Source organism: Lissotriton vulgaris, chromosome 8, assembly GCF_964263255.1.
Source record: "Lissotriton vulgaris chromosome 8, aLisVul1.2, whole genome shotgun sequence".
In the NCBI taxonomy this organism is placed as follows: domain Eukaryota; kingdom Metazoa; phylum Chordata; class Amphibia; order Caudata; family Salamandridae; genus Lissotriton; species Lissotriton vulgaris.
Genome location: NC_141696.1, coordinates 1,555,425,375 through 1,555,713,732, shown reverse-complemented (window position 1 = coordinate 1,555,713,732; position 288,358 = coordinate 1,555,425,375). Strand labels below are relative to the sequence as shown.

General features: G+C 47.8%; 1 protein-coding gene and 1 pseudogene across 2 annotated transcripts; one reads left to right on the top strand and one right to left on the bottom strand.

The window, feature by feature from the left end:
• Window positions 1-88,496: 88,496 nt before the first annotated feature.
• Window positions 88,497-240,143, bottom strand: LOC147700381 (butyrophilin subfamily 2 member A2-like). 2 transcript variants are annotated; one of them, XM_086935745.1, is made up of 4 exons: window positions 239,994-240,143; window positions 202,658-202,789; window positions 124,246-124,389; window positions 88,497-89,414 (listed from the first exon to the last, which is right to left on the bottom strand). In XM_086935745.1, exons 1-4 carry the CDS (start codon window positions 240,067-240,069, stop codon window positions 88,870-88,872), a joined length of 897 nt encoding a protein of 298 aa, XP_086791871.1. In that variant the 5' UTR covers window positions 240,070-240,143; the 3' UTR covers window positions 88,497-88,869. The 2 variants fall into 2 exon arrangements, with proteins under 2 accessions (XP_086791871.1, XP_086791872.1); XM_086935746.1 differs by lacking the exon at window positions 239,994-240,143 and adding an exon at window positions 232,122-232,213.
• LOC147700382 (6-phosphogluconate dehydrogenase, decarboxylating pseudogene) lies at window positions 176,069-177,617 on the top strand (annotated as a pseudogene).
• Window positions 240,144-288,358: the final 48,215 nt, after the last annotated feature.

Genomic DNA, 288,358 nt, shown 5'->3' with positions numbered 1-288,358 from the left:
GCCGGGCTGCCAAAGCCAACCGCCGACGCCGAGCAGCAAGGACAACAGCTGCCTCTCACAGCCATTGCAACTGCAAGGCACGCCTGCGCCGCAGTACCCTGAGGGTGTCCCGCCTTCAGCAGGAGCTCCACCACTTTACAAATGTGTTGGAGGGGCTCTGCGTAGAGCATGCCTTGCTCCGCCAGGAGTACGATGCCCTGGCCCAAAAAGTAAACAGCATCCACCCATAGTGTCCCTTGCCCCTTTTTTAGAGACTTTTGGGGGGTGGGAATCGGGAGTTGGGTTTGGGACTTTTAAAGGACAACCGTTGGGGTTAGGGAGGGTATTTGGGGAGATTATTTTGTTAGGGATATAAATATACTTTTTCAAACTTTATCTGAGCATACCTGTTTTTTACTGCTTGCCTGGTGGGTGGGGGTTTAACAGTAACTTTGTTTTCCTGAAAGTTTAGTTCCATTTTCTTCCTTTAAGTGTAAATGCCCAAATGTTTTCAACACTAAGTGCCTCTCACAGAGTAAGTGAAGTGAATTCAAGAGTCCTAGGACTTTAGTAGTACTACCGTCAGTCTCTCGTCTCTCCTAATACTCCATTATACTCCCTCCCACCAAACGCTTATCTTACCTGTAATTTGTGTTTGAAAGTAGCTCTAGACCCAGGGCTGGCTCCACGGGAAACAGCGAATAAGGTTGGCAATCCTGGGCGGATAAAATTTCCTCATAGCGGTGGTACTAGTGGTGTGACACAGTGGCAGTTGCATGCCTATGAAAAAAAAGAAAATGAAATCTGGTTTGTCCTCCTGAGCAATACAACAGTACAATAGAGAATATAGCAGGTGACAGTACACTAGAACAGTGCCACATTGTAGCCTAACAAATGGTAAAGTATAACTACTAATTCGGTTGAAGTTCTTTGACATTAGTCATGGGTCTTTGTCAAGCAGAGTAAGAATATATCCTCGGATTTCTTCACCAGCCTGTTGCTATCACCTTATCCTCCCCAGCAAGTGTGTGGATTTATTGCTGTAATTTAGTCACACATCAATCAAAACCACACAGCCCGGGGGAAGAGGGTTAGGGTTTGAAAAATGGATGGGTACGGGGGTTTTTGGGAAAGGTTTTGGGAGACAAGAAAAAATAGCACAGCATGGACAAACAATTGTGAACATAAACAAATCTTTGGGTACAAACCTATCCATCAATCTTTGAAAGTGCATGCACTACTGCATGCATGTCAGTGAAAAGTAAGTAGTACTTTCGACAACTGTGGAAGAAAGAATGCGACAGTACAGGGCGTGTGTGGAAATATTGATAACTATATTCAACATAAGGTCTCTGTTGCCAGATACCTGAGAGCCTTGCTGGTCACTATAAATCCATTCACAACACTCAATGGGGTTGGTCTGGAAGGTATAGTAGATAGAAAAGGAGAAATTGCTCTTTATCTAGGTGTCCCCTCACTCACCAGGGTTGCCCCTTGGTGACATGCTTCATCATGGGGGCCATCCCAGTCCTCTACGGGCTGGGGCGTGCTGCGACTTGCGAATTACGTAGGTGCACTTACAAATGACTATGTGTGGTGCAGATGTGATAGTGGAGTGGACTAAGTGATGTGTTAAGGGATCAATTTAGAAGCAGAGAGAGATCCATGAAATGCAGTCACAGTCATAGAAAGAAACAATGGATACTGTATCTGTATGTTGTTGTAGTTGTCCTGTTGAAATTGGTAAGTAAGTTGCATGCAGAAAAAAATTCCTCTTATTAGCGGCACTCCTCCATTGCAGCTGACGCTTCATCCATCAATGTTGGTCACCAGAAGACACCCTGTAAAAAAAACACAGCATGGACAAACAATTGAACATAAAAAAATCTTTGGGTACAAACCTATCCATCAATCTTTGAAAGTGCATGCACTACTGCATGCATGTCAGTGAAAAGTAAGTAGTACTTTTGACAACTGTGGAAGAAAGAATGCGACAGTACAGGGCGTGTGTGGAAATATTGATAACTATATTCAACATAAGGTCTCTGTTGCCAGATACCTGAGAGCCTTGCTGGTCACTATAAATCCATTCACAACACTCAATGGGGTTGGTCTGGAAGGTATAGTAGATAGAAAAGGAGAAATTGCTCTTTTTCTAGGTGTCCCCTCACTCACCAGGGTTGCCCCTTGGTGACATGCTTCATCATCAATCAATCAATCAATCAGTGACGCTACATACCCGTAGGGTCTCAAGGCGCTGGGGGGGGGGGGGAGGGGGGGGTGCCGCTACTGCTCGAATAGCCAGGTCTTCAGCTTCTTCCTGAAGGAGAGGTGGTCTTGGGTCAGGCGCAGGTCGGTCGGGAGGGAGTTCCAGGTCTTGGCGGCCAGGTAGGAGAAGGACCTTCCTCCTGTAGTCGCTCTTCGGATGCGGGGGACGGCGGCGAGGGCGTGGTTGGCTGATCGGAGGTGGCGTTTGGGAGCGTAGAAGTTGACTCGGCTGTTGAGGTAGCTCGGGCCTTGGTCGTGTAGGGCTTTGTGTGCGTGGGTGAGGAGGCGGAAGGTGATTCTTTTGTTGACGGGGAGCCAGTGAAGGTCTCTCAGATGTCGGGAGATGTGGCTGGTTCGTGGGATGTCGAGGATGAGTCTGGCTGAGGCGTTCTGGATCCGCTGGAGTCTCTTCTGGAGCTTGGCGGTGGTACCAGCGTAGAGGGCGTTGCCGTAGTCCAGTCGGCTGGTGACGAGGGCCTGGGTGACGGTCTTCCTGGTCTCGGTGGGGATCCACCAGAAGATCTTCCGTAGCATGCGTAGGATGTTGAAGCACGCCGAGGAGACGTTGTTGACTTGCCTGGTCATGGAGAGGGAGGAGTCCAGGAGGAAGCCCAGGTTGCGTGCATGGTCTGTCGGTTTGGGTGCGGTGCCCTGGGCGGGAGGCCACCAGGAGTCGTCCCAGGCGGAGGGTGAGGAGCCCAGGATGAGGACCTCCGTCTTGTCCGAGTTCAGTTTCAGGCGGCTGGTCGTCATCCACTCGGCTACCTCTTTCATCCCTTCGTGCAGGTTGGATCTGGCGGCGGCGGGGTCGTTGGTCAGGGAGAGGATCAGTTGGGTGTCGTCGGCGTAGGAGATTATGCTGAGGTTGTGTTTGCGTACGATGGCCGTGAGAGGGCTCATGTAGACGTTGAAGAGGGTGGGGCTCAGAGATGATCCTTGAGGGACGCCGCAGGTGACTTCGGAGGCCTCTGACTTGTACGGTGGTAGGCGGACTCTCTGTGTTCTTCCGTCGAGGAAGGAGATGATCCAATCCAGCGCCTTGTCCTGGATTCCGATGTTGCTGAGGCGCCGTACTAGGGTGCGGTGGCAGACCGTGTCGAATGCCGCAGAGAGGTCCAGGAGGATGAGGGCCGCTGTTTCTCCATTGTCCATCAGGGCTCGGATGTCATCGGTGGCGGCGATGAGGGCGGTCTCGGTGCTGTGATTGGCTCGGAAGCCGGACTGTGAGGGGTCGAGGGATCCGTTCGTCTCGAGGAAGGCGGCCATCTGCTTGTTGACGGTCTTCTCGATGACTTTGGCTGGAAACGGGAGGAGCGAGATGGGGCGGTAATTCTTGAGGTCGGTGGGGTCCGCTGTTGGTTTCTTGAGTAGAGCGCTGAGTTCGGCGTGCTTCCAGCTCTCAGGGAAGATGGCGGTGTCGAAGGATGTGTTGATGATGTCTCGCAGGTGGGGTGCGATGACAGCGTCGGCCCTGTTGAAGACGTGGTGAGGGCAGGGGTCGGTCGGTGATCCGGAGTGGATGGAGTTCATCGTGCGGATGGTGTCTTCGGTGCTGATCGGGGTCCAGGCGTGGAGGGTGGTGGTGGGGGGTGGTTGTTCGGTCATGGTGTGCGTTGGTTGGTTGTTGAAGCTGTTATGTATGTCCGCGATCTTGTTGTGGAAGTATGAAGCGAGGGAGTTGCAGAGGTCTTGCGATGGGGTGATGTCGTTGTTTCCTGCGCTGGGGTTGGAAAGCTCCTTCACGATGCTGAAGAGTTCCTTGCAGTTGTGTGCGTTGTTGTCCAACCGGTCCTTGAATGCTGTTTTCTTGGCGACGCGGATCAGCTGGTGGTGTTTCCGGGTGGCAAGTTTGAAGGAGGTCCTGTTGTCCGGTGTCGGTTCCCTTCTCCAGACTTTCTCGAGGGCTCGGCAGTTCTTCTTGGAGCTCCTGAGTTCGTCGGTGAACCATGGGGCCTTCTTGCTGCCGGGTCTGCTAGGCGGGGTCCTCAGTGGGGCGAGTTCGTCCGCGCAGTTGCCGATCCACTTCGTGAGGTTGTCGGCGGCTTGGCTGGGGTTCGCTGAGCTGTCAGGAGGGTGCTGGTTCAGGGAGGTGGCGAGCTGGTCTGCTGTGATCTTGTTCCAGCTTCTGCGGGCTGCCTGTTGCTGGTGTTGGTGGGTCGTCGTTCTCTTGAAGGTGAAGTGGACGCAGCTGTGGTCCGTCCATTGAAGCTCTGTGGCGTGGCTGAAGTCTATGTCTGTGCTGGATGAGAAGACTGCGTCGAGTGTGTGTCTGGCGAGGTGGGTGGGGGTGGACACCAGTTGCTTGAGTCCCAGGTTGGCGAGGTTGTCGAGCAGGGTGCTGGTGTTGCGGTCGTTGTTGTTCTCCAGATGGAAGTTGAGGTCTCCCAGGAGGATGTAGTCGGCGGAGGGGAGGGCATGCGGGCTGACGAAGTCGGCGATGTCCTCGCTGAATTGTGTGCATGGTCCAGGGGGTCGGTAGATCAGGGTGCCTCTGAGGGTGGTGTTCGGGTTGGTGTGGATCTGGAAATGCAGGTGTTCGGCGCTGGTCAGGGTGTTGTCGGTGCTGGTCGTGAGACGGATGGTGTTCCTGTGGATGATGGCGATGCCTCCTCCCATCTGGTTGGCGTTTCGGTCCCTCCGGACGATCTTGTAGCCCTCTGGGATAGCGATGGCGATGTCGGGAGCGGAAGAGGCGTTCATCCAGGTCTCCGTGAGGAAGGGGACGTCAGGGGCTGTGGCGTCTAGAAGGTTCCAGAGTTCGATGGCGTGTCTGTGGACGGAGCGGGTGTTGAGCAGGATGCACTTGAGGTGGGTGCTGCTGGTGTTCGACTTGGTGGGTGCTGGCGCGTGGCTGGTCCGGATGCAGGTGAACTTGCAGGCGTGGCAGCTGAAAGGTCCGTGGGTACGTCGTGGAGTGGCTTGATGGCATTCTGGGAGTCGGCCGGTGTTGAGAGCGGTGAGGGTGGCGGCGGAGTACGTCAGGCGGGTCGGTCGGGGTTTTCGGGGGCCAGGGGTCCTGGCGCTGGGCGCGGTCCGGTCGCGGACGGGCGCAGATGGGCTTACCTTTGGCGCGCCTTCGGCGCACAATCGGCGCGCCCGCTGCGCGTGACCGCTGCGCGTTCGCACGGTCGCCATATAAGGCAAAGTGCGCGGGTGGGCGGGGCAGCTGGGAGGCGGGAGCGGGGAGGGAACAGAAAGGAAAAAGGGGCGTGGTCAGCGGTGGTGGCGGGAAGCGGGGAGCGGGGAGGGAAGGCGGAGGGCGGCGAGGTAGGCGGGCAGACAGGCAGGAGAACGCAAAGGGCTGAAACTGACTAGAAAACAATACAGGCACAAATGTCAGACAAAAACTGCTAACACGGGAAGAAAATGCAGTTCAACAAGCACAAATGATAGACAAAACAAAGCAAAACAGACACCAGCGGCGTCAGCCGGCAGCGAGGCAGGCAGCGAGGCAGAGGGCAAGGCGAGGGGGCACACACAGCAGCTGGTGGCCGTGCGGCGCGGGGGTGTCCCACATTGGGGCCATCCCAGTCCTCTACGGGCTGGGGCGTGCTGCGACTTGCGAATTACGTAGGAGCACTTACAAATGACTATGTGTGGTGCAGATGTGATAGTGGAGTGGACTAAGTGATGTGTTAAGGGATCAATTTAGAAGCAGAGAGAGATCCAAGAAATTCAGTCACAGTCATAGAAAAAAACAATGGATACTGTATCTGTATGTTGTTGTAGTTGTCCTGTTGAATTTGGTAAGTAAGTTGCATGCAGAAAAAAATTCCTCTTATTAGCGGCACTCCTCCATTCCATCTGACGCTTCGTCCATCAATGTTGGTGACCAGAAGACACCCTGTCCACTGCCTGCCTGGCAGATGCTGAATTGCGGCTCGCTAAGGCGAAGCCTGACTCCATCCCTTTTTCCCCATTGTACAGACTGAAACCCGGCCTGTAATTATTCAACGAAAAACAGGAAGTGATATAATATTACAACACCACTGATAAATAAATATAAGGTATGTAGGCTGTGGAGTGCAAAAAGTCACACTTTGATTTTCCTAGTAGAGAGTACAATATTTTTGAAAGTGCGTACTCTGTCTGAGTCACCTTTTGAAGGATAACTAAGTATGGGCAAATTAATGTAGCGGATCTTTCCCCTCAAGCTAGGTGTACTGTAAACTGTGTTTTAGAACAAAATTAGATCTTCCCAGCAGTGCTCCCACCCAGACCCTTACTAAAGCCAGTCGCAACAATGTAGAAGACCCCCAATCAAATCTCAAAAAACGAGGCCTAGCAGAAAACTGGTGACAAAACGTACTTTGAAAGTAAAAGTAGGCCCAAATACCCCCTTACCCACCGTGGATTGTATTCAAACCACTTGCAAGCAACCAAGCGAAAGTATCCATAGCCAGCATTGCTCCAAGACTCGAAAACCCCCCCACCCAAACACATGCAATAGAAATACTGCTAACCCTAACGAACCCTAAGTTAAGAATAGTGGCAAAGGCTTTATTAACTATGCCAAATCCCCCCTTTCCCACCATGGATTTTCTTCAAATGACTTGCAACCAAAATTACACATTCTCACGAGTGCTCTAAGACCCCAGAACTCAGTTGCAAAAATCTAGAACACCCCGAAACACATGCAATCCTGCTGCTAGGGCTAACCCTAACGAACCCTAAGTTACCCAGAGTGCCAAAAGGCTTTTCCGCGTGGATTTTGTCCCAACCACTTCTACCCGGTATTAGACCTTCCCAGGAATGCCCCAAGACCCGCCAACCCACCCGCCAAAAAGCATAACACCCCCAAACAGGCCAAAAGCAACATCTCCTACTTACAATATTTCTCGGCCTTCGGTCCAAGCGCGCTGTGTAGCTAGGCCATAAGTCCGGTTTGCCACCACGGATTTCCTGAACAGCAAATGCAATCAAGATTAGAGTGTCCCAGCAGTGCTCACAGACCCCAAAACTCACCCACAAACAGACGGAACCCCCCCTAAGAGCACCTCAAAGGCAAGCAAGTCAGCAAAAACACAAAAAAAATTCTGCCTCGGATTTGGTCCAAACCACTTTTATCCGTTATTAGAGCTTCCCAGCAATGGCCCAGAGCCGTCAACCCAGGAGAAAACGAGTAGAAGACCCCCAAACAGCCAAAGAGCAATAGTACAAAAATGGGGACTTAGTCATTTTTTTCCAAATTTCCCAAATCACTCTGCGCGCGCTCTGCAGCTAGGCCCTAACTCCCCTCTGCCACCATAGATTTGCTTCAAACCTCTTGCAAAGTAAAGTATCCATAGCCAGCAGTGCTCCTGACCCCGAAACCCACCCACAAACACCAGGAAGCCCCCCAAACAGGCCCCCGAAAATGCTACATTGAGCAAAATGTCAGAAATAGCAACAAAAAAAATCGGCGTGGATTTTGTCCCAACCACTTCTATCCGGTATTAGACCTTCCCAGGAATGCCCCAAGACCCGCCAACCCACCCGCCAAAAAGCATAACACCCCCAAACAGGCCAAAAGCAAAATCTCATACTTACAATATTTCTCGGCCTTCGGTCCAAACGCGCTGTGTAGCTAGGCCTTAAGTCCGGTTTACCACCACGGATTTCCTGAAAAGCAAATGCAATCAAGATTAGAGTGTCCCAGCAGTGCTCACAGACCCCGAAACTCACCCACAAACAGACAGAACCCCCCCCAAGAGCACCTCAAAGGCAAGCAAGTCAGCAAAAACACAAAAAAAATTCCGCCTCGGATTTGGTCCAAACCACTTTTATCCGGTATTAGAGCTTCCCAGCAATGAAAAATTCCACTTATATGAAATGAAAAATTCCACTTATATAGCGCATAACTGCCCGGAGGCCTCGCAGCGCTGATGACTGATTACTGTGTTCGACTGCAGGGCAGAGTTAGTACTCCTTTGAGAACAGGTAAGTTTTTAAGTCTCTCCTAAATGACATCAGATTATCATTTTGTCTAAGGGACAGAGGCAGGGAATTCCATGCCTTTGCTGCTGAGCAAGTAAGTGAACGGCCACCCCAACGGGCTTTCTTGATTTTTGCTGTGGTTGCCAAATGCAGAGAGGCCGAACGAAGAGTTCTAGGCGGCACATAAGGCGGTACCAGGGGAAGCAGCACTGCCGGGCCAGTTTGATGAAAGGATTTGTGCAGAATGCACATGGCCTTGAACAATGTTCTTGCAGCCACTGGGAGCCAATGAAGCTCCTTTAGGGCGGTTCTCGCTGACTGCCAGCGAGGGATGTTAAAGAGCAGGCGCGCCGCACAGTTTTGAGTGACTTGGAGTTTTTTTGTCACTGATGCCGGAGCCCCTAGATATAAAACGTTTCCATAGTCCAGGCGGGAGAGTATCAGGGCCTGTACCATGACCCTTCTCACCTGGAATGGAAGTAAGGGGAGCACTTTCCTGAGCATTTTCATTAGCCCTATGCATACGGAGGCTGTTTTAGTGGCTTGAACCGAGAAATCCAGAGCTCTATCCAGCCAGATTCCCAAACTCTTTATCTGGTCCTTTGGAAGAGGAGGGGTGCCGAGACACGAAGGCCAGTTCAACTGGAAGGTAGGAGAAGGGTTACCTAGTAACATGACCTCGGTCTTCTCCCCGTTGAGTTTGAGATGGGAGAGTTGCATCCACACTGCAACAGCCTCTAGACACGGACCCAGGGTGTTAGACGAACCATCCTTGTGGTCCAAAGAGACCACAAGTTGGGTATCGTCAGCGTAGGTGACAATCCGCACACCGTAGGGGAGAACTATCTTCTCTAGAGGCTGCATATAGACATTAAACAGTGTGGGGCTCAGGGAGGAGCCCTGAGGAACCCCACAACTGAGCGGATGCTTAGATGATACCACCTCGCCCTCAAATACTTGGAAAAAGCGTTCCTCCAAAAAAGAGGTCAGCCATTTCAGGGCCGCGCCCGACACCCCCATGCCCTTCAAACGGTGTAAAAGGGTGGCATGGTTAACAGTGTCGAACGCGGCACTGAGGTCCAACAGTATGATAGCAGTTTTTCCACCTTGGTCCATTATTGCTCTGGCCGCCTCTGTGACTGCCAGAAGGGCGGTCTCAGTGCCATGTTGAGGACGGAACCCTGTTTGGGAGACCTGTAGAAGTTTGTTGAACTCCAAGTAGTCCCCTAATGTTTTATTGATATGTCTCTCCAACAACTTACTCAACCACGGAAGCAGCGAGATAGGGCGGAAATTGGATAAGTTGTTAGAATCCAAGTTTGGTTTTTTCAACAAAGCCCTAACGCGCGCGCACTTCCAAGTAGAAGGGACAGAGTTGGAGGTAATGGAGGTATTCAAAACTTCCAGCAAAGACGGGCGAATAGCGTCCATTGCTTTCACTAGGGTCTGAGGTGGGGCTGGGTCAATAGGAGATCCTGAGGTGACCTTCTGGACCAAAGTATCTAAAGCATTAGAGTCCAGGAGTGGAAACGAGACCAGAGAGCATGATACATGCGAGTCTAAGTCTGAACCAGAGGGGGAAAATATGCCATCACCATTTGTCGCAAATTGAGAGTAAATGGCCTGGATCTTCTGAGAGAAGAAGGTAGCGAGATCCTCACAGCGGGCCTGTAAACCTTCTGATGGTGGTCTTTCAGATGGAGGGGATATCAAGGATTTAGCAATTTGGAAAATTTCCCGGGGGGAGTTGGCCGCCATACTAATTTTAGTTTCATAAAACTTGACTTGGGCAAGTTTTATCTGGCTCTTATAGTGCCTTATTGCTGATCTGTACTCTGAACTCTTAAGTTGAGAGCGGTCCTTCCTCCATGCTCTTTCAGCTTTACGGCAGGCTTGTTTTAACAGCCTAAGGGCAGGAGAATACCAAGGAGCAACTTTGGATCTTTTTATTGTTTGTAAAAAACACTTCGGGAGGACAGAATCCAGTGTGCTAGAGATACAGTTGTGAAAATTAAGGACAGCTAGATCAGGATTTGTCGTTTTCTGAGGCGGCTGTTCGGAGAGGGCCTGTTCCCATGTAGGCAATGGCCCCAGAGCCGTCAACCCAGGAGAAAACGAGTAGAAGACCCCCAAACAGCCAAAGAGCAAAAGTACAAAAATGTGGACTTAGTCATTTTTTTGCAAATTTCCCAAATCACTCCGCGCGCGCTCTGCAGCTAGGCCCTAACTCCCCTCTGCCACCATGGATTTGCTTCAAACCTCTTGCAAAGTAAAGTATCCATAGCCAGCAGTGCTCCCAGACCCCAAAACCCACCCACAAACACCAGGAAGCCCCCCAAACAGGCCCCCGAAAACGCTACATTGAGCAAAATGTCAGAAATAGCCAAAATAAAATCGGCGTGGATTTTGTCCCAACCACTTTTATCCGGTATTAGACCTTCCCAGGAATGCCCCAAAACCCGCCAACCCACCCGCCAAAAAGCATAACACCCCCAAACAGGCCAAAAGCAAACTCTCATACTTACAATATTTCTCGGTCTTCGGTCCAAACGCGCTGTGCAGCTAGGCCATAAGTCCGGTTTACCACCACGGATTTCCTGAAAAGCACATGCAATCAAGATTAGAGTGTCCCAGCAGTGCTCCCAGACCCCGAAACCCACCCACAAACACCAGGAAGCCCCCCAAACAGGCCCCCGAACACGCTACATTGAGCAAAATGTCAGAAATAGCCCCAAAAAAATCAGCGTGGATTTTGTCCCAACCACTTCTATCCGGTATTAGACCTTCCCAGGAATGCCCCAAGACCCGCCAACCCACCCGCCAAAAAGCATAACACCCCCAAACAGGCCAAAAGCAAACTCTCATACTTACTATATTTCTTGGCCTTCGGTCCAAACGCACTGTGTAGCTAGGCCATAAGTCCGGTTTACCACCACGGATTTCCTGAAAAGCAAATGCAATCAAGATTAGAGTGTCCCAGCAGTGCTCCCAGACCCCGAAACTCACCCACAAACAGCCGGAACCCCCCCTAAGAGCACCTCAAAGGCAAGCAAGTCAGCAAAAACACACAAAAAATTCCGCCTCGGATTTGGTCCAAACCACTTTTATCCGGTATTAGAGCTTCCCAGCAATGGCCCCAGAGCTGTCAACTCACCCGTAAAGAGGTAGAACAACACCCCCACAAGTGCTGAGTCTTTCTTCATTGGGCGTAAACCAGCCCTCTGCTTTGATGGAAATAGGAGTCTGGAGGAGGAGGATAGAGAAGCATGTTCTTCTGAACTTGTGAACTTGAGGAATGCAGACTGCGGCACCTTCAAATCAATAAGCAAACAAGTGAAGACAGTTCTGCTGATGGGCTTGGTTTGTGATTAGGTGATTAAAGTGTGAATTATATTAACTGTGCACAACAAAGAAAGACAGACACACAGGAATAAAAGTGAATAAGGACGAAAAAGAAAGTTATTGATTCATTGTCTCATTTTCAGGGCTCGGTGTCACGGTCCACGAATAAGAATAAGGCTTCGTCATCATACTCTGCGAATTCAGGCAGGGTGAGCTCAGTGTCACCTGACAGAGAAGAAATTCCCTCATCTATGTTGCTGTCCACCTCGTCTTCATCCGGCGTGCTTTCTCGTACTCTGTGATCTGGTGGTATGAGGTGCTGATTCATCTTGATCATTGTTAACCTCTCCACATTTTTGGGCGAGAGGCGGCTCCGTTTGGAAGTTACAATGCCACCAGCAGCACTGAAAACACGTTCAGAAGACACACTTGCGAGTGGGCAAGACAAGCCAGGTTGGAGAGCTGTGGCCACAATTCTTTTTTCCCATGCCAATACGCCACTGGGTCAGCATTAACATAGACCTCTGTTGAGTCATTCAGATAGTCCTTCACCATCGACTCAAGGTCCTCATCCAAGGTTCCTCCACTTTGCTTAGCTGTTGCTGTGACCTTTTGAGAACCAAACCCAAGCCGAGCTAGCCAATCCTCTTCAGCCTCCAATGCTACTGTTGTGTCTGGTGGTGCAGATGATCCGGTTGCCGGTCTCTTTAACGGCTGAGAGGTCACTTGTGCCGCAGCCACAGGTGCAGAAGTGGATTGTTGTGACTGGGGATGGCCTGCTGATGCTGATGTACTGCCTTTTCCTTCAATTTGCTGCCGTTCTCTTTCAAACCTCTTGGCTGAGGAGGCTAGCCACTGTTTGTAGTAGCACAAATGTAATGCTGGTTTGAGTGGGTCATTTGAAGACGTTCATCACCTTGTAGGTGCTCTAATAATTTCTCCGCCAGAACAAAAGGGTCTTGGTTTTCTTCATCTTTATGAAACACAGAACACACCTCCTTCAGTTGGTGCTCCAGCATGTACAACAATGGGATAGCTTTTCCCAAATTACAGTCCTCCTTGCTGACTGCACGCGTGAAGAACTCAAAAGGACGAAGCATGCGTGTCAGGCTTTTAACTATGTCCCATTGCGCCGCACCCATCCTCAGGCCCTCCTTCTGAGCTGTACCCTGTGTAAAGAAATAGTGATTCAGTACTGTATACTGCTCATACAGGCGCTCAAGCATGTAGAAGGTTTAGTTCCAACGTGTTGCCACCTCCTGGATGAGTGCTTTCACTGGCATTTGACGTTCATATAGCAGGCTCCTCAGATGCTTCCGGGCCTTAAAAGAATGGCTGAAATGTTTGCACATTTTTCGGCAGGTGTCCACTACCCTGTACGCTGCACTGCCTTTAACACTCAAGAATTTTTTGACAACCAGGTTTATACAGTGCGCCAAACACGGCACTCTGAAATAGTCACCCAGCTGCATGGCCTTAACTACATTGGAGCCATTATCCGTGGAAACATAACCAACCTGGCGTTTTTTTGTGGACAGCCAGTCAAGGACCTTTGTGTTAAACACATCCAAAATGTTTTCTGCTGTGTGACGTTTCTCCAAACGAAACATGGATAGTGTTGCATGTTTCCGAGCAGCTTTAAAAACTTTGTCCGCGTCAACACCTGCGTTTAGCTTTGCTTTAACCCCTGAAAAAGAGACCCAGTGTGCAGTGATGCACATGTAATCAGCGCCTGCACCACTGGTCCACATGTCTGTTGTCAGATGTATAGTGTGAACAGCACTCTTCTGCAAAGCTGCCCCAATCACCTCCAGAACATCTTCATGTAGTGCTGGAACCGCAACTCGGGCAAAATAGAACCGGCTAGGAACCTTCCATTTAGGGCAGAGCGCTGCCACTAATTCTAGAAAACCAACCCCTTCTACAAAAGAAAAAGGGAGAAGGTCCAGAGCTAGCATTTTAGCCAGCTTAGTGTTATACAGACGCGTCAGTGGGTGGTTGCGTTCATATTGCGCTTCTGTAAACAACATATTTTTAATGTTGCCCAGGACCAAGGATTTACGGGATGATGATGATGATATCTTCGACCCAGTTACGCTCGCTGATGAACTTTTTCGCATTGGTGTATCACTCTCTCCCACACTCTTAGTGTGGCTCACATGGGGTGTGCTGCGGACAGGGGTACTGGGTGTAAGTGAAGGGTTTGACACATCTTCTTCCTCCTCGTCATCATCAGATGAAACAGCATTACGTGCAATTCGGGCTTCCTTGATCGCCTGTAGGTGCGCAAACCATTTGACAGCGTGCTTTCTTTCAAGATGACCTCTCTGGCCTCCGGTACCATAGTTGGAACCAAACTTACCACGACTAACTCGAAGCTTACACATGCTACAAATGGCTACGTTTTCATTTTTTGGGCAAACACTAAAGAAGTCCCAAACTGCAGACTTGAAATGTCTTTGGGGGCCGGAGCAGGCGGCGATACTGGTGGTGGTGGTCCTGCTGCTAATGCCAGATGAAGTGGAGGATGTGGATTGCCGAACTTCAGTACGTTTTGCACTTTCACCACCACTAATTGAGGTCGAGGTGGATGGAGGTCCCTTCTGGCGACTAAGAAATATGGAAGCGGTAGGTGTTGGTGTACTAGTTAACTCCAATGATTGTGGTGTTTCTTCCATTGCCTCCTCGTCGACATCATCATCACGCTCAGCAGCTTCTCGGGATAGGGTCAAAATGTCTCTTTGCTGCATGCCCGCTGGGGCTGCAGTGACCTTTATGATGACTGGCTCGTCGTCGTGAGAGGCTTCATCAGCAGCAATATCCGTCACTTCTTGTTGAGCCTCATCACACTCCATAGCTATGAGTTTTTCGACGACCTTCCTTTTACGCTTAGGTATCTTTGTCAGATCATGGTGTGCCTCACTCTCAGACGGCTGTGGTGGTTCCCAATCGTCATCCAGATCATCAGAAGGAGGTGGGCTTGAAGAAGATGTAGACACCCCCCTTGATCTTTTCCTTGCTAGGGATGTGGACAATGAATGATCATCAGGAGGAGTGGCTTCCTCAAATGATACCTCGGTCTGATTGTCAATTTCCTGATGTGCCCCTACTTCGGGAGGAACAACTATTGTGGGCACTTGTGACCCTCCATGCACCTCTGCTTGCGCATCTCCTTGCGCTGCTTCTCCTTCCACATGTACTTGGGCTTGTACTTGCACATGTTGTTGTTGTTGCGGCTGTGGCTGTTCAACACTTGTCAGATGAGTTACTACAACCTGTGTTGATTCAGGGACATTGCTGCTACTTTCTTGCGATGAGCCAACATCACTGGTCGATGGTGATTGAAGAAGTACACTGACTGCCTCTGAAGCACTCAAGGGCTTTGACTTAAGTTGGCGTGGTGGTGGAGGCACTGAGCCCAATGTAGTGGGGGTGCTGCTCCCAGCTTGGTCCCCAGCAGATCCTGCTGCTGCTGCAGGCGTACTTTTTTTTTTACTCCCAAAAAACGCGGCGGCCGGCACACCAGCCTCCTTGGTAACTTGCTTCTTCTGCTCCTTACTAGCAACTTTCTTGCTAGAGGACCTACGGAGACCTTTTTTTGGGGCCATCTTCTTCAGAGCAGGTCAGAACAGCAGGCCGCAGTTGCACGAGTTGCAGAGTTGTCTGAGGCCAGACGTGACGTCGCGTGACGTTATGCTGCACACACACCGCTGCAGGACTTCTTCCTGGCACTGGTGGTTCTCTTGAGTCTTGTGCACCTAAAAGCAATAGAAGACAGAGGAACATCAGTTCAGTTATACACCCCCAAAAAAATCGAAAAAAAACAGAAAAATCAGCACAATCCCATGACCTCCATGATGCTTACATTCAAGACACCCCACAGAAAGACTAGGCCCATGCAACACTCACTAGTCACTACCCCTGGTGAAAAGGCCACAACAACAGGCCAAAAAAAAGAAAATCACAGAAATATCAGCACAATCCCAAGCCATCCAGCCCCTCCATGATGTTTAAATTCAAGACACCCCACAGAAAGACTAGGCCCATGCAAGACTCACTACCCCTGGTGAAAAGGCCACAAGTACAGCCTAAAAAAACGAAAATCACTGAAAAATCAGCACAATCCCATTCCATCCATGCCCTCCATGATGTTTAAATTCAAGACACCCCACAGAAAGACTAGGCCCATGCAAGACTCACTACCCCTGGGCATAAATGTTGAAAACTAGGCAAAATGGTTGCAGGCCTAACAACACAGCCTGCATTCAAAATGGCTACTTGCCTCCCAGCACATGGCCAGGGCCTGTAGCAGCACTCAAAATGGCCCCCAGCCACATGGCCTGTCCCTCCCCATGAACACCCCCAAAAATCGAAAAACACAGAAAAATCAGCACAATCCCATTCCATCCATGCCCTCCATGATGTTTAAGTTCAAGACACCCCACAGAAAGACTAGGCCCATGCAAGACTCACTACCCCTGGTGAAAAGGCCACAAGTACAGCCCAAAAAAACGAAAATCACTGAAAAATCAGCACAATCCCATTCCATCCATGCCCAACATGATGTTTAAATTCAAGACACCCCACAGAAAGACTAGGCCCATGCAAGACTCACTACCCCTGGGTATAAAGGTTGAAAACTAGGCAAAATGGTTGCAGGCCTAACAACACTGCCTGCATTCAAAATGGCCACTTGCCTCCCAGCACATGGCCAGGGCCTGTAGCAGCATTCAAAATGGCCCCCAGCCACATGGCCTGTCCCTCCCCATGAACACCCCCAAAAATCGAAAAACACAGAAAAATCAGCACAATGCCATTCCATCCATGCCCTCCATGATGTTTAAGTTCAAGACACCCCACAGAAAGACTAGGCCCATGCAAGACTCACTACCCCTGGTGAAAAGGCCACAAGTACAGCCCAAAAAAATGAAAATCACTGAAAAATCAGCACAATCCCATTCCATCCATGCCCTCCATGATGTTTAAATTCAAGACACCCCACAGAAAGACTAGGCCCATGCAAGACTCACTACCCCTGGGCATAAAGGTTAAAAACTAAGCAAAATGGTTGCAGGCCTAACAACACTGCCTGCATTCAAAATGGCCACTTGCCTCCCAGCACATGGCCAGGGCCTGTAGCAGCACTCAAAATGGCCCCCAGCCACAAGGTCTGTCCCTCCCCATGAACACCCCCAAAAATCGAAAAAAACAGAAAAATCAGCACAATCCCATTCCATCGATGCCCTCCATGATGTTTAAGTTCAAGACACCCCACAGAAAGACTAGGCCCATGCAAGACTCACTACCCCTGGTGAAAAGGCCACAAGTACAGCCCAAAAAAACGAAAATCACTGAAAAATCAGCACAATCCCATTCCATCCATGCCCTCCATGATGTTTAAGTTCAAGACACCCCACAGAAAGACTAGGCCCATGCAAGACTCACTACCCCTGGTGAAAAGGCCACAAGTACAGCCCAAAAAAACGAAAATCACTGAAAAATCAGCACAATCCCATTCCATCCATGCCCTCCATGATGTTTAAATTCAAGACACCCCACAGAAAGACTCAGTCCACCCACCACTGAGTACCCCTGGGCAAAAGGCCCCAAAACAGCCCAAAAATCGAAAATTCAAAAATTGTAGTTGCAGCAACTGTAATGCCCCAAACAAACTTACTTGCGAAATTTCTAATCCAAAAGTGATCCAAAGAAAGTCAAAAAGGCCTCAAATCCAAATATACAGCAGCATCCACAAAAAGTAATCCTTCCAGCTCCAGATCCAAATGAAAAGTGACCAGGAGATGGACAAAGCACTGGGAGGAGCCTGCTGGACAGGAACAGGAAGTTGAAGACTGTGGGGCACTTCCTTCCTCCCACCCCCCCCCCCCAAAATGGACTCCTCGCAAAAAAAGTGAAGGCAAATGTCAACCTGAGGAGTTATTCAGATAAAAATCATCATTTCCAGAAGGTTTATGCTGCTTGCTGGTGGATTTCTTGTGCAGAATTGCAAATTTTGTATTTTCGCGAGTGCGAGATTATTGCTGCTCACCGCATCTCCAAGCTCGCAATTGCGAAGTACCGCGATACGTGATCACGGCGTACTCGCGTTGACAAACTCTCGCTGTACAAGTTGGCAAGCCGCGATTACGTAATCGCGCTTGCCAAATTCCAGCGGGATCCCGCAGCAAGATCCAAAATGGCGCAGCACTCGCAAAATATCAAGAAAAATAACTCGGCAAACGATGAATGACGGTAAGCAAACGCCGCGCGCCGCAAAATTGTATCACCAAGAAAAAAAAATCCGCTGCGTGCGAATTTGCGGATTTTGCGGGAAATTCGCAAATCTCGCGGATTACGAATTTACCGAAAATCCGCAAAATCCGCGAGCGGAACGGATTTTACGCCCATGCTTAAGGGAGAGCCTATTTGTGCAGAGGAGGGAGAGATATCCTATCTGTGTGTGCAGAGGAGGAGGGAGAGCCTATCTGTGCAGAGAAGGAAGGAGAGGCCCTGTCTGTCTGTGCAGAGGAGGAGGGAGAGAGACCCTGTCTGTGCAGAGGAGGAGCGAGACCCTGTCTGTGCAGAGGAGGAGGGAGAGATACCCTGTCTGTCTGTTGCAGAAAGAGATGGAGAGAGACCCTATCTGTCTGTGCATAGGAGGAGGGAGAGAGGGTACACAGACAAAATATCGATTTTTAAATATCGATATACAAAAATATCAAAGTTTAAATATCGATGGGACAAAATATCGAAGGTAAGTAATATCGACAGTCTAAATATCGATAATAGTATATCAGTAATATCGAAGTTGTAAATATCGATGTCAATAATATCGAAATAAATAACTTCGATGTTACTAATATCAATTTTTAAATAAATTTTGTGTATATGATATTGTATTTATTATGTTTTATTATTTATTTTTAATGTAATTTAATTAAATATTGTCTTTTACTACTGTAGCGGGTTGTGGGTTTATAGGGGAATAGGGTGGGAAGTAATTTAATTATGTTAAATTAATTATTAATTAGTAGGAATTATTAATTAATTAATTGAGAATTAATTTTTTATTAATTTTAATTAATTGATTATTTGATAAATATGTTCTGTAGCGGGTTATGGGTTTATAGGGGAATAGGGTGGGAAGTCATTTAATAATAATTAATTAATTAATTAATATATGTTTGTACATATTTAAATTAATATTTAAATGGTAATTAATTCATATTAATTAGTTAATTAATTAATATAATTTTGTACATATTTTTAATTATTAATTAGTTGGTAATTAATTAATATTAATTACTTAATTACATTAATTATAGTAATTCTTTTGTATATATTTTTTTTATTCTTAATTAATTAATTGGGAAAAATAATATTAATTATTAAATTAAATACATTACAGCTAATGTGCTAATATATTTACTTTATTGTTATTGTTAATTAATAATTAATTGGTAATTAAATAATATTAATTAATTTTGGGTAAAGGAGTATTTTTAGGGTTCAGGGTCAGTTTTCAGTTTTTGGGTAAAGGGGTATTTTTAGGGTTCAGGGTCAGTTTTCAGTTCTTGGGTAAAGGGGTATTTTTAGGGTTCTGGGTCAGTTTTCAGTTTTTGGGTAAAGGGGTATTTTTAGGGTTCAGGGTCAGTTTTCAGTTTTTGGGTAAAGGGGTATTTTTAGGGTTCAGGGTCTGTTTTCAGTTTTTGGGTAAAGGGGTATTTTTAGGGTGCTGGGTCAGTTTTCAGTTTTTGGGTAAAGGGGTATTTTTAGGGTTCAGGGTCAGTTTTCAGTTTTTGGGTAAAGGGGTATTTTTAGGGTTCAGGGTCAGTTTTCAGTTTGTGGGTAAAGGGGTATTTTTAGGGTTCAGGGTCAGTTTTCAGTTTTTGGGTAAAGGGGTATTTTTAGGGTTCAGGGTCAGTTTTGGGTTTTTGGGGTACAGGGATATTTTTAGGGTTCAGGGTCAGTTTTGGGTATTTGGGGTACAGGCGTACAGGGTAAAAACAAAAAAATATTACATTAAATCAATTAAATAACATGAAAAAAAATAAAATTACATTAAATTATTAAGTGTTTTATTTATTTTAAATGTATATGTATTAGTTTTAATTTTGTTTTAATATTTTTATTTACTATTTGTAAAATTATATGTATTTTAAAATTATTTTTACATTATTATTAATACATTTAAAAAAACGATATTTTTAATTCTGATATTTTTGTACTAAAATATTTATTTTTCGATATTTTTGTACTTACCTTTATGAAGATAGGATTCCGATATTTTTGATGTCGATATTTTTGTTCCGATATTTTTGTAGTTCGATATTCTGTCTGTCGATATTATGTCAGACATTCGGGAGAGAGACCCTGTCTGTCTTTGCAGAGGAGGAGGGAGAGAGACCCTTTCTGTCTGTGCAGAAGAGGAGGGAGATAGACCCTGTCTGTCTGGGCAGAGGAGGAGGGAGGGAGACCCTATCTGTCTCTGCAGGGGAGGAGCGAGAGCCTGTCTGTGCAGAGATGGAGGGAGAGAGACCCTGTCTGTCTGTGCAGAGGAGGACGGAGAGAGACCCTGTCTGTCTGTCTGTGTAGTGGAGAAGGGAGAGAGACATTGTCTGTCTGTGAAGAGGAGGGAGAGAGACCCTGTTTGTCTGTGTATAGGAGGGAGACCCTGTCTGTCTGTGCAGAGAAGGAGGGAGAGAGACCCTGTCTGTCTGTGTAGAGGAGGAGGGAGAGAGACCCTGCCTGTGCAGAGGAGGAGGGAGACCCTGTCTGTCTGTGCAGAGGAGGAGGGAGCGAGATCCTGTCTCTGCAGAGGAGGAGGGAGACCCTGTCTGTCTGTGCAGAGGACGAGGGAGACCCTGTCCGTCTGTGCAGAGGAGGAGGGAGAGATACCCTGTCTGGGCAGAGGAGGGGGGAGAGAGACCCTGCCTATCTGTAGAGAAGAGGAGGGAGGGAGACCCTGTCTGTCTGTGCAGAGGACGAGAGAGACTCGGTCTGTGCAGAGAAGGAGGGAGAGAGACCCTGTCTGTGCAGAGGAGGAGGGAGAGAGACCCTGTCTGTCTGTACAGAGGAGGAGGGAGAGAAACCCTGTCTGTACAGAGGAGGAGGGAGGGAGACCCTGTATGTCTCTGCAGAGCAGGGAAAGAGACCCTGTCTGTCTTCGTAGAGGAGGAGGGAGAGAGACCCTGTCTTTGCAGAGGAGGAGGGAGAGAGACCCTGCCTGTCTGTGCAGAGGACGAGGGAGACCATGTCTGTCTGTGCAGAGGAGGAGGGAGAGATACCATGTCTGCGCAGAAGAAGAGGGAAAGAGACTCTGTCTGTCTGTAGAAAAGAGGAGGCAGGGAGACCCTGTCTGTCTGTGCAGAGCAGGGAAAGAGACCAGGAGAGAGACTCTGTCTGTGCAGAGAAGGAGGGAGAGAGACCCTGTCTCTCTGTACAGAGGAGGAGGAGGAAGAGAGACCCTGTCTGTCTGTGCAGAGGAGAGAAAGAGAGCCTGTCTGTGCAGAGGAGGAGGGAGAGAGACCCTGTATGTCTGTGCAGAGGAGGAGCCAGAGAGACCCTGTCTGTGCAGAGGAGGAGGAAGAGAGATCCTGTCTGTCTGTGTAGAGGAGGAGAGAGACCCGGTCTGTGCAGAGGAGGAGGGAGAGAGACCCTGTCTGTCTGTGTAGAGGAGGAGAGAGACCCTGTCTGTCTGTGCAGAGGAGGAGGGAGAGAGACCCTGTCTGGGCAGAGGAGGAGGGAAAGAGACCATTTCTGTCTGTGCAGAGGGGGAGGGAGAGAGACTCTGTCTGTCTGTAGAGAGGAGGAGGGAGAGAAACCCTGTCTGTACAGAGGAGGAGGGAGGGAGACCCTGTATGTCTGTGCAGAGCAGGGAAAGAGACCCTGTATGTCTTCGTAGAGGAGGAGGGAGAGAGACCCTGTCTTTGCAGAGGAGGAGGGAGAGAGACCCTGTCTGTCTGTACAGATGAGGAGGGAGAGAGACCCTGACTGTAGAGAGGAGGAGGTATCGAGACCCTGTCTATCTGTACAGAGGAAGAGGGAGAGCCTATCTGTGCAGAGAAGGAAGGAGAGAGACCCTGTCTGTCTGTGCAGAGGAGGAGGGAGCGAGACCCTGTCTGTGCAGAGGAGGAGGGAGAGATACCTTGTCTGTCTGTTGAAGAAAGAGAGCGAGAGACCCTGTCTGTCTGTGCATAGGAGGAGGGAGAGAGTCCCTGTCTGTCTTTGTAGAAGAGGAGGGAGATAGACCCTGTCTGTCTGTGCAGAGGAGGACGGAGAGATACCCTGTCTGTCTGTGCAGAGGAGGTAGAGAGACCCTGTTTGTCTGTGCAGAGGAGGCAGACCCTGTCTGTCTGTGCAGAGGAGGCGGGAGAGAGACCCTGCCTGCGCAGAGGAGGAGGGAGACCCTGTCTGTCTGTACAGAGGACGAGGGAGACCCTGTCTGTCTGTTCAGAGGAGGGAGAGATACTCTGTCTGGGCAGAGGAGGAGGGTGAGAGACCCTGTCTATCTGTGTAGAGGAGGAGCGAGAGAGACCCTGTCTGTGCAGAGGAGGAGGGAGAGAGACCCTGTCTGTCTGTGTAGAGGAGTAGAGAGACCCTGTCTGTGCAGAGGAGGAGGGAGAGAGACCCTGTCTGTGCAGAGGAGGAAGGAGACCCTGTCTGTCTGTGCAGAGGAAGAGGGAGACCCTGTCTGTCTGTGCAGAGGAGGAGGGAGGGATACCCTGTCTGGGCAGAGGAGGAGGGTGAGAGACCCTGTCTGTCTGTACAGAAGAGGAGGGAGAGACACCCTGTCTGCGCAGAGGAGGAGGGAGATTCTGTTGGTCTGTGCAGAGGACGAGGGAGACCCTGTCTATCTGTGCAGAGGAGGAGGGAGCAAGACCCTGTCTGTGCAGAGGAGGAGGGAGACCCTGTCTGTCTGTGCAGAGCACGAGGGAGACCCTGTCTGTCTGTGCAGAGGAGGAGGGAGAGAGACCCTGTCTGGGCAGAGGAGGAGGGAGAGAGACCCTGTCTGTCTGTACAGAAGATTAGAGAGAGACACCCTGTCTGTACAGAAGAGGAGGGAGGGAGACCCTGTCTGTCTGTGCAGAGCAGGGAAAGAGACCCTGTCTGTCTGTTGAAGAGAGAGAGGGAGAGAGACCCTGTGTGTCAGTGCAGAGGAGGAGAGAGACCCTGTCTGTGCAGATAAGGAGGGAGAGAGACCCTATCTGTCTGTGCAGAGGAGGGAAAGAGACCGTTTCTGTGCAGAGGAGGAGGGAGAGAGACCCTGTCTGTCTGTGCAGAGGAGGAGAGAGAGAGACCCTGTCTGTGCAGAGGAGGAGGGAGAGAGGCCCTGTCTGTCTGTGTTGAGGAGTAGAGAGACCCTGTCTGTGCAGAGGAGGAGGGAGAGAGACCCTATCTGTGCAGAGGAGGAGGGAGAGAGACCCTGTCTGTCTGTGTATAGGAGGAGATAGACCCTGTCTGTCTGTGCAGAGGAGGACGGAGAGATACCCTGTCTGTCTGTGCAGAGGAGGTAGAGAGACCCTGTTTGTCTGTGCAGAGGAGGCAGACCCTGTCTGTCTGTGCAGAGGAGGCGGGAGAGAGACCCGGTCTGTGCAGAGGAGGAGGGAGAGAGACCCTGTCTGTCTGTGTAGAGGAGGAGAGAGACCCTGTCTGTCTGTGCAGAGGAGGAGGGAGAGAGACCCTGTCTGGGCAGAGGAGGAGGGAAAGAGACCATTTCTGTCTGTGCAGAGGGGGAGGGAGAGAGACTCTGTCTGTCTGTAGAGAGGAGGAGGGAGAGAAACCCTGTCTGTAGAGAGGAGGAGGGAGAGAGACCCTGTCTTTGCAGAGGAGGAGGGAGAGAGACCCTGTCTGTCTGTACAGATGAGGAGGGAGAGAGACCCTGACTGTAGAGAGGAGGAGGTAGCGAGACCTTGTCTATCTGTACAGAGGAGGAGGGAGAGCCTATCTGTGCAGAGAAGGAAGGAGAGAGACCCTGTCTGTCTGTGCAGAGGAGGAGGGAGCGAGACCCTGTCTGTGCAGAGGAGGAGGGAGAGATACCTTGTCTGTCTGTTGAAGAAAGAGAGCGAGAGACCCTGTCTGTCTGTGCATAGGAGGAGGGAGAGAGTCCCTGTCTGTCTTTGTAGAAGAGGAGGGAGATAGACCCTGTCTGTCTGTGCAGAGGAGGACGGAGAGATACCCTGTCTGTCTGTGCAGAGGAGGTAGAGAGACCCTGTTTGTCTGTGCAGAGGAGGCAGACCCTGTCTGTCTGTGCAGAGGAGGCGGGAGAGAGACCCTGCCTGCGCAGAGGAGGAGGGAGACCCTGTCTGTCTGTACAGAGGACGAGGGAGACCCTGTCTGTCTGTTCAGAGGAGGGAGAGATACTCTGTCTGGGCAGAGGAGGAGGGTGAGAGACCCTGTCTATCTGTGTAGAGGAGGAGTGAGAGAGACCCTGTCTGTGCAGAGGAGGAGGGAGAGAGACCCTGTCTGTCTGTGTAGAGGAGTAGAGAGACCCTGTCTGTGCAGAGGAGGAGGGAGAGAGACCCTGTCTGTGCAGAGGAGGAAGGAGACCCTGTCTGTCTGTGCAGAGGAAGAGGGAGACCCTGTCTGTCTGTGCAGAGGAGGAGGGAGGGATACCCTGTCTGGGCAGAGGAGGAGGGTGAGAGACCCTGTCTGTCTGTACAGAAGAGGAGGGAGAGACACCCTGTCTGCGCAGAGGAGGAGGGAGATTCTGTCGGTCTGTGCAGAGGACGAGGGAGACCCTGTCTATCTGTGCAGAGGAGGAGGGAGCAAGACCCTGTCTGTGCAGAGGAGGAGGGAGACCCTGTCTGTCTGTGCAGAGCACGAGGGAGACCCTGTCTGTCTGTGCAGAGGAGGAGGGAGAGAGACCCTGTCTGGGAAGAGGAGGAGGGAGAGAGACCCTGTCTGTCTGTACAGAAGATTAGAGAGAGACACCCTGTCTGTACAGAAGAGGAGGGAGGGAGACCCTGTCTGTCTGTGCAGAGCAGGGAAAGAGACCCTGTCTGTCTGTTGAAGAGAGAGAGGGAGAGAGACCCTGTGTGTCAGTGCAGAGGAGGAGAGAGACCCTGTCTGTGCAGATAAGGAGGGAGAGAGACCCTATCTGTCTGTGCAGAGGAGGGAAAGAGACCGTTTCTGTGCAGAGGAGGAGGGAGAGAGACCCTGTCTGTCTGTGCAGAGGAGGAGAGAGAGAGACCCTGTCTGTGCAGAGGAGGAGGGAGAGAGGCCCTGTCTGTCTGTGTTGAGGAGTAGAGAGACCCTGTCTGTGCAGAGGAGGAGGGAGAGAGACCCTATCTGTGCAGAGGAGGAGGGAGAGAGACCCTGTCTGTCTGTGTATAGGAGGAGAGAGACCCTGTCTGTGCATCGGAGGAGGGAGAGAGACCCTATCTGTGCAGAGGTGGAGGGAGAGAGACCCTGTCTGTCTGTGTAGAGGAGTAGAGAGACCCTGTCTGTGCAGAGGAGAAGGGAGAGAGACCCTGTCTGGGCAGAGGAGGAGGGAGAGAGACCCTGTCTGTTTGTGCAGAGGGGGGGGGGGGAGAGTCTATCTGTGCAGAGAAGAAAGGAGAGAGACCCTCTCTGTCTGTGCAGAGGAGGAGGGAGAGAGACCCTGTCTGTGCAGAGGAGGAAGGAGAGAGACCCTGTCTGTCTGTATAGAGGAGGAGGGAGAGAGACCCTGTCTGTACAGAGGAGGAGGGAGGGAGACCCTGTCTGTCTGTGCAGAGGAGGAGGGAGAGATACCCTGTCTGTCTGTGCAGAGTAGGAGGGAGAGCCTATCTGTGCAGAGAAGAAAGGAGAGAGACCCTGTCTGTCTGTGCAGAGGAGGAGCGAGACCCTGTCTGTGCAGAGGAGGAGGGAGAGATATCCTGTCTGGGCAGAGGAGAAGGGAGAGAGACCCTGTCTGTCTGTGCAGAGGAGAAGGGAGGGAGACCCTGTCTGTCTCTGCAGAGGAGGAGGGAGAGTCTATTTGTGCAGAGAAGGAGGGAGAGAGAGCTGTCTGTCTGTGCAGAGGAGGAGGGAGAGAGACCCTGTCTGTGCAGCGGAGGAGCGAGACCCTGTCTGTGCGGAGGAGGAGGGAGAGATATCCTGTCTGTCTGTTGAAGAAAGAGAGGGAGAGAGACCCTGTCTGTCTGTGTATAGGAGGAGGGAGAGAGACCCTGTCTGTCTGTGCAGAAGAGAAGGGAGATAGACCCTGTCTGTCTGTGCAGAGGAGGAGGGAGAGAGACCCTGTCTGTCTGTGCAGTAGAAGAGGGAGATAGACCCTGTCTGTCTGTGCAGAGGAGGAGGGAGGGAGACCATGTCTGTCTCTGCAGAGGAGGACGAGAGACCCTGTCTATCTGTGCAGAGGAGAAGGGAGAGAGACCCTCTCTGTCTGTGCAGAGGAGAAGGGAGAGAGACCCTGTCTGTCTGTGTAGAGGAGGGAGAGATACCCTGTCTGTCTGTGCAGAGGAGGAGGGAGACCCTGTCTGTCTGTGCAGAGGAGGTAGAGAGACCCTGTCTGTCTGCGCAGAGGAGGGAAAGAGACCCTGTCTGTGTAGAGGAGGAGGGAGGGAGACCCTGTCTGTCTGTGCAGAGGACGACGGAGACCCTGTTTATCTGTGCAGAGTAGGAGGGAGCGAGACCCTGGCTATGCAGAGGAGGAGGGAGGCCCTGTCTGTCTGTGCAGAGGAGGAGGGAGAGAGACCCTGTCTGGGCAGAGGAGGAGGGAGAGAGACCCTGTCTGGGCCGAAGAGGAGGGAGGAGAGAGACCCTGTCTGTCTGTACAGAAGAGGAGGAAGAGAGACCCTGTCTGTCTGTACAGAAGAGGAGGGAGGGAGACCCCGTCTGTGCAGAGGAGGAGGGAGAGAGACCCTGTCTGTGCAGAGGAGGAGGGAGAGAGACCCTGTCTGTGCAGAGGAGGAGGGAGAGAGACCCTGTCTGTCTGTGCAGAGGACGAGGGAGACCCTGTTTATCTGTGCAGAGTAGGAGGGAGTGAGACCCTGGCTATGCAGAGGAGGGGAGAGACCCTGTCTGTCTGTACAGAAGAGGAGTGAGTGATACCCTGTCTGTACAGAGGAGGAGGGAGGGAGACCCCGTCTGTCTGTGTAGAGGAGGAGGGAGAGAGACCCTATCTCTGCAGAGGAGGAAGGAGGGAGACCCTGTGTGCCTGAGCTGTTATCTTCGTTTCAGACCCTCAGGCCCCAGATCCGCCCTCCCCCACTCCAGCCCCAGAAAAGGTCTGCACAGGTCTCTGCTCAGGTAGGAGATTGTCATCACCTTCTACTGTTAATAGATCAGTAATCCTGGAGGGAATCTCTGCCAGGAGCCGGGCTGAGCTGAGCTCTTGTTTCTGGGGAACTCTGGCTAGGCCTTTCCTTCCGGCCCTGGGGGTGTTTGTCATCATCATTTATATTTAGACGAATTCTGAGAACACTGCACTGCTGTTAATTATAGTCTGATGTATGTTTACAGCTTAAGAAAGTAAATCTGCACACACTGCGTTGTATCTTACTGCACGGCTGAGGTGTTTATGAAGGAGTCTCTGCCTGGAGCTCTGCTGGGCCTATCCATCCGGGGTCCTCTAGGGGGCTTTCCTGCAGCTCTTGGGCATCATTTGTGTTGAAGACGGCATCTGTGCAGACTGATTTACAAAATACTACGAGAGATCTGTGCTCACTTTACCGCTTACTCATTACACTGCAAGGGTTGTTTACAGAGGCGGTAATCTGCGAACACTCCGCTGCTCTTTAGTACACATTAGGATCGCCACTGTTGTAAATAAGATGGTGATAGATGACAGGATACTTCTAGTTGATTACATGTAGATTTATTCCAAGACACAGCTGAGTACCAACCTCGCCAGCTGACCAGACCATCAACTGGCACCAGTAGAACACTCTGGAACAGGTTAGAACACACACAGGTATTCAGGGAGGCTGAGGAGGTAAGAACACTAAGGAAGGGCTAATGACCATTGTCAGCCATATTACATGAAGAATCAATATACAACACATCTTCCTCCTTTACAGAAAAGAAATGAAACAAAACATCAAAAATAAAGCTTAAAGTATGGGAGACAGCAACAATAATATTAAAGACAGATAGGAGGTCTTTCTTAGTATCCTGTCATCTATCTTCACTATTTAGAACAGCCACCTTGTTAGCTGACCTCCATGGAAAAACAAACCGGCCGAGGTAGCAATCCTAACTACTCTATGTGCATGGGGGGGACTGCAGAGGAAGTGGCTCACACATGTCTGTTTCGATGCATCTTTGGTACTTGCTGTCATACTTGTAGGAGGTTAGAAAACCAGGCATAGCTGTACCTAGTCAACCAAGACAGCCTGTTATTTCCTCCTTGTCAAGGTGCTGCCTGATAATTCTTTTGAGTATGGGCTGTTGGTTATTGGGGAAAAACAACTTTTTGTTTATCTTAGTTGAACCCACTGAGGCAAATGATTGTATTTCTCGTGGTTCATCTGAAGGCTGGGAACAGTTTGTCTTTCTCAATTACTTTTCAACACTTATGACCACATGTTTTAGCTGCTGAGTTGGCCTGGTCTTTTTCAATGCTCAATTATGTTATAAGGCCAGGCCAAGGCTATTCAGACATAGTAAAGCTTCAAAGTGGAGTTAAGGGTCACTAAAAGAGTGTTAAGAGAGTGGATATCCAGGCCCCCCTTCAACTTGTCTTTAGCACATTTGGCAACAAGTAGAATTCCCAGGACCTTGGTGCCTCATACTGCCCCCCGAGAAGCAGTGATTGGTCAGGAAGATTAACTGAGTCACATGAACAGAAGATCTGAAAGAAGCTCTAACATCTGCCTTGACTCTTTGAGATGTTAATGACTGAAAGCACTGAAGACAGAGCTGGACATGCTTCAGTATGCAATGCAAATCAGAAAGGCATCAGCAGGCTTCACACACAGAGTACAGCCCTGAGTGTTCATGTGGGATGAAGTTAAAATGGATCTCCTGAAAGTTGAAGGCACTCTGGGAGAATGACCTGTGACATGGAGTCATTAGCTGTTAGTAATCTGTCCTGTCTCCTATTAATACTTTTTACAAGTTAAGGCTGTAACAATCTCTGTATCCAAAGTGAATGATGGTTTCAGATGATACAACTTCAGGGTTATAAGTATCACAGAAACAAATGATTCCCTGCAAAATGCTCAAAAAAGGATTCTCCATATTGTGGAATTGGACGTGGGTGTCCCAAACTTTGTTGTGGTCCTTCATTTTTCACAGAAATTACCTGAATCTAATGCCCCCCCACAGAATGATAGTTTTAAAATGCTGTCGAATTAACATTAGAGATCACTTGTTGCCCTCAAAATAGGAAGAACATTTTAAACTTTTCGGCTTGAGAGGAATATAATCAATTAATAGGAACACTTCATAGATATCCCTACAAAGGAGGAGATTGCATCTTGCATTTGAGCTACCAACTTAGAATCCTGGCAAATTATTAAGGTTGTTTGTTATTATGAGCGGTCTGTAAATTGTGATGGACCCAGTAACAGGATTTACTGGCCCATTAGAATGCTAAGATTTTATTCTTTCATCCAGACATTTGAGCTGTCAACATCTGGAGTAAAACACGCAGTAATTGGCACAGTTATTCACACCTAGTATTCCTCAAAAACAACATCATGTATATTTGTAAAAACCTGTATTTCTAAAGCGCACGTTCACCCAAGGGTATCTTGGTGGTGAATAACAGGTGTTTATTGTTATCCAATTCAATGGTACTCATTGTATCAACTTCAGAAGGATGAAAGGCTGAGTGGACCCTCTGGGATTTGAACCTGTGATCATGAGGTCGAACACAAGCCCCTACAGCGAATGCATTAGTCCACTGAGCCACTAGACCGGACTCACCCCTTGGGGCATCTTGGCAATGAATAACAGGTATTTATGTTTATTGCTACTGAATGGTACTCATTTTATTGACCTCGGAAGGATGAATGACTGTGTGGACCTGCCTGTATACTGGGCCAGCAGATCTGACTGTAATCCCAGTTATTTCTCAACCACTGGAATTCCTGTGATTGGGGTCCTGCAATAGAAGTTTAAAGACAATTTTCCATGTCATGTAGCACAGACCACCTAAGGAAACCCACTCAAACAGCAACATTTACTGTTTTTACTGTTAGCCAACTTGACTGTGGATTCCGTCCGCTGTTCATCAAAGGTAAAATAGAGTACAAATCCCAGCCAACCTTACAAATATGATGTATTAGTTTAAGAATTTCTCACCTAAAGTGAAGGATTTTCATGTTTGTTTTGGATGAAGTTAAAACTCTGCTGGGGGGCGGTAGGGGGTTGGGGCAAACTTTCATCACAGGATCATAAGTCCTAAAGCCTCTATGAAGGGTAGGGGGCTGGGGGGGAAGGGTGGGTGAGAGGGGGAGGGGTTTTCAGGGGGGCAAGGGGTCACGGGGGGTGGAAAAGAGGAGAAAAAAAACAGTTCACGACAAATACATGGAAAAAATATGATAAAAAGAAAACTTGAAAAGAAGGGCTTTATGATTGTTAAGCTCATTTGGTATCACAGAAGGACCAATATTGGATGTTATGATTATGATTTAAAAATGGCTAAATTGGGGATTATGATTATGATTATGATTTAAAATGGCGGGGAAAAGCTTAAGAATATGCTCTTGGAATGTATCTGGATTAAATAATTTAACAAAAAGACATAAAGTTGCAGTGGAGTTAAAATATATTCAACCCGATGTTGTTTGTATTCAGGAAACGCATATCCCATGGTCCAAAAGGGAGGTCTTAAAAGATTTAGGATTCATGCTGGTATCTGCTTCTAAACAATCTAGTATGATACGAGGAGTGGCCATTTTAGTCAAAGATAGCTCGATAACTGTTGAACGTAAGGTGGAGGATAAAAATGGTCGTTGGGCTATTGTAGAAATTAAAACTGGGAATAGACAAGTAACATTGGTTACGGTTTATGGGGCTAATCTGGACGACCCTGACCCGCTAGTTGAAATTAATTTGGAGTTAGCTAGCTTTCAACATCCGATAGTGATCTGTGGCGATATGAATATAAATCTGACCAACAATGCCTTAGTGGAGCCGCAGGTAATATATAAGGGCCGTAAACTGAAGTGTTTAGAGCTCTTGTTCACTTATTGCAAGATCAAGGGCTTGTTGATACTTGGGGTATGTTGAGAGAGAGGGACAGTGGATTTACTTTTTATTCACATCCCCATAAAAAATTAGTGAGACTAGATTATTTTTTTATACCTCGAAATCTGTTAGAAGGAACCAATATCAGAATCTATCCCAGGATAACTTCTGATCACTCCCCTATAGTGATAGATATTCATCGCTTAGGGAAAAGGATAACACAATCCAATTTCTCATATGATCGGAAGTTAGGTTTAAATGCAGAATTCATTGCACATATGCAAAACTGGATTCAAACTTTTTTTATTGAAAATCAAGGTACAGCTAATATTTCTGTAGTATGGGACACTTTTAAAGCGGGGTTTAGGGGGGAATGTATTAGTTTTTCAATTTGGCAACTAAAAAAGTTAAAAAAAGAACTTGATAATTTGTATGAACGTTTGGTTAAGGCAGAGATCTTGCTAACTAGGGAAGTCTGAGGAAAATTAAATTTTGGCCATGTTGTGTTCCCTAGCGCGTACCCCACCGACTCCATGTACGAGTTAAAGTGCATGTAACTTCCCTCCTGTGCCAGCTATGAAGACGCAAATACATTTGCGTCCAACGTTAACTTGTCCTCTTTCAGACCCACCATGAATGGATTAGATGGTCCGTTCCTAAGTATGCTATGCCAACGTCTTTTTGAAGTGCACTCCTACGTTTTTCAGCCTGGCTGAAAGTAGGCCCTGAATCTCTGCCACCGAGCCTCTTTTCTGGCTTCTGACTGCGAGGGCCCCTGCCCAAGTAGCCCCCGTACCCGTGAACTCTGACTTACTTCTAGCGCGGCCCTCCGTGCTCAGCTTAGCCTGCTGCCTGCCAAGATTGACTATAACCTTCGAGTTATCTGTTTTCCTCCCCGAAGATACATTCCAGCCTGCTAGCTTCAGTAAACATCCTTCCTCAGCTACAGGGCTAAAGGGCCGACCTGTCTCTATGCAAGTAATTCATAGCCTCTGTTGCCATGCTTCCATGGAAGGCCCCATGCCCCACGCTTCTCATACAGACACTCAGGCGCTTATACACGCACTCACAGCAAGTATAGAATAGCTTCTGCTCTAGAGACCTTTCTGCCCAGATAGCTTAGTTCCTAAACATCGGATATCAGATATGATAGAAGCACAAGTTGATCTGACATGCCAGACTTCTGTCTCTTTCCGTCAGTGTAAATGTCAAGTCCCCTGCACCCCGTCAATCACACGTCATGCAGCTGCGCGCGCATCCAAGCTTCCGATTTCTGCTGACATTGCAACATTCTGTTAGCACCACCCCTTGGTGCCACCCACTTGCGTCACCTATCAGTGACGTTTCTAGCACACACCTCTAGTTTACGCCTAGTTTACGCCTCTTGATGATGTACTAACACCACGTGTATACTGTTATCTTGTCTTCTCTCAGCTGTTACGCCTCTTACATTGAACATTATGATGTAAATCAAGTATATAAGCTATGTATTATCAATAAACGAGAGCGCGCTCATCTATCCCTTCTGACACCCTGTGTGGTGGTCAGAACATGATATCCTGATTCCTTTATGAGGAATAAAACCCTTAGAAACTCTTACACCACGGACTCTGTTTTCCTTCATTCTGATTGAGTTATTATTGATTAAGTACTTATCTGCATAGAAATTAAGAGAGTAAATTAATTATTTACGTCATTTTGGCGCCCGAATAGGGACCCCTCCCCCACCTCACGCGCCGGTTGGCGCGTTGCATACTGTGTCCCCTGCCATCAGTTAGATGGAATACACGTGTACTGGCAGGATTTCCTGCATCTCCCTCTGACCCACGGAGGTGACGAAGACTGCAATCAGTGCCCAGACGAGGCGGTGAGGAGTGCGGAGGATCCCGACCAGAGCCCAGCCGAAAGAAGCAAGGTCCGAGGTGTGAAGAGGCCCACCAGTTTTCCGAAGTTTTCCGAAGTTTTCCGAAGTTTTCCGAAGTTCCGAGTCGAGTCCAGTCGAGTTTTCCGAGGCCTTCTGTTTTCCGTGCTTCCCGGTGAGTACCATTGCTGGGTCGTATCTAGACGGGTTTGGGTACGCAAGTCCGGTCTGCACTGTTTGTAGGCAGTGTATCTGTACTGTTTAGCAGTATATCTAGTATTACGAATTTCTGAAATTCTGCACTGTTACAACAGTGTATCTGTACTGTGGAGCAGTACTTCTAGTATAGAGGGGTAGTCATCTATGTTTTAAATGTTTTTGTAATTAATGTCGTGGTATGAATGTGATTGTTTTTGTGCATTATTGTGTTTTCTTGTATAAATAGTTACAGTTGACATTGAGTAGCAAGGATCGAGCATTTCAGTATCAAGTAGGCACAATGCCGTTTTTCAACAAGTTAAAGCAGATAGGAACTAGGAAAGGGATGTTAGAGGAAGAGATTCCAATCCCCCCTAGGGACACTCCAGGTAATTTTATGTACAATAAACACGGCATAGACGCCATCCTGTATCTAGAGTTATGGACCGATTATACCAAGCACCTAGAGGAAAGATACCGATGGCCAGTTAACGGAACATGGGATGCCGAGTGCATCATAAAGGTAGAAGAAGTATTACGGAAAAAGAAAGCCAGACAATCTCAGAAAGACGCCATAGAATTTTGGCGTAAGGAATCACGTAAGCGTGCTGAAAGAGCACTCCGTAGAGAAGACAGACTTCAAGAATCAGAAAAGGCCCAAGAAAACGAATTAGTTACTGAGGGAATTCGAGTAAAATTAGAACAAATAGATCGTATCCAAAATAGCCAAGTGAACAACATGTATCTTTTGGCCGAAGGTACCCCTGACGCCATTTCAGAAATACCGAAAAATTTGCCGTCACCATTGGTTCCAACTAAAGTAATGCACAAGACTACTAAAGACATATTCCTAAATTCCTATCTAGATGATGCAGCACCAGCTTACACCAATTTGCCTGTTCGTGCCCTGCCTACAGACAGGGACGGGGGTGGTACTCCACCCCCAGGTCACGTTCCGCCGGTACCGCAACAGACTTCTCCTGTTCCGCCAGCCCCGCCACTTCCCCTACTCAAAACGGACCTACCGAAACCACGTTTGCCTGATCCACCTAAACGACAAGTTCACGTTCAGATACAGACTCCGCGGAGAGATAATGCCCAAGCATCCGCCTCAGGAGGTGCGACAGCGGGTCTACAGACCCCGCCACCGACACACAGATTGCATTTAAAGGACACACAGAACCCTTTCCAGTCTCCCCACTACTCATCCCGGCTTGAGGCATTGAAAGATAGGATGTCATTCTGCAGATATGATCCAGTACCCGGAACAGACGATCTAATGGTATTAGCATCACTGCGCTTAAGATCTGCCACCGATAGCTTGTTATGCTGTGTGGGAATGCAGGAAGCCCTCGACAGACTATACAAATTCATACAGACAGGGAAAGACCCCGACAGTGTCCAAGCTGCCATGTATAAACAGAAAGTTGACATTCAAAAACAGATATTACGATTCTTCATTAATTGTGTAATAAGAGAACGAGACAGGCCCGGGACAGATCAGAGTGAATTAGACGCATTGAACAAGTGGGGCCAAAATATAGCAGAAGCAAAACATGACAAGGGGACTTGCATAGCCGCTATGTCCCAGAAAATTAGAAAGGCAGTATTAGCTGCACACCAGGAAGAAACTAATAAAACTTCCTCCGAGGAGGAAAATGAAGATGAGACATCAGGAAAGTCTACAGACATTATAGCATATGTAGGTAGGGGAAACTACCTTAGGAAAGGTGTCCGTCCGGAGAGCAAGAGAGTTTTCTTCTCTGCCTTAACAAATCCGAATTCTGCTGAGCATCAGTTCCAGGAAACTGATAAACGGCTTCGAGATCGAGTTGGGTACCATGTACTCAATTCTATGGATGAACAAGAACTAGCCCGATCAGCTGTATCATGGGCCGAGAATGCAGACATATATAATGATGATACCGTAGCACAGACATTTCTGAACCTCTCCCCCGACGAACAGAAATTAGCAGGTGTATACATGATACAGCACCTTCTCATTAAATACAGAAAACATTATTCCGATCCAGGTCCCTTACACGAGACACTCGAAGCACTACTGATGGATAGATGGAGAGGCTTAAGTACCAAATTAATTCAAATAATTCTAGAACAACGACGCAGATATGATACCTTTGTGAGCTCTGAATATGTTCCCGCCCCACCTCCAGAGAGGAAAATGTACCATATGCAGTGCGGGGGTGGTATTGAAAGTCAGAACCCCTTACGAGAAGTGCACCCTGTTATGGGTGAGGATAAAGTGTTGAAACGCGTGTATGTACACACGCCTCTGACTAAATTAGAACTGTTAGAAATGAAGAAATTAGTCCCGTGCCATGATAAAGACCCTGCAGGTTTTCATAGAGAGCTCAAAGATATGTTACTGATGGGAGACTACACGTATGATGATATCATGAAAATGTTGAAGGTATTACTGCCCACGGGTATATTCGAGAAACTGAAGGAAAAGGAATGGGAGGTGGGGGACACAAAGATTGCCTGGGCAGAAATAGAAGAAGAAGAGAAAAAACGGGTTCCAGGGTTAGGCCTTGGGGACAAAACTAAAGCATTACCAGGTTTGATAGTACAGGTCTTGCCCAGATTGTTGACAACTAGAAAAGAGGATTGGGACGCAATCTCGTCCTGCAAACAGAAACAAGATGAAGATACTAGCGACTTCTATTCAAGATTCGAGAAATGTTTTATTATCAATAGTGGCCTCCAGCCAAGTAGCGAGTCGTACCCACATCTTTTTGTATCAAAGTTAGTCGAGAATTCCCTACCGTTAGTTAAAAATAGAGTGTATAAAGTCGAGAGTACATGGCAAGCAAATACGCCATCCCAGATGTTACAAATGTTACAATATCACCAGAATAGAATTAGGGAAGAACAAGATCAGGAACAGAAACGTATGAAAGACACGAAAATGAAAATGTTAGTAGCTCAGACGGTCCCATCCGACAGTCACAGAAAAGGTACGACCCAGACAAGTCACACTGCAGCTCCTGTTAAAGGGACATGCAATTATTGCAAGCAGCCAGGTCACTACGTACATGAATGTCCAGTTCTGAAACATAACATAGCGACAGGTAAAACTAAAGAAAGACCGCATCCGCCTAGACAAGACCATAACCAGCATCAGTCTACACAGAATACACAGCCTATGCATGCATCCGCACAGACAGCACAGACCGTAGCAGTACCACAGCCACAGCCCATTGCTGCAACACAGCAAGTCTCACAACAGATGTACCAGTATGCCCAGTCTGCTTACCCCGAATATTCCCGATATACATGAAACAGCCTAGAGAGGGAAGGTGGCTTGCCTCTTATTGAGATTCCCGTAGATCAAGAAGGTCCTTATGTACACAGTCAAGTATTGGGGAAAGACAGAAAGTTTTTAATTGACACAGGGGCAAGTCGCACTACAATAAGTCATGACGAAGTTCCAGGGGCACCCCTCTCAGGCTCACAAAATGTTTCCCTTGGTTTTTCAGGACAGCCTATTGTAAATGAAGTATCAGAACCAGTTCCCCTGGCTGTGGGTCCATTATCACGCGTTACAGACCTGTTACTCACAAAATCATGTCCGGAAAATCTGTTAGGAATTAAAACATTGAAGGCTCTAGGAGCTATAATATGCTGTTCCTCGGAGGGAGTTAGACTCTTTCTGCGGGATTTCAAGGGTCATTACGTTCTTCGTGAGTTTGACGTCAGATTGAAAAATGTACCTGATTACTTGTGGGCAAAAGGCCCAACTGATGTAGGATGTATGCACATTACACCATACCGCGTAACACTCAAGGCAGGTGTTGTATTACCCAGAATCAGACAATACAAGTTACCACCCGATGCTGTAGTGGCTTTACTGAAAATCATTGAAGAGCTCATTGCCCAAGGAGTGGTCGTCGAAACCGACTCCAATATCTGTAATTCACCCATCATTCCGATTCTTAAACGTACTGATCCTAATGCCCCGCCAGTATATCGGCTGGTGATTGATCTTCGAGAATTGAATAAATGCATTATCCCACAGTACCCTGTGGTCCCCGATATATCATCTCTATTGACTGCTATTGATTCAGAAGCAACGTTCTTTACTGTAATTGATCTCAAGAACGCCTTCTTCAGCGTGCCTATTGATCCAGAGAGCCAATATCTCTTCGGATTCTGTTTAAATGGACGCAGTTTCAAATTTTCGCGCGCACCTCAAGGATTCACAGAAAGCCCCAGCATCTATAGTCAAGCACTGAAGAGACAACTAGATTGTATTCAAATGCCAGTCAACACCGCTTTACTACAATACGTCGATGATCTGCTGATCACCGCACGAAGTGGGCCCGAATGTGAACAAGCATCACTAACAGTTTTACATTTTCTGGCCGACAAGGGACACAAGGTGTCTCCTTCGAAGCTACAATTCTGTGTTCAGCAAGTTGTGTACTTGGGTCACTTGCTGTCCAAAGTGGGGAGACAGCTCACTCCCGATCGCATTCAGTTAATTGTGAACATGCCGCAACCCAAGACACAAAAGGAAGTGCGGGCCTTCATAGGCCTCACCTCGTACTGCAGACAATGGATTCCCCAGTATGCATTTCTAGCTAAACCACTCATCCAGTTAACGACACAGGGGGCAGCGACTTCGACTGCCCTCCCTTGGACTCAGGAACATACACAAGCTTTTGAAGACTTAAAGAAAGCCTTATGCCAAGCACCAGTTTTAGCAACACCATGTTACAGCAAACCGTTTACACTTTTTGTTACAGAACGTGATGGCACAGCGTTGTCTGTCCTCACTCAAGATCAAGCAGGTTCACATAAGCCTTGTGCTTATTTTTCTAGTACATTGGATTCAGTAGCTCAAGCACTCCCTGCGTGCTTAAAGTCAGTAGCAGCAACAGCGTTAGCAATAAGACAAAGTGATTCAATTGTTTTAGGTCATCAGTTAACAGTTCAAGTACCACATTCTGTAGAGGTTTTGTTAAACAGAACCCAGACTCAACACTTAACTATAGCACGACTGACAGGTTATGAATTAACGCTATTCCAGCCACACATAGAAATCAGACGTTGCAGCATCCTGAATCCAGCAACACTGTTACCTACAGTTATGACAGATCCAGCTCCACATGATTGTATAGAAATAATTAATGCAGTAACTAAGCCTAGACGAGACTTAACAGATGTCCCATTGACAAATCCAGATCTGACACTTTATGTGGACGGTTCATGCATGAGAACAAGTACAGGAGAATTAGTGGCCGCGTATGCCGTGACCACTGAAACTGAAATTAAAGAAACACATCGTATTGACACACTGTCTGCTCAAGCAGCAGAGCTCATCGCTCTGACCCGAGCTTGTATTCTAGCCAAGAACAGAAATGTTAACATATACACAGATTCCCGCTATGCCTTCGGAGTTGTACATGACTTCGGAGTCCTCTGGCGAGAACGAGGTTTTCTGACTTCCCATGGGGCCAAGATACAACATGGCCCCCTCATTCAAGCACTGTTAGAAGCAATACATTTGCCCTCGGGCATATCAGTCATGAAGTGTAAGGCACATACTAAAGTCACAGATTCTGTTTCCCAGGGTAACGACCTGGCAGACCAGACAGCAAAACATACAGCACTAACTCACACCCAGATTACTGACATAACAAAAACAATACCAACAAAGTGTATGGCAGTTAGAGATCCCGCCCTAGACGTAATCGATATCCAGACACATGCTACTCCAGAGGAGATAAAGAAATGGACTGAACTAGGAGGGATTCAGACAGATCAAGGTTGGGTGACGAAGGGAAAATCTATATGGTTTCTCCCCAACTCAATGGTTCAGGTCATGATAAATACAGCACATAGCCCGGCCCATCTAGGAGAGAAGGCGATGTTAGACAGTTTACAGAATCTCTGGTACAACAAACACTTACGAGCAGCAGCAAAACAGAAAGTGCGCACTTGCATGATCTGTTGTCAGTTCAATCCAGGTAAAAGCGTCCCTGTTGAGCAAGGTGGATTTCATCCTCCCGATCACCCTTTTGAAGTCCTCCAGATGGATTATATCCAGATGAATAGCTGTAGAGGATTTAAGTATGTCCTTGTAATTGTTTGTGCTCTGTCCCGTTGGACCGAAGCATACCCAGTCCCAGACTACACTGCTCCGACCACTGCCAGACAGTTGGTTCGTGAATTCTTCCCACGGTACGGTTTGCCCCGTGTCGTGTATTCAGATAACGGACAGCCGTTCTCGTCCGAGTTGATGAGACAAGTTTCCCTCTTGCTAGGATATCAGTGGAAGTTCCACTGTGTCCGACATCCCGAAGCAGCTGGCCTTGTAGAAAGGCATAATCAGACACTAAAAATCCGTCTTGCCAAGATCTGTCAGGAAAAAGGAGTCGACTGGATAGTCGCCCTGCCCGTGGCACTATTCTATATGAGAATGGTCGCCCACTCAAGATCAGGGCTATCTCCGTACGAAGTGGTTTTTGGTAGACCACCGAATATGTGGGGGACGCCCATTCCGAAAAAGATCACTGATGTTGATTGTAACATGTTGACAGATTACCTTGCCTCCTTGATGTCTGCACTCCAATCATGTCGTTCACAGGTTGCCGCAGCTTTCCCTGACAACACCGATGTAAAGGCGCATGAGGTCCGTCCAGGGGACCTGGTACTCGTCCGGAATTTCGACCGGAAAAGCCCGCTGGAGCCCCGCTGGAAGTCTCCGAAGACCGTCCTCCTTACCACAAGGACCGCTGTGAAGATCGAGGGGAGAAAGGGGTGGGTCCACACGAGTCACATCAAACTATGCAATGAACTAAAAAACGGACTGAAACAGGACTCTGACTCGTCCACCCCCACCAAAGACTGTGTTGAAGCAAAAGACGTTACCGTCTCTAAAAGAGAAAAGACTCCCCAAGAACTATACCGAATGAAACTCCGATCTAGCAAGTCAGACAGTTTAATTGTTTAAGTCCTCCCCTAGGTGAATCGGTTAAATAGTTTCTGACATGTATCCCCTAGATCGAGATAGAGAGAGAGAGAGAGAAGCAAAGAAACGTACATACTGTAAATCACTGCGTAGTCACTGTATAGTGACGTTGTTAATAATGTTTTTTCTAAGTATTCTAATTATTATTGCCAGCATTCTGCTACCTATATATTGGCCTATTTTCAGGCGTGAACAATCTGCTTACAATGTTTCTGCTGAACACACTTTTAGTGAACTTCCTGCACATGAACTCTCTTACAGACTTGCGCTGCGCAACAATACATTCATTAGTATGTTACACCATTCCCATCAGACAAATAATGCCACCGACTGTTGGATATGTGGCCGACTCCCTCCCTACCAGAATTACAAGGGAGCTCTGCCCCTCTTTCCGTATCCATTCACTCACAATGGCTCCTGTGGAGCATGGTTTAAAATAATTAATTCCTTAGATCCTGATACTGCTGTTTTCGAGGGGGGCTGGGTTTGGGGAAACTTGAACTTAGTCCTGCTCAACGTCTGTTACCCTGATAAAGAGGGACTTCCCACTCGAATAGGAACTGATCTAGAAAATGAAGTATATGGATTAGGTAATTACACAATTAGCCTTATGATCCTGACTGTTGAATCTGAAACCGCTCCAGTTTCGCCCCATATGTTAGTATTACCAGTCACAGGTGAATTATGTGTTAGCAAAAAAGGTTCAGTACACGTAGGTCATAGTAAATGCACTACTGTGGTCGAGTTCAGTGACCATGGTAAATCGTCCTTTAAAGCTATCAGTCATTCTTACTTTGTTTGTGGTCATACCGCATACATTAGCCTACCTCCAGATTGGGATGGTACCTGTTACATTGCATTCCTTCTGCCACCTGTTTTTCTAGCTCCCCCTGATTACCATAGAAATACGAATCTAGCACCGAATAGACCCAAAAGAGATATTCCCCTTGTCGACTACACAGAAACGGCATGGGAACAGTACACTGATTTTAATAAAGGATTCTTTTTCTTCCTAGGACCTGTCCAAAACAGTAAATTGATACGCAGATTAACCAGAACACTTGAAGCAGTAGTACATGAAACTGCCTCCGCCTTAGGTAACTTGACAGAAGAGCAATCTGCTATGCGGGTTGTTGTCCTTCAAAATCGTCTTGTGATTGACGTCATCTTGGCAGATAGAGGTGGAGCCTGTAAGGTCATCGGGTCAAGTTGCTGTGTTTTCATTCCTCAAAACGCACCATCTGTCTATCAAGCTATTACCCGTTTGCATAAAATTACAAATCAGATACATCAGAATCCAGGCACCTGGACTTGGTCCGGTTGGTTCTGGACAACGTTAACCGCTTGGGGATGGAAGATCTTATCATTCCTAGGCATTGGCCTTGTTATAGTATTCAGCTGCTGCCTGTGCCTACAGTGTGGGCCAGCGATCTGTGGACTGTGTGCCACATCCTGCATTGAGCATTCCAGTTGTCTCTCAAACAGTCAAAGAAAGAAAGATGAACATATAATGTTACAAGAACAAACTGATCGATTTATGAGGATCGATATTTCATGAAGGGTCCGTAGGGAACAAGGAGGGAATGAGGAAAATTAAATTTTGGCCATGTTGTGTTCCCTAGCGCGTACCCCACCGACTCCATGTACGAGTTAAAGTGCATGTAACTTCCCTCCTGTGCCAGCTATGAAGACGCAAATACATTTGCGTCCAACGTTAACTTGTCCTCTTTCAGACCCACCATGAATGGATTAGATGGTCCGTTCCTAAGTATGCTATGCCAACGTCTTTTTGAAGTGCACTCCTACGTTTTTCAGCCTGGCTGAAAGTAGGCCCTGAATCTCTGCCACCGAGCCTCTTTTCTGGCTTCTGACTGCGAGGGCCCCTGCCCAAGTAGCCCCCGTACCCGTGAACTCTGACTTACTTCTAGCGCGGCCCTCCGTGCTCAGCTTAGCCTGCTGCCTGCCAAGATTGACTATAACCTTCGAGTTATCTGTTTTCCTCCCCGAAGATACATTCCAGCCTGCTAGCTTCAGTAAACATCCTTCCTCAGCTACAGGGCTAAAGGGCCGACCTGTCTCTATGCAAGTAATTCATAGCCTCTGTTGCCATGCTTCCATGGAAGGCCCCATGCCCCACGCTTCTCATACAGACACTCAGGCGCTTATACACGCACTCACAGCAAGTATAGAATAGCTTCTGCTCTAGAGACCTTTCTGCCCAGATAGCTTAGTTCCTAAACATCGGATATCAGATATGATAGAAGCACAAGTTGATCTGACATGCCAGACTTCTGTCTCTTTCCGTCAGTGTAAATGTCAAGTCCCCTGCACCCCGTCAATCACACGTCATGCAGCTGCGCGCGCATCCAAGCTTCCGATTTCTGCTGACATTGCAACATTCTGTTAGCACCACCCCTTGGTGCCACCCACTTGCGTCACCTATCAGTGACGTTTCTAGCACACACCTCTAGTTTACGCCTAGTTTACGCCTCTTGATGATGTACTAACACCACGTGTATACTGTTATCTTGTCTTCTCTCAGCTGTTACGCCTCTTACATTGAACATTATGATGTAAATCAAGTATATAAGCTATGTATTATCAATAAACGAGAGCGCGCTCATCTATCCCTTCTGACACCCTGTGTGGTGGTCAGAACATGATATCCTGATTCCTTTATGAGGAATAAAACCCTTAGAAACTCTTACACCACGGACTCTGTTTTCCTTCATTCTGATTGAGTTATTATTGATTAAGTACTTATCTGCATAGAAATTAAGAGAGTAAATTAATTATTTACGTCAAGTCGCACAAGGCAAAACAGGGCTCTTTGAGGTAGAAAATGAGGTGGCTAAGGCTAGAACTAATATTTTAGGCTTTTGGGATAGGGAAATTGCCAGGAGATTTTTAACATCTAAAATGATGAGCTATGAATTTGGTGAGAGAATAGGCAAGACCCTGGCAGTAAGGCTACGAATGAAATAGACAGCTCAGAATATTAGCTCAATGAAAGATCCCCAAGGTGATTCACACTCAGATCCAGAACGTATTCTAGGAATATTCCAAAGTTTTTATGCAAAACATTATGCTACGGATGATAGTTTGGATTCAAATGCCCAATGGTACGATAGAATGCTGGTAGGCTTGAAGATTTTAGATTCCCAATTGGCGGAAGAATTGGAGTTACCAATAACTATGGTAGAGGTGGAGATTGCTGTGAAAAGCCTTGCAGTAGGTAAAGCCGTTGGACCAGATAGACTGCCAGCAGAAGTCTATAAACGTTTTTTTTATATCCTAAAGGATGAATTGCTCCAGGTAATTTTGGCTGCACAAGAGGGTAACCCTCCCCCTACATGGTCTGAAGCAACTATAGTTGTGTTTTGTAAAAAAGATAAACCACCTGATAATGTAGGATCTTATAGACCAATATCTTTATTAAATGTGGATAATAAGATATACTTGAAGATTTTAGCCAATCGCTTATCTGGAGTAGTGGCATCCTTAGTCTCAAGATATCAACATGGGTTCATCCCTAAAAGAGGCACTGTGGATCATATCAATAAAGTAATCACGCTATTTGATCTGGCGGCTGTAAATAAACGGAAATTGGCGCTTTTTCTGCTAGACGCAGAAAAAGCGTTTGACCGTGTGTCTTGGGAGTATCTTTGGACTTTAATGGGTAAAATGGGTTTTGGACAGAAATATATCAAGGCTATAAAAACACTATATGTTAAACCTATTGCAAAAATATCAGCACTGGGAGGACTCTCTGAACTGGTTAACATCACTAGAGGGACTCGCCAAGGCTGCCCCTGCTCCCCGTTACTATTTGCTTTATATATTAACCCGTTTATTGAACAACTAAGTCAAAACCCTTTAATCCACACCTTTATTGTTTCCGATTTTTCCTTTTCAGTGTTTGCCTATGCGGATGATATTGCAGTCGTAACAGACACACCAGAAACTGCCAGTTTAGAGATCGAAAGGATGGCGAAAGAATTTGGAATTATAACGGGGTACAAACTCAATGTATCCAAAACTCAGATTCTTTGTTCAGAAGCCATAACATGGGAGGATGAGAGGGTGGTCGGAGAGGTTATTTATTTGGGGATACGGATTAAAACAAATATGGCTGAATTGGTTGATGTAAATTGGAGCAATGTATATCATAAAATTAAGATCTCTTTGGAGAGATGGGATCGTTTATATTTGACCATTATTGGAAGGACTAATGTTATAAAAATGAACGTCCTCCCTAAAATCCTTTATCTATTTCGTTCAATTCCTTTGGAATTCCCAAAACCCAAACTACAGGCCCTACAATCACTTTGTGGTAAATTTATTTGGAGTCCCGGGAAACCTAGGCGAGCGATGAAGTATCTGACCCTACCCATTCAAAGGGGAGGGCTAGGCGTACCTGATTTTTTTCTTTATTACACAGTATGTTTTTTGCTAAGAATGGGAGTTTTGACAATAAGAGGATCCTTGGAGTATGCACATAATCATCCTTCTATATTTGAGATTCTGATAGGAGCACATGTGAGACAAATTTTTTTCAATGAAATTGATGGTAACTACTACAAAAGGACTCGATTTAAGGTCCTCATCAGTGCTCATAAAACATGGAAATGGTTGACTCGCACTATAGACATAGGAAAGTTGTCGTATTATACTCCCTATTTTACATCTAGATTATTACCTATGATATTTTCAGATGGGACAGCTAGGAACTGGCAAAAAAAGGAGGTGACCTGTTTGGGGGATTTTTTTTCGAGTGAAGGTAAATGTAAATCATTTATTGAAATGAGCGAAGAGTTTGGTTTATCTAGAAGTTACTTCTTTAAATTTTTACAATTAAGGGATTACCTTATAAGACATAAATTATGTTTAAAAAAGCATCAAGTAGTAGAGGGGATCGCACGACAAGTGAAGATTGGAATTCTTTATCGAATGCTTATGGAGGAGAAATCTGATGACTTGGAGAAAATAAGGGCAAAATGGGTGGATTTATTGGGAGATAATGAGATTGATGTGGAAAATTTGATATTGCTTTCTAAAGAGGTTTTGATGTCAGCGAATTTAAAAGCTCAATTTTTTAAAACTTTATTTGATTTATATTACACACCATCACGAATGTTAAAATGGAGAAGAGGCTTTGATGGTAAATGTTTTCGTTGTAAAGCGGATAATGCAGATAGTCTACACATTTTTGTTTTCTTGCCCAGCTTTAGGAAGGTTTATACAAGATATTGAAATTTTTTTGTCTTCATTGCTTAGTGTTTGTGTAACGATTACTCCCTCTATGTTGGTCCTGGGGAAGATTCCCAATGACAATCGGTGTAATGAACTTTATCATTTTCGCTATTTCATTTTTTTCACCATGACTGTAGCACGGCTATGTATTGCCACAGAGTGGCTTCAAGAAAAACCACCACTATTTCAGCAGTGGCAAGCACGATTGTATAAATTGTATAAATTAGAATCGAGCCTTTTTTCGGTCTCTGCCTCAAGGAAGAGGGGAAAAATGGGACAGAGAATTTGGGGGACCTTCTCTGATTTTTATGAAGATTGAAAATGTACGTCTAAATTTATTGTGTTCCTCTTTTTTCATAGGTTATACATTTGAGTCACGTTAAGCTCTTTTTTATTATTATAGTGCATTTAAGATTTATGAAATATCTGACTGATGTATTTTGTCGTGAACCAATAAAATATATATAAAAAAATATATAAGAAAAAACAACCTTACAAATGTGAGCGGGTCACAGGGATGAACATTTAGGCAATTACGTTACAAAGGGAATAACGGGGATATTAAAGGGCCACTCATAGCGAGGGCCCAAGTCTCTATTTAAATATTTAATGTTTCTTCCCCTCCCCCCATCTCCATAGGAAAATTAGCCCATAGAGTGTTGTTGGCACTCACTCTGCCGGTAGGATCTGTGTATGATAACTGAACCAATTTAAACAAGTGACAAACTATACCCAGGTGATCTCTGACACTATACTGAAGAAGCATTTACAATGCAATGGTATCGGCATTATTAAAGGTAGAGCTATTGGCATTGCTCATGACCTCTTTTTTTTTTTAAATCATAAATAAATGGCATTATCATTTACATTGTAATAGCTTAATCGCTCGTAAATATGAGACCTATTGCATTAGCACCCACACGCAGAGTAAGTAGTAGAGTAGTAGAGTGAGTAGTTGATAGTGAGTAGGAGAGAGTTATTAGTAAAGAGAGTATTAGAGAGCGAGTAGTAAAAATTGAAAGAGTGAGTATTAAATAGTGAGAGAGTGAGTAATAAAGAGTCCTAGAGCCACACACATTTACATGCACAGCCACACCCTTACATATACAACGTGTATTTTTAGTTTCAGTAGTAAAGAGTGAGTAGTATATAGTGATTAATTATGAGTGAGTAATGTTGAGTAGTAGATAGTGTAGCAGAGTGTGTAGTACAGTATTACAGTAAGTACTATACATTAAATGCTATTTGGTAGAGTGAGTAGTAGCATAGTTGATATTGAGTATTACAGTGAGTAGAGTGTTATGGAGATGTATAGTAAGTATTCAAGTGAGTATTGATAATATTTGATATTGAGTAGTATAGAGTGACTATTTGAGTGAGTATTTGTGAGTAGTAGAGCGTGTAGTAAAGGGTGTGTAGTAGTGTGTGTAATAGAGCGTTATAGTGAGTACTGTAGAGTATTTATGTGTGTACTAAAGTGAGTAGGGAGTATTAGAGAGTTGTTGAATAAGTACTTTAGTAGTAGAGTGAGTAGTATTGAGTAGTTGATATTGAGTAGTACAGTCCGTATAGAGTATTAGATATTTGTCGTGTAACTAGTAGAGTGAGTAGTGAGAATATTAGAGAGTGAGTAGTAAAGAGTGAGTAGTAGTGTGTAGTAAGTTGTGTGTAGTAGACAGTTTTTTGTAGAGTATTACAGTCAGTACCTCACAGCATTTTTTCTCATTACTAAATCAATTAGGCAGTATTAGAGAGTTGTAGAGTAAGTAGTACAGTATTAGAGTGAGTAGTAGAGAGTTATTAGTAGAGAGTATTAGTAGAGAGTCATGAGCGGTACTGCCAAGTAAATATAAACAATACGGTTAACCGATCCGACGGAGGCTAATGTGTATTAAACAGACAAATAAAAAAAAACATAAGCAAAGATATTTAATTTGTTCTAGGGTATTGTTCTTAAAAATATATTTCACACTAGACACGTTTGGGATGATTTAAAATATGCACGGTAACAACGAAAATGTCACGATCGTCCGTCCCCAAAATACCGTCTCCGCATGTCTCACGATTTCGATAGGAATTACAATCTAATAAACAAAATACAAGGGTTTGTTTGACGACGGTTGCTACGATGCAGCTGTAACCCTCCTTTGTTTGAACACCAAGCTTCTCTCCCCAGCCCACCTCTTCCTGAGGCACGGTCAGTCCTCAGAGTATTTTTAATGTGATTTTATATAGCGCGAACATTACCCGAAGGTGTCAGAGTGCTTTACATAAGAACCAGTTGCAATACATAAGGATTTAGGATTACATGAGTTACATAAAAGAGGCAAACAGAAAAAAATTGCAAATGTACAAGTGGTAAAGTCACACAAGGAAGAGATACAAGCAGAAAAAATTGCAAATGTACAAGTTGTAGAGTCACAAGGAAGAGATACAATCAGAAAAATAGCAAATGTACAAGTTGTAACGCCACTCAAGGAAGAGATAGAAATGGATAAACTCTAAGAGTCAAATAGGAATGGTAGAGAGTACAGGTCTACTACATATACTAGTGGTTAGAATTATCTCTATATACAAACAGTAGAATCTCTCAGGTCAAGGCCCAATTTTTTTTTTTTAAATGGCATTGTCAATAGCTTAATCTCTTGGAAATGCGAGACCTATTGCATTTGCACCCACACGCACACACAGAGTGTCACACACATACACACACATAGATGTGGTGATGGTGGATCTGGTGGATGCTGTAGTGGGGGATGTGGTGTTGGTGGTGGTGGTGGATGTGGTGGTGGTGGATGTGGATGTGGTGGTGGTGTATGTGGTGGTGGTGGATGTGGATGTGGTGATGGTGGTGGATGTGGTGGTGGTGGTGGATGTGGTGGTAGATGTGGATGTGGTGGTGGTGGTGGATGTGGTGGTGGTGGATGTGGATGTGGTGGTGGATGTGGTGGTGGTAGATGTGGTGGTGGTGGTTGGATGTGGTGGTGGTGGTGGATGTGGTGTTGATGGTCGATGTGGTGGTGGATGTGGTGGACGTGGTGGCTCAAACAGCTCTCACAGTCCACACAGCTCAGACAGCTCTCATTGCCCACACGGCTCTCACAGCTCAAATTTCTTACACAGCGTACACAACTCTCGCAGCATACACAGCTCTCACAGCTCAAACAGCTCTTACAACTCTAACAGCCCACACAGCTCACATAACCCACACAGCTGTCACAGCTCAAACAGCTGTCACAGCTAAAAACAGCTCTCACAGTCCACACAGCGATTGCAGTCCACACGGCCCACACAGCTCTCACAGCCCACACAGCTCTCATTCCTGACACAACTCTCACAGCTCCTCTCACAGCTCAGTCGTGAATGTAATGCAAGATCAAAGACAACATTTTAGACTATGTATCAATTATAATGTTTTATATACCACTTGACAATACTTCTAATGACAGTAAACAGCAGGTGTTAATTTTTACCAATATATAGCACTCTAGTTACCGACCTCAGAATAATGAAAGGCCGAGTCTGGCTTGCTAGAAATCAAAGTAGTGGCCCCTATTCGCAGCATTTGTTGCCAGCCAGCGTTCAACTCGCTGAGCCGTCTTGCCAGCTAGACAGCGTCTTATGTTGTTTCTTTAAATCGGGGGTAGTGACGTCCAGCGGTGATTAACTATCAACTGTCTCCCTTTAACATGGATGAATACACAGTGCGCGGTGGGTCGGTCCTGGATTAGGGTCAGTGGGGGTGAAATGTGTTTTTTTTACGCATTTTCTTGAGTGCTTAAGAGACGGGTGCTGTCTCCCCAGGGTGAATACCCAGTTTGTACAGGGGCCCCTTAGATTTTATCATCACCATACCATGAGCAGTGAGCTTGATTTGAACCAATTCCAATCTTTGCATAGAACAGGAGTGGGTGGCTAAATACAAATATTCAAAATTAATCCTTTTGAAAACTGAAGTGCACTTCCAGTAGACTTCTGGGATCACAGCTCTCACAGCTCAAACAGCTCTCGCAGCTCAAATTTCTTACCCAGCTCACACAACTCTCACAGCATACACAGCTTTACAGCTCTCACAGCATACACAGCTCTCACAGCTCTCACAGCCCACACAGCTCTCACAGCCCACAAGCTCTCACAACATAGACAGCTCTCACAGCTCTCACAGCCCACACAGCTCTCACAGCCCACACAGCTCTCATAACCCACACAGCTCTCACAGCTCCAACAGCCCACACAGCTCTCACAGCTGAAACAGCTCTCACAATTCTCAATCCTCACATGGCTCTCACAGCTTACACAGCTCGCATAGCTCACACAGATTGCATAGCTCTCACAGCCCACACATCACTCACAGCCCACACAGCTCTCTCAGCCCTCACAGCCCTAACAGCTCTCACAGCCCTCACAGCCCTCACAGCCCTCACAGCTCCACCAGCCCTCACAGCTCCAACAGCCCTCACAGTTCTCATTTTTCACACGGCTTACACAGCTCTCGCAGCACAAATTTCTTACCCAGCCCTCACAGCTCTCACAGCCCTTACAGCCCTCACAGTCCACGCAGCTCTTACAGTCCACACAGCTCTCACAGCCCACACAGCTCTCACAGTCCACACAGCTCTCACAGTCCACACACCCCACACAGCTCTCACAGTCCACACAGCTCTCACAGTCCACACAGCTCTCATAGCCCTCACAGCTCTCACAGCCCTTACAGCTCTCACAGCCCACACAGCTCTCACAGCCCTCACAGCTCTCACAGTCCACACAGCTCTCACAGTCCACACAGCTCTCACAGTCCACACAGCTCTCATAGCCCTTACAGCTCTCACAGCCCACACAGCTCTCACAGCTCTCACAGTCCACACAGCTCACACAGCTCTCACAGCCCACACAGCTCTCACAGTCCACACAGCTCTTGCAGTCTACACAGCCCTCACAGCCCACACAGCTCTCACAGCCCACACAGCTCTCACAGTCCACACAGCTCTCACAGTCCACACAGCTCACACAGCTCTCACAGTCCACACAGCTCACACAGCTCTCACAGCCCACACAGCTCTCACAGTCCACACAGCTCTCACAGCCCACACAGCTCTCACAGCCCACACAGCTCTCAAAGCAGTGTTTTAATCTGTAGTACAGCCAAACGCTTCTGAATGTTAAATACACTTAAAAAAAAAGAAGATATTTTAACATATTTGTATCTGATGTTTGTTGCGCGAGTAACATTTCCAGAGCCCGGTAAGATTCCTGCCTCGGTTCTCCCTGGTGATTGGTCGATCGCCACCTCTAGGGATCTAGCCGAAGAAGCTCTTTGTGACACACTTCCAACCTGGCTCTGAGTCTGAACAGAGGATCCGCCTGAAACAAAGCCCATAATCACGGCAACTGCTTAAAAGCTACTGTGCACTGACAGAAATCCACTGAACAACAAATGCTTTCGCAATGACAACATTAACAAATTACTTCCTGCACACGTGGAATCGTTAAACGAACCAATGGTTTACAGTAATGGTATGTAAAGTAGTAAACACGTTAATCCCCTCTGCCCCTAGAAAACAAGCATTTGCAATGCAATAGGTCTCGCATTAGGAAAGCTTGAGCTTTTGGTATTGTAAATGACAATTTTTTTATTTATGTGTTGGTTTTGAAAATAGCTAAATTAATAGCTTTGTCATTGACAATGCCAATAGTTTTACCTTTCACAAATGTGACACCTATAGCATTTGTACTGCAATAAGTGTTGTATTTACGTGACTTAGATATATTGCAAATAACAACGACTTTTAATTTTTTTTAATTATTAATACTTAAATAAAACTTATTGTAATTTATAATGGCAATAGCTTAAACTTTTGTAAATTACTTTTGTAAATGACTTTTGTGAAGATTATGTTCATTGTATTTTATTGTGACGAAAATCCAAGAACAGAAGTGAAATATAAACATCTTTTTGTGACATTTATAATAAAGCTTGAAACATTGAGAGAACATATTTGAACCAGTTGTTGTTGAATGGTTGCACAGATTGATGCTGTGGTGGCGCTGAGTGATGTTGTGGTGGCAACGAGTGATGCTGTGGCGTTCAGTGATGCTGTGGTAGCACATAGTGATGTTGTGGTGGTGGTGAGTGAAGCTGTGGAGATGCGACAGATAGAGTGAGGGCGATAGATAGATAGAGGGAGGGCGATAGGTAGATAGCTAAAGTGAGGGCGATAGATAGAGTGAGTGAGGGAGATAGAGTGAGGGCGATAGATAGAGGGTTATAGATAGATAGAGAGAGAGATAGAGTGAGGGCGATAGAGTGAGGGCGATAGATAGAGTGAGGGCGATAGATAGATAGATAGATGGACAGATAGAGTGAGGGCGATAGATAGATAGATAGACAGATAGAGTGAGGGCGATAGATAGATATAGGGAGGGCGATAGATACAGTAAGTGCGATAGATAGATAGATGGATAGATAGAGTGATGGCGATAGATAGAGTGAGTGCGATAGATAGACAGAGTGAGGGCGATAGATAGACAGACAGAGTGAGGGAGATAGATAGAGTGAGGGCGATAGATAGATAAATAGACAGATAGAGTGAGGGCGATAGATAGCGTGAGGGTGATAGATAGATAGAGTGAGGGCAATAGATAGATATAGGGAGGGCGATAGATACAGTAAGTGCAATAGACAGATAGATAGATAGAGTGAGGGTGATAGATAGATATAGGGAGGGCGATAGATGCAGTAAGTGGATAGATGATAGATGGATAGATAGATAGACAGATAGATAGAGTGATGGCGATAGATAGAGTGAGTGCGATAGATAGACCGATAGAGTGAGGGCGATAGATAGAGTGAGTGCGATAGAGAGATAGATAAGATAGACAGAGAGACAGACAGATAGATAGATAGATAGATATATAGATAGATAGATAGATAGATAGATAGATAGATAGATAGATAGATAGATAGATAGATAGATAGATAGATGGTTGTGTGTGCTTGTGTGTGTTGTTGTGTGTGTAGTTGTGTGTGTGGTTGTGTGTGTGGTTGTGTGTGTGGTTGTGGCTGTGTGTGTGGATATGGTTGTGGGTGTTGTATTTGGGGTTGTGTGTGGTTGTGTGTTGTGTTTGGGGGTGTGTTGTGGTTGTGGGGTTGAGTGTGTGGTTGTATGTGGTTGTGTGTGTGCTTGTGGTTGTGTGCCTGTGGTTGTGTGTGTGTGGTTGTGTGTGTGTGTAGTTGTGTGTGTGGGGGGGTTGTGTGTGTGTTGGGTTGTGTGTGTGGGGGGTTGTGTGTGTGGGGTTGTGTGTGTGGGGTTGTGTGTGTGGGGGGGTTGTGTGTGTGGGGTTGTGTGTGGGGGGGTTGTGTGTGTGGGGTTGTGTGTGTGGGAGGTTTGTGTTACTATCCTTGTGGGGACTTGAGAACGATAACACACTCACATTGTGGGGACTTGATTGCACTGTGGGGACCTGAACCCAAGTCCCCACTAGGTACAATGTTCTAAATGATTGGAAATGGCTTCAGAAACATCTGTGCCAATTTTTACAACTTTTTAAAAAATTGCCTTGTGGGGACCTGTGTTTCACCAAGTGTGTTTATTTTTTTGTTCGCTCTGCCCCTGTAGACAGGAGGTGGTACTGCAGCCTTAAACACACTTAGCATATTAAACACACTTGAGGATTTGGATCTCATCTACTAACAGAGAGGATAGTATTTCTGAAAAAGCAAACCCATCAGAAAACGTAATACCTGAATAAAGTGGAATTTTTAATTATATGTAACCTTTTTTCCTTTTTTTAAGAAGCAAATGAAGCTACTGACGTTGCAGTTTTTAATTTTGGTGGCTATTTTCTTCGAAAAGCATAGACCTGCACAATCAATTGAATCCTATTTTTTACATTTTCCACATCTAACCTATTCACTATTTAGGATCTTACTTTACCTTACACTTCAGTCACCACAGCATGCAAAATGAGGCAATGGATCAGCCCATTAGCCACTGACTCTTGCACTGACATTGAATACATTTTAGCTGATCACATGTGCACACCAACCTAAAAATAAGTGCACTGCAGTGGGAAGGCTGCTGGTAGGCAAAAACTTTATTTTGCCAATGCCACTTTCTTTCCAATCTTTATCATTCTAATTGTTTTCGGCCACCTTGTGTTTTTAAATAACGCCTTCAGGATACAGTAATTTAAACTCTGTAGTCCATTTTCCTTGCTTCAATATAAATCCTATTTTCCTGCGATGTGCATTAAAAGTAACAAGGATGTGCATACCTATTCTAAATACACTTGCTTGCTAGAAAGCATCTGTGCTAATTTTTAAAAATTATAAAGAATGGTTAATGCTTTTCATTTTAAACATTTATATTGAAAGCTTATATCTGCCAGAGCAGGTTCTTACTCTTGTATTGTTTGGGTGTATGCTTGCAATACACAAGAAAAATAAAAATAAAAATATAAATATTGCAACAGAGTCCTGATGACTTTGCCAATGCTTGTTTTTAGGTGGAAACACTACACTACGCCCCCTTGCAGATCGTATTTAAAGCGCGCTGATGTGATAGTGCGCCGATAATCACTTTCCTCCTGAGGCACAGCGAGGAGTCTTGTGTAGAAATCACTTATTGCTTTTAAAACTGAAAAATTGTAATTTTTATTTGCACTTACCCCTGCTACCTGTCACACGACTGCTGTGTGCAGGCACCTGTCCCCGCGGCCAAACGAGCGCTGGGAAGGCTAGAAATCAGACACTTTGGAAACGCCATTCTCCCTGCCCGGAGCAGGACACGCCCACTCTGAGGCCACGCCCCCTTGCAGATCGTATTTAAAGCGCGTTGATGTGATAGTGCGCCGATAATCGCTTTCCTCCTGAGGCACAGCCGGGAGTCTTGTGTAGAAATCACTTATTGCTTTTAAAACTGAAAAATTGTGGGGGGCGGAGCCAGGCCAGCGGCCAAGATGGTCGCCCGGGCTCCCGGCTCCGTCGACCTTCTTCCCCCGCCGCCTAACCTACTCTGCTTTCCTGCTCGGCTCCGGTGCCACAGCCTGTCGGAAGGTGTGAGGTGCGGCTGAGTCCAACTCCGTGAGATTTCGGTGCCCCGTAGCCGGAGATACGGTCCCCGTGGACTGTGGCCTACATGGACTTTGCAGCTGGGAACCCGAGTACTGCCGCGGCCGTTTTGGAACGCAACAACAACGGCCACAAGGGCCCAGAAGTTGCCGGCCTGCCGCCGCGGAGGGCAGGCTCGCTTTCGGGACTATGTTTCCAGCGCTCATTCTTTGCAGTCCGAAAGACGAGGAATGCCTCATCACTCTCCCTCCCTCCGATCGCACCTAGACGGTGGTGTGAACCGACTTTAGCTAACTGCCTCCCCACTGGACCTTGGTCTGACCAGCGCGACGACATTACATCCGCGCCGCAGCTGACCTGCTCCGGCTGCGATACGGAGTGCTTGCTACGCTTTCCTCGATTGAAGGGGCTTATGCGATGCTGTTAGCGGAACGTAGGGGATGGCGCTCACACGTCGGTGCAGAGCGGAGGTATTGTTTGCGCTTTGACTGTGTGTGGTGGTGAGTGCTGGCGGCTCTGGTGTTTTGGCTGAGCGGCGCTCGTCCTGTGATGGTGGTGATTCAGCGGGAGCGACCCGGCTGCGGCGGTGGATGTGTGCACTGGAGTCTGCGGGGAGAGATCGAATACCCCCGACATGTTATTCACCATGGGACTGCTTCCCAGTGCTGCTACAATGGCGAGTGGGCCCATAGCCATTCACGTTTCTGGGAGACTTTGTTTATGTGGCCCCCGACATGTTTGACCGTGTAGACATCACTTCGGAGAGCTGAGGTAGCTTTATCGTTGGTATGGAGGTGCTTGATGACATGCGGGAATTTCCAGCTCGCCTCCAGTGGACTGCTGCCTTGTCGCCCGGCCTCATGGACATATGATTTCCGTTTGCACTTTATCAGTGGTGCCTTTGTCCTTCGCCTAGTGCTGCGCTGTGGGTCCCTGACACTGTAAGACTACTACTCTTCTTGCGCACTGTCCTGTTTCTCCGACACTGAACACCTAAACGATGATGGATGGCTTTCAAACGTGCACTATTCTGTGGTACTGCAAGACTTCCGACCTTTATTCGAACTGGCTGATTTCCATCTTGATTGTCCGTGTTTACGTGACTCATTAGTGACCGGGTTCTTGGAGCTGAGTGGGGATAGATGTTCTGCTTAAGATGGCGTCTTTGATGCTCTGTTTTTCCTTTGGTGCTATTGCAATGCCAAGTGGCGGCGGGGGGGGGGGGGGGGGGGGTCCGGGGTCCTGTACTGGGGACCCCCCAAGATTTCCTCTCTTATCGTGGGGCGCTAGTTAGTCTTATTCTTTACACCCTTTTCTTTACTCTTTGTGGAATATTGTCTTTTCTCTCTTTTGCTCGTCTCTCTTCTGTATTTCGGGTTTATACATGGGTGACAGGCACGCTGCTCGGGGGGTAGGCCGTAGCCGTAGGCAGGGGTGCAGGGTGGGGGGAGGGGGGAGGGGATTTTTGTTCTTTCAGTTTCTATGGCCCGTTTTCTCTTTGTGATTCTTGTTTTCTGTACTTGTTCCTTTGTTCTTCCTTTCCTGGATACTGATTAGGGGTAACTCACCGTGCATTCTTTTGGGTTCAATACCAGGGGTGGATGTCTTATTCCTGCATTGCGGTACAGCGGGTAGTCACTGTTTAGGTGTGGGGCTTGTTCTAATCGTCTCTCCTGAATATTTACATTTGTGTTTCCCCCCCACCTACGGTGGCCCTGCTGTGAATATCCCGTTTTTCTGTGACACCCTTGAATTGGAATGGCTTAATTGTGCGGCATCAGATCCTGCTTTTCCTAATTTTAACCCCTTAAGTGCTGCTGACGGCCAATGGTCGTCAGCAGCGCTACCTCCCCAGTGCTGCGCACGACCATTGAACGTCCATTCAGCACTAGTTCCAATGGACAGCGCAGCACTGGGGAGAAATGTTTACACGCAGCTAAGGTGTTAAAAGAAACCTTGTTCCATCCTGCTGTCGCGCTGGCGACATGTTCCTCTAAGTTGCATCATTAATCCTTCAGGGCGTATACTCGTATTGCTTACAATCTGCATTGTTTGCTTTGCCCGACTGTGTCCTGTGTTCCTACCATGATGGTCAATTGGCTTGTGTATGTAACTGATTAATGCAACAATAAAGGTTTACCAAAAATGTAAAACAAAAAAAAAACAAAAAAAACTGAAAAATTGTAATTTTTATTTGCACTCACCCCTGCTACCTGTCACACGACTGCTGTGTGCAGGCACCTGTCCCCGCGGCCAAACGAGCGCTGGGAAGGCTAGAAATCAGACACTTTGGAAACGCCATTCTCCCCGCCCGGAGCAGGACACGCACACTCCGAGGCCACGCCCCCTTGCAGATCGTATTTAAAGCGCGCTGATGTGATAGTGCGCCGATAATCGCTTTCCTCCTGAGGCACAACCGGGAGTCTTGTGTAGAAATCACTTATTGCTTTTAAAACTGAAAAATTGTAATTTTTATTTGCACTCACCCCTGCTACCTGTCACATGACTGCTGTGTGCAGGCACCTGTCCCCGCGGCCAAACGAGCGCTGGGAAGGCTAGAAAGCAGACACTTTGGAAACTCCATTCTCCCTGCCCGGAGCAGGACATGCCCACTTCGAGGCCAAGCCCCCTTGCAGATCGTATTTAAAGCGCGCTGATGTGATAGTGCGCCGATAATCGCTTTCCTCCTGAGGCACAGCCGGGAGTCTTGTGTAGAAATCACTTATTGCTTTTAAAACTGAAAAATTTTAATTTTTATTTGCACTCACCCCTGCTACCTGTCACACGACTGCTGTGTGCAGGCACCTGTCCCCGCGGCCAAACGAGCGCTGGGAAGGCTAGAAATCAGACACTTTGGAAACGCCATTCTCCCCGCCCGGAGCAGGACACGCCCACTCCGAGGCCACGGCCCCTTGCAGATCGTATTTAAAGCGCGCTGATGTGATAGTGCGCCGATAATCGCTTTCCTTCTGAGGCACAGCCGGGAGTCTTGTGTAGAAATCACTTATTGCTTTTAAAACTGAAAAATTGTAATTTTTATTTTCACTCACCCCTGGTACCTGTCACACGACTGCTGTGTGCAGGCACCTGTCCCTGCGGCCAAACGAGCGCTGGGAAGGCTAGAAATCAGACACTTTGGAAACGCCATTCTCCCCGCCCGGAGCAGGACACGCCCACTCCGAGGCCACGCCCCCTTGCAGATCGTATTTAAAGCGTGCTGATGTGATAGTGCGCCGATAATCGCTTTCCTCCTGAGGCACAGCCGGGAGTCTTGTGTAGAAATCACTTATTGCTTTTAAAACTGAAAAATTGTAATTTTTATTTGCACTCACCCCTGCTACCTGTCACACGACTGCTGTGTGCAGGCACCTGTCCCCGCGGCCAAACGAGCGCTGGGAAGGCTAGAAATCAGACACTTTGGAAACGCCATTCTCCCCGCCCGGAGCAGGACGCGCCCACTCCGAGGCCACGCCCCTCTAGGATTCCCAGCCTACAAAAATGTGCATGCACAGGAAGCGCAGCGGACGAGCGCAGCGGGCGCGACGATTGCGCGCCAAAGGCGCGCATAAAGCAAGCTCGTCTGCGCTCGTCCGCGCCGAGTCCGGGCCCTGGGCCACCCCCACTGCATCCCAGCTGTCATCGCGCAGATGCTACACGCCGGCAACCCTTTATAAATTAAGGCCCCCCGCCAACACTTGCTCTCGGCACACCCTTCAAGCCAAGGACCTACCATCAACCTGCCCTACTTGTTCTGCACCTCTCAAATCTAACCTGTGCACAACGACCACACATGAATTCTATATGTTCCTACTAAACTGCCGCTCACTGCCCAAGCATAGTGCCGAAATGGCCTTATTGATAGAGGAATATACCCCGGATATATTGTTCCTTAGGAAACCTGGCTTACCAGTGATTCTAACCCGGCGATAGTAGAGGCCCTCCCCACTGGCTACCAAATCGCACGGCAAGACCGGCCAAAAGGGAGAGGAGGAGGCCTTGCAATCATCCATAAGGAACAATATCACTGTCGAGTCTCTTCTGAGACCATCTTGGACTGCGAGAGCATGGGTTTTAACATCAACCTCTCTCCCAACATCTGCTTTTCAGGCACCCTTATCTATCGCCCGCCCGGCCTCCCGAAGCAGTTCCTTGAAACACTGCCATCTAATGTGGCCAATAGAGTCAGTACCTCTTCTAACTTCACCGTGTTAGGTGACTTGAACTTCCATTTTGACTCCCCCTCGGACCACACAGCCGCCATCTTACTAGAGGATCTAGCAGCTCTACAACTCACCCAACTTGTCCCCTCCCCTACTCATGTAAAAGGCCACTTAATGGATCCAATTTTCTCAAACTGTCCTGATATCACAGTGGACCCAGGCATTTCCTTGCCCTGGACTGACCACTTTTTAATCCCCTTCAAATGGACCACGCTTAAAATCTCTCCACCCGCCCCCACCACCAAACTCAGGCGAGCCTGGCCGCGCTTCAAGGTTGGCAAGTGGTGCATCAAACTTGCCAGCTCACAACCAGAGATACAGGAGGATCCTGCCCTAGCAAATCAGGCCTATACCAACTGGATCACTCACACTCTTGACTCCACTCTCCCAATGAGCAAGACTGTATTGAAGCGGCCCCACAAAACCGCCACTTGGTATACCCAGTCTCTTAGGGAAAAAAAGCGACTCTGTAGAAGGGTGGAAAGACGCTGGCGTTTAGACAAATCCGCAGACAACAAAACCCGGTACCGTGAAACCATTAACGAGTATAAAACCCAAATAAAAGCAGCTCAGTCGACGTATTTCGCCGACAAAATCTTGAAGGCTAAATCTAAACCCAGAGAGATCTTCCAGATCATTAAAAAGTTAACAAACCCATCCCCTGCAGTGCATGTCAAGAAATCTGTCACCCAATGTAATGACATTGCCGAATTCTTTTATCAGAAAATTAACAAAATCTATTCAGCATTTTCTTCCCCAAACATTAGCTCATCTAATCAACCTAATATCCTCCCCAGCCCACCACACCCCCCCACTACACACAGCTTAACCCACTTTCCCCCACTAAATCTTTCCACTATGGAGTCACTAGGCCTCAGTGTCAAATCAGGTTCTCCGGCCGACCCTGCCCCTCCTGACATCCTAATGGCAGCATCCCACACCACCTTGCCCGTCATCAGAGAGGTACTAAACTCTTCCATCTCCTCTAGCACTGTTCCAACCATCTGGAAGCAAGCCATGGTTAGGTCATTGATCAAGAAACCCAACCTGGACCCGTCTGACTTGGCTAACTATCGCCCTATTTCTCGTCTCCCTTGGTTGAGCAAGGTTCTGGAGAAATATGTGAACCAACAGTTAGTGAACTTTCTAGAAGACCATCAAATACTGGATCCTACTCAGACGGGCTTTAGACCTAAGCAGGGGACTGAGATCGCCCTCCTCATGGTCATAGAGGAAACGAGAAAAATCTTGGATCAGTGGCAGTGATCCTCCTTGATCTAAGTGTGGCATTTGACACGGTCAGTCATGTCACCTTACTGAGCCGCCTGTCCTGTGTGGGGATTAAGGATAAAGCTTGGGCATGGTTTGAGTCCTTTCTGAAGAACAGATCTTTCAGGGTTTTTGATGGCGAATCCGTTTCCTCCAGCAGACCTCTAAATTGTGGAGTTCCTCAGGGCTCCTCTCTAAGCCCTGCTCTATTCAACCTATATATGAGACCGCTGGCTAGTGTCGTCCGCCCATTTGAAGTCAAGATCATCTCATACACGGATGACACGCAGCTGGTGGTCTCACTGGCGCAGGAGGCATCCCGAACTGCGCCAGGCGGGCTTAGAGAATGCCTGGAGGAAGTGAGGAACTGGATGTCGTCATCATCCCTGAAACTGAACGGAGACAAAACTGAGCTGATGCTCTTGGGACCTTCAGAGCCAGCACTTCCCCCCTCCCTATGGCCAAGATGCTGTTCCTCCCACATGTTCTCTGTAGGTCATGGTTATCCCAGCGCTTGGATGCCCTCGGGCAACAACTGCGCTCTATAAATCCCCAAGTTTACATAATGTAGAGACTGTGCTGCATGTATTTTTTGAAAATCTGCCCCTTAGTATGCAATTTTTAAACAGTGTGATAATGTCGGTGGTGTGAAGAGATAAACGGACCAGTGATAAAAGTATATTATTTGCTTTTCTCTCTCAAAAAATGTTGTGCATTGGCAACGTCAGGATGCATGTAGTTTTAACTGCAGTTCAGCGGCTTGAATCTCTCACCTAGTCATCAAGTCATATTTTCGCGTATAACTTTCCATTTATTTAAAATAAAGAGGCACAAACAAAAAGTATACGAACATGTTACAAGAAACCTTACGCTCTGTCCGCTGCTACAGTTTCCACTGACAAAGAGTAACCCCCCAAGCAGGCCTTTCGCTTAGCCAGTAAGCAGTGCGCTAATGGTCAATCATGAATAACAAAAGGCTGATTAGCATGAGCACAGACCGGTCTACAGAAAGTCCCCGAACTTGATTGTGGCACACAAGTAAATGTGTTAAATAATATTCCTAAAGAGAATCTGCATTTTCTCTCCTGCCATACTGATGCTGGCTAATGATAGTATGTTGAGCATGCCTCTCATGCCCTTTCCATGTTTTGGGCCAGTCAGTTACATGAATTGGCGGTTTCAGTCCTCCTTAGAGAAATGGCTTCATAGAGCTTGTTTTGCTGAACTCTGCCAGTGTGTGTGAAAACTAGTGAGGCGTGCTGGAGTGAAATTCCCACTGTGTGCCCCCCACCTTACTAAGCTGGGACCCTGTCCAGGCATTGGCACCTCTGTTTACCCAACACACATATCACATTTGCGCCAGCTTTTCCTTATTAAAATTGCGCTGACAATCTGTGCGTAAGCCTTACATGAAAGTTCCGCGCTATTAGCTATTATTAGCTGGTCTGCGCATTAGTTAAAACTGGCACGGAGGGCGCGCGGACCCAGTAGAACGTCTCTTGCACCTATACGCCGAGGGTATTTGAGTTGAGCAGTTTTGCACAGTAGCACAGTCAGGAAAGATCGTCTGTTTTAATTAAAGCAGGTCCCTCACAGACACACTAGGGGGACAAAATGTGAGACGATGGCTCAACTCGTCATAAAAATTTAATTTTTTTTCAAGTGCATAGTAATAAATTAAATCGGTTGTGACTACTGCGGTCCCTGGGGGCCCCTCCCCCTTGCTTCCCTAGCTCGGAAAACCATAAATGTTTTTTTCATAGCCATAAGGCAGATGGCTGTGGCGAAGCAGAACCGCCAGCCTGTGGTCCTTGCGCATCGCTCTTAGAACGGAAATTTGGACTTGGGGGTGAAAGAGGGCTTAATTGGCGGCACTACCAGCCTGATTCATCATACACCCGTTTTGCGAGTCTATAATAGCGATTCATAAGGAATCGCTATTACAGACTCGCAAAACGGGATTCATGTAGGAATCGCAAAAAGATTTGCAATTCCTACACAATCCTTATTTGCGATTAGCAAATTCCTAATCGCAAATAAGGAATACTCCCCATTCATTCCTATGGGCCTTTAGGCCCCATTCATTTAGGCCCATAGGAATGAATGGGGAGTATTCCTTATTTGTGATTAGCAATTTGCTAATCGCAAATAAGGAACCGTTGTGTTCTAGTTCCACCTGAAGGTGACGCTGTTGACTCTTTTCTTGCGCGCAAAGCATTCCTCTCAGTGGGTCTTGCAGACGCACCGTTGTGGACCTGTCTCTCTTGTGGGACTTGCTGCCACCAGAGTCCCTTGAGGCCTTTGCTTCTTGGGCTGCCACAGGTTGGTGTGGAGTGGTCAGTTCCTCAGCCGGATGTGTGAGCACTCTCGCCATCCAATCTTCCGCTCAACCCCAAAGGTAGAGTGTTGTCAACAGTCCAAACTTGCCCTCTTCTGCAATTGCCACATCGATGGATGGCTTGTAGGTGGATATCTTTGACTTATGCCGCAGGTGTTCCTGCCAGGCCTTGTTCTCCACTGCACTCCGGTGTTCTGGTGCATGTCGCCATCTTCTCCTGATGTTTGTGTGAGTTGGCTGGTCACACCTCTTCTCTTCTTGTGATCTTCTAGTGGCACTGTGGCACTCGCTTCCCTTCTTCTCCTCCTTTCCTTTCACGACTTGGTCGGTCCCTTTTCTTTTCTTCAACCACCCAGGTCATCTCCATGTGGCGTGCACTCCACACGTGTCTCCCTGGTTGCGTCCTACCCTTAGGACACGCCTTCTCTTCTTCCGATGACCAAAACCAGGCATCCCACTTTTCTTCCTGTCGCTCCTCCTTTACTTCGGGTCGGTGTTATCAGACCTCTTCTGGGTCCCGTCCATGGACCTCTTCTTGAACTTCACGTCGGTCTTCATGTCAGAATATTCAATTACTTTAGCTTTGACCTTCTGGCAAATCTACGCAGTCATGACCTTCTGGCAGGTCATCTTCTCCTTTTGTTTCCGGGCGACCATCTGACTGGTCATCTTCTCCTTTTCTTTCCGGGTGACCATCTGACTGGTCATCTTCTCCTTTCCTTTCCGGGCGACCATCTGACTGGTCATCTTCTCCTTTTCTTTCCGGGTGACCATCTGACTCGTCATCTTCTCCTTTTCTTTCCGGGCGACCATCTGTCTGGTCATCTTCTCCTTTTCTTTCCAGGCGACCATCTGACTGGTCCGCGTCTGGCAGTGACTTTCTGGCAAGTCATCTTCGTTGTGACCTACTGACAGGTCTCCGAGGACGCAATCCCTGCGTCACTCAGTCGTGGTGGCGTGGAGTTGCTTCACTCTGTGCGCAATCCTGCGCAGTGCTGTTCGGTCCTGAGGTGTGGAGTTCCTTCACTCCTGGCGCATTCCTGCGCAGTGCTGTTCGGTCCTGAGGTGTGGAGTTCCTTCACTCCTTGCGCGTTCTTGCTTAGTGCTGTTCTGTGGCGTTGGCGTGTCACTGTGCAGCGTCACTCTGGCTCTCCTGATTGCTGGCGCTCCTGGCACGTCTCGGCGCGGTGCTGGTGCTGCACTGTCCTGGCGTGCAAGTGTGGAGTTCCTTCACTCCTTGCGCATTCCTGCGCAGTGCTGTTCGGTCCTGAGGTGTGGAGTACCTTCACTCATTGCGCGTTCCTGCAAGGTGCTGTTCTGTCCTGAGGTGTGGAGTTCCTTCACTCCTTGCGCGTTCCTGCGCAATGCTTTGTTTCTGGCGAGTTCCTGCGCCGTCTCTTGAAGTGTCCCTTGCGCTTCTGGCGCGCCCCGGTGCCGTTTCCTTGCGTGTTCCTGGATTTTCCGGCGCGTTCCTGCTCTGTCTCCTGGTGCGTTCCTAAAGGTTTTGGCGCGTTCCTCCGCTGTCTCCTGGCGTGTTCCTGAATGTTCTGTCGCGTTTGGTAGCACTGGCTCGCACTGTGCTTTGTTCCTTAAGCGCTTTGCAGCTTTACCTCCTCTGTTGGGAGTCTACTTTCCTTTGGCGTGCTTGGGGCTATGCTGCAGGGCTGCAGTAGTCAGTTTATCTTCTCAGCAGATGTGGGCTGTGGCAGCTTGCTCTGTGCTGCCTTATTTGGTTTGTTGCAGGCTTGTTGGTAAGCTGCTGGATGTCCTGGGCCTCAGGCCTAAACTGGAGCTGGATTGCCTGGTTGGGGCAGCAGGTCGAGTGATGCACGGTGCCAGTGGGGCACCACCAGATAATTATTGGATACCAGGTGAGTTGCTTCCCTCTCTGCAACAGGGCTTGAATGCACGTATAGTGCTCAGTGCTTGGGTGTGCTGCGGTGGCTGGTCTATTCCTATTTGCTGCAATACCGAGACTGTCCACCAGAGGGCCTGGGAGCTCTTTTGCAGGCTTTCCTGTTTGTTGCCGGTGCAGGGCCTCAGCGCTGCTAGACACCAAGTTGCAGAGCCTCTCCTCTCGGTGAGTGTCCCTTTCTCTCCTTTGACGTGGGGGCAGTAGGCACGACTTGGGAGTTGTGCCGATTGAGGGTGGAGCCCTTTAGTGTCTATGCCGTGGAAGGGATAGAGAGAGACGCAGGTCTCTTACAGAGAATGCACCCAGTCTTGTATGCCTGCTGGGCACGTTCGGGCAGCTGGCCTTAGTCTTCATGTGCTGCGCAGGGGGTCCTGGCGCCGCAGGCCACTCCGTCTGCTATCACGCTGCATGGGACGGTGGGAGTTGAATCCCTTACCGGAATCGGCCTGTCCTCTCTATGCTCTCCTCCCACCCGCCGCAGCTTCGGCCTGCTCACACGGTGCGCGGGGAGGGGGTAGAGCTACGGCGGCATTCAGCTGCAGCCCCACACACGAGTATGGCCTCCGTTTGCCCGCAGTGCTAATGCATGTGCAGGCGCAGGGGACTCCTCGCCCTATCCGGCTACCGGCCGGAGGCTGTCTTCGCGCTCGCTTCCAAGTCCGTTCCCCCCACCTCACCGCAGCAGCCTCAGTCACTCGCTGCGCGACGGGGGCAGGGGACGCTTCAGGCAGGCCGCGGGTGGGCTCCGCTGGTGCTGCTCTCGCTGTTCTGGTGTGTGGCTGCAATTACGCCCGGCAAGGCGCGCTGGTCATGTGGGTGGGCTCCGCTTAGCGTGCTGACAAGACGGGCTTTCGCTTTTCCTCTCCCGGCCCGCGGCAGCTCCTTTCCACACGCTACACGGAGCGGGGGCAGGGGGATTCAGGCAGGCCGCGGTTGGGCTCCGCTGGTACTGCTTTATTTAAAGTTTATTTTCGGGCACCATGGCCACGCGGGTGGCCCTCGTCGCCAATGTAATGTTGAGGGCCCTGGGCCCTCATGCTGCAAATGACTGACGCAGACACAGTGGGCTACATGGTACAACTGGCCCAGAGCACGTGCGCTCGGCCTCTTTTATTAGACCTGTGTCACCTGACCAGTGACATCAGTGGTGGGTTGGTGTTTAGTGTAGGGCATACAGAAACACTAGACTGCTGACTGTGACTCTGGGTCACTACACTAAGCACAGAACGACTCCATAGCCCAACTGGCCACAAAAAGGGCGGGGCGCTGGGGGATACATCCCCACATGCCCAGCAGCTAAAGAAGAGCTTACTTTTTATTATTATATATCAGAAGTTGTCCATCACAGCTCCGCAACTACAGTCAGGAGCCGACGCAACTGTTAATCAACTGAAATCACGAAGGTCAGGGCAAAAAAGTAAATGTAAACGTTAACCAGAGGTTCGCCACGCACATGCAATATGTTAGACAGTATCGTGAAATCTTCACCATGATGCTGAGCTCGAGCCAGACGGACAAGGAAAAAACATACATCCAGAATCTAGAAACCAGCGAAACAGGCGAGGGTGCAGTATATTAAGACAAAGGCTGCCTTTTCAATCAATCCAGCGAAGCATAAACCTATTGTGTCCCCACAGCCCGGTTAAGCAGCGCCAAAGAAGCGATGAGGTCGCTGCGTGATTCCCGGCCATTCACATTACCGAGGGCGGAGGCTGGAGGCGGAAGGGCGGGCTCCTGTGGCCGTAGACGGGTGTCCTGCTCCTTTTATTCAGAAATGTCCCAACAGCTGGAGGATCCGACGTGCCTGAAGCGGGGATGCTGCCTGTGAGCAGACCTTCAGTAGAGCAGGCTCTTTTGTTTCACCCGGGGAGGGAAAGGAGAAAGTGTTGCAGAGAGGGGGCCCGCTCACAGAGACCGTGTAATTAATGCATTTTAAATATTCTGACTTCGCCCACTCCCTCTTTCATCCATGTCCAGGACTCCAGGCTCTTGGAGCCTCTTCAGGACCTGTGCTAACAAGCGAGCTCCGCCATGAAAAAAACGGCACAAACAGGGGAAAAAATGGCGGACGCAAAGCTTCGAACAATTTCGGATTCGGGGGCGTGTTTTGGCGTTCTGAGTGACGGATGACGTCACAGGTGGAAAGAACGCCAAAAACACGCCCCCGAATCCGAAAGAGACAGGGCTTTATTGGAGTGACGCCTGTCTCCTCCAATGGCTGGCCTCCGTTTAGGAAGCCGGCCAATGGAGGAGAGAGGAGGAGAGAGGAGGGTTCAAGCCCCCATACTCCAAATCTTTAAATCTCCGACCGAGGCTGCGCAAGCACAGCCTTTAGGTCCTCGACCTAAAAAACCACTCCAAGGAGTCGAATGCCTTCTCAGCATCCTGGAACACGAAACAGCCTTGGCCTCATACTCCCGGTGCATCTGCTGCATCACAGCAAACAGTGTACGTAGGTTGCTAGAGGTTGCCTTACCCAGAATAAGCAGTACAAAAGGGGGTGGTGATGGACGGAGCATCTGAATCAATCAAACACTCACACCCAGTCAAAAGATCTGGGTTTATCCATCACCGTTCTTTAGCCCACTCTGCCACCCCAGTTCAGACATGGCTATATGCAAATCAGTCTGACCCTGTGCCTCATGGGAACAGTCCAGCCCGAACTGCCAAGCCATGTTTTCCCTGGACCGGAAACAAGCTTCGGAGGACCGGTTTCTGGCATTCCAGCCGTCTTCAGCCCAGCTTGCTTGAATCCAGTGGCATGGCTATATGCATGGCTATAGATCTATTGACTGGGTGTGAGTGTTTGATTGATTCAGATGCTCCATCCATCACCACCCCCTTTTGTACCGCTTTTGGCCGCCATAAGTGTGACAGGGTATGGACTATTCCCATGAGGCACAGGGTCAGACTGATTTGCATATAGCCATGTCTGAACTGGGGTGGCAGAGTGGGCTAAAGAACGGTGATGGATTAAACCCAGATCTTTTGACTGGGTGTGAATGTTTGATTGATTCAGATGCTTCGTCCATCACCACCCACTTTTGTACCGCTTTTGGCCGCCATAAGTGTGGCAGTCAATAGATCTATGCCATGCATATAGCCATGTCACTGAATTCAAGCAAGCCGGGCTGAAGACGGCTGGAATGCCAGAAACCGGTCCTCGTAAGTTTGTTTCCGGTCCAGTGAAGACATGGCTTGGCAGTTCGGGCTGGACTGTTCCCATGAGGCACAGGGTCAGACTGATTTGCATATAGCCATGTCTGAACTGGGGTGGCAGAGTGGGCTAAAGAACGGTGATGGATTAAACCCAGATCTTTTGACTGGGTGTGAGTGTTTGATTGATTCAGATGCCCCGTCCATCACCACCCACTTTTGTACCGCTTTTGGCCGCCATAAGTGTGGCAGGGTATGCTCAGACGTGAGTCCCTTGCTCACTTTGCCACTGGATTCAAGCAAGCCGGGCTGAAGACGGCTGGAATGCCAGAAACCGGTCCTCGGAAGCTTGTTTCCGGTCCAGGGAAGACATGGCTTGGCAGTTCGGGCTGGACTGTTCCCATGAGGCACAGGGTCAGACTGATTTGCATATGGCCATGTCTGAACTGGGGTGGCAGAGTGGGCTAAAGAACGGTGATGGATTAAACCCAGATCTTTTGACTGGGTGTGAGTGTTTGATTGATTCAGATGCTCCGTCCATCACCATCCCCTTTTGTACCGCTTTTGGCCGCCATAAGTGTGGCATGGTATGCTCAGACGTGAGTCCCTTGCTCACTTTGCCACTGGATTCAAGCAAGCCGGGCTGAAGACGGCTGGAATGCCAGAAACCGGTCCTCGTAAGTTTGTTTCCGGTCCAGTGAAGACATGGCTTGGCAGTTCGGGCTGGACTGTTCCCATGAGGCACAGGGTCAGACTGATTTGCATATAGCCATGTCTGAACTGGGGTGGCAGAGTGGGCTAAAGAACGGTGATGGATTAAACCCAGATCTTTTGACTGGGTGTGAGTGTTTGATTGACTCAGATGCTCCGTCCATCACCACCCACTTTTGTACCGCTTTTGGCCGCCATAAGTGTGGCAGGGTATGCTCAGACGTGAGTCCCTTGCTCACTTTGCCACTGGATTCAAGCAAGCCGGGCTGAAGACGGCTGGAATGCCAGAAACCGGTCCTCGTAAGCTTGTTTCCGGTCCAGGGAAGACATGGCTTGGCAGTTCGGGCTGGACTGTTCCCATGAGGCGCAGGGTCAGACTGATTTGCATATAGCCATGTCTGAACTGGGGTGGCAGAGTGGGCAAAAGAATGGTGATGGATTAAACCCAGATCTTTTGACTGGGTGTGAGTGTTTGATTGATTCAGATGCTCCGTCCCTCACCCCCCCTTTTGTACCGCTTTTGGCCGCCATAAGTGTGGCAGGGTATGCTCAGACGTGAGTGCCTTGCTCACTTTGCCACTGGATTCAAGCAAGCCGGGCTGAAGACGGCTGGAATGCCAGAAACCGGTCCTCGTAAGTTTGTTTCCGGTCCAGTGAAGACATGGCTTGGCAGTTCGGGCTGGACTGTTCCCATGAGGCACAGGGTCAGACTGATTTGCATATAGCCATGTCTGAACTGGGGTGGCAGAGTGGGCTAAAGAACGGTGATGGATTAAACCCAGATCTTTTGACTGGGTGTGAGTGTTTGATTGATTCAGATGCCCCGTCCATCACCACCCACTTTTGTACCGCTTTTGGCCGCCATAAGTGTGGCAGGGTATGCTCAGACGTGAGTCCCTTGCTCACTTTGCCACTGGATTCAAGCAAGCCGGGCTGAAGACGGCTGGAATGCCAGAAACCGGTCCTCGGAAGCTTGTTTCCGGTCCAGGGAAGACATGGCTTGGCAGTTCGGGCTGGACTGTTCCCATGAGGCACAGGGTCAGACTGATTTGCATATGGCCATGTCTGAACTGGGGTGGCAGAGTGGGCTAAAGAACGGTGATGGATTAAACCCAGATCTTTTGACTGGGTGTGAGTGTTTGATTGATTCAGATGCTCCGTCCATCACCATCCCCTTTTGTACCGCTTTTGGCCGCCATAAGTGTGGCATGGTATGCTCAGACGTGAGTCCCTTGCTCACTTTGCCACTGGATTCAAGCAAGCCGGGCTGAAGACGGCTGGAATGCCAGAAACCGGTCCTCGTAAGTTTGTTTCCGGTCCAGTGAAGACATGGCTTGGCAGTTCGGGCTGGACTGTTCCCATGAGGCACAGGGTCAGACTGATTTGCATATAGCCATGTCTGAACTGGGGTGGCAGAGTGGGCTAAAGAACGGTGATGGATTAAACCCAGATCTTTTGACTGGGTGTGAGTGTTTGATTGACTCAGATGCTCCGTCCATCACCACCCACTTTTGTACCGCTTTTGGCCGCCATAAGTGTGGCAGGGTATGCTCAGACGTGAGTCCCTTGCTCACTTTGCCACTGGATTCAAGCAAGCCGGGCTGAAGACGGCTGGAATGCCAGAAACCGGTCCTCGTAAGCTTGTTTCCGGTCCAGGGAAGACATGGCTTGGCAGTTCGGGCTGGACTGTTCCCATGAGGCGCAGGGTCAGACTGATTTGCATATAGCCATGTCTGAACTGGGGTGGCAGAGTGGGCAAAAGAATGGTGATGGATTAAACCCAGATCTTTTGACTGGGTGTGAGTGTTTGATTGATTCAGATGCTCCGTCCCTCACCCCCCCTTTTGTACCGCTTTTGGCCGCCATAAGTGTGGCAGGGTATGCTCAGACGTGAGTGCCTTGCTCACTTTGCCACTGGATTCAGGCAAGCCGGGCTGAAGACGGCTGGAATGCCAGAAACCGGACCTCGGAAGCTTGTTTCCGGTCCAGGGAAGACATGGCTTGGCAGTTCGGGCTGGACTGTTCCCATGAGGCACAGGGTCAGACTGATTTGCATATAGCCATGTCTGAACTGGGGTGGCAGAGTGGGCTAAAGAACGGCGATGGATTAAACCCAGATCTTTTGACTGGGTGTGAGTGTTTAATTGATTCATATGCTCCGTCCATCACCACCCCCTTTTGTACCATCCAATCTATCTGAGGCACATTGTTACTACATTCTTCTCTGCAGCAGAAAATCCTGTTCAGCTGGACTTCTTGGCAAAGGTATCTGGCTTCATGGAGGTCTCTTCTGCTATTGCCTGCAGCTTTGTCACGCTGGAGATTTTTCGACTTACAAAAGGTTGTCAAGGGCCGAAGGTAAAAATCTTCACCGTCACCTCATCCAGTGGTTCCCTGACTATGGGAACTCCTCCTTGCACACAGCCTTCTGCCTTGTCCCACTGAACTCTACCTTCTCCTGGACGTTTCTAAAAGATTTCTCTAAGACTGAAGGTAAGTTGAGACTGGTCTCAATCCACCTCATGTATCCAACCCAGGCTCCATCGCAGTAGGACTGAACCTTTGAGTTTGCCATGGTCTCACATGATCAGATGCCTGTGGTTGGGCTTGGTACTTTTAGACGCTTTCATACTCAAAACTTTGAAATTACATATTTCCATTTTTACTGATTGGATTTTTCTAATTCATGTTTCATTGTATTTATCAAAATGAAATCTAGTTTTCTAAGTTGTTTTGGAATTCTTCTTGTGTTATGTTTTCTCTCTATTGCTGGTTGTGTGCTGCATACATACTTTACACAGTGCCTTTAAGCTAAGCCTGACTGCTCTGTGCTAAGCTACCAAAGAGTTAAGCTTGGGTTCATTTAGGGACTATAGTGGTTCACGCAAACGAGGATTGTGGTTGCTGCCGGAATAGGGCATCCACCCTCTTCAACCAGCAACCTGATTTCTTACAGTCAGATAGAGTAGAAGACAACTTCCTGAATAATCTGCCTAGTGAAAAGCTTGTCTCCTGCCATGTTTGATTATTGGTAACTGTTGATGGCTTTCTGCAAGTGGCCCTCAGTTCTCCTTTAGCATAGCCCTTCGCTTACCTACATACCACTTCCAATTTCGCCCAGTATTTAACCCCCATGGAGCCTGTTCTTTGTGTTCAAGCAATAGTTTGTTCATCAGAACCCAGCTATTGCCATCAGGGTTAGATTGATGCTGGGTTTCCAGTCCAGCTGACTCCCATTCGCGCTTGGCTATTTGGGTTCTGATGTCCTTAAAGACTCCTGTCTGTTATGACCTCCATTTCTCAAATGTAGACCTTAAAGGCTTCCCAGACTATGGAGCACAGCTTAACAGAGCCCAACATATATTCAAAATATTCAGTAATCAAGTCAAAATGTTCCTCATTAAACAGTCTGTCTTGCAATGTCAGTAATGGAAATGGCCAGCTAGCAGAAAGGAAAGTGTCATGGAGTTTCAATTTTAACGCACTCTGGTGAGACATCCGATAAGATGCGTGGCCTGGCCTCCATGTCCACCTCCCAGCGTGCCAGACGGGCGCTAATCATGAGCAGCTGTCATGCACAGTGGAGTAACAAGAGTATACTCTGTCGTCACCATGTTTGTGTCTCCTTGCATCAGCCATGTTGGATTCCTCATGCATATGAAGAAGGGTCTGCATCCGTGTAGCTTGACATGAAGGTGCTGGGTCTGTGGGGTCCAGATGAACATTCATAGCTGAACTGAAATCCCTCCAACAGAAAATGGACGAGGACTCATTTGTGTCCATTAACACTGGCAAGCGTTGAAAAAACTGTTGAGTTTTGCAGATCTTGAGAATATGTTGATGATTGTACAAAGGTGCTCACACACTGTTCTGGGAAGCAGCGAGATCCTACATGCGAGGGCCGAATATGCGCTTTGCAGAGGGAAGTCTGCGGATTTTTAGATCAGAACTGCCCCTCCCCTCCCCCATTGGCATAAGATCTGAATGATGCAAGGATCTAACGGGGCCCATCGAGCTGTGAAGGGGGATGGTCCCTCAGCGTGTAGGCGAGTCTTCTCTGCAACAAGGCCATGTCTTGTGTGATTCTATCTAAGAGGCTAACACTGATCTTACTTGTTTCAGTGTATTTAGCCCACGTACATTCAAACACACACGAGATTTTGGGGCATATTATCAAGCACGGCGTTAACAATATCGCCGCTTTAAACGGCAGAACACTGCAGCTAAAGCGGCGATAATGGGCTTGATAATACGCCATAGAGAATTCCCATCAACGCCCATGTTACACCAGAACATGGGCTCCTATTGGGAATTCACAAGGGCGTATTATCAAGACCATTCTCGCCACTTTAGCGGCAGTTTTCTGTGGCTAAAGCAGCGCTTATGTTAACGCAGTTTCTTGATAATATGCCCCTTTTTGTTTTATGATTTGGCATCTTCCCAGAATATGCAATATCTCTCATGGATGGCACTCATGATTTTCTGTGCCTTTTCGAGCATTGGATTGAAGATGGTTGCACTTCGAAATTAAAATGATAGAACATCATTTAAACTAAATGTGTGCTTGTTCCCCCGCTCTACTGTACCGCCCAACTAGCAGTGTACCTACCCCAAAATATGCAAACTAACAAATGTACCCACATGCCTCAGTGGCAAACACATGGGTGCATTTACTGCCTCAATCTATGTTACCTGGCTGCAGCTATTATGGCACAGAGGATTCACGTTTTGTATTGTAAGAAAACCCTACCGAAGCATTTACCTAATACAGCTACTAGCTCTGCAATTTCTTGTGTTTAGAAGACTTTATTTACAACTTCAAAGTGCAACGAAATACTTAAACAATAGGAATGAAAAACAAGTGAGTAAACTCCAGAGTTAACTTCACTAAAGTCTTTCAAATGTTTGAGGGAGGGGAAAAGGAAAAAGTTCTAACCATTATTTATCTATAAAAATGATAAAAAGAAACATCACGTTTATACAAATTAATAATAATACCAACAAAAAGCAATAAATACTGTCCTCACCAATACCTGAATATATAAAAAGTAACAACAGGTCTAGGAACTACATGTAGAGTAAGAAATAACCGAGAGCAGCTGCATTGATGGAGTGTGACTTTTATCAGACTTTATACAATTAGTAGACGAGAGATGCTAGCTCTGCAGCTTCTGACCTCACCATAAATGAACAGACATTGTGTTTGTAAGCAGCCGGATCCTACCTTCGAAGTCCGAATATGTGCTGCTCAGAGAAGGCTAAGAGCTTTATATGAGAATTGCCCCCTCCCCCCACGGGCATACAAGCTCAAGAAAGCCCAATATGTTACTGGTTCCTATTCAGCTGCACAGGGTGGGTTTTAATTGAGAGTCTAGGGGGTCTCCTGCAACGAGGCCATGTCCAGTGTAAGACAGGCTAGCTCTAGTCTTACTTATCTCCAGATATTCAACCCTCGGACGCAGATATTTTGTGTTTTGTGTTTTGTCACCTGTCAGTCATCTGCAATAACATTCAGGTGTGACAATCATGGTTCACTGTGCCTTTTCAGGCCAGTGGATTGAAGTTGATTGTACTGTGAAATTAAACTTTACGACGGCATTCAACATAAATGCAGTCTTCTCCCCCACCCGCTCACACTGTACCCACCTAATAGTAGAGTTGGGTACCCCAAAACATGTAAACCACACAAATGTACCCAAATAGTTCAGGGGCATACACATGTCTGCATGTACTGCCCCCTACCACCTGCGGCTGCCTGTTACCAGCCGTAATGGCACAGAGGAGAATTGTTTGAAACTGCAGGAAAACACTAATGGAGAATTTAACTAATACATCAACTAGTTCTGCAAATTGTTAGTAACCTACAAGCAAACAGAATTTGCGAACTAACCATAACGGATGCACGTGTTGTATGTATAACTGAGCAACTGACAAGGCCCATAAGCAGTTTATCTAACCCCAGTCATGCAATAACACTCCTGTTTGCCTGAGATCTCTGCTGAGAGCCCTCAGGCACAGTCTGGAGCTTCAATTTACAGAATTTAAGGACATCATATAGCTGTGCATAGTAGGGGAATCAGCTGCCAGAGGTTACTTTAAGCTTGGCAGGGCAGAGCAGGGTATAGGCCACCCCAGCACCGCCTAGGACCACATTTGGTTCATCATGTCTCTCTCATCTCCCGAGCTTCTTTCATGACATCCATGAGCAATGATGGCCTGCTACATATATGTCTAGGGGCTCCGCTGCCTGGCCATTGTCAGGACTAGGGGCCTGATTGAGAGGTTGCAGACAGGTTACTCCATCACAATGTGATGAATATCCTGTACACCCGACTACACGCGCCATAGGATATAACTGTCCAGATCTGCTCCACGGAATCCGATTGATGCTTATAAGGGTCCACCTCCAAATGTCACAAACCCTCTTGTATAAACACACAGAGGCCTTGAGCCATTAGGCGAGGGATAAAAAGAACAGGGAAGGGAAGGGAAGGGCTAGCTGGGGAAGGGATATACCTGAAACGACAAGAACATATACTTAGTATCACTCAAGTGGCAACAGTCTACTCTCATATGTTCTCACTAAATTAACCCTTAGTACCTTATGGTATAAAAGAAACCAGCCTTGGCGAAAACACCTCAATCACCTCTTGACATTCAATGAAACCTATGGGAACACAAACACAGGTCAAGGAAAAAGCACACCTTCTAGAACACATAGACCACCTGATTCATCCCCTGTATCCAACATACCATGACAGAATGCAAGAGGGTTGAATAACTGGATTCTGGTAAACATACAGCTCCTGGCTGAGTTAGAACATGAAAAATAAAGATCCTCAGATGTTCTGGTATAAAAAGAAGTTCCTTATTTGCAGAAACGGTAGTGCGTGGGATGCAAGAACCACATCACTCCGCTCTACTAGTCATAAGGGCAATAAACGATACACAGCGATGTCCCCAGCAGTAGTCAGAACAAATCAAAGTATTCGCTGTTCTTTTTGAGTAGCGAGTAATCCACCTCGCTTCTGGAACTCAATAAACGGTGTATGGCAGGACACATACAGTGCACAGTAGCCTGTGGATTCGACCACCACCGCGCTCCGCGGACTGTTAACTCCCTAGACCAAATTAGGCAGTACTTAAAAGGGCGGAACCCTTTGATGCTCTCCTCGAAGTTACAGCACTCCAAACGAAGAGAGAAACGGCAACGCGTGGCAGTTAACCACCGCGCTCCGCTCTCTAAAGAACAAACAAACACGGCGAAGCGGAAATCCCGACCGTGATTAGTATGGCGCACAAAGCAATTCCAATCCTACCTGGATCACACGGGCAACTCAGGATCCAAACAGGCACAGACCCAGATAGCCGCCGAGCGGCCGCATGGCTTCTCCAACTGGCTCCCGGAACCCGGAACCAAACAAGAACAGGAAGCGTGTTGGGATTGTACAAATGCTCCCCTTCACCGGGGAGTCTGGGAGATGTAGTCTAAACTCCCGTTTCCGACTTCAATGACTATTATCCAAGCGCTGGCACCGACGAGTGTCCAGCAATGCAGGGGCAACCTGGATATTCCTGACAGTATGTCCTCCCTCCTAGCGCCTTCTAGGGCCAGGCCGCAGAGGGAACCTACGGTGATATGAACGGACAGCCTCAGGAGCATGGGTTTTCTGCACAGGATCCCAAGAATCATCCACAGCCGAGTACCCTTTCCAGGAAACCAGATACCACAACACACCCCTCCGATATTTGGAGTTCTTGATACTCCTCACCACATACTCAAAACCATCATCACATGATACAGGAGGAGGCGCACGCCTCCTGGCACCAAAAGCCGGTTTCAATAAGTTGCAATGAAACACTGGATGGATTCTGAGCGTACCAGGTAGTTTCAACTTGTACGCCACCGGATTGATCTGTTTTGTGATGACATAAGGACCAATGTATCTGGGGTGAAAAATACTGCGCAGTTTGAATCGGATGTTCCTGGTGGAAAGCCATACCTTATCCCCTACAGCATAGGTAGGACCTGCTCTCCGATGTTTGTCCTCTCCTCTTTTGTACTCAGCCTTAGCTTTCTGCAGATGAGCTCTGATCTTTTTGTGCACCAAATGTATTTTACGTATGTGCCCCAAAACCGTAGGTTGATCAGCTACCCCTTCTGGAATGCTGATGAGAAGAATCCGGGTGTCAAAACCATAGGTGGCGCAAAAGGGTGAGACCCCCAGTGAACTGTGCCAGGCGTTGTTGTACGCCACTTCGGCCATTCACAACAGGGAGACCCATGATTCCTGAGCTTCAACAGCATAGAATCTGAGGTATTTTTTCAGTGTTTGGTTAAGTCTCTCTGTCTGCCCATCAGTCTGAGGGTGAAAGGTGGTGGGGAGAGAAGACTGAATCTGCATGGCTTTTCACCAAGCCTTCCAAAACCGGGCGATGAATTGTGGACCCCTGTCCGAGATTATCACCTCGGGTATCCCATGCAAACGAACAACATTGCTCAGCAGCAACTGTGGTGTTTGACTGGCGGTGGGGAGATTCACACATGGAATGAAACGTCCCATTTTAGTGAGACTATCAATTACCACCAAGATATCTGTTTTGTCTTGATCTGGGGGTAATCCCGTAACAAAGTCAACACTGATGGTCTGCCAAGGCCTTTGTGGCATGGGTAGAGGCATCAGCAGTCCCTTCTTTTTTCCTGTCTCGTTCTTGGCTCGGGCACACTCCTCACAAATTCCTACCCACGTGGTTACATCACCCTTGATGGTTTCCCACCAGAAATGGCGTTGCAATAGCTGAACCGTCTTGTTCACTCCTGAGTGACCAGCCAATAAGGTATCATGACACCACTCAAAAGCCTTCTTCCTTAAGGCTACACTAGGTAGAAACAATTTGCCATCTTGAAAAGGTAACCCTTGCTTCAAGGTACGACCACTCCCCTGAGTAGCCCACGTCACCCATGCATCATGAGATCTTGGTTTGCGAATCATATCCAAGAAGGTGTTTGCCTGAACTATGCAAACCACTTTTCCTGGATCTACTATCGCCTCGAAGGATTTCTCACTAGAAACATCGCCAGTATAAGTCTGCCTGGACAGGGTATCAGCTTTCCTGTTCTCCACCCCAGGTCTGTACGTGATAACGAAATCATATTCAGAGAAAAACAACATCCACCTCATCTGTCTCTGGGTGAGGTTCCTTGCGGTTTTCATGTACTGAAGATTTCTGTGATCCGAGAACACGGTGACAGGGAACGCCGCGCCCCACAGATATTGACGCCATTCCTGGAAGGCTTTCTTTATCGCTAACAGCTCTTTCTCGGCTATTGTATAGTTTGTCTCAGCTGGGCACAGCTTTTTGGACATGTAAGCCACGGGATGTAATTGCCCTGTGGTCTGATTCCTTTGTGACAGGATTGCCCCTATCGCTGTGTCTGAGGCGTCCGCTTCCACTATGAACGGTAGTTCTGGTTTGGGATGGGCCAAGATCTGGGCGGTGTTAAAGGCTACTTTCAGAGTCATGAAAGCGTTATTCGCTTCTTGAGACCAAAGAAAAGCAACTCCTTTTCTGAGTAACTTAGACAGAGGTGACGCTACCAAAGAAAACTGCAAAATAAACCTACGGTAATAGTTCGCAAAGCCTAAGAAGCTCTGGACCTCTTTTACACTAGAGGGGATCGGCCACTCTTGGACTGCTTTCACTTTTCTCTCTGACATTTGTAACCCAGTAGGACTCAGAATCACCCCCAGGAATTCCACCTCAGTCACACTGAATTCGCATTTACTCAGCTTACAATAGAGTTTGTTTTCCCCAACCTCTGTAAAACCTGAGAAACATGGTGCCTGTGGACCTCGGTTTTGTCTGAGTAAATGAGAATTTCGTCGATGTAGACGACCGCACATACGTCCATAAACTCCTTCAGGACATCGTTAAGAAAATAATGAAATGCCGCCGGGGCGTTACACAACCCAAACGGCATAACGGTATATTCATACAATCTGTAACGAGTCTTGAAGACAGTTTTCCACTTGTCTCCTTCTTTAACACGCACCAGATGGTACGCACCACTTAAGTCCAAGTGGGTGTATATCTGGGCATCCCTCACTTGATATAATAGGAACTAAATGAGGGGCAAAGGGTATCTGTTTCCTACCGTGTTTTTATTCAATACCCGATAGTCCACACAGGCTCTCAATTCTCCATTAGCTTTTTTGATAAAAAACAAAGGAGAGGATGCTGGGGATCTAGAGGCCCTGATGAACCCAATCTCAACATAGTGATCAAGGTATTCTTTTAGGTGCCCAGTCTCAGGCACCGACAGTGCGTAAACACAACATGACGGTAGTGTGGCTCCCTCAACAGATCTATTCGACAATCATACATCCGGTGTGGGGGTAGTTGTTCTGCCTGGCTTTCGCTAAAGACATCCTCGAAACACTGATATTCAGAGGGTAGGATAACCTTTTTCTCCGCTGCAGAAGCCACTACCACCGGAAGAAAGAAGGCAGCTGTTGGTTGTATCTGGGTAGTGTTCAGATGTTTCTTGCATTCCTCCGACAAAAAACGGACCTCTTTCGTTTTCCAATCGATCAAAGGGTTGTGATGGCTTAGCCAGGGCATCCCCAGAATGACCTTATATTGAGGGGCTTCTATAATGTTTAAGGTTAGTTCCTCTCTATGCCATCCCTCTGGTCCCTCGAAAGACAACTCCACTATGTCGGTCTGCTCTGTAATGAGGCCAGATATCAGAGGTTTTCCGCCCACGGCCAATACCTCCTCGGGGGTCTCTCTAGTTACTCTGACCAGGGACAAAGAGGTCACTTATCTGCTATCTACAAAGTTCCCTGTGGCCCCCGAGTCAATCATGACCTTGACCCGATGTATTCTCCGCTGACTCTCTAAACTCATTGGGAGAACAATATGTGTCTCCGTATCTTGCAAAGCCAGGACTGTTAACGAAGGGATTTTCAAAGGCTGGGGGTTCTCTATCACTGACTCGGACGCCCCTACCAAAGAAACCGCTATCCTTTTGCTTTTGTTCCATCCCCCAGATGTCTTTGGTTTTGTGGGGAACTCTTTAACGTAATGCCCATTTTTCCCACAGTAAAGACATAACCCCAGGGCTCTACGGCTTTCTTTTTCTTCCTTAGATAAGGGCGCTCTTACCGCTCCGATCTCCATGGGCTCTGAGCTAGAATCAGAGGAAGGCAAGGACCTCCGAGGGGCAGACTCGGACTCAACAGAAACCCTGTCCCACCTTCGTCTTCCCCCCCCTCTTTCGCTTTGTCTGCCATCTAATCGCAAAGTTAAGTTTATCATATCAGTGCAGGTAACAGGTTGAGGGTCTATCTGTGCTATGATGTCTTTTAGTCCATCTCTCAACCCTTGGTAGAAAAGCGACATCCTCTTTTCCTCTGGCCATGATGTCTCTGCCACCAATCTGTTAAAGTCAGTCAAGTATGGCACTAAATCCCTCCGGCCCTGCCTAAGGGTGAGCAGTTCTCTGTCAGCGCTAAAAGTAGTGGCGCGCCTATCGAAAACCCTCTCAAATTCAGCACGGAAGGCGGTCCAATCTGATAATATAGCATCATTATTCCTCACCAAGGGTACTGCCCAATTGGCGGCATCCCCGATCAGATAGGAAATGGCAAAAGCCACCCTCGAGTGATGGTTTGGAAAAGAGGCCGGTTTGCAAGAGAAATGAAGCATGGTCTGCGTTAAAAACACCTGTGTCTTAGCCGGATCGCCAGAATAACGCTCTGGACTAGCCAAAGGAATGGGTGGGGGGACGGTGACCTCCACTTTTGAAGAGGATGCATCAAAAGGGTTTCAGCTCAGTCTTTCTACCTTATCCCTTAATGTAGCTGCTTCAGTCTTGGACGCAGCTAACTCTTGCTGAACCAACAATAAGGCCTGAAACACGTCATCCAAAGTAGCCATTATAAGCACAACCAAATCGGGTAGAGCTATATTCGTAGGCGTGTAATTCTGTCCAGAACTGCTCCACGGAATCCGATTGATGCTTATAAGGGTCCACCTCCAAATGTCACAAACCCTCTTGCATAAACACACAGAGGCCTTGAGCCATTAGGCGAGGGATAAAAAGAACAGGGAAGGGAAGGGAAGGGAAGGGCTAGCTGGGGAAGGGATATACCTGAAACGACAAGAACATATACTTAGTATCACTCAAGTGGCAACAGTCTACTCTCATATGTTCTCACTAAATGAATCCTTAGTACCTTATGGTATAAAAGAAACCAGCCTTAGAGAAAACACCTCAATCACCTCTTGACATTTAATGAAACCTATGGGAACACAAACACAGGTCAAGGAAAAAGCACACCTTCTAGAACACATAGACCACCTGATTCATCCCCTGTATCCAACATACCATGACAGAATGCAAGAGGGTTGAATAACTGGATTCTGGTAAACATACAGCTCCTGGCTGAGTTAGAACATGAAAAATAAAGATCCTCAGATGTTCTGGTATAAAAACAAGTTCCTTATTTGCAGAAACGGTGGTGCGTGGGATGCAAGAACCACATCACTCCGCTCTACTAGTCATAAGGGCAATAAACAATACACAGCGATGTCCCCAGCAGTAGTCAGAACGAATCAAAGTATTCGCTGTTAATTTTGAGTAGCGAGTAATCCTCCTCGCTCTGGAAGTCAATAAACGGTGTATGGCAGGACACATACAGTGCACGGTAGCGTGTGGATTCGACCACCACCGTGCTCCGCGGACTGTTAACCCCCTAGACCAGATTAGGCAGTTCTTAAAAGGGCGGAACCCTTTGATGCTCTCCTCGAAGTTACAGCACTCCAAACGAAGAGAGAAACGGCAACACGTGGCAGTTAACCACCGCGATCCGCTCTCTAAAGAATAAACAAACACGGCGAAGCCGAAGGCCCACCCGTGATTAGTATGGCGCACAAAGCAATTCCGATCCTACCTGGATCACACGGGCAACTCAGGATCCAAACAGGCACAGACCCAGATAGCTGCCAAGTTGTAGCACGGCGTCTCCAACCGGCTCCCGGAACCCGGAACCAAACAAGAATTACACGCAACAGGAAGCGTGTTGGGATTGTATAAATACTCCCCTTCACCGGGGAGTCTGGGAGATGTAGTCTAAACTCCTGTTTCTGACTTCAATGACCATTATCCAAGTGCTGGCACCCAAGAGTGTCCAGCAATGCAGGCGCAACCTGGATATTCCTGACAATAACAGGCTTGTAATAGGGTAGACTTGATCTCCTTCACATTTGTGATGGAGTAATCCATCCGCCAAGCACTAAATCTCACCTTAGGTCTCTGTTGCTATGATTCAACTGCCTGGCAACAACAGGACGTGGCAGTGAGCCACACTATGGCCTTGGGGCCAGAGATCCATGTCCCCTTGCCACAAAAACACTTCCTGAAGCTTTCCCTGCCATAGAGGTTAGAGAACAAAGAGATAACAAAAGTTTCAGTTTTGTTAATCAAGGTTGACTCAGCTATCCTCAGAATGGGCAAATTGTTACACCAAGGTGGCACTTCAAGATCTTCACATCTGGATCTAGATTGAACGTCTGACTTTTCAAAGTTGGCCTTTTGAGGATTGGGATTCATCTTGGAGGTTGGCTGTTCTCTGCTCCACCTCATTCTGTCGGGTCGCCTGTGGGTCATTCCCACCCTCATGTGGTCGAGGTGCTGTGTCAGTGTCACTCTTCTCCAGATAGGTTATGTTTTAGATTAAGCAGGAGCGATTTCATTCCTTCCATGAAAACCAGGACTGCTGCATATTATTGAGCTGCTACTGTCACCACTAGCAAGGTCTGCCAGGTTTGTGCACCACTCACTCTCACCTGGGAGCTTAGCCTGTCTCTGCTGGTTCCTCTCCCCCATGACATGCACCAGGACCTCTTAGGATTTCTGCCAAATGCTACAGCATGATAACAGCCCGAGGTGCTGCCAGATCAGCACCCACAGATTACATCTTAAGTGTGAGGGGCAGCATAAAAGGTGAGCAGGGAGAGACAAAGACAGGTGAATAGGCTCTTTACAACGAATGCGCTTTTCACACATTCCATTACAAGGCGGTCATTACAACTGCATTGTTTCAACGCAAACCATTACATTGCAAGTCGTTTCACGACTTGCTGTAGGGGGCGCGCAGGACTTAGGAATAGTATTATTTATTATTCCTACTCCAGTTTGTGCAACAGCAGGGAAGCTGTTGGATTGTAAATCACCAGCACGCCCCCTACAGCAAGTTGTTGAAACGAATTGCAATGTAATTGTACGCGTGGTGACAATGCAGTCATTGTAAAGACCGTGTTGTAAAAGAACAGCGTTGTACTGACAGCGTTGTAAACGCTTGTTCCCCAGACAGGCCCACAGGGATCCACCATAGTTTGCGGACAGTTTGTTATTAGCGAGCATCTTACTCCTTAAACACATCCTGCCATGCAGTAAGGCAACGCAAAGAGAGTATTGTGTATTGTGTATTACACAGTACCTGAACACATTTCCCAGCACTGCCCTGTCACTTCTCATGATTATCATCATCACTCACTCCCAGACTGACTCCAGGAAGGATCACTGCCCACACAGTTCTCCTGCTATGGGTGCGAAAGCAATGCCCATTCACTATTGAAAACCGAGGGCGCTATCTCAAAGCCCACACCACTTCTCCGTCACCACAACAGCTCTAGGTCCTACACCACAGCAGCTGCATGTCCAGGTACCACAGGGCTGACAGAGAGGCCTGCGCTCCCAAGAGCTCTTCCTTTGCATGCCCTGTGAGGATGAATGGCTGAGCCAGGCTCATGGCTGGGACCGGATCTCTGCTGGTTGCTGCCCTCCCTCCAGATGGATCACAAGCCTGGGAATGACAATGGGGTGGCACAACTGCTACAGAATGGAAACAGAAGACCTGGGTGATGCCTGCAGAGGTGCTGGATTACCTGTAGGGTGCCCTTACTTCCCTCACATCAGCCAGAGTGGGACCAGGAGGCAGATGGTCTTCAGAAGTCTGGGATCATCTGGACCTCCTAGTCCTTACAGTTCCAGAGCCATTGTCAGGCGGAGCCGCATCCCATTTATACATGTGGGAGAAGGGTCATCCTCATTATCCGTGGATGCTCCTTACATCATCCGGTCTGGGTTACTGCGACCCCTCCCTATCCTCGGGTCCTCAGTCCTGCTGAAACTGTTCTCTGGACAAATGGTTATAGGGTTCACTGAATTGTGGGGGCTCTCGTACCCGACTGTTCAGCTCTTGGGGTCAGAGGTCTCTATAAAGAGATATCATGCCTGCCGCACTGCCAGGGTACACAGTGACGAGTGAGGAACTCTGCATAGAGCCAATGTCATCCTGGACAAACACCACCATATTTGTCTGTCACACCCTCTTCAGTTGGTTCAGGGGCTCGGAGGGTCCGTGTGTCCCAGACTTCCCATGACAGTCCCAGTTTCTGAACACTTGTCTTGGCCTTTGACACTTTTCACCAATTCACCTGCAAGTCCCTGGTTTGAGAGATGATCACATTAGACATAAGAGAATTTCGGGGCCTGTTTATAAACTGGTTCGCGTCACTCATGTGCCACGCAACGTGGTGCAAGAGCGAAACAGACCTTAACTCAGATTTAAGAAGTCACGCAAGGCCACTTTCCGTGGTCCTGAGTGGCTCCATAAATCTGGAATAAAGCAACGCAGCGCAAACCGCTGCCTTGGGAAGGCCTTCTATAGGTGTTGCGTGGCTGGTTCCATGCAACTCTCATGGTTTTTGACGTATTGCCAGATTTGTCAGAGCTGGTAAAACTGGTAATGCACCAAATAGATAGGCCTTTCCAGGAGAGGCATAACAGGGAGAAATATCTTTATTTGTCCTCATTGCTTACTCTTTCTATGTGGGCTGCATTTTGAAGCACACATGGAAAGAGGCATATGCCTCTGGTGGCCCTTCCTGCACAAAAATAATCCTGCATACAGCAAGGTGCAAGGGTGCCTTTATTGGCTCTAGGCTGCCAAAAGGGCCCCTAGCGCAGGGGATAGGACAGGAATGCACCATATTGCCTTAAATACACGAGATTCCTGTCAGGAAGTGCAGCACAGCAAGGGGGCTGGCTGAGCTTCACCGCGTGACTCTCATACATAAGCCCCATTATGTTTAAAAGTATGCCGCTACTCACAGGTGGACCCTCTCTTGTGACACTGCTGATGAACAGAGCTGAGGAGCTGACCAGACAGAGAGCCCATGGCGTCTTCTTTGTGATAGTCACAACCAGGCGCAGTGCTTGTAAGAGGTAATTTATGTCATCTGTCAGGTTCCCCCCACCCGACCTACCGCTCTTACCTGCACGGGCCGCTCCTGGTCACAACTAAAACCCTGAGACTGCGGGGAATGCCTTTGCTTCTGAGAAGGAAGGAGACTGCCTTGAGTGCTTAGAAGCGGCCTTGCATTGCTAGAGCCTGACAACCCATGTGTCGGTGCTGCAGAGAGGTGCTAAGCGCTAATTCTGACCTGGAGGCAACGCTCTAGGACCCCTAGATGACTAAATAAGGTCAACCTGGATTGAGTTTCTCCTCATAGGGGAACAAGACCCTCTCAGTTTCTTTTATTTACACTACAAAGCGCAACTCCAAGGGTATTTCTGGTTGTTTATTTTTTTAGCACAGTGTTTTGTTACTAAACCACCTCAAAGGCACCCCTCTTCCTCTCTTCCCTCCTTCCCCTGACCTCCCCTGTTTACCTTCCATCTTTTTTGCTTAGTGTTCTTTGTAAGCTTACCTTATAACTGCAGGTAATGTTCTATGCCAAGCGCTCTCACATTGGTGAAGAAGCGCTACAGAAAATGGACACATATTTGCTCCATAGTGCACGGATGTGCTTGAGTCTAGAATAGGTTTTGTACTTGAAGGGTTCCCTTTCAGCTTCATTTACAAGAGGCCTGCGCTGCCTCTTGTATCAAAATGCTTTGAGGCGGGTAATCTCAGGAACCACAGCACCAATCACAACACCCAATACAGCGTTGGAAAGGGCAGTTGCAGCAGAAGGACATAGGCTTTGCAGACGCCCACCAAATACATTTAAAAGGTAAAAGAACCGTGCCAGCAAAGTAGTCCCTTGTGGGCCTGCCAGCGTTGTGCTGTGGGCGTGTGCTGGGGGCATGACGAACGCTGGGGGCGTCTGGTACATTCCGCCCTTCAAGCCATGTCTGATATAGTGTGCTAATCTCACCCTGCTCCCTTTAAATACCCCTGCACCCCATAATCATAACCCACCCTTACTCCTTAAAATACCCCAACACCCTTAAACACTAACCCATCTTAACCCTATAAATATACCCTGTACCCCAAAACCCAAACCTATCCCTAAACCCTAAAAATACCCCTGTACCCCAAAACCCAAACCTAGCCCTGAACCCTAAAAATACCCCTGTACCCCAAAACCCAAACCTAGCCCTGAACCCTTAAAATACCCCTGAACCCCAAACCTAGCCCTGAACCCTAATAATACCCCTGTACCCCAAACCCCAAACTACCCCTGAACCCTAAAAATACCCCAAAATACTAACCTAGCCCTGAACCCTTAAAATACCCATGTACCCCATAACCCAAAACTATATCTGAACCCTTAAAATACCCAAACACCCCAAAACATATACCTCAGTACCCCAAAACATATACCCCTATACCCATACTTACCTTATCCCAACATAAAAAACATGCTTTTACCACTCATGCATTTACAACGAATTTCGTTGTAAATGTATGTGTGGTAAAAGCATATAAAATGTAATGCCATGCGTTATAATGGCATTGCGGAGTCATGGTACTTTCGTAATGAAAGTATGCGGAGTGTTGGTATGCGGAAAGAAAGTTGCGGAATAATGGGTGTTTACCCTCCCCCGGTAAGTACATTGGTGGCACGGCGGCCCACATCTCCAGCAAATATTTTTTCACCACCCATTTGAAAAATGCACAGGTCTCTCTCATTGATGGCCAGCACTGATATACACTTTTAGACACACCTCCCGCCACAAGTTCTAGAATTGCGAACTTTAGAGCTGGGGAGCTACGTTCGAATCTCAGCATCAGCTTAACATCCTGAGATTCCAGACAAATCGCTTTGTCTCCCCGTGCCTACCACAAATGAATGTGTTCTTCTGTAATGTAAATAGTGCTCATGTTATGTTGTCGAGTTTGCGCTATATAATATTGCAAGGAAAAATAAAGTAGGGAAACTCGAGTTCACACACTACTGAACGCGCACTCTTAAGTGCATCAGCAGTGCACTGTGAATCGGAGGGTTTCACAGGCCTGTCACAGATAAGAAGTGCTATGAAAACGAAATCCTACAAAACAATATACTACTGGCCGGAAGCAATTCATACCCGGACAACGACAGGACGGGCTGCTAATATATGTATATATATATATATATATATATATATATATACATATATATATATATATATATATATATATATATATATAATAGATAGATAGATAGATAGATAGATATATATATATATATATAGATATATACACACACACACACACACACACATATATACATATATGGGCACATGTGCATTATACATACATATACATACACAGATACATATATGTGCACATGTACATATACATACACATGTGCATACCATACACATATACACAAATATATACATGTATACAGGTACATGTACATATATATATACACACACACATAGACACTTACGTAGACATAGCTCCCGCTCTGCTCCACCTCCCTGTTGAAATTAGGCTCCAGAAAGGAAACAAGGTAAAACTAATTTTATTCTTCAAAACAAACCCATACCGGACTGGAATATGCGGCGCAGGGGGCTGCTCTGCCCTCCGGACATGGGCCAGCGTACAAAGGAGAACAGGTCAGTACTATTGATATGGTTATAAGACATGATGACGTACTTCCAATAGCTTAAACGTGACACTCCCTCGTGCCAGCTCATCACGGCTCTCTGCAGACAGGAAAGGGCTGTGGACAGGTCACGTAACACTGGGTGACATTTCAAGGTCACCTTTGTCTATTGAGAGTGATGGAGCGCATAATGTGGATGGACCTTTGCCCCATGTGATCACCATCAGGAGACTTTACATAAACATGAAAAATCAAATGCAAATAATATTTAAGGCAATAATGAGAGTTGTGAGTAGTTTTAAAAGGGTTTTATTATGTAATCAAAAGTCAAAGTTCTCTGACTCTTTATTCATTAGTCAATTATCAATCAGGTTACAGAATTGAAATATAGGTAACAATAAAATGAATACAGAATATATTATAGATTGCGTACAAAGCGCTCCATAAAGGAAGGAAAACCAATTTCTATGTCAGTCATAACTCTAAAAGAGTTCTAACAAAATATAATTCTTGAGTGAGTTTTGCAAGGTCAATCAATAATTAATAATTGCCAAAAATCTCCCATAAAGAGAAATAAATACATAAGACAAATACATCTTTGCAAAGCCCGTTAATCAAAGCATACACCTTAGAGTTTTAGCATCTAAACCTGTCCTGTTCCTCTTCAGCTGGTTCTCTCTGTCCTCGCTCTGCCTCTCTGTGTCTGACACTGAAGCTGCTCTGAATGAGCCCCTCCTTTCTCTCGCTTCGCAGAACTTTATTAAAAACCTGTGTGTTCTGCCTCCCGTCTTGCTAAAAAATATGAGCAAAACACTACATCTCTCAGCTGGCAACCAATATTTCCATCAAAAAATACACGGTCCTCGTAGCTTGTTCAATAGGAGCTTCAGAACACATCCACACCCCATGGGCTGACTGGACACGTCATCAATCAGGCAAGTTCTTTTAACACATTTGTGTCTTGTGCTAAATGACTTCACATCCTGAAAACAATTACATTTTCTCAAACAAAAGTATTAATCATGCGGAAATAGAAAATACATGTTATAATAATGAAGCAGAAAAACGTGTGCTTTTCAGTTTTCTCTCATTGAGATGAAGTGATTAAAGCTTTGTTTAAACAAACTGCATTGAGATAAAAGTATGCTACAAGCAAGGTCTTTCAAGAAGAGACAGAAACAGGAGGCGTAAATCATAAGAAAGGTCATGAGATGAGAGGAACAGCATTTCTTTCTTATCTCAAGGCCGAAGGGCCGCGGTGAGCTGAGCCCCCAAAGCAAATTCAGCCTTTCGACACTGTAACACGCGTGTTAATTCAGCACAGATATATGCTACTTTGAACGTTCAAAACACATTTTCCAAATTAAATGTACATTCTAAAGTGAGGTTAAATCTAAAATAAACACAATTAAACAACCATGATTAATGAATTGAGCATGGGTCTACATGATTCATTAAGCATCTGAGCAGGCCTCAATCATGTTCTCCCTTGCACCAAAAGTCTGCGTCCCATTTATTAATGCATAAATCTTATCGATGAAATCTGAGCTTCATCAAGAGCCTCTGAAGCAGTGACCACAACACCGTCGGGGACTGTGGTTGTCACACATGCAAGCTGGGGGGGGGGGGGGGGGGGGGGGGGGCAGTGCTTGCGGGGAAGGGGGAGCTGTCAGAGCTGTGAGGGTGTCAGTGCAGCCCACAAAGGCCCTGGGGGGGCCATCCTGGCGGGGGGCATGGAAGAGGTGCTCGCCTGGGGGTCCTGGGAGGCGCCACGATTCATGGTACTGCGGCCATCCTGGGCTGCCTTCTTATGCTGGAGCTCAGTGAATGAGTGCCTTATAAAGAAAGGGTCGCTCAAAATGAAACCCATAGTCCATGAAATGTCACTCATTGCAGAGTTCAAACATGGAAATGTCACACATATCCTAACTCAACACCTGGCAGTTATGGAGGCCACCGAGCTCCCCCCAGTCCATCCAGCTGCCCACCCCACCCACGTAAACCCACTCCGCCACTCACCCACCCTCTGCCAATGCCTTCCCACCCCTCCACGCTGGGCGCATGCCGCAGTCTCCCTGATGTTGAGGAAATGGGGTGCAACCTGTTACGAGGGGGCTGCAGCTTCCTCCCTTCCCCCAGATGTCTATCAGTAGGTGAAAGTAAGGCTGAAGCCCCCGAAGAGAAGCCAGGGGTGGAGGGAGGGTCTGTCCTGACCAGAGTAAGAAGCAGGGGTGCAGCTCTCAGTGGATTGGGACAGCGGGGCGGTTGCTATGTTATTGGGAGGCTCTATTACACCAGGGACAGTGGGCCAGAAGTAGGGGTTCAGCCCCTCTGTGAGGTGACAGAAGATGGGGGCTGATGTGTTACACCAGGTGCAGGATTATCAGTGGGTCCTCGACCCGGAAGAAGGGGTGCAGCGCCCCACAGAAGGTGTCATTGAAGGTGTAGAGGTGCTCCTGAGTGTCTGCGTTGTAGAAGGACATCAGCCCCCCATCACAGTCCAGGTACATCCCCAGCTTCAGGGGGCGCTGATGGAGGTACAGGCGGGTGAGAGGAGAGGTGGCAGCATAGTAATGACCATCATTGAACCGCTGCACAGCCCAGAGCCCCTCCTCAGGAGACACTGCAATATATTCCTTCCTTTCCACTGAGTCTCGTGCGACCCCCACTGCCAACGTCACTCTCTGCTGTATCTCCCAATCCTCCCTCTCCCTCCGCACCTGCACGCCCACCTCCCAGTAATGCCTCCCTGAGGTGAACACCCCCCTCCCCAGCACACAGCGGCAGCGCTGGAAGGCCTTAGGACTATATGGGGGGGGACGTCCTCCGTCTGTCGATGTCACACTTCTTCCCTTCGAATAGATGTACAGGGCTGGACTAGCTGTGTCCAAATCCAGACTCACCAACGCTGGGGAGAGAGAGAGAGTTAATGACACACTGTGTGATCTCAGGCGCATCACAGCCCAGCCCAGAGACCCCAGAACTGCAGAGAGAGGACAGAGCAGGTTATTGACACATTGTGTGACCTCAGGCATATCACTGCCAAGCCCAGAGACCTCAGGCCTTCACTGAGAAGAGAGAGACTTAATGACACACTGTGTGACCTCAGTCTGACCACTACCCAGCCCAGAGACCTCAGCAATGCAGAGAGGAAGAGAGTTAATGACCCACTGTGTGACCTCAGGTGTATCACTGCCCAGCCCAGAGACCCCAGCAATGCAGAGAGGAAGAGAGTTAATGGCACACTATGTGACCTCAGGCGCATCACTGCCCAGCCCAGAGACCCCAGCAATGCAGAGAGGAAGAGAGTTAATGGCCCACTGTGTGACCTCAGGTGTATCACTGCCCAGCCCAGAGACCCCAGCAATGCAGAGAGGGAGAGAGTTAATGGCACACTATGTGACCTCAGGCGCATCACTACCCAGCCCAGAGACCCCAGAACTGCAGAGAGAGGACAGAGCAGGTTATTGACACACTGTGTGACCTCAGGCATATCACTGCCAAGCCCAGAGACCTCAGGCCTTCACTGAGAAGAGATAGACTTAATGACACACTGTGTGACCTCAGTCTGACCACTACCCAGCCCAGAGACCTCAGCAATGCAGAGAGGAAGAGAGTTAATGACCCACTGTGTGACCTCAGGTGTATCACTGCCCAGCCCAGAGACCCCAGCAATGCAGAGAGGAAGAGAGTTAATGACCCACTGTGTGACCTCAGGTGTATCACTGCCCAGCCCAGAGACCCCAGCAATGCAGAGAGGAAGAGAGTTAATGACCCACTGTGTGACCTCAGGGGCATCACTGCCCAGCCCAGAGACCCCAGCAATGCAGAGAGGAAGAGAGTTAATGACACACTGTGTGACCTCAGGTGTATCACTGCCCAGCCCAGAGACCCCAGCAATGCAGAGAGGAAGAGAGTTAATGGCACATTGTGTGACCTCAGGCGCATCACTACCCAACCCAGATACCTCAGCCCTTCACAGAGAGGAGAGAGACTTAATGACACAGTGTATTACCTCAGGGGCATCACTGCCCAGCCCAGAGATCCCAGCACTACACAGAGAGGGATAGAGTTAATGACACACTGTGTGACCTCAGAGATATTACTGTCCAACGCAGAGACCTCAGTACTTCAGAGAGAGAAGACAAGTTTAGTGACACACTGTTTGAAATCAGATGTATCACTGCCCAGCCCAGAGACCCGAGCACTGCAGAGACAGTACAGAGAGGGTTAATGACGCACTGTGTGACCTCAGGCATATCACTGTCCAGCCCAAAAACCCCAACACTGCAGAGAGAGGAGAGAGAATTAATGAAAAACTATGTGAACTTTAGATGTATCATAGCCCAGCCCAGAAACCTCAGCCCTTCACAGAGAGGAGAGAGACAGTGTGTGACCTCAGGTGTACCACTGCCCAGCCATGAGACCTCAGCACTACACTGAGAGGGATAAAGTTAATGGCATACTGTGTGACCTCAGGCGTATATCACTGCCTAGCCCGAGACCCCAGCACTGCAGAGAGAGGAGACAGATTTAATGACCCACTGACCTCAGACATATCACTGACCAGCCCAGAGAACCCAGCGCTGTAGTGAGAGGACAGAGATAAATAATGACACACTGTGTGCCCTCAGGTGCTTTACTGCCCAGCCCAGAGACCCCAGCACTGCAGAGAAAGGACAGAAAGAGTTAATGACACACTGGGACCTCAGAGATATCACTGTCCCGCCCAGAAACCTCAGCACTTCAGAGAGAGGAGAGAGAGTTAATGACCCACTGTGCGACCTCAGGCAGATCACTGCCAAGCCCAGAGAACCCAGCATTGCAGAGATAGGACAGAGAGAGAGTTAAAGACACACTGTGTGACGTCAGGCGCATCTCTGCCCAGGCCAAAGACATCAGCCCTTTACAGAGAGGAGGGAGACTTAATGGCACACTGTGTGACCTCAGAGATATCACTGCCCAGCCCAGAGACCCCAGCACTGCAGAAAAAGGACAGAAAGAGTTAATGACACACTGTGACCTCAGAGATATCACTGTCCAGCCCAGAGACCTCAGCACTTCAGAGAGAGGAGAGCGAGTTAATTGCACACTGTGCGACCTCCGACGTATCAATCACTGACCAGCCCAGAGAACCCAGCACTGTAGAGAGAGGACAGAGATAAATAATGACACACTGTGTGACCTCAGACGCATCACTGCCCAGCCCAGAGACCCCAGCACTGCAGAGAGGAGAGAAAGTTAATGACACACCGTGTGACCTCAGGTGTATCACTGCCCAGCCCAAAGACCTCAGCACTCAAATAGGAGAGAGAGTTAATGACCCACTGTGCTACCTCAGACATATCACTGCCCAGCCCAGAGAGCCCAGCACTGCAGAGAGGAGAGAAAGTTAATGATACACTGTGTGATCTCAAGTGTATCACTGCCCAACCCAGAGACCTCAGCACTCAAATAGGAGAGAGAGTTAATGACACACTGTGCTGTCTCAGACATATCACTGCACTGCCCAGGGACCCCAGCACTGCAGAGAAATGACAGAAAGAGTTAATGACACACTGTGTGACCAAGTCCACCTGTCCTGCAAGGCAGAAGGTTCCACTGGCACCATGACCCACAATTATTGCCCAGGTTGAAATTCGACCAGAGTGGCATTCTGGTCATACCACTTCTTCATTTCTTCCTGACTTGCTTCCAGGTTCGCCTGAGCAAGTTTCCTGAAGCATGCAGTTTGGTTTCTGAAGGCCAGCATGTAACTAAACACTTACAGAGGAGTTTTCCTGAGAGCAGCCTTCCTTCACCAAACTCTGAGGTCCGCTCACAGGGTGACCATACAGAAGCTCAAAGAGACTGAACCCAAGAGAATTCTGTGGTACCTCCCTGTATGCAAAGAGAAGGCACGGCAAGAGGACGTCCCACTTACGCCTCATGGGTTCTGCTAGACCCTTAATCATGCCCTTCAAATTCTGGTTGAATCTCTCCACCAGCCTGTTACCTTGGGGGTGGTAAGGGGTGGTGAACTTGTAGGTTACTCCACACTCCTTCCACAGGGATGTCATATTCTTGGATATGAAATTGGTCCCCCTGTCAGAAACCACCTCGCTGGGGAACCCCACTCGGGAAAAGATCCCCATAACGCCCGGCCCAACACTAGCACTGTTGTTGTCCTGAGAGGGAAGGCCTCTGGGTACTGGGTGGCTTGGTCCACCAAGACCAGGATGTACCTGTTGCCCATGGCTGTCCTGGGATAAAGTGGCCTCACAATGCCCTGCCCTACCCTTTCAAAGGGCATTCAAACCACTGGAAAGGGTTGGAGAGGAGCTTTGACCTTCCTTCCACTCCTACCACTTGCCTGGCAAGTTTGGAAAGACTTGCAATGTCCCCTCTTTCTAGCTTCAGGAAAGTCAGCAATACCCTTCCACTGCTTGGGAAAACAAACTCAACCTTCATCTTGGGCAGATGGACAGACCAAGTTTATAAACACAAGACTCTATTACTTCATACACACAATGTAAGCACCACACAGGTTACACCCATAAGCTCACACAAATTTGTACGGGGATGTTAGTACTAGGGTCTGGCTTAGTGTATGGCAGCAGAACTTTACATGATTTTCCAGTATACATTCACCCCAGTGACATATATAAAGAGGTATAGTCTCAGATACACTGCCACCAGCACAGTACATATGGAACCTCCAGACAGGAACGGTAGTCCACTGTCCAAAAATTGAGGAGTGCTTTGTGCAGCCCCTTAGGTCTGGTCTTAGCTCAGGAATAAAATGCTCCTCCACCCGTGAAATACTGAATCTAAACCCCTGTTCCGGAAAGCAATGAAAAACTTGGCTTTATTCTAGCCCGTAACCCCACCTTCCTCCACTGCTACCCTTCACCATTCAGCACCAGGACACTCCTGGAGTAACAGTGCACGCTTGGGATTGGGGACTCCTTTTCAAAATTTAAATATATTCAACTCTGTTCGTGGTATTCCTCTGAGAAAAATAACACTGGTGGAAACTGGGACATTGAGTTGGTACTCTCGGCCCCAACTCAGAGGAAGAAAGAAGTGGGTTTTTTGTATAGGAAGCTGATTGAGGCAGAGGAAATTCGAGCTCCACCATTACATCAAGTATGGAGACTTTCTATCTTAGAGGCACCCTCAGCCGATCTACATAATTTCTCCCTTCAATATTTATATAGATTTGTTAAATCCGCTCCCCTTAAAAAGAATCACTATTATGTTATAAACAGGCTTTATTACACCCCTAAAAAAATCGCAAAATTTGTCAACCCACCCCCTGTATGCCCCAGATGTGACACGCCAGAGGCCGATGATATCCATGTTTTTTATGAGTGTCCTAGGATTGGCTCTTTTTGGGCCACCATTGAGAAGACATTGGAGAGTATCTTCAAGATGAAACTTAGTTTTAATGTTGCAAGGGTCTTCTTTGGTCTGGGCTAAGGGATACACAGGTGGCGTTATTTTTCACGCTTATTCTAATTGCACGTAGGGAAATCTGTAAAGTCTGGAAGGATGTCACCCCCCCCCCCTACATGAAAAATGGCTTCAATCTGTACTAAGAATAGCACGCTTAGAAACCAGCACAGCACACAATAGGAATAGCGCAGTATGGCAACCTTTGATGGAATAGGCCAAGGAAATGAGGCTGGTAAGAAACCCGGAAATTGTCCAATGATTACACCTGGCTCCGGAATAAAGGGGTAGCCTGGTCGGCTCTGGGTACAGCAAGAACTTCAACCCGGGGCGCCCAGGATGGATAGCGGGTTGCGAGTGTTCATTTGTACTTGCCAAGGTGAGATGAGGACAAAAAAACAAAAAAACAGTGCACGCTACAAATACCCCCACATAGATAAAGACCTTACTTTTGTCGACGAACATGCTCAGACTTTTGCACACTCTCTTGATCAGCGAGAGGCTGGGGCCAAAATAAAATCTTAAACCTGGATGCCGAATACTTGTAGTTGGGCATCCTCTGCAGGAATTTGAATTTGAATTTGAATTTGGAATTTATAGACGCATGACTCACCCCATAAGGGTATCTCCACGCTAGGACTCAATAACACTCCATCAGACAGATCAGAAGAGAAGCGTTTTCAGTTGTCTTCAGAATGACAGGATGTCAGGACACTGTCCGAGGTGGATAGATAGACTGTTCCAAAGCCGGGGGCCAAGATGGAAAAAGCCTTTGCCTCCTTGTCGTGATTTGCTAATACGAGGAACCTTAATCAGAGCTTTATCTCCAGAACGGAGCGATCTACTGGGAACATAGTTTACAAATTTCTCATTCAATTATCTAGGGCCTAGTTTGTAGACCGCTTTAAAGGCCATACAACAGATTTTAAAATGGATCCTTTTACGTATAGGCAGCCAATGAAGTTTTTTGAGCAGAGGCAGAGAAGCTGTTCTGCGTGGGACATCAGCCACGAGGCGAGCAGCTGTATTTTGGACTACCTGCAGTCTATTGATGTCTCTTTCAGTGGCTGATATAAGGAGCGCATTGCAGTAGTCTAGACGACTAAGTACTAGTGCCTGTATTAAGGTTTTCCTAGCGGACAAGGGTAAAAAAGGGAATACTCTTCTGAGCATCCTAAGAACATGAAAGCAGGCTCCGACAGTCGTGGAGACATGCTCTCTCAAAATCAGTTTTTGGTCAAGGCGAACTCCAAGATTTGGAATGAAAAGGACCTAAGTTAACGGTCTGCGTTCTGTCCGGAAGAAAGTTGGTAAGCAATTCCAGGGCAAGCCCAGTAACACCAATATCACTCAGTCTTCTGAGCAAGATTTGGTGTGATAGGGTGTTGAATGCACCAACAGTACCGCATGACCCCTATCCAGCAGCATTCTAACAGCCACTAGAGATGACTCTGTACTATAGCAAGGAAGAAAGCCGGATTGAGAGGGGTCCAAACTGTCAGGGGTTTCAATGTAATTAGAAAGATGTGTGTTAATGTGTTTTTCAAGACTTTTACTGTGCAAAGGAAGCAAAGAGATCGGCGGTAGTTTCTTATGTCTTCTGAGGGAATTTTTAGGTTCTTTTTAATAGGCAGAATCTGTGCAGCTTTCCAGGCTAGAGGAAGGACTCCTTCTGTCAGGGAGTAATTAAGAATATTGCAAATGGGGTTAGCCAGCTGTGTAGCCAAAATGGATGTTATTTTTGCCGGAATAAAATCAAGCGGAGATTCGGATTTGGCATTTTTAAGGTGCATTTCTGTCTCTTCGATCGTAAGCAAAGCGAAATTGACAAGAGAGTTATTCGCTAAAGAGGTTGGTTCGAGCACCATATCATCTGAAGAATGGAGATTGCCAGTCAAAATGATATTGTTATAAATCGTGTCAATTTTCCCAATGAAATGACTAGCAATGCTGTCGCACTGTGTTTGAGAAGGTAAAAAGGACTTGGCGCAGGCCGGGGAACACAACTGTACACCATGTAAGATACATTACTGTCCCAACACAAAATATAGGATTTCATTTAAAAAAGGAAGATATGGGGTCTACACCCCATTAAAACATAACTAACTTAAACCTTTAATACTCAGATATATAAATAAATAAAACAATTATTTTAATAAAAAGGGTTGATCAGGGGTTTTATTCCTGTGAGGAAATAGAAATTTTACGTGGCCAGTGTGTCCCCCACATGCACCCTATGTATGTACATATACCCCATGTATGTCCATGTTACCATGCAATTCCCTTCTCATGCCTGTAATAATAATGCTTCTGCATTCCCGTTCAATGCTAACATGGCAGGTACCAAGCCCTCCATGAAAGAAACGTTAATTCTACGCTGAGGCCTATGTTGCCAATGCATTTACATGGTGCACGTTTAAAAGTCGAGATGAACTCGTTTTTGTGGCTCAGCCGAGCCAGGACCCGAATTCAGGCTCCATGCCTCCTGACACTCTGAAAGCTGCAGTTTAGTTATGTATCCCTGACCTCTCACATACTTCCTGCTCAGCCGAGAGGTGCCCAGCTCGGCCTGCCAAGACAGTATTTTGCCTACAGTTATCTGCTCTGCTCCACAGAAACACATTCCTGCTTAATGAAAAGGGTAAACATATTCCGCCTGCAGAAGATAGGGCCTAGCCTTTCTGTCTCCATCCAAGTGATTTACAGAACCCGCATCCATAGAAGGCCCATGGCCCCACGCAATGCACGAAGAAATATATGCACACACTAAGATTTAGTGATGAGCAGCCTTTGCTCGAGCGACCTTTAAGTCAGATAATACATCCTCCAAACTCAAGATATCAGATAATACCAGAAGTGCAGGTCGTCCTGACATCCAAGACTCCTCTACTAGCACGAAAGTCAGCTCCCCCCAGCTTCCCCCAGTTACACGTCAATTCCACATCATGACCAAATTGCGCACACAAGTAGGGTAAAGGTTCCTGCTGACCATGCAGACCCCCTCCATGTATCCACCCACCTATGACACACCTATGACTCATCAAGTGAACACCCACGTGTACTCATTCTTACACGCCCTTTTTCACGCCCATGTGCTCTTATCTCTCTCTTTCACTTGCTCCGCCTGGAGCGCTCCGCCTTCTCTATGCAAGTTAATGTATGTTTTAACTATAAATAATGCACTCTGTGAATAAAGTTCAGATGACGACCCTTCCTGATCCCTAGTGGTAATGGAACCCGATCCTCCCTTAACTCGAGTTACTGAATTAAAGCCCTTCTGAATCGGACACCACGGACTCTGCCTCTCATTATATGCATGATCCTTGTTAATGTATAGAAATTCTGACAGGGTAATTATTTTATTTACCACATAATCTGGTGCCCGAATAGGGACCAGTCCCCTTCCCCACGCGCTGGAGATGTAGGTCCAGCCCCCTGCCCCCTTCTACAGCCGTGACGGACTTCAAGTGTACACGACAGCGGGACTTCCTGCCTACTCCCTCAGGCCCACGGAGGAGACGGAGACTGCGACCAGGCATCCACACGAGGCGGTGAGGATTGCGGACCATCCCAACCAGAGCCCAAGCCGAGAGAGCAAGGTCCGAGGTATCCCGAGGCCCACCTGTTCCGAGGAGCATGCGCATGAGCAGCAGCAGTAGCAGTCACGCAGTATCGAGTTTCCGAGGCCTTCAGTTCTGCTTCCCGTTGAGTACCGTTATTGGGAACGCATAGAGACGGGTTCATTTATTTGAGCCCGGTAAAGACGTGTCTGGGTACACAGACACGGTAGAGACGTGTCCATTTCGGTGGACACGGTAAAGACGTGTCTCTTTACGACACCGGTATGGTTGTACTGTTTTGCAGTACATAAAGTAAACAGTTTTTCAGGATCATGTTTTTTTCTATGTACTAGTTAGGATGTATCTGTTTTTAATGTTTTAGTGTTGTAGTATGAATGGTTGTTTTCAGTCTATTCTTGTGTATATTGTGTTTTCGTTAAAGTTTAGTTCCAACATGCCACTGTTTTCGAAATTACGTCAGATAGGGACCAGGAGAGGGATACTCGAAGAGTCAGTTCCCGTCCCGCCTAGAGACACACCTGGTCATTTTATGTACCAGAAACATGGGCTAGATGCCATACTGTTTTTAGACTTATGGGTAGATTACACGAAGGAGCTAGAAGAGAAGTATAGATGGCTTGCCTCAGGAACATGGGATGCTGAATGCATTATGAGAGTAGAGGAAGCACTATGGAAAAAGAAAGTTAGACAGTCCCAGAAAGATGCCATTGAGTTATGGCGTAAAGAAGCGCATAGGAGAGCAGAGAAAGAATTCCACAAAGCAGAGAGAAGTAAAGAGGCAGCAGAAAAAGCCAGAGAAAAAGAGCTAAAGGAAGAGGGGGAACGGGTCAAGGCGGAACAAGCAGATAGAGAAAGAAATGCCCTCATCACGGGTATGTATCCCGTCCTCGCTGAAGGACTAGCTAAAGTGACCCCCTCAGAAGTACCCGGTAATTTGCCGCCACCACTGATCCCGACTAAAGTACGTAGGCATAAACAGACAGAAGCTGAGGCTTTTATTTCCTCCTATCTAGAGGAGCCCGCTCCGGATTATGTAAACGCAGAATTCCCTCCTCCTGTCCCATCTGTCAACAATCCTTTTCTCCCTCCGCCCTCACCATAGGATCAGCTTACACAACTGCTTCCTCCACCGACCGTGAAAGACGACTTAGGACAAGGGGCAGTGGGAGGGGGGCCCACAAACACGCCACAAACACCGCCACCAACGCGAACACTGCAAGAGTTAGGACTACAACCAACGCCACAAATGACAGCATCACCCTATAAGCATAATGTAACGATTTCACATTGTATATACGATCCAGTACCAGGTGTGGGTGCAATGCTCGTGTACTCACTACGATTAAGACGCGCTGTAGAGTATCTGATCACATTACCGGCATGAAGGACAATTTAGACAAAATATACCATTTCATTAGAACGGGGGAGGGACCCGAGAGTATAGAAGAGGCCATGGAACAAAGAAAGGTGGAGGTTCAATGCACAATTTTAAGTTTTTTGATTAACTGTCTGATCAGGGAACAAGACCAGCCAGATAAAGGAGTAACTAGAGGTATGACTGATAGGAGTGACAACATAGCTGCCGGTAAACATGATACAGTGGGAAAGACAGAATGCATGTACAAGAAAATACGAAAAGAGATTCTAAGCTTACACAGGAAAGAGTCTGACGAGAAAGAGGAGTCAGCATCAGATGATGCTGAGCACGAAACAGAGGAAGTGGATAAAATGAATTACGTAGGCAGAGCCAGACAGTTTGACAGGCCCAAGTGCCTCGACTACAGCAAACATGGACCTCCCATAAAAGAAAGATATTCCCTCGAAAATCTATTCCAAGCTACTGAGAACGCACTGAAAAGACGAGTAGAGTGCGATAGACTCCACACCGTACACGAACAGGAATTAGCCCGGTCAGCCGTTCAATGGGTGTCTAATTCTAACATATACAGCAGTGACGTAGTGGCTCAGACCTTTTTAAGCATTCCTCCGAACGAACAGCGTTTGGCTGGTATTTACATGGTTATACATTTGATAACGTTGTACGAGAGTCAATATTCTGATCCCGGTCCCTTGTATAAATTACTGGACGATATACTCCTAGAGAGATGGATAGGCCTAGGTACCGAATTAATTAATGTCATTCTGGACCAACGACATAAGTACTTGACTTTTCTGACCACGTGCATGATTCCTGCCCCACACCACGACAGAAAGAGCTTACACATAGACAGACAGAACCCCCTACGAGAGGTTCATCCCGTTAAAAATTCAACGGGTGAGCTCCAGCGAGTAAACGTTTACACACCCTTGACGAAAATAGAAATACTGGAAATGAAAAAGATGCTGCCCTGCCATGATAAAGACCCGGGGGGGTTCCACCGTGAATTAAAAGACATTCTCCGCATAGGGGATTACACGTACCCTGACATCATTAAATTATTAAAAGTACTGTTACCAGCTGGTATTTATGAAAAGCTTAAAGAGAAAGACTGGGAGGTGGGAGAGAGAAAGATAAGTTGGACAGAATTGGAAAATGAGGATAAAGGCCGGCACCCTGGTGTTGGTCCTGGGGACAAAGCCAAAGAACTACCTGAACTCTTGATACAGGTCCTGCCGAGATTATTGGTTACTAAAAAGGAAGATTGGGATGCTATTTCAGCCTGTAAACAGAAACAAGACGAAGACACCAGTGATTTTTATTCTAGATTCGAGAAATGTTTTACTATTAATAGTGGCCTTAAGCCAAGTAGTGAATCGTATCCACATCTTTTTGTGAGCAAATTAGTAGAGAATTCCTTACCCCCGATCAAGAATAGAGTACTGAAGGTTGAGAGTACCTGGCAAGCAAATAGCCCTTCCCAATTGTTGCAAATGTTACAATACCACCAGAACAGAATTAGAGAGGAACAGGAACATGAAAAGAGACGCATGAAAGATACGAATATGAAAGTGCTAGTTGCACAATCAGTACCAGCTAATGGGAATAAAAAGGGCACGCCACCTGTTAAAGGGAACTGTAATTATTGCAAGCAACCAGGTCACTATGTAAACAAATGTGCTGTCCTGAAACACAATATAGCTACAGGCAAGACAAAAGAAAGACCGCATCCTCCTAGACAGAATAGCACCCCACAGAACACGCAACAGACAGTAGCGAATTTTCCACCCCCACCAGTAGCTGCCACACAACAAGTCACGCAACAAATGTACCAGTACGCACAGTCAGACTATCCAGAATATCAACAGTACTCATGAAACAGCCTAGAGAGGGAGGTTGGCTTGCCCCTTATTGAGGTTCCTGTAGATCAAGAGGGTCCCTATGTACATAGTCGTGTATTGGGAAAAGACAGAAAATTTTTGATTGACACAGGGGCGAGCAGAACTACCATCAGTCATGGCGAGGTTCCAGGGGCACCCCTCTCAGGCTCACAGAATGTTTCCCTGGGATTTTCAGGAAAGCCTATTGTTAACGAAGTGTCAAAGCCAGTTTCCCTAGGAGTCGGTCCATTGTCCCGTACCACAGACTTGTTACTTACTAAGTTATGTCCAGAAAATTTGCTTGGTATAAAGACATTGAAAGAACTAGGAGCAGTTATTTGTTGTTCTCCGGAAGGAGTGCGATTGTTTTTACGTGATTTTAAAGGACATTATGTGTTGAAAGATTTTGATCCCAGACTCCAGAATGTACCACAGCATTTATGGTCACAAGGTCCGACTGATGTAGGTTACATGCACATTACGCCACACCGTGTCACTCTCAAACCAGGAGTAGTACTGCCACGAATCCGGCAATACAAGTTACCACCTGATGCCGTAGTAGCCTTACTGAAAATTGTTGACGAACTCATTGCACAGGGAGTGGTAGTAGAAACTGACTCGAATGTATGTAATTCACCTGTCATCCCTATTCTTAACCGAACTGACCCTAATGCACCACCTGTCTACAGACTAGTGATTGACCTCCGAGAACTGAACAAATGCATAATACCCCAATACCCAGTGGTCCCAGACATTTCTTCATTACTGACTGCAATTGATTCCGAGGCGACGTTCTTCACTGTAATTGATCTAAAGAACGCCTTCTTCAGTGTCCCAATACATCCAGAGAGCCAATACCTCTTCGGATTCTGTTTAAATGGACGCAGCTTAAAATTTACGAGAGCTCCTCAAGGTTTCACAGAACGTCCTAGTATTTACAGCCAAGCATTGAAAAGACAACTATACAGTATTCACATGCCTGCCAACACCGCACTGCTCCAATATGTAGACGATATACTGATCACAGCACGAACAGAAAAAGACTGCGAACATGCATCACTGATAGTCTTATACTTTCTGGCAGACAAGGGGCACAAAGAGTCCCCTTAGAAGTTGCAATTCTGTGCACAGCAAGTGGTGTACCTTGGACACTTGCTGTCCAAGAGGGGTAGACAGCTGACACAAGATGGTATTCAGTTAATTGACAACCTTTCACAGCCCAAGACACAAAAGGAAGTACGAGCCTTTATTGGCCTCACTTCTTACTGCAGACAATGGATTCCCCAGTATGCATATCTAGCCAAACCACTCATACAGCTAACAACACAGGAGGCAGCGTCTTCGACTGTCCTCCCTTGGACACAAGAACATACCCTTGCATTTGAAGAATTGAAAAAAGCCCTATGTCAAGCACCAGTTTTAGCGACTCCTTGTTACAGCAAGCCTTTTACACTTTTTGTCACTGAACGAGAGGGAACAGCATTATCTGTCCTTACGCAAGATCAAGCAGGAAAACACAAGCCGTGTGCTTATTTTTCTAGTACATTGGATCCAGTGGCCCAGGCTCTGCCTGCGTGCCTGAAATCAGTTGCAGCAACAGCCCTAGCAATAAGACAGAGTGATTCCATAGTGTTAGGACACCCCCTGACAGTACAGGTTCCACACTCAGTGGAAGTTCTCTTGAACAGAACTCAGACACAACACCTGACTGTAGCAAGACTAACAGGATATGAACTGACATTATTCCAGCCACACATAGAGATCAGACGATGCAATATTCTCAACCCTGCTACACTTTTGCCCTCAAGCACAGAGGACACTGCACCACATGACTGTGTGGAAGTAATTAATACAGTGACGAAGCCAAGACAAGACTTGACAGACATTGCATTGCCAGACCCTGACCTGACACTTTATGTAGATGGTTCATGCATGAGAACGAGCACAGGAGAGTTAGTGGCCGCATATGCAGTGACCACTGATACTGAAGTCATAGAGACACAAAGAATTGACACACTGTCAGCCCAAGCAGCAGAGCTCATCGCTCTGACACAAGCCTGCATACGAGCCAAGGACTTGAAAGTAAACATATATACAGATTCACAGTACGCTTTCGGAGTCGTTCATGACTTCGGAGTGTTATGGCAGGAGAGAGGTTTCCTGACCTCTCATGGGGCCAAAATTCAGCATGGTCCCCTTATTCAGGCTCTGTTAGAAGTAATACACTTGCCTACAGCCATAGCCATCATGAAATGCAAAGCACATACGAAAGTCACAGACACCATTTCCCAGGGTAACGACCTGGCAGATCGAACAGCTAAACTTACAGCCCAGACTCCAACAGACACGACAAAGACAGAAGTGCCATCACTGAAAAACTGCATGACAGTCAGGGATCCCTCACAAGATGTACTCGACATACAGACACATGCCACTCCAGACGAAATAAAGAAATGGACTGAACAAGGAGGGGTCCAGACTGACCAGGGTTGGATGACAAAAGGCAAAGCTACATGGTTTCTCCCTGACTCTATGGTTCAAGTCATCATAAACACAGCACATAGTCCAGCACACTTAGGAGAAAAGGCTATGCTAGACAGTTTACAGAATATTTGGTTCAACAAGCACCTGTGTGCAGCAGCAAAACAGAAAGTACGCACCTGCATGATCTGTTGCCAGTTCAATCCAGGCAAAGGCATTCCAGTGGAACAAGGTGGATTTCATCCTCCTGACCACCCTTTTGAAGTCCTCCAGATGGATTATATCCAGATGGACAGATGTCGAGGATACAAATATGTCCTAGTAGTTGTATGTGCACTATCTAGATGGACAGAAGTGTACCCAGTCCCAGATTACACTGCTGTGACCACTGCCAGGCAGTTGGTTCGAGAGTTCTTTCCGCGGTACGGATTGCCCCGTGTCGTGTACTCAGATAATGGTCAGCCATTCTCCTCTGAATTAATGAAACAAGTATCTCTTCTGTTAGGGTACCAGTGGAAGTTCCATTGTGTACGACACCCAGAGGCAGCCGGACTTGTAGAGCGACACAATCAAACACTTAAGACAAAATTAGCGAAAGTCTGTGCAGAAAAAGGCGTGGATTGGATGGTAGCCTTGCCGGTTGCCCTCTTTTACATGCGTATGGTAGCTCATTCCAGAACAGGACTGTGCCCTTACGAGGTGGTTTTTGGTAGACCACCGAATATGTGGGGTACGCCTATGCCAAAGAGAATTACCGATGTTGACAGTAATATGCTGGCAGATTACCTGGCTTCCTTGATGTCTGCACTCCTCTCTTGTCGTTCACAGGTTGCAGCCGCCTTCCTCGACAACACCCAAGTTAAAGAACACACCATTGTTCCAGGAGACGTAGTTCTGGTGCGGAATTTTGATCGTTCAAGCCCTCTCGAGCCCCGCTGGCGAACGCCGAAGTTAGTACTGCTTACAACGAGGACTGCCGTCAAGGTCGAGGGACGTAAGGGCTGGATCCATGCCCAACACATCAAGAAATTCCATGGACATACCGGAACTGTGATCGAAACTAAAGACTGCCCCGAAACCAGTGACTCAAAGCCCCCTTTGCTAGAAAAGACTCCGCAACAGGAGTATAGGTCAAAATTACGGTCTAGTAAGTCAGACAGCGTTTAATTGTTTAAGTCCACCCTGTGGTGAATCGGTTAGACAGGTTCCTGACATCTATAAGATCGTAGACCAGAATAGCAGACAGAGAGATAAGAATGAAAAGTACTGCAAGACTTTACGCAGTAGATGTATAGTAACCCTGATTATTATGTTTCTTCTAAGTATATCGATTATATGTATCAGCTTGACGCTACATGTTTTCTTTCCTCCTATTGGTTCACATATATATTCTTCCTTTAATGACACTGTAGAGCACACATTCAGTGATCTGCCACCCCATGAACTGTCATACCGACTAGCACTGTGCAACAATACTTTTATTCGAATGTTGCACCATTCTCATCAGACCAGCAATGTAACGAATTGCTGGGTATGTGGCCGACTCCCACCTTATCAGAAAACGAAGGGAGTTCTGCCCCTCTTTCCTTTCCCGTTCTCGCACAATGGTTCGTGCGGAGCATGGTTTGCTTTAATGTCGTCACAAGACAGAAAGTTCACGGATTCCCAGAGTGATTGGATCTGGGGAGATTTAAATAAAGTAATGAATAGGGCATGTTTTCCAGACGAAGATGGTCTTCCCCAGAGAAAAGGAACAGATCTAGAGAATGAAGTGTACGAACAAGGAAATGCTTCCCTTAACTATATGATTCTGAATGTCCAGTCCGAGAAAAATACAGGTCCACCGTTCATAACAGTCTTACCAGTAAAAGGTGAATTATGCGTTAGAAAGAAAGGATCAGTGCATTTAGGACACAGTGATTGTAATACTGTGGTCGAGTTCAATGATAAAGGAAAGTCTACTTTCAAAGCTTCCCGCCATTCCTATTTCATTTGCGGTCAGACAGCCTATATACGTCTGCCCTTAAACTGGGATGGGACGTGTTATATAGCGTTCCTACTACCACCCGTTTTTCTAGCCCCATCCCATTATCATCAAGATTCACGACTAGTACATGTTAGACACAAGAGGGAGACTGATTCCCCAGTTGTCGATCAGACTGAGACAGCTTTGGAGCAATATACAAATTTCAATAAAGGATTCTTTTTTTTCATAGGTCCCGTCCAAAACAGTAAATTAATACGCAGGTTAACAAGAACACTTGAAGCAGTAGTGAATGAGACTACTTCTGCCCTGGCGAACTTGACCGAGGAGCAGTCTGCTATGAGACTTGTTGTTCTTCAGAATCGCCTTGTTCTTGACGTCATCCTGGCAGATAGGGGCGGGGCTTGTAGAGTGATCACCTCCAGTTGTTGCGTGTTTATTCCTAATAATGCGCCATCCGTGTACGCAGCAATAACAAGACTCCATAAGATAGCTCACGAGATACACCAAAACCCAGGCACATGGACTTGGTCCGGTTGGGTCTAGAGTGTAATATCAGCATGGGGATGGAAAGTATTGTCGTTCCTAGGAATGATACTACTAGTTATATTCAGTTGCTGTCTCTGTCTGCAATGTGGCCCGGCGATTTGCGGCTTGTGTGCCACTGCCTGTATTCCCCATCCACGTATACAAAAGAAACAAGACGAGCAAATGATGCTGTATGATCAGATATATGGTATCATGAATATAGATGTGTCCTGAAGGGCACAGTAGGGGACAAGGAGGGAATTAGGAAATAGAAATTTTACGTGGCCAGTGTGTCCCCCACATGCACCCTATGTATGTACATATACCCCATGTATGTCCATGTTACCATGCAATTCCCTTCTCATGCCTGTAATAATAATGCTTCTGCATTCCCGTTCAATGCTAACATGGCAGGTACCAAGCCCTCCATGAAAGAAACGTTAATTCTACGCTGAGGCCTATGTTGCCAATGCATTTACATGGTGCACGTTTAAAAGTCGAGATGAACTCGTTTTTGTGGCTCAGCCGAGCCAGGACCCGAATTCAGGCTCCATGCCTCCTGACACTCTGAAAGCTGCAGTTTAGTTATTTATCCCTGACCTCTCACATACTTCCTGCTCAGCCGAGAGGTGCCCAGCTCGGCCTGCCAAGACAGTATTTTGCCTACAGTTATCTGCTCTGCTCCACAGAAACACATTCCTGCTTAATGAAAAGGGTAAACATATTCCGCCTGCAGAAGATAGGGCCTAGCCTTTCTGTCTCCATCCAAGTGATTTACAGAACCCGCATCCATAGAAGGCCCATGGCCCCACGCAATGCACGAAGAAATATATGCACACACTAAGATTTAGTGATGAGCAGCCTTTGCTCGAGCGACCTTTAAGTCAGATAATACATCCTCCAAACTCAAGATATCAGATAATACCAGAAGTGCAGGTCGTCCTGACATCCAAGACTCCTCTACTAGCACGAAAGTCAGCTCCCCCCAGCTTCCCCCAGTTACACGTCAATTCCACATCATGACCAAATTGCGCACACAAGTAGGGTAAAGGTTCCTGCTGACCATGCAGACCCCCTCCATGTATCCACCCACCTATGACACACCTATGACTCATCAAGTGAACACCCACGTGTACTCATTCTTACACGCCCTTTTTCACGCCCATGTGCTCTTATCTCTCTCTTTCACTTGCTCCGCCTGGAGCGCTCCGCCTTCTCTATGCAAGTTAATGTATGTTTTAACTATAAATAATGCACTCTGTGAATAAAGTTCAGATGACGATCCTTCCTGATCCCTAGTGGTGATGGAACCCGATTCTCCCTTAACTCGAGTTACTGAATGAAAGCCCTTCTGAATCGGACACCACGGACTCTGCCTCTCATTATATGCATGATCCTTGTTAATGTATAGAAATTCTGACAGGGTAATTATTTTATTTACCACACCTGAAAAGAAAAAATGCTAATCAAACTAAAGAGGCAGTTTTTAAAGGGATTTGCCCCTCCCAGTAAAACACATATACTAACACTCACAATTTAATTTCAGAATATAATTAAAATACATTTAAACACTACATTTAAATTTTAATGTATCTATATTAAGTTCAACATCAATGTGTAAAGAAATGAAAATTACATGTCAAAGATTGTAAAAAAAATAAAAACCTGTGAAAACATAAAACATAACTGTCAGTTTGTTATCATTTTTCTACATGAGAGGGAAAGAACAGGATCCCAAGACAATTCTTGAGAATTTCCTGTCTGGTTGATGAAGGCCTCTGCTTTTGTACTATCAGTCTTGTATCTCTGGGTTTGTTGTGGGTACAGTGCTTGCTTTAATCTAGAATTTAGTGTTAAATGTGCGAGGACCCTAGGATTACCATAGAACACTCCCCACTCACACTCTCAGCTGAGACTCCATGTTTTGTGGTCCCAAAGACTATCGCCATCTTGGAATTGCCATACACAATGGATTTTGGGCCTGCTTGCAGTCAGCCAAACAGGAATTACTGCAAAGGTAGATAGTCCAGAGCCTGGAAACATTCACTTTACTAATCAGAGAGAAAATAACTATGTCTTAGGGTTTTTCCCGCCCACAGGCAGGTGAACCCAATACACCCTCACCCAGCCTTCCTCAGAACACTTTCTGTATCTACAGAGGATCGTATGAGAACAGGACATGCTGCCTTTGACTTGAGAGGAGTCCTGAAGGACTGGACCCGATCCCACTTATACCCAGAACAAAGAAGTTGACTCCACCAGTCAGTTGGCTGACTTCCAGTATGGCTACAGGAGACACCAAGCAGCAAGAGGCCTTATCCTGGAAGTCTCCAGCTGAATAGTGGCTACAGTACCTGGACTAAAACCTACTATTGGCCTGTGACTCATACCTAGTGAGTCTCTAAGTGCCTCCACTGAGATCCTCGGAGTGTTAGAAGTGCATTTGTTTGGGCAGTAGAATAAGGTCTGCAAACGTTTGTAAACATTTCCTCCAGCCAAGTGGGACTTAGAAACTTTTCAACCTTTCTGACTTCAAGATTTCAACTGGACCTATCTACTTGGTGTATACTGCACATGCTCTATTGTAGTCTGTGTGAAACTGCACCTTGGTCCCAGTCTAGCACGACCACTGACTGTCATTTACCATATACTATTTCTACGTAAATGTTTAAAATTTCATATCTCAGTCTGCCTTTTTTAAATTTTGTCAGTTTTGTGTGATATGTTTATTACTCAAATTTCTAATTTTGTTTGGGATTTTTATTGTTTTGCATTTTGACTTTATTCTTTGGTACTGATATTGATTCCTGAACCAGACTCCATCTTTAAAAGGCACTTAGGGCCTGATTAATGAATTTAGCGGTGTGGGAGCGGGTCCGCCACGCTGTCAGCCCGCTTCTAGACTGCCAAACCAGCTGAACCCGCGTTCATGGACGGACGCTCCGGTAGTGTGGGAAACTTAAAATCGGCATCCTCGAGAGCCTTTTTATCCACCATCCCCTGACGTTTCCGCATGCCGGTTACCATCTTGTCGAGGTCGTGACAGTTTACATCTGTTAAACCTACTGTGGCCTTGATTGACGTTCGGTGACTGGAGGGGAAAAGAAACATTGTTTTTTTGGGAAAAAAATTCCATCCTAACTGGACACCGCGCCTAGGAAGCTGCTCCCGCCCTCTAGTATTTTATACAGATAACAAGACCCCATTCCTTGGGACCTTTTGATGAACTTTTCTGCTCGACTGAACCATTCTTCCTAGAACCACGCAAATTTTCTTAAACATAATCCTCACAAGCGCATCAGACTGTTTCCATGTGACCCCTCCCTTTGAGAGTGGCCATTTTTCCTGACTTCTTGTTGCCCCTGCCTGTTTCCCATCGTATACATGCCCTGATGAATGTGCGGCCGCAGATCAGGCCGAGCACTGAAACGCGCGTTGGCGTGGTGTCCTGCTATTACCACCATTATTCTCCCCAGCGATGTGCTGAGTTGATGTTGCGGGACAACTCCAGTGTATTAGTGTACGATGTTTACTGGATGTATGAATAGGATATGAATGCTGGAATGGGGGATGAGAGTTTAGTAGAATGTTGTGGTGATGAAGAATGAGGAAGGAATGGGGGACTTGGGGCGCTTTATTGAGTTCTATGTGATTGAACCATTGTCAATTTTGTACAAACATATCCTTGAGAAAAAATATCTATACATTTTTTGTATTTTGTGTCCGAATTCTCAGGGAATGGCCCTTTTTGAAAGTAAGCTCAAAGTTGTGTTCATTGAACAATAGTTGCGGACTCTATAAGAGCCTTTAACTTAAATACATGGGGCAGCCTTCCTTCTCTTGACATTTGATACGTTGTTTTCCCCTGCTGGCCTGCCCTACATCCTATTCAGGGGCCCCTTTTTCATATTAGGTGCCAAACCTGTGTGCGCACTGCCCACCAGATTACAATGTTTTTTTGTCACCAGTGGGCTATTCTTTGGTGGTCCCGCAGCGATGCCCATGAAATAGGCACCACAATGGGAATGTCAAAGACAGAACCTGCACAGCATGGGCTGGTGTCATCCGTGCCATGCAGGTACTGGGATATATACACAGGGGGCAGAACATGTGCGCTCCTGCATGCACCTTATGGTCCCGAGGCACTTGGTTTCCTCTCTACCATGGATTTCATGGAGTAGGAACCTCCATGAAAACCGTGACAGAGAGAAAACCCGTAATATGCTTGGCGGGACCACCGCAGTATCGTCTAGCATAATAGAGCGTCAAGACCTCCCACACCATCGCCAGGGATCTCTGATCCCTGGCAGTTGTTGTGGTGCAATGGCGGTCCAACTGTCCTAGTTGGAAAAGGACAGTCAGACACCTGGTGTGTGGTGGCTGGACCGCCACCACCACTCCCCACAGGTCTGGCTGTCCTCTGACCACCAGACCTGTAATCAGGCCTTTAGTAGTAATCTGACTTTAGTTCTTCCCCATTGTCATGATTTCGTCGTCCCATTCAGCTTGAACATGTATTCTTGTTAGTTTATCAGCTGCATATAAAACATAAATCTGGTTGAGGTGCTATAGAATATCTATGCTCCAGGTTCGTCTGCTACATATATGAGATGTGACAGTGATATGTGTTCAGAGGTGATGAATCCAAAGAATACTGGATCTGGCTGGATTTTTCTATCCCATTTCTCTGCTATACCAGAAAAGTATTCTTTAATGTAAAAAAAACGTTGGCCACCTTTGGAAGTGCCACTTTGAAACGGAGTATAGAATTGTTCAACATACTTTCCCAGCACCCAGAATTATAGCATTTAAGCCTTGAAAAAGTCACTGCGTGACGAAACACGTGTCAGCTGACATCAATGTATTGAAAACTGGAGAATAATGATTGTGGAACAAGATTATACTGAGTGATATTCCCCTACTACCTCTTCTTTTTGTTATACCCATTTCTCTGCTACTTCATATCTTTAATCATTTTGATTACACAGTCGTTCATTTATTATATGAACCTTGAGATTTGACCATTCATATTAGAGAGGTCGTCGCCCTCGAGCTTGTCCAGAGAGAAATCAGATTCCAGAGTACTGGCTACCGTCTTTTCTGGACCTTGGTTGGATCCGTGGAGGTAAAACTGAGTTTGGCTGCACTCTGACCTGTGGTTCTGAAAATTCCGGACCCTGCCATGATGGTGTACCAAGGCCTAAACACTCGTGCAGAAAATATCATCATACCACGACGAATTTGGTATCAATAGACCGGTAATGATCAGGACATTATGCCTGAGCAAGATTAGAAGGCCGAATACAGTAGCCATGCCTGTTTATGACCCACAAGCATCCCTTATCCTACATTTCTATCTTCCACACCTGGCTCCGTTTCTCTGCTTCTGGGCTTTTACAATGGGGAGGTGACTGTTTATATGATGGGGAGGAAACCAGTTCTATTGTGAGTTTCTCCGGCCTGCACAGGAAAATATGTGAAGTTTGACATATGTTCATGATGGAAGATGGGTTGGTCAGTTTGGGCAAGTAGAATGGAATTCATAATTATAGCCTGCTTTGTTATGGTACCATGGGAGCGACCTACAATGATGTGCGTCACAGCAAGAATATGAGCCTAGGGACAAACTTTTTGTATAAAAAGCCTGCCTGAGAAAGCTCAGAGAGGCTCCCTCTTTCAGTTGTAAAACTACGGTTGGACGACGAAGCCTCATAATTAATTATAATAAAGATGTCTTTTAATTTTACAGATTGGCTGTCAATTCCTTTGCTGCTTTATTATGCAAACTGCTGGATAGATCCCTGGTGGGGAGAGTGAGTCATTTTAAACTTTTCCTCAAATGGCGCATCCAACTGTGGGCCTTATCATGGAGTGGTTATCTACAGCAGTATTTTGTCAAAGGATGGAAAAACTGCTGGGGAAGACAAGACAGAATTCTACCAAAAAGAGGTACTCTGGGCACAGGGTTTTCTGGGGGATTATCTGTCTCTGTGGCCCAGTATGTTTTTTGATTTTTCTGACTTAACACCCTCCTAAAGATGTCACTCCTGACTAAGGAACCCATTCTTTTTTTGCTGTAAGTATTTTTTAACAGACTGTTAGTGCAGTGGGGAATTGACAGTTACAATTTGGATAAATATTTTTGTATATGCAAATTGCAATTTGTATAGGCAGTTGAAGAGATATTTTCTCCATCTGTTTTAGTTGAAGAATAAAAATGGGTCGCTCCCAGTCCTTTTTGGTTCTGAGTCCTTGGTTATTTATTGGTCGCAGAAATGTGACGCAGTCCTTAGTTATTTATTGGTCGCAGAAATGTGACGCGGTCCTTAGTCTTGGTTGCTTTTGTAGATTATCACTGGTTGCTTTTGTTAAGATAATCTTTGGTTTGGGTACCGGTACATTTGGTTCATTTGGTAGGCCTTTGGTTGCTGTGGTTCAGATTATCGTTGGATAATCTTCCTCAGTATTGGTTCCTTAGTATTATTTGAACACTGCAGTATTCAAAAACCGTGGGTCACGTACATTTGCGTGTATATCGTTGGAGATATCCCCATGAAGTTTGAAACCCGACTAGTGAGCGCAGATGCCTGGTCGCGGTATTTTGTTTTGTATTAGTATTGACTAGGTTGCAACAAAGGATTCCCGGTTGGAGGATTCGCGTCTGATACCTCCGGTTGGTACTCCAATTTATGAGCTCTCTTTATAGGTCTGTGAGGCTGTCCCTTTTGCAGCCTTCTGGAAATCTGTTGAAGAATTAAAAAAAAAAAAGAAAAATAGGAACTAAAACGTTTTTGTTGTAAATATGGTTTACAACTAGTATTGGCAGGTTATTTTTGAACACAGTCTGTAGGCTGTTCCTTGTTCCTGTCCTAAGTGTTGACCTATGGGTTAAAATGGGTGTTTAAATGTCTATGTTGTTTGTGGGTTTTGTTGTAAATTGCGACGGCGCTATGTACAAGAACGGCGCTATGTACAAGAAATGGTTAGAGCGCGCTGTTTTGTGTGTCCTGAGTGTTTGACCCCCCTTCTGTTTTGTGTCTGGAATGAGCTCAATGTATGTATGTGTATGGGTCACGTTCAATAGATGTAAATAAGGCTCCAAAGAAAAAAAAAATGAAAAAACGAAATTGCCTGTTCTTTAGACGCACGGTGTTAGATGTTCACAGCCAAGTCTTTTCAGCTGCAGGATATCTAATAGAAATGTTCATTCAGCCAGCACCTCTCTAGTTAAACACGGGTGGTGGAATTTTGCAAACAGTCCTTTTTAAATAAATATGGCGCAGTAATCTCACGCATTCCCAGTTAGGCAGCTGCACCTAGACTTGTGTGTTAATATGTATCTAAATAATAGGCATGGGATGTAGTGAGCATTTTATATGTAGAACAGTCACAAATAGCAATAATTGGGTTTCATCAGGAGAAAATAATTATTAATTATGAAAAATAATTATTACAAACAAGTGCTACAAAAATCGTTTTTTAATATTTGTGAAGCTTAACACTCATACTATGACCCCCTAGCATTAAAATGTTTGATTTAAGTTATGTTGTACCACGAAAATGACCAAACACCTCTGTGCGCAATTTCCCTTACCCTAGGCGCAAACAAGCTCATTTCTATAAGGTATAAATAATTATTTTCAAATGTATGACTCGTAAATTGGGTAGTAGACATTCTAGTAATACCCATTAAGCAATAAAATTATAGAATATTTATTTCTTAGTATCCAGAATGCAAAAGTCGATTTTCAGACAAATAGACTGTTTTGAATGGTTTCAGGGCCCCTTTTTAAAGCGTCTCTTTAGTAAATGCATACATTTAGACCTTAATATATATGTTTGCAGGTTGTGCCTTCTTATGATTCAGCGAGTCAATGTGTCATAGAATTGCAAGAAAAAAGAGAGAAATTATTGTTTTAAATATAGTGAAATATTGCAGGTTATGTGGAAGTGGTTAAACCTACTGGCCTTGTCAGCTTCAGTTACCACGAGCAGGGGACTGGCAGAACCTGTATAACGTGTTCCAGCAGTAGTGGCCGAGATGTTATCTTGTAAGGCTGTCTTGTTGACATTTGTGACCTTTTAATTAGGGCCTCGCCTGTGGAATGCAGCATGACATGGTTAAACATGCATCTGATGCTAACTTCAGCTGCCTCTTTGTATTTAAATCCCTGCCCCTGCCACGGTCCTGACCTGAGGTCACTTGAATAGCCTGACTTGCTCCGATAAATTTAATTCCTGCTCATGTTTTCGTTTTTGGGAATTAAAATGAGCAAAGGATGCAGGGCACATGTACAGCAAATGATGATTGCATTTTAGCCAAAGAATAAATAATAGCTCCAGCATGTTCCTACAAAACGCTTGTTGTTTGGTAAATTATGTCACCAACACATTTATTTTCAATTAGATATGGGCTGACACAGCATTGCATCCCGCTAATAATAATAAAAGGAATACTATTTAGCTTGTAAAACTGCAGCCTCATTTGTCAGTACCCTGAAGGATTGTAGAGCCCACACGTGGTTTGCATAGCTCCCAGTTGCTTTCAAAATGCTGCACCCAAGCGCTTTATGTATATGATTTAAATCTGTAACCTTCATTCATTACAGGCTGGCTTGTTCTCATTTGCCGCATTCACATTACATCTGCGTTAAAAGCGCACATCTGAGATAATAAACAAATAGGAAAGGTATTCCTCATGCAAAATTGTAGCACCTGCACTTCATGTCTTACCAATTAAGCACTGTGTAAAATGAAGGAACATGATTTAAAAAGGGCAAATGCAAAAGTGATTTCGTTGAGAAAACAAATATCAAACATTCTGCTACATGATCTGTAGAACTGGTATATGTGTGTCTCCATGCTAGGAACTAATTTTTTTAGTTAGGTTTATTTGACAAAAAAAAAAAACGAAGTGTTACATTGAGTTTTAGATAGGCAATAAGTAGAAGCCCTTCCCCAAAATTCTGCAACTTAAAGGCCTTAGGCCTGAGTGAGAACGGGCGTTTTTGCAAGGTACATAAAAAAAAGTTACAGGTAAGTAATGAAAAGTTTTTATATGTCACGTTGTGTCATGTTTTGTAGTCTGATAAAAAGGGTTATAATTGATGTTGTATTATGAGAAATGTCTGTGTTGTGTATCTTTTCTGCTTCTTCCTACAGATAATTCATGGATTAATTCACAAGGCACGTGAGTTGGCTGGTTGAAGAGAAATGTTTTTTTTTGCGTAAATTCTTTAAGAAAAAATGTGTGTGTTTATGTTTCATTTGTACATTTGGTCCACTGAAACGCGTTATTTGACACAGCGGCATTATAGTTGACCTCAGGGTATCAATTACCTGATGCCCCGCTGTCAAAAGAAGGGTATAGGATTTTAGACTTAACAATTGAGATTGGGCTGCAGGTTTATAGTATACAGTACATGTGCCATGGTATTATGCATGACAGTTTTATTCATATATGCTGTTTGTTTGTCTGGGCTGTTTTTCCTTGTGCTTGATATACAGCAAGTATATCTTATGGCTTGAGATGGCTTGATATGTGTATTTTTTTTTTTAATGTTTTGTGTGTATGTTCTGTTCTATGGTGCTACTTTGAATTACAAGTTCCCCTGTGTTGTGAAGGAACACATATGACGATATGTGTTATTTCACAATAAATTGGATGAATTTGTATTAAGATAAATTTCACAGATATGGATCTCATACTGTGAGCGAGTAAGGCAGCAGTTTTTCCAGTGCATGCCTAAATTTGGCTGTAATGATTTTTTAAAGAAAACTAAAATGATATACTGGATCAAAGTATGCCATCCGTTGTTAGTCACTTAACTGCCTTTTTCCTTAAGGACAGGCAGCTCTGCATTTATGTATCCTTGATTGGGCCTAAGGATGGAATTATAGATCCGTGACTAAAGGTGGCCTAATTTCGATATCGCATTTTTTTTTGATCACATTTTTTGATTCCTGAATAAGTTTATGGATTCATTTTTTTCCCTGAAGAGACAACTGAACATTAGTTAGAATTACCGTGTAGGGTATAGATTGTCAGCGGTAGAGTTAAATTTCTGTAACATTGGTCTTTCATGTATCCCCGTGCTCTTGGTGCTGTGTCACATGCCTTAGGCCACCCAAGCAAACTCTTGTCCTTCCTATAGATTTTTCTTTTTGCTTCTTCCCTGACCAATGTTGCATCATGTTGAGTTATTGAAGATTTTAGTTGTGTCCTACTTCCATTTTCCCTTCTCCATCTTCCTTTCACCAGTCAACCCATTTATTATTATGGGTGTATTGTTCATGTTCGCACTTCTAAACTGCAGTGATGTAATAGGAACCCCCCTTATGCCACATACATTCCCTTTTGATTGATCATACTAGTTTTCAAGAATTTTCTTTAGGCCCACTTCAAATGTCTTTTCAGACTGACTGTCAGGATAGTGATAGCCTGGTTAATTGACCCAATACAAGTTTTCCATCTCAATAGGAGATTTTCCATCTCAATAGGAGATATCTCAAGTTTACATTCTTTTTAGTACGACACATTTTTAATGTCTATTTTTAATTTTTCAGTTCTCTTCTGTTTCTTCTGTTTCAATTTTTTTAATAAGATGTGTTCTAATCATGCAGATACCAGGACTCTCTAGTTCTTGTCCTTTTGTCTGCACAGTTGATCATTAGCCTTTGTATTACATAGCGCATTTGATGCACATTGTTTAAAGAAGGGACTTCTTCATGTCCTTGATAATGTGTATTATGTCATTGCTCTATTTGAGATGCTCTAGATAAGGAGTTTAGGAACACCTAGGCTTCATCATTAAGGAGAATGTGTATTTACCCCATTAAATAATGTACCCCATTAGACAATGCCACTGTGTGAGGGCATCCATTTAGGTTCCCATGGTGTATTGCCACTCCTTTGCAGATTACAGGCCACTTGCTTAACTGTTTTTATATCTGATTTGGAGGAAACTAACAATTGTGTTACATATCCTACATCACTAGGGTCCTGCTGGATCTTCCAGAGTCAAAGGAAGAGTGATTCCCTGCAGACCTGTGATCAACACTAAACCCACTCCCCATCAGTGACCGCTACAGATTGCTCTACAAATCCTGCAACAAGGAAGTCGCGAAGCTGGACAGCGATCATCAGCGCGACATCAGTGGTACCTCCAAAAGCAAGGCATCTGCTTGAAAGGCGTTGCAGAAAAAAGGAGGAGCCGGTTCCTTGTTTTCCACAGAATTAGAGTTATTCATTTGGGCTCTGTACCTGTTATGTGCTGGAAACCTCTGTCAGTGTACATTCCCTTGAGCCCTTGGCCCGAGTTTTGGCCTCACCCACACCTCTTTTGCTTTGCACCAGCGGAACGGCAGTGCACCCAAGGATCCACGTTTGGAAAAAGGCATTACATTCTGGTGCCCATGAGAGAGCAGCTTGAGCGTCCTCTGACACTAAATGATGAGTATTGGAGTCTGAAAGTGCTGCTGACCTTGCTAGGTTTGTTGCTAAGTGGTGCTTGGATCTGCACGAGATGCTTTGTGCCCTTGATTAATGAAGAGCGCATCATTTGTAGTGTCTGCCACAAAGAAGAGACACTGGTGCATTGTTTTGAGACATTGAGACTTTCGAGTGAGCTGTGAGTGTTTGCCCGGAGGGCACTCCTACTAAACAGTATTGTCTTCTCATGAAAAAGCCTGAATTGAAGAGGCCCAACGCGAAGAAGACACTGGAAGCGGATTTGATGGACAATAGAAGCCTGCAAGGAGAGGTTTTGGCGGACTCTGGGTATTTTCTGTGAGCTTGCATAGAATTGGAGTTTGGAAACTAATTTTTGCTGCTTTGCTGGCATTTGTTTTAAAGTACTATTCTGTTTAGTAAAAGCAGAATGAAGTCTCTCTGTGGAAGTGTATCCCTTTTTCATCTGAGAGCATTGATCAGGAACGCCACTGTTTCACTTGAACATATAATAGATTACTGAAATGCATAGGAAGCTATATAGAATGTTATTAGATAATTCTAGGATTTGCCTTCTGTTTAGAATGGTGGAAAATTATGATTTCATTCGTAATAATGGTCACTACGTCCTCCCGTGGTCTATATGTTCTCAACAACGTGTTTTCTAGTGTTATTCTAAAATGACATTGTCTTTTATGGGTGGGATTGTTTTGTTGCTACCCAATTGACATCTGTACCCACCTCCCAACCTATGTCTCTTCCTACTATTACTTCTTTGCATTTGACTTTTACTTTTCCTTTTCTCTCTTGCTTTTTTTGAAATTGTATTATGGTTTTCTGTTAAATTTCTTGATTGGTTACCATTTGCCAGTTGCAGGGTCACGTAGGAGTACCAACGGTTCAGTTTGTGACCTGAGTAGTGGCAGTAGGTCTGCAGGACTTGCAGTGTCCCTATGACCTGCTAATAATCACAGCTGAAGTACTCTACCAAGATTGCGTGAGCGACATTAGAAAATGGAGATTGTATTGAGGAATGACGATAAAAAGCAAGAGATGAAAAACCGAAATTATAGAATGTTGTTCTCTAAGTGTGGTATAACTTTATCTATTTTTTTTATGTATTCTATTAGTTACTATATTCTGGTTTATTTCTCCTACACAATTGACGTCTGCACCAACTTCTCAACCTACTCTTTCTTTACTGTTTCTTCACATGACTTTCATATTTTACCTGAACATACATTGGTTAGGCCAGAGTTTACTGATAGACCCTTCTGTACAGCTTCTACATCAACACTAGAACATCACTAATTGTTGGGTAGGTGATCTTATACCACATACTACAGATAGAGGTGTTCACTATTTGGTCCTGCCATATATGGTCTTTGTACCACTACGTGTGTAAGAAGACTTGTCCAGAGAGAGTTGCCAAGTAGTAAGATAATACTACAGCAACCCCTTGATGATCTGATAAGTATAGACCTAGATTCAGACTGACATGGGTTTAGGTTATTGCCTATATAAGGGCAAAAGGAGCGTCTGTGGTTCTGAAAATTCCGGACCCTGCCATGATGGTGTACCAAGGCCTAAACACTCGTGCAGAAAATATCATCATACCACGACGAATTTGGTATCAATAGACCGGTAATGATCAGGACATTATGCCTGTGTATTTGCGTCACGATCGAGTGATGCTATCACCCTTAAATCACTGTTCTTGTCCTGAGCCCACGGACCCCATCTTGTGAGCGGCATCCATCTTGTGTCTTGCCCTCATATAGTCAATTGATTAAAGGCTGAATTTGATCCAAAGGACACGTCCACCTTTCTCTGACTTCTCCATGACCTGAACAGGCTGAATCTGCCTACGTGATGTTGGCCTCACCAAACCAGTCCATGCCCTCTAGTCAATCTATATTAAAGATCTGAGCAACTTGTTGTGTACATTGGCCTGAGCAAGATTAGAAGGCCGAATACAGTAGCCATGCCTGTTTATGACCCACAAGCATCCCTTATCCTACATTTCTATCTTCCACACCTGGCTCTGTTTCTCTGCTTCTGGGCTTTTACAATGGGGAGGTGACTGTTTATATGATGGGGAGGAAACCAGTTCTATTGTGAGTTTCTCCGGCCTGCACAGGAAAATATGTGAAGTTTGACATATGTTCATGATGGAAGATGGGTTGGTCAGTTTGGGCAAGTAGAATGGAATTCATAATTATAGCCTGCTTTGTTATGGTACCATGGGAGCGACCTACAATGATGTGCGTCACAGCAAGAATGTGAGCCTAGGGACAAACTTTTTGTATAAAAAGCTGGCCTGAGAAAGCTCAGAGAGGCTCCCTCTTTCAGTTGTAAAACTACGGTTGGACGACGAAGCCTCATAATTAATTATAAAAAAGATGTCTTTTAATTTTACAGATTGGCTGTCAATTCCTTTGCTGCTTTATTATGCAAACTGCTGGATAGATCCCTGGTGGGGAGAGTGAGTCATTTTAAACTTTTCCTCAGACCACAGAAGGCTCAACCCCTCTCATTGCCTTTCCTTGCCCATCTGAAGGTCAGATAACATAGAGGATCTCTTTGTTGCGGGTATCTAGAGCGACAATTGTATCACTTCCCCTGCAGGTGAGGTTAAATTGTTCTTATGCTCTCAGAGTAGTGGGCAGAGAGTGATGAGGGCGGGTGTAGGAATTAGGAAATCTAATGCTGTGAATTATGACAGAAATGTTCATTGTGCTCACCCTCATAGTAACCCTGATAATCGCAATCTGCTTCTAATGTTCTTGTGGTCATAAAGTATATACTAATTAGTACATTACGGCTATGATTTTTTAAAACATGAATTAATGGCATCATTACGATGGCGGGCCGACACCGCAATGGCAAATGAGACTACCCGCCATAGGTGCAGCAGTCCTGCCATGCCAATCAGGATGCGACCGTTAACATGAGGATCGCATCCCGCATTTTTTACATTGCGGCGGGCGGTGCTATAAGCAGCACCCGCCGCAATGTAAAAAATGCATGTTGTGCATTTGCACGCACAACATGACATGCACCTCACATTGCCTGCCACCTTCTGCATGCAAATGTAGGGGCATAACATGGGTACCCCCAAGTGCACCCCTCCACCCCCTCAACACCCCGGGGACCACAACAGGCCCCCAATACAAAAGACCGCATGCCTTTCCATGGCGGCATCGCCGCCATGGAAAGGCCTTCGCCGCCAGGCATCCTGGTATGGTGGCGGTGTCTTCCAGACACCACCACCCTATTAGGCCCGAGATACACCTGGCAGGCAATCAGAGGGATTGCCTGCCAGTGGAAATGGGGCGGACGGACTTTCTGCTGCTGCGACCCCTGCTGGCGTGCAGGGATAGATGTCGGGGCGGGATCGTCACCGCCGGTCGGCGTTGGCGATCCGCCCGACATCATAATGGACCCCTTAAAGTCAATACCACTACAGATTGTTGAGTGTGACATTCTAAGTAGGAAAGGTGTCTGTAGTATCTTGGTATTCTCTATGCTATCGCTCTCTACCTCTATTGGAATGTTCATGTGATGCATCTATCAGAATGTTGGTGATCTGCCTGTGAGTTTACAGTTGGCTGGGCTGAGCACCATGCTGGATGCTCCTGGTGGGGTCTCTCTGTACATCTCGGAATAAAGCATCACTAAATACTACTCAACGTATGGACTTCTCATCATTACATTCATGGCGACGATCTTAAGAAAGAACCTACACCTGTCAAGTCTTGATGTACTTCAAACCGTTTGAAATTAAGAAAGGAAACTACAAACCATGAAAGGACCTCCTGCAACAAGAAAAGCTACCCCAACTGCCAGCATGACCCCACCAGTGACCTACAACCGGTCGCCCACAGCAGTCTGGCAGTCGTCCTGGATAACAGTGAGTCTACAAAATGTAAGTTGGAGCTGTGCCCTGACGCTGGGTAAGCCTCTTTGTTTTGACTTTGGGACTCACGCTGTATCCTCACATGAGGGTAAGCATTTTATTGGCCAACTCTGCATTTTGCCCTATTTACAAGGAGAGTCAATTAAAAAATTTTTTGGAGCTGTGCCCTCTAATGAGTTTAACCTGAATCGTTTCTGCTCTTGGCGCATCCTGTGTTTTGCCCTCACACGAGAGTAGGCATTGACTTTCCTCACGTTGTTTGGGGAATAAATATGACTTAAGCCTTTTTTTTTGTCAATGGCAGTGAATGGGAAGACATTTGAATTGAAAAGCAGAATGTGCCCTACCTCTAGTCTGCCACATTGGCTATTTCTCCAGCGCCTGATTTTTGTTCATAATGCACTGGTGAGGAGGCTAACGGGAGGGGCATGGTGTTATGTGCTAAAATGAGTCATATTTATGGACTGCCTTATTAACATCAGCTGTGTGCTCTAAGTACTCCGTGGAAGTTCGTTGGAACTGGAGCTGTTCATCGGTCTGCTTCTTGTTGAGACTGATGACGCAGTAGAATCCAGCAAAGGGATTCGGTGATCTGGCTGCGTCATCAGTCATTCTGGAACGTGATTGAGCACTCCTCAGCACAGTAGGATGCGTGCTTGAAGCTTGTCTGCACGTCAGAGCTCTGTCTGTTTTTCTTCACAGAGCAGAAGAAAGTGACGGAATTAATATCTTCCTGTGATCTCGAGGAAAAGGGGTGTCAGTTTCTTTTGATAGCCTGGCTCAAGCTGTGTCATAAATCTTTTCTTCCTTCAGCGCTGAATGGATTTTCGAGGGAAGAAGATGGAAATATATTAATGGAACTGTGCAGGTGAAAAATGAGTTTGTAAATTCAACAAAATTTAAGGTACTGTACACTACAAGAAAATTACGGAGTCTTTTGGAAGCGCTGTCATGAATCTCAATGTGTACTTCATTTTTAAGGATAATTTATCGGGGGCAACGATCGAGCTCCGGCGTTTAAGATTTAATTAGATGTCTATATATGAACTATCTTTTGACCTTTGGTTTAATTGAATAAGATTTACTCTTTCTGCTGTTTATGTTACTTTTTTTTGGCCGTATTTATTTTTTGGCAATTCTGTACTTGCATTGGTTCATGTTTTAATGCCACATCGTTTCGTTTTGCACACAACACACATGTTTCCTGCTTGTGCACTACAGTGTTTTGTCTTTTACACTTGCAGTGAGCTTTGGTCCCAGCTGCTCTTTTGTTCACATGCTTATGTTTAATGTTTTTGGGGATGTGTCCCATTTTCATTGGCTTGCAGTGGGTTTTAGTCCCACCTGCTTTATTTTCCATGTTCTTGCGATGGGTTCCTAGTCCCATTTCATTGCACTGGGTTTGAGTCCTTCCTGTGTAATTTAAATGTTTGTGATGGGTCCTAGTCCCATTTATTTGCAGTGGGTTTTAGTCCCATCTGTTTTATTTAAATGTCTTTTGCGATGGGTCCTAGTCCCATTTGCTCACTGTGGGTTTCAGTCCCACCTGTTTGAATTGCAATGGGTTCCAGTCCCATTTGCTTACTACGGGTATCAGTCCCACCTGTTTATTTGCTATGGGTTTAAGTCCCATTTGCTTGCAGTGGGTTTTAGTCCTACTTGCGAAATTTTTATGTATTAGCAATTGGTTACAGTCCCATTTGTTTGTAGTGGATTTTAGTCCCATCTACTTTATTTATATGTTTTTGCTATGGGTTTCTACTCCCATTTTACTGTTGTGGGTTTTAGTCCCACCTGGCACTATGTCAGTTGTCTACACGGACTTCGTTTATTTTTGTTTTGTGCCCTGTTTGGTGTGCGTATTTTAGTCTCCTTCAGAGGAGCTATGTTTGGGTTATAGTCCTCTAACATTATTGTGTTTTTATTCACATTTAGGTTTTAAAAGTTTTACATCCACATATTTTGCTTATGTTCACTATTTTTGTGCATTTATGCTTTCTATGCTAAATATGTTCTAATTTATATGTGTTCAGATTTGATGTATTTTTTTTATTGCAACTTTCTGCACTGTTATCTCTTGCTTTACGTTATTTCTCTTGTTCTTTCTCTTTTCTATTTCCTTCCTTTGTTTTCTTTTTAAAGTCCTGTAAGAAGAGAGGATGGTTTATATGGTGTAAGAAGGGAGTTTGGTTTATACGTTTCCATTCTTCTTTCTTTGTTCTCTCTTTACGGGTGTTTCCTCTTTGCTGTTACTTTTTCCGCTTATGCTCAATTTACTTACTTTTATTTTCTCCTATTCTCCGTTGCTGTTTTTAGCTTTTTGTTTTCTGTTAAGGAGAGAGGACAATGTAGTATCTTGGTATTCGCTATGCTATCCCTCTCTACCTCTATTGGAATGTTGATGTGATGCATCTAACAGAATGTTGGTGATCTGCCTGACAGATTACAGTTGGCTCGGCTGAGCACCATGCTGGATGCTCCTGGTGGGGTCTCTCTATACATCTTGGAATAAAGCATCACTAAATACTACTCAACGTGTGGACTTCTCATCATTACAGTGTCCTTCCTGAATACCACTGCACCTTTGAGAGAGGGGCTTCCCCTGTGCAACGATGCAGGCTGCAGCTGTGCAGTAAACTAGACCCACCTTTCTCATGCATAAAGCATTAAACTCAACTCAGTCCTTGTGTTATTGGGCTAGGGCAGGGTTCTCCAATGTCGATCCTTGATCCATGCTATATTTTTAAGACAACTACATTTATCTAAATCGGTATATGCTAAAAATATGGCATGGATCCGGCCTTCCAGGACCGACTTTGGAGAACCCTGGAACCTCTTTCCATCACTCCCAACACTCTGCCTCAATCTTTCACCGCATGCTTGGACTCATAAGTGGTTGTTTTCACAAAACGTGCAGGCACTCCCAAACCTTAGCTATTTGAATAGGCTTTTTTTAATATGAAAGGCAGTGACCTGGAAGACAATTCAAAACAAATACTGCTCTGTGCAAGCCTTGTAATTAAAATGTAAATGGCTAGAACAATATGTATTTTTATTCACAAATCAAATCTGCTTGTAGAAAATTAAAAAGTAAAATAGTCCCACCTCTGTGGAGACAGTGAGTCTCTCTCAGATGAGGCTGTAAATCTCTCCATGAAGAGGAATCTTCTGTTCCAGGCTCAATCCTCACCCTGGGGCAGGTCTGTTCAGGGAGACTTCCTTGTCTGGCATGAATGTTGTACTGGCAAACTACAGCAGAGGAATGAGAGAAGAATACAGTGAGACAGAGGAAGGGAGGAAAAGACAGAGAAAAAGAAAACCAAAGATAAAGAGAAACAGTTATAGAGGTGGAGAAACAGAGAGGTAGAGATTTGGCCAAGAGACAGAGAAAGTGAGAGAATGGGTGTCAGGGGGTAAGAGATCAACCCAATATAGTTCTTCATGCAACAAAGAGCTGAACTGTTTAATGTGATTTGTTAGGACTCCTCTTTGTGTGTTTGATGGCAGAATATCATGGAATGAATACTGTCTGACAAAAATATCTCGCCTTCTGGGATCTTTTGGTAAAATGGAAATAGGATTTCCGGGGTAGTTTTTTTTTTCCACACCTTATATTAAGGGGAAATAGAAAGGGGTAGGGGAACTTACACCAGGGTACCCTGGCCCTGTGCCAGTGAGACAGAACCTGCATTCTGTAGTGTATAATATTTCATTTTTCATTTTAAGTAATTTCTTTTTACAAACAACATGCAGTGGACAAGCAGTGGGTTGGATAATGAGTTCTAAGCTTTTCGCTCCCCCACAGTGCCTCTCTTGGATGCCTGTGACTGCTCACCATCGCTTCCAATGAGAGTCAAGCACTGAAAGGAGTTTACTTGACCCAGTTTGCAAAGTCATAGTAGAATGGACCCTAGGACACAAGAGTCAAGCAGCACCAGCCCCCACAGATGTGGCCCAGTTGCCCCTGCTTACCCAGTGGACCCCCTGAATGGGGTCTGACAATAGGTGTCAAGCTCTGTGTGATCCTGATCAGCCAGTCCAACTTTCAACAGGAGAGTGGCAAGTTAACCCTTTACACTGTAAATACCTACACAGCTGCATGAAGATACACAGCTAATTGGGGCAGACCAGGGCTCCCTGCCCCTAGATCAGTTGAGCATCTCTTTCTAGATAAAGCCTGGAAGGACCCCAAGAACAAGGACAGTAGATCCTCGTGAGTTACATTAGAGACCAAATTGAATAACTGGAGGAGAGGGAAGGAACTGTGATAGACTTGGGGTGGACCCCATCATAGGAACCAAGGCAGGGAGTGCTGTTGAGCCAGGCTCTCCTTACCTCTTAGCAAAGATTCTCCAGACACACCGTGTTGCATCACAAATTTTGCTTTCCAACAATTTCACTAAACAGTCACTGCAGTCGATTTCAAGGGTACCCCTGCCGCAAACTCCAGAAGGGATTCCCTTGGGAGGGTTGACTCTAGCTGAGACCCTGAAGTTGCAGTAGGCTTTCTAGCAAGCGAAGGATGAGGAAGAGGAGCCAAGGGAGTCTGAGAGGAACAAACTCACAAGGAACAGGAGGAAAGGAAGAGGGAGACACACAAAGAATGGGTGTGAGGGGGAGAAGGGGAAATTAGAGGAAACTGGCTGGAGAGAAAAAGGCTAGATTTAGAGAGTGAGGAGCTCAGGATGACAGCTGAGACAGCTATATCTGGGACAAACATTTGCACTTTCAGCAGTTCCAACCAAGGTTGCAAAAGAGCGTGTGTACATGCAGAAGGAGAGACAAGATACTTTAGAATGATGTATGAGTTTTGGGATTGCTTTTAAGGCACTTGAGACAATTGCCTGGGAAGGTATGGCAGTCACCGGAAGGATTCCTGTGTCTGAGGAAATGATGTTTGAACGCATAAAAGAAGCTCTGATCAGAAGGTTTGGGCTTAGACCAGCTCAGTAGATCCCAAGGGTTAAAGATATCAAGGGAGCAGATGGTGTACCTTATGAGATTTGGCTCATGGAGCATTGCATGAGTGCAATTAGTGGGTGGGGTGGATGGAGTCCACGGATGTTCATGCCCCTGGCCAGTTTATAGTGGCAAGAGATTCAATGAGGAGTGCTCTAACCCTCTTAGGCAATACCTGTCATATCTGACAGAAAGGGGTCCAAGGAGCCTGCAGTGTTGACTGACAAGTGGTTAGCTAGCTGCATGCTTTGCTGGAGGGGGAGAGGAACGCTCCACAGACTAGCTCCAAACTAGAGGGTAGAGTTTCCAAAGCACCTTCAAAACCTCGTTGTTTTCTTCCTAGTTTAGACCTCCCTTTGGGAATGGAGAGCTTTCTAACTTTTATTTCATTACACTTAGTTCTAAGTGTCACAAGGAGTGACATTACAAGACATATGGCAGTATTGCTAGTGTGTTGACTAAGTGAAGGGACTCATGAGAGAGAGTCCAGTGGTGCCTAACCCAGTCACTGAATTTAGAAGAGGGACAAAGAGGCCTTACACAAACAAGGTGAGGCTCATGCTAGAAGCTAGCACCGATGGGAAGAAGGGTCCTGCCTTGAGACTCACGCTGGAAGCTAGCATCAACGGGAGGAAGGGTCCCGCCCTGAGAGGCTCATGCTGGAAGCTAGCATCGATGAAGGGAAGGTCCTGCCCCGAGAGGCTCATGCTGGAAGCTAGCATCGATGGAGGGAAGGGTCCTGCCCTGAGAGGCTCATGCTGTAAGCTAGCATCGATGAAGGGAAGGGTCCTACCTGAGAGGCTCATGCTGGAAGCTAGCATCAACGAAAGGAAGATTCCTCCCTGAGAGACTCGTGCTGGAAGCTAGCATCGATGGTGGGAAGGGTCCCGCCCCGAGAGGCTCATGCTGTAAGCTAGCATCGATGAAGGGAAGGGTCCTACCTGAGAGGCTCATGCTGGAAGCTAGCATCAACGGGAGGAAGATTCCTCCCTGAGAGACTCGTGCAGGAAGCTAGCATCGATGGGAGAAAGGGTCCTGCCCTGAGAGGCTCATGCTGGAAGCTAGCATCGATGGAGGGAAGGGTCCTGCCCTGAGAGGCTCATGCTGGAAGCTAGCATCAATGGAGGAAAGGGTCCTGCCCTGAAAGGCTCATGCTGGAAACTAGCATCAACGGGAAGTAGGGTCCTGCCCTGAGAGGCTCATGCTGGAAGCTAGCATCGATGGAGGGAAGGGTCCTGCCCTGAGAGGCTCATGCTGGAAGCTAGCATCAACGGGAAGTAGGGTCCTGCCCTGAGAGGCTCATGTTGGAAGCTAGCATCGATGGAGGGAAGAGTCCTGCCCTGAGAGGCTCATGCTGGAAGCTAGCATCAATGGAGGGAAGGGTCCCGCCCTGAGACGCTCTTGCTGGAAGCTAGCATCGATTGAGGGAAGGGTCCCGCCCCGAGTGGCTCATGCTAGAAGCTAGCATCGACAGGTGGAAGGGTCCTTCCCTGAGAGGCTCATGCTGGAAGCTAGCATCGATGGAGGGACGGGTCCTGCCCTGAGAGGCTCATGCTGGAAGCTAGCATCAATGGGACATAGGGTCCTGCCCTGAGAGTCTCATGCTGGAAGCTAGCATCGACAGGAGGAAGGGTCCTTCCCTGAGAGGCTCATGCTGGAAGCTAGCATCGATGGAGGGAAGGGTCCTGCCCTGAGAGGCTCTTGCTGGAAGCTAGCATCGACAGGTAGAAGGGTCCTTCCCTGAGAGACTCATGCTGGAAGCTAGCATCGATGGAGGGAAGTCAAGTCAAGTCAAGTCAGAGAATTTATATAGCGCACTACATACCCAGAGGGTCTCAAGGCGCTTAGGAAGGGGAGGAGGATTACTTGTCAAATATCCACGTTTTAAGTTGCTTTCTGAATGCAAGGTGGTTCTGGGTAAGGCGAAGGTAAGCGGGGAGTGAGTTCCATGTTTTAGCAGCCAGGTATGAGAAGGATCTGCCTCCCATGGTAGTCCTGTTGATGCGAGGTACAGTGGCGAGGGCTTGGCTGGAAGAACGTAGTTGGCGGGAGGGGGTGTAGAAGGACAGTCGTGAGTTGAGGCATTCTGGTCCGATGTCGTAGAGTGATTTGTGTGCGTGGGTTAGCAGTCGGAAAGTGATTCTCTTATTGACGGGTAGCCAGTGGAGGTCTTTCAGGTGACCAGAGATGTGTTCGTTGCGCGGGATGTTTAATATGATCCTGGCTGAGGCGTTTTGGATTCGTTGGAGTTTCTTCTGGAGTTTAGCGGTAGTACCTGCGTAGAGGGTGTTTCCGTAGTCCAGTCGGCTCGTGACCAGAGCTTGGGTGACTGTTTTCCTGGTTTCGGTGGGGATCCAGCGGAATGTTTTTTTGAGCATGCGAAGAATGTTGAAGCAGGATGAGGATACGGCGCTGACTTGTCTGTTCATTGAGAGTGAAGAATCCAGGATGACGCCTAGGTTCCGTGCGTGGTCTGTCGGGATGGGTGCTTTTCCAAGGGCTTCCGGCCACCAAGAGTCGTCCCATGCAGAGGGGGATGTACCTAAGATGAGGACTTCTGTTTTGTCTGAGTTCAGTTTCAGACGGCTTTGTTTCATCCATTCGGCAACTTCTTTCATTCCTTCGTGTAGGTTAGTTTTGGCGGTGCTGGGGTCATTGGTGAGAGAAAGGATTAGTTGAGTGTCATCCGCGTAAGAGATGATGTTGAGGTTGTGTTGGCGGGCGATGGCCGCGAGGGGGCTCATGTATACGTTGAAGAGGGTGGGGCTGAGTTAGGATCCTTGTGGTACGCCACAGATGACTTCAGTGGCCTCGGATTTGAATGGTGGAAGGCGGACTCTCTGAGTTCTTCCGGTGAGGAACGAGGTGATCCATTCAAGTGCTTTTCCTTGTATTCCGATGTTGTTGAGGCGTTGTAAAAGGGTGCTGTGGCAGACTGTGTCGAAGGCTGCAGAGAGGTCGAGGAGGATGAGGGCGACTGTGTCTCCATTGTCCAGTAGAGTTCGAATGTCGTCTGTTGCTGCGATGAGGGCGGTCTCAGTGCTGTGTTTTGCTCGGAAGCCGGATTGTGAGGAGTCGAGGGATTTGTTGGCTTCGAGGAAAGCGGCGAGCTGGTTGTTGACAGCTTTCTCGATGACTTTGGCCGGGAATGGAAGGATCGAAATGGGGCGGTAATTTTTGAGTTCGGTGGGGTCCGCCGTGGGTTTTTTCAGAAGGGCGGTGAGTTCAGCGTGTTTCCAGTCTTCCGGGAAGGTGGCGGAGTTGAAGTAGCAGTTGATGACGTCTCGGAGGTGCGGTGCTATGACGGAGTCTGCTTTGTTGAAGATGTGGTGAGGACATGGGTCTGTGGGGGATCCTGAGTGGATGGAATTCATCAGGCGGACGGTGTCCTTAGTGGAGATTGGGTTCCAGTCGTTAAGGGTGTTCACGGGGGAGAATGTTCAGCAAATGGTTGGGTGGGTTGGTCTCCGGGTTGGTTGTCGAAGCTGTTGTGGATGTCTGCAATCTTGTTGTGGAAGAATGAGGCTAGGGAGTCGCAGAGGGCTTGAGAGGGGGTGATGTCGTTGGAGTTGGCCGAGGGATTGGAAAATTCCTTGACGATGTTGAAAAGTTCCTTGCTGTTGTGGGCGTTGTTGTCAAGTCGATCCTTGAATGCTGTTTTCTTGGCCTTTCGGATTAGTTGGTGGTGAGTGCGGGTGGCGTTTTTGAAGGCGTCCTTGGTGCTGGTGGTTGGGTCTTTTTTCCAGGCCTTTTCAAGGGAGCGGCAGAGTTTCTTGGACTTCTTAAGATCATCGTTGAACCATGAGGCCTTCTTGCTGCCAGGTTTGCTTTGACGTTTTTTCAGAGGTGCTAAGGTGTCGGCGGTGTTGGATAACCATAGGGTGAGGTTGGCGGCGGCTCGGTTTGGGTTAGAAGAGTGGGCTGGGGTGTTTAGAAGGAGCGATGCGGAGATCTGGTCGGTGGTGATTTTGTTCCAGTTTCTTTGCAGAGTTGGTTGAAGGTGGTTGGTGGGTTTTGGCTTGTTGTAGGTGAAGTGAACGCAGCTGTGGTCAGTCCAGAGGAGATCCGTAGTGTGGCTGAAGGAGACATGATTGCTGGAGGTGAAGATGGGGTCGAGTGTGTGACCTGCGATGTGGGTGGGGGAAGTGACTAGTTGTTTAAGTCCGAGGTTGGCGAGGTTGTCCAAGAGGGTGGTGGTGTTGCGGTCGTTGATCTTTTCAAGGTGAAAGTTGAGGTCTCCCAGAAGGATGTAGTCTTTGGAGGGGAGCGCGTGTGGAGTGATGAAGTCCGTGATGTCTTCACTGAATTTTGCGCGGGGTCCTGGTGGTCTGTAGAGGAGGGTGCCTCTGAGTGTGGTCTTGGGGTCGACGTGGATTTGGAAGTGGAGGTGTTCGGAGTTGGCGAGGTTGGCGTCAGAGCTGGTTGAGATGCGGATTGATTTCTTATGGACGATCGCGATTCCTCCTCCTGTGTGGCCGGTACGGTCCTTGCGTGTGATCTTGTAGTCTTCAGGGATGGCAATGGTGATGTCTGGGGCGGAGGAGGCGTTCATCCATGTTTCTGTTAGGAAGGCTACGTCTGGAGAGATGGTGTCTAGTAGATTCCATAGGTCAATGGCGTGTCTGTGGACCGATCGGGTGTTGAGAAGGATGCATTGTAGGTGGTTGGGGTCGGGAGTCTGTGGAGTGGTCGTAGCGGAGTAATTGTCGGAGCCGCTGAATTTGCAGGAGTAGCAGGAGAAAGGTCCATGGGTGTGTCCAGGAGCTGCTTGGACGCAGTTGGGGGCGCGACCGGGGTTAAGGGCTAGGAGGGTTGCGGCATCGTAGGTAATGCGGGAGGGCTGGGAGGGACGGGGGCCAGGGGGTCTGGCGCTGGGCGCGGTCCAGGCGCGGACGGGCGTAGACGGGCTTACCTTTGGCGCACCTTCGGCGCGGGTTGGGCACGGTGGCTGCGCGTGAACGCTGCGCGCGGGAACTCCTGTCATATATGGAGAGTGGAGGGGGAGGGGCAAGGGCGTCTCAGCTGGGAGGCGGGGCGGGCACACGAGGCCGACGACAACAACAAACAAAATGGAGGCGGAGGGGGGAAGCACAGCGGAGCGCTACAGGCAAACGCGCTGATAACGTTAGGAAGGCAGTCACAACAACACAGAGCGCAAATGAGGCAAATCGCTAAATGGCACAAAGCAGGCAAAATGAAATGGCAAAATTCGAGCATATACACAGAGCGCCAATGCAGTTCACAATTCAGGCAGATAAACAGAGCGCAGATGAAGCAAAGCGCTACTTCAGTACACAGCAGGCGAAATGAAATGGCTAATTCAGGCAAACGAAGCAATGCAACGCTGAGGCAAAAGAGGCAATGCAGCGCTGAGATACCAGATGTCTGCAGGGACACTGGGAGCGACCCCTCAGCCCGTGAGAGAGGAGCGAGTCACGGCGCTTGCAGGGGGAGAAGATCTATTTGTGGACAGTGGGAGGGCGTCTCAGCTGGGAGGCGGGGCGTGCACACGAGGCCGACGACAACAACAAACAAAATGGAGGCGGAGGGGGGAAGCACAGCGGAGCGCTACAGGCAAACGCGCTGATAACGTTAGGAAGGCAGTCACAACAACACAGAGCGCAAATGAGGCAAATCGCTAAATGGCACAAAGCAGGCGAAATGAAATGGCAAAATTCGAGCATATACACAGAGCGCCAATGCAGTTCACAATTCAGGCAGATAAACAGAGCGCAGATGAAGCAAAGCGCTACTTCAGTACACAGCAGGCGAAATGAAATGGCTAATTCAGGCAAACGAAGCAATGCAACGCTGAGGCAAACGAGGCAATGCAGCACTGAGATACCAGATGTCTGCAGGGACACTGGGAGCGACCCCTCAGCCCGTGAGAGAGGAGCGAGTCAGGGAAGGGTCCTGCCCTGAGAGGGTCATGCTGGAAGTTAGCGCTGATGGAGGGAAGGGTCCTGCCCTGAGACGCTCTTGCTAGAAGCTAGCATCGATGGAGGGAAGGGTCCCACCCTGAGAGGCTCATGCTAGAAGCTAGCATCGACAGGTGGAAGGGTCCTTCCCTAAGTGGCTCATGATGGAAGCTAGCATCGATGGAGGGAAGGGTCCTGCCCTGAGAGGCTCAAGCTGGAAGCTAGCATCAATGGAGGGAAGGGTCCTGCCCTGAGAGTCTCATGATGGAACCTAGCATCGATGGAGGGAAGGGTCCTGCCCTGAGAGGCTCATGCTGGAAGCTAGCATTGATGGAGGGAAGGGTCCTGCCCTGAGAGGCTCATGCTAGAAGCTAGCATCGATGGAGGGAAGGGTCCTGCCCTGAGAGGCTCATGCTGTAAGCTAGCATCGACAGGTGGAAGGGTCCTGCCCTGAGAGGCTAATGCTGGAAGCTAGCATCGACAGGTGGAAGGGTCCTGCCCTGAGCGGCTCATGCTAGAAGCTAGCATCGATGGAGGGAAGGGTCCTGCCCTGAGAGGCTCATGCTAGAAGCTAGCATCGATGGAGGGAAGGGTCCTGCCCTGAGAGGCTCATGCTGTAAGCTAGCATCGACAGGTGGAAGGGTCCTGCCCTGAGATGCTAATGCTGGAAGCTAGCATCGACAGGTGGAAGGGTCCTGCCTTGAAACTCATGCTGGAAGCTAGCATCGATGGGAGGAAGGGTCCTGCCCTGAGAGGCTCATGCTGGAAGCTAGCATCGACAAGTGGAAAGGTCCTGCCCTGAGAGGCTCATGCTGGAAGCTAGCATCGATGGAGGTAAGGGTCCTACCCTGAGAGGCTCATGCTGGAAGCTAGCATCAATGGAGGGAAGGGTCCTGCCCTGAGAGGCTCATGCTGGAAGCTAGCATCAACGGGAAGTAGGGTCCTGCCCTGAGAGGCTCATGCTGGAAGCTAGCATCAACGGGAAGTAGGGTCCTGCCCTGAGAGGCTCATGTTGGAAGGTAGCATCGATGGAGGGAAGGGTCCTGCTCTGAGAGGCTCATGCTGGAAGCTAGCATCAATGGAGGGAAGGGTCCTGCCCTGAGACGCTCTTGCTGGAAGCTAGCATCGATGAAGGGAAGGGTCCTCCCCTGAGAGACTCATGCTGGAAGCTAGCATCGATGGGGGGAAGGGTCCTGCCCTGAGAGGCTCATGCAGGAAGCTAGCATCGACAGGTGGAAGGGTCCTTCCCTGAGAGACTCATGCTGGAAGTTAGCATCAACAGGAGGAAGGGTCCTTCCCTGAGAGGCTCATGCTGGAAGCTAGCATCAACAGATAGAAGGGTCTTTCCCTGAGAGGTTCATGCTGGAAGCTAGCATCGACAGATAGAAGGGTCTTTCCCTGAGAGACTCATGCTGGAAGTTAGCATCGACAGGAGGAAGGGTCCTTCCCTGAGAGGCTCATGCTGGAAGCTAGCATCAACAGATAGAAGGGTCCTTCCCTGAGAGGCTCATGCTGGAAGATAGCATCGATGAAGGGAAGGGTCCTGCCCTGAGAGGCTCATGCTGGAAGCTAGCATCAACAGATAGAAGGGTCTTTCCCTGAGAGGTTCATGCTGGAAGCTAGCATCGACAGATAGAAGGGTCTTTCCCTGAGAGACTCATGCTGGAAGTTAGCATCGACAGGAGGAAGGGTCCTTCCCTGAGAGGTTCATGCTGGAAGCTAGCATCTACGGGGGAAGGGTCCTGCCCTGAGAGGCTCATGCTGGAAGCTAGCATCAACGGGAAGAAGGGTCCTGCCCTGAGAGGCTCACACTAGAAACTAGCATCGATGGAGGGAAGGGTCCTGCCCTGAGAGGCTCATGCTGGAAGCTAGCATCGATGGAGGTAAGGGTCCTACCCTGAGAGGCTCATGCTGGAAGCTAGCATCAACGGGAAGTAGGGTCCTGCCCTAAGAGGCTCATGCTGGAAGCTAGCATCAACGGGAAGTAGGGTCCTACCCTGAGAGGCTCATGTTGGAAGGTAGCATCGATGGAGGGAAGGGTCCTGCTCTGAGAGGCTCATGCTGGAAGCTAGCATCAATGGAGGGAATGGTCCTGCCCTGAGACGCTCTTGCTGGAAGCTAGCATCGATGAAGGGAAGGGTCCTCCCCTGAGAGACTCATGCTGGAAGCTAGCATCGATGGGGGGAAGGGTCCTGCCCTGAGAGGCTCCTGCTGGAAGCTAGCATCGACAGGTGGAAGGGTCCTTCCCTGAGAGACTCATGCTGGAAGCTAGCATTGACAGGAGGAAGGGTCCTTCCCTGAGAGGCTCATGCTGGAAGCTAGCATCAACAGATAGAAGGGTCTTTCCCTGAGAGGTTCATGCTGGAAGCTAGCATCGACAGGTGGAAGGGTCCTGCCCTGAGAGGCTCATGCTGGAAGCTAGCATCGACAGATAGAAGGGTCTTTCCCTGAGAGGTTCATGCTGGAAGCTAGCATCTACGGGGGAAGGGTCCTGCCCTGAGAGGCTCATGCTGGAAGCTAGCATCAACGGGAAGAAGGGTCCTGCCCTGAGAGGCTCACACTAGAAACTAGCATCGATGGAGGGAAGGGTCCTGCCCTGAGAGGCTCATGCTAGAAGCTAGCATCAATGGGAGGAAGAGTCCAGAGGGTCATGCTAGAAGCTAGCATCGACAGGTGGAAGGGTCCTTTCCTGAGAGACTCATGCTGGAAGCTAGCATCAACGGGAAGAAGGGTCCTGCCCTGAGAGGCTCACACTACAAACTAGCATCGATGGAGGGAAGGGTCCTGCCCTGAGAGGCTCATGCTAGAAGCTAGCATCAATGGGAGGAAGAGTCCAGAGGGTCATGCTAGAAGCTAGCATCGACAGGTGGAAGGGTCCTGCCCTGAGAGACTCATGCTGGAAATTAGCATCGACAGGTGGAAGGGTCCTGCCCTGAGAGACTCATGCTGGAAGCTAGCATCGACAGGTGGAAGGGTCCTGCCCTGAGAGGCTCATGCTGGAAGCTAGCATCGACAGGTGGAAGGGTTCTGCCCTGAGAGGCTCAGGCTAGAAAATAGCATCAACGGGCGGTAGGGTCCTGCCCTGAGAGGCTCATGCTGGAACTAGCATCAACGGTTGGAAGGGTTCCACCCTGAGAGGCTTATGCTGGAAGCTAGCATCGATGGAAGGAAGGGTCTTTCCCTGAGAGGCTCATGCTGGAAGCTAGCATCGATGGAGGGAAAGGTCCTGCCCTGAGAGGCTTATCCTGAAAGCTAGCATCGATGGAAGGATGGGCCTTTCCCTGAGAGGCTCATGCTGGAAGCTAGCATCGACAGGTGGAAGGGTCCTTCCCTGTGAGGCTCATGCTGGAAGCTAGCATCGATGGGAGGAAGGGTCCTGCCCTGAGAGGCTCATGCTGGGAGCTAGCATCGATGGGAGGAAGGGTCCTGCCCTGAGAGCCCCATGCTGGAAGCTAGCATCGATGGGAGGAAGGGTCCTGCCCTGAGAGGCTCATGCTGGAAGCTAGCATCGATGGAGGGAAGAGTCCTGCCCTGAGAGGCTCATGCTGGAAGCTAGCATCAACTGGAGTAAGGGTTCTCCCCTGAGAGGCTCATGCTGGAAGCTAGCATCGATGGGAGGAAGGGTCCTGCCCTGAGAGGCTCATGCTGGAAGCTAGCATCGACGGGTGGAGGGTCCCGCCCTGAGAGACTCATGCTGGAAGCTAGCATCTACAGGTGGAAGGGTCCCACCCTGAGAGGTTCATGCTGGAAGCTAGCATCGATGGAAGGAAGGGTCTTTCCCTGAGAGGCTCATGCTGGAAGCTAGCATCGATGGAGGGAAGGGTCCTGCCCTGAGAGGCTTATCCTGGAAGCTAGCATCGAAGGAAGGATGGGCCTTTCCCTGAGAGGCTCATGCTGGAAGCTAGCATCGACAGGTGGAAGGGTCCTTCCCTGTGAGGCTCATGCTGGAAGCTAGCATCAATGGGAGGAAGGGTCCTGCCATGAGAGGCTCATGCTGGAAGCTAGCATCGATGGGAGGAAGGGTCCTGCCCTGAGAGGCTCATGTTGGAAGCTAGCATCGAAGGAGGGAAGAGTCCTGCCCTGAGAGGCTCATGCTGGAAGCATGCATCGACGGGAGGAAGGGTCCTGCCCTGAGAGACTTATGGCAGAAACTAGCATCGATGGGAGGTAATTTAGTTCTTGTGTGGTAGTGTATGTTGTGTACAATTTTGAGGTGGTTGTGGGTGCTAAGTGCCCAATATTTTTGTGCCTAGGTTGGTTTACCCTTTTGCGATAAGGTTGTGGGAGCTCAGTGTCCCAGTTATATTCTACAGGGTGTTACGTACCCTGTTACATATAGGTTGTGGAGCGATAAGTGTTCGAATTTTGTTACACATGGAGGTGTGTACCCTGTTACACGTAGGTTGTGGGGCGATTATTGTCCCAGTGCTGTTCCACAGGGTGGTATTTACCCTGTTACATGTTGGTATGGGGCGGTCCGTACCCCGTTCTGTTCACCGCTTTGTGCGGTTGTGTGGTGGTTTTCCCCAAGGGAGGGGGATGCGGCTAATCTCAAATGTTGTTATTATTGAGAATGCAATGTCATTATTTTTGAGAATGCAATGTCAATGTTTTCTTTTGGAATGCATTTTATATATTCATGTTTATGTTTCTTTCCTTAGCTTCAGGTTTGTTGTTTCCCTAAGGAAAAGAGATGTGTTATAATTGATGTATGTCTCTCCTTTCCCTGGCTGGGATTTCCCTGTTGCTCAGATGCTGTGGCTGCTGGAATGCTTGGTGACATCATAGAATGTTTAGTGCCTGGCCTCTGTCTGGAGTGGCAGTTGATGGCAGGCGGGCTGAGCGACAGGGGGGTCGCTCCTGGTGGGGTTTTCCATATTTCCATCTATCTTGTCTTTTGGGGACATTTGAAAGAGCCTACACGTGCAAGAAATAGTCTATGCCTAAAGGAACTAAGGATCCTGCTGAGCAAATAGCATCTGCAAATGAAAAGGAGAGGAACCTACAACTTTTAGGAGAGACTGTATTTATAGCAGCCTACTGCAGCTCAGGTCTTTACTTAAGACATTTTGGAACTAAAGGAAATTTTGGAATTAAAGGACAGCCTGCATTCCAGGGCGTTTACCTTTCTCCTACATTGCTGTCATCATAATGTTTTAGAGGAGTTAATTTTGAAAATTGGCAGCAGTAACTGGTGCTTTGGGAGTGGGACCAGCGACGTTTGTTCTATGAAACTGGCACTTATTCAACGGGAACTCATGTGCCATATAAACAAGAACAGGAGGAGGTTTCCAATTATTTTGGTTAAACAATCTTCACTTGTTGTAGAAGACCGGCACTCATCAATTTATTTTTTTGGCAGCGTGTATGTCTCTGGTGGAGAAAAATAGATGCTGGCTGTTGTTGCTGTTTTATTATATGAACGTCGGTGTGCAAATATTTGATAAAACTACTCGGTGTTTGTGGTGATGATCGGTGAAGTACTGTCGCAACAATTTTTTTGAGGTGAGTCTACTGTGGTATTAAAATGCTAAAAGCATGTTTTAAAGTTTAGTGAAAAACCTCTCAGGACTTTTTAATTACAACAGTCCGGCCCTGAGAGGCTCATGCTGGAAGCTAGCATCGATGGGAGGTAGGGTCCTGCCCTGAGAGGCTCATGCTAGAAGCTAGCATCAATGGGAGGAAGAGTCCAGAGGGTCATGCTAGAAGCTAGCATCGACAGGTGGAAGGGTCCTTTCCTGAGAGACTCATGCTGGAAGCTAGCATCAACGGGAAGAAGGGTCCTGCCCTGAGAGGCTCACACTACAAACTAGCATCGATGGAGGGAAGGGTCCTGCCCTGAGAGGCTCATGCTAGAAGCTAGCATCAATGGGAGGAAGAGTCCAGAGGGTCATGCTAGAAGCTAGCATCGACAGGTGGAAGGGTCCTGCCCTGAGAGACTCATGCTGGAAATTAGCATCGACAGGTGGAAGGGTCCTGCCCTGAGAGACTCATGCTGGAAGCTAGCATCGACAGGTGGAAGGGTCCTGCCCTGAGAGGCTCATGCTGGAAGCTAGCATCGACAGGTGGAAGGGTTCTGCCCTGAGAGGCTCAGGCTAGAAAATAGCATCAACGGGCGGTAGGGTCCTGCCCTGAGAGGCTCATGCTGGAACTAGCATCAACGGTTGGAAGGGTTCCACCCTGAGAGGCTTATGCTGGAAGCTAGCATCGATGGAAGGAAGGGTCTTTCCCTGAGAGGCTCATGCTGGAAGCTAGCATCGATGGAGGGAAAGGTCCTGCCCTGAGAGGCTTATCCTGAAAGCTAGCATCGATGGAAGGATGGGCCTTTCCCTGAGAGGCTCATGCTGGAAGCTAGCATCGACAGGTGGAAGGGTCCTTCCCTGTGAGGCTCATGCTGGAAGCTAGCATCGATGGGAGGAAGGGTCCTGCCCTGAGAGGCTCATGCTGGGAGCTAGCATCGATGGGAGGAAGGGTCCTGCCCTGAGAGCCCCATGCTGGAAGCTAGCATCGATGGGAGGAAGGGTCCTGCCCTGAGAGGCTCATGCTGGAAGCTAGCATCGATGGAGGGAAGAGTCCTGCCCTGAGAGGCTCATGCTGGAAGCTAGCATCAACTGGAGTAAGGGTTCTCCCCTGAGAGGCTCATGCTGGAAGCTAGCATCGATGGGAGGAAGGGTCCTGCCCTGAGAGGCTCATGCTGGAAGCTAGCATCGACGGGTGGAGGGTCCCGCCCTGAGAGACTCATGCTGGAAGCTAGCATCTACAGGTGGAAGGGTCCCACCCTGAGAGGTTCATGCTGGAAGCTAGCATCGATGGAAGGAAGGGTCTTTCCCTGAGAGGCTCATGCTGGAAGCTAGCATCGATGGAGGGAAGGGTCCTGCCCTGAGAGGCTTATCCTGGAAGCTAGCATCGAAGGAAGGATGGGCCTTTCCCTGAGAGGCTCATGCTGGAAGCTAGCATCGACAGGTGGAAGGGTCCTTCCCTGTGAGGCTCATGCTGGAAGCTAGCATCAATGGGAGGAAGGGTCCTGCCATGAGAGGCTCATGCTGGAAGCTAGCATCGATGGGAGGAAGGGTCCTGCCCTGAGAGGCTCATGTTGGAAGCTAGCATCGAAGGAGGGAAGAGTCCTGCCCTGAGAGGCTCATGCTGGAAGCATGCATCGACGGGAGGAAGGGTCCTGCCCTGAGAGACTTATGGCAGAAACTAGCATCGATGGGAGGTAATTTAGTTCTTGTGTGGTAGTGTATGTTGTGTACAATTTTGAGGTGGTTGTGGGTGCTAAGTGCCCAATATTTTTGTGCCTAGGTTGGTTTACCCTTTTGCGATAAGGTTGTGGGAGCTCAGTGTCCCAGTTATATTCTACAGGGTGTTACGTACCCTGTTACATATAGGTTGTGGAGCGATAAGTGTTCGAATTTTGTTACACATGGAGGTGTGTACCCTGTTACACGTAGGTTGTGGGGCGATTATTGTCCCAGTGCTGTTCCACAGGGTGGTATTTACCCTGTTACATGTTGGTATGGGGCGGTCCGTACCCCGTTCTGTTCACCGCTTTGTGCGGTTGTGTGGTGGTTTTCCCCAAGGGAGGGGGATGCGGCTAATCTCAAATGTTGTTATTATTGAGAATGCAATGTCATTATTTTTGAGAATGCAATGTCAATGTTTTCTTTTGGAATGCATTTTATATATTCATGTTTATGTTTCTTTCCTTAGCTTCAGGTTTGTTGTTTCCCTAAGGAAAAGAGATGTGTTATAATTGATGTATGTCTCTCCTTTCCCTGGCTGGGATTTCCCTGTTGCTCAGATGCTGTGGCTGCTGGAATGCTTGGTGACATCATAGAATGTTTAGTGCCTGGCCTCTGTCTGGAGTGGCAGTTGATGGCAGGCGGGCTGAGCGACAGGGGGGTCGCTCCTGGTGGGGTTTTCCATATTTCCATCTATCTTGTCTTTTGGGGACATTTGAAAGAGCCTACACGTGCAAGAAATAGTCTATGCCTAAAGGAACTAAGGATCCTGCTGAGCAAATAGCATCTGCAAATGAAAAGGAGAGGAACCTACAACTTTTAGGAGAGACTGTATTTATAGCAGCCTACTGCAGCTCAGGTCTTTACTTAAGACATTTTGGAACTAAAGGAAATTTTGGAATTAAAGGACAGCCTGCATTCCAGGGCGTTTACCTTTCTCCTACATTGCTGTCATCATAATGTTTTAGAGGAGTTAATTTTGAAAATTGGCAGCAGTAACTGGTGCTTTGGGAGTGGGACCAGCGACGTTTGTTCTATGAAACTGGCACTTATTCAACGGGAACTCATGTGCCATATAAACAAGAACAGGAGGAGGTTTCCAATTATTTTGGTTAAACAATCTTCACTTGTTGTAGAAGACCGGCACTCATCAATTTATTTTTTTGGCAGCGTGTATGTCTCTGGTGGAGAAAAATAGATGCTGGCTGTTGTTGCTGTTTTATTATATGAACGTCGGTGTGCAAATATTTGATAAAACTACTCGGTGTTTGTGGTGATGATCGGTGAAGTACTGTCGCAACAATTTTTTTGAGGTGAGTCTACTGTGGTATTAAAATGCTAAAAGCATGTTTTAAAGTTTAGTGAAAAACCTCTCAGGACTTTTTAATTACAACAGTCCGGCCCTGAGAGGCTCATGCTGGAAGCTAGCATCGATGGGAGGTAGGGTCCTGCCCTGAGAGACTCATGCTGGAACTAGCATGAACAGGAGGAAGGGTCCTGCCCTGAGAGGCTCATGCTGGAAGCTAGCATCAATGGGAGGAAGGGTCCTGCCCTGAGAGGCTCATGCTGGAAGCTAGCATCGACAGGAGGTAGGGTCCTGGCCTGAGAGGCTCATGCTGGAAGCTAGCATCAACGGGAGGAAGGGTCCTGCCTTAGAGGCTCATGCTGGAAGCTAGCATCGATGGGAGGAAGGGTCCTGCCCTGAGAGACTCCTGCTGGAAGCTAGCATCGACGGGAGGAAGGGTCTTGCCCTTAGAGGCTCATGCTGGAAGCTAGCATCGATGGGAGGAAGGGTCCTGCCCTGAATAGCTCATGCTGGAAGCTAGCATAAACGGGAGGAAGGGTCCTGCCCTGAGAGGCTCATGCTGGAAGCTAGCATCGATGAAGGGAAGGATCCCGCCCTGAGAGGCTCACGCTGGAAGCTAGCATCGATCGGAGGTAGGGTCCTGCCCTGAGAGGCTCATGCTGGAAGCTAGCATCAATCGGAGGTAGGGTCCTGCCCTGAGAGGCTCATGCTGGAAGCAAGCATCGATGAAGGGAAGGGTCCTGCTTTGAGAGGCTCATGCTGGAAGCTAGCATCGATCGGAGGTAGGGTCCTGCCCTGAGAGGCTCATGCTGGAAGCTAACATCGACGGGAGTAAGGGTCCTGCCCTGAGAGGCTCATGCTGGAAGCTAGCATCGACGGGTGGAAGGGTCCTGCCCTGAGAGGCTCATGCTGGAAGCAAGCATCGATGAAGGGAAGGGTCCTGCCCTGAGAGGCTCATGCTGGAAGCTAACATCAATCGGAGGAAGGGTCCTGCCCTGAGAGGCTCATGCTGGAAGCAAGCATCGATGAAGGGAAGGGTCCTGCCCTGAGAGGCTCATGCTGGAAGATAGCATCAATGGGAAGAAGGGTCCTGCCCTGAGAGGCTCACGCTGGAAGCTAGCATCGACGGGTGGAAGGGTCCTGACCTGGGAGACTCATGCTGGAAGCTAGCATCAACGGGAGGAAGGGTCCTGGCCTGAGAGACTAATGCTAGAAGCTAGCATCTGCGGGAGGAAGGGTCCTGCCCTGAGAGGCTCACTCTGGAAGCAAGCATCGATGAAGGGAAGGGTCCTGCCCTGAGAGGCTCATGCTGGAAGCTAACATCAATCGGAGGAAGGGTCCTGCCCTGAGAGGCTCATGCTGGAAGCAAGCATCGATGAAGGGAAGGGTCCTGCCCTGAGAGGCTCATGCTGGAAGATAGCATCAATGGGAAGAAGGGTCCTGCCCTGAGAGGCTCACGCTGGAAGCTAGCATCGACGGGTGGAAGGGTCCTGACCTGGGAGACTCATGCTGGAAGCTAGCATCAACGGGAGGAAGGGTCCTGGCCTGAGAGACTAATGCTAGAAGCTAGCATCTGCGGGAGGAAGGGTCCTACCTGAGAGGCTCATGCTGGAAGCTAGCATCGGCGGGAGGAAGGGTCCTGCCCTGAGAGGCTCACTCTGGAAGCTAGCATCGACGGGAATAAGGGTCCTGCCCTGAGAGACTCATGCTGGAAGCTAGCATCGATGAAGGGAAGGGTCCTCCCTTGAGAGACTCATGCTGGAAGCTAGCATCGATGGAGGGAAGAGTCCCGCCCTGAGAGACTCATGCTAGAAGCTATCATTGATGGGAGGAAGGCTCCTGCTGGAAGCTAGCATCGATGAATGGAAGGGTCCAGACCTGGGAGACTCATGCTGGAAGCTAGCATCGATGAAGGGAAGGGTCCTCCCTTGAGAGACTCATGCTGGAAGCTAGCATCAATGGGAGGAAGGGTCCCGCCCTGAGAGGCTCACGCTGGAAGCTAGCATCAACAGGAGGAAGGGTCCTGGCCAGAGAAGCTCAAACTGGAAGCTAGCATTGACGGGAAGAAGGGTCCTGCCCTGGGAGACTCTTGCTGGAAGCTAGCATCGACGGGTGGAAGGGTCCTGACCTGGGAGACTCTTGCTGGAAGCTAGCATTGACTGGAGGAAGGGTCCTGACCTGAGAGGCTCACGCTGGAAGCTAGCATCAACGGGAAGAAGGGTCCTGCCCTGAGAGGCTCATGCTAGAAGCTAGCAACGACGGGAAGAAGGGTCCTGTCCTGAGAAGCTCACGCTGGAAGCTAGCATTGATGGGAAGAAGGGTCCTGCCCTGAGACGCTCATGCTGTAAGCTAGCATCGATGGAGGGAAGGGTCCTGCCCTGAGAGGCTAATGCTGGAAGCTAGCATCAATGGGAGGAAGGGTCCTGCCCTGAGAGGCTCATGCTGGAAGCTAGCATCGATGGAGGGAAGGGTCCTGCCCTGAGAGGCTAATGCTGGAAGCTAGCATCAATGGGAGGAAGGGTCCTGCCCTGAGAGGCTCATGCTGGAAGCTAGCATCGATGGACGGAAGGGTCCTGCCCTGAGAGGCTCATGCTGGAAGCTAGCATCAATGGGAAGAAGGGTCCTGCCCTGAGAGGCTCACGCTGGAAGCTAGCATCGACGGGAGGAAGGGTCCTGCCCTGAGAGGCTCATGCTGGAAGCTAGCATCGACGGGAGGAAGGGTCCTGCTCTGAGAGACTTATGGCAGAAACTAGCATCGATGGGAGGTAATTTAGTTCTTGTGTGGTAGTGTATGTTGTGTACAATTTTGAGGTGATTATGGGAGCTAAGTGCCCCATATTTTTGTTCCTAGGGTGGTTTACCCTTTTGCAATAAGGTTGTGGGAGCTCAGTGTCCCAGTTATGTTCTACAGGGTGTTACGTACCCTGTTACATATAGGTTGTGGAGCGATAAGTGTTCCAATTTTGTTACACAGGGTGGTGTGTACCCTGTTACACGTAGGTTGTGGGGCGGTTAGTGTCCCAGTGCTGTTCCACAGGGTGGTATTTACCCTGTTACATGTTGGTATGGGGCGGTCCGTACCCCATTCTGTTCACCGCTTTGTGCGATTGTGTGGTGGTTTTCCCCAAGGGAGGGGGATGCGGCTAATCTCAAATGTTGTTATTATTGAGAATGCAATGTCATTATTTTTGAGAATGCAGTGTCAATGTTTTCTTTTGGAATGCATTTTATATATTCATGTTTATGTTTCTTTCCTTAGCTTCAGGTTTGTTGTTTCCCTAAGGAAAAGAGATGTGTTATAATTGATGTATGTCTCTCCTTTCCCTGGCTGGGATTTCCCTGTTGCTCAGATGCTGTGGCTGCTGGAATGCTTGGTGACATCATGGAATGTTTAGTGCCTGGCCTCTGTCTGGAGTGGCAGTTGATGGCAGGCGGGCTGAGCCACAGGGGGATCGCTCCTGGTGGGGTTTTCCATATTTCCATCTATCTTGTCTTTTGGGGACATTTGAAAGAGCCTACACGTGCAAGAAATAGTCTATGCCTAAAGGAACTAAGGATCCTGCTGAGCAAATAGCATCTGCAAATGAAAAGGAGAGGAACCTACAACTTTTAGGAGAGACTGTATTTATAGCAGCCTACTGCAGCTCAGGTCTTTACTTAAGACATTTTGGAACTAAAGGAAATTTTGGAATTAAAGGACAGCCTGCATTCCAGGGCGTTTACCTTTCTCCTACATTGCTGTCATCATAATGTTTTAGAGGAGTTAATTTTGAAAATTGGCAGCAGTGACTGGTGCTTTGGGAGTGGGACCAGCGACGTTTGTTCTATGAAACTGGCACTTATTCAACGGGAACTCATGTGCCATATAAACAAGAACAGGAGGAGGTTTCCAATTATTTTGGTTAAACAATCTTCACTTGTTGTAGAAGACCGGCACTCATCAATTTATTTTTTTGGCAGCGTGTATGTCTCTGGTGGAGAAAAATAGATGCTGGCTGTTGTTGCTGTTTTATTATATGAACGTCGGTGTGCAAATATTTGATAAAACTACTCGGTGTTTGTGGTGATGATCGGTGAAGTACTGTCGCAACAATTTTTTTGAGGTGAGTCTACTGTGGTATTAAAATGCTAAAAGCATGTTTTAAAGTTTAGTGAAAAACCTCTCAGGACTTTTTAATTACAACAGTCCGGCCCTGAGAGGCTCATGCTGGAAGCTAGCATCGATGGGAGGTAGGGTCCTGCCCTGAGAGACTCATGCTGGAACTAGCATGAACAGGAGGAAGGGTCCTGCCCTGAGAGGCTCATGCTGGAAGCTAGCATCAATGGGAGGAAGGGTCCTGCCCTGAGAGGCTCATGCTGGAAGCTAGCATCGACGGGAGGTAGGGTCCTGGCCTGAGAGGCTCATGCTGGAAGCTAGCATCAACGGGAGGAAGGGTCCTGCCTTAGAGGCTCATGCTGGAAGCTAGCATCGATGGGAGGAAGGGTCCTGCCCTGAGAGACTCCTGCTGGAAGCTAGCATCGACGGGAGGAAGGGTCTTGCCCTTAGAGGCTCATGCTGGAAGCTAGCATCGATGGGAGGAAGGGTCCTGCCCTGAATAGCTCATGCTGGAAGCTAGCATAAACGGGAGGAAGGGTCCTGCCCTGAGAGGCTCATGCTGGAAGCTAGCATCGATGAAGGGAAGGATCCCGCCCTGAGAGGCTCACGCTGGAAGCTAGCATCGATCGGAGGTAGGGTCCTGCCCTGAGAGGCTCATGCTGGAAGCTAGCATCAATCGGAGGTAGGGTCCTGCCCTGAGAGGCTCATGCTGGAAGCTAACATCGACGGGAGTAAGGGTCCTGCCCTGAGAGGCTCATGCTGGAAGCTAGCATCGACGGGTGGAAGGGTCCTGCCCTGAGAGGCTCATGCTGGAAGCAAGCATCGATGAAGGGAAGGGTCCTGCCCTGAGAGGCTCATGCTGGAAGCTAACATCAATCGGAGGAAGGGTCCTGCCCTGAGAGGCTCATGCTGGAAGCAAGCATCGATGAAGGGAAGGGTCCTGCCCTGAGAGGCTCATGCTGGAAGATAGCATCAATGGGAAGAAGGGTCCTGCCCTGAGAGGCTCACGCTGGAAGCTAGCATCGACGGGTGGAAGGGTCCTGACCTGGGAGACTCATGCTGGAAGCTAGCATCAACGGGAGGAAGGGTCCTGGCCTGAGAGACTAATGCTAGAAGCTAGCATCTGCGGGAGGAAGGGTCCTGCCCTGAGAGGCTCACTCTGGAAGCAAGCATCGATGAAGGGAAGGGTCCTGCCCTGAGAGGCTCATGCTGGAAGCTAACATCAATCGGAGGAAGGGTCCTGCCCTGAGAGGCTCATGCTGGAAGCAAGCATCGATGAAGGGAAGGGTCCTGCCCTGAGAGGCTCATGCTGGAAGATAGCATCAATGGGAAGAAGGGTCCTGCCCTGAGAGGCTCACGCTGGAAGCTAGCATCGACGGGTGGAAGGGTCCTGACCTGGGAGACTCATGCTGGAAGCTAGCATCAACGGGAGGAAGGGTCCTGGCCTGAGAGACTAATGCTAGAAGCTAGCATCTGCGGGAGGAAGGGTCCTACCTGAGAGGCTCATGCTGGAAGCTAGCATCGGCGGGAGGAAGGGTCCTGCCCTGAGAGGCTCACTCTGGAAGCTAGCATCGACGGGAATAAGGGTCCTGCCCTGAGAGACTCATGCTGGAAGCTAGCATCGATGAAGGGAAGGGTCCTCCCTTGAGAGACTCATGCTGGAAGCTAGCATCGATGGAGGGAAGAGTCCCGCCCTGAGAGACTCATGCTAGAAGCTATCATTGATGGGAGGAAGGCTCCTGCTGGAAGCTAGCATCGATGAATGGAAGGGTCCAGACCTGGGAGACTCATGCTGGAAGCTAGCATCGATGAAGGGAAGGGTCCTCCCTTGAGAGACTCATGCTGGAAGCTAGCATCAATGGGAGGAAGGGTCCCGCCCTGAGAGGCTCACGCTGGAAGCTAGCATCAACAGGAGGAAGGGTCCTGGCCAGAGAAGCTCAAGCTGGAAGCTAGCATTGACGGGAAGAAGGGTCCTGCCCTGGGAGACTCTTGCTGGAAGCTAGCATCGACGGGTGGAAGGGTCCTGACCTGGGAGACTCTTGCTGGAAGCTAGCATTGACTGGAGGAAGGGTCCTGACCTGAGAGGCTCACGCTGGAAGCTAGCATCAACGGGAAGAAGGGTCCTGCCCTGAGAGGCTCATGCTAGAAGCTAGCAACGACGGGAAGAAGGGTCCTGTCCTGAGAAGCTCACGCTGGAAGCTAGCATTGATGGGAAGAAGGGTCCTGCCCTGAGACGCTCATGCTGTAAGCTAGCATCGATGGAGGGAAGGGTCCTGCCCTGAGAGGCTAATGCTGGAAGCTAGCATCAATGGGAGGAAGGGTCCTGCCCTGAGAGGCTCATGCTGGAAGCTAGCATCGATGGAGGGAAGGGTCCTGCCCTGAGAGGCTAATGCTGGAAGCTAGCATCAATGGGAGGAAGGGTCCTGCCCTGAGAGGCTCATGCTGGAAGCTAGCATCGATGGACGGAAGGGTCCTGCCCTGAGAGGCTCATGCTGGAAGCTAGCATCAATGGGAAGAAGGGTCCTGCCCTGAGAGGCTCACGCTGGAAGCTAGCATCGACGGGAGGAAGGGTCCTGCCCTGAGAGGCTCATGCTGGAAGCTAGCATCGACGGGAGGAAGGGTCCTGCTCTGAGAGACTTATGGCAGAAACTAGCATCGATGGGAGGTAATTTAGTTCTTGTGTGGTAGTGTATGTTGTGTACAATTTTGAGGTGATTATGGGAGCTAAGTGCCCCATATTTTTGTTCCTAGGGTGGTTTACCCTTTTGCAATAAGGTTGTGGGAGCTCAGTGTCCCAGTTATGTTCTACAGGGTGTTACGTACCCTGTTACATATAGGTTGTGGAGCGATAAGTGTTCCAATTTTGTTACACAGGGTGGTGTGTACCCTGTTACACGTAGGTTGTGGGGCGGTTAGTGTCCCAGTGCTGTTCCACAGGGTGGTATTTACCCTGTTACATGTTGGTATGGGGCGGTCCGTACCCCATTCTGTTCACCGCTTTGTGCGATTGTGTGGTGGTTTTCCCCAAGGGAGGGGGATGCGGCTAATCTCAAATGTTGTTATTATTGAGAATGCAATGTCATTATTTTTGAGAATGCAGTGTCAATGTTTTCTTTTGGAATGCATTTTATATATTCATGTTTATGTTTCTTTCCTTAGCTTCAGGTTTGTTGTTTCCCTAAGGAAAAGAGATGTGTTATAATTGATGTATGTCTCTCCTTTCCCTGGCTGGGATTTCCCTGTTGCTCAGATGCTGTGGCTGCTGGAATGCTTGGTGACATCATGGAATGTTTAGTGCCTGGCCTCTGTCTGGAGTGGCAGTTGATGGCAGGCGGGCTGAGCCACAGGGGGATCGCTCCTGGTGGGGTTTTCCATATTTCCATCTATCTTGTCTTTTGGGGACATTTGAAAGAGCCTACACGTGCAAGAAATAGTCTATGCCTAAAGGAACTAAGGATCCTGCTGAGCAAATAGCATCTGCAAATGAAAAGGAGAGGAACCTACAACTTTTAGGAGAGACTGTATTTATAGCAGCCTACTGCAGCTCAGGTCTTTACTTAAGACATTTTGGAACTAAAGGAAATTTTGGAATTAAAGGACAGCCTGCATTCCAGGGCGTTTACCTTTCTCCTACATTGCTGTCATCATAATGTTTTAGAGGAGTTAATTTTGAAAATTGGCAGCAGTGACTGGTGCTTTGGGAGTGGGACCAGCGACGTTTGTTCTATGAAACTGGCACTTATTCAACGGGAACTCATGTGCCATATAAACAAGAACAGGAGGAGGTTTCCAATTATTTTGGTTAAACAATCTTCACTTGTTGTAGAAGACCGGCACTCATCAATTTATTTTTTTGGCAGCGTGTATGTCTCTGGTGGAGAAAAATAGATGCTGGCTGTTGTTGCTGTTTTATTATATGAACGTCGGTGTGCAAATATTTGATAAAACTACTCGGTGTTTGTGGTGATGATCGGTGAAGTACTGTCGCAACAATTTTTTTGAGGTGAGTCTACTGTGGTATTAAAATGCTAAAAGCATGTTTTAAAGTTTAGTGAAAAACCTCTCAGGACTTTTTAATTACAACAGTCCGGCCCTGAGAGGCTCATGCTGGAAGCTAGCATCGATGGGAGGTAGGGTCCTGCCCTGAGAGACTCATGCTGGAACTAGCATGAACAGGAGGAAGGGTCCTGCCCTGAGAGGCTCATGCTGGAAGCTAGCATCAATGGGAGGAAGGGTCCTGCCCTGAGAGGCTCATGCTGGAAGCTAGCATCGACGGGAGGTAGGGTCCTGGCCTGAGAGGCTCATGCTGGAAGCTAGCATCAACGGGAGGAAGGGTCCTGCCTTAGAGGCTCATGCTGGAAGCTAGCATCGATGGGAGGAAGGGTCCTGCCCTGAGAGACTCCTGCTGGAAGCTAGCATCGACGGGAGGAAGGGTCTTGCCCTTAGAGGCTCATGCTGGAAGCTAGCATCGATGGGAGGAAGGGTCCTGCCCTGAATAGCTCATGCTGGAAGCTAGCATAAACGGGAGGAAGGGTCCTGCCCTGAGAGGCTCATGCTGGAAGCTAGCATCGATGAAGGGAAGGATCCCGCCCTGAGAGGCTCACGCTGGAAGCTAGCATCGATCGGAGGTAGGGTCCTGCCCTGAGAGGCTCATGCTGGAAGCTAGCATCAATCGGAGGTAGGGTCCTGCCCTGAGAGGCTCATGCTGGAAGCTAACATCGACGGGAGTAAGGGTCCTGCCCTGAGAGGCTCATGCTGGAAGCTAGCATCGACGGGTGGAAGGGTCCTGCCCTGAGAGGCTCATGCTGGAAGCAAGCATCGATGAAGGGAAGGGTCCTGCCCTGAGAGGCTCATGCTGGAAGCTAACATCAATCGGAGGAAGGGTCCTGCCCTGAGAGGCTCATGCTGGAAGCAAGCATCGATGAAGGGAAGGGTCCTGCCCTGAGAGGCTCATGCTGGAAGATAGCATCAATGGGAAGAAGGGTCCTGCCCTGAGAGGCTCACGCTGGAAGCTAGCATCGACGGGTGGAAGGGTCCTGACCTGGGAGACTCATGCTGGAAGCTAGCATCAACGGGAGGAAGGGTCCTGGCCTGAGAGACTAATGCTAGAAGCTAGCATCTGCGGGATGAAGGGTCCTGCCCTGAGAGGCTCACTCTGGAAGCAAGCATCGATGAAGGGAAGGGTCCTGCCCTGAGAGGCTCATGCTGGAAGCTAACATCAATCGGAGGAAGGGTCCTGCCCTGAGAGGCTCATGCTGGAAGCAAGCATCGATGAAGGGAAGGGTCCTGCCCTGAGAGGCTCATGCTGGAAGATAGCATCAATGGGAAGAAGGGTCCTGCCCTGAGAGGCTCACGCTGGAAGCTAGCATCGACGGGTGGAAGGGTCCTGACCTGGGAGACTCATGCTGGAAGCTAGCATCAACGGGAGGAAGGGTCCTGGCCTGAGAGACTAATGCTAGAAGCTAGCATCTGCGGGAGGAAGGGTCCTACCTGAGAGGCTCATGCTGGAAGCTAGCATCGGCGGGAGGAAGGGTCCTGCCCTGAGAGGCTCACTCTGGAAGCTAGCATCGACGGGAATAAGGGTCCTGCCCTGAGAGACTCATGCTGGAAGCTAGCATCGATGAAGGGAAGGGTCCTCCCTTGAGAGACTCATGCTGGAAGCTAGCATCGATGGAGGGAAGAGTCCCGCCCTGAGAGACTCATGCTAGAAGCTATCATTGATGGGAGGAAGGCTCCTGCTGGAAGCTAGCATCGATGAATGGAAGGGTCCAGACCTGGGAGACTCATGCTGGAAGCTAGCATCGATGAAGGGAAGGGTCCTCCCTTGAGAGACTCATGCTGGAAGCTAGCATCAATGGGAGGAAGGGTCCCGCCCTGAGAGGCTCACGCTGGAAGCTAGCATCAACAGGAGGAAGGGTCCTGGCCAGAGAAGCTCAAGCTGGAAGCTAGCATTGACGGGAAGAAGGGTCCTGCCCTGGGAGACTCTTGCTGGAAGCTAGCATCGACGGGTGGAAGGGTCCTGACCTGGGAGACTCTTGCTGGAAGCTAGCATTGACTGGAGGAAGGGTCCTGACCTGAGAGGCTCACGCTGGAAGCTAGCATCAACGGGAAGAAGGGTCCTGCCCTGAGAGGCTCATGCTAGAAGCTAGCAACGACGGGAAGAAGGGTCCTGTCCTGAGAAGCTCACGCTGGAAGCTAGCATTGATGGGAAGAAGGGTCCTGCCCTGAGACGCTCATGCTGTAAGCTAGCATCGATGGAGGGAAGGGTCCTGCCCTGAGAGGCTAATGCTGGAAGCTAGCATCAATGGGAGGAAGGGTCCTGCCCTGAGAGGCTCATGCTGGAAGCTAGCATCGATGGAGGGAAGGGTCCTGCCCTGAGAGGCTAATGCTGGAAGCTAGCATCAATGGGAGGAAGGGTCCTACCCTGAGAGGCTCATGCTGGAAGCTAGCATCGATGGACGGAAGGGTCCTGCCCTGAGAGGCTCATGCTGGAAGCTAGCATCAATGGGAAGAAGGGTCCTGCCCTGAGAGGCTCACGCTGGAAGCTAGCATCGACGGGAGGAAGGGTCCTGCCCTGAGAGGCTCATGCTGGAAGCTAGCATCGACGGGAGGAAGGGTCCTGCTCTGAGAGACTTATGGCAGAAACTAGCATCGATGGGAGGTAATTTAGTTCTTGTGTGGTAGTGTATGTTGTGTACAATTTTGAGGTGGTTATGGGAGCTAAGTGCCCTATATTTTTGTTCCTAGGGTGGTTTACCCTTTTGCAATAAGGTTGTGGGAGCTCAGTGTCCCAGTTATGTTCTACAGGGTGTTACGTACCCTGTTACATATAGGTTGTGGAGCGATAAGTGTTCCAATTTTGTTACACAGGGTGGTGTGTACCCTGTTACACGTAGGTTGTGGGGCGGTTAGTGTCCCAGTGCTGTTCCACAGGGTGGTATTTACCCTGTTACATGTTGGTATGGGGCGGTCCGTACCCCATTCTGTTCACCGCTTTGTGCGATTGTGTGGTGGTTTTCCCCAAGGGAGGGGGATGCGGCTAATCTCAAATGTTGTTATTATTGAGAATGCAATGTCATTATTTTTGAGAATGCAATGTCAATGTTTTCTTTTGGAATGCATTTTATATATTCATGTTTATGTTTCTTTCCTTAGCTTCAGGTTTGTTGTTTCCCTAAGGAAAAGAGATGTGTTATAATTGATGTATGTCTCTCCTTTCCCTGGCTGGGATTTCCCTGTTGCTCAGATGCTGTGGCTGCTGGAATGCTTGGTGACATCATGGAATGTTTAGTGCCTGGCCTCTGTCTGGAGTGGCAGTTGATGGCAGGCGGGCTGAGCGACAGGGGGGTCGCTCCTGGTGGGGTTTTCCATATTTCCATCTATCTTGTCTTTTGGGGACATTTGAAAGAGCCTACACGTGCAAGGAAGAGTCTATGCCTAAAGGAACTAAGGATCCTACTGAGAAAATAGCATCTGCAAATGAAAAGGAGAGGAACCTACAACTTTTAGGAGAGACTGTATTTATAGCAGCCTACTGCAGCTCAGGTCTTTACTTAAGACATTTTGGAACTAAAGGAAATTGTGGAATTAAAGGACAGCCTGCATTCCAGGGCGTTTACCTTTCTCCTACATTGCTGTCATCATAATGTTTTAGAAGAGTTAATTTTGAAAATTGGCAGCAGTGACTGGTGCTTTGGGAGTGGGACCAGCAACGTTTGTTCTATGAAACTGGCACTTATTCAACGGGAACTCATGTGCCATTTAAACAAGAACAGGAGGAGGTTTCCAATTATTTTGGTTAAACAATCTTCACTTGTTGTAGAAGACCGGCACTCATCAATTTATTTTTTTGGCAGCGTGTATGTCTCTGGTGGAGAAAAATAGATGCTGGCTGTTGTTGCTGTTTTATTATATGAACCTCCGTGTGCAAATATTTGATAAAACTACTCGGTGTTTGTGGTGATGATCGGTGCAGTACTGTTGCAACAAATTTTTTGAGGTGAGTCTACTGTGGTATTAAAATGCTAAAAGCATGTTTTAAAGTTTAGTGAAAAACCGTTTAGGACTTTTTTATTACAACATTCCGGCCCTGAGAGGCTCATGCTGTAAGCTAGCATCGATAAAGGGAAGGGTCCTGCCCTGAGAGGCTCATGCTGTAAGCTAGCATCGATGAAGGGAAGGGTCCTGCCCTGAGAGGCTCATGCTGGAAGCTAGCATCAACGGAAGGAAGGGCCTTTACCTGAGAGGCTCATGCTGGAAGCTAGCATCGATGGGAGGAAGGTTCCTGCCCTGAGAGGGTCATGCTGTAAGCTAGCATCGATGGGAAGAAGGGTCCTGTCCTGAGAGGCTCATGCTGGAAGCTAGCATCAACGGGAGGAAGGGTCCTGCCCTGAGAGGCTCATGCTGTAAGCTAGCATCAATGGGCGGAAGGGTCCTGCCCTGAGAGGCTCATGCTGTAAGCTAGCATCGATAAAGGGAAGGGTCCTGCCCTGAGAGGCTCATGCTGTAAGCTAGCATCGATGAAGGGAAGGGTCCTGCCCTGAGAGGCTCATGCTGGAAGCTAGCATCGAAGGGGGGGAAGGGTCCAGCCCTGAGAGGCTCATGCTGGAACTAGCATCAACGGGAGGAAGGGTCCTGGCCTGAGAGACTCATGCTGGAAGCTAGCATCGACGGGAGGAAGGGTCCCACCCTGAGAGACTCATGCTAGAAGCTAGCATCGATGGAGAGAAGGGTCCCACCCTGAGAGACTCATGCTAGAAGCTAGCATCGACAGGAGGAAGGGTCCTGCCCTGAGAGGCTCATGCTGGAAGCTAGCATCGACGGGAGGAAGGGTCCTTCCTGAGAGGCTCATGCTGGAAGCTAGCATCGACGGGAGGAAGGGTCCTCCCTGAGAGGCTCATGCTGGAAACTAGCATTGATGGGAGAAAGGGTCCTGCCCTGAGAGGCTCATGCTGGAAGCTAGCATCAATGGGAAGAAGGGTCCTGCCCTGAGAGGCTCACCCTTGAAGCTAGCATTGACGGGAGGAAGGGTCCGGCCCTGAGAGGCTCATGCTGGAAGCTAGCATCGACGGGAGAAAGGGTCCTGCCCTGGGAGACTCATGCTGGAAGCTAGCATCAATCAATGAGATGGGGCAAGATGGCGGCCGCTTAGCTGTGGCCGATGCGGCGGTGTGGTGAAGGCCGGCAATAGAGAGGAGCCCAAACGGTAACGCTGCCTTAGCTGAGTGCCACTTACCGTATTGTGGATTCCGGAGCGGAGTGGTGAAAATGGAGTAGTCTCAAGGCATGATAACAGCGCTGTCCTGCCGCAGATCAGCGTCCCGACTGCTGCAAGAGTTAACACCGGGGTTAGCAGCTCTCTCTCCCAGCCTGCAGCGTCGTAGTTTTCCCAGAGGGCGGAGTCGTGTGCGAACGCTGCAGCGACGTAGGAGCTCGGAACGGGGGACGGAGTGTGTGAACGCCAAACTATCTGAGCGCTCAAGTGTGTTCGATCTGCAGAAGGGACCCCAGTGGGGAGGATGGCCCCCAAACTATGTTATCGGAAACTAAATCAAGCGTCCAAAGCTGCGGGGAAAAAGAAAAACCTGCGAGAAGAGTGCGCAGTGAAAACCACAGGAGAGCCTTCACCGACGCGGGAGAATCTTAAAGTGAAGCAGCAGACGGTAGCCCGGACCAGGCAAGCAACCACCTCGATTGCTGATATGTTTATAAAGACCGGTAAGGAGAAGGCAGTGGAGGCGGTGGAGGCAGCACCTATTACGGCAGTAGGGGGTACACCCGGGATATCAGATGAAAGTGTAACTAAGACTAAGACACAGCAACTACCTCAGGTTGATACTGATGGTGATGGGGTTATCCCCCCAGCTTACAGAACCCCTTCGATGGGGGGTGCTGCGCAGGGCAAGGTGGAGAAGCCATTTGAGGGGACTGCTACTGGAGACTCTGCAGCATCTTTGCAGGAGATCGATGGGTCCTTTATCGATCCTCAGATACAAATACAGGCTCAAAGAGGGATCGATAGTGATGGAAGGGAGCAGCTAGCTCTTTTGGAACAGGGTGGTGAGGCCGGCGGAGTTGGGGAAGGGTCTCAGAGCGAAGCCTTCTTTTCCACCTCTGATGGTGCGGAGTGGTCTGAGGATGAGGAGGAGGGAGACTGTAGCTCCTTTGGGGACTCAGAGAGCAAATTGGAGTTGGAGAGGCCGGCTACTGCTTTGAAAGCACCAGTCGCTGTGGCAAAACCCAATGTGAATTGCAGTGGGATCAGTCCGTCCCGACGCCCTCATGCGGCAGCCTGGATATAGAGATGGCACAAATTACTTTATTGGAAACAATTTACCAGGAAATCATTTCCCATAGGGAAGAGACACAACAAGAAAATCGTAAATCGCAGGCAGCGATGCGTAAAATTAGGGGCGTCGTTAGGAAGCTGTCCAAGGCCTGCGTGAACACCGGGGACAGAGTCTCAAACCTTGAGGACAGAATTGTCTCTACCGAGGCAGAGGTGGGGGAGGCAGTAGCCAAGGTGAATGCACAATGCTCCCAGGTAGTTGACATACAATGGAAGCTAGAGGAGTTGGAGAATAGGCTCTGCCGGAACAACCTGAGGGTCCTGGTAATTCCTGAGGGAGCAGAAGGGACCGACATTAGGGCATTCACTATTAAGCTTTTTGAAAAGGCATTCCTGAGCTCGCCAGTTGGAACTGGGCCTCAGAGCTGCAGAGAGTTCACCGTACCCCCTTTAAAGTTAGCAGGTCCATGAAGGAAGGGAACAAACCTAGGGCAATTTTGATTTTTCTAGGAAATTTCATTCTGCGACGGTGGAGAGTCGCTGGCGGTTAAGATGTTTGATTAAGCCCTTTCGGGACAAAAAGCTACAGGCATATCTAATAAATTCGGCGCAGTTGAAAATTATTAATGATGGGAAGACATTCTTCTTCTCTTCTGAGATTAAAGGGAAGGAATATCTGGGTTGCATAGGAAGCTAGGATGAGTGTCGCTGGATTGGGCTAATGACTATGGGCTGATTTTGGACTATATTGTTTGACTATCTTATTTGACTGTTAGGGTGATTTGGGATTTGTTGGGCTCCAAGATTTTGTAGGTTGTTGGGTGTTTGATTTAAGCTAACCCTCACCACACACATCGTGCTCCATCACACGCACCGACAAGGTCGGAGCGCCTCACAGAGCAGGGAGGGTGGGGAGGTTGAAGGGGGGTTCGGTGAGGGTGGCAGTGAGTGTGGGGTTTTTGGGGTGGGAGAGGGAGAGGGAGGGGGGGTTGGGTTAGGGGTGAAAACTGAAAAAAGAAGGGAATGGTGCTTTATTGGTCATGGACAAAAAATGTTAATAAGGAGAACGTTTTTTGAGCAGGTTTCTGTTATAGGTTGTTTCACTCAATTGGATGGCGAACATTAGCATTTGCACAATGAATGTGGGGGGTCTGAACGACTGTAGGAAAAGGCAGAGGTTAGCATATGTGGTGAAGCATAACAGGATAGATCTTCTCTGCCTTCAGGAAACCCATCTCCCATGGTCAAAGAGAAATTTGATTTTCATTATTGGTTTTGAGTTGCTGGCTTGCACGACACAATCATCAAATATTAGGGGGGTTGCTATTTTAGGAAGAACCGCTTTAGGGAAGGTTAGGAGAGTGAAAACTGATAGCAATGGAAGATGGCTGATAGTTGAAATGGAGTTCGGCTTTACTATCTGTGGCGTATATGGCTCTAATGAGGATGACCCTGAAATCTTTGACTTTCTAAAAGTTGAATTAGCCAATTGGCCTACCCCCATAGTATTTACTGGCGATCTAAATATTTCATCCGAATGGGGAAACGGAATATCATACCAGGGGAGGAAACCCTGAGTCTTTCAGGCAGTCCAGCCGTTGTTTTGCTTGCATGGGCTGCAAGATGTATGGCGAGTCAAGGAGCCCCTGAACGCGGGTTATACGTACTTCTCAAATCCGGCTCAAAAGTACTCAAAATTAGATTATTTCTTTATTTCTGCGCCGGAAATTGAAAAAGTCGAGATTTTCAAGCTCCCCAAGGATAATTGCAGACCACAACCCTCTGGTGTTAAAATACGATCTGGGTAGGCTGGAAAGGTCAAAAGTTAGCTGGACGTTTGACAGGAGACTGCTGGCTGACAGCAGGTTTGTAGACCATATGAATAATTGGGTAGGAGATTTATTTGCGGCAAATAGGTATAGTACGTCCCGGAATGGGGTCTGGGAGGCTTTCAAAGCTGCTTTAAGGGGAGAGACAATCAGTTGTTCTTCTAGGCTTAGAGGAGTGGATAGGGGGGAGATAGAGAAATTAATGGGTAAGCTTGTCATTGCAGAGGAACAACATATAAGGGATATAGCTGCAGGTGGGGATGGTGAGGATAGCCAGAGTGTATTGCTGGCGGTTAAAGCGGCATTGCAGAAAGAGGTTACACAGAAGGCGATCGGGGATTTTCAACCTTCAAGGGCTAAGAGGTCTGAAACAGGGGAGCAAGCTGGTAGAGTTCTTGCCCTTCGGTTAAGACAGGAAAAATCTAAGAATGTGATCACCTGTATAGAGGAGGATGGGAATATATTTACAGATGTTAAGGATGTTTAAAAATTTCAATCAAAAATTGTATGAAGAGGGGGATTCGGAGAGCAACCAAGTGGAGGGGTGTTTTGATAGGGGCCCTAGATTTGATGATGTAACAAGAGCGGACCTCGATAAAGATATTTTGTATACCGAGGTTCTATCTGCATTGCGGGAGCTGGCTTCTGGGAAAGCCTCTGGCCCTGACGGGATCCCCCTGGAGGTATTCAAAGCTATGGAACAGGAGATTGTTCCTCTGTTGGTTGATTTATATAATGGGATTTTGTACTCAGGGGTGGTTCCGGACTCATGGAAAGAAACCAACATTATAATCTTTCATAAGAAGGGGAAACCAGCGGAAAAACCAGGGTCGTACCGGCCAATATCCCTAATCAATGCCGATACTAAACTCTATTCGAAGATCTGGGCAAAGAGGTTGGGCAGGATCATTGGCGGTCTCGTCTCCCCGTGGCAGCATGGGTTTGTTCCTGGACGTGGTACTACAGATCATATCTGCAGAGTTATATCTTTGTTTGACGCCCAGGAAACCACGGGGGGGCATGATCCTGCTTGACGCAGAGAAGGCCTTTGATCGAGTTGGGTGGAGCTTTCTCTGGGGTATATTGGCGGGGAGGCATCATCATAGCTATTAAGGCTATGTACGTGGACCCAGTAGCAAGAATTACAGTTATGGGTGAAAAGTTGGATAAGCTTAAGATACATAGAGGGACGCACCAGGGCTGTCCCTGTTCCCCTATCCTTTTCTCTCTGTATATTGACCCCCTTATCCAGAGAATATTAGAGTGCCCCAGCACAGGGGAACTTCTTCTGACCTGCCCACGCTCCTTTGGGTGCTTGCTGCCGGTTTCTTTTGTCATCAGAGCTCCCTGCCTGCCTCCCGCCGTCTCGCTGGCCACACCACCTTGACAGCACGACCGCCGAGTGGAGTGCGGGCTGGGGACCACAATTCCCAGCAACCCCTGTGTGGCTCATGGATCACCCGACCGTGTCAGGAGGCGCATAAAAGAGGTGTAAACCCCTGCCGAGTGGGGAACCTCTTCTGACCTGCCCACGCTCCTTTGTGTGCTTGCTGCCGGTTTCTTTTGTCATCAGAGCTCCCTGCCTGCCTACCGCCGTCTCGCTGGCCACACCACCTTGACTACGCGACCGCCGAGTGGAGTACGGGCTGGGGACCACAATTCCCAGCAACCCCTGTGTGGCTCACGCATCACCCGACCACGCCAGGAGGCGCATAAAAGCGATGTAAGCCCCTGCCGAGTGGGGAACCTCTTCTGACCTGCCCACACTCCTTTGGGTGCTTTAGGGAAGGTTAGGAGAGTGAAAACTGATAGCAATGGAAGATGGCTGATAGTTGAAATGGAGTTCGGCTTTACTATCTGTGGCGTATATGGCTCTAATGAGGATGACCCTGAAATCTTTGACTTTCTAAAAGTTGAATTAGCCAATTGGCCTACCCCCATAGTATTTACTGGCGATCTAAATATTTCATCCGAATGGGGAAACGGAATATCATACCAGGGGAGGAAACCCTGAGTCTTTCAGGCAGTCCAGCCGTTGTTTTGCTTGCATGGGCTGCAAGATGTATGGCGAGTCAAGGAGCCCCTGAACGCGGGTTATACGTACTTCTCAAATCCGGCTCAAAAGTACTCAAAATTAGATTATTTCTTTATTTCTGCGCCGGAAATTGAAAAAGTCGAGATTTTCAAGCTCCCCAAGGATAATTGCAGACCACAACCCTCTGGTGTTAAAATACGATCTGGGTAGGCTGGAAAGGTCAAAAGTTAGCTGGACGTTTGACAGGAGACTGCTGGCTGACAGCAGGTTTGTAGACCATATGAATAATTGGGTAGGAGATTTATTTGCGGCAAATAGGTATAGTACGTCCCGGAATGGGGTCTGGGAGGCTTTCAAAGCTGCTTTAAGGGGAGAGACAATCTGTTGTTCTGCTAGGCTTAGAGGAGTGGATAGGGGGGAGATAGAGAAATTAATGGGTAAGCTTGTCATTGCAGAGGAACAACATATAAGGGATATAGCTGCAGGTGGCTATGGTGAGGATAGCCAGAGTGTATTGCTGGCGGTTAAAGCGGCATTGCAGAAAGAGGTTACACAGAAGGCGATCGGGGATTTTCAACCTTCAAGGGCTAAGAGGTATGAAACAGGGGAGCAAGCTGGTAGAGTTCTTGCCCTTCGGTTAAGACAGGAAAAATCTAAGAATGTGATCACCTGTATAGAGGAGGATGGGAATATATTTACAGATGTTAAGGATGTTTAAAAATTTCTATCAAAAATTGTATGAAGAGGGGGATTCGGAGAGCAACCAAGTGGAGGGGTGTTTTGATAGGGGCCCTAGATTGGATGATGTAACAAGAGCGGACCTCGATAAAGATATTTTGTATACCGAGGTTCTATCTGCATTGCGGGAGCTGGCTTCTGGGAAAGCCTCTGGCCCTGACGGGATCCCCCTGGAGGTATTCAAAGCTATGGAACAGGAGATTGTTCCTCTGTTGGTTGATTTATATAATGGGATTTTGTACTCAGGGGTGGTTCCGGACTCATGGAAAGAAACCAACATTATAATCTTTCATAAGAAGGGGAAACCAGCGGAAAAACCAGGGTCGTACCGGCCAATATCCCTAATCAATGCCGATACTAAACTCTATTCGAAGATCTGGGCAAAGAGGTTGGGCAGGATCATTGGCGGTCTCGTCTCCCCGTGGCAGCATGGGTTCGTTCCTGGGCGTGGTACTACAGATCATATCTGCAGAGTTATATCTTTGTTTGACGCCCAGGAAACCACGGGGTGGCCATGATCCTGCTTGACGCAGAGAAGGCCTTTGATCGAGTTGGGTGGAGCTTTCTCTGGGGTATATTGGCGGGGAGGCATCATCAGAGCTATTAAGGCTATGTACGTGGACCCAGTAGCAAGAATTACAGTTATGGGTGAAAAGTTGGATAAGCTTAAGATACATAGAGGGACGCACCAGGGCTGTCCCTGTTCCCCTATCCTTTTCTCTCTGTATATTGACCCCCTTATCCAGAGAATATTAGAGTGCCCCAGCACAGGGGAACTTCTTCTGACCTGCCCACGCTCCTTTGGGTGCTTGCTGCCGGTTTCTTTTGTCATCAGAGCTCCCTGCCTGCCTCCCGCCGTCTCGCTGGCCACACCACCTTGACAGCACGACCGCCGAGTGGAGTGCGGGCTGGGGACCACAATTCCCAGCAACCCCTGTGTGGCTCATGGATCACCCGACTTTGTCAGGAGGCGCATAAAAGAGGTGTAAACCCCTGCCGAGTGGGGAACCTCTTCTGACCTGCCCACGCTCCTTTGTGTGCTTGCTGCCGGTTTCTTTTGTCATCAGAGCTCCCTGCCTGCCTACCGCCGTCTCGCTGGCCACACCACCTTGACTACGCGACCGCCGAGTGGAGTACGGGCTGGGGACCACAATTCCCAGCAACCCCTGTGTGGCTCACGCATCACCCGACCACGCCAGGAGGCGCATAAAAGCGATGTAAGACCCTGCCGAGTGGGGAACCTCTTCTGACCTGCCCACACTCCTTTGGGTGCTTGCTGCCAGTTTCTTTTGTCATCAGAGCTCCCTGCCTGCCTCCCGCCGTCTCGCTGGCCACACCACCTTGACAGCGCGACCGCTGAGTGGAGTGCGGGCTGGGGACCACAATTCCCAGCAACCCCTGTGTGGCTCACGCATCACCCGACCGCGCCAGGAGGCGCATAAAAGCGGTGTAAGCCCCGCCTCGCGGGACACCGGGAGAAGCCCGGGCAAAGGGCGGGCCCTCTTAGGCCCTCTGAGGCCTGAAGAGTCTGGCCTGGGCCACGTCCCTTTGCTTCACCAGCAAGACATCGTCCAAGGTAAACTATTAAATCATCCTTGTTGAACTGTATGACTACATTGCGGCCCAATATATAACCTACCAAGCCATTAAGTGGAATCATGGTCAGAAAGACACCTATGTCCACCCGGTCCACGTCAAGGAAATGAGCTCAAGCCACAACCCCACTACCAAGTTTAACTGCTATAGACAGAATGTTACAACAAACAATTGGGGTTGTTACCACTGCTATCGAAAATACCGAAAGACGCCTCTCATTACCACCGAGCATGTGTCTGGTAACTAATTCTAGGCAAGCAGCCAATACACCTGCAAATACATCTACAATAACAGCTATGTCACAGGACTCAATCTTATTGCACTCTTATGCGGACCTACCAGGAAATGGTCAGAATCATGATGATGCATTACAACTGTCACAATCCACTGTGTTTGGTGCTCGGGAAAATAGGCTGTCATTAACTCTCAACTTACAGCCTAATGAGATCCCTCCCCCCCCCCCCACCCCCCACAGTGATTGACGTGTCTAACGTCAGAGTTGAGTTAGACGACCGCGATAACAATGACACCAACTTAATAGATGGGACAGTTAACACAATTCTATCACATAGCATGAGTGATCATGGACCCGGCCAGCCCAAATATAAATTAACATCCAGCAGGTAACTGGTAACTGCAAATAGACATGGGAGAATATATAGAAGAAAAAAGAAAAGATCAAATCAAACTACTGTGAAGGAAGGGGGGAGGGGAAACACATTGCAGCAGAGCAGGACTCTACAATCAAATGAAAACCTCGGCACAGTCCAACAAAATTCATTCCCCAATAACATGGAGGGCCTTATATTACAGCTAGAGCTCTTGGTAAAATCCCATATTTCACCAATGGCTGAAAGACTGAGGGTCTTAAAGGATAAGGTAGAGAACTTAGAAAAGCTGGGAATAGCCAATTTAGATCTGCTAGAACATCTTAGCATGCAGAACAAGCAACCCACAGCCAACGCCCCAAAAGTTAAATCTAATAACACCCCGACTGGCAGTGAAATGAGAGTAGCCAGTCTTCCGGCTACGGCAAAAGCAATCACTGCCCCAGTAAAATGACCTATTAATACCCCTAATATAACAACAGGGCAGAAATCTGATGTGGGGCAAAGGGAGAAAGGGAGTTCTGTACCTAATAGTATGGACAGAGCAGTACCTGTCCGGAATATCAATAATATATTTCCCGCAATGATAAACCTACCACCGGAAAGTAGTGCATACGTTGCTATTCTTGCTAACGTACCAAGGCTTAAGCCCACCCCATTTGAAAACCATCAAACCCTTAAGAACAAAACACTGCATTGGCTTGTCCAAAACTGTGGGTTCCCAATGCGGGGGGCAAAGCAGATTATCTCAATACAGAGAGTAGGATGGTTGGGACCTAGCAAAAAGGAGATAAATGGAGACTGAATAGTCATAAACTTTAGAACCCCCGATTGGGCTAGAGATTCGATTTTAAATGCACCCGTACCCTCTAAATGGGAATACAATACAACCCTGCTCCCTTTAGATTCTTTTTATAGGGCTCAGTCAGGGAAACACGCTACAGTTCGGACTACTAATCAACATAGAGCTACCCTTTTTAATCAATATTGCACAGTTTATGATCCTGCCCCACTTCGTAATCCATGGGAAAATTTTGCAATCCCGACTTACAATAGATTTCAGGTGTTTGGCTCACTAGATGAGAATGACTGACTGAGGGAACAAACTACATCACCCCATTTTGAAGCAAATGTATTGAGGGGAATGACCAAAACCAATCAAGGACTGCAGGGTATAAATAGGGAAGCAGGGGATACCGCAGTAAGGTCTGCACGCAATAACCAGCACAAAACTGACAAAATAGCTGAAACCAAGGTAACCTTTGTTACAGACATAACACGGGGAGAGAGTTCACAGAGACCTGAAACAGCAGCTTTTCATGATACCATACATGATAATGTTGTTGATGGTCTCATGGTTACCACCTGGAATATAGCGGGAATTGCTGCTAAAATAACTACGCCCCTCTGGAACAGTTTTATTACATATGGATACAATATAATTTGTCAACAGGAGACATGGCATAGAGTCCAAATACAAGTTGAGGGGTACACCTCATATAGTGTGGATGCAACAGCTCCTTTAGCAGGAAGAGCAAAAGGTGGACTATTGACTTTGGTAGCAACTACCTGTTAGACGGGACCTGGAGGGTCGGCCGAGGACAGGGGGAGAGGTCTCCGGGGAGAGCCGTCTCCAGCGATCGTACAGACAAGTAACTTCCCCCCCACAGATGGACACCACACAAAGATAAGGTTTAACGTTCTTTATAAGCAAATCTTGAAGTACGGTAGTATGGTACAAGGAGGTCTGGACTCAGGGGTCCCCTCGGTTCTAGTCTCTTGGAAAGAAAAAGGGGGGTAGCGGGACAGTCTTGCTACCAACTGGTAGTGGATGAAATGATGGTAGCTCACAATCCTCGAGCTCGGCGTTCTAGGAGGTCGAGCCGCGGCAGCGCCAGCAGGTCCCGAGGAGATCGTAGATGTTACCGGGCCGCGGCAGCGCCAGCAGGTCCCGAGGAGGTCGTAGATGGTAGTTGCAACGGGCCGCGGCAGCGCCAGCAGGTCCCGACGAGGATGAAGGTTGCAGAAGGCCGCGGCAGCGCCAGCAGGCAGGACGACAGTTTGCAAGGCAGGGCTGCGGCAGCGCCAACAGTCCGTCAAGGATGAGTTCTTCTAGGTGTCTCTCGACTCCAGGATACAACTGCCTTCCTGCTCTGGAGCTGCCCCAGTTATAGGTCTGGCGCCCTTTGATGTCCGGACCCTCGCACTTGGAGGTCGGGAGGTCCGGGATGAGGGAGTCCAGACACCCAGCAGGGGGGTGGAGCCAGCGCCCGGGGAGGCTGGGGGCGATCGGCACCTGGCGGGGGAGAGCCATCAACGCTCCTCTCTCCCATTGACCTGCCAAGTGGTCCGTTCACCTCCTGGGTGGATGGTGGTGCTGGGATGTCGGGGCCTGGCCAGGCCCAGGGTTAGGGTCGAGCTGAGGCCACGCGGCCTCGTGGTGCAGTGTCCAAGATGGCGGCTGGGCCCGGGCAAGGGTACTGGCGGTGGCCCGGGCCAGTGATACCGAGATGTTCGGGGGCAGGTGTCCTGTGTGGGACGGGTCACGGGTGACTTCTGTGGGTAGCTGCTGGAGGGTCGGTGCCCTGGCTCTGTTGTGCGGGGAGGGAGCGAGCCCGTTTCTGGGGCCTGTCCAACATGCGTCCCCCCCAGCTGAAGGCGGGGAGAGTCACCCATCCTCTTGGGGACTCTCCTCGTCGAGGCGGAAAAAGCGTGACAGGCCATCCGCATTGGCGTGGTCTTGGCCAGGGCGATGCTCCACAGTGAAGTCCATCCCCTGCAGGGAGATGGACCATCGCAACAGCTTGGGATTCTCCCCCTGCATCTGCATTAACCATTGCAGGGGGCGATGATCTGTTTGTACCCGAAAGTGGGTACCGAAGAGGTAGGGTCGGAGCTTCTTGAGGGCCCACACCACTGCGAAGGCCTCCCGCTCGATAGTACTCCAGCGCTGTTCCCTGGCCAGTAGGCGGCGGCTGATGAAGGCCACGGGTTGGTCGACTCCCTCGGGGTTCAGTTGGGAGAGGACGGCCCCAATGCCATGGTCTGAGGCATCAGTCTGGACGATGAACTCACGGCTGTAGTCGGGGCCTGGAGCACCGGGGCGGTGCACATGGCGGCCTTCAGCTTCTCGAAGGCCGCTTGACAGTCTGGGGTCCAATTGACCGTTTTGGGATGCTTCTTGGATGTGAGTTCCGTGAGGGGCCCCACAATGCTGCCATAGTCTTTCACAAACCGCCGGTAGTATCCGGTGAGCCCCAAGAAGGCTCGTACCTCGGTCTGGGTGACGGGGGGCTGCCAGGACTGGATGGCAGCGATCTTGAGTTGAAGAGGGGCCACCAGACCGCTCCCCACTTGGTGTACGAGGTAGGTCACGGACCCTTGGCCGATTTGGCATTTGCTGGCCTTGATGGTGAGGCCGGCTCGTTGAAGGGCCTGCAGGACCTCTCGGAGGTGGCAGAGGTGGTCGGACCAGTGGCGGCTGTAGACTGCGATATCGTCCAGTTAGGCGGCGCTGAAGTCTTCGAGGCCCGCCAATACCTGGTTCACAAGTCGTTGAAAAGTGGCTGGAGCGTTTTTCATACCGAAGGGCATCACTGTGAACTGGTAGTGCCCATCCGGGGTGGAGAAAGCGGATCATTCTTGGGCCCTGAGGGTGAGGCCAATCTGCCAGTAGCCCGCTGTCAGGTCGAAGATGCTCAGGTAGCGGGCAGCCCCCATGCGGTCGACCAGTTCATCTGCTCGGGGGATAGGATGGGCGTCGGTTCGGGTGACAGCGTTCAGACCCCGATAGTCGACGCAGAACCGGAGCTCGGGGGTGGTGCCCGGGGCAGCCGCTTCGGGTACCAGTATGACTGGGCTGGCCCAGGGGCTGTCTGAGGGCTCGATGACTCCGAGTGTGAGCATTTTGGCGACCTCTTCTTGGATGCAGGCGCGCACCCGGTCGGGGACTCGGTATGCCCGGTGTCGGATAGGAGGACTGTCTCCAGTGTCCACGTCGTGAAGGCACCAGGGGGTGACCCCGGGGGTGAGGGAAAACAAGTTCGCAAATTGCAGCAGGAGGGTCCGACAGTCCCGCTGCTGTTCCGGGGTTAGGGCATCGGAGAGTCGGACCCCGTCCACGGAACCATCTTTTTCCCGGGTCCTCAGTAGGTCAGGGAGGGGCTCGGAGTCTTCTTCCGCCCCACTGTCTGTAGCCATCAGTAGGCTGAGCTCTGAGCGCACGAAGTGTGGTTTGAGTCTGTTGGCGTGGAGGACCCGGAGGGGGTTTCGGGGGGACTCCATGTCGATGGGATAGGTGACAGGGCCCTTGCGTTCGACCACCTTGAAGGGTCCTGTCCATTTATCTTGCAAGGCACACGGTTCGGTGGGGGACATCACCCACACCTGCTGACCAGGTTCGAACTCAATGGAGGAGGCATGTTGATCGTACCATTTCTTCATGTCCTCCTGACTGGCCTCAAGATTGGCTTTAGCGATCTCCCTGAATCGCCTGGTCTGGTTGCGGAGGGTCAGGAGGTACTTATAGACGTCTGGAGGGGTTTTCAGGGGGGCCATTTCCCATTCTTCTTTAAATAAGCTGAGAGGCCCTCGGACAGGGTGCCCGTACAGGAGCTCGAAAGGGCTGAAACCGAGGGACTTCTGGGGGACTTCTCGGTAGGCGAAGAGGAGGCACGGGAGGAGCACGTCCCACTGGCGGCGTAGGGGTTCCTCTAGCCCCATAATCATCCCCTTGAGGGTGCGGTTGAACCGCTCGACCAGTTCGTTTCCTTGTGGGTGATAGGGGGTTGTGAATCGGTAGGTGACTCCGCACTGCTGCCAGAGGGATTTCATATGTTTCGAAATAAAGTTCGTGCCCCGGTCACTGACGACCTCCCGGGGGAAGCCCACTCGCGAGAAGATTCCCATCAAGGCTCGGTCTACCACTGGTGCTGTCACTGTTCAGAGGGGAATGGCCTCGGGATAGCGGGTGGCGTGGTCCACCAGGACCAGGATGAATCGGTGCCCTTTTGCTGTTCGGGGGTCCAGGGGCCCCACAATGTCTATTCCCACCCGTTCGAACGGGGTGGTGATGATGGGGAATGGCTGTAGGGGTGCCTTGAGTTTCCGGCCGCTCTTTCCGCTGGCCTGGCAGGTGGGGCAGGCCCGGCAGTGGTTGGAAACGTCACTTCGCATCTTGGGACAGTAAAAGTGAGTCACCAGACGGTTGTAGGTTTTGTCTTGCCCCAGGTGCCCAGCCAGGGGGACATCATGTGCCAAGTTCAAAAGGAAGTCTCTGAAGCGGAGGGGCACCACCAGCACCCGACTGGCCCCCAATTCTGCGATTCTCTGCTCGCTGTATAGGAAATCATTGTCCCAGTAGATCCAGTGCGCCCCTGCGGTGTCTCCCACGCTCTGGGCGAGGGCTTGCTGTCGGAGTCCCTCGAGGGAGGGACAGGTCTTTTGTTCCTGCCGGAATTGTTCTTGGGTGGGCCCCCCCTCTTGACGCCACTGAGCCAGGTCTGGAAGGTCCTGGGGCTGAGCGGGCTCCTCCGGGGCTCGTTCTGGGGGGTCAGTATGGACGGTATCTTCCTCTGGAGTGATCGGGGGAGGAGGTGCTGGCCATTCGGGTTCTTCGGGTCTGGGGATGGCACGGGCGGCCATGGACCGGGTTGTTACGCACGCCCAGTCCGGGAGGCCCAACATCCCCAGGTGTTCTCTTCTCTCAACGGCCGCCCACGGGGAACTCTCGAGGTTGTTTCCCAGGAGGCAGTCCACGGGGGCATCATCGCGGACAGTTACTTTTAGCATGCCGGACACTCCTCCCCATTCAAAGGGGACACAGGCCATCCGACACAGGCTCTCAGAGTTGTCGGCCGATCGGACGGGGCAAAGGACGTTTGGCAGGATTTGTTCTGGGGTCACCAGGTGACAGCGGACGGCCGTCACGCTGGCCCCGGTGTCACGCAGGGCTTCGGCCTTGCGTCCATTTATGTTCACCCACTGGCTGTATTTTCTGGTGTTCGCGGGTAGGGGGACCCGCGGGATCATGTCTCTTCCCCCTAGGCAAGCCAGGACCATGGCGGCAGGTTCCCACTCGGGCTGCTCTTGCTCGTATTCTTCATGCTCTTCGGACGTTTGTTCTTCTCCTAGGGCGGCGGCCGCGACCTGGCGGGGCCCGGGAGTCTGGTTCTTTGGGCAGTTCGGGTTGCTGGCATAGTGGCCGACCCGCTGGCACCGATGGCAAGTGACATTGGCTCGGAACCCTGGGCGCATCGGAGGGTTCCCCCGCCCAGCCGGGGGCGGGGTGTTGTTGGCGGGAGCTGCCGGGACGGCATCTCTGCCCCGGCCCTGGCCTCCTCCTCCTCGGGGACGACGGTGACCTTGGTTGTTTCGGTTCTGCTCGTTTGGCCCACTCCGGGCCACTCGGGTGCTCTCCCAACGGTCAGCCTCAGCGGCGAGCTGCCGAGGGTCAGTCAATTTACTGTCGAGGAGGTGCTGCCTGAGCTCGACGAAGCAGTTGTTGGAGAGGTGCTCCCATACAATGAGGTTGAAGAGTTGCTCGTATGTGGTTACGCGGCTACCCTTGATCCATCCCTCGAAGGCTCGGCTGAAATAGTTCACATATTCCACCCAAGTTGTACCCGGGATCCGGGTGCAGTCGCGGAACCTCTGGCGGTACATCTCGGGTGTGAGCCCATAACGAGTGAGGAGGGCGGCCTTCATGTGATCATAGGACGTCATCTGATGGTCCGGGAACTGTAGCAGGGCATCGCGGCCTTCGTTGACGAACCTCCCCCATAGGCCGGCTCCCCAGTCACTTCGATCGATCCGGTGGGAGGTCATGGCGATCTCATAGGCCTTGAACCACTGTTGTATGTCGTCGTTCCTATAATATTCTCGGACGACATCTTTAGGGATGTGGACTTTCGGTTCTGTAGCGCCCGGGGTGCGCAGTTGCTCGGGCACCCCTAGTTCTTTGTTTTGTTTTCGCAGTTCGATTTCAGCTAGCTTGCGCTCGTGTTCGTATGCCAGTCTTTTCTCTTCGAGTTCTCTTTGTCTTTGCTTTTCTTCCCGCTCTTCTCGGAGCCGTAAGTGTTCTAAGTTCAGTTTTTGTTCTGCTAGTTTCAGCTCTCCGTCCAACTTGAGCCGTGCCAACTCTAATTCGTGGAGTCTGTTTTTTTCTCGTTCTTGGATCTCTTCCCGGGAGAGACCCGCTCTCCTTTCTTCGGGAAAAGTGGTGTTTGTCTCTGGCGCTTCGACGTCTTGGTCCCGGGGTCTGACGGCACCGGTTTCTGCCCAAGATTCTAGGGCGTGTTTGAAATCGTCTTTCGTGCTCAGACCGGTGGTAGCAATGCCTAGTTCTATGCAAAATTGTTTTAGCTCTCGATGGCTGTACTCTTCCAATTTCTCCATCTGGAATTTCTCCGTGGATCCGCTCTCTTTCGTTGACATTGTGGTTTAGTCGTGGGGTGAGTTACTCTCTGTACGGTACGCGTTGGTTCGGATCGCGCCGCTGGCCACCAATGTTAGACGGGACCTGGAGGGTCGGCCGAGGACAGGGGGAGGGGTCTCCGGGGAGAGCCGTCTCCAGCGATCGTACAGACAAGTAACTTCCCCCCCACAGATGGACACCACACAAAGATAAGGTTTAACGTTCTTTATAAGCAAATCTTGAAGTACGGTAGTATGGTACAAGGAGGTCTGGACACAGGGGTCCCCTCGGTTCTAGTCTCTTGGAAGGAAAAAGGGGGTAGCGGGACAGTCTTGTTACCAACTGGTAGTGGATGAAATGATGGTAGCTCACAATCCTCGAGCTCGGCGTTCTAGGAGGTTGGGCCGCGGCAGCGCCAGCAGGTACCGAGGAGATCGTAGATGTTACCGGGTCGCGGCAGCGCCAGCAGGTCCCGAGGAGGTCGTAGATGGTAGTTGCAACGGGCCGCGGCAGCGCCAGCAACTCCCGACGAGGATGAAGGTTGCAGAAGGCTGCGGCAGCGCCAGCAGGCAGGACGACAGTTCGCAAGGCAGGGCTGCGGCAGCGCCAACAGTCCGTCAAGGATGAGTTCTTCTAGGTGTCTCTCGACTCCAGGATACAACTGCCTTCCTGCTCTGGAGCTGCCCCAGTTATAGGTCTGGCGCCCTTTGATGTCCGGACCCTCGCACTTGGAGGTCGGGAGGTCCGGGATGAGGGAGTCCAGACACCCAGCAGGGGGGTGGAGCCAGCGCCCGGGGAGGCTGGGGGCGATCGGCACCTGGCGGGGGAGAGCCATCAACGCTCCTCTCTCCCATTGACCTGCCAAGTGGTCCGTTCACCTCCTGGGTGGATGGTGGTCCCGGGATGTCGGGGCCTGGCCAGGCCCAGGGTTAGGGTCGAGCTGAGGCCACGCGGCCTCGTGGTGCAGTGTCCAAGATGGCGGCTGGGCCCGGGCAAGGGTACTGGCGGTGGCCCGGGCCAGTGATACCGAGATGTTCGGGGGCAGGTGTCCCGTGTGGGACGGGTCACGGGTGACTTCTGTGGGTAGCTGCTGGAGGGTCGGTGCCCTGGCTCTGTCGTGCGGGGAGGGAGCGAGCCCGTTTCTGGGGCCTGTCCAACACTACCCTAACTGAGTTCTCTTTTGGTAGCTGTGTGGAGGTGGCCCCTTATGCACTGATTTTGCGCCTAGTACATGGCAAAGGCAGGGACCTAATTATAGTAAACTTTTATAATAATATCATTGGAACCAACCGGGGTATGATTGTACCAGATATAGAGCGGGCCATAGAGGAAGTATTAGAGTTATCAAGTGACTCTCCAGTAATATTATGGGCAGGTGATTTTAATATTCAAGTGTGTAGTCATGCACAGAAGGGAATCTGCGGTCATCGAGGGCAATACCATAGTGGAGGTAGCACTGTTCACAATCATTTCCCGCACGCCAACTATGGAAGTGCCTTAAATAATCTAGTAGCCAAATTAGATCTTGAGTTGCTAGATTGTACAAAGAATAAAGATAATGAAGAGTGTCCGTCATTCAGAGGGAGGGATGCCCACACTAGCATTGATCATTTTTTGGTGTCAAATGGATCAGTTTACTCCAACGTATGGGTAGTTGAGCAACCGGTGAGCGATCATAACAGCGTATCGCTGGTACTATCTGGCTGGGGGCCAAAAACTCATGCTTATGGGAGACCGGTCCAAGGGATCATAGCCGAAAAACCGAATGGCATGAGGATAAAGTGGATTAGAATTAACCCCGCCCAATTCATGAAGGATGTTCTCTTAAAATGCAGAGAGGGAATAGGCTACAGGTAATTTACTCGCTAACTTTTTAAAATTACTAAAGCGATAGATGATTCACTTACAGCTAGGAGTCGGAAGATGAGGAAAATCCAAGTGGTGTGGTTTGATAAGCATTGTGCCCAGTCATTAAATAAACTTAAATCAGCCCTTGATACCAAGCCCAGAGATTTAGTTTAAATTAGAGAGGAGCGTCATTTGTATAGCGCATTTTGTATAGCGCACTACTCACCCGGAGGGTGGCTACCAGGAAAAAAGAACTTCAAAATGAGGCTTGGTCTAACCTGGATATGGCTGTGGAAACAAAAAATCACAAATTATTTTGGGAAACTGTAAATAGCCCACTCCTTAAGAATGATAACATCCCTGATATTACCTCCCATGTAAGGTGTCGCACCTGGATTGCCCATTTTACTGGGATTTTTAATTCAGATTTTAACCTAGATGGGCCAATTTTAGACACAGATATAGTGCTTAGTGCAAAATGGCAAAAAATTCAGTTATCCGTGACTCTACTTGAGGTCACCGAGGCAATAAGAAATAGTAAAGGTGGCAAAGCCCCGGGCCCAGATGGGGTACCTATGGATTTTTATAAATATGAAATTAACTTATGGGCACAAATATTAACACAATATTTTAATACAGCTATAGAAGATAGGATCCCACCAACATGGGGTCAGTCCATTATCGTACCTCTCTATAAGAAAGGCCTTAGGTCGGAGGCACATAACTACCGTCCCATCTCGCTTCTGGACTCGTCAATTGAAATCCTCAGTCGAGTCCTTCTAGAGAGACTGGAAGCCTGGGTTGAGGAAAATAACATCTTATCCCCAGTGCAGTACGGGTTCAGAAGGGGGATGGGAACATTGGAGCAGTGCGTGAACCTGGAACTTATAATCGGCAAATACACAAAGGCCAAAGAGGGAAATTTGTTTCTGTGTTTTGCCGACCTAAGTTCAGCATTTGATTTGGTGGAACACTCGCTCCTATGGCCAGTCCTGCTGGAAATGGGTGCTCCGACCGAAATTATTCACTTCTTGGCCAGACTGTATGAAAGCCTGTCTAGCAAAGTTAGATTTGGATCTGCTGAAGAATGTACACCCTTATTTAGAATTAATAGAGGCATCCGACAAGGATGTGTTCTTGCCCCACTTTTATTTTCTTTATTTATAAATCATATAGACCAAATCTTAAGAACCATCCAAGTAGATGCCCCTATTATAAATGGTACCCCCATCCCAATTTAATTATATGCAGATGACGCGGTTCTTTTATCCCGGACCCAAAATGGCCTGCAATGTTTAATTAATAGGTTTCATGCTTTCATCGAAAGCAGAAAGTTGATAATTAACAAAGGAAAAACCTTCATCATATCTTGTGGCAGGAAGATAAGAAAGAGCAGGACCTTTTATTTAGAAGGGGAGAAATTGGAAACCGTAAGGAAATTCTGTTATCTGGGTATCACATTCTCAGGAGATGGAGGGCGGGCCAATGAACAAGAGAGTGTCCGTTTTAAAATGATAAGGAATATTAGTGTTGTTTTTAGATTTGCGGCGAAACTGGGGGGCCGAAGAATCCAAGAGATGGTGTCCATATATAACTCGAGGTGCATAACATCAGCCCTGTATGGGGCAGGGATATGGGGATACCATACCCAGAGTGGCAACCAGATCCAGCAAGAGGAGAATGCCTTCCAGAAACGACTGCTTTGTGTCCCGGCTGCGGCCTCAAATGAGTTAATACATAGGGAAGTGGGACTAAATCACGTTAAGGACTTAATAGCCCGACGCCCTCTCGCCCTATGGCGATCAATATGGTCAAAAGAAGAAACAAAAGTCACACAGGATGTGATTAACGACTGTTTAAAGCTCGATCACCGTTCAAATATACCATGGCTATGCCATATTCAATCCTGGTATAAGACACTTTATGATTGGGATATATTTGGAGTACCTATAGTGGGGATAGGTCCATCAAAGAAGGAGCTTAAAGTTACTTTCCTGGAACCTACAAGAAGCACCAGAATGATCAAATATGTAAAACAAGGCACGTTTAACTCTTATTTAGAATATAACGTCAATGAAGGTTTTCAATCATATCTTACTGTTGTCACCAAAAGCTCTCGTCGTTTTGTATTATCACGATTACGCTTAGGAATTGTGCACCATTTAGTGGCATTCCCAGTAATTAAGAAACTTGGAACATGTTTGTAACCCTGTGACGGTACATCTAAGCAGAGTTGCTGTCATTTTATGCTGTTTTGTAAATGTTATACTTCTTATAGGAAATTTTATTTGACACCCATTTTTTTAACCCCTTCCATGCTGGGCCGTTTCCGCCGCTGTGCGGTAAACAAAAGAACAGGGCGGGCCGTGACGAACCCCAGCCGTCATCGGGACACGAGCGCCGCAGAGCGTGACGGCTGGGGTTCGTCACCAGCATGGAAGGGGTTAAAATATAACACGCGTAGCACTAAAACAGCGATGCAATTGTTGTTCAAGCTAGAGAGCTCAGATATATGTTTTTATGTGGCTACATATATTTTAAAATGTATCTTTGCACGAAAATCAATCATTGTATGTACTCAATACATGGCCTAGACTTATATGCACTTTATTATTGCTAGTTTGCACATGTATAATTAGACATGTACCGATATAAAATTTCAATATTGCTAATTTGCACATGTGCTGGAAAATGAGTACTTTTTATAGCATTCGACAATAGAATATATCATATGCACTTTATTATTGCTAGCTTGCACATGTTTTACTAGAGGATGTACCAATATTTACCTCAATATTGCTAATTTGCACACGCACCGAAAAATGAGTATTATAAAGCATTATATAATAGTATATACCATTTGCACTTTATTACTGCTAGTTTGCACATGTATTATCAGACAAATGTACCAAAATGCACTTTTATACCGTTAATTTGCATATGTGCCGGTAAATGACTTTTTTTTTACAGTATTGCTGGTACTTGTCAAATTAGAGACTGACGTAATTCTATGATGTACATGTATTTTATTTTGAATTGTTGCTATATTGTTGTATTCATACATACCGAATAAGGCACTTTTGAAATTGAATTGAGTGCCCCAGCATTTCCCCAGTGATTTTTAACGGTCATGTCAATAAGATATTAGCATATGCCGATGATTTGGCCGTTATCACGACAAATCCCCAGCAAGCACTTCCGGCTTTGGTACAGATGGCGAAGGTTTTTGGTCAAGGTTCTGGGTACCTCCTGAACGAATCTAAAACACAGATAATTTGTAAAAAAAATATTCCGAAATCGGATTCAAGATTTGTGGACTCAGCAGTTTACTTAGAGGTAAAAATCAATGCTTCAGTGGGTAGAATAGTGGAAGAGAACTACCCCCCCTAATCAAGTCTATAGAGGTTGAATTAAAAAGGTTGGATGTGCTGCATCTTTCTTTGGTAGGGAGGGTCAACGCTCTGAAGATAATAATGTTTCCCAGAGTGTTGTATTTGTTTAGAGCCATACCCCTATTTATCGAGGAAAAAACTATGAAACATCTTGAATCTGTTTTTATTAGGTTTATTTGGCAGTATGGCAAGGTTAGACGCTCTACGAGTCTTATGTCATTACAGAGGGAAAGTGGCGGGATGGCACTTCCAAACCTTAGACTGTATAATTGGTCTTGCCTCTTGATTCAAATGTCTATCTTTTTTCAATCTGATACTGGTTATGCGGGAGAAAATGCAAATCCGCACACTCAGGGTCCCCCCCAATTTTTAAGATGCTGTTGGGAGGGGAAGCAACCGGCTTGTTGCTGACGGAAGTGGAATACAGGTTTTATAAGAAGGCCCGTTTTAAGACTTTGTATGTGGCTTGGCAGGTATGGAAAGCTATTCTAAAAAATGTTAATGTCCCTAAAATTAATCCCTATCTTCACTTGGAAAATTCAAGCCTTTTTCCTCAGTTAAGAGCAGATAGGAACTTACAGGTTTGGAAGGGATTGGGGGTTAAGACCATCTGAGATCCAATGGAAGGGGATAAGATAATAGGGTGGCTTATTTATGGTCAAATATCCCGCACTTTAATGGCACTCAGACCAAAACTGAAGCCTTTGGTCAACTGTGGTTGAGACCCTGGCTAGAGGTTGCAGGAAAATTAAGGTGGTTTATAATCTGGTCTCGAGGATTCAGGATGATGTAGGAAAGGTGGAAAGTGACTGGGCAATCATATTGGGAAATCCGGATGTTGATTTGGACCTTGCACTATGTTTAAATAAAAAGCTCTTTCGGTCCTCTAATTTACGGGCTCAGCACTTTAAAACCGTTTTAAATTTGTACCACACGCCGGCTAAATTATTTGCATGGGGAGCTAGGAATGACGATCGCTGCCCTAGATGCAATACGGGTCAAGCAGACTTAGTACATATGTTTGCTACCTGTGACCGCTGGGCCCAGTTACTGCGGCGATTATGACATTTTGGGAGGGGCTGCTAGGTCACAGGATTGATCTATCCCCAACACTGATGTTAATGGGTACAGACTCTCAATTGGCTCTGTCAGAGGATGAGGCAGCCTTGGTTTTTATGTCGGTTGCTGTGCTCAGAATCTTGATTTCGGCTGGTTGGAAGGATGTTACCGCCCCCTCCTACCAGATGTGGCTCTCGAGATTTTTAGGTAAACACAATATAGAATCTTGTTTATATGAATTTAAAGGGGCTAAAAAACGGGAGATGGGCAGACGTTTTTGGGCCCCGGTTACGAAGTGGAGGGATGACAGAATCTGAACCTTGATCTGCACTGTATAGACATATTTATTTGTAGACAAACTGTATTTTATCCCCACATCATGAATTGTGCTTTTATGTATCTTTATCAGAGTGTTATTTCTATGCAATGGTATTCCTGTCTCAATTGTTTTTAATGCTGTGTTTGTCCTAAATTAATTTGCTTTGTTCTTTTACTGCACTGCAACCTTCAATAAAATAAATAAAAAAATAAAAAAAGAGGACAGACGGTGCAGCCTGACTGTAGCCGCCCAGCTGTGGAGGGTGTGCTTGAGCTTAAATGCCAAGGCTGCCTGGCTAGGAAGAAGCAGAAAGGGAGCTGAGCGCCTGAAGAGGAAACACCGGACAACACAACCACAGCGACCTCATATCTACAACATGGCTCAAGCAGACATCGCTCTCATCGGACTGGCTGTCATGGGTCAGAACCTGATACTGAACATGAATGACCATGGCTTCGTGGTCTGTGCTTATAACAGGACAGTCTCCAAGGTGGATAGCTTCTTGGCCAATGAGGCGAAAGGCACTAAAGTGATCGGCGCTCACTCCCTGGGGGAGATGGTGTGTAAGCTGAAGAAACCCTGGCGAGTCATAATGCTCGTGAAAGCGGGCCAGGCCGTCGACGACTTCATCAACAGACTGATCCCATTGCTGGAGCCTGGAGATATCATCATCGATGGGGGGAATTCAGAATATCGGGACAGTACGAGACGCTGTAAAGATTTAAAGACGAAAGGCATCCTGTTTGTCGGTAATGGAGTGAGAAGATGGCGCCCGCTATGTTCCATCCCTTATGCCTGGAGGAGACAAGGCAGCATGGCCTCATATCAAGCCCATCTTCCAGAAAATAGCTGCTCAAGTGGAGGGTGAACCTTGCTGTGACTGGGTTGGTGAAGAAGGGGCCGGGCACTTTGTGAAGATGGTCCACAATGTCATTGAGTACGGGGACATGCAGCTCATCTGCGAGGCCTACCACCTGATGAAGGACGTGCTGGGCATGAATCAGGACGAGATGGAAAAGGCTTTCGAAGATTGGAACAAAACAGAGTTGGACTCCTTCTTTATTGAGATCACAGCTTATATCCTGAAATTCAAGGACACTGACGGCAAATACCTGCTGCCAAAAATCTGCGACACTGCTGGACAGAAAGGCACTGGCAAATGGACCACCATCTCTGCCTTGGAATTTGGTATTCCTGTTACATTGATTGGTGAAGCGGTGTTTGCTCGCTGTCTGTCATCTTTAAAAGAGGAGCACATGGAGGCCAGCAAGCATCTGAAGGGACCAAAGCAGGCCATGTTCAGTGGGAACAAGAAGACCTTCCTCGAGGACATCCGCCTGGCTCTCTATGCCTCCAAAATCATATCGTATGCCCAGGGATTTATCCTGTTCCAGGATGCGGCGAAGGAGTTTGGCTGGACACTCAATTATGGTGGCATCGCGATGATGTGGAAGGGAGGTTGCATTATCCGGAGTGTTTTCCTGGGAAAAATCAAAGAGGCTTTTGAGGGAAATCCAAACCTACAGAACTTGCTGCTAGATGAGTTCTTCAAGAAGGAAATGGAAGGATTCCTGGTGCCGGATTGTCAGCACTGGGGTACAGCTTGGTATTCCCATGCCCTGTTTCACCACAGCTCTCTCCTTCTATGATGGTTACCGGCATGAGATGCTCCCAGCCAACCTAATCCAGGCTCAGCGGGATTACTTTGGCGCACACTCATATGTACTGCTCTCCAAACCAGGACAGTTTATCCACACCAATTGGACCGGCCATGGAGGGAACGTTTCCTCGACATCCTACAATGCCTAACGGAGGCATTGGTGTGTAAAACCTACATTTTCCTACCAACCACAGAAGTGCTTAGCACACAACGTTAATTCACACTTTCAAGATTAAAAGATCAAAGTATTAGAACACAATAAATCTACTTTTTATTAAAAAAAATTTTTTTTTTAAAGAAGCTAGCATCAATGGGAGGAAGAGTCCAGAGGGTCATGCTAGAAGCTAGCATCGACGGGAGGAAGGGTCCTGCCCTGAGAGGCTCATGCTGGAAGCTAGCATCAATGGGTGGAAGGGTCCTGCCCTGTGAGGCTCATGCTAGAAGCTAGCATCGACGGGGGGAAGGGTCCTGCCCTGAGAGGCTCATGCTGGAAGCTAGCATCGATGGGAGGAAGGAGCCTGCCCTTAGAGGCTCATGCTGGAACTAGCATCGACAGGAGGAAGGGTCCTGCCCAGAAAGGCTCATGCTAGAAGCTAGCATCGACGGGAGAAAGGGTCCTGCCCTTAGAGGCTCATGCTGGAACTAGCATCGACGGGAGGAAGGGTCCGGCCCTGAGAGGCTCATGCTAGAAGCTAGCATCAACGGGGGAAAGGGTCCTGCCCTGAGAGACTCATGCTGGAAGCTAGCATCGATGGGAGGAAGGGTCCTGCCCTGAGAGACTCATGCTGGAAGCTAGCATCGATGAAGGAAGGGTCCGGCCCTGAGAGGCTCATGCTGGAAGCTAGCATCAACGGGAGGAAGGGTCCTGCCCTGAATAGCTCATGCTGGAAGCCAGCATCAACGGGAGGAAGGGTCCTGCCCTGAGAGGCTCACGCTAGAAGCTAGCATCAACGGGGGGAAGGGTCCTGCCCTGAGAGACTCATGCTGGAAGCTAGCATCGACGGGGGGAAGGGTCCTCCCTGAGAGACTCATGCTGGAAGCTAGCATCGACGGGGGGAAGGGTCCTGCCCTGAGAGACTCATGCTGGGAGCTAGCATCGACGGGAGGAAGGGTCCTGTCCTGAGAGGCTCATACTGGAAGCTAGCATCAACGGGAGGAAGGGTCCTGCCCCGAGAGGCTCATGCTAGAAGCTAGCATCGACGGGGGGAAGGGTCCTGCCCTGAGAGACTCATGCTGGAAGCTAGCATCGATGAAGGGAAGGGTCCTGCCCAGAGAGGCTCCTGCTGGAAGCTAGCATCTACGTGAGGAAGGGTCCTCCCTGAGAGGCTCATGCTGGAAGCTAGCATCAACGGAAGGAAGGGTCCTGCCCTGAGAAGCTCATGCTAGAAGCTAGCTTCGATGGGAGGAAGGGTCCTGCCCTGAGAGGCTCATGCTGGAAGCTAGCATCGATGGAGGTAAGGGTCCTGCCCTGAGAGGCTCATGCTGGAAGCTAGCATCGATGGGAGGAAGGGTCCTGCCCTGAGAGGCTCATGCTGGAAGCTAGCATCGACAGGAGGAAGGGTCCTTCCCTGAGAGGCTCATGCGGGAAGCTAGCATCGACAGGAGGAAGGGTCCTTCCCTGAGAGGCTCATGCGGGAAGCTAGCATCGACAGGAGGAAGGGTCCTTCCCTGAGAGGCTCATGCGGGAAGCTAGTATCAGGATTGGCTGTAGCTCAAGAATAAAAATATAGCCACTAACCTTTACCAAACGCCAAGCAGAGACGATGGGTGATGTAAGTCCCCTAATCCCCAGAAACACGACCTCCAACAAAGGGCAAATAACTACCTCTGCGTGAATTTGTGCCCCCAGGGAAGAAAGGAAAAGAGAAAAAATAATAAAGCAGCTGTGGTCTCGGTGTAGCACTTGCAGTCCTGGCCAACCTTCAACGAAGACCCCAAAGTAGTGCACACTACAGTAGGATGACAAAGAATGGGTATAGGTAATGTGAAGAAAAATACCTGGACTCTTATTATTTCGAATTCTCCTCACCCTACTCACCCATAGCTCAAAAACTGTCTCTTGAAATAATGTTCTCTTGCTCTCTATATTTTAAATCAGGAACAGAATACTTTCACAGCTGAAACCAACTTTAGCCAGGTACTCCTCGCATAAGTCAAAAACATGAACAGTCCTTTATCTTCAGAATAGGCTCGCAGCAATCCTTTCTTCATGAATGGTATTCCTTCATACCACACTAAACAGTTTACGGTTTTGCGGAAGCCTTTCTCAAGTCCCAAATTTCTTCTTTCCGGAATAGAAGTTCAGATAACTAAACAAACAAAGCTGCCACGGTACTAATTGCCTCTAAGGAAAGCTTTACTACAGAAGGCGTCTTTAGCTCAGACGCGCCTCGAATAAACACTTTCACTCTTTTCTCGCATGCCCTTTAAAAACGCAGATCTTGCATTTTAAAGCACAGCGGCTGCTTGAAACAGTTTTCAGGCGCAAGACTAATTCACAAATGATTGCTTCTTACTGAAGCTTCTTCCTCACTTGAATACCTGGCACTTTAAACAAGTTCCACGAAGTCCTCCAGGAAACACAGTTCAACAAGGTGACAGTAAATGAAACACAGCTTTTCTTCCTTCTTCAAGCTGAACTCCGGCGGGGAGCACCATCCGCCATTCCAAAACCTCGAGGGAAAATTGACAAGCACTCTCCTGGTCTCTGGCCGCCTTCATTTTTCGCCAGTGTCAAGCCTAGGGATGCTGGGACATGTAGTTTTGTGCGTTTTTTCCCCAATATTGCGTTTTTCACTGAATAACAGTGATGTTGATTCTTACAGCGCCAGGAAATCGCTACAGAACCCCCTCACGATGACTGCCGACCCGGCGGTCGACTTGGTTTGCCCGGATACATAGCATGAAAGCGGGCCACCAACTCAAGACAATGCAAGTTACCCACAGGTTCCCATGTCCTTTCCTCAGGCCCGTCCATTCCACCAAATACTGAACTCTACCCTTCAACATACAGGAGTCAAGGATAGACTGAACCTCATATTCTTCCTCACCATCAACTTCAATTGGAAGAGGTTTCTCCTGTAGTCTCATACCAGGAAGACAGGGTTGGAGAAGAGAAACATGAAATACAGGATGAATCTGCCAAGACGCCGGAAGGGAAAGCTTCATTGCCACAGGGTTAATGACCTCCACTATACTGTAGGGACCCACATATTTAGGTTTTAATTTGGACACCCCTTTGATATGGAGGTTTTTTGTGGAGAGCCAAACCTTATCCCCCACCCTGTAGGTTGGTTCCTCTGTTCTGTGCCTATCAGCAAAATGTTTCTGAGATGTTTGTGCGGCAGCCAAACTACGCTTAGCTGCAATCAGTACAGCCCTTAAATGTGCATGATGTTCATGTATGCTAGGCACAGGGGAACGAACAAGCATATCAAAGGGTAGTGAGTTGGGATGGTAACCATGTAAACAGAAAAAAGGGGAGCAACCTAATGTGGAATGTTGAGCATTATTGTAGGCGAATTCAGCCATCCATATCAACGTAGTCCACTCCAAACCGTTTTGCTGGGTGAAACACCTAAGGTACTGTTCCAGCGTCTGGTTTAGACGTTCCGTTTTACCGTCTGTCTGAGGGTGGTAACTAGTGGACAGACGGGCATCAATATCCAAGGTCTTACAAAGAGCCCTCCAGAACCGAGACGTGAACTGGGACCCCCGATCCGTAATCAACACACAAGGAATACCATGAGCTCTCACTATGTGTTGAAGGAAAACTGCTGCTAGTTCTGCTGAAGTCGGTAGGCCACTCAAAGGAATGAAATGCCCCATTTTCGTCAAATGGTCAACCACAACGAGGGTCACTGTTTTACCATCACAGGGTGGCATTTCAACAATAAAGTCCATGGACAATGTGTGCCAAGGTTGAGGAGGGATAGATAATGGTCGGAGGAGTCCAACAGGTTTTATGTGGAGAGATTTTCCTTGCACACAAATAGCACAATTCTTGATGTACAGCCGAACATCATCACGGAGTTGAGGCCACCAAAAGGAACGCTCCATACTGGCAATAGTTTTATAGATTCCGAGATGGCTACCCAAGGGGGAATCATGGATCCAAGCCATTACTTGTTGACGAAGAGTCTCAGTCGGTACGTAAATGGCAGTGTGATGATATGCAAGGTTATCCTTTTCCGAACGATGTTCTGGATCCTCCTGTACCCATTCAAGGACATCCATCTCTGCCACAGCAACTCGTACGTCTTCCAGGAATTCATGTGAAGATAACAAGGCCACCGACATTGAAGTTTCCTCCACTTCAGTTAGTATTAAGGGAGGTTCAAAGTCTTTGATCTCTCTCTGTTCTCCTGTTTCTCCTATATGGGAGAGAGCATCCGCCTTCCCATTTTGGGGTCCTGGTTTGTATTTAATTACAAAGTCAAAATCGGAAAAAAACAGGGTCCACCTTAATTGCCGGGGAGTAAAGGCCTTGGCGGTTTTCAAGAACAGCAAATTCCTGTGGTCGGAATAGATTTCAACGGTATGCACAGCTCCCAAGAGGTAGTGACGCCATTCCTCGCAAGCTCTCTTTATGGCCAAGAGTTCCTTGTCGGAAGCGGAATAGTTGGTCTCACAAGGAGTGAGTTTCTTTGAGAAAAAGGCAACCGGATGTAATTGGCCTGACACAGGATGGCGTTGTGACAGAACCCCTCCAACTGCATATTGAGTTGCATCGGTTTCCAGTACAAAGGGGATCTGAGAATCAGGATGACGGAGTATAGGTGCCTGTGTGAAGCGTTCTTTAAGATACTTGAACGATTTGTCTGCCTCCTCACTCCAGACAAAAGGAACATTCTTTCGCAAAAGACGAGAGATAGGATGTATGATCTTTGAGAAATCCTTAATAAATCTTCGGTAATAATTTGAAAAACCGAGGAAGCTCTGTACCGCTTTGACATTCTGGGGGGTACACCACGCGGTGATGGCTTCAACTTTACTGTTATCCATCTGAAAGCCTTGGGCGTTAATCACATAGCCAAGAAATGACACCTCCTGTGCATGAAATAAGCACTTCTCGAGTTTTGCATATAGCGTATATTGCTGCAATCGTCCAAGCACGGTTTTGACATGTGTTACATGCTCTGCCAGAGTTGATGAATACACCAAAATGTCGTCAATATAAACGACACAGAAGGTTTCCAAACATCCCCGCAGCACCTCGTCCATAAAATACTGAAAAGCGGCGGGGGCATTGCATAGCCCAAATGGCATCACCCGATACTCGAACAGCCCAAACTTTGTCCGAAACGCCGTTTTCCACTCATCCCCTCTTTTTACCCGTACCAGATGGTAGGCTCCACGAAGGTCAAGCTTGGTAAAATATCGGGCTCCTTTCAGTTGATCCATGAGCACTGGGATTAAGGGGAGAGGATACCGGTTCTTTATGGTTACACGATTGATGGCTCTATAATCGATGCAGGGTCTTAATTCAACGCAATCCTTCTTCGGAATGAAGAACATGGGCGAGGAAGCTGGAGAGGTCGAATGTCGAATAAAACCTGTGGAAAGGTTTTCCTCAATATAGTTCTTCAAATACTCCGTTTCCTTTTCTGTCAGAGCATATACTCTGCTGCACGGAATATCGGCCCCAGGCTCCAGTTCTATCCGGCAGTCGTATACACGATGCGGAGGCAAATGGGTCGCTTTTTGTTTATCAAACACAGGTGCAAATTCACTGTACTCTGCAGGAAGGATGGTGGCACAACAATACCGCTCCAGAGAACATGTGGAAGCCAAACATACAGACGGATTGATACCAGTGGAGCTGGTAAAAAACGAGTCTTGAATACAATGCTCTTTGCAGTATTCCGAGGACAATGTTATGGTGCGAGCCGCCCAGCTGACCTGAGGATCATGTAGTGTCAGCCAAGGCATGCCCAAAATAAGTCGAAACTGAGGGGCATCAATAACATCAAACTGGATATATTCTTGATGGTTTACACTGGTCTGCATTAACATAGAACGAGTATGATATGACACTGGATCTGAAGACAACACTGTTCCATCCACCGCCTTGATCAACTCAGGCTTTTCCTTCTTTATGCAAACGATCCCGATCTTCATTGCATATTCTTGGTCAATGTAATTACCGGTTGCCCCTGAATCCAGCAGGGCATCAATATTCAAGGAATCGTGAGAGGTGATCCAAAGCTTGACCTTCAAGTTCATATGGGCCACAGCTGGATGCAAGGTGTTAGCAAGTACTGGTGAGATCGTTGGAGAGTGAGAACCCAAGGCAGAGACCTCTTCCTGATTTGGGTTCATCAGTTTTCCGCCGGCTCACGTGCTTGAATACTGGCTTGGGCACGGGGAACAAAAGATTTTCCAGGTATTGCATTACGGGCTCTACAATCCTTAATAAAGTGTCCCCCTTTTCCGCAATACATGCACTGTTTCAGTCTCCGTCGTTTGTCTCTTTCTTCTTGTGAAAGGGGACTCCGAATTCCTCCTATCTGCATAGGTTCAACGCCTTCAGGTACCTTAGGATGATCTTCACCTGGGCTCCTGACCCGAGGGAAGAAATATCGACCTTCTCCTCTAGTTCTGTCCCCTTTCCGTTCTAAAAGACGATGATCCAACTGAACTGTTAGGTCTATCAATTCTTCGCAGGTATTAGGAAGTTGGACCACTTGAGACAGAACATCCTTCAGTTCACCCCTCAATCCTTGATAGAACAAGGAAATCCTTTTTGCAGTAGGCCATTCGGTTTCTACCACTAACCTATTAAAGGTGGTAATATAGGAAAGAAGATCTTGTGTTTCCTGCTTCAATGTAATCAACTCCCTGTCTAATGTCAACATATGGGATTTCCTATCAAATAGTTTTCGAAGCTCCAAACAGAAATCAGGAAAACTACGCAACACTGGATCATTTCTTTCTAGTAAGGGTATCGTCCAACTTGCAGCATTCCCTCCCATATAGGACATCATAAAGGCAGTCTTGGCAGAGTCATCATGGAATACCCCGGGTTTGCATAAGTAATGTAACCTACACTGATTCAGGAAGGTTTCGACTTTACGTGCATCCCCAAAAAACCGTTCAGGAGGAGCCAAGGGTATCCCCATATTTTGAACTATATGTACCGTCTGAGCAGGGTCAGTGGGAGGGGATGTCACTGGTGGAATTACAAAAAATCCACCCCCCTCTGCACCTAGCGGAGCAGGGTACGTTGCAGATACTGGAGGAGGCAACGTGGCAGGCTTTATATAGGGAGTCCCCCCAGTGCTTACTCGAGAAAGTCCTGCTACCTCCCTCCGGAGAATGCCTACTTCTTTATACCAGGCTTGATTCTCTGATCTGGAAGCATTCACCTCTAACTGTAAGGCCGCTAAGCTTTCCACCACAGAGGTCAACACGGTCTCGACCTCCATCGTCCAGGCCGGCTATGTATACTTGGGCTTGTCAATCTATCAGGATTGGCTGTAGCTCAAGAATAGAAATATAGCCACTAACTTTTACCAAACGCCAAGCGGAGACGATGGGTGATGTAAGTCCCCTAATCCCCAGAAACACGACCTCCAACAAAGGGCAAATAACTACCTCTGCGTGAATTCGTGCCCCCAGGGAAGAAAGGAAAAGAGAAAAAATAATAAAGCAGCTGTGGTCTCGGTGTAGCACTTGCAGTCCTGGCCAACCTTCAACGAAGACCCCAAAGTTCTGCACACTACAGTAGGATGACAAAGAATGGGTATAAGTAATGTGAAGAAAAATACCTGGACTCGTCTTATTTCGAATTCTCCTCACCCTACTCACCCATAGCTCAAAAACTGTCTCTTGAAATAATGTTCTCTTGCTCTCTATATTTTAAATCAGGAACAGAATACTTTCACAGCTGAAGCCAACTTTAGCCAGGTACTCCTCGCATAAGTCAAAAACATGAACAGTCATTTATCTTCAGAATAGGCTCGCAGCAATCCTTTCTTCATGAATGGTATTCCTTCATACCACACTAAACAGTTTACGGTTTTGCGGAAGCCTTTCTCAATTCCCAAATTTCTTCTTTCCGGAATAGAAGTTCAGATAACTAAACAAACAAAGCTGCCACGGTACTAATTGCCTCTAAGGAAAGCTTTACTACAGAAGGCGTCTTTAGCTCAGACGCGCCTCGAATAAACACTTTCACTCTTTTCTCGCATGCCCTTTAAAAACGTAGATCTTGCGTTTTAAAGCACAGCGGCTGCTTGAAACAGTTTTCAGTCGCAAGACTAATTCACAAATGATTGCTTCTTACTGAAGCTTCTTCCTCACTTGAATACCTGGCACTTTAAACAAGTTCCACGAAGTCCTCCAGGAAACACAGTTCAACAAGGTGACAGTAAATGAAACACGGCTTTTCTTCCTTCTTCAAGCTGAACTCCGGCGGGGAGCACCATCTGCGATTCCAAAACCTCGAGGGAAAATTGACAAGCACTCTCCTGGTCTCTGGGCGGACCTTAAATGTGCACCGCCTTCATTTTTCACCAGTGTCAAGCCTAGGGATGCTGGGACATGTAGTTTTGTGCGTTTTTTCCCCAATATTGCGTTTTTCACTGAATAACAGTGATGTTGATTCTTACAGCGCCAGGAAATCGCTACAGCTAGCATCAATGGGAGGAAGGGTCCTGTCCTGAGAGGCTCATGCTGGAAGCTAGCATCGATGGAGGGAAGGGTCCTGCCCTGAGAGGCTCATGCTGGAAGCTAGCATCGATGGAGGGAAGGGTCCCGCCCTGAGAGGCTCACGCTGGAAGCTAGCATCGATGAAGGGAAGGGTCCTGCCTAGAGAGGCTCATGCTGGAAGCTAGTATAATTGGGACGTAGGGTCCTGCCCTGAGAGACTCATGCTGAAAGCTAGCATCGACAGGAGGAAGTGTCCTTCCCTGAGAGGCTCATGCGGGAAGCTAGCATCAATGGGAGGAAGGGTCCTGTCCTGAGAGGCTCACGCTGGAAGCTAGCATCGATGGAGGGAAGGGTCCTCCCTGAGAGATACAGGACTTCATAGAATAATGCCAAATATTGTGCTAGAAATATCGGTCATCGACCAATTGGAGTTAATAATAGAAAATCAACACCCAACGAAATGGCCTTTTTGAGAATTATTTTTGGGACACACTATTAAAGGTAGACATTATTTTTATCAACAGTTCTCAGACACACAACTCTCTGTGTTTCTTTGCGCGGCTGCTTAAATGGAAGTGTTGTCCATCATAACACAGTGGCCCATGAGAGCATCAGCGGTGGTGGAGGTACCACAGACCACTGATGGACTGTGAGTGATGTGAACTTGAGCATCCAGTACAATACAACCTGGCTTGTGGGACATATTTACATGTCAGAGTGTGAGGTAGGAGGGGTGTGAGGCAGGGGCGTGCCTACCAAGCATTCAGCAGGTGCAGTGGCGCTGGGCCAAGAGCTGTGAGTGGTGTGAGTGTCAGGGTTCATGCTGGATTGCGCCTACCTAGCAATTCTAAACTTCATCTCCCAGATTGCTTGCCGGCGAGGGGAGGATTTAGGTGCTAAATGCGTACAGGAAGTTGCGCGTAATCTGTTCCGTTCTGTCTTGCTCTCTCAGGCGAGAGAGAGGAAGGATCAGGGAGGTGTCGCTGGAGGGTCTCGTCGAATGAGAGATCCATCTTCTCTCCTGTTCATAGTCACCGAAGAACATGAGTACTCTGGGGCCTTAGGATCGGAATACGGCGGTAGGCTACCGTGTATTGCCGTTTCCTTTTGTTTTCTTACAGTGAAGCGTTTGAGCCGGTAGGCTTGCCGCGGGATACGGCAGTGTTTGGTTAACCGCGTATCACCGTTGCGGGGTATTTTACATGTTGTGTTTTCCTTATTCTCGGCAGAATACTGCGGTGGTTGCAACCGCGTATTACCGTACGTGGGCTATTCCTTTTCATCTATACTACTATTATAAAGGAAGAGCTTTGAGGCGGGTAAACTCGGGAACCACAGCACCAATCCACACACCCGATACATCGTTGTAATCCTAAGGGTGTGCAGATGGACATAGGCTATATAAATAAAAAATAATACGTTATTAAAAAATATAAGTTAAAAAAAAAGTAGTCCCTTCAAAGTAGCGCCGGCTGCGACGTGCGTGCTGACATCAGGAGCGGCGTACACGCGAGGAGCGGCGGAGAACAGCGCGGGGAGGAGCGGCGGAGATCAGCGCGGGGAGGAGCAGTGACGAGGAGCGGCGGGGATCACGGGAGCAACGGACATGACCGGCGGACAGGCGGTGAGGATCGGTGGGCAGACAGTGAGTAGCGGCGGCAGGGAGGAGCAGTCAGCGGCGGATGAGGTAGGGCGCCAAGTTACCAGTCAGCAAAGCAAACGTGAGGGAGGAGCGGCGGCGGGGAGGAGCGGTGAGCGAGCAACAGGTACCGGAGGAAAAACAAACGTGTGCAGGAAAAAGTAAAGTGGGCAGGTTAGCAGGAGGAAAAAGAAACGTGTGCAAAAGCGTACAAAGTGGAGCGGGGAGCAAACGGGCCATTACAGGACGAAAAAGTGAAACGGGGCATAACAGGGAGGAAAAAGTGACGTGGGCAGTGACGTGGGCAGGTTAACAGGAGAAAAAAGAAACGTGTGCAGGTGACAAAAGCGTACAAAGTGGAGCGAGGAGCAAACAGGCCATTACAGGACGAAAAAGTGAAACGGGGCATTACAGGAAGGAAAAAGTGACGTGGGCAGTGACGTGGGCAGGTTAACAGAAGGAAAAAGAAACGTGTGCAGGTGACAAAAGCGTACAAAGTGGAGCGGTTAGCAAACGTGGCAGTACAGGACGAAAAAGTGACGTGGCCAGTGACGTGGGCAGATACCAAACGGGGCATTACAGCAGGAAAAAGTGACGTGAGCAGTGACGTGGGCAGGTTACACAATGTCAGGGCGGGCGGGGGCCCTGAGCCATGATTGCTCCTGGACAACGTCGGGACGGGCTGCTAGTTACATTTATAAACGGAATACTGCGGTGGTCACAACTGCTGTATTGCCGTTTCAAGCAGGAGGCTTGTTCCTTCTTTTTTATTTTGTTTTGTTCTCGAACTTTGGATACATTATTGGGGAATACAGTGGAGACAATCCTTTTTAAACATTGTGTATTTATTTGAAAATACTTTGCCTCTGCAGTTTCCTTTTTGGACATAGCGGGTAGACCCTGTATTTATACCTTCCCGTTGGTGATTCAAATCCTCCTAGAGGAGAGTGGAGTTATCCTTGGATACACCTTTCTTTGTGGAAATACCTGCTGAGGTGCTCTATCAGAAGTTATATATTCTACGGGAATTATATATGCCTATTTTTGCACTGTACTGGGTAGGTAATATTAATGTGTTGTCACCTATAATCCGAGTAAAGGGAGTGAATGTGTGGAAGGTAATGCTTTTGATACTCTCCTTGCAGGAATGTTTACCAGGCGTAGCGAGGCCCACTTACAGAATCATCAGTTGTAGTTCTGTCCAGGTATATGACTGCGGTGTTTCTAGTGAGAATCATATGAGAGTGGACTATATTCTTGTGTTAACCCTGTGTCTGTTGTTTCGGGTTCTATTCCCACGCAGTCCCTTCCCTTTCCTTTCCCTCACCTGATAATTTGAAAGTCCTGTGGATATATCCATTTCAGTGACTTGGTAATATCAGGAGGTGGACCATTTATTCTGCTGCGACTGAATCCTGCGGAGCTAGGCCTGACAGTGAGCTTGAGCAGTCCAGTACAATACAAACTGACTTGTTAGGACATATTTAAATTTGAGGCCGGAGGGGTATGAGGCAGGGGCGTGCTCACCAAGCGTGCAGCAGGTGCAGTGGCGCTGGAGTCAAAGGCTGTCAGGGGCCCCCTTCTTTCCAAGTGTAACTGCTTCAGAGCTCTTGAATCCGTGCTGCACCAGCTGAGGTAATATAAATTTTGTGATCGATTGTGTCCCCTATCTTAGACCCCAACGACTCCGTGTACACGCTACAAGTACATGTATGTTCCCTCCACTTCAAGCTATGAAGACGCAAATACATTTGCGTCCAACGTTAACATGTCCTCTTTCAGATCCACCATGAATGGGTCAACTAGTCCGTTCCTAAACATGCCATGCCAACATCTTTATGTAGTGTACTTTACACGTTTTTCAGCTCTGGCGAAGTAGGCCCTGAATTCTGCCATCGAGCCTTTTCCCTGCCTTCTGACTCTGAATCTCAAACCTGGGCCTGCATCTGTACCCGTGACCTCTGCCTTACTCCCTGTGCGGCTAACGGTGCTTGGCTCAGCCTGTTGCCTGCCAAGACTGTATTCAACCTTCGAATTATCTGCTCCACTCCTCGAAAATACATTCCTGTCTAGTAGTTTCACGTCAACATCCTTCCAGCTGCAGAGCAAAGGGCTCGGCCTCACTGTCTCTGTGCAAGTAATTCATGGCTCTGTTTCCATGGTAGGCCCATGCCCTCCCTTGCACCCCTCGCATCTCATGCAGACACGTAGACGCTCATACACGCACTCACAGTCAGTATAGAATAGCCTCTTGTCCGAGAGACCTTTTCCTTCCAGATAATACAGTTCCTTAAACATAAGATATTAGATACGATTTGGGATTAGGTTGATCTGACATCCAGACATCTGTCTCCACATGTAGGGCTAAATGTCAAGTCCCCCTTCACCCCTCAAGTTACACGTACATTACACGTCATACTGCTGCGCGCGCATCTCTGCCATGTATTTCTGCTGACACTGCCGGATTCACTCATGGACCCGCCTACTTGTGACATCATGTTAAATGACGTTCTTGTTCACGCCTTCATGCACGCCTATTGTAACGCCTTTTTGTATTACGTACATGCACTCTTATCTCTCTTCTCAGCTGTTACGCCTCCTGCATATGCCTTTACTGTAATGCATTGACTATATATATGAATGCCTGTCAATAATGTATTGTCGCATACTTGCATACTCGCATATTACCATTGACTCTGTCAGTCTGTCCCTTCCCGAACCTGCGTGGTGACGGAACGGTATGCCACCTTGGCTCGAGCCAATATGCTAATCACCCAATTCCTTTTTAAGGAATAAAACCCTTTTTGAGAAACCTCAAATATCACGGATTTTGCCTCTTATTTATTATGAGTTATTCTTATTGACTTTACCGCATAGAAATTCAGTACCAGGTAATTAAATTTACCACATAATTGGCGCCCGAACAGGGACTCCTCCCCCATCTCACCCACCGGAGGTGCTTTGCAGGCTTAGCCCCCTGCCACAGCCGGACGGAAACTACGCGTACCCGCAGGATTTCCTGTATCTCCCTCAGGCCAACGGAGGTGACTGAGGCCGCGATCGACACCCAGACGAGGCGGTGAGAAGTGCGGAGGATCCCGACCAGAGCCTAGCTGAGAGAGCAAGATCCGAGGTATACGGAGGCCCACCAGGTTCCGAAGTTCCGAAGTATCTGCGTCACGAGTCGAGTCCGAATCCAGTCCGAATCCAGTCGAGTCCAGTCCAGAGTTTCCGAGGCCTTCTGTTTCCGTGCTTCCCAGTGAGTACCGTTGCTGGGGACGCATCTAGACGTGCGCATTAGTTTGTGCCGGTCAAGACAGGTTTGGGTACACAGACCTGGTCTGCACTGTTTTAAACAGTGTATCTGTACTGTTTAGCAGTATATCCAGTCTGCACTGTTGAGCAGTGTATCTAGTATTATGCAGTTAGCGAGTTACATTCTAATTGTTATTGTTCATCTCAAAATGTTTTAATGTGTCTCAAAATGTCGTGGTATGAGTGATTGTTCGATCGTCATTATTGTGATTATTGTGTTCATTGTGTTCATATCCGAGTAAGCACCAAGTAGCCAGATTTTCTAAGATGCCGTTATTCTCCAAATTAAGACAGATAAAGACTAGAAAAGGGATACTCGAGGAAGCTGTTCCCATTCCACCTAGGGACACTCAAGGGTACTTTATGTACCACAAGCACGGCATAGATGCCGTTCTATTTCTCGATTTATGGGTGGACTACACTAAAGATCTAGCAGAGAATCAGAGATGGCCCGCTGCAGGGACATGGGATTCAGAGTGCATCATAAGAGTAGAAGAAGCATTACGGAAAAAGAAAGCCAGACAGTCACAGAAGGATGCCATCGAATTATGGCGTAAAGAATCACATAGGCGTACAGAAAAAGCACTTAGAAAAGAAGAGAAAAAGAAAGAGGATTCAGACAAGGCCCAAGAAAACGTATTAGTTGAGGAAGGTATCAGAGTAAAAATAGAACAAGTAGACAGACAACTAAACACCCTTAGGAATGGTATGTATCCTCTCCTGGCCGAAGGTTTACCTAAGGCCACTCCGGAAGTACCAAAAGATCTACCACTTCCCATGCTCCCGACTAAAATGCATCCCAAAACGGCGAAGGACATTTTCCTTTCTTCCTATCTAGATGATGTAGCGCCCGCATATGCTAATACTGCACCGCCGCGCACACCTCCTACTGGCGGCGCTCGACCCCGAGACAATCAGCTCCTACCCCCGCGACAAGCTACTCCTCCACCTCTTCCTCCCGTTCCGAATGTCCCTCCTGGTCTTCCTCCCGTTCTTCCAGCTCTTCCCGCACCCATTCCTCCCACTTTTCACCCGAACAACCCCTTCGGAGCCAGTGCCTCAGGAGGCGCGTCCGGAGGAGCGATAGGTTTCCAGACACCTCCACAAGTACAAAGATTGACTTACAGGGATCTAGCACAACAACGTACACCTCGATCAGCCGATTTTGACATAATAAAAGAGCGCCTCGGGGATTGTAGATATGATCCAGTACCCGGTAGAAATGATGAAAGATTAATACTAGCATCAGTACGACTAAGACGGGTCACCAACTTTTTGTTGACCCTACCCGGAATGGTTGAACATCTAGACAGAATATATCATTTTGTCCAAACAGGGCAAGGACCTGAAAGTATTAAGGAAGCCATGGCTCACCAGAAAGTTGACACTCAAGCCAAGATATTACGGTTTTTTATAAACTGCTTAATAAGAGAACAAGATAGGCCGGGGATGGACCCGGAGGAAATGAAAGCACTTCATAGATGGGGTCAGAATATAGCAGACGGGAGCCATGATAAACAGAATTGTATAAAAAACATGTATCAAAGAATCAGAAGCGTAGTAATAAAAATACATGAAACAAGACAGTTAGAACCAGAAAATGAATCAGACAAGTTTGAGTCCTCAGAAGAGGAGCAACCAGAAGAAGCTACAGGACAAGCACAATTACCAGTTAGAGAAACGATAGCGTATGTAGGTAAAGGGAGACCCTTTAATAATTCAATGCGCCCAGTGCGTCCAGAAAATAAAAGAATTTTTCAAGAAGCCATGTGTAATCCAAGAACTCCTGAACACTTATTTCAAGCTACTGATAACAGACTCCGAGAACGAATGGGGTACCATGTACTAGATTCTATGGATGAACAAGAATTAGCGAGGTCAGCAGTACAATGGGCTGACAGTCCCGAGAAATATAGTGATGATGCGTTAGCACACACATTTCTGAATATGACACCAAGTGAACAGCGTTTAGCTGGTACGTACATGATACAACACCTACTTCTATTGTATAGAAGCCAACATTCCGATCCAGGCCCCCTGCCTGATATATTAGCAGAACTACTCATGAATAAGTGGAGAGGTCTAGGTACCGATCTAATTAAGGTAATTCTAGAACATCGGCACAGATATAGTGCTTTTCTATGTCCACAATCTGATCCAGCACACTCCATGGAAAGAAAAATGTATTACATGGATAGACAGAATCTGTTACGAGAAGTGCACCCAGTTCAGAATACCGATAATACACTTAGACGTGTGTTTGTGTTCACACCCATAACCAAAATAGAATTATTGGAAATGAAAAAACTAGTACCTAGCCATGATAAAGATCCCGCAGGTTTTCACCGTGAAATAAAAGACATGTTACTCATGGGTGACTATACTTATCCCGACCTTATGAAAATATTGAAAGTATTACTGCCTCCTGGTATTTATGAGAAACTTAAAGAAAAGGAATGGGAAGTGGGAAATGCAAAAATTGATTGGACTGCATTAGAAAACGAAGAAAATACTAGAATTCCAGGCCAAGGGCTTGGGGATAAGGTTAAAGCATTACCAGGATTGTTAGTACAAGTGTTGCCACGTTTATTAAGTACGAAAAAGGAAGATTGGGGTGCAATCTCAGCCTGTAAACAGAAACCCGATGAAGACACTAGTGATTTTTATACTCGATTTGAGAAATGTTTTGGTATTAATAGCGGCCTGAAACCAAGCAGCGAATCATATCCACACCTTTTTGTAACGAAATTAGTCGAGAATTCCCTACCCCAGGTTAAGAACAGAGTACTGAAAGTCGAAAGCACTTGGCAAGCTAACACCCCTTCACAAATGTTACAAATGTTACAGTACCACCAGAATAGAATTAGAGAAGAACAAGAACATGAACAAAGACGTATGAAAGACACGAAAATGAAAATGTTAGTTGCCCAGTCAGTTCCTGCTGATGGTCACAAAAAGGGTGCGACCCAGCCCAGTAACTCGACGGCTCCTGTTAAAGGGACATGTAACTATTGTAAACAGCCAGGTCATTATGTAAACGATTGTGCAGTTCTGAAACACAATATCTCCACGGGTAAGACCAAGGAGAGACCGCGCGTACCTAGACAAGATCAGGCCCAGCAACAAGCACCTCAGAATATACAACATATTCCGCCTATGCCAGCTTCATCACAAACTGTAGCAGTGCCACAGCAACAGCCTATTACTGCAACACAGAGCACGACACAACAGATGTACCAGTATGCACAGAATGACTACCCCGATTATCAGCGGTACACATGAAACAGCCTAGAGAGGGAGTTTGGCTTGCCCCTTATTGAAGTTCCTGTAGATCAAGAGGGTCCTTATGTACACAGTCAAGTGTTAGGAAAAGACAGAAAGTTTTTAATTGACACAGGGGCAAGCAGGACCACAATCAGTCACAATGAGGTTCCAGGGGCACCCCTCTCAGGCTCACAGAATGTTTCCCTTGGATTTTCAGGAAAGCCTATTATTAATGAAGTATCACAGCCACTTCCCCTTGCAGTTGGTCCCTTGACACGGACTACAGATTTATTGCTTACAAAATCATGTCCAGAAAACTTGTTAGGTATAAAGACACTGAAAGCTCTAGGAGCTATAATATGCTGTTCTCCGGAAGGAGTACGATTATTCTTGCGAGATTTTAAAGGCCATTATGTATTAAGAGACATGGATCCCCGGTTACAGAGTGTACCTGCACACTTGTGGGCGCAAGGCCCCACTGATGTAGGTTGTATGCACATTACACCATATCGAGTCACACTGAAAGCAGGAGTGGTATTACCACGAATTCGACAATACAAGTTACCTCCAGATGCTGTAGTGGCTTTACTGAGAATAATTGACGAGCTCATTGCACAAGGAGTGGTCGTGGAAACCGACTCCAATGTATGTAATTCTCCTATCATTCCAGTTCTTAAACGTACTGATCCAAATGCACCACCTGTTTATCGATTAGTTATTGATCTGCGCGAATTGAATAAATGCATTGTACCACAGTATCCTGTGGTTCCAGACATCTCTTCATTACTGACAGCTATTGATTCAGAAGCGACGTTCTTTACTGTAATTGACCTCAAGAACGCCTTCTTTAGCGTCCCAATAGATCCAGAAAGCCAATACTTGTTCGGATTCAGTTTAAATGGACGAAGTTTCAAATTTTCACGCGCACCTCAAGGATTCACAGAAAGCCCCAGCATCTATAGCCAAGCACTGAAAAGACAACTTGACAGTATCCACATGCCTGTTAACACCGCCCTACTCCAGTATGTCGATGATCTGCTGATCACCGCACGAAGCGAACCTGAATGTGAAACAGCATCACTGACGGTTTTAAATTTCCTGGCTGAGAAGGGGCACAAGGTTTCCCCTTCAAAGCTGCAATTCCGTGTTCAGCAAGTTGTGTACCTGGGTCACTTGCTGTCCAAAGTGGGGAGACAGCTCACTCCAGATCGCATCCAGTTAATTGTAAACATGTCACCACCGAAAACACAAAAGGAGGTGCGGGCTTTCATAGGCCTCACCTCGTACTGCAGACAATGGATTCCCCAATATGCATTTCTAGCAAAGCCACTCATTCAGTTGACAACTCAGGAGGCAGCGACATCGACTGTCCTCCCTTGGACTCAGGAACATACACAAGCTTTTGAAGACTTAAAGAAAGCCTTATGTCAAGCACCAGTTTTAGCAACACCATGTTACAGTAAGCCTTTTACACTTTTTGTTACAGAACGTGAAGGTACTGCCTTGTCAGTCCTCACTCAGGAACAAGCAGGTTCACACAAACCGTGTGCTTACTTTTCTAGCACATTAGATCCAGTAGCCCAAGCTTTACCTGCATGTTTGAAATCAGTCGCAGCGACAGCTTTAGCAATCAGACAGAGCGATTCCATAGTATTAGGACATCAATTGACAGTACAAGTTCCACATTCCGTGGAAGTTCTTTTAAATCGTACACAGACCCAACACTTGACCATAGCAAGACTGACAGGTTATGAATTGACATTGTTTCAACCACACATAGAAATCAGACGCTGCAGCACATTGAATCCTGCCACACTTTTGCCATTAAGTGGTGTAGACCCACTGAAGCATGATTGTATCGAAGTCATCACTATTACGACGAAACCCAGACAAGACTTGACAGATGTCCCATTACCAGACCCAGACCTGACACTTTATGTGGATGGTTCATGTATGAGAACAGGTACAGGAGAATTAGTGGCAGCTTACGCAGTCACGACAGACACCGAAGTTATAGAAACAAATTGTATCGACACCCTGTCAGCTCAAGCAGCAGAGCTCATCGCTCTGACACAAGCCTGTATTCAAGCCAAAAATAAGAGAGTTAACATATACACTGATTCACGTTATGCATTCGGAGTCGTTCACGATTTCGGAGTCCTCTGGCGAGAAAGAGGTTACTTGACTTCTCACGGCGCCAACATTCAACACGGTCCCCTCATTCAAGCCTTGTTAGATGCAATACATCTACCTACTGCGATATCTATTATGAAGTGTAAGGCACATACAAAGGTTACCGATACGATCTCCCAGGGTAACGACCTGGCAGACCGAACAGCTAAGCAAACTGCCCAGAATCGAATACATGCAACTGACTTGACAAAGACAATAGTTCCGACACCATCACACTGCATGACAGTCAAGGATCCCGCACATGATGTAATTGACATACAGACACATGCCACACCAGATGAAATGAAGAAGTGGACTGAACTAGGAGGGATCCAAACAGATCAGGGATGGATGACGAAGGGAAAATCTACATGGTTTCTCCCCGATTCTATGGTTCAAGTCATCATTAACACTATACATAGCCCAGCACACCTAGGAGAAAAGGCAATGCTAGATAGCATTCAACACATATGGTACAATAAGAACTTACGAGCCGCAGCGAAACAAAAAGTGCGTACTTGCATGATTTGTTGTCAGTTCAATCCAGGTAAAAGCATTCCTGTAGAGAAAGGTGGATTTCAGCCTCCCGATCACCCTTTTGAAGTCCTCCAGATGGATTATATCCAGATGGAACGTTGTCGAGGATTCAAGTATGTCCTCGTAGTCGTATGTGCACTTTCCCGATGGACAGAAGCATATCCAGTCCCAGATTACACTGCTCCGACCACTGCCAAGCAGCTGGTTCGCGAGTTCTTCCCACGGTATGGTTTGGCCCGTATCGTGTACTCAGATAACGGTCAGCCATTCTCATCCGAGCTTGTGAAACACATAACACTCCTGTTAGGGTCAATAGCAGTCTTTTTCAAGTTATACAGTGTTTTTTAATTTTTGGCGTTTTCAATTCCTTTCTTCATTGAAATACACTCTTCAACATTAGTCTCCAAACTTTGCAGCCATTCATTGTTTCCTTTGCGGCTGCTCAATTTAACAACTTGAATACACAATAGATGCGGTAACTGTTAAGTTTGAGCGCACAGCAGGTAAAGGAGTGTCACAAACGAGTATCTGAAATGGTGCTCTAAATGAATACAAGTCGGTTACCACGACTAAAGATATGCTAAAATTAGCTCAGACAAATAATAATGTTTCATTGAGCACTCAAAATGATCAATAGCAGTCTTTTTCAAGTTATACAGTGTTTTTTAATTTTTGGCGTTTTCAATTCCTTTCTTCATTGAAATACACTCTTCAACATTAGTCTCCAAACTTTGCAGCCGTTCATTGTTTCCTTTGCGGCTGCTCAATTTAACAACTTGAATACACAATAGATGCGGTAACTGTTAAGTTTGAGCGCACAGCAGGTAAAGGAGTGTCACAAACGAGTATCTGAAATGGTGCTCTAAATGAATACAAGTCGGTTACCACGACTAAAGATATGCTAAAATTAGCTCAGACAAATAATAATGTTTCATTGAGCACTCAAAATGATCAATAGCAGTCTTTTTCAAGTTATACAGTGTTTTTTAATTTTTGGCGTTTTCAATTCCTTTCTTCATTGAAATACACTCTTCAACATTAGTCTCCAAACTTTGCAGCCATTCATTGTTTCCTTTGCGGCTGCTCAATTTACCAACTTGAATACACAATAGATGCGGTAACTGTTAAGTTTGAGCGCACAGCAGGTAAAAGAGTGTCACAAACGAGTATCTGAAATGGTGCTCTAAATGAATACAAGTCGGTTACCACGACTAAAGATATGCTAAAATTAGCTCAGACAAATAATAATGTTTCATTGAGCACTCAAAATGATCAATAGCAGTCTTTTTCAAGTTATACAGTGTTTTTTAATTTTTGGCGTTTTCAATTCCTTTCTTCATTGAAATACACTCTTCAACATTAGTCTCCAAACTTTGCAGCCATTCATTGTTTCCTTTGCGGCTGCTCAATTTAACAACTTGAATACACAATAGATGCGGTAACTGTTAAGTTTGAGCGCTCAAACTTAACAGTTACCGCATCTATTGTGTATTCAAGTTGTTAAATTGAGCAGCCGCAAAGGAAACAATGAATGGCTGCAAAGTTTGGAGACTAATGTTGAAGAGTGTATTTCAATGAAGAAAGGAATTGAAAACGCCAAAAATTAAAAAACACTGTATAACTTGAAAAAGACTGCTATTGATCATTTTGAGTGCTCAATGAAACATTATTATTTGTCTGAGCTAATTTTAGCATATCTTTAGTCGTGGTAACCGACTTGTATTCATTTAGAGCACCATTTCAGATACTCGTTTGTGACACTCCTTTACCTGCTGTGCGCTCAAACTTAACAGTTACCGCATCTATTGTGTACTCCTGTTAGGGTATCAGTGGAAGTTCCACTGTGTCCGGCATCCCGAGGCAGCAGGTCTCGTGGAGCGCCATAATCAGACTCTAAAGATCCGACTTTCAAAAATATGTAGAGAGAAAGGCGTTGACTGGATAGTAGCCTTGCCAGTAGCCCTTTTCTATATGAGGATGGTTGCGCACTCTCGAACTGGGCTATCCCCGTATGAAGTGGTCTTCGGTAGGCCACCAAATATGTGGGGGACGCCTATACCTCGTAAAATCACAGATGTTGATTGCGTTATGCTGACAGATTACCTTGCCTCCTTGATGTCTGCACTACAATCTTGTCGTTCACAGGTAGCTGCAGCCTTTCCCGACAACACCGAGGTGAAGCCCCATGAAGTGGTCCCTGGTGATTTTGTGTTCGTGCGGAACTTTGACCGGAGAAGTCCACTGGAGCCCCGCTGGCAGACCCCGAAGTTGGTTCTTCTGACGACAAGGACGGCTGTTAAATTGGAGGGCAGAAAAGGATGGCTGCACTCGAGCCACATCAAAAAGTTTCACGGACTTCCTTCGGACTTGGACTCTAAGCCCTGCCCTCCTCCACAAACTGACTCAAAACTCCCCCTGGTTGAGAAAACCGCCTCCGAAGAATATAGACTAAAGTTACGGTCTAGCAAGTCAGACAGTTTAATTGTTTAAGTCCTCCCCTAGGTGAATCGGTTAAATTAGTTTCTGACATGTATCCCCTAGACCGAGATAGAGAGAGAGATAGACAGAGACAACTCAAGAAACATGCATATTGTAAATCACTTCGTAGTCACTGTATAGTGACATTATTGATTATGTTTTTTCTAAGCCTTCTTATTATTGCTGCCAGTATATTATTGCACATGTACTACCCTATTTTCAAGCGTGCACAATCTGCTTACAATGTCACTGCCGAACATTCTTTTAGCGAATTACCTCCCCATGAATTGTCTTACAGACTTGCGCTGCGCAACAACACATTCATTAGTATGTTACATCACTCCCATCAGACTAACAATGCTACAAACTGCTGGATATGTGGCCGACTCCCTCCCTACCAGAAATACAAGGGAGTTCTGCCCCTCTTTCCGTACCCGTTCACTCACAATGGCTCCTGTGGGGCATGGTTTAGATTGATTAATTCCCTAGATTCTGACATTGCTGTTTACGATGGGAATTGGGTTTGGGGAAACCTGAACTTCGTTCTACTTAAAGTCTGTTACCCTGACAAGAAGGGACTTCCCACTAGAATAGGAACTGATCTAGAAAATGAAGTATATGGATTAGGTAATTACACAATTAACCTCATGATTCTAACTGTTGAATCCGAAGCCGCACCAGTATTGCCTGCTATGTCAGTGTTACCCGTCAAAGGTGAATTATGTATCAGAAAGAATGGTTCCATACACTTAGGTCATAGTAAATGTACTACTGTGATCGAATTCAGTGATCGAGGCAAATCCACGTTTAGAGCTACTCGTCATTCCTACTTTGTCTGTGGCCATACCGCATATATACGTTTGCCTCCAGATTGGGATGGTACCTGTTACATTGCATTCCTTCTGCCACCTGTTTTCCTAGCTCCTCCTGATTATCACAGAAATACCAATCTAGTAAACAATAGACTCCGAAGAGATCTCCCGATTGTCGACTACACTGAAACGGCATGGGAGCAATACACAGACTTCAATAAAGGTTTCTTCCCCTACATAGGTACTGTTATTAATAGTAAACTGATACGTAGATTAACTAGAACCCTCGAAGCAGTAGTGAATGAAGCTACTTCCGCTCTAGGTAACCTAACAGAGGAACAGTCTGCCATGCGGGTTGTTGTTCTTCAAAATCGTCTCGTCATTGACGTCATCCTAGCTGATAGGGGTGGAGCTTGTAAGGTCATCGGGTCAAGTTGCTGTGTTTTCATTCCAGAAAACGCGCCAACGGTATATAAAGCTATAACACGTCTCCATAAAATTGCAAGTCTGATACATCAGAATCCAGGCACCTGGACTTGGTCCGGTTGGTTCTGGACAACGTTGACCGCTTGGGGATGGAAGATCCTATCCTTCCTAGGCATTGGCCTTCTCATAGTATTCAGTTGCTGCCTGTGTTTACAATGTGGACCGGCGATTTGCGGCCTGTGCGCCACATCATGTATTCCGCATTCAAATTCCCATTCAAAACGTCAAAAGAAGAAAGAAGAGCAAATGATTTTACATGAACAGATTGATCGATTCATGCAGATCGAAATATCATGAAGGGTCCGTAGGGGACAAGGAGGGAATGAGGTAATATAAATTTTGTGATCGATTGTGTCCCCTATCTTAGACCCCAACGACTCCGTGTACACGCTACAAGTACATGTATGTTCCCTCCACTTCAAGCTATGAAGACGCAAATACATTTGCGTCCAACGTTAACATGTCCTCTTTCAGATCCACCATGAATGGGTCAACTAGTCCGTTCCTAAACATGCCATGCCAACGTCTTTATGTAGTGTACTTTACACGTTTTTCAGCTCTGGCGAAGTAGGCCCTGAATTCTGCCATCGAGCCTTTTCCCTGCCTTCTGACTCTGAATCTCAAACCTGGGCCTGCATCTGTACCCGTGACCTCTGCCTTACTCCCTGTGCGGCTAACGGTGCTTGGCTCAGCCTGTTGCCTGCCAAGACTGTATTCAACCTTCGAATTATCTGCTCCACTCCTCGAAAATACATTCCTGTCTAGTAGTTTCACGTCAACATCCTTCCAGCTGCAGAGCAAAGGGCTCGGCCTCACTGTCTCTGTGCAAGTAATTCATGGCTCTGTTTCCATGGTAGGCCCATGCCCTCCCTTGTACCCCTCGCATCTCATGCAGACACGTAGACGCTCATACACGCACTCACAGTCAGTATAGAATAGCCTCTTGTCCGAGAGACCTTTTCCTTCCAGATAATACAGTTCCTTAAACATAAGATATTAGATACGATTTGGGATTAGGTTGATCTGACATCCAGACATCTGTCTCCACATGTAGGGCTAAATGTCAAGTCCCCCTTCACCCCTCAAGTTACACGTACATTACACGTCATACTGCTGCGCGCGCATCTCTGCCATGTATTTCTGCTGACACTGCCGGATTCACTCATGGACCCGCCTACTTGTGACATCATGTTAAATGACGTTCTTGTTCACGCCTTCATGCACGCCTATTGTAACGCCTTTTTGTATTACGTACATGCACTCTTATCTCTCTTCTCAGCTGTTACGCCTCCTGCATATGCCTTTACTGTAATGCATTGACTATATATATGAATGCCTGTCAATAATGTATTGTCGCATACTTGCATACTCGCATATTACCATTGACTCTGTCAGTCTGTCCCTTCCCGAACCTGCGTGGTGACGGAACGGTATGCCACCTTGGCTCGAGCCAATATGCTAATCACCCAATTCCTTTTTAAGGAATAAAACCCTTTTTGAGAAACCTCAAATATCACGGATTTTGCCTCTTATTTATTATGAGTTATTCTTATTGACTTTACCGCATAGAAATTCAGTACCAGGTAATTAAATTTACCACAAGGCAGACATGTTCAAAAACCACACTGGGTAGGAGTTAGAAGACTGCATTTACCACTACTATTCAAGACTCAATCATCCCTGTGCCTTCAACCACAGCTCTCCATTTCATCATCTCCACTCCCACAGTGACACTCACTAACATGGCTGAATACAAACAAACATGAAGGCCAGTCCAGGCCACCCTGGCCGCACGTGTATATGACATGATGCCATGTACCTCAACATGTTGAAACAAGGGAGGAAAAGCCGTTTACCTGGAGGGAGGCACAGAGAGGTTTTCAGAAGAGAGCCCGGAGCATTCAGGGAAGACTGTGGACCATCTCCAACCTCGTCTCGGAGACCAGCACAGCTCTGCCCCCGGGGGCTGTAGAATACTGCACGCTCCACTGCAGGGGGGGAGAACAAGAGCAAGGGGAGGTGGGGAGAAGGGAGGGAGAGGGGGAGAGGGAGGGAGATGGGGCGAGGGGGAAAATCACATTAATGATCCTCACAACCTAGGTAAAAACATCCAAGCGGCGGGGGTCATTAGTTTATTCTTTCTGAAAACCAAACTCCCACTTCAGGGCACTGTGGTTCAGTCAAAGAGCCAGGGCTTGAGGTCCGTCCTGAATTGGGGCAGTGACAGTGATTGCCTTAGGGCAGAGGTCTTTAAACTTTTTGATGCCGAGACCCCCTTGTAAAACCTTTTTAGGCGTAAGGACCCCCTTCCGACAAAGTTTCTAGAAATTGGTACTCCTCATCATCAACTTTTGACAACCATAAATGCGCCTGTTAGACCTCATCACATCCATCCATCATTCATCCACCCACACTTTCACACATCCATCCATCCTTTCATCCTTACATCCATCCTTACATCCATACATCCATCCTTCAACCATCCACCCTTTCATCCTTCCATCCATACATCCATCCTTTACCCATCCACCCTTCCATCCATCCATCCATCCATCCTTTACCCATCCACCCTTCCATCCACCCATCATTCATCCACCCACCTTTTCACACTTATCCATTATTGATCCATGCAACCTTTTATCCATCCATACATCCATCCACCCTTTCATCCATCCATCCATCCTTCATCCGTCCACCCTTTCATCCTTCCATCCATCCACCCTTTCATCCATTCATCCACACTTTCATCCTTACATCCATACATCTATCCTTCATCCATCCACCCTTTCATCCTTACATCCATCCATACATCCATCCTTCATCCATCCACCCTTTCATCCTTCCATCCATACATCTATCCTTTACCCATCCACCTTTCCATCCATCCACCCACCTTTTCACACATCCATCCATCATTCATCCATGCAACCTTTTATCCATCCATACATCCATCCACCCTTTCATCCTCCCATCCATACATCCATCCTTCCTCCATCCACCCTTTCATCCATGCATCCATCCACCCACCCTTTCCTCCATCCATCCACCCATCATTCACCCCCCCACCTTTTCACACATCCATCTATGCATCATTCATCCATGCAACCTTTTATCCATCCATACATCCATCCTTCTTCCACCCTTTCATCCTACCATCCATCCATCCTTTAGCCGTCCACCCTTTCATCCATCCACCCATCATTCACCCCCCACCTTTTCACACATCCATCCATGCATCATTCATCATTACAACTTTTTATCCATCCATACATCCACCCACCCTTTCATCCATCCATCCATCCTTCATCCATCCACCCTTTCATTCATTCATCCACCCTTTCATTCATTCATCCACCCTTTCATCCATCCATCCTTCATCCATCCACCCTTTCATCCATCCACTCATCATTCATCCACCCACCTTTTCACATATCCATCCATCCTTCATCCTTCCATCCATCCATCCAACCTTCATTCATCCACCCACTTTTTATGTGACTCTCTCATGGGGGGTTTGAGGGGGGGGGGGTCAGTATCTCTGTGTCTTCTTCCTTCTTTCCCGCTCATGGGAGGGCATCTCTGTGCCTCCCTGCTGGGGTGGGAGGGGGGGGGGACGTGTCACGGGACCCACAGCTCCAGGCGCGCAACATCCATTATACTCAAAGGGCTACACTACAGCCTGCTCCCTCAGACCTCACCCCCACCCACTTTCCCCCCTCCCCCAGCTCGTGTGTGTGAGCCCAACCGTTTCAGGGACACACACAGAGCCACACCCGAGTACTTGACAGGTCTTTAAAAGACCTTCTACCTGTTAATGAGCCTTTGATGTTTTTCACACCTCGGTGTGAATTAGGCCTGCCATGAGCACCCTCGATCAGCCCCACGCCAGGAATTGCATGCCCCTGACAGAATCTGCGACCCCCTTCCAAGGACTCCACGACCCCCCTGGGGGTCGTGCCCCACAGATTGAAGACCTCTGCCTTAGGGTGAGAGGCAGGGTGTTCCAGGTAATGAGGTCCGTCCTGAATTGGGGCAGTGACAGTGATTGCCTTTGGGTGAGAGGCAGGGTGTTCCAGGGCTTGAGGTCCTTCCTGAATTGGGGCAGTGACGGTGATTGCCTTTGGGTGAGAGGCAGGGTGTTCCGGGGCTTGAGGTCTTTCCTGAATTGGGGCAGTGATAGTGATTGCCTTTGGGTGAGAGGCAGGGTGTTCCAGGGCTTGAGGTCCTTCCTGAATTGGGGCAGTGATGGTGATTGCTTTTGGGTGAGAGGCAGGGTGTTCCAGGGCTTGAGGTCCTTCCTGAATTGGGGCAGTGACAGTGATTGCCTTTGGGTGAGAGGCAGGGTGTTCCAGGGCTTGAGGTCCTTCCTGAATTGGGGCAGTGACAGTGATTGCCTTTGGGTGAGAGGCAGGGTGTTCCAGGGCTTGAGGTCCTTCCTGAATTGGGGCAGTGACGGTGATTGCCTTTGGGTGAGAGGCAGGGTGTTCCAGGGCTTGAGGTCCTTCCTGAATTGGGGCAGTGACGGTGATTGCCTTTGGGTGAGAGGCAGGGTGTTCCAGGGCTTGAGGTCCTTCCTGAATTGGGGCAGTGACGGTGATTGCCTGTGGGTGAGAGGCAGGGTGTTCCAGGGCTTGAGGTCCTTCCTGAATTGGGGCAGTGACGGTGATTGCCTTTGGGTGAGAGGCAGGGTGTTCCAGGGCTTGAGGTCCTTCCTGAATTGGGACAGTGACGGTGATTGCCTTTGGGTGAGAGGCAGGGTGTTACAGGGCTTGAGGTCCTTCCTGAATTGGGGCAGTGACGGTGATTGCCTTTGGGTGAGAGGCAGGGTGTTCCAGGGCTTGAGGTCCTTCCTGAATTGGGGCAGTGACGGTGATTGCCTTAGGGTGAGAGGCAGGGTGTTCCAGGTCTTGAGGTCCTTCCTGAATTGGGGCAGTGACGGTGATTGCCTGTGGGTGAGAGGCAGGGTGTTCCAGGGCTTGAGGTCCTTCCTGAATTGGGGCAGTGACGGTGATTGCCTTTGGGTGAGAGGCAGGGTGTTCCAGGTCTTTTAATGCGAGCTATGAGAAGTATCTTCCAGAGCTGTGGTCCGGCAGGTATGTGGGTTGGTGGCCTCTCCTCCCCTCTCCCTAGCGCCAGCACAGAATGTACTGCCGAACGCTACGCACACACATTTGCACCATCGTACAAGGCTGTGTGCTTGAGTCTAGCATAGGCTTTGTTCTGGACGGGTTTACTTCCAGTCCAAAATACAATGACTAGACAAGTTTTGAAAAGTGTCCTACTTGGAATGTGTGTAGTACAGTTCAGCACACAGGCAATATCAGAACAGAAAGGAGACATGAAAACATTTACTTTTTTAACAACTACTTCCCAGCAGCATTATTTTCTGGTGCAGAACCCCCTCTACTAATGTTATTAGGTGGTGTTTTGCACCCAAAAGCACGGGTGGTTGTATGGGAACGCCCATGTACCACCCATATAATGCCCCCTTGACGCTAAGTAATGCAAAGCAGTTCTCCGTGCTGGTCCGTGTTACTTTACCCGACAAACGAATGCCAATACCGATGTGTGTTGGTTTGTAAACACCCCAAAAGGTTTTACGTCAGGTTTGCGTTAAGAAAGTAACGCAAACCTGACGCAAAACCTTTGGAAATCATGCCAAAAGTGTTTCCTCCTTTGCATTGGGTCACTCCTACATACAAATGGATGCCACCTTTTGCTCATACGGTGCAAAATGTGCACTAACGCGTTGGGTACTATATAAATTGCCACACAAGGATCATTGTTCCCTCCTATAATAACAAAATACCTCACATACGCAGTAAGTGAGTACAAACCCCCACTGAGCCCCTGTGACGCTAACTGTAATACGGCTCCTGTCCTGATGAACATCTAAGCGGTGGAACAGGGCTCTCGTGGCGGCAGTGAAGAACAACCAATCTCCGCCAGGACAGGGTCAGGCTTCCAAGGCTTGGATCATCCACAATCTTCTGATGCCTGCACACTGAGGTGCCACATGTGGGTGTTTGTGCAAATCTCATCTTAAAACATCACTCTACAGAACAGGAATGATTGTCCCATTGTAGGTTATTGCTGTTCAACTGTGTTTGCCCCTCAGTAAGACTCTGTACTGATCACCCTCAGCGTTGATTTGTTTTATTTTGCTGTTGTTGAATTTATGGCTTTTTTTGTTGACAAGGTAAAGACGCTTGCCAACGAAGCTTGCTTAAAGGTTCAATGAAAATGAATCAATGAAAACTCTCTTCCTACCTCAAAGGTCTTGATTATGCAACATGTTGCCAGGTGACCCTTTTCACTACTTTCAAGGCAAAGTGGCACAGGGAAGAGACAAAACAGGATTCGGGTGGGTGAGGACAAAGTTAACAAGATGAAGGCATGCAGGGAGCCACTCAAAACGAATATAGGTTGTTACAACGCAAACAATTACAACGCATGCTTTTAAAACACCGTTTTTACATCGCAACTACCATTACATCGCATGATTTTACACCACATGCCACTACAACACATTTTTTAAAACTACCATTACAACGCATAATAATTTTAGGGCCACAGTAGGGTAAGTGTTGGATAGTGTAGGGGTAGAAATTACTATTCCCATGTACCCCAGAACCCATACCTACCCTAAAACTAAAAAATCTTCATTACTTAATTTATAAGTAATGGCATGCGTTGTAGTGACATTCGTTGGAATGGCATGCGTTGTGATAGCATGCAGTGTAAAGGCAGTCTTCTTGTAACAGTCGCGTTGTAAAGGTAGTGCGTTGTAATGGATGTTTCCAACTCAAAACACAGACACGTGTGAAGAACTGTTTAGAATTTACAAAAAAAGGTCCTGTACAGATGGTCAAATAGAAAGAAGCGGATGCAAGAGAGTGTCCTGCCTGCAAGAGCTGGTAGGAGAAAGGCCTTTAAGAAAATAGTGCCCTCAGACGGTTAATAAAACCTGCGGAGTAACAAAGCTAGTAACAGGGCCAGTCCTCATGGGTGGTTACAAAAGTGGAAAAGGCAGTACTAAGGAGGGAATACTAAGCCTATTCACAAATCAAAAGCAACCATTTAGAAAGGACAGTAACAGGAGCCAATTGAAAATATGGGCGGAAAAAAGGCAGCGCTTTACGTCCATACCTGAATACAGCATGTATCAAAGAAATGGAGCTGCCTATGAGAGACCTAAAAAAAGTGCTGATGTTGTGCTGGTATCTCTGTATGATGTGGCATTCCCATACTGTGTGAAAGAATCTTCCCCTGGCTGATTTAATCTCATGCAATGTGCGTCAGGGTCACGCTTCCTTTCACGTTATCATTTAGGGCTGTGGTATACTGTTTTCGACAATCTATGTTAAACAAGCCTTAGACGCATGGAGATCACCAGTGCTCTGCCAGCCATTCTTGCCTCTATCCAGCCCTCCTGCACCAGTGTGCCTACGCCGCGTTCCCGTCGCTCTTTTGTCATGTGGTTCGGGGTGTTGTTCACCAGGGTGCAGTATGTTTGAGATTCCCGTCTTCCACAGCCGAGCCATTGTCATGCTTACGTTGCCAGCCAGTGTAGCAGTTTCCCTGCCTTTTCACTGGCCTTGGATAGCTTGTTATATGTCATTGCCCAAGCTAGGGAAGCCAACTCCAGCAATTTCCGCCAGAGCTACAGTCTCAGCATGTGTATTTTGTGCCTTGTATTGTCCTCTGTGGGTCTGTCAGTTCCCTTCGGCCTTGGCTATATCATTTTTAGCTCAGTTATTTTCCTGTTTTTTCTGCGCTTTGCTGCTGTCTGGCATGATATAGCATGCCCTCTTAGAAAGGCCTTCCATGCCTCCCATAACAAGGCTGGAGAAGTGACTGAGCCTTTGTTGCTGTCCAAATAGTTTACAGTTTTTTTTGTCTGAGGAATTCAGTGGAGGAGGCGTCCTGGAGCCACTAGAGCTCAGCCACCATTGTCCGGCCTGTGACCATCTATCTGGGTAATCTGTGTTTTACTGCTATCGGGCATGTTTAGTCAGGGAATGCGGGAGGATTTGGTGTCTACCAGTGTAGTTGTGTACAAAGAGGGAAAAAAAAGTAGTCTATCCTAGAACACAATCAAGGTGAGTGGGAGCAGAACTTGAATTTTGTGGTGCGCGGACGTAGCATTCGCCAGGCGTCTCTGAAGGCCAGTGATCTGGCCCACGTACTCAGTGTGATGGACTTGCGAGTGTGAGTAGTTTGTGTCGACTTTGGAGTCTAAACTTAAGTAAAGCCTCCCCCTGCTATGTGTGCCCTGAGGTAGAGTGATTTAGAAAAGGGGGTGGTGATGAACAGAGTGTCTGAGTTAAACAGACCACTCTTACCCAGTCCAAAGATCAGGGCTTGATCCATCACCGTTATTTATCTCACTGCCCCATCCCAGCTCAGAACCTGGCTATATGCAAATCAGTCTGTCCCTGGCCCAGTGCATCATGGGAACAGGGCAGACTAAACTACCAAGCCAATTCTTCACCAGAAAGGAGACAAGCTACCGGGGACCGGTTTCTGGCATTTCAGCCTTCTTCGGCCCGGCTTGCTTGCATCCTGATGGAGCAGTGAGAAAGGGACTCATGTCTGAGTATACCCTGCCACACCTATAGTGGCCAAAAACGATTTAGAAAAGGGGGTGGTGATGAACAGAGTGTCTGAGTTAAACAGACCACTCTTACCCAGTCCAAAGATCAGGGCTTGATCCATCACCGTTATTTATCTCACTGCCCCATCCCAGCTCAGAACCTGGCTATATGCAAATCAGTCTGTCCCTGGCCCAGTGCATCATGGGAACAGGGCAGACTAAACTACCTAACCAATTCTTCACCAGAAAGGAGACAAGCTACCGGGGACCGGTTTCTGGCATTTCAGCCTTCTTCGGCCCGGCTTGCTTGCATCCTGATGGAGCAGTGAGAAAGGGACTCATGTCTGAGTATACCCTGCCACACCTATAGTGGCCAAAAACGATTTAGAAAAGGGGGTGGTGATGAACAGAGTGTCTGAGTTAAACAGACCACTCTTACCCAGTCCAAAGATCAGGGCTTGATCCATCACCGTTATTTATCTCACTGCCCCATCCCAGCTCAGAACCTGGCTATATGCAAATCAGTCTGTCCCTGGCCCAGTGCATCATGGGAACAGGGCAGACTAAACTACCAAGCCAATTCTTCACCAGAAAGGAGACAAGCTACCGGGGACCGGTTTCTGGCATTTCAGCCTTCTTCGGCCCGGCTTGCTTGCATCCTGATGGAGCAGTGAGAAAGGGACTCATGTCTGAGTATACCCTGCCACACCTATAGTGGCCAAAAACGATTTAGAAAACGGGGTGGTGATGAACAGAGTGTCTGAGTTAAAAAGACCACTCTTACCCAGTCCAAAGATCAGGGCTTGATCCATCACCGTTATTTATCTCACTGCCCCATCCCAGCTCAGAACCTTGCTATATGCAAATCAGTCTGTCCCTGGCCCAGTGCATCATGGGAACAGGGCAGACTAAACTACCAAGCCAATTCTTCACCAGAAAGGAGACAAGCTACCGGGGACCGGTTTCTGGCATTTCAGCCTTCTTCGGCCCGGCTTGCTTGCATCCTGATGGAGCAGTGAGAAAGGGACTCATGTCTGAGTATACCCTGCCACACCTATAGTGGCCAAAAACGATTTAGAAAAGGGGGTGGTGATGAACAGAGTGTCTGAGTTAAACAGACCACTCTTACCCAGTCCAAAGATCAGGGCTTGATCCATCACCGTTATTTATCTCACTGCCCCATCCCAGCTCAGAACCTGGCTATATGCAAATCAGTCTGTCCCTGGCCCAGTGCATCATGGGAACAGGGCAGACTAAACTACCAAGCCAATTCTTCACCAGAAAGGAGACAAGCTACCGGGGACCGGTTTCTGGCATTTCAGCCTTCTTCGGCCCGGCTTGCTTGCATCCTGATGGAGCAGTGAGAAAGGGACTCATGTCTGAGTATACCCTGCCACACCTATAGTGGCCAAAAACGATTTAGAAAACGGGGTGGTGATGAACAGAGTGTCTGAGTTAAAAAGACCACTCTTACCCAGTCCAAAGATCAGGGCTTGATCCATCACCGTTATTTATCTCACTGCCCCATCCCAGCTCAGAACCTTGCTATATGCAAATCAGTCTGTCCCTGGCCCAGTGCATCATGGGAACAGGGCAGACTAAACTACCAAGCCAATTCTTCACCAGAAAGGAGACAAGCTACCGGGGACCGGTTTCTGGCATTTCAGCCTTCTTCGGCCCGGCTTGCTTGCATCCTGATGGAGCAGTGAGAAAGGGACTCATGTCTGAGTATACCCTGCCACACCTATAGTGGCCAAAAACGATTTAGAAAAGGGGGTGGTGATGAACAGAGTGTCTGAGTTAAACAGACCACTCTTACCCAGTCCAAAGATCAGGGCTTGATCCATCACCGTTATTTATCTCACTGCCCCATCCCAGCTCAGAACCTGGCTATATGCAAATCAGTCTGTCCCTGGCCCAGTGCATCATGGGAACAGGGCAGACTAAACTACCAAGCCAATTCTTCACCAGAAAGGAGACAAGCTACCGGGGACCGGTTTCTGGCATTTCAGCCTTCTTCGGCCCGGCTTGCTTGCATCCTGATGGAGCAGTGAGAAAGGGACTCATGTCTGAGTATACCCTGCCACACCTATAGTGGCCAAAAACGATTTAGAAAAGGGGGTGGTGATGAACAGAGTGTCTGAGTTAAACAGACCACTCTTACCCAGTCCAAAGATCAGGGCTTGATCCATCCCCGGGAGCTTGTTTCCTTCCCAGTGTAAGAATTGGCTTGTGTAGTTTGGTTTGCCCTGTTCCCATCATGCACTGGGACAGGAACAGACTAATTTGCATACAGCCAGGTTCTGAAACTGGGATGGTGCAGTGAGCTAAAAAACGGTGTTGGATCTAGCCCTGATCTCTTGACTGGGTGAGAGCTTTCTGTTTAATTCAGAGACTCTGTCCCTCACCACCCCTTGTTGTAAATATTTTTGTCCACCCTAAGCGTGGAAGGGTATTCTCAGATGTGAGACCCTTGCTCATTGCACCATCAGGATTCAAGCAAACCGGGCCGAAGACGGCTGTAATGCCAGAAACCGGTCCCCGGGAGCTTGTTTCCTTCCCAGTGTAAGAATTGGCTTGTGTAGTTTGGTTTGCCCTGTTCCCATCATGCACTGGGACAGGAACAGACTAATTTGCATACAGCCAGGTTCTGAAACTGGGATGGTGCAGTGAGCTAAAAAACGGTGTTGGATCTAGCCCTAATCTCTTGACTGGGTGAGAGCTTTCTGTTTAATTCAGAGACTCTGTCCCTCACCACCCCTTGTTGTAAATATTTTTGTCCACCCTAAGCGTGGAAGGGTATTCTCAGATGTGAGACCCTTGCTCATTGCACCATCAGGATTCAAGCAAACCGGGCCGAAGACGGCTGTAATGCCAGAAACCGGTCCCCGGGAGCTTGTTTCCTTCCCAGTGTAAGAATTGGCTTGTGTAGTTTGGTTTGCCCTGTTCCCATCATGCACTGGGACAGGAACAGACTAATTTGCATACAGCCAGGTTCTGAAACTGGGATGGTGCAGTGAGCTAAAAAACGGTGTTGGATCTAGCCCTGATCTCTTGACTGGGTGAGAGCTTTCTGTTTAATTCAGAGACTCTGTCCCTCACCACCCCTTGTTGTAAATATTTTTGTCCACCTTAAGCGTGGAAGGGTATTCTCAGATGTGAGACCCTTGCTCATTGCACCATCAGGATTCAAGCAAACCGGGCCGAAGACGGCTGTAATGCCAGAAACCGGTCCCCGGGAGCTTGTTTCCTTCCCAGTGTAAGAATTGGCTTGTGTAGTTTGGTTTGCCCTGTTCCCATCATGCACTGGGACAGGAACAGACTAATTTGCATACAGCCAGGTTCTGAAACTGGGATGGTGCAGTGAGCTAAAAAACGGTGTTGGATCTAGCCCTGATCTCTTGACTGGGTGAGAGCTTTCTGTTTAATTCAGAGACTCTGTCCCTCACCACCCCTTGTTGTAAATATTTTTGTCCACCCTAAGCGTGGAAGGGTATTCTCAGATGTGAGACCCTTGCTCATTGCACCATCAGGATTCAAGCAAACCGGGCCGAAGACGGCTGTAATGCCAGAAACCGGTCCCCGGGAGCTTGTTTCCTTCCCAGTGTAAGAATTGGCTTGTGTAGTTTGGTTTGCCCTGTTCCCATCATGCACTGGGACAGGAACAGACTAATTTGCATACAGCCAGGTTCTGAAACTGGGATGGTGCAGTGAGCTAAAAAACGGTGTTGGATCTAGCCCTGATCTCTTGACTGGGTGAGAGCTTTCTGTTTAATTCAGAGACTCTGTCCCTCACCACCCCTTGTTGTAAATATTTTTGTCCACCCTAAGCGTGGAAGGGTATTCTCAGATGTGAGACCCTTGCTCATTGCACCATCAGGATTCAAGCAAACCGGGCCGAAGACGGCTGTAATGCCAGAAACCGGTCCCCGGGAGCTTGTTTCCTTCCCAGTGTAAGAATTGGCTTGTGTAGTTTGGTTTGCCCTGTTCCCATCATGCACTGGGACAGGAACAGACTAATTTGCATACAGCCAGGTTCTGAAACTGGGATGGTGCAGTGAGCTAAAAAACGGTGTTGGATCTAGCCCTGATCTCTTGACTGGGTGAGAGCTTTCTGTTTAATTCAGAGACTCTGTCCCTCACCACCCCTTGTTGTAAATATTTTTGTCCACCCTAAGCGTGGAAGGGTATTCTCAGATGTGAGACCCTTGCTCATTGCACCATCAGGATTCAAGCAAACCGGGCCGAAGACGGCTGTAATGCCAGAAACCGGTCCCCGGGAGCTTGTTTCCTTCCCAGTGTAAGAATTGGCTTGTGTAGTTTGGTTTGCCCTGTTCCCATCATGCACTGGGACAGGAACAGACTAATTTGCATACAGCCAGGTTCTGAAACTGGGATGGTGCAGTGAGCTAAAAAACGGTGTTGGATCTAGCCCTGATCTCTTGACTGGGTGAGAGCTTTCTGTTTAATTCAGAGACTCTGTCCCTCACCACCCCTTGTTGTAAATATTTTTGTCCACCCTAAGCGTGGAAGGGTATTCTCAGATGTGAGACCCTTGCTCATTGCACCATCAGGATTCAAGCAAACCGGGCCGAAGACGGCTGTAATGCCAGAAACCGGTCCCCGGGAGCTTGTTTCCTTCCCAGTGTAAGAATTGGCTTGTGTAGTTTGGTTTGCCCTGTTCCCATCATGCACTGGGACAGGAACAGACTAATTTGCATACAGCCAGGTTCTGAAACTGGGATGGTGCAGTGAGCTAAAAAACGGTGTTGGATCTAGCCCTGATCTCTTGACTGGGTGAGAGCTTTCTGTTTAATTCAGAGACTCTGTCCCTCACCACCCCTTGTTGTAAATACTGAGGTAGAGTGAAGCAGTATTTTTGTTAGTCCTCAAAGGGCATCCTCTATAGGTGTAGAGGCGGCGTAAACCAAAGCAGTGGGCCAGTACATCTCTTTCATTTTCATTCTAATTTAACTCTGGGCGTAGTTTGCCAAGTAGCGCTGCATGTAACGACGCAAAGTGCACTTCGCACGCTACGCATAGCTACACGAACTGCGTAGAGCGGTAGGGAAATGCTGTTCGCACTGAATGCACAGTGCTGGATGCTTGTCTGCACTGTGCAATCATTGCAAACGGCATGTTGCACAGTGCAAGCGGTTGTTTTCTGCCGCTCGTGTAGATTTGTACTTGAGCGGAAGCTTTCTCAACGCGGACTGGTAGTTTCTCATCGCGAGCGGTCGCGAGCATACGCGACCACTCGCAATAAGAAACCTGACCTCCCCACATTGAGAATTTTGCTGGGAGGTTTATTTTCCATGCTCGCAATCGGCAACTTGACGTTGCTGATCGCTAACGAGGAAAAAGTCTTGTTATGATGTTTATTTTGCTCGCTCGCGGTTGCTAACTTGACGTTGAGGATCGCGAGCAAGCAAAAAATGCCCGCTACTCTTTTTTGCACTTTGCTACGTGCATTTCGCGTAGTGCATAGTAGCACAAACTACGCACGCTCTGCGAGCGTAGTGTAGTACTAAGCCCAGGGATATTCCAATTACCTTAAATCTGCCATGGTCATCACAGTGTGCATCCATACCTTGCAGAGGGCAGAGCTTGTGCAGTAGAAATGCAGTCCCTCTGGACACGTGAGTGTAGCACGCATGGAATACTCTGGTGTAGCTGCCGTGTTGGAGGAAGGGACACCTATTACCCATCAGATGTGTTTCTTCTAGTAGTATTACAGGTTGGCTTGGTGGCATCTGAGAAATTGTAATACTGCACCCTCCTTTGTTTGGTAGTTCAGGCTAGTGACATTCCAGGAGAGTATTTTAAACATGTCGTGGGGTAAGGTCACGGGAGTTTTGGTGTCATGCAGATTTGGGAGAGGTGCTCATGTGTCGGTGTGTGTGTAGGGGCAGCTCCCCTGCTATGGCGGGGGAGCGTTGCCCCACTGCTTTTAAGCAATGCACTGCAAAGTAAGGAAACATAAAATGATAATACCGTTGAGTCATTATCATTTCATGTTTCCTTTGCGGCGGGTTGGCGGGGCTCCTCTGCTATGGCGGGGGAGCGTTGCCCCACTGCTTTTAAGCAATGCACTGCAAAGTAAGGAAACATAAAATGATAATACCGTTGAGTCATTATCATTTAATGTTTCCTTTGCAGCGGGTTGGCGGGGCTCCTCTGCTATGGCGGGGGAGCGTTGCCCCACTGCTTTTAAGCAGTGCATGCAAAGTAAGGAAACATAAAATGATAATACCGTTGAGTCATTATCATTTTATGTTTCCTTTGCGGCGGGTTGGTGGGGCTCCTCTGCCCACGTAGCAGGACAGGAGTCGTTGGCCCACTCCTAAGTGCACAATGACTGTTTGGTCAGCTCTCTCGGCCGCCCAAACCAGTTATGCGCTCTTTTCCCGTCCTCCATGCAGGCTGCATTACAGCCTGCGTGGAGAACATAACCCAGGTCCCCATTCTGTGGTTGAGCATCGAACCAGGATGCTCAAAACCAACCACAACACTTCATTGCAGCGTTGTGATTGGTGGGGAGCCTGGGTGCTCACCAATCACAATGTTGCATTGCAGCATTGTGATTGGACAAGGGAGCCTTTTCTGTGCTTCCTGCGCCTCGGTCTGACGAGGAGAGCAGGAGCAGAAACGTGGGACCGGCGCAGCAAGATAAGTGTTTTGTTTTTGTTTTGTTTTTACCTTATACCCACTCCGACCACCCCCGCCCCCCCCCCCACGCATCCACACCCACCTGCCACCCCCGAACCATGCCGGCCACCATTGTGTATGTGGTGTGAACAAATACACAGATAAACAAAACTAAAACAACCCCAAATTCCCTATCTCCAAATTTCCCAACATTAAGTATCTGTCGCCTGTTCCCAAGCATGTGAATGTGTATTCCCATCTGTGACAACCTGACTTTGCTCTGAGCGAGTATTAGTAACTCTGTTTCATATTCATGCGCTGTAAGCAGCAAAGAACCCACCACACCCCGGCCCAGCCCAACAAAGAGTATAGCCTTGCTATCTGCAAAGGATATGAAAGAGCTTATTTTCTTCATTAACTTCTGACTTAGCATCCTAGTGGGATTGGAGGTACTCCAGGTAGGCACGGGATACCCAAAGTTTGTTTTTGTGTTGTGACTATGGGGACAATGTATCCCATGGGCCTTTTCACTCGAAGGTCTCCCCCTACCTTCTGGTAGGTCAGTAGGTCGGGCTCCGCTGGGCCCCTCATCTCTTTTTTTTGTAGAAGTAACCCCAAGCAATACCACTACATAGAATGCACGTGGGCCTTATTCCCCATATATATATGTATAAAAGGGCTTGTGTGAGCCTCATGCTGCCCACGTGCTTGTGTGATCCATGAGCGTACTGGTCACCCCGGGTCAGCCCCATGCAGACCTCCATGCAGACCCCTTGAAGAGACTCACAGGAGCTTTGGGTGGGCTGTGCGAGGGCTTCATGTTAAACTCATGTGGCATGTATGTAGTGTTGGAAGCTGGCTCTGCATATGCTATACCAAAGTGAGGTATAGTGTGCACAGAGACCAGTGGAATCCCAAAGGTTGGAAGAGGTAGAAGTAGATAGCATCTTACTCTCTATTTGTGGTAGTGTGGGCGAGCAGTAAGGCTTTATCAGAGGGTAGTTTTAACATTTATTTTACACGCTCAGTCAGCAAATGAAATCACACACTCAAAGACTGAACTCAGGCCAATTGTTTTGTATAAAAAAATTATTTTGTTGTATTTATTTTCTAGAACCAAGCAAGCCTGGCACAGGTAAGTGTAAATGGTACTTTTCAAGGCAGGTTGAACAATACAAGGAAGTTGAATGAAAATTACTTTGTTACAGGTTTGCAGATACTTTGAATACAGTTGGAATTACTGTTAAATTACTTTTGATTACTTTGTAGATTACTTTTTAAGTTACTTTTCCTACCCAGTGTGATATGCCTAGATATCTCACAGGGACACTTCCTAGAGAAAAGGTAAGTAAATTAGTTTTTGTACATATGCAGTTTCAGTAAGGTTTCATACAAACCAACTCTACACGTAAAACAATTTTCACAAGAAAGCAGTCAATGCAGTCCTATAGGAGAAATCAATGTTATCGGTTTAACGGTAAGTACTTAGGTTTAGGAGTGGTTTCTGGGATTAGAACAAGGGTACCCCCAGGGTCAAGGATGCACTCTCAAAGCACCCTCAGCTGCACTAGGATGACCAGGTTCAGGGTGTTGTTTTGGCGTCAGGTGCCCTCTTGTTTTCAATGAGGGTTGCCGGTTTTGGATTTTGGCTGCAGGCTCGGTCCAGGAAGTCTTCCGGGAGGAACCAACAGCTGGGCAGGTACGTTGGCGGGCTCGAGGATGTAGAGTCACCTCAGATTCTCTTCTCCAAGGTGCAGGGCGGCTGGATGCAGGGGTGTCGGATTTCACCTTACCAGGCCACTCACGGTTGGAAGGTTCTCCGTGAGAATGAAGGCGACGTCGGGGAGTCTTGGAGGGGTCAACCCACTGTGGACTCAGACTCTGGAGTGCTGGTGGACCTTGCTGGGACCAGTGGGCCGCTCTGACTCAGGCCGTAGGCATCGGGTGCAGTGGTGGTTCCAGGCCTCAGGTTTCTTTGTCTTCAGTAGGTTCAGAGTCTGTCTTTGGAGTTTCTCTTGAACAGAGCTGCTGTTCACAGGAGATCCTGTCTTGGCTGAAGGTAGTCAGTCCTTCCAGGGATTCTGGAGGTCCCAGGCTGCAGATCAAGGTGACCTTTGGTGCAGGATCTCTGGAGACTGCAGATGGGCTGTAGGGCTGAGGCCAAGTCAGTTCTTTTCTGCAGTCTCCTCTGCTGAGCGTCTTTTTTTGTCCTTCTTCTTTGTAGGTCGCTGGAATCTGTCTTTTTGGTTCAGGGCTGCTCTCTAAATATAGGATTTAGAGGGCGTATTAGGGGTCTCGAGGTCAGTAGACAATGGGCTACTGACCTTAGGGTGACTACACCCTTGGTGTGCTCACCCCACATGGGGGAGTGGGCACAATCCCTAATCCTGATTGGACAGTGCCTGCCATCTGCAAGATGGTTGGCACTGAAAAGTGGGCTTCACCTCGCCTCCTCCACCTGAGGGGTGGGGTTGGCAGAGGTGGACACACTTTCTGGGCAGCTCTAATTTTTCTCACCTGTCTTCCAGCCTAAAAGGAATTGCTACTAATAGCAGGAGAGGCTGGAGGTTATGTTACAAAGGCAGAAAGGCGTTTGAAGCTCCACAGATATGAACACCTCCAACCAGGAAAGGATTTGTTTCTGGGCTCAGGAAGCTAGTGCTCCCTCCCCAGGGGTCCAGAAACATGTCTCAAGGTGGCAGGATGGTGTTTACCAGTCTGGGAACCCCCAAGAGGCTGGTCGTTTTTCAGGAGGCATTTCTAAGATGCTCTCTAAGTGCATTGTATAATAAATCCCACACTGGCATCAGTGTGGGTTTATTATGCTTAGAATTCTGCTACCAAACTTCCCAGAATACAGTAAAGCCATTGTGGTGCTGTGGAGTTCATAATGACAAACTCCCAGACCATATACTCTTTTATGGCTTTTCTGCACTTATAATGTCTAAGAAATGGACTTAGACACTGTAGGGGAACAGTGCTCATGCAATTGTACCCTCTCCAGTGGTATAGTGCATCCATCTCAAGGGGTGCCTTACGTATACCATAGGCAGTGGGTTGCAGGCATGGCACACATGTATGTGTGCCATGTAGACTCTTCACTTTTCTCTGCACCAAATCATGCAGCTTGCAATGGAAGTGTGTGTGTTAAGGTACAGGACCTCTAAGGGTGACACAATATGTGTTGCAACACTTAGAGGCCTTCCCTGGTCACAGTACCCTTGCTATCCATGGTACCTTTTAGAAGGAACTTACAAGTGGCCAGAAAGGTGTCAATTGGGGGTACAAGGTACAATTTTGGGAAAGAACACAGGCCCTGGGAACCTGATTGGCAGGGGCCCAGGGCACATCAAGTCAAAGGGCATCAGAAATCTGGCAATAAGTGGGGGGGTTACTGCAACAGAAACCCAGCTTCCTACACAGTGGGCATCAGGAGAGCACAAGAGGGCTTTGTGTAATCTACATATCAGCCTCATGTTAGCTTCATATAAGAATTAACCCAGCCACTTGTAAACCTTTTGTGGTCTTCAGATGAGGTCATGTGACCTCATTCTGGCCATCTCATGTGCCTCTTTTGAGTCTCTTGTCTGCACCATGTAAGCCTCATCCATGTCATATATGCAAACTAACCTCTTGTTAGTCTCGTGTCAGTCTGATGTGCTCATCATGTCAGCCTCACGGGATCTTCAGGTCAGGTTTCTGTGGCCTTTGTGTGGGTGATGCAATGTCCATTGTTCTATCTTGAATCTTTCTGACATTTTCTGTGTCTCTTTCTGATCTTCCCTTTACCCAGGTGACAAACAGTGAGTCCACTGGAGGTGTCGGTGTGACTTATCACTCAAATATCCGCTGTAAACATGCGACATTCACCTCAGCTCACACAGCTCATGCCACAGAGACGACCCCTGCCTCTCACTTGACCTCTTCTGCATATTGACTATGTTAGCCCTGTGGCTCCAGCTGTGTCGCTCCATCTGGCTCAGAGCGAGAGACACCATGAAGGATGAGCTCTTCCTCCTGCCTGTGCCTTCCTGACCGCAGCTCGACCCGGCTCCGCAGGAGCTCAGAGATCTCTGGGGTATGCTGCACAATAAAAGGGCCTTCATCTTCAAGACCTTGGGCCTGATTGCAATCTTCCCATGGTACTTGTCATTTGACGGACTGATATCCCTCGCGTTTGTGACAGAGTATCGCACCCGCCAAGATCGTAATCAGGCCCTCAGAGTGATTGTTCAATTCTTCATGGTACTTGTCATTTGACGGGCTGGATATCCCTCACGTTTGCGACAGAGTATCGCACCCGCCAAGATCGTAATCAGGCCCTCAGAGTGATTTTTCAATTCTTCATGGTACTTGTCATTTGACGGACTGGATATCCCTCACGTTTGTGACAGAGTATCTCACCCGCCAAGATCGTAATCAGGCCCTCGGAGTGATTGTTCAATTCTTCATGGTACTCGTCATTTGACGGGCTGGATATCCCTCACGTTTGTGACAGAGTATCTCACCCGCCAAGATCGCAATCAGGCCCTCAGAGTGATTGTTCAATTCTTCATGGTACTTGTCATTTAACGGGCTGGATATCCCTCACGTTTGTGACAGAGTATCTCACCCGCCAAGATCATAATCAGGCCCTCAGAGTGATTGTTCAATTCTTCATGGTACTCGTCATTTGACGGGCTGGATATCCCTCACGTTTGTGACAGAGTATCTCACCCGCCAAGATCATAATCAGGCCCTCAGAGCGATTGTTCAATTCTTCATGGTACTTGTCATTTGACGGGCTGGATATCCCTCGCGTTTGTGACAGAGTATCTAACCCGCCAAGATCATAATCAGGCCCTCAGAGTGATTGTTCAATTCTTCATGGTACTTGTCATTTGATGGACTGGATATCCCTCACGTTTGTGACAGAGTATCTCACCCGCCAAGATCATAATCAGGCCCTCAGAGTGATTGTTCAATTCTTCATGGTACTTGTCATTTGACGGCTGGATATCCCTCACGTTTGTGACAGAGTATCGCACCCGCCAAGATCGTAATCAGGCCCTCAGAGCGATTTTTCAATTCTTCATGGTACTTGTCATTTGACGGACTGGATATCCCTCACGTTTGTGACAGAGTATCTCACCCGCCAAGATCGTAATCAGGCCCTCGGAGTGATTGTTCAATTCTTCATGGTACTCGTCATTTGACAGGCTGGATATCCCTCACGTTTGTGACAGAGTTTCTCACCCGCCAAGATCGCAATCAGGCCCTCAGAGTGATTGTTCAATTCTTCATGGTACTCGTCATTTAACGGGCTGGATATCCCTCACGTTTGTGACAGAGTATCTCACCCGCCAAGATCATAATCAGGCCCTCAGAGTGATTGTTCAATTTTTCATGGTACTCGTCATTTGACGGGCTGGATATCCCTCACGTTTGTGACAGAGTATCTCACCCGCCAAGATCATAATCAGGCCCTCAGAGTGATTGTTCATTTCTTCATGGTACTTGTCATTTGACGGACTGGATATCCCTCACGTTTGTGACAGAGTATCTCACCCGCCAAGATCGCAATCAGGCCCTCAGAGTGATTGTTCAATTCTTCATGGTACTTGTCATTTGACGGGCTGGATATCCCTCACGTTTGTGACAGAGTATCTCACCCGCCAAGATCATAATCAGGCCCTCAGAGTGATTGTTCAATTCTTCAAGGTACTTTTTTTTTTTATTAAAAGATCTTTATTAATAGCAAAGCCATTGACAACACCAAATGTAACACTCGCGCACAGTGCATCTCCACATAAAGTATGATCATCACATGAGCAGCAAAGGATCATTTCGAACACAGCCTTATTGCCGGCATCCCGGGGGCCCGGCGGCGAGGTAATGCATCGATAGTATAACTGTGCCATTATGAGCGTTTTGTCGTAAGCCACGTGTTGGTTCGGTGTGGCAACTGGCAATCCACTACTGCAATCGCGGTCAACAGATCTGATACCAAGACAATGGTCAAAAAACAACCCCAACTAAACTCCCATCCCACCCTCTAGAGTGTGTCTGTGTGTCCGCCAACCCAGCCCTAACCAAAATGTCCCCCTGTTAACCTACGTGTACCTACTCTGTGTCCAGTGTCTATCCACCCTCAGTGAACGGTCCCCCCCCGGCAGACCCCAGCCTCAACATCCCCCTCCTAACTCGGAGCGCACCCAACCCGTCCCCCCAGTGTAGCAAGGAACCCAGTCAGAGCCTACTCTTCCACCCTATCCAGGAGTTCAACCGCCTCAGACGTGTCAGAGTCCTCCTCCTCCCCCTTCTGAAGGTGTTCTTTATAAAGATCCCAGAAGTTCTTGGGCCTACTCCTGGGCGGTAACAGGTCGCTATATAGTTCTGTCTGAGTGCAGCAGTACTGTAGGTCCCGCACCCATCTTGTTTTGGTTGGCAGTGGCCCTCGCATCCAGCAAGCCGCTACCACTCTCCTCGCCAATAGCAGTGCCATGTCCACCAGGCGACGCAGAGAAGGGGCCAGTGGCTTAGAATAACCAATAAGCGCCAGCGCCGGTGTGCGGGGCAGGTTCTCCCCCAGAATCTGATCCAGTTCGGCAAAGACCTCCCCCCAGAATGCCTGCACCCCAGGGCATAACCAGGCCAAATGGAAAAAGTCGGCCACCATCGTCCGGCAGCGCTCGCATTCAGCTGTGGGGCGTAGGCCATAACGGTGCAGACGCTCAGGTGTATAGTACACCCGCTGTAGGTATTTAAAATGCACCAACCGGTGCCTGCTATTCAACAAGATCTTACGCGTGCTAGAGCAGCAGTATCGCCACATAAGATCGTCTATGGGGGATTGAAGATCAGCTTGCCAGGCCTCCCTGGCCTTAGAGGGTTGCAATCGCTGATGCGCTACACCCAACTTGTTAACCTGCGAAACGAGCCTCGCCGGTGAGGTAGATTTAATAACATAGGTCAGTTCCGGGACCTCCTCCGGTTCCTCTAAGTCTGGGCCCAGTGTGTCACGGAACGCAGAACGGAGTCTGTGATATTGGAATTTCTGTAGCAGGGTGTGACCTGACTCCGTAGAAGTCAGTTGGTCCCAGGTTTTAAGCGTGCCATCCGCGAATAGGTCCTCCATTCTCTCTACGCCAAGGGTCCGCAGGGCTTTGATCACTCCTTTTTCACCCAGCGGGTCAAGCCAGAGGGCCCACTCGACGGGCATCAGTGGAGAGTATAGCAATGTGCAGTCACGAGAACTCACCAAGTGGTTCCAGGCATGATTGGTCGCCTTAAGCGAGTCCATGTGTCCAACCGTGCGGTCCGTGGGCAGACAGACAGTGGCAGGCAGAGGGAGCGGGTCCGCAAACAGCCGCTCCAGTATAAGGTGCGGTGTCCGAGCATCACCATGAATACAAGAGTGTAAATGCGATGCCTGCGCCACCCTGTAATAGCGTTCTAGGTCCGGTGCTCCCAGTCCTCCCATCTCGCACAGGAGTATCAGGGTCGTCCATCGAACTCTGGGCTGTTTACCACCCCAGGCCAGTCTTATCATGACCTTGGTAAGCTGTTTAAAGAAGACCTTCGACAATACCACAGGCAAATTCAGGAAGAGGAACAGGAATCGGGGGAGCACCACCATTTTCATTAAAGCGATTCTGCCCGAGAGGGAGAGCGGAAGCCTGATCCAGGTATCGACGTCATCGACCAGTTTGCTATATGCCACCCCGTAATTGTCCCGGATTAGAATCTCGGGATCTGTATGAAGGCGAATGCCCAGGTAACGAACAGAGTCGGAGGACCACTGAAGCGGGTACTCCATAGCGAACGGCCGTGTCACCGGGGTGAGCGGAAAAGCAATTGACTTATCCCAGTTCACCTTCAGGCCCGAAAGCGAGCCGAAGCGGACCACCTCACGAAGAACCGCGGCCAAGTTAGCCTCCGGGTCTCTAACATACAGCAGTGTATCATCTGCATAGGTTGATATCCCTATTTTATAGGTGGGGAAACTAATGCCCTCCAGGCTGTGGTATTCCCGAATAGCGCATGCCAGCGGTTCCGCCACCAGTGCATAGAGCAGGGCGACAGAGGGCAACCCTGTTGCGTGCCCCTTCCAATGTAGATCGGCTCCGACACTCTATCGCCCAAACGTAACCTGGCAGCGGGACGGTGGTACAGCGCCCCAATCCGCTGCAAGAACGGCTCGCCCAAACCCAACTTCCGCAGTACACGTACCATGAAGGGCCACTCAACCGAGTCGAATGCCTTTTCCATGTCAAGGAAGATAGCCAGCGCGCTGTTCTCCTGTTTGACATGCTGCATAGTGCCCAGTACCGTGCGTATATTGTAGGTCAAATTTCTGCACGGGACAAACCCAGACTGCTCCGGGGCGACCAGCCCAGGGACCAATAAGGCCAAACGAGTGGCTATGACCTTAGCATAAATCTTAGCATCGACATTCAGCAAGCTGAGCGGTCTGTACGAGCCGCAAAGGTCAGGCGGTTTCCCCGGTTTAGGGATAGTGATGAGCAGTGCCTCACGCATAGTGGGCGGCATTTCACCGTTCTCGCAAACTGCATCAAAGAGGGTAACCAAGTGTGGCAACAGTAGGTCCTTAAAGGCTTTATAAAAACTCACGGTGAGGCCATCCGAGCCCGGGGCACTGCCCGATCTCATACTCGCTAGTGCTTCCAGTATTTCGTCCTGGTGGAAGGGGGCCATTAAGAATTCCCTATCCGAGTTCTTGAGAAACGGCATAGCAATGTGATCTAAATAATCCTCCATTTCCTCCTCCACTCCCTGCGTCTTGGATTGGTACAACCCCGCGTAATATCTCCTGAAGGTCTCTAGGATCTGCTCCTCGTCTGTGACTGTGTCTCCCTCCGGAGTTCTCAGCTCCTCAACAACCAGTGGGCGTCTAGAGCTCCGGACCATGCGTGCCAGTAGCGCACCAGGCCTTTCCCCCTCCCCATACACTCTGGCGGTGGCATATTTACCCATATATAGGATCTCCCTGTCTGCCAGGGCCTGAAACTCGGACAAGAGTTGGGTGATCTCCGGCCCCTCAGAATCGCCGCCGGATTGCAGTCGTCTAGCCTCCAACCCCGCTATCCTATTCTCCAAAGTGGTGAGGTCCCGTCTAATGGAGCGTAAAACACTTGAATGCTTTGACATAGCCACCCCCCTGATGTACACCTTAAAAGCTTCCCAGACCGTAAAGAAGTCGTCTACCGTACCTATGTTTGTCACAAAGAATTGGTCTATATCCTCCGCGATCTCTCCCCTGAAGGCTTCATCTAGCAACGCGAAAGGGGGGAACCTCCAGGTGAAGGCCGGGATCCCCTTCCTGGCTGTTAAGAGGTGTAGGAGGATAGGGGAGTGGTCCAAAAGTGTGCGTGGAAGGACCTCGCATGCGCTAGTACTGCCAAGTACCTGGGGGGATGCCAACCAGTAATCTATCCTAGTGTGGACATCATGGAAGGCCGAGTAATGTGTAAAACCGCCCTTCCTGGGGTGCCTTTCCCTCCAAACATCCACCAGGTCTGCCTTAGTCATTTCGGCCCTCATATACGAGGCCGAAGCCACCGGGTGCCGAGCAACGCCCGCGGAACGGTCCATAGTTGGGTCAAATACAAAGTTAAAGTCCCCGCCCCATAGTGTCCAAGGCTGTGTATGTGACCTGGCGAGAGCTGACAAAGTCGCATAAAATTCAGGGTGGTCATAATTGGGGCCATAAACATTCACTACCAATAGATCCAGTCCCCTACCCACACATCTAGCCAGGACGTACCTGCCCTCCGGGTCAGAGTGCACTTGGATGAGCTTCAGCTGTGAGGAGGGATTGGCCCAAATCAACACCCCACGGGCGTGTGTCGCGAAGCCCGCGACGACTATGTTCCCAGCTAATCCCCTAGCCTGTAGCATCCTACTGGAGTGTGGTAAGTGCGTTTCCTGTAGTAGGGCTAGGTCAACGTGATGTCTGCCGAGATAGCTAAGGACCTTTCTCAATTTACGGAAGTCGTTCAGACCCCTCACATTCCAAGTCAGAAGTTTCAGCGTGTCCGGGGCATGTGTAGGCAAATTCGGTGCAACGTTAGACATTACAAGGATTCACTCGTGCATATGTATCAAGGATAGGCGAATAAGGACACAGCAGTGCACGCAATTCCAAAAACGCCAGCCAGCGTCTCCGAGCAGGGACAGCACCACACCGCAGTACACACTCCGTACAGTTAAACCCCATAAACAACCCCAGGCAACATCTCACCCCAACAAACCAAATCTCAGCTCCCACCCCTCGAGCACCAACCCACCCACAGCCGACCTCCCCCAACCTGGTCAGACAGGACCCAAAGCCCCCCCCATCAACCCTCCACAAGTGTAGTGTTCAACAGTCCAACACTAACCCCTCAGAGAGTTTCTCAACCAAAGGCACCAGGGCAGAGCGCGCCAAAATAGTTCACCACCAAGTGTTCCGAAGGAATGTGTGATCAGCGCCTCAGACCGGCCCCTCTTATATAACAGTGCCCCTCTAGTAGCAAGTATAATCGCCCTCCCCCACCCGTACTGGTCCCCCCAGTTCTGCATTATTTGTCCATGAAAACCTTCCCCCGTAGCTTCCGCCACCTTACCAGCAGCGCGTGGTACCTATGTCCGATCAGCATCTCCACACCCTAACAGAGCAACCCCTATGTAGCGAATGTAGACCTCTCAGGCCTCAGCAAACATGGAGTCCTTGTGGTGCCAGGATCAGGTGACCGCCACCATGGAAGAGTACCAAACCTCTTTACGACCTCTAGTCCTGTTCTTCCAGGTTCGATGCCGAACCGGCTTCGTCGTCCTGGTCTCGCCGGCCTCCTTCCGCTCCCGTGTCCAAGTTTTCAAGGACTTGTGAAGTTCCTTAGGGTCCGTGAAGTAATACGACCTCCCACCGGTGTTTATGCGGAGCTTGGCGGGATACAACATCGCATAGTCCAGGCCCAAAGTTCTGAGTTGTTTCTTGTATGGTGCAAACTGCCGCCTCTCTTCCTGTACCCTGGCTGTGAAGTCCGGGTATAAGGAGATATCCATACCTTCATGTTGTAGTTTGCCCTTCTCCCTCGCCATTCGTAGGGCCGTGTCTCTGTCGCGGTAGTTGAGTAACTTCGCGATAATGGGGCGAGGAGGCGCGCCAGGCTGAGGTTGTGGGCCCAACGTGCGGTGTGCGCGTTCCACAATGAACATGGCGGAGAACACTTCCTCACCCAGTAGAAGCTTCAGCAGTTTCTCTACATACAGTTCCATCTTCCCCGTTTGCGTAGTTTCCGCCACGCCTGTGATGCGGAGGTTGGATCTGCGGGAGCGCGCCTCCAAGTCCTCGGTCTTGTCCTGGATAACATGAAGAAGCCTCTCGAACTGCTTTCTTTCCTTGTCCCACTCTGTTTGAGCCTCCTCCGCTTCAGTGAGACGGCGCTCCGCCATGTCGAGGCGCTCCGCATGTTTATCCACACGCTCCGCCATGCGATCCATGCGGTAGGACAGAGCGTCTATTTTGGTGCCCACTGATGCAATGCTATCTTGGATGCCTTTCTCCATTGCCGCTAACATGTCTCTGAGTTCCGTGGGTGCCGGGGTTGTCGCCGTGGCTCCCTTCGGCGATGTCTCCGGCGCCGCCGCTTCCGACCCTTTTGGACGGCGCCGTTCGAAGGAGAGTTTCCCCTGGGCCGCGTCGTTCTTCCCCATCGCAGTTCCTTATGTGTTGAGGTGTAGAGCGGGGGAGCCCCGCTACGGCAGAAGGCCACGTATGCAACCCTGGGATCTTCGTAAGCAAGCGAAGTACTGCCGCCAGTCACCGGGTTTCCGACGCGACCAAGATGGCGTCTGCAATGGCGGATGAAGCCCTGCAGCAAGTCTCTCACCCTCGCGGCGTAGAAGGCAGTCAGGACCACAGTTCCTGCCCCTGACTACCTCTCCCCAGGGGGCGGCGGGATAGCGGTTCGTCGCAGCAGGGAACCAGATTGGCTATGGCACCAAGTTAATGGGCGCTCCGCCTCGTGGCGCAGAAGTTCAGAGTTGTGTGCTACCCCCTGCCGCGGAGCCTCCGGGCCTTTCACTTATGAGCAGTCGCCGAATAGGAGGGGGAGAACTCCTCAAGCAGTGATAAATCCAATTTTCGGTCCCGTCCGCACCCAGTCCGATCACTCTCAGCGTTGAGGCCGCACGTCCGATGACGTCGCCCGGCCAACTCTCCAGGATAGTGCGCGGCTGCCGGCCTAGTCCACCACTGCCGCTTCGCCGGGAGCAGGAACCTCAAATGATCGGGAAGGCTCACACACAGCCGGTCCAAAAGTTCTCCAAAGGCAGCCGGGGGTGCCAGCAGGCGTTCGAGAGCCCGCTATGACATTTTCGGCACAGTTAAGGATAGTTTAACAGGATTATTCCGGGGCTATGCGAGGAGCCGAAGGCTCACGCGCCCGCCATCGACGCCGGCTAGCTCCGCCCCCCAATTCTTCATGGTACTTGTCATTTGACGGACTGGATATCCCTCACGTTTGTGACAGAGTATCTCACCCGCCAAGATCGTAATCAGGCCCTCAGAGTGATTGTTCAATTCTTCATGGTACTTGTCATTTGACGGACTGGATATCCCTCACGTTTGTGACAGAGTATCTCACCCGCCAAGATCATAATCAGGCCCTCAGAGTGATGGTTCAATTCTTCATGGTACTTGTCTTTTGACGGACTGGATATCCCTCACGTTTGTGACAGAGTATCTCACCCGCCAAGATCATAATCAGGCCCTCAGAGCGATTGTTCAATTCTTCATGGTACTTGTCATTTGACGGGCTGGATATCCCTCGCGTTTGTGACAGAGTATCTCACCCGCCAAGATCATAATCAGGCCCTCAGAGCGATTGTTCAATTCTTCATGGTACTTGTCATTTGATGGACTGGATATCCCTCACGTTTGCGACAGAGTATCTCACCCGCCAAGATCATAATCAGGCCCTCAGAGTGATTGTTCAATTCTTCATGGTACTTGTCATTTGACGGGCTGGATATCCCTCCCGTTTGTGACAGAGTCCCTCACCCGCCAAGATCGTAATCAGGCCCTCAGAGTGATTGTTCAATTCTTCATGGTACTTGTCATTTGTCGGGCTGGATATCCCTCGCGTTTGTGACAGAGTATCTCACCCGCCAAGATCGTAATCAGGCCCTCAGAGTGATTGTTCAATTCTTCATGGTACTTGTCATTTGACGGACTGGATATCCCTCACGTTTGTGACAGAGTCCCTCACCCGCCAAGATCGTAATCAGGCCCTCAGAGTGATTGTTCAATTCTTCATGGTACTTGTCATTTGACGGGCTGGATATCCGTCACGTTTGTGAGAGAGTATCGCACCCGCCAAGATCGTAATCAGGCCCTCAGAGTGATTGTTCAATTCTTCATGGTACTTGTCATTTGACGGACTGGATATCCCTCACGTTTGTGAGAGAGTATCTCACCCACCAAGATCGTAATCAGGCCCTCAGAGTGATTGTTCAATTCTTCATGGTACTTGTCATTTGACGGGCTGGATATCCCTCACGTTTGTGACAGAGTATCTCACCTGCCAAGATCGTGATCAGGCCCTCAGAGCGATTGTTCAATTCTTCATGGTACTTGTCATTTGACGGGCTGGATATCCCTCACGTTTGTGACAGAGTATCTCACCCGCCAAGATTCGCAATCAGGCCCTCAGAGTGATCGTTCAATTCTTCATGGAAATCTGCCCCGAAGTGGGGTCGCGGTGGGACGGAAACCGAAGTCAAAGAGGACCGCAGGCCCTTCTGCCCCTCAGTAGGCCTGTCATTGCTCACTGGTGCCAGAGGACACTTGCGGCCAAGGCTGTTATTTCAGGATAAGTGTGAAGGATTCTCACCATCTTTTTAGGGTAATTGTGCGGAATATTCAATGTAATGTCACCATTTTTCCGAAGTTTTTTTAGGGTTGATCACATTGGTGGCCGGCTTGACTTGCAGGTGGTGAGGTGGAGGTGGGTGCAGGGGTGGTAACGGGGTTGGCAGGGGGAGGGTCAAAGGGGGGTCCCAGGAGGATGGGTGTAAAAAAGAAATGTATTACCTTCCCTCCGGGTTCCACGTCTCTGCGCCTGTTCTTCCAGGAACAGGAAGCACAGCAAGGTCCGCTGACCAATCACAATGCTGCAAAGCAGCGTTGTGTTTGGTAGGCACCCAGGCACGCTGCAATGCAATGAATTGGTGACTGGGCATGTTCTTCATGCAGGCTGTAATGCAGCCTGCACGGAGAACGTTTAATGTGTGCCTGACTGGTTTCGGCGGCCCCAGAGGTCGACCAAACAGTCACTGCGCACTTAGGAGCGGGCACACCACTTCTACCCTGCCCTTCTCCAAGAGCAGAGCAGCCCCACCCACATGCCCGCCCACAAAGCAGCACAAACATAACATGATAATCACTAGAAGTTATTATTATTTTTTAAGTTTCCTCTACCCTGACTACTTGAAAGCAATGGGGCGGCGCTCCTCCGCCACGGAGGAGCCGCCACTGGGGTTGGTTAACCCCCTAATTGGGGAGGATCCGACTTACTTGCCATACAACAAATGTATTGCATTGTTTCATGAGTGACACTTCATAAGCTTTGCCCATTTAGCCAATTAAGTTTAAAAGGTATTTTTTTAGATGAACTATTTGTCCCCAGGCACCTCTGAACATGAGTGTATTTATTTTTTCAGTTGAAGTCAGCGCAGGTATTTACAGCACTTTTCACATTTCATCAGCGACCTTTCTTCACAGCAAACCTTTCTGACACATCATCATCATCACTGTCCACAGTGCCCCCTTCTGGTGCCTTCTATGACTATCAATACTCAGAACACTTCATAATCCTCTCCATCATCATTCTCATTACTATCACTGACCATGGCGCCCCCTTCAGGAGCCTTCCACAACTATCAGCACTGAGAACACCTAATGATAATAATAATAACCATCATCATCATCACCAATATCTTCATAATCATCACCATCTCCATCATCATCATCATCATCATCATCATTACCATCAATGACCACGGTGCCCCCTTCAGAAGACTTCCACAACTATCAGCACTGAGAACACCTAATGATAATAATAACCATCATCTTCATAATCATCTTCATAATCATTGCCATGAATAACCACAGCGCCCCCTTCAGGAGCCTTCCACAACTCTCAACACTCAGAACACTAATCATCATCATCATCAGCATCCAAAAGAATGTACGATTTTAAACAACGTTTAAGACAAAACTTTGAAACAGGCATTACTGCTAAGGCTGACAACAACCTCCAAACTGTACTTCGGTAGCATTAATACTCTCATTTATGAGTTTTTGCCGCAGGGCAGCGCCGCAGGCCTTCCTGCTGTGCTGCCCTACGGTAAAAGAAAAACCCAGGAATGCGCTGTATCTATCAGATGCAGCTCATTCCTGTCCTTTTCCACTGCACCGGCACAGAATGGGCTGCTGTGGGCACTGCAGGCACCATTGCACCATGGCGCAAGGGTGCCTGCATTGCGGGGATGATTGTTTTTGTGCAGGAAGGGATACCCTCCTGCACAAAAACAATCTCAAGAGGCTATTTCCTCTTTCTATGTGTGCTACCGAATGCAGCGCACATAGAAAAAGGAAAAGCAAGGAGAAAGAAAGATATTTTTCCTCGTTGTTTCCCCCTTACGACTCCCCTGGAAAGGCGTAAGTTTTTGGCGCTGCCTCAGAGTTACAATTTCTCATAAATCTGTAGCAGTGCCAAAAAGCCTTGCTGGGAACGCCCCTTGCAACGCCTGTTGCACGCCCTTTTAATGCAGAAAGCTGCGTTAAAGTGAACAAAATGTACAAGGAAGCATTAAGCCAAAAAAAAGTGGCTGCCTGGTAAATATGGAGCAGGCTCCTGCGACACCAGAGCGTCACATAAAAGGGACAAACCGGCGGCGCAAGGGGCTTATTAATAAGCCCTGATGATTCTTTTCATCTGTAGTTTTTCTAATCATGTCTGAGGCAGAGAGGCCCTTTCACGTGCCACGGGGGCCGTAGGGTGTCTGAAAGTCAACTCAACAATACTCACCCAGACGGTAGAGCACGATGTTTATGAATATGTTGACTACAACCATCACTCCCAGGGTTATCCCCTGCATCCTTAGACGAGGGATCTCCCCGCCAGCTGGAAAGGAAATAACAGAATAATGCATTTAACTTTACATGTGGGAGTGGGCCACTGGTCTGTATTTGGAGTACGATATCATAGGATGGCTTTTAATATCCTCAGTTAGTGTGTACCAAGTCACTGCAATAAATATCAGAGGGTGTATGAAGACTGGTCACTGAGCCTCAGTGTGTGCCAAGACTGGTCACTGAGTCTCAGTGTGTGCCAAGACTGGTCACTGAGTCTCGGTATGGGCCAAGACTGGTCACTGAGTCTCAGTGTGTGCCAAGACTGGTCACTGAGTCTCAGTGTGTGCCAAGACTGGTCACTGAGTCTCAGTGTGTGCCAAGGCTGGTCACTGAGGCTCGATATGGGCCAAGACTGGTCACTGAGTCTCAGTGTGTGCCAAGACTGATCACTGAGTCTCAGTGTGTGCCTAGACTGGTCACTGAGTCTCAGTGTGTGCCAAGCCTGGTCACTGAGGCTCGGTATGGGCCAAGACTGGTCACTGAGCCTCGGTATGGGTCAAGACTGGTCACTGAGTCTAAGTGTATGCCAAGACTAGTCACTGAGCCTCGGTATGGGTCAAGACTGGTCACTGAGCCTCAGTGTATGCCAAGACTGGTCACTGAGTCTCAGTGTGTGCCAAGACTGGTCACTGAGTCTCGGTATGGGCCAAGACTGGTCACTGAGTCTCAGTGTGTGCCAAGACTGGTCAATGAGTCTCAGTGTGTGCCAAGACTGGTCACTGAGTCTCAGTGTGTGCCAAGACTGGTCACTGAATCTCAGTGTGTACCAAGACTGGTCACTCAATCTCAGTGTGTGCCAAGACTGGTCACTGAGTTTCAGCATGGGCCAAGACTAGTCACTGAGTCTCAGTGTGTGCCAAGACTGGTCACTGAGTCTCAGCATGGGCCAAGACTGATCACTGAGTCTCAGTGTGTGCCAAGACTGGTCACTGAGTCTCTGTGCATGCCAAGACTGGTCACTGAGGCTCGGTATGGGCCAAGACTGGTCACTGAGTCTCAGTGTGTGCCAAGACTGGTCACTGAGTCACAGTATGTGCAAAGACTGAAATTGACTTTCAGTATCTGCCAAGACTGACCAGTGATTCTCAGTGTGTGCCAAGTTTGAACAATGAATCTTACTGTGCACCAAGACCCATCAGCGTGTATTTGGGCCAGATAAGAATTTTCAAAGAAAAGTGAATGACCCTTAGTGTGTGTGCCAAGGCTGGAAGTCAATCTGTTTGATAAAAAAAACTGGTCAGTGACTCTGAATGTCTGCAGAGACTGGCTGGGGACTCTTAGTGAATGCTACATCTGAATTGGAACTTTCTGTATGTATCAAGGCTCTGTTGTGCCTCACTGTGTGTGCCCCATACAGAATACCCCATACAGAGTACCACTGGCTGGTCTGTGACTCACTGCGAGTGTCATTTGTGGACCATGGCTCATTGTGTGACTGTCTTTCAATATCCGTAAAATCTTACCTCTGACTTTCAGTTGGGGCCGAGTGACCTTTTTTTCTCAGAGCCCCCACACGCTAAATGTTTTCAAGTTTGGCCTCCTTCCAAAGCGTTATGGCAAGGATTGGAGGGAGGGAGGGCTGAGCATAGGGGGATGGGCTGGTGAGATCATGTTGGGGGTACTTTTTATGAAGTTCTCAGCGGCGTAGCAAGGGGGGTGTAGGAGGGGGGTGGTCGGTCCAGGTGGCATCATAAGTTTTGGGGTTAGCGGACCAACCCTCCCCCCCACTCTTACCTGCAGCCGTCTGGGTGGAAAGGACAGGGTTCACCAGCTCACCCCCCGTCTAACCTGCAACCATAACTGGCGGCAAACACATGAACCGCCACGGGCGGCAAACGGTCTTGCCACACCACTGAAAGATCACAATCCACACATAGGGGGTCATTAGGATCGCGGACGGACTTGAGTCCGTCCGCGACCCCTGAGTAGGAGGGAACGTCTGCATGGGCTGCGGCCTTCCCTCTGTGCTGATTAGGATGTGACTGCCAGGGTGGCGGTCACATCCTCTATTTTTAACATTGCGCGGGTGGAGCTTCAAGCTGAACCCGCAGCAATGTTAAAAATGCACGCATTGCATTTGTATGTAGAAAGTGGCAGGCACCACGCGGTGCCTGCCACTTACTGCATACAAATGCAGGGGGGTACCATAGGTACCCCCCATGTGCACCCCCCACACCCTGCCTTCACCTGGGGGTCCGCAACGGGCCCCTGCAGTGAAGTTACACATGCTTTTCCATGGCGGAAAAGCCGCCGCGGAAAAGCATGTTTCCGAGCACATCCTAATCTGGCTGACGGTGTCTGAGAGACACGTCACCATATTAGTGCTTTTCCGCCGTGGTTGTAAGCCAACCGCGGAGGAAAAGCTGCGGACGGAAACCAGGACCCACCAGCCATCCTAATGTGGCGGTGGGTCCGCAGAGGATTCTCCGCATCCTCCAGGCCGGCGGTGGCTTCCGCCGGCCCGGAGGATGCGGAAATCCTCCATCCTAATCAGCCCCTTAATGTGAGACTTATACAAAAGTAAATGCATCAAACAAAAACCGAAATAGATGAACAAACACTGCCCCCTCTAATTGGGGTTATGGTGAGCCCCACATACTCTTGGGTCCCAATGCAACATCACCTGCTGCTCAATGATAGCTGTGGTCTGAGTAGAAAGAAGTGTCATTTGCCTCTTTCACCCCTTCCCACAATACCTGGCCATTTCTCCTATTATGAAACAGGTTCACTGTCCCTTTCAGAAAAACATTATGGAGCACATAGTTCCCCCTTCTGCAGCAGGCATGCCCTTAGCTCTAATGGGAGCAAAGAATCTGAGCCCCAATGACACCTTGTAAAGTAAGCCAGTCATAACTGTGATGCAGTGGGCCCCTCCATCTCCCGGGCCCCAGGGCCACTGCACCTACTTCCCTTCTGATAGCTACTAGCCACTTCCATGCAAGTGGACTGCCTTCTCTAGCCTTTCTTAAAAACATGGCCCCCTGTCAGGCCCCATCCCCAGCCCTGCTATTTCTTTGAGATGGAAGTTGAGGTCTCTCCTCAGCATCAAAACCCACGGCGCCCCTAACCCCTCCCTCACCCCTTTTAAATCATTGCTCTGGGGTCCAAAGCAGCAGTGGCACTGAAGGATACAATGGGCCATAATGCAAGCAAGGAACACAAGTTAAAAAGGCATAATTTGAGTTTCATTTTCCTTTCACAGCCTGGGCCCTGGTGCTACTGCACCTGCAGAACCAATGATACATAAAGGCCGTATCCTCTGCCTATACCACCGGGCAATCATACCTATGCCCAAGACCCAAAGATGAAGGCCTGCCCCATTGGGCAAAATAAAAATGGGGTAAAAAAACACGTCTTTGCTCCCCAATCTTTCTCGGACATGCAGGGCTGGTGTGGAATTTAATGTTAACAAGGACATTCTGCATGTGAACAGAAGTGGAAGTGGGAGGAGTCTATGGGCAAACAAAAAAACACAAGTGAAACCACTTGACCTTGTGCGCACTGTTGCACTTCCTGCTGGAGGGCTTCAGTTTAATTTATCAACACAAATTATTTCAAATATTCAACAACATAAACTTAATCTAATAAACTCAAACATTGGATTACAATATTTCATTAGTTGTTCACATATACATTTTATACTTTTTACAGTGCCCTATGCATTTCGGGCCACTTGGCCCTTCCTCGGGGGCTGTATCTGAAAGTAAACAGAAAAATTCATACTATTTGACATGATCCTTCAACATAATAGAGAATGCAGTACAAGAAATTTTCAACATAGTGACTCTGTTGTTTTCACTCACCTTTCTAGATTGCTTGAACCCCCTTTGAAGGTTATTCGATCACTCCTCCAACTTTCACTATTCTTTTTCTTCACCATTTCAGTCAACACTAGACAGCATGCACTTACTCTGAACAACAAAGTCACCATGTTGAAAATTTCTATTGAAATATTGTAATCCAATGAAATTTGCAACTGGTCATAATGTTTGATTTGAAGTTTGGAATATGAAACAAATCACTCAATGTTTGAGCTTATTAGATTAAGTTTATGCTGTTGAATATTTGAAATAATTCGTGTTGATAAATTAAACTGAAGCCCTCCAGCAGGAAGTGCAACAGTGCGCACAAGGTCAAGTAGTTTCACTTGTGTTTTTTGTTGATTTGAAGTGCACAATCTGGACATTGTGCTTACCTTATCAGCACGCACACAAAACGTTTAAAACTAGGTATATAGCCTTAAAACAAAAGGAGTGCCCAGCCCTTATCCTTTATTATTATTAGGAGTCTATGGGGACCCACTTGCATGAGTTTATTTTTTACTTTACCAAAATAGTTTCCATTCTTTTTGTTAAAAGACGACCATATTGTCCCTGAACGGTCAATGCTGGCCTTGCGGTGTCTCTTGCTGAAAGAGAAAGGAAGGGGCCGGTCTCCTGTGCTGTGAAGCCTGGGGAGGGGGAGAGAGCAAAATAAGAAACAGGCCTTTAGACCGGGTGTGCCTGCTACCTGAAAGAAATGTAAATGTGTGCAATTGGTTAATCACCAATGTAAATGCTGTTTGTCCAGGGAGGACCGGGCTTGGCAGTTCGGGCTGAACTGTTCCCACAAGGAACAGGGTCAAGACAAATTTGCATATGGCTGGGTTCAAACTGGGGTGGTGTGGTAAGCATAAGAATGATGGATTTAACCCAGATCCTTGTGAATGTTTGTATTGTCCAGCATTCCGCCCATCAATTGTTTCTTTTGCATTGGAAAACTATCCAACACAAATCCTGGTTTGTGTCGGAGAGATTTGTATTACAAAAGTAATGCAAACTCATCACAAAGTATTAGTAAATCTAGGCTCTAGGTGGCACTGCACAGCCTTGCGTTCATTTGGTTACAGTCCAACGCAAATGGTGATTTGCAAGGAATTGTAAATACCAGTACAATGCTTTGCTTTTGGTTTCCGTTACAAAAGTAATGTAAACCTAGCTTTCTTTATCATCTTTATTTTGACATGAATGTCATAAAAGAGGGCACAATGTATCGACAATAAAATTTCAGCTGGAATCATTACATTTTAGCATAAAAAAAACAGAAATACATTGTGCCAATAAAACTATTTCATCATAATAAAATAGAAAAGCATTATAAACTGTTAAAAAGAAAGTCGACTCAAATTCACTACCCTAGCTAATAACCTTCCAGCACCCTGAAGCTATACAAAGGTACACTGGTTCTCATTTTACCATAAATTTCCTTCTGATGTTCCACATAGTAGCTAAAAATTTAGTTACAGCAAAAACAATTACTGGAGATAAATCAGTTTTTAATATTCGGTAGGAGTGAAAACACTGCCTAATCCCCAAGTTTTTGCAAATTGGAACAATCCAGTTCTTCCTGGGTGCCCGATATGCCAGGCAGAAGAACAGTACTTGCAGATAATTTTCTAGCTCCGCGGTGCAGGCTGGACAATTTTTAGAAGTAGGTGGGCACCATCGGCTAGTAAGGGCTCTAATTGGCAGATAGTCGTGTCTCCATTGGAGATACAACTTCCTAAGACCAGTAGGACTGATATCATCAAGAACGGTCTCCATTTTGTAATAGTCTTTCCTTGCTAAGAATGTGCTCGATAGTGTCCCCATTTGGGCATTCATTAAGCAGGCAGACAGATTGTGATCATAATACAAGTTGACAAGCTCTTTACCGGATATGATTCTACAAGCTTGTTCCTGGTTAATCCACAGTAGGGGGCAGCATAGCCTCTCAAATTCCTGCCTTAGATATTTTAGCCAGGGAAGTTTCCATGCATTCGGGAGATTTAGCAGCTCCACCAGTTCTTTCCTATAAGTGGCGAGTTCTGGGGTTACCCAGAGTCGCCTCCAAAAAGTTAAAGGCTTAAGGCCCAATTCCTCTTTTAATGGTCTCAGTCCCAGATCAAGCCTTAGGGGGAGCAGGGGTGTACTTATAAGCAAAGATACCAACTGCCTAAGGAACTTATTTTCCGTGACAGTAATTGCAGGGGCACACTGGTGACCCCACAGTTCGCCACCATAGATGACCGCCCCACGGGCCTGCATTTTGTAAATTTCAAGAGGTGGGCCAATAGGTTTTAGCATGGATTTATTTCGTAATTTAAGGATGCCCCCGCCTTTTTGGAGAGCTTTAGTTGAGATTTAATCTGATGTTGAACCCAGGTCATGTTTTCATTGAGAGTCAGAGCCAGGTACTCAAACGTCTGCACTCTTTCAAGCCGGGCACCTCCTATAGCAGGGTTTGGGCGTGATGTTTTCGGAGGATTAAAAATCATGAATTTCGTTTTAGATGTATTTATTTCGAGCCCCCGGTCATGGCAAAAGGTGACAAAGCCATCCAAGACTCGCTGATTACCCATCGGAGTCATAGAGAGTAACAGTGTATCATCTGCGAACATAATCGCAGAGATCCCTGACCCAGCGAGCCTTGGGGCATCTCTATTGGGGACCACGTTCAGATGGGGGATTACTCTGTTGACGTAGAGGCAAAACAGGGTAGGTGCCAGGACGCAACCTTAGCTTACCCCCCTGCCAATGGAGAAGCTAGATGACAAATTGCCTTCTCTCCCGCACCTGACCCTTGCGAAATTCTGAGTATGAAATCGTATTATGATGTTTAAAAGGGGGGCCGGGATGCGTAAGTCCCCTAGAACGCTTCGGAGTTTCCGACGTGGGACCAGATCGAAAGACGCACGAAGGTCTACGAAAACAGTATATAATGAGCCGCCCTCTACCTTGACCGTTTTCCAGAAGAGCATGGTTAGTCTGAAAATCTGGTCTGTGGTGGATACGTTCTTCCTAAAGCCCGCCTGATACGGGCTTAGAATTTCAGAGTCCTCTATCGAGTCCAAAAGGCGGTCCAAAATCAGCCTTGCAAAGAGAGTCTGAGATACATCTATTAGGCTGACTGGCCTGTAGTTGGCTGGGAGCAGAGGCGGCCCCTTCTTGAATATAGGGAATAAATCTGCTCCCAGCCAAGTATTTGGGACCGCCTTACCTCCAAGGATTGCATTAAAAATCGTTAGTAGATAGGGAGCCCAGATCCCAGGTTCATGTTTATAAAGGTCACCCGGAACCTTATCCAGCCTGGGGGCTTTACCAGCAGGGAGCTTGGATATAGCAGCCCGGACCTCGCCTAGAGTGAACCTAATCTCGGGTGAGCCAGGGACAAAGCTGTTCAATATGTCACCTGGAAGGAACTCCATATGGGAATTGTCCCCCTTATAGAGGGTACTATAGTGTTCTTCCCATACCTCTGCTGCAATGTTCGGCCCTACTGCCAGCTCTGGTTCAACCGAGCCAGTGCTCACAATCTGCCAGAACTTCCGTGCATCTTTAACCGCTAGGGCAAACCTAGCACAAAGTCTTTGTGAATCTGGGCCTAAATCCTTTGCACAAACTCACTTCTCCACCATTGTGCAAGGTTGTGTGATGTGCAAGGAAGCCTGGTCAGGGCCCCAGTGTAGGAGATGGCAGCAGCCGCAGGCCAGTCTTAGCACAGATGGTCCTGCGCTGTTCTTCCCTCCCCTCCTGCGCAATAGAGTGTAGCAAATATGCTGCTGCGTCGCGTGTGCTGCGATTAGGTGTGGTTCCTTCAGTTGCCCTACGAAAGCCGTATACAGTGTAAACTTCATTTATTCTGGACAGGCTGCTTCAGACACACTACTAGGCAAGAGAGGGGGTCTTCAGTCCCACTGTCCAGACTGCACAGCACTACCCATTGCCTTCATTTGAGGTGTACTCACCTCTGTCCTGCGGGACTGCATCAGAAGTGCCTGTAGATGAAGCCTGACGCCTTCTCTGAGCCCTCCTCGATGACATCGGAGCCCCCAATGATGCTCAGGATACTCAGAGAAGCAGGAAGCAGTGAGAGGCACTTGGTATGAGCTGCGTCTCTTGAGCCACTAGGGAGGGATCTATAGAACAGATACAGAGACAGGAAACTCCGCTTAGAAAGTGCTGATGTGGCAGCAATGTGTGTGTGAGGGGGTAGATAATGGGGTGCAGATAACAGTCTAGAATAACCTCAATTCCACACTCCTGAACAATATATACATGCAGTGAGGCTCCACTCAACACCCCAACATTGTGTGTGTGAGTGCGTGTGTGCACGTGTGTGTGTGTGTGCATGTGTATGCGCGTGAGACCTATGCTATGAGGACTGAATTGGTCCTCATAGCATGGGTAAACCCTGACAGAAGCAGGCAAACACTATCTTTGTGAGTATCGGTGCATTAGGAGGACAAGTCTCAATAGTGTGTTTAGGTACTTTCGAGCGAGTGTATCAAAAAACGAAAAGAGCAGTAATATGTGCCACGGTCCATTTTATAACCTACCCTAGATCAAAGTGCGTGTGGAGTTAGAATAGTAAATGCACACTTCATTAGCGTCAATGACCGGTCCTCATAATAAGAGAGAGAGAGAGTGTGTGAGAGTGAGGGAGTGTGTGAGAGTGTGTGCACACTTCATTAGCGTCAATGACCGGTCCTCATAATAAGAGAGAGAGAGAGAGAGAGGGAGTGTGTGAGAGTGTGTGCACACTTCATTACCGTCAATGGCCAGTCCTCATAATAATTGAGATGTTTTTGTGTTCGAGTGTGAGAGAGAGTGTGAGAGTGTGTGCACACTTCATTACCGTCAATGGCCAGCCCTCATAATAAGAGAGAGGGAGTGCGTGAGAGTGTGTGCACACTTCATTACCGTCTATGACCTGTCCTCATAATAATAGAGATGTTATTGTGTGCGAGTGTGAGAGAGAGTGTGAGAGTGTATGCACACTTCATTACCGTCAATGGCCAGTCCTCATAATAATAGAGATGTTATTGTGTGCGAGTGTGAGAGAGAGTGTGAGAGTGTGTGCACACTTCATTACCGTCAATGGCCAGTCCTCATAATAATAGAGATGTTATTGTGTGAGAGTGTGAGAGTGTGTGCACACTTCATTACCGTCAATGGCCAGTCCTCATAATAATTGAGATGTTATTGTGTGTGAGTGTGAGAGTATGTGCACACTTCATAACCGTCAATGGCCAGCCCTCGTAATAAGAGAGAGAGAGTGTGTGAGAGTGTGTGCACACTTCATTACCATCAGTGACCTGTCCTCATAATAATAGAGATGTTATTGTGTGCGAGTGTGAGAGAGAGTGTGAGAGTGTGTGCACACTTCATTACCTTCAATGGCCAGTCCTCATAATAATAGAGATGTTATTGTGTGCGAGTGTGAGAGAGAGTGTGAGAGTGTGTACACACTTCATTCGAATGTGGAAGTGATATTCTGTATTTTCTTGTAAAAATATTCTGCCTGGTTGTCACACCGTAGTTGGATTTTATTGGGATCAAGGGGAATAGTCGGGGTGTCAATGAGGGATTTTGCCATTTTAAAAATTTCCCTTGAGGAATTAGAGGCACTAGTAATTATGCTTTCAAAATAAAAGGCTTTTGAATTTCTAATTTCTGCCTTATATTTTTTAATTGCCTCATGGTGACTGAGTTTGTCTAAATTATTACGGGAGACCCTCCAGGTGCGTTCCAGTTTCCTGCAACCTCTTTTCAGCTCTTTGAGCTGAGGAGTGTACCATGGTGAGTTTCTTGATTTAGTTTTTTCTTTGAGATCTTTCAAGGGTGCAACAAGGTCCAGAGCTGTGCATAGCCAATTAGTGTAAGTATCATAGAGAGATGTGGGGTCTGTTCCCAGTAGGGAAGGGGCAGTGGACAAGGCTTCAGTCCACTGGTCCACCGAGATTTTTGACCATTCTCTCCCCTGCAGGATAGTGCGGGGGACAATTGGTGCTGAGATAGCTGGTGTCCATTGTATCGGAGTCCAAGCCAGGGGCAGAGGTGTCCCTACCTCTAGTCTTTGGTCATTGCTGAATACCCAGTCTAGGAGATGGCCTTTTTCGTGGGTGGGTTGGAAGCCCTTCTGTGTGATTTGGAGGGCTGCCAGATCATCTACTAGAGCTCTGGCCGTCATGTTACTGGGGGCATCCAAGTGGATGTTAACATCTCCTAATAATGAGAAATGGGGACAGGTGATCACTGATTCAGCGATTTTTGAGTGGAGTGAGTCGAGAAAGTCTCCTATTTGGTTCGGGGGGCGGTAGATAGGAATGCCCGAAAACGTGGCGGTGGGATTAAAATCTAGGGAAAAGTACATACTCTCACAGTTAGATATCGAGGTCGAGCTAACCCTACACTGGTAGTGGTTTTTAACAAGAATGGCCAAGCCCCCTCCTCTACCATGTGGTCTGTCCATCCTATAGAGGGCATATCCCAGTTGCATAAGGGCAGTAATGTCCGGGTCCGATGTATCTTTCAGCCAGGTCTCTGTTAAAAATATTACGTCAGGGCTGGTTTCTTCTAAAAGTAGCGTCATTTGCACTGCATGTTTAGTTAGGGAGCGACAATTTAGGAGAAACATTTTGTAGTGTCTGACGCTGTGGGAAGTACTACTGTAATTGGTGAATGTATAATTACAGTGGGAGCAGATGCCTGCGATTGAATTCGGGTGGATTGAGTGCCAGCAAGGATCTAGGGTAGGTGGCATTACATTTTTTAAGGAGAGAGAGTCATACCGTACAGGCAGGGCGGCATCCGTGCTAGTTTGGGCAGGGGGTGTGGCCCCTGGTCCCATCCGGTCGCGGACGGGCGCAGACGGGCTCGCCTTTGGCGCGCCTTCGGCGCGCCCGCTGCGCCTGCCCGCTGCGCGGACGGGAAGTGCGGGTGATTTTATCCATTGGTTGGGTGAGGAGGGCGGGAGGGACAATAGACTGCACCATCTCCCTTCCCTTCCCAAGATGGCGGCTCCGGTGGGTGGGGGGAGTGCCCAGCGTCAATCGCGAGCGGTGCTGCGATCTCCGATTGTGACGCTGCCTGGAGCGAAGCAGTCTCGCCCAGGTAAGGATATGCCTAAAAACTACAGATTAAAATATATACAAGTTTTAAAATTGGTCCTGATCCTCCAATGCTGAAGGCAGCGTTAGTGCAAGCCCTAAAGAATTCCTGAGGTATTATTCTTAATCAATAACATTCAATTCGGAATAGAGGCGCAAGAGAGCGCTGAGAGCCCCGGCTTCCGCCTCAGGGCGAGTAAAACAAACAATACCGGAATCAAAGTATTGTAGCCTTTAAGTAGTCTGGGAGGGCGGGAGGGACGATAGACTGCACCGTCTCCCTTCCCTTCCCAAGATGGCGGCTCCGGTGGGTGGGGGAGTGCCCAGCGTCAATCGCGAGCGGTGCTGCGATCTCCGATTGTGACGCTGCCTGGAACATTCGAACTACCCACTGAGGCCACTGACAACGGTTCTACTCCAATACAGTTGACGCCGCATACACTGGACGAGTTCCCTTTACTCAATGAGGACTCACTTGATATCCTGATGCAGAAGGTCAAATCTGGGTCACCTACGGATCCTGCTCCCCCTTTCCATCTACTTAAGATCACGGACATCATTAGGCCTGTTATTCTCAAAGTCCTAAACTCTTCCATTACCACAGGTATAGTCCCAACAGCATGGAAACGTGCCCAAGTTAGAGCACTATTAAAGAAATCAACCTTGGACCCTGATAACATGGCCAATTATCGCCCAATATCACTCCTACCCTGGGTCAGCAAACTGATGGAGAAACATATTAATGCCTCCATACCCAATACCTGGAACATAACCTCCTGCTTCATGAATCCCAAGCAGGTTTCCGCCCAAAGTTAGGTACAGAAACGGCCCTTCTGACTGTGACTGAGGTTGCAAGGAAACAGATGGATCAAGGCGGCACTGTAGCAATTATGTTGCTTGATCTCAGTGCCGCCTTTGATACCATCAACACCAGTATCCTTCTCAACCGCCTACGCCAAATAGGAATTTCAGGGAAGGCCATACTATGGCTCCAATCTTTCCCGGAGAACCGTTCCTTTGAGGTAGTCGAGAACAATGTCCACTCAAAAATATGGCCTCTAGATCAAGGCGTACCACAGGGTTCGTCCTTGAGCCCTACCTTATTTAATGTTTATTTACAACCCCTTGCGGATATTGTGCACTCGTTTGGTTTAGATATTGTAACCTACGCCGACGACACACAATTGGTTGTATCCATGAACCAGCCTAATACCTTCCCCCCTAACCTTACGAATTGTTTGGTAGCAATACATCAGTGGATGACCTCCTCACACCTAAAGCTCAATGGTGAGAAAACTGAGCTCATGATCCTGGGCAACTCACTCACCCCTGGTCCTATACTGGAATGGCCCCCTAGTATGGGGAGCCCACCCCAACCCAAGACCCAAATAAAGAGTCTAGGCATGTGGTTGGATTCAAAACTAGACTTCAAGCAACAAGCTACTAACCTGTCCGCCACCTGCTTTGGCCTGATGTGGATGCTCAGGAAAGTGCTGCCTCTTCTACCCTTCCAAGCACTTAGAATCATGGTGCAAGCCATTATTCTATCCCGTTTGGATTACGGAAATTCACTATACTTAGGAGCCCCTATTTCCACCACAAAAAAACTTAAAACTACACAAAATGCAGCCGCCCGCCTCCTTCTAAGCTTGAGCCGGCGAGACTCTGGCACAGCAGCGCTGAAGAAACGGCACTGGCTGCCCATCAAGGCCAGAGTTGTGTTTAAATCCATGTGCATTATGCACAAAGCCATGTGGAAAACCGCTCCATCCATGATCTGTTCCCTGGCAAACCCTTATCTCCCTAATAGAACCCTGAGATCCAGCTCAGCTTTCTTGGCCAATGTTAACAGAATCAAACGGGCAAGATGGGGCGGACGATCCTTCTCCTGGAATGCCGCCAGAGCTTGGAACTCCTTGCCTGATACCCTTCGCGGCGAGTCTAACCTGCTGAAGTTTCGGAAGGAACTGAAAACACTCCTCTTTTTCTAACTTGGCTCTCTGGCCTCTCCTGACTTAAACAATATAGCGCTACGAGGCCTCCGGGTAGTGTGCGCTAAATAAAACACTGTTAATAATAATAATTCATTACCGTCAACTGCCAGTCCTCATAATAATAGAGATGTTATTGTGTGCGAGTGTGAAAGAGAGTGTGAGAGTGTGTGCACACTTCATTACCGTCAATGGCCAGTCCTCATAATAATTGAGATGTTATTGTGTGTGAGTGTGAGAGAGAGTGTGAGAGTGTGTGCACACTTCATTACCGTCAATGGGCAGTCCTCATAATAATAGAGATGTTATTGTGTGCGAGTGTGAGAGAGAGTGTGAGAGTGGGTGCACACTTCATTACCGCCAATGGCCAGTCCTCATAATAATAGAGATGTTATTGTGTGCGAGTGTGAAAGAGAGTGTGAGAGTGTGTGCACACTTCATTACCGTCAATGGCCAGTCCTCATAATAATTGAGATGTTATGGTGTGTGAGAGAGAGTGTGAGAGTATGTGCACACTTCATTACCGTCAATGGGCAGTCCTCATAATAATAGAGATGTTATTGTGTGCGAGTGTGAGAGAGAGTGTGAGAGTGTGTGCACACTTCATTACCGTCAATGGCCAGTCCTCATAATAATAGAGATGTTATTGTGTGCGAGTGTGAGAGAGTGTGAGAGTGTGTGCACACTTCATTACCGTCAATAGCCAGTCCTCATAATAATAGAGATGTTATTGTGTGCGAGTGTGAAAGAGAGTGTGAGAGTGTGTGCACACTTCATTACCGTCAATGGCCAGTCCTCATAATAATTGAGATGTTATTGTGTGTGAGTGTGAGAGAGAGTGTGAGAGTGTGTGCACACTTCATTACCGTCAATGGCCAGTCCTCATAATAATTGAGATGTTATTGTGTGCAAGTGTTAGAGAGAGTGTGAGAGTGTGTGCACACTTCATTACCGTCAATGGCCAGTCCTCATAATAATTGAGATGTTATTGTGTGCGAGTGTGAAAGAGAGTGTGAGAGTGTGTGCACACTTCATTACCGTCAATGGCCAGTCCTCATAATAATTGAGATGTTATGGTGTGTGAGAGAGAGTGTGAGAGTATGTGCACACTTCATTACCGTCAATGGCCAGTCCTCATAATAATTGAGATGTTATTGTGTGCAAGTGTGAGAGAGAGTGTGAGAGTGTGTGCACACTTCATTACCGTCAATGGCCAGTCCTCATAATAAGAGAGAGAGAGAGAGTGTGAGAGAGTGTGAGAGTGTGTGCACACTTCATTACCGTCAATGGCCAGCCCTCATAATAAGAAAAAGAGAGAGTGTGTGAGAGTGTGTGCACACTTCATTACCATCAATGGCCAGCCCTCATAATAAAAGAAAGAGAGAGTGTGTGAGAGTGTGTGCACACTTCATTACTGTCAATGGCCAGTCCTCATAATAATAGAATTTTTATTGTGTGTGAGTGTGAGAGTGTGTGCACACTTCATTACTGTCAATGGTCAGTCCTAATAATAATAGAGATGTTATTGTGTGTGAGAGTGTGTGCACATTTCATTACCGTCAATGACCTATCCTCATAATAATCAGGATGTTATGGTGTGTGTGCGTGTGCATGTGTGTGTGGGTGTCATTGGAATGAAGCAGCAGTGATAAGCCCCAACCCAGGTGAAATGGGGCTGGGGTTTGCTTGTGTTTCGGCTCAGAGCTGACCTGCCCTGGCAGTTTGGGCTGTTCCCGTGGGACCAAGGCTGATTTGCATATATCTGGTTCCTGACTCTATGGTGGTCAAAATAATGATGGACTGGGATGCAGCCCGAGTAATTACTAAGTATGGGTGGATTTTGCGAATTCACGATACACAAATTCGCGCGAATTCGTAATCGCGATACGCAAAATCCGCCAAAATTTGCGAGCTTGCACATTTTTTTGGCGAGTTTGCAAGATTTTTTTACTTGTTTGGAAACGCGAACTTGCGCATGCGGTCGCAACGGTCGCGAACATGTTTCTCCTTAACCAGCCTGCTCGCGGTGCCTTTTTACTGTTTTGGGTCGCAATGACGTGTTCGCGTTCACAATTTCCTGTTTTGGGTCGCAATGACGTGTTCGCGATTGCGGCGTCGCTCGGCCAGCTACCCAAAACTCGCAGCGCACTCGAACATGGAAAAAAACTCATCAGCGAACGCAGAATCATGGTAAGTCAATGCGGTGCGCGCAAGATTGTATTTTTGAAGCGCGAACAAACAAAAAAAAATCACAAACTTGCGAATTGTGAATTTTTGGCCAATTTGATGCGATTCTCAGATCGCAAAATTGCAAAAAATTAGCAAATTCCGTGAGCAGAACAAATTTTCAGCCCATGCTTAGTAATTACCAGTTGCTAAGATTAATTAATATATTCTATCCATCAGTTATTGCATTATTCAGTGCACTGGGTGCACTGGGTGTGGACACCATGCACACAGTACCACTGGAACTAGACTGTACTCTACTGGTGCACCCAAATTGAGAAGAAACTGATCTGGGGTTGTTTGTGTTACAGTTCAGAGGGGACCTGACCTGGCAGTGTGGGCTGAACTGTTCCTAATGGGGAAGAACCAGGGCTGCTTTGCATATGCCTTTGTTTGATCAACACTTGCTCCATTCATCAGCTCCTCTGCATCTTTTTCGGCTTTTATGTCTCTTGTTGACATGAATTTGTTATTTGCGGTTGGTTGTGGAATGGACAGTTGGTGGCAGAACCCCTTTCAAAGGGCGACAAGGCAAGGAGGAGTTACTGGGCCCAAATGTGGGGGTTGAGCCCTTTAACTCCTGATCTCCAAGGGCCCAATGCACTATGAGCTCTAAGCAACTGGGCCAAGTCCCCCTTCCGCACTTTACTCTCAGTGGTATCGCTGTTCTAGTCGTACAAGTCTTCTTGGAGAAGAGGTAGGTGTAGGGTGAACACAGATTCACCACTCGAAATATATCCGACAATCATCAATAAAGGATTGACTAGTCAAATGTTTGCTTTGATGCAAAGGACAGCGTTTATATACAAACACAAAGTTTAATATGGCACACCACACAAGAGACACACAGCCTACTCAAGGCAGGACCATGAGCAGCTGAGAGACATGGAGTTGTTGGTTGAATGGGTGTTAACCCTGCTCAAGCAAAAGCCACACTCCCTGCTTGGGTGAACCGCAACAATCACTACATTAAACTGGGCTTAATCATCTGGTAGATTGGCACAAAGGCAGTCATGCTTAACTTAGAGAAAATGAGGACAGTGTTTACGCTGCACACAAACAGTAATACAATAAAAACAGAACTCAAGAAAAATCCTACAGGAATTTAGAAAAATAGAGTATATTTCAATGAAGGATTTGATGCCAAACTGACAAAAATCCAGTAATCCACTCATAAGAACCAAAGTTATGATTTTTCTTCAATTTAAGGTAAAAGCTTGTGCCTAATAAATCAAAGCCATAACTGTTGACATCTAGTCACACGGGATTGTGTGAAATTAAAAAAATATAAATATGGCCGACCGTGATGAAGCACGAGTCGGATACAAAATATGGATTGAGCCCAGTCGGCACTTACATTCAGACTTGTAAGAAATTTTAGCGAAAAAGTCTCTGAGTAGGTTGAACTTCCGTGGGGCAAAGCTGCAGTCGGTTTTTGAGGAGGAGGTGCCATCCTCAGGGAGCCGAGCTACTAGGCAAAGTCGCGATGAAGAATTCCATCTTCGAACATAGGCCCCCATTAGGATGCCGGGCGGACTTTGCCCGCCCGCCATAACCATGCAGAATGGGACCGCCCGCCATAGGGGCGGCGGTCCCACCTTTGCAATTAGGATGCGCCCACCACACTGGTGGGCGCATCCTGTATTTTTACCATTGCGGCGGGCGGTGCTGAAAGTGCCGCCCGCCGCATAAAGTAAAAATGCACGTTGTGCATTTCAAAGCACAACATGACAGTCACCGCGTCGTGCCTGCCATGTTGCACTTTGAAATGCGGGGGGGTACTATAGGTACCCCCCATGTGCAACCCCGGAGTCCTTGGGGGCCCGCAACGGGCCCTCGCAGGGATTCTCTGCATGCCTTTCCGTGGCAGCATTGCCGCCACGGAAAGGCATTCAAAATTGCCCATCATAATTTGGCTGGCGGTGTCTGATAGACACCGCCACCATATTATACCTTTTCCGCCCCGGTCGCCTTGCGACCGGGGCGGAAAAGCGGCGGACGGTCTTACCGTCCGCTGCGGTCCCCCCCGCCATCCTAATATGGTGGGGGTCTTTAGAGCAAGGATGGTGGGCATATCGCCCCCACCAGGCCGGCGGTGGCTACCGCCAGCCTGGCGGGGGCGATCCGCCCGCCATCCTAATGTGCCCCATAGTCTCTTTTTTGGAAGTCGAAAATCTCCAGCTGGATGAAAATGGAGGCTGTAACTGACAAGAGTTCCAGGAGGTCAGATACCCCTTCTGCGAAGGACCGCTGAAAAGGATTTGCTGCTCCAGAGAAGAACGTAGCTGGATCTCATAAATTAAATAGTAAATAGTTAGGGCAGGAAAATGCCAACTTTCTAAAAGTAGCATTTTCAAAATTGTAACTGTAAATTCAACTTTACCATTAAAGAGGAATTTATATAAAAAATTCTCAGACACATCACGGAAATCTCTACTTTTTTCCATTCAAACGTTAGCACTCATTAAATGTAATAAGGCAAGCCTATGTTATCCTATGGGAGAGGTAGGCCTCACAGTAGTGAAAATTAATTTAGGAGTTTTTCACTGCCAGAACATGTGAAATGTAATTGTACATGTCCAACCTTTTAATTACAATACACCCAGCCCTATGGGCTTTCTAAGGCCTACCGAAGGTGTGTTTATATGCAATTAAAGAAACGTTTGAAGCTTGGCAAGTTGGTTATATTGAGAAGTTGAACTGGCAGTTCAAAGCTGCATCCAGGCTGCAGTGGCAGGGCTGTGACATGTTTTAAGGGCTAAGCAAGTGAGTAGTAGCATTTAGTTCACAGACCCTGGATATATGGTATACCACTTTACTAGGGATGTATAAGGAAATGAAATATGCCAGAAGTAAGACAATGTTACCATGTTTTAGGGAGTTACCATAAGCACTTTAGCATCGGTTAGCAGTGGTAAAGTACACGGAGTCCTAAAGCCAGCAAAAACAAATTCAGAAAAATAGGAGGGTGAAGGATAAAATGTTTGAGGGAAGACCACCTTATGGTTGACAGGTCTAACAGCACTCAACAGGTCAGCTTCTCTAGTCCACCTCCCCATGTAAGGTCTGTTGCTACTTGAGGTGACATCCAAGCTAGGCCCCCCGTCCCCTAATGCGTGAAGTCTTAGATATTCCACAATTGCTTGCGAAAGCCAAAGTGTCCCCGCACCATAGAGCATAAATCTGAGAAAGTTCCCCCAAGACCCGGTAATATGTCTTACTCACTCTTGATGGAGTGTCCGGGTGGAGTGTCTGAGTGCGCATCTGTGGCCCAAAACGAACAGAGACCTGTATCCTGCAGTCAGAGAGGCCGGCTTTCACTGCACTCCATTCATATGGAAAGACTTCCTGATTGCGGCTGCTAGTCATAGCTGCTCCTGTATTGTAGTAGTTGGATAGTTTCTCTTTTTCCATGGGTAATGGCTCATTCCTTCTTCACAGCTGCATGCTACCTCAGGGTGATGGCCTTCTCACTACAGTACCCAACCGCATCCTGGGATTTCAGGGGTCGCACCGCAGTGAAACAAAAGATGATGGCCCCTTCCTGTCACAGCACTGCACATGGTGGAGGCTCTCCTACCGTCACAGCAGTACACCAGAGTGAAAGACCTCAATTTTCTTAGCAGCCCCCACCTAGCATACATGGTTGCAAGCAGTACCACTAAGGCGACAGTCTTCTTTAGGTCATGTCATTACATGGGGCGACAGCCATTCTCTCATCACAGCTCGACAAGAAGGTCCATCACCCTTATTCTTCACCGCAGCCCCTACCACCTTGCCCATAGGGGTTGTGACCAGTACAAGTAAGCGGATGGCCTTTCTCAGATCACGGCACTGCACAGGGCAATGGCACCTTTCTCATCACCGTGCAGCACTGAGGGCGATGAACATTATTCTACATCGCAGATCCCACCTCACATATAGAGGGGGCAACAGGGCGCACACGGGCAATCACTAGGGGTCGGCGGAATTTGCGTAATTGCATTATGCAAATCTCAGCGAAACTGTAAAAAATCTCTGCGAACATGCAGAAATTCCGCACGCACGCGTTATTGCTTGTTCGCAATGCTTTTTTACTGTTCGCTGTTTGCATGCTCAGAGAGAAATATCTCACGAAAACGCATTTTGAGAACACGAACAAGTAAAAAAAAATCGCGAAGTCGTGAAATGCAGAATTTTGGGCAATTTTGCATTCTCTGCTGAACGCAAAATTACCCAAATTCCGCAAAGGGAACAGAATTTGCCGTCCAGGCCTAGCAATCCCCCCAATCGATGCGGCAGTCCCGATGGATCTGAATCTCATACTCTGCAGGATCCCCAGTGGACCAGATTACTTCCTTCTCCTGACAGGATCCTCTGGGCTTGTGTCAGGTAGAAGCTCGTACCTCAGGATCGAGGCACTTGTTCTTGATTTTCCTGGGTGATATTCCCACCCCCCGCATGAAGCACTAACTGAACTCTATGCTCCAGTCTTGGTCACAACAGGCAGAAGTCATGCTGAGCTTCTTCACAATGAAGTACAGCTCAAGTTTCACAATTTGGGAGTCTCAAGCTCCACTTTTTATATTCCAATTCCCGACATAAATATGATTTTGGTCCGCCAAGCGGCCCATAGCAAAGTGTTGGGGAGCGAAAACTGTTCCGACCATTCAGAGGTGGATCCATGACTTGCTAAGCTGCAGGGATCAGTTAAGTATATACACAGAGGAGCTGCCTTAGGCCTCATGCCCTAAGGACTTCTGGGCCCCCCAGAATGGGTACCTCCTTGGGAATCTGGACTTGCAGTGATTTATTGTAAATTCTGATCCGTCTCTGTGTGATGGCAATGCTGGATTAGATGGGGATAAATGGCATATGTGACAGTATACTGCCATCAGGTGTATTAACCATATGCAACCATGCCAGGATTGGCGGGTCTGTTTGAGGGGGTTCTGTGTTTACTTTGACGTGAAACAACAAGGAAAAAATGGCTTGTATTAAGATATTGTACTCAGTAGATTTGCTTACCCCTACTGCTGGGGCGATGTACGCTATATGTTTGCAAGCTGCTTAATGAAGAGATTTTTTTAAATTTTAATTTGTGTACCTGTCTTTGAAGTTTGCGTTCAGGGGGTCAATCAAAATTGACGTGTTCATTCCTTAGTTGTGCTCTTCCACCAGAGGAGAATCAACAGTCTCCAGTCTTGATAACCCAAAGCACAGGCCATGGGAGGGACTGGAGGTGCACACCTGGATGTGAGCCTCAGTGATAGGTGAATTAAAAGGTCACTTAAGGACTCTAGCCCTACTCTTTTATGATTCCCTAGTCAGTAACATCTCCTTCCTGAGCTGTTCTCAGGTTCACCTCGACCAGTGGCATCTTTCAGAATCAAAGAGCCCCTTTTAAAGTATTGTGGTGAACTTGGCTCTTCCTTTCCCACAGTGTGTTTGTCCCACCAGCTCTCAGGAAAGCAGCAATCCACAAATGTGTCTCGGGTGAATCCTTTGCTTCCACATTCTCCTTCAACCAACCCTAGGTTTTCCAGTCGCGACCCACGGGCATCATGCACTGAACCACTCACATGCACTCGCTCATAACTAGCACTGCCCTCAAACCCGCGTGTCGCTTTCCACGCACTGCGAGCCATGTAACAACATGCCACAGGCTTCCATGCGGCCACAGGTAGAAATGTATGAATGTGCGTAAGAAAATTCATTAATTGGTTGAGGGGGTGAAAGCCCCACTCAGACAACAACCATAATTCTTGTCAGGGTGAACCACAACAGTAACTAAACTAACCTGAGCTTAACCCTCTCATAGCTTGGCACAAAAGTATAAAGTATTTATGCATCTCACAAACAGTAATAAGGTGACAAAGCAACACAACAAAAATCTCAAACCAATTTAGAAAAATAGAATGAATTCTAACAAATAAAATAAAGCTGAAACAACAAACATTCAATCAGTAGAACCAGATATTGATTTAAAAGTTTTGGATAAAATAGAACCTAAAAGCACAAAGCATCATTCGGGAACATTTGGTTGTGCTAGACCAGGGGAGATTCACAAGTTGAGGATGACCATGATGGAGCGCTGGCCGGATACAGGAACCAGTTTAGTCCAGCTGAATAACTTACGTTCTCAAAGTCCAACGCGAAGAGCCCAGTTTGTTGTGGCGGTGCCACGAGGAGCAGGGATTGTCGCTGTCGTGCAAGAGCATTGTAATGCAGAGAGTTAGTTGAGTATCACAGACAACCGTTGCGATAGATTCACTTTTGCAGTCACCACGGACTGTTGCTGCTGCAGTGCAAAGCGCGGATCTTGCATTGCTGGTCATCGCTAACGGTTGCTGTAGCACGAAGAATCATGGTAACCAGAGCTTCGTCTTTGCGGTCGTCCTAGGTAGCAGAGTCTTGCCGCAAACATGCCTGTTCGTTTTTGCAAAGAGCCCAAAACTTCAGCATTTCTCCTTTACTTGAATAGGGGTACACTTTCATGTCATCCATGTGTCCAGGACCTAGGGAAGAATCCATCTCTTGGGGATCAGAGACTCATTCCAGAAGGGTCCAGCAGGGCTCAGGAATGTTCAGTTGCAGGTCCAGTTGAGCAGTTCAGCTGGGCGGTTCAAGGGAGGCCTCTGGCGTCTGTTGTGTCCCTGTAGCTCGGAGCAGGAGATCATCCAGCTGACCCTTGGAGTCACTCAGGTTTGCCTGAGATGAAGGAAGCAGGTCCAGTCTTCTATTCCAGAGAGCAGAGCAGGCCTCGAGCAGCAGTGAAATCACCTGGAAATCAAAGCAGACCAAAGCAACAGGACCGTTCTCAGGGGAACAAGGCAGGCCTCAAGCAGCAGGCCAGTCAGCTTGGGACACGTCAGCCCTTCTTCTGTAATGTCCGCAGGTCCTGGAGTGTACTGAAGAGGTGTTCTGAGGGTCCAATATGTGTACCAGGTGCCAGCCTTTGAAATGAAGGCACACCCTGGTCCACACCCACATCTGGTCCTAGAAAGTACCTTTGTTCCCCTGCCAAGGCTCAAAGAAGTTGGAGTTACAATAGGCTAGTGTCAGGTACCTTTGTGTGTGTGTGGGAAGCAGCCCGTTGAAGTGTAAGTGGGGCAGGGAACCGGTCTGTCCCAGCCATCCTGCCAACAGCTTGTCCCTTTTTGTCTCACTTTCTCTGAAGAATAAACCCCTAGGCCATTCACAGTCATGTGACCCAGGACATTGGCTGCAGGCACCAAATGGTTGGGACAAGAAAATGACAACTTTCTAAAAGGGGATTTTCAGAATATTGACTTAAATTTAGGCCTGGGCGATGAACTTTGCTCCGTTCGCGGAGTTTGCAGTTTTCTGCACTCTGCGGAGCTTGTGAAGTGCAGGAAACTCCACTTTGCGATGTGCAGCGGAGTTCTTTACCCGTAGAATTTTCAGGTCCTACTTAAGGGATGACGTATATATATATTAAAGAGGAAGGTTTAGGCCTGGGAAAGGGTTGATCTTGCCAGGTCAAATGGGCAGTTTAAAACAGCGCTACAAGCTACGTTGCAAGACATGTTTTAAAGCGCTACTTTAGTGGGTGGCACTGTGAGTGCTGCAGGCCCACTAGCAGCATTCAATTTACAGACCCTGGTTTCATGCAGTATCATATATTAGGGACCTATAAGCAAATTAAAGGTGCCTATCAGGTGTAGGCCAATTTTGCCACGTTTTAAGGCAAGAGCACAAGCATCTTAGCAGTGGTTAGCAGTCGTAAAATGCACAGAGTCTTAATGCCAACAAAAACTAACTCAGAAAAAAATAGGGGTGATAGCAAAGGGTTTGGGGGAATACCACACCAAGGATGCCAGGTATAACGCCTCCCATCACATTTTGTGTTTGATGTAATGCCCTAACTGGCAAGGTTAAGCCTAGATGTGGGCCCCGTGCTCACTGTGCCACTCGAATCAAACTACACCTGACTGACGAACCCCAATCTGGGCAAAACCAGTCTTGGGTTGCGTGTGCTCCAGTTCAGGGAGAGCCTGGATAAGCAAATAAGGCTGGATGACTGTTCCTATTGGGCAGGATCAAGACTGATTTGCATATGGCAAAACTGAGGTGGCATGGTGGGCTAAAGAACGATCGGTTGGAATAGTACCCTGAGCGAGTGCCAGTGGCTAGACTTATTGCAAGCATTCTTCCCTTCACCTTTCATGTGTTTGATATAAAACGCTAAGGGTCTAATTAAGAGTCTGGCGGTCCTCGGCCCACCAAACCTGGGGTGGGGCTGCAGTGACGGTCTTCTGACTGCCACATTATGACCTTGGTGGTTATACTATATGAGGAAAGTAACTTCTAGGCAAACAGGATAATTCAAGCAAACTAAATAAACATCATAATATAAGGAGAAACAAAAGGAAAGAAGAATATGTACAAAGTATATTTCCACTTTAATAATTATTTGTTAAAAACGTCATATATATAAAAAATTATGTACATGACACAAAACTCAATATTTATAACAACAACATATACATAAACAAATGAAAAAGTGGCGATATCTTTAAGCTTTCACCGCGTGTTTCGACGTATTCAACGCCTTCCTCAGGAGTAGCCACACTTATCTGTAAATGATAAAGAATACAGACTCAATATCCATATTTCACTACAATGATAACAATAAAATCATTCATTTACAATACATAATAAATAAAAACAAGCAGTTCATACAATTATATTCTTCATTCTGTAATGATCATAATCTGTTCTTACAGTAATCTCCTTATATATATATAACCACATATCCATACATTAATGTACAATTCCATCTGAGTGCTCATACCTGACTCTAACATAGCATATAGATACAAAAAAAGAGACCACATATAGTTCAGAGATGTACAGAAAGAAGATAGCATAGATATTTTAAAAAGGAAGTAATTCTATTATAGTGTGTGGCTAATAAATATTTTTTCCGAATGAACTTACTGTAAACATTTGCAGAAAGGACAGTTCTTTATGCAGAAGGACTGAACCTAATCTTTGATAAATCCTGATATAAATTCTGCAACAAAAATCGATACTCTAAGGCATTAAATCTGGTTATAATGGAATACTAAATATGGCTAATGTGGCCAAAAGTAGTTCTTCTAGAATGCGAGGTTTATAGATCTATTATCAGGATAAACTTACTTTAAAGCTTGAAGAGGGGATGGTTCTTTAAGCTGAAGACCTGAACCTAATCTCTAATTAGACGTGATAATTAATCTGCAACAAAAACCAGTACTCTATGCTAGGCATATAATTTGATATAATATAATACTTGATGTAACTGTTATGTTCAGATAGTGACATTGCGGTAAATACGCTTTGCACAATGAAAAGAGATAAATAACGATCACCTTAGAGCCGCTAGGATAAGTACCTGATAATCCTATGTTTATATGGTACTGTGATGCGATGACCATCGAAACTGGCAGATATGAGTAATCCCTTCCTTTACTCTCACATAAAAAACATCCGTATTCTATAACCTAACGATAAACATGGTCCGATAAGCAATAATACAGTTACATCAAGTATTATATCAAATTATATGCCTAACAGAGTGCGGGTCGAATTAGAGATTAGGTTCAGGTCTTCATCTTAAATCTTTTAGTGAATAGTTTGGGCTTTAAGTAGGCCTGGGTGGTAAATTTCGTTTTGCTTGCGGAAATTGAGATAATTTGACATTTTTGCGTTCTGCGGAGAGCGCGAAAATGTCAAAACTTTCGCAATCTGCTGCGAAACGGAAGTTTTTTCTTGCTTGCGCTTTAAAAATGTGCTCTAACGCGCATGCTAGCGTCCCTGCGTTCGCCGACCAGTTTTCCTATGTTGGATTGTTGGTAGCCGGTCGCGCTTTCCCACGTGAGTTTGCGATCGCGAACACGTCATTCAAGACCCGAACAGGAAATAAGCATCGTGGGCGGGTGGGACAAGTGAAAACAAGATGGCGACCACATGGGCAAGTTGGCGAGACATTTTTCAATGCGATCACGCAGAAAATATTGCGAACAGGCGGGGGAAAAAAACCTCTGCGTCTTCGCGATATTTCCGTGTGTTTGCGGAGATTTTTGACATTTTTGCAATAATTTGCGAAAGTGAATTTTGCAAATTCCGCCCACCCCTAGCTTTAAGGTGCTACTTTATGGAAATCCCATGTGTGCATGCATGTGTCTTCATGCATTGTTCTGGTAAACCCAGACAAAATGACTTTGCCAATGCTTGTTTCAAACGTCACTGTTCGTGTGAAGCCACCTTCCTGCCACTCAGTGAGAGGAATGAACCGTGCCAAATCAATGCACATTTGCAATATCCTGATTCCATTTTTAGGAGCTTTCATTCTCGTTGGAAGGATGCAGTGAGCATTCATTCAGCATTCAATGAGCACCTTTCATAGCATCAGACCAAGGCCTGCTTTGAATATATTAGATATGTGCAATAATTCCTCACTCAATCACTCAATCGCTTGCACCTTCTCAAGCTCTCTCCATCCCCCCCCCCTCCCCCCTCCCTCGCCCCCCTGTGGTGCATGACTCACAGTGCCTCGTGCTGGACCTCACCACATTCAGAGAACACGATCTCCCAATGAGATAGAAGCATCCGGAGACGGATTCTGCAAAGATATCCAATCAGAGCACGAGGAAAGAAAGACCACAAATGTTCTGATGACAATCACAGGAACCTTCTGTAGCCTCAGCACATTCCACCAGTGCCATCTGCACATCTCTGGCTGTGGGCACAGGGTGGAGGGAGGAGAACATCAGACCCTGAGGCTGGCAGCAGGAGAGCCTTGAGTGAAGCCTCCCCTCGTCTGTCAGTCACTCCCTCCCTCCATCCCTCAATCCCTCACTCCCTCCATCAGCACATTCCACCCAGGGCCATCTGCACATCTCCGGCTGTGGGCACAGGGTGGAGGGAGGAGAACAAAAGACCCTAAGGCTGGCACCAGGAGAGCCTTGAGTGAAGCCTCCCTTCATGATCTGTCTGTCACTCCCTCCCTCCATCCTTCACTCCCTCATTCCCTCACTCCCTCCATCAGCACGTTCCACCCAGTGCCATCTGCACATCTCTGGCTGTGGGCACAGTGTGGAGGGAGGAGAACACCAGACCCTGAGGCTGGCAGCAGGAGAGCCTTGAGTGAAGCCTCCCCTCATGATCTGTCAGTCACTCCCTCCCTCCCTCATTCCCTCACTCCCTCCATCAGCACATTCCACCCAGGGCCATCTGCACATCTCTAGCTGTGGGCACAGTGTGGAGGGAGGAGAACACCAGACCCTGAGGCTGGCAGCAGGAGAGCCTTGAGTGAAGCCTCCCCTCATGATCCGTCAGTCCCTCCCTCCCTCCATCCCTCACTCCCTCACCCCCTCCATCAGCACATTCCACCAGTGCCATCTGCACATCTCTGGCTGTGGGCACAGGGTGGAGGGAGGAGAACACCAGACCCTGAGGCTGGCACCAGGTGAGTCTTGAGTGAAGCCTCCCCTTGTGATCTGTCGGTCACTCCCTCCCTCCATCCCTCACTCCCTCACTCCCTCCATCAGCACATTCCACCCAGTGCCATCTGCACATCTCTGGCTGTGGGCACAGGGTGGAGGTAGGAGAACATCAGACCCTAAGGCTGGCACCAGGAGAGCCTTGAGTGAAGCCTCCCCTCAAGATCTGCCAGTCACTCCCTCCCTCCATCCCTCACTCCCTCACTCCCTCCATCAGCACATTCCACCCAGTGCCATCTGCACATCTCTGGCTGTGGGCACAGGGTGGAGGTAGGAGAACATCAGACCCTAAGGCTGGCACCAGGAGAGCCTTGAGTGAAGCCTCCCCTCATGATCTGTCAGTCACTCCCTCCCTCCATCCCTCACTCCCTCCCTCCATCAGCACATTCCACCCAGGGCCATCTACACATCTCTGGCTGTGGGCACAGGGTGGAGGTAGGAGAACATCAGACCCTGAGGCTGGCACCAGGAGAGCCTTGAGTGAAGCCTCCCCTCAGGATCTGCCAGTCACTCGCTCCCTCCATCCCTCACTCCCTCCCTCCATCCCTCACTCCCTCACTTCCTCCATCAGCACGTTCCACCCATGGCCATCTGCACATCTCTAGCTGTGGGCACAGTGTGGAGGGAGGAGAACATCAGACCCTAAGGCTGGCACCAGGAGAGCCTTGAGTGAAGCCTCCCCTCGTGATCTGTCAGTCACTCCCTCCCTCCATCCGTCACTCCCTCACTCCCTCCATCAGCACATTCCACCCAGTGCCATCTGCACATCTCTGGCTGTGGGCACAGGGTGGAGGGAGGAGAACACCAGACCCTGAGGCTGGCACCAGGAGAGCCATGAGTGAAGCCTCCCCTCGTGATCTGTCAGTCACTCCCTCCCTCCATCCCTCACTCCCTCCATCAGCACATTCCACCCAGCGTCATATGTGAGGTCATAAACATCGCATGGTGGAGCTGCAAGTTATTGTCAGCACTGCTAACTATAACTGGTAAATGTTTGTGTTTTTTTGTGCAAAAGGTCATTGACAAATCTACCTAACTATACCGTCAGTTTTAGAAAAAGAACAACGGTGGAGGATTCCCAACAGAACAGCACCTGGTCAAATATTCTCCCAAGATTAATTTAGACCCACACTGTAGTACATGGGACAATATGTGTGCACACTTCAAAAACACCCACCGTTACAATGTTGGTTCAAAACATGAACTATGAAATACTTTAAACAAGGTCAAGGTGCACCACTTCAGAATTTGCAAAAACTGATAACTTTGATGAGGTTAACAGCAATAATCACATTAGTTGTTACTTGTGTTCTTTAAGAGTTCTTTTATTAAGTTCAGTTGAGAGTGAAAAAACACACACAGGAGCTACAGCCGACGCGTTTCGTCCTCTTGGGACTTCTTCAGGGCTGTTTACAAAAAAATGACAATATACAAAAACATACAATTAAAATTTACATTAAAAACAGAAGCAATTACGCTCATATAGAAAATGCCAGGCTTCATAAACAATACATTACAAGATTAAAAACTAGTGCAAGGATTATATACAAATTGCCAACAATAGTTAGAAATAGATGACTTGATTAAGTGATAGAAAGCATTTTGAAATTATTCTCAAATGAGGTCAACATATTCTGGGTTGTTGCATATTGTTCTCCATATAGGTCTATCACTCTTTCGTCTGTTACCCTCCTCTAAGAATTATAGAACATCCTATATATCTATAAGGAAGTGGAAACCCCAGCATACAGAAGTTAACAGAAAGGAGCAAACAACAACTCTTCAACAAGAATATGTAGCGCTAAAATGAAGAACATACCAAGATGAAAAACATACCAAAATAAAAGATAAGATAGTGTCCTTATATCTTCTCCCGTAGTTATTTGGGTACGTGGATATATCTGTAACGTTTTACTGTGCTCAAAGGGGCATCTAGAAATGATTGATGGAAAAACATTATTGAGTGGTCAAGTGACAGCCAAATTAACCGAAGAACACTCTAAGAAAAACGGAAGCTTCCAATAGCTATGAATGGTTGCGAGTGAAAACTATGACCTACCCTGTTCAACAAATAGTTCTCTGTGGAGGAATCTGGTCTGTCCGAGCCGTTCTTGTTATTAGGCGCTATATATCTATTTGTATCACCATAGCAGGCATAGCTGCTAGGTTTTAGTTTGCCTTTCTGTGACATTTTCATATTTTTGGTGGACTTATGTGTAACATTCTAATGTGACTCACATTATAATTGACATTTCATTGCGAGTAGAGCAAAGTGTTTCTGCGTGCGAAAGGGAATCGTTAATTGGGGCAGAAGGAATTCCCATGCAAGTAATCAGGTCAGTCTCTTGTTAGGTCCACTTGAAGGTTTCAGTAATTTAAACCTGAGCTCAACCCATGCTAGCAATGGCACAGAGCAGACCGGCTTAACTTAGAGAAAAAAAAAATAGAAAAATAGAGTTTAATTTAATGTAAAAAAACGACCCCAAAAAGATAAAAATCCAATAGGGGGAACCAGAGACATGAATTTCAGAAGATACAAATAGTGGCAAAAAGCACCAAGTGCCAATAAGAGGCCATGGCTGTGGGAGACTGGGAGCTAGGTGCAATTTCATGCTGATTGCAAACCAGGTTTGACCCTGTCGGAGGTTTTACCTTGGAACTCTGAAATGGAAGTCAAACTCCTTCAGGGAGACAAAGCTGCAGAATCTGTCCGACGAAGCCTTCATGAAGTTAGAAGGCATTGAACAAGGTTCCATCGAAGCCACTCAGGAAAATTACAATGTTGTGCTCAGGGAAGTCTTCAGTCAGTATGCATACAACCTGCGTTGGGCGCAACCCTTCCACTTAGGGCGACACATTGAGTATATAAAAAAAGCGATGGATACAATGATTGAATTCATTTCAGTCACTGGAAATTGCTCGGGCGGTATTCCATCCAGTACAGTTATTTTGCACACCATGACACTGTTTCACTGGCATCAAGCTACGCCCGGCTGATGAGCACATAACTAGGATGAAAACCGGTCCTGGGCTGCTTGTGATTCAGTTCAGGGAGGACCTGACGTGGCAGCTCCAGCTGGACTGTTCTAATTGGAGCAGGGTCAAGACTGATTTGCTTATGGCTGGGTCCAAACTAAGGAGGCACAGCGTGCAAATTTACAATGGACTGGGATGCGGCCCGAGTGATTACCAGTGGCTGAGATTCATTCAAGCACTCCATCCACCACTGTTTTGTATACTTCAATGTATGTATTCTGGGCAGTATATTTTATGAACTTATAGAAAAGTTAAATATGCCGAATAGGACTTAGCCAATTAAACCATGTGTAAGGGTCAGCGCACATGCCCTGTGGCATGGTTAGCATGGCCCCAGTGCACAGTCAAGCAACCGGCAGCATTTGTCCAAATCATAACGGGGTGACCATGCAACAAAAGGCACTTTCTCACACCATGAAAAAAAGATAAATATGCTTTAGGAAGACATAAATATTTCCTGGCTGAACCACCTCCCTACTTCCACTCATAATGCCCTTCTGGAATAAACTGTCCTTGCAGGACGATTGCTCATTAAAGGAACTTATGAACAAGGACAACAACAAATGCCCCCTCCACTCCAAGGCCTACCACCACAACACAAGAGCAACTGTTTGGGCTCCACTAAAAGTTTTGAATTTGTGTGAGGTAAAACATGTGAGGAAGGATCGCAGGGGAAACAGACCAGAGAGATATTTGTTTTTGGGATTGAGCAGCATAGAAATGATACTCAGAGGAGGCGATAATACCTGGAGTAGAAGAATCATTGGAACTCACGCGCAAAGAAATGTTCTCAGCAGTCACGGAAACTGGATACCATAGAAGCTGATGGGAGTCTGAAGGAGGTGGAGCAGGAGGTTGGTGACCAAATGAAAGACATGATAATGTGGAAGGGGGAACAACACAAATAAATCACCAAACAGCCCTCTCAAGGTGAGAAGAGAAGCTGTGGAAAGTATATCACCTCGCAAAAATATGTGTATACAAGGTGCACTAGAAAACTCAGAGGGTCCTCGGTGCAGCTATTTGTGGAAAATGTGATCCTTCAAAGGCTGCAATGTTTAGGACTATCTCTACTTTTTTCTCATTGAGTACCAGTCTCTCAACCCAAGCCAAGAGCCAGACCCAGAGCCATTATTGCATAGTTCTTGAATTGTAGAGGTTGCAATGCTATCCTGCAAGCAGGCAAGCAATAGAGTGTGACTGGAAGTTGAAGGACATACCATATGATTTGTGCCACCCTTCACTCAAACAGTTCAGAACCAAAAGAGAACACGTGACAGTTTTCAAAGAGAATAAAAAAATAAGGGCATGCATTCAGGTGGACTCAAAAACATGAACTTTACAAGTTTAAATGATGCCTGTGATTGGGTTGGAAAAGAGCAAGCAAAGGCTACACAGAGAAGAGCAGAGAGAACTGAGTGATGTCCACAACAAACAACCAAACGTTCAGAAAGAAACATCAATTGGGATATGAGAGTGGCCAAAGCAGATAAAGATGACCAGAGCATCATTGAGGCTACAACAGAGAGGGAAGAAAATGAGGAACCCTCAGAAGCATGAGGAAATGCTGAATTCTTGTACAATGACATTAATTCAAGACTGCTATACTGGGAAGCAGACCTTTAGAATAATACCCTTAACAAAAGGGAACAATAACTGATGACCAGTATAATGGGGGCAAATTAATAAGGTATTAGGTTACATTTAAAAATTAGAGCCCAGAACTGAACCTAATCCCTCCTACCAAAGCCATACAAGAGGGAGTCATTGAATAAACCAAGGAGGATGAGGGTAAGAGGTTAGGATTTCAAGACATCTGCAAAGTGGACACTTTGTCCCCTAGATTTGAGGGGATTCCCTTCAAGAGCTTGAAAGTCAAAATGAAGAGGGTGGGCAAGTTGCGGCGACATGCACCTATCGAGCTGGGGAGGAAGAAAGTTCAGTGTTTGTGGCACGGAGATGCCAGGATGGGGGAAGTTGGGAGGAAAAATTTGCTTAGTGTAAGTTCAACTCTTGGTTGCAAAACACACAGGCTCTGTAGCTCAAGCAGACTGGCAGTGGGAGGAGGAGATTGAGTGCTGTATCCAGAAATACAAAAAGTGCTCTACTCAAAATTCTGTTCTGGAATGCAAATGGTTTCAGAGACAAAATTAAGAGAGGGATAGTGATACATATGGTCATAACAAATTCCCCAGATATGGTGGTATTCCTGTCTCCTTGGAACAGCAATCTCTTGGGTAGAGGAACATACAGGAGGATTGTGCCTGCTGGTTTAATGACAGGCTCTGGGATGCGTGGCCATATTAATACAGTCAACAGTCCCATTTACCCTGGAGTAAACCTGGTGGAATCCCTAAGGATGCTACAGTGGCAGTTGGCACAAACTAACTAAAGCTGCAAGCCACAACACTGGCACTAGACATGCTCAAACCACAATTAATGTAAATACACCAGTTATTCTGATAATAGGGGGCACCTAATACTGGTTTTAAATAAGGAATTAGATCCAACATGCCCATAACAGCAGGCAAAGGAAAAGGGATACAACCCTTTTTAGACTTGTGGAAGCGTGGGGTGTATTTGATTTATGGCCTCAGGTAGAGAACTTCATGAGAATAAAGTTACTAGCAAGAAGAATATCAAGTGGTGAAGAGGAAAGAGAGGCTGTCGTGAATTAGAAATATAGAAAATGGGCCCATTTATTTGCTTGTAAGGCACAATATTGAACACAATGATATTGAAACACACACACATTGCTAAACAATTATCAACAGCAGAAATATTGCCATAGAAAATATCTAAACTATCCTAATAGCGACAACAAAAATAAAGAAACACAAACTATCTTCATCACATTAAACATATAAATCACTACCCAATGGTCAAAAACCAACAATATCAACATCACAAATATAATTCATAATAAATTGAAAAAAGATAACTCTTTTTTAAATACATTACAATATTAATTTAAAATGCTGTATGACACAGTGTATTTTTTTTAATTCACATGCATTTATTGAAATGAAATGAAAAGGGTTTTTGTAGAGCACAGTAGCCACCCTGAGGTGTCCTAGCGCTATGGACAAAGCGGATGTGGACAGGAAGTAGCCGGGCCTAAAAATTATTTGAAGAGACAACTTTTCAGACGTTTGCGGAAAGATAGCAGGTTAGGCTTTGCTCGCAGGGAAAGGGGAAGTGAACTTCACAGCTTGGCTGCATTATAGGAAAAAGATCGGCCACCACATCTTGCTCTCTTGATCTTGGGAACAAGGGCCAGATGTGGTTAGGCAGATCGGAGCTGTCTTGAGGGCTGGTAGGGGGTGATTAATGGTGGGCAGATGGCTGGGCCGGTTTTCCGGAAAGTGCTGTGGGCAATGCACATGGCCTTAAATTGAATTCGTTCCTTGACTGGGAGCCAGTGGAGGTCTTTTAGTCCAGAGTTGATAGAGTGTCATCGAGGAATTTGAGTGAGGGTTCGAGCAGCACAGTTTTGGATGATCTCGAGCCTGTGGATAGTGGATTGGGGGGCCCAAAGATACAGGGCGTTCCCATAGTCTAGTCGAGACAAAATGAGGCCATGGACCATAATTTGTCTCGCCTGAAAAGAGAGTAGGGGGAGAATTTTGCGTAATAGCCTGAGTAGTCTATAACAGGAGGCAGACAGCACCTCTACTTGATGGTTGAATCTAAGGGACTTTTCCAGCCAGATGCCAAGCTTTTTATTGTATTTTTGGGGGGTGGTGGCGGGCCAAGACAGGGGGGCCATAGTAGGTTGGCTTTGAAGGAGGGGGTGTGTCCCAAGAGCATGAGCTCAATTTTTTCCCCGTTCAATTTTAGGCAGGAGCAAGTCATCCAGTTGGTCACCTCCTCAAGACAGCTGCTCAGATTGGGTGACGAGGCATTCGGCTGGTTTAGAGCCACCACTAGCTGATGTCATCGGCATAGGTGACGATTTTTATGCCGAAGGACGGTCGATCTCAGCTAGGGTGCTCATGTATATGTTGAACAGCGTGTGGCTTAAGGAGGAGCCCTGAGAGACGCCGCATCTGAGCGGCAAGTCGGGGGAGATGAAGTCACCTTCAAAGACCTGAAAGGAGCAGTCCGCCAAAAAGGATTGGAGCCAGGTGATATCTGGTCCAGTGCCAACTAAGTTGGTGAGTCGATGAAGTAGAATGTCGTCGTTTACAGTGTCGAACGCAGCACTTAAGTCGAGGAGAATAATTGCAGCGGAGCCTCCCTGGTCGAGAATAAGTCTGGCCTCCTCCGTTACTGCGAGGAGGGCGGCCTCGGTTCCATGCTTGGGGCGGAACTCTGTTTGAGAGGGATTGAGTAGGTAGTTTGGCCCACATGCATCATTGGTACATTTTGCGATTTCTTAATTGCGAAAATTAAGGAATCGCAATTAAGAAATCGCAAAATGCTATGCATTAAAAAATCGCAATATTTTTTGCGATTCGGTATTTTTCCTTAATTGCGATTCGCAATTTGCGAATCGCAATTAAGGAAAACCCTTCCCATTGATTCCTATGGGCCAAAAGGCCCATAGGAATGAATGGGAAGGCATTCACATTTTGCGAATTTCAAATTGCGATTCCCAAAATGTGAATGCAATTTCAAGGGGGCAGGGGGGGGTCCAAAGTACCCCTCCCTGCACCCCTGAAATGTAACTTTGAATGCAATTTACACACACACATGCCCCAAGGGCATGTGTGTGTGTAAATTAAAAGTTTCATAAAGACAATTTGTGCATATTTGAAAGTTTTTGGTAAATTAGCATGAAGTTCAACTTCATGATAATTTACCACTTCCAAATTGCGAATTCGCAATTACAAAATGATCATGCATTGCATTTAAGAAATCTGAAATTGCGATTTCTTAAATTCAATCGCAATTTTAGAAATCGCAACATGGTAGCGATTCCTAAAATTGTGAAATGCATGATGCATTCCAAATTAGTCAATTGCATTTGCAAACGGCCAAAAATTGCGATTCGCACCGTTTGCGAATGCAATTGACTTTGATGCATGTGGGCATTAGTCTCCAGAAATTCGACCAGTGTTGAGTTAATGTGTTTCTCCAAGATCTTACTTAACCAGGGTAGCAGGGAAATTGGCTTATAGTTACTGGGGTTGTCGTGATCGAGATTGGGTTTCTTTAGGATGGCCTTGACCATTATGCGCTTCCATGGGGGGAACAATGCCAGAGGAGATGGAGGCATTGAACAGGGCAAGGATGACTGGGAGGACGTTCCCAGCAAGCAGGGCTCGTGGGGGTGCTGGGTCTAGAGGGGAGCCAGATTTGACCTTGAGCATGATGGAGTTTAGAGTGGTTAGATCCGGTGAGGGGAAAGAGTCCAGAGTGATTGTGAGTTCTCTTTAAGGACTAGTGGGGGTAGTGTCACATTGGGTGAGGGAAAGGAGGTGTAAATACTTTGTATTTTGTGGAAGAAGAAATATGCTAGCTTGTTGCAGCGTGTTTGGGCGTCAGTCGGGTTGGGAGGTTTCTGGAGGAGTATGAGCAGGGTTTTGGCGATTTGATAGATTTCCTCGGGAGAGGAGGCAGCTGCTTTTATTTTATCCTCATAGTATTTTGTTTGGAACACTTTGATTTCCGTTTTATATAGTTTTATTGCTTCCCTGTACCTGGTTTTACTGGAAGGGGAGTACTCAAGTCGCCGCATTCTCTTTAGCTTTTTACAGTTCTGCTTGAGTTCCCGTAGTTTGGGGGTATACCACGGAGAGGAAGGGCTGCTACGCTTATTACTGGAGCACTTTAGGGGGAGCACAGCATCAAGGGAGCTGTGTATCCAACTGTTGTATTTCTCGTTAGCTATGATGGGATTGAGGTTAGTAGGAGGTCTAGAGGCTTTGAGGGTCTGTAGCCAGAGTTACAATGGGAGTTTGGACCATTTACGGTTCTTACGGGTGTTAGGGATGGTGGGAAGGTGAAGATTGGGGCTGGTTCAGGTGAGGGGGATGAGGAAATGATCTGTCCAGGGGAGCGGTAGGGGGGTTCCCACTGTGAGTTGAGCGCAGTTACTGAAGACTGGGTCAAGTAGGTGACCTTTAACATGGGTGGGTTCTACTGATAGCTGATTGAGTTGTAGGGCTGCCAAACCTGCGGTCAGTTCCCTAGCGCTATGATCAGAGGCGTCGTCCAAATGTATGTTAAGGTCTCCAAGGACAGAGATGTTTGCAGGGTAGGATGCCAGGTTAGCTATTGTGGGTGGTAGGGCATTGAGAAACTGTCCAATGGCCCCAGGTGGGCAATAGATTAGGATACCAGAGAACGTAATGGTGGGGGAAAAATCAATAGCAAAGGAGAGGCTTTCGCACTCTTGTACCTGATTAGGGAGGCAATGGCAGTTAAACAGGTCTTTCAAGATAATCGCTAGTCCTCCGCCTCTACCAGTTTTAAGGTCCTCACAATGGATGTGGTATCCATGGGGTAGGGCTGGGATGATGTCGGGGCCTGAGTCTGTATTAAGCCAGGTCTCGGTTAGAAAGAGGACATCAGGTTTTAGTTCTTCAAGGAGCAGGGCGATTTTGGTGGAATGTTTGGCGAGTGACCTACAATTTAAGAGGTTCAAGCTTTGCTGAATGATGTTGGTGTGGGGTCGGGTACAGTGGTTGTATTGTGGAAGTGGAACCCGCAATTTGGGCATGTGTTGTGTATGGCTGCTACATTCCATGAGTGCAGGCAGCTTGTCATTGGTTTCTCCCTAAGACTATGGAGGGCAGGGGTGCTATATCTCCTAACATTTGGGTGAGAAGGGGCTGGGTTGTGGCCCCTGGTCCCGGTCGGGCGAGGACGGGCGCAGACGGTCTTGCCTTTGGCACGCCGGCGGCGTGCCCACTGCGCGCATCCGCTGCGCGAAGCGAATGACATCTACGTTAAGTAACAGGGGAGGTCGTATCAACACATCTAAAAGGATTTTTAATTATTTTATAAAGTAAACTACCATATATCTATGTATGCACGAACATGCCCATGCTCCTACCCCGAAGAATCTCGACAACAAGGTATCGACCAACTGCATGCTTATAAACACTCAACAGAACTGGCAGAAATCATCCTAATCCACGACATTGATATCGCATTCATCACTGAAACTTGGTTGAACGAATCCTCCCCTCCAATCATTGACATGCTTGTGCCCCCCGGGTTCTCAATGATAAACAAAGACAGAAGAACCATCGTGGCGGAGGTATTGCAATCAACCACAAGAGCAACATCTCCATAACTGAAATTGACTCCTTCACTTACAATACATTTGAATTTATATCCTCCACCATTAATTTGAATGACAACAAAACTATTTACTGCCATCTCCTCTACCATCTGCCAGGCAACACCCCCACATTCGGAGAACACCTATAAGACCTGATAACACACTGCTCACTCTTAGACTCCAACAACATAATACTAGGGGACCTCAACCTCCATTGGAATGATGCAAATAACACTCTGATCTGTAGTGTTCCCAAAAGGCTCTGCGCATTGGAATAATATATAGATGTGATGTAAGACTTAGGTCATCTAGGTCTCTATCAAATATACTAAACTTAATTGTGAGTGCCAGCTAGCTCAGAGGACACTAGAAACTTTCTCGAATTCACAAGAAAGGATTAGTTTCTGACAATCTCATAAACATGAGGACTTTGTTTCCCTAGGACTGGAATAACTATCTTCAGAGTCGTGGAAACAATAGATAAGTATTTCACTCAGTCAATCGTGCATGCTTCATTTTTACAGAGTTGCAGAGAAATAGTGAGACAGGCGTTTTCAATAAAAGGTTTATTGAACAGTCTTCTTTCTCATGCAAAAGAGGTGAACTGCTCCAATCGTGAAACAGACTGCAAAGTATAATGCATACAGCGAGAATAGTATTATAAAATAATACGGTAAGAGCATTGTATGGTTTCTAAGCCATATAAAAATACATACAAAATACACAGGCTAAAATACTCAACTGGTGCATCTAAAATACGCCTACCCCAATGTACCTAACCTAAGTCTAGTACGAGGGAGGAAGTAAGTATGGTCTTTAGCATAGGTTTAGTTTTGCCAAGAATCTACCAAAGGTTTCTCTAGGTTCTAATCAGCTCCATACCTTAGAATGAAGGAGGTCTGGTATCTCTGTTTCGGGACTCAATTTCCCAACACCCCGCAAGGGGAGTCAGAAACACTGGAACTGGATTTCACAGCAGAGGAGGGCAGCTTCCTGATCAGTGCGTCAGCTGGGGAGTCTGCTTCCTTCGGCCATTGCTGTAGCAAGCTGCGTCGGGCAAGTAGGTCGTCGGACTGCTCCGAACCACTGTGCTTTGCCATAGCAAGTGAAGGTATATTCATACCTTGAAGGTGTTTAGGAATGCCAGGTTTGACGTAAAGTTGGGCATATGAACGTCATGAATGAAACCCTGGGGAATAGTTGTTCATTGTAAAACTAACTGAGTTCTTGGAGAAATCAATATTCAAGCAAGGGGAAGTCCCTAAGGGCTTAAGCTGGTTTTCCAAGAAATCGTTGTGACGTTTGGTGAAAGGATGGAAGTTGCCATGCCAGTATTTGGGTAGCATGGACTATGCCTAAATAAGGGCTTGATTTCTATGCCTATATATGGGCAACGCGAATTTACCTATATAAGGGCATGAATTGGGAAAATCCATTCGGAATCTAAAACGACATACAACACCCACTCCACTTTCCTATGCACGACTTCTACTAAGTTCTGTTAAAACCCACCCGAAATACATAAAAATGCATTTGAAATGGTTTGTACATATAAAAGCATTTGTGCTGAATGCATTTAAGCAATGTTTCATTCTAAGCATATCATTTGACATTTGATGCTAACTGAATGAATCATGAAAATATACATTTATGAAATGGCTCGTAAATGCAGAAGAAAAAAGCCAAAACCATTTCATTACAGATTACATATACTGTTTGTATTTGGACAAGGTCAAATATTGTCTCTGGAAGTGTTTTCAAAGAATTCTAGTTCTCTATAAATAGTTCTACTTTAAGAAGATTACTTTGTGCCAAAAACGAAAAATACAAATTTGGAAAACAAAAATTAATCATAGGAAAAAGAGTTCCAAAGTTAGAACGTTGTTTTGAAAAAAATGAAGGTCGAATTCAAAGTCTCCCAGAACACTGTGTGCCAATTTCAAAAGTCAGTGTCAGGGCTTGGCGAGAACAACATATCTTCTAAGTCTGTAAAGAATTTTTCTACCATCAACCGCACATAGACGTGAAGCATCGCCGTCAGCATTGTTCGCATTAGCAATGTTCGAATCAGATGGTACCTGTGTGCCTGTTGTTTCTCGTACCTCAACAATAGCATTTTGCATCTGTGAGATATCCATGAATGCCGTCATCAGAATCGGTAGGCGCTGGGGACAACACAGTGCATGGCCGTTACTGGTTCAAGCAAAGTATCAACATCCATTGGCATGACTGATGGGAGTGTCATACAGGTTACTAGCACGCATTCTACTCCGCATAGCAGGCAGCATAGAACAGGTAAGATGCAATCTTGCCAAATTAGTCTAAATGATAGAAACCATGTGGTATTCAATTCTCTTAGACGAGGTATTCCCAAAATTTGGACGATGCACTCACAACACTTCATTGCCAGAAGAGTGTTCTCCATGGTGAACTGGGTGTCGCTGGTGATTTGGTTTACCATATTGCAGCATTAGGAGCAAAAATAGTATTCCTGCAGCCAGTCCCAAAATGAGAGGGTCTTGCACTGTGCACGTTGCAGGCGCTGACGGGCGCTGTCAGTCCTGCCTTTGTCACGGCGTTGGTGCAACAGTGGCACAGACAAGCTGCTTCCTGCATCAAGAATGGGTGGAGGGAAGGAGGAGCATCTGGGGGGACTGTGTGTTGCAGAATCAGGGCCCTCGGTGGGGCTGTGCCGCAGGGGAGGCAGCAGCAGGAATGTGTGAACACCTGATGGCGGCAGAGGTGAGAAACTAGGCAAAAACTAGCACATAAAGACAAGGAGGTTAGAAAGCCACAGTGTAACAGGTGTGTGGAAAGGAAGGAGTGTCTGGTTACTCATGGGTCACTCAAAGAAAAAGGATGAACAATAACCAAAAATAACAGACACAGGATCAGACTCCAAAAGGCCAAGCTGCGCACAGGACACACAGCGTCAGCAGGTGTTGCCTGCCCGTTGTGGGTAGCAAGCAGCACAAATACATACACAACAAAGTACTTCATGCACAATAGGGATCATAAGCCATGAAGAACTGCATGCATGTTGCCAAATTACACATACTCCCATATGCACTATCTTTGACAATTATGCCATAGATGACGCATGCAAAGTGGCAAGAGATCTACGGTGACAGAGATGAGGCACATTGTACTGAGGTGAACACATTTACTACACAAACGAATCAAGTATGTGTTGAGGCCATGCTGCATGAGCCAATAGCCATGGCCAGTGCCATTGGTCTGTGGAAATTAACAGTCGTGTAATGAGTCTACCTGTACTGCTGGTGATCCAATGTGCACAGGACTGCCTGTGACTGTCAGGGCCTTGAATCGTCAGAAACGTGCAATGCTCAAATGGGTCCATCTCCCGATAGCCCCTTGGTCTGAGTAGAAATGACAGACTCAAAAGGGTGATCAGGCGAGGGAAGGAAAGGAAAGGAAGGGAACAGCAGGGAGGGAGATCTGAAACAAAGGTAAAAAGCATAAGGATTTTACACTTCTTGTGACTGAAACACAGAATACCTCAGGACCTATACTGTAACAGTAATACCTGTAAAGGAAAACAACAGCCACTGTATCCTAGTTGGGATCACAGTAATGAAAGTGCTAGTGGATATGAGGATCGAACAAGGACATTACTACACACTTACAAAGAATGCAGTTCCATACGTTTCCATGTATTTATCCAGCAGTTAGCAACATACACAAAAAAGTCTTAAGAGCCACGTACCTGGGGAATTGGAGCTTTCTTCCGGACGAGCTCTACAAGCCCCTGCTGTGAAAACAGAGATGAACAATCCACATGAATTCATAGCACATGTAAAGTTGATGAAACACCATAACACACCAAAGATAATGTTGTACGAGTTGCAAAAGAAATGGCCAATATTATGGTCCTGTTCCAAGGATTGTGCAACTAGCACAGGGATCACAGAAGAAACATAACAGGTAGCAGAGTATTGCAGCGATATGAGGGGATATAACGCTCTGCAGGCTGCTTCAACCAAATGAAAGCCATGCGGTAATCCAGAAATTCACGGTGTGTGAATAAAGTCCAATAAATAGAAATTCAAATGCGCTGCTGCGCGTTTCACACAAAGTGAATAATCCGTAGTTCCCCCAGGGAATCAGTGAGGGTCAAGAAGGGAAATTACACAGCCCCCATAAGAGCCTTAAGAAGCTTGTCCAATGAGGGAGGGAATTAGGTAAACACAAGGAAGCCCCACAAGAGCCAGTCATCGGCTCGTCCAACTGGGCTTTGAAATGCCAAACATAACAAGCTGCTGGGCCGGAACTCAACAGAGAGTAATGAGGAGCGATGGCGCAAATGCACCCCTACCGAGACCAGGATATGCAGCAAGCCACAAGAGAATCCTGGAATTAACTTCACCCGACTGGTGCCACGGAGGCATTTACATTCCCTTCCGCGCAACGTTGTGACGTCATCAGCGCCAAGTTCTTGGCTTCATGAGAATGAAATTTCTCATCCACTTACAGAGAAGGCTTGCACCACAGTGTTCTTCACTGACCCTGAGGAAGCGACGTGATAGTGACATGACATACTGGCACAAAGGGCAATGCATCCATACGAACAGACTCACAGGACAGTTGACAGTGTGTCAGGGGCAAGGTTTACACACATTGATGCCTTCACCAGAGTCCACACTCCACTACAGATGACTGTCAAGAAGGGTGATTGTCAGGTCATGGGAGTGGTGCAACATGTAATTTGATACATGGTGATGAGACATGTATGCATGGTACTACAACATGCACAGAAATCGTTTCCACACATTCCCAAAGCGTACCAACACCAAAAAGCCTGATGGATCTCTTACCCGAACTGACATTTACACATGTCCGTGCATGGAAAGCTGATTCAGCCCATGTTGCAATCATCATGAAGAATAGCAGGAGGACTAAGATGACACGAACAGACGACAGGCACAGCAACCTGGGAATTACAGACACACAAGGGGTCACCGGTAAAAATCTTTGCAATAGACATGGGCAGTTACGAAACATGAACAATGTAGGACACATGCAATTTTCAAAGAAAGTCATTGCGCATTACTGTGTGGCCTGACATCAGCACTCGAGTGACACATCAGAACACACATCAAAGTCACTTTGCATACAGTCAGCTGGACACACACATTGCAACACATGCCACTCAATGCTACAAGCTTGCTCACTCATACCCAGTGACTCACAATTATGAGAATAAGTTGCGTATGAGCTGACTCCGGATATCATCCTACTCCTCCTCATCGCTTGCATTGTTACCCAGCCCTTGATCCTCAATAGGTGGATGTTCCTGCTCCTCAGGATCCAGGATGAGTGGCACTGCCTTCTCAACTGCCATGTTGTGCAGCATGCAGCACACGATGAAGATCTAACAGACCTTGTCTGGTGCATATGGGAGGGATCCGCCGGTCTTATCGAGGCACCGGAATCGGCTCTTCAGGAGGCCAAACGTCCTCTCAATCACTCGCCTGGTCTGCCCGTGTGCATTATTGTAGCGCTGATCTGCAGCTGTTCTTGGGTTGCGGAGAGGTGTCATTAGCCATGGCATGTTGGGATATCCCGAGTCCCCTACATAGATACATCATGTAAATAAGTGGGTCAGGGATTGCCGTAAGAGCAAAAGATACTGAAACACACAGGACAAACAAAGTTTACCCACCAACAAGACATGCCCGCTCGTTGCGCAGCTGCAGCATCATTTGTGGCACCCTGCTATGCCTCATGATGAATGCATCGTGTGCCGATCCTGGAAAACGTGCACAAACGTGTGAAATAAGCATGTTAGCAAGACACACCACAAGGGCATTTATTGAATGGTAATGTTTACGGTTGCTGTAAGCCTGCTCCTGTGCCTGAGGTGGCACCAAAGCCACATGTGTCCCACCAATGGACCCAATGACATGTGGCATCCCTCCCAGGGCATAGAACTCACCCTTGACATCTCTCAACTATTCAGGAGTCGGAAATTTGATGAATTCATCAATGTGCTCCAACATGGCTGCCAAAACATCATGCAGGACACGGCTGAACATCGTCTGTGACATTCCACCAACATCAGCTATGGTTAATTGAAACGTACCTGTTGCAAAAAAATGTAGCGCTGCCATCACCTTTATCTTGGGGGTCAGCGCAATAGGATACCTGTGTTGCTGTTGGAGATGTGCTGCCAGCTTGTTCGTCAAATCCTGAATCAATGGTTGAGTGAATCTGTAACGTCGGATGCAGGCATGTCCCCTCATGGTAGCCAAGTCTAGGAATGGCCTTGGTAGAGGCGGTGCCCTGCAGGACATATTTGGGAATAATGGAGATTGACAGTCACCCAACATCAATGGCAATGTACATAGCACATGCAAAACTGCTACTAGACATCAGGTCACTATGGAGTCTGGCATTTGCAATACATCCAGGACACATATGCCAGCTTGCTGGCACTTCTACGAAAAGCCAGATACACCTGTTGATTGAGAAATCGACATGACATGCCCTGAAATGAGCTGCTGGGCCGGTCTGAGTGAACAGCCTGAGATATCACTGGAGTGACACACGTCACAATACCTGCAGTGGAAGGTTGTCATCCCATACAGACAGCTGACTGCAAGGCACACACACAGGTCACATGGAATGTAAAATGTACATATCAAACACATTGCGATTAAGGTGTACACGTGACAACAAAACAACACAGCCATTGACACGACGCAGACATGTATGCCTGGGGAAATATGATGTCTGATGCACACAGACCCAACAGCTGTGGGAATCCACATGTGGCATGGTGTGCGTAGATGTGAAACTATTCCAATCTCAACACAGACCCATGTTAGATACACCAACAGCAGATGCAGTTTACGGAACACAAACAGCAAGCTCAATATAACACATGACCCACACCTGACATAGTCACATAGGGTCATGCTGAGCGTGACATGTCAGGCGACAAAGTGCCCCAGTCCCTGGCATCAGGAGATAGGTGCTGGTAGTGATGACTGTGCCATCCCAGTGTTGCTTTGCATGACAAAATCGGACTAATTATACACATGTGACAAGTGTCAAGGTGATGTGTGTCACATAGTGCCCCATCACACATGACATGTGTCCACAGGTCATCACACATTGATTGTGCAACAAGAGTAGATGCCCTGTGCTATGTCACTGGCTTCCACACCTAGGGCCTGCACATCGAAGTATGCAATGACAAGTACTTGATAGACATCCTTGTGCGAACCGTACCTCTGCATTTGCATCAGGGTGTGAAACGCACCGTACCCCTGCATTCGTATAAGCGTGTGAAATGCACCATGTGAAACGCACCGTACCCCTGCATTCGCATCAGCCTGTGAAATGCACTGTACCCCTGCATTCGCATCAGCGTGTGAAACGCACCATACCCCTGCATTTGCATCAGCGTGTGAAATGCACCATGTGAAATGCACTGTACCCCTGCATTCGCATCAGCTTGTGAAATGCACCGTACCCCTGCATTCGCATCAGCGTGCGAAACGCACCATGTAAAACACACCGTACCCCTGTATTTGCATCAGCATGTGAAACGCACCGTACCCCTGCCTTCACATCAGCGTGTGAAACATACCATGTGAAACGCACCATACCCCTGCATTCGCATCAGCGTGTGAAATGCACCATACTCCTGCATTCGCATCAGCGTGTGAAACGCACCGTATCCCTGCATTTGCATCAGCGTGTAAAACACACCGTGTGAAAAGCACCGTACCCCTGCATTCACATCAGTGTGTGAAACGCACCGTATGCCTGCATTCGCATCAACGTGTGAAACGCGCCATGTGAAACACATCGTATCCCTGCATTCGCATCAGCGTGTGAAGTGCACCGTACTCCTGCATTCGCATTAGCGTGTGAAACGCACCGTACCCCTGCATTTGCATCAGCGTGTGAAACGCACCATGTGAAACGCACCGTACCCCTGCATTCGCATCAGCGTGTGAAACGCACCATACCCCTGCATTTGCATCAGCGTGTGAAACGCACCGTACCCCTGCATTCGCATCAGCGTGTGAACCGCACCGTACACGTGTGTGGATCTCAAAATTACTTAGGGGACGAGTAGTAGGCCCTGAATGCATCCTGGGTGTCATGGATAATGAGTTTTGAGTAGCTATGTGTCCAACAGGTGTCCTGCAAAAGTCCGTTGGCCCAAAAAATGCAATGTTGCAAAATGATTGTTGAGCTGAAGCTCAAATTTTAAACGATGCGAATGCGTGTCAGAGCCCTATGTTTAAAGGGATTGGAGGAAACGTACGATGCGAACGATTCTGACCTATCACTCTGTACTCCGCGAACTGAAAGGCCCTCAGCAGCATTGATTTAAGGCAGCATGAACCCCTGAGGGGGCATTTACCTGCACAACATTCGAGTGTACCACACTGCTTCTATCTCTGCATCCTCTGGCATATCATGGCACGTACTATGGAGAGGGATCCAGCCTTCACATTTTTGCGACACCATAGCAGCATATTCTCTCAATACTCGTTTGCCTGGGAAAGTGAGCCAGGTTGTGACTGTACCACTGTTTAAATGGAGATTCTTCATTACAGTCATTCTGGTTCTAACGGCCTTTGCCCATGTCCTTTTGCTGCTTTGGCTCCCTTCCCAGCACAATCAGGATGCTTTGGCCAACTCATCATTCTCCAGCAGGGTGTTGAAGTATCTTAGATCCCGAGTGGCTGCCACCATATTCCAAGATGCCAGACTGAACTCTCTCCTTATAGCATGGACCATGGTACCTTGTGGGAGTGATAGAAGTCTTTTAAACACTACCCCTTCCAATCTGTCCCATTCATAGGTTGGGTTGAGAGAAAATATCTCTCCTCCATACAGGCCTATTGGTGGAATCTTCCCTTCATAGGCCTTTAATAGTGGGATATGCGATAGGCCCCCAAATCTACCATTAAATCCAGATAACCAGCTTGCCTGCAAAAGGGCCTTCTGCCTAGTGGCATCCCAATGCGTGCCCCAATTTAGATTTTTCCTAAAAGTTAAACCCAGGTATTTATACTGTTCCACTTGTTCCACCTCCTGTGAATCAAGATACCAGGAAAAACTGCACTTTTTTCCCCCAAATCATAATTTTCGTCTTTTCCAGATTAATACAAAGCTTGTTCTGGTTTCTATAAGAGGCCAATGCGTTAAGTTTCCTCTGCAGACCAATTGGAGTGTAGTCCATTAATACCAAATCGTCTGCATAGAGCAGACAAGCAATATGCTGATCCCTAATTTTAGGCGAAAAAGACTTTGATTGGGAAATGGCTGTTGGGAGATCGGACAAAAATAGACTAAAAAGTAGGGGTGCTAAAACGCACCCCTGACGCAGGCCATTGTCGATAGAGATTCTTTGGGACAACCGTCCTGTCTTGTCTAACTCCACCTGAGCCCAATTGCCAGAGTGCAGGGATTGAAGAGCCCCCAGAAAGTGTAGTGGTAAATTCCAAGCGGCAAGTTTTCCCCATAGAATATCCCTGTCAACAGAATCAAAGGCTGTCCGGAAATCTACAAAACAACTACACAGCCTTTGATTTTCCTCCACTGCCTTTCGAGTAATAGCCCACAAAGCAAAGCAGTGGTCGATGGTTGAATGACCCTCTCAAAATCTCCCTTGTTCTAAAGGGATTCTCTTAGTTTCAGTGTCCCATTCTTAAATTTTGGCTAGAATGATCTTGGAGAATATCTTTAATGAGATATCCAAGAGGCGTAGAAGCCTATAATGGATTGGGTCTGTACCGCTCCCTTTTTTTAGAATCGGTTTCACAATAGACTCCTTCCAAGTAAAGGGGTAGAGGCCAGACCCCACCGCCCAACTGAACAAGGTAGAATAAATATTTGTTTTAATTATTACCGCCGGCACATTGTCAGGGCCGGCGGCATGAGAGAGTTTTATTCTCTCAATGTCTGCCTTAACCTCCTTCACTGAGAACCAGTTTGCTGGGAGGGTTTGTCCGTAGATGTGCTGTGGGCCATCTAAACCTAAAGGTCCCCTATATAACTCCATCAGATGAGTGACCCACTGTGCTTCCGGTGTGACCCACTGTGCTTCCAGTAGGTTTTATGTGCAAGCAACTGTGTCATCAGGGAATGGATGCCCATGTGGGGACTGACATATTCCAAGTTGTGTCACATAAATGATTGTACCTTGGCACTCACAACACTTGTTAAAAGTTGTTCATGTTTAGAATGTGTTAATATGACGAATTGTGTAAATAACACTTATGTGCCTGCATGATAGATGTCTCACTAGGTAGTGCACACAAAACGACATTTCCCCTTTCATGTAAGACGCTAGCACCTTTTCAAAGAGCCCAGTGTTAGCGATAAATGGTGTGCCTTGATCTCCATATACATGTTCCCACAGTGGTCTTGGGGTCTTGAAAGTCCTTTGTTGTTGATTATACAAACTAAGGAGTGTCAAGACATCAAGACCTCCGTTGGACCATGTATACGGACAATCTGCAACGCCATTTGTTTCTAACAGTGTTTTATTTAGAAGTGTGCCAGCTTTTTCAATGAATGTGGAAATGTTTTTAGTGTGCATTTCCTTGTGAGACATCTTTCATGCAGGCACATCAGTGTTCTTTTAACAAAATGGCAAATTACCACATTCAATACATGTCGATTGTGTAACGTTTTGTGAGTCCCAAGGTACCAACAAATTTTATTTTTGACCTATGTACTTACAGGGCTCTGAGTGTGGTGACACCTTGGGGAGTGAGGTTGTTTAGTTTGCCCTGAGGGGCACCACTACTGTTTCTTTCTTGGTGAGCAAGAGGTGGCATCACTTCATTGTATTGATCTGCTCTCCTGTAAAAAAACACTAGCTTCTCTGTGTATTTCTCATTCAAGTAGTGGCCTGGTGTGTTCTTTGAATCATTGTGTCCAAGTAGCATTGTGTCTATACCAACTGGGCAGTACAAGGCTCAAATTTGTGCAGAGTTATCTGGCTGTAACTCATGATGCATGGCATGATATGCAGTGTAACCTATTGATTTTGTGCTCATGTGTCAGATGTGTACAGGTAACTGATGCATTTCTGTGTCTTCTCTTTGCCCACAGCATCATCACCCGAAACTGGAGGAGACTGCTGCACGGACCAGGAAGTCGGACCCAGCCACGGTGCCACCAGCTTGGAGGAGTCAGAGGGAGCCAGTGGCACGGAGGGTGAGGGGAGTCAGTATGCGGACCTGTTAGAAGGCGACACACCTTACCACGCCGATGGATCCGATTCTGACTCCCAGGAGGAGGGGGAATTTGCAGCAACACCGGGCAGCAGCACCGAGTCTGTCCCCGCCCCCTCCAGCACCATCTCCACCTCCCAGTTGCTCCCGTCCCTTCTGTCCTTGCAGCCCCCATGTCTCCTTCAGCCCTGGCACCGCAGCCCCTGCCCCTGTCACCCCTGCTGCCCGAGTGCGGAGTCTGTGGACTTACTCCGCCAGTTACAGGTTGGTCAGACATCGACGCTGAATGTCTACCATGTACACACACAAATCCTGACACAGTTGTTGTCTTTCATGGAGGGCAACGATGTCTGACCAACGTCGGATTATGCAGTCCATTGACTCATCACTGACAGCAGCAGTTTCCCTCCTGCAGCAGTCTGCCCCCCCTCCTTTGGACCTATCCACGCTCCCCTCTCCCATACCTGTCCCACGCACATGCAGGAAGACACGATCACGCACCACAACAGACACAGGCAGCACGCCCCCACAAATGGCGAAGCACACACCTCCTAGCACGCACACTCAGGGGGGGCAGGCACACCCACAGGGGCTGGGGTAAGACTGCATACACACAGCCAGAGTCACAGTCCGCACTCCTCACAGCCCTCACCCTCCACTCCAATCTTGTCCTCGGGTGCAGGGGTTGGGCTGGATGAACTGGCTGCAGTGTGCAGCGCAGAATATATGTCCACCTTCGGCGCTGCACAACCTACTGAGGTGGATACATCCACCCCTGCACCCACCACACCTACCCTTCCCTCTCCTGCCCCTGCGGTGCCTGGTCCTGCCCCCGATGATGCCCACCCAAGGGTCAACATCTCATGAGTTACTCCATGTGCAGGCAAGTTAGGGATAGATGGCCTACCCAACGTCCCCCTACAAGGACATTTGTATGAACTGGCCATTGGCCTTATTTGAGCACAGACTCATTTTTGGACATCTTATTTTTTTCCAGCTGAATAAAGCCTTTTATTTTATGTTCAACACTATTGCATTTCAGGTACTTGATGCTGGTGATGAGGGGCCTGGAGTTGGTGTCCTGGTAATGTTTTGGGGTTCTGTAAGATGTTTTTTGTTGATGGCCATGAGGTGGACCATGGCATCTGTGTGCCATCACAATGTCTCTGCAATTAATCATTGGTTGTCTGTGTTCAGTGTGGGTAGAGACATTGCCCCAAGGAGTGTTCCTTCCTCTATGGCATCTGACATCTTCACTGCAGACAATTGCACAATTGTTGTGCTGACATGTGTGTACATTTCCTTTTTCGGTGACGGTTCCCTTCAACAATGTCCATGCCTGCTCACAGATATCTACTGCTCATTCGTCTGCGCCATGCTTGCAACTCACTGTGCTTGTGTTTTGAGTATGTACAAATGCCTTCATGGACACATTCACCCTTTTCACCACTATGCATGTGTGTAATCACAGCCTACCCCTATGTTGGTAATTGTTTTGCAGGGTATTTGGGCACATGACTCACAATTTTATCTAAGGGGTTTCAACCCTATTCCTTCCATGAGAGACTACATCTTGGTGGTCTGAACACCACCTGGACATTCCTATCAGTCCTGGGATGTGCGTGACAGTGTGTGTTCCCTTTCGCTCTCTTTGTTTGGTAGGCTGTTACATCACTATACACTATTGTGTCATGATGGTAGGGTGTGTATTTCGCCTGCAGCTTCCATGGGTGGGTATGCATGCGGAATCTGACAGCACACCCACATGTGGTGTGTCACGCAGTGTGTGAAAGTAATCCATCCTCCAGGGAGTGGGACACTGCTGTGAGTGATGTGTTGCTATGACACTATCATCATAGTCACTGTTGGACTTGGCCCTTCTGGCAGGTTTACCCCTGAACTTTTTGCCTTTTTAATGTTACATCATTATAGTGATTTCTGGTCTTTGCGCACTTTAGCACTGTGGCGCAGTGTAAAGTGCGTGCGCTCTCTGAGTGCGTGTGTGAGGTTGGCCTGCCCTCCCATAGGAATGCATGGGGGATATCTGTGTCCATGGTAGTTCCTGATGCGTGGGGAGTGCAAGGTTGAGTTTGGTATGTGCGAACTCGTGTGATTAAATGCTGCGCGATGATGTGTGCAGCGTTATTGTGTCTAGTGTGGAAGTGCCCCTTCTAGAAGTTGGCATGTCTGTGTAAATCATGTGTAAAGCTTCTGGCCTATACCTCTGAATGTGTCTTCATGCATCATGTGTAAAACTTCTGGCCTATACCCCTGAATGTGTTTTCATGCATCATGTGTAAAGCTTCTGGCCTATACCTCTGAATGTGTTTTCATGCATCATGTGTAAAGCTTCTGGCCTATACCTCTGAATGTGTCTTCATGCATCATGAGTAAAACTTCTTGCCTATACCTCTGAATGTGTCTTAATGCATCATGTGCAAAGCTTCCGGCCTATACCTCTGAATGCGTCTTCATGCATCACGTTTAAAACTTCTTGCCTATACCTTTGAATGTGTATTCATGCATCATGTGTAAAGCTTCTGGCCTATACCTCTGAATGTGTTTTCATGCTTAGGAGGTTGTTTAATCTAGTATGGGTTATACTAGTGAGTTCATGGTTCCCTGCGTGATATTTGCCTAAGGTGGTTAGGATTGCGTAGGATGTACTTACCATTTACCAGTGGTTACTGGTTATGTGCTACATTTGCTATTTGGTGCTACAAGTATTATATATTCTAAAAATGCTAGTTCTAAAAGTGCTTATTCCTGACAGTGGTCCACGTGGCCCTGTCCCGTGTACATAATCCCTTGTAAATATTGCCCGTGCCAGTTGGCACAATGTACATCCGGTGATTCTGATTCTGATGTGTTTTCATAATACAAAGGCTATTTTTGATATAACCTTGTGTGGAGTTCCTTTTGTGGGGGGCCTTGGATGTTGTTGCTGGTGGGTGGGTGCGCAAATGCTTTACACATTGCCTCTGAGATAAGCCTGATTGCTCGTGCCAAGCTACCCAGAGGGTGAGCAGGGGTTATCTTGGTGGGTGAATTTCTTGCCCTGACGTAGAATGGTGGTTTCTGCCTGGCTTTGGCACAAGCCTTAGCCAACCGGAAATCGCCATTTCTAACAGTCACAAGTTAGGGATGTGCACATACCCCCATGTAGTTGTGGTATGCTGATGATGATGTACCCCCCATATATCACAGCACTGCTGGTAGTCATATCCATCCACCCTCATATGACTGGCCTCTGCTGGGAATCATATCCACCCACCCCTCATATGTCTGGCCTCTGCTGGGAGTCCTCTGCACCCACCCCATCCTGTTGGCTTCTACTGGGAGTCCTCTGCACCCACCCCATACTGTTGGCCACTGCTGGGAGCCCTCTGCACCCACCCCTCATATGTCTGGGCACTTCTGGGAATCATATCCACCCACCTCTCATATGTCTGGGCACTGCTGGGAGTCATATCCACCCACCCCTCATATGTCTGGCCTCTGCTGGGAGTCCTATGCACCCACACCTCATATGTCTGGCCTCTGCTGGGAGTCCTATGCACCCACACCTCATATGTCTGGCCACTGCTGGAAGTCCTGTGCACCCACCCCCATACTGCTTGCCACTGCTGGGAGTCATATCCACCCCCCCATACTGTTGGACACTGCTGGGAGTCATATCCACCCACCCCCATACTGTTGGCCACTGCTGGGAGTCATATACACCCACCCCTCATATGTCTGGCCTCTGCTGGGAGTCCTCTGCACCCACCCCTCATATGTCTGGCCACTGCTGGAAGTCCTGTGCACCCACCCCATACTGCTTGCCACTGCTGGGAGTCATATCCACCCCCCCATACTGTTGGCCACTGGGGGAGTCATATCCACCCACCCCTCATATGTCTGGCCTCTGCTGGGAGTCCTATCGACCCACCCCTCATATGTCTGGCCACTGCTGGGAGTCCTGTGCACCCAGCCCTCATATGTCTGGCCACTGCTGGGAGTCGTGTGAACCCACCCCCATACTGTTGGCCATTGATGGGAGTCATATCCACCCATCCCCATACTGTTGGCCACTGCCAAGAGTCATATCCACCCACCCCTCATAAGTCTGGCCTCTGCTGGGAGTCCTATGCACCCACCCCTCATATGTCTGGCCTCAGCTTGGAGTCATATCCACCCACCCCTCATATGTCTGGCCACTGCTAGGAGTCCTATCCACCCACCCCTCATATGTCTTTCCACTGCTGGGAGTCCTGTGCACCCACCCCCATGCTGTTGGCCACTGCTGGGAGTCCTATGCACCCACCCCTCACATGTCTGGCCTCTGCTGGGAGTCATATCCACCCACCCCTCATATGTCTGGCCACTGCTGGGAGTCCTATCCACCCACACCTCATATGTCTGGCCACTGCTGGAAGTCCTGTGCACCCACCCCCATACTGCTTGCCACTGCTGGGAGTCATATCCACCCCCCCCATACTGTTGGCCACTGCTGGGAGTCATATCCACCCACCCCCAAACTGTTGGCCACTGCTGGGAGTCATATCCAGCCACCCCTCATATGTCTGGCCTCTGCTGGGAGTCCTATGCACCCACCCCTCATATGTCTGGCCACTGCTGGAAGTCCTGTACACCCACCCCCATACTGATTGCCACTGCTGGGAGTCATATCCACCCCCCCATACTGTTGGCCACTGCTGGGAGTCATGTCCAGCCACCCCTCATATGTCTGGCCTCTGCTGGGAGTCCTATCCACCCACCCCTCATATGTCTGGCCACTGCTGGGAGTCCTGTGCACCCAGCCCTCATATGTCTGGCCACTGCTGGGAGTCGTGTGAACCCACCCCCATACTGTTGTCCATTGCTGGTAGTCATATCCACTCACCCCCATACTGTTGGCCACTGCCAAGAGTCATATCCACCCACCCCTCATATGTCTGGCCTCTGCTGGGAGTCCTATGCACCCACCCCTCATATGTCTGGCCTCTGCTTGGAGTCATATCCACCCACCCCTCATATGTCTGGCCACTGCTAGGAGTTCTATCCACCCACCCCTCATATGTCTTTCCACTGCTGGGAGTCCTGTGCATCCACCCCCATGCTGTTGGCCACTGCTGGGAGTCCTATGCACCCACCCCTCATATGTCTGGCCTCTGCTGGGAGTCATATCCACCCACCTCTCATATGTCTGGCCACTGCTGGGAGTCCTATCCACCCACCCCTCATATGTTTTACCACTGCTGGGAGTCCTGTGCACCTACCCCCATACTGTTGGCCACTGCTGGGAGTCCTGTGCACCCACCCCCATACTGTTGACCACTGCTGGGAGTCCTGTGCACCCAACCCCATACTGTTGTAAACTGCTGGGAGTCCTATCCACCCACCCCTCATATGACTGGCCTCTGCTGGGAGTCCTATGCACCCACCCCTCATATGTCTGGCCACTGCTGGGAGTGCTGTGCACCCACCCCCATACTGTTGGCCACTGCTGGGAGTCATATCCACCCACCCCCATACTGTTGGCCACTGGCCTCCTTCACTGAGAACCAGTTTGCTGGGAGGGTTTGTCCGTAGATGTGCTGTGGGCCATCTAAACCTAAAGGTCCCCTATATAACTCCATCAGATGAGTGACCCACTGTGCTTCCGGTGTGACCCACTGTGCTTCCAGTAGGTTTTATGTGCAAGCAACTGTGTCATCAGGGAATGGATGCCCATGTGGGGACTGACATATTCCAAGTTGTGTCACATAAATGATTGTACCTTGGCACTCACAACACTTGTTAAAAGTTGTTCATGTTTAGAATGTGTTAATATGACGAATTGTGTAAATAACACTTATGTGCCTGCATGATAGATGTCTCACTAGGTAGTGCACACAAAACGACATTTCCCCTTTCATGTAAGACGCTAGCACCTTTTCAAAGAGCCCAGTGTTAGCGATAAATGGTGTGCCTTGATCTCCATATACATGTTCCCACAGTGGTCTTGGGGTCTTGAAAGTCCTTTGTTGTTGATTATACAAACTAAGGAGTGTCAAGACATCAAGACCTCCGTTGGACCATGTATACGGACAATCTGCAACGCCATTTGTTTCTAACAGTGTTTTATTTAGAAGTGTGCCAGCTTTTTCAATGAATGTGGAAATGTTTTAGTGTGCATTTCCTTGTGAGACATCTTTCATGCAGGCACATCAGTGTTCTTTTCACAAAATGGCAAATTACCACATTCAATACATGTCGATTGTGTAACGTTTTGTGAGTCCCAAGGTACCAACAAATTTTATTTTTGACCTATGTACTTACAGGGCTCTGAGTGTGGTGGCACCTTGGGGAGTGAGGTTGTTTAGTTTGCCCTGAGGGGCACCACTACTGTTTCTTTCTTGGTGAGCAAGAGGTGGCATCACTTCATTGTATTGATCTGCTCTCCTGTAAAAAAACACTAGCTTCTCTGTGTATTTCTCATTCAAGTAGTGGCCTGGTGTGTTCTTTGAATCATTGTGTCCAAGTAGCATTGTGTCTATACCAACTGGGCAGTACAAGGCTCAAATTTGTGCAGAGTTATCTGGCTGTAACTCATGATGCATGGCATGATATGCAGTGTAACCTATTGATTTTGTGCTCATGTGTCAGATGTGTACAGGTAACTGATGCATTTCTGTGTCTTCTCTTTGCCCACAGCATCATCACCCGAAACTGGAGGAGACTGCTGCACGGACCAGGAAGTCGGACCCAGCCACGGTGCCACCAGCTTGGAGGAGTCAGAGGGAGCCAGTGGCACGGAGGGTGAGGGGAGTCAGTATGCGGACCTGTTAGAAGGCGACACACCTTACCACGCCGATGGATCCGATTCTGACTCCCAGGAGGAGGGGGAATTTGCAGCAACACCGGGCAGCAGCACTGAGTCTGTCCCCGCCCCCTCCAGCACCATCTCCACCTCCCAGTTGCTCCCGTCCCTTCTGTCCTTGCAGCCCCCATGTCTCCTTCAGCCCTGGCACCGCAGCCCCTGCCCCTGTCACCCCTGCTGCCCGAGTGCGGAGTCTGTGGACTTACTCCGCCAGTTACAGGTTGGTCAGACATCGACGCTGAATGTCTACCATGTACACACACAAATCCTGACACAGTTGTTGTCTTTCATGGAGGGCAACGATGTCTGACCAACGTCGGATTATGCAGTCCATTGACTCATCACTGACAGCAGCAGTTTCCCTCCTGCAGCAGTCTGCCCCCCCTCCTTCGGACCTATCCACGCTCCCCTCTCCCATACCTGTCCCACGCACATGCAGGAAGACACGATCACGCACCACAACAGACACAGGCAGCACGCCCCCACAAATGGCGAAGCGCACACCTCCTAGCACGCACACTCAGGGGGGGCAGGCACACCCACAGGGGCTGGGGTAAGACCGCATACACACAGCCAGAGTCACAGTCCGCACTCCTCACAGCCCTCACCCTCCACTCCAATCTTGTCCTCGGGTGCAGGGGTTGGGCTGGATGAACTGGCTGCAGTGTGCAGCGCAGAATATATGTCCACCTTCGGCGCTGCACAACCTACTGAGGTGGATACATCCACCCCTGCACCCACCACACCTACCCTTCCCTCTCCTGCCCCTGCGGTGCCTGGTCCTGCCCCCGATGATGCCCACCCAAGGGTCAACATCTCATGAGTTACTCCATGTGCAGGCAAGTTAGGGGTAGATGGCCTACCCAACGTCCCCCTACAAGGACATTTGTATGAACTGGCCATTGGCCTTATTTGAGCACAGACTCATTTTTGGACATCTTATTTTTTTCCAGCTGAATAAAGCCTTTTATTTTATGTTCAACACTATTGCATTTCAGGTACTTGATGCTGGTGATGAGGGGCCTGGAGTTGGTGTCCTGGTAATGTTTTGGGGTTCTGTAAGATGTTTTTTGTTGATGGCCATGAGGTGGACCATGGCATCTGTGTGCCATCACAATGTCTCTGCAATTAATCATTGGTTGTCTGTGTTCAGTGTGGGTAGAGACATTGCCC

What these genes read in the sequence shown, in the direction of transcription:
- LOC147700381 (XM_086935745.1), bottom strand. Translation starts at nt 240,069, where the DNA reads ATGTCATCGAGGAGGGCTCAGAGAAGGCGTCAGGCTTCATCTACAGGC. An exon ending in TGCAGTCCCGCAGGACAGAG is followed by an intron (nt 202,790 to 239,993) that starts GTGAGTACACCT and finishes CCCCCCCTGCAG; the next exon opens with TGGAGCGTGCAGTATTCTAC. An exon ending in CTCTCTGTGCCTCCCTCCAG is followed by an intron (nt 124,390 to 202,657) that starts GTAAACGGCTTT and finishes CCTCTGCTGTAG; the next exon opens with TTTGCCAGTACAACATTCAT.